The sequence below is a fragment of the Somniosus microcephalus genome, chromosome 17 (assembly GCF_052327205.1).
Source record: "Somniosus microcephalus isolate GS21.2 chromosome 17, FLI_Smic_1.0, whole genome shotgun sequence".
NCBI lineage: Eukaryota > Metazoa > Chordata > Chondrichthyes > Squaliformes > Somniosidae > Somniosus > Somniosus microcephalus.
Genome location: NC_141003.1, coordinates 75765258 through 76053615, shown reverse-complemented (window position 1 = coordinate 76053615; position 288358 = coordinate 75765258). Strand labels below are relative to the sequence as shown.

At 47.7% G+C, this 288358-nt stretch overlaps 2 protein-coding genes across 3 annotated transcripts in view; both read right to left on the bottom strand.

Annotated features, from left to right (window-relative positions):
• Positions 1-37639, bottom strand: part of LOC147105865 (uncharacterized) — a 155531-nt gene extending 117892 nt beyond the window's left edge. Inside the window, exons 1-3 of one of the 2 annotated variants that reach the window (XM_086010689.1) lie at positions 37404-37639; positions 36784-36925; positions 31780-31933 (exon numbers count right to left, since the gene is read on the bottom strand). In XM_086010689.1, coding sequence (XP_085866815.1) covers positions 31780-31843 — 64 coding nt within the window. In that variant the 5' untranslated portion in view covers positions 31844-31933; positions 36784-36925; positions 37404-37639. The remainder of the gene's footprint in view (positions 1-31779; positions 31934-36783; positions 36926-37403) is intronic. The other variant, XM_086010690.1, reaches the window with a different exon arrangement.
• Positions 37640-128084: 90445 nt separating this feature from the next.
• On the bottom strand, positions 128085-287302 carry LOC147105864 (uncharacterized). The gene is made up of 9 exons (XM_086010687.1): positions 286209-287302; positions 284101-284186; positions 219152-219246; positions 210960-211040; positions 182884-183087; positions 153819-153938; positions 150598-150611; positions 138427-138533; positions 128085-128222 (listed from the first exon to the last, which is right to left on the bottom strand). The coding sequence occupies exons 1-9, from the start codon at positions 286262-286264 to the stop codon at positions 128128-128130; spliced, it is 858 nt and encodes a 285-aa protein (XP_085866813.1). The 5' UTR covers positions 286265-287302; the 3' UTR covers positions 128085-128127.
• Positions 287303-288358: the final 1056 nt, after the last annotated feature.

Genomic DNA, 288358 nt, shown 5'->3' with positions numbered 1-288358 from the left:
ACTATAGGAAGGATGTGATTGCATTGGAGAGGGTGCAGAGGAGATTCACCAGGATGTTACCTGGACTGGAGCGCTTCAGCTATGAAGAGAGACTGGACAGTCTGGGGTTGTTTTCCTTAGAGCAGAGAAGGCTGAGGGGGGACCTGATTGAGGTGTACAAAATTATGAGGGGCATAGATAGGGTAGATAGAAAGGAGGGGTCAATAACCAGGGGGCATAGTTTCAAGGTAAGGGGCAGGAGGTTTAGAGGGGATTTGAGGAAAAACTTTTTCACCCAGAGGGTGGTTGAAATCTGGAACTCACTGCCTAAAAGGGTGGCAGAGGCAGGAACCCTCACAACATTCAAGAAGCATTTAGATGAGCACTTGAAATGCCATAGCTGACAAGGCTACGGAGCAAGTGCTGAAAAATGGGATTAGAATAGACAGGGCTTGATGGCTGGCGTGGACACGATGGGCCGAAGGGCCTCTTTCTGTGCTGTATAACTCTATGGCTCTATGACTCTATCTGCCCTCTCATAGAGATGTAAAAGATTCCATGGCACAATTATAACAAGAGCAGGGGGAATTATCCCCCGTGTCCTGGCCAATATTTATCCTTCAATCAACATCACTAAATCAGATTATCTAATCATTACCACATTGCTGTTTGTGGGATCTTGCTGTGTTCAAGTTGGCTGCCGTGTTTCCCACATTACAACAGTGACTACACTCTAAAAGTAATTTATTGGCTGTAAAGCACTTTGGGACGTCCTGAGAATGTGAAAGATGCTGTATAAATGGAAGGTCTTTCTTGAAAGTAATATTCCAAGTTTACTTTTCCCATTCCTCTAACAAGCTTATGTACATCATAAGAACATAAGAACATATAAATAGGAGCAGGAGTAGGCCAATCGGCCCCTCGAGCCTGCTCCGCCATTCAATAAGATCATGGCTGATCTGATCCTAACCGTCAATCTACGATCACAGAACCATCTCCTGAATCTAACAGAATTAGACACACGAAATAGGAGCAGGATCAGGCTACACGGCCCCTGGGCCCGCTCCGCTACCCACAGGGCCATGTCCGATCCGAACCTAGACTCATGTCCAAATTCCTGCCCGCTCCCCGTAACCCTTAATTCCCTTTACTTCTAGGAAACTGTCTATTTCTGTTTTAAATTTATGTAATGATGTAGCTTCTACAGCTTTTTGGGGCAGCATATTCCATGGACCTACCACCCTCTGAGTGAAGTAGTTCCTCCTCATCTCAGTTTTGAAAGAGCAGCCCCTTATTCTAAGACTATGCCCCCTAGTTCTAGTTTCACCCATCATCGGGAACATCCTCCCCGCATCCACCCGATCCAACCCCTTCACAATCTTATATGTTTCAATAAGATCGCCTCTCATTCTTTTGAACTCCAATGAGTAGAGTCCCAATCTACTCAACCTCTCCTCATATGTCCATCCCCTCATCCCCGGGATTAACCGAGTGAACCTTCTTTGTACTGACTCGACAGCAAGTATGTCTTTTCTTAAGTATGGACACCAAAACTGTATGCAGTATTCCAGGTGCGGTCTCACCAATACCTTGTACAACTGAAGCAATACCTCCCTATTTTTATATTCTATCCCCCTAGCAATGAAAGCCAACATTCCATTGGCCTTCTTAATCACTTGCTACACCTGCATACTAACCTTTTGAGTTTCGTGCACCAGGACCCCCAGATCCCTTTGTACTTCAGTACTTTCCAGTTTCTTGCCATTAAGATAATAACTTGCTCTACGATTTTTCCTGCCAAAGTGCATAACCTCACACTTTCCAGTATTGTATTCCATCTGCCAAATCTCTGCCCACTTACTTAGCCTGTCTATTGATGTGCCTCAATAATCCCGAGACTCGATGTTAGCGAAACAAAACAAGGCTTTTATTAACTTAGAAGATAACATGCAGTGGAGAGAGCTATCTTCCCTGGAGGTCTGCAGTACTGGCTGTGAGGCCAGACTGAGCTGGCTTACATAGAGGCCAGGTATGGGCGGAGCCCTACACACAACACATTCCATACATTCCAATACACAATACAATGGTGAGGAGAAACCTGAAACCAACCACAGTCACAGGCAATACAATGGTAAGGGGGAACCTGAAACCAACCACAGTCACAGGCAGTGATGAATGGAATATTTCATCACATTCACCCCTTCTATAGATTTAGTCTGTTCGGGGGTTTGGTAGTCCTCTGCGACCGACGTGGCTGTTGTGGTGTCGCGGGTGTCGGCTGGGTGTCCCCGGTGGCCTCCTGGGTCTCTGCCGGGGGTGCCGCCAGGGTTGTTGAAGGGGTAGTTGGTGGGGTTGCCGTTGGTCGATGTTCTTCCGGGGGTGATGAAAGAGTAGTGGGTGGGTAAGAGTTGCTGTGGTCGTTGTTGCTGCTATTGCCGTGGTTGTTGTCGTTACCGGCTGGGGCGACGTCTTTTATTGACACGGTGTCCTCCCTTCCGTCGGTGTGCCGGACATACGCGTATTGGGGGTTGGCGTGGAGTAGGTGCACTGGCTCCACGAGAGGGTCCGTCTTATGGCCCCTCACATGCCTTCGCACGAATACCGGACCCGGGGTGGAGAGCCATGACGGCATGGATACGCCTGAGGTGGATTTCCGGGGAAAGCTAAACATTCGTTCATGAGGCGTGGCATTAGTGGCAGTACACAATAGCGACCGTATCGAATGGAGCACATCTGAGAGGACTTCCTGCCAGCGGGGGATAGGGAGGCCCTTGGTCCTTAGAGCTAGAGTGACTGCTTTCCATACTGTCCCATTCTCTCGCTCCACTTGACCGTTACCCCGGGGGTTGTAGCTGGTGGTACGGCTCGTGGCGATACCCCTGGACAGCATGTACTGGCGTAGCTCTTCGCTCATGAAGGACGCCCCCCTATCCGTGTGGATGTAGCTCGGCATACCGAACAGGCAGAACAGGCTGTTGAGGCATTTAATGACCGTGGCGCTGGTCATGTCTGGGCAGGGGAAGGCGAATGGGAACCGGGAGTATTCGTCCACAATGTTCAGGAAGTAAACATTGCGGTCGACGGACGGGAGGGGGCCCTTGAAATCTAAGCTGGGCCGCTCAAAGGGCCGTGTAGCTTTGATTAAGTGGGCTCTATCAGGGTGGTAGAACCGAGGCTTGCACTCAGCGCAAGTGCGGCAGTTCCTGGTCAGAGACCGAACTTCCTCAATCGAGTAGGGTAAGTTGCGGGACTTTATGAAGTGGAACAGCCGCGTGACCCCTGGGTGGCAGAGGTCGTTGTGGAGGGTCTGTAGCCGATCCCCGGTGGCGCTGGCACACATCCCTCGTGAGAGGGCATCTGGGGATTCGTTAAGGGCCCCTGGCCGGTAAATGATGTCATACTCGAAGGTGGAGAGCTCGATCCGCCACCTAAGAATCTTATCATTTTTGATCTTCCCCCTCTGTTTATTATTGAACATAAACGCTACCGACCGCTGGTCGGTAAGTAGGGTGAAGCGTTTGCCGGCTAGGTAGTGGCGCCAGTGGTGCACTGCCTCCACGATGGCTTGGGCCTCCTTTTCCACGGAGGAGTGTCTGATCTCGGGCCCTTGGAGGGTCCTCGAGAAGAAAGCTACGGGCCGCCCCGCCTGGTTGAGGGTGGCCGCCAAGGCAAAGTCAGACGCATCACTTTCCACTTGAAATGGAGTGTTCTCGTCCACTGCCTGTAGCGTGGCCCGCTCAATATCCTGCTTAATGCTTTTGAAGGCGGCGTGGGCCTCAGCAGAGAGCGGAAAAGAGGATGCTTTCAAGAGGGGGCGGGCTTTGTCAGAGTAGTTGGGGACCCATTGGGAATAATAAGAAAATAACCCCAGGCACCTTTTCAGGGCTTTGGGAGTGTTGGGCAGGGGCAGCTCCCGTAGGGGGCGCAATCGGTCGGGGTCTGGTCCGATTTCCCCATTCTCCACCACGCTGCCTAGTATGCAGAGGCGCGTGGTGTTGAAAACGCACTTGTCCTCGTTGTAGGTGAGGTTGAGTTTTTGTGCGGTTTTCAGGAACCTCTCGAGGTTCGAGTCGTGATCCTGCTGGTTGTGACCGCAGATGGTGACGTTGTCGAGGTAGGGGAAGGTTGCCTGCAAGTGGTGGTCATCGACCATGCGATCCATCTCCCTCTGGAAGACCGAGACCCCATTCGTCACCCCAAAGGGGACTCTGAGGAATTGGTAGAGGCGTCCGTTCGCCTCGAAGGCGGTGTACGGGCGGTCCTCTGGTCTGATAGGGAGCTGGTGGTACGCTGACTTGAGGTCGATGGTGGAGAACACCCGGTATTGGGCGATTTGGTTCACCATTTCTGATATGCGGGGTAGCGGGTAGGCGTCTAGTTGGGTGTACCTGTTGATCGTTTGGCTATAGTCGATCACCATCCGTTTCTTCTCGCTACCCCTTACCACCACCACTTGGGCGCGCCACGGGCTATTGCTACATTCAATAATGCGCTCTTTCGGGAGCCTGTCTACCTCGGTTGCGATAAACCGCCTGTCCTCCCAGCTGTACCTCCTGCTTTTGGTCGCTATTGGCCGGCAGTTAGGGGTAAGGTTCGCGAATAGCGAAGGCGGCTTTACCTTCAGGGTAGCCAGGCCGCACACTGTGAGGGGCGGCTGGGACCCACCGTACTTGAGCGTGATGCTTTGGTGGTTGCACTGGAAATCCAGGCCCAAGATCACGCTCGCGCATAGATTCTTCATGATTAATACTTTAAAATTATCGTATACAGTCCCGTTAACGGACAATTGTACCGTGCAGTAACCCAGAATGGTCGATGTCTGGGTTTTATCAGCCATAGAGATGGTACCCTGAGTAGGGACCACCTTTAGGGAGAGTTGTCGTGCCAGTTCCGGGTGGATAAAACTCTCTGTGCTTCCACTGTCAATTAAACATTTAACCCCGCACCCGTTTACCTCGATGTCCACCATTGATTTGGATAGCGGGTGGGGCCTGGTCTGGCCCACTGTGACCGATGCCACTGTAGGGCCCTGATCGAGACAAGATGGTGTCCGCGCTGTCTGCTCACAAGATGGCGGACCCCACGAGGTCGGGCAAGATGGCGTCCAAGATGGCCGCTCCCACGGTGCACACGCGGCGGTGGCGGGTTTTGGTTTTCCAGCGGGGTTCCCTCTGCACACCTTCCCAAAGTGCCCCTTCTTACCGCACTTAATGCAGGTGGTGCCTTTCGCCGGGCACAGGTTTCTGGTGTGCTTTGGCTGCCCGCAGAAGTAGCAGTTGGGTCCCCGACGCGTCGCGGCTGTCGTAGGGCTTCTGGGGGGAGAGCGGGGCCCCGACGGTGTCGGGCTGCCGGGCGGGGAAGATGCCTTCCAAGATGGCGGCGCCCTTGGTGCACACGTGGCGGCGTGGACGGCGCGGGCTGAAGAGTAGGCGTCCGAGTTTCTCTGGGCCACATCCAGGGATCGCGCGGTGTCTGCAGCCTGTTTCAGGTCCAATCCCGTTTTTTCCAGCAGTCTTTGCCGGATGTAAGTGGAGCTGAGGCCTGTGATAAAGGCATCGCGAACAAGCTCGTCGGTGTACACTGCGGCTTTTACATCTCGGCACTTGCAGTCTTTGCCAAGCATTTTCAGGGTGCCTAGGAACTCCTCCACCGATTCCCCAGGTCGCTGTGCGCGAGTGGCGAGCAGATGCCTAGCATACACCTCATTCGTAGGCTGCTGGTAATGCGCCTTTAAGATGTCGCAGGCGGCCAGGTACGTGTCAGCGTCTTGGATGAGGGGGTAAACCCGGTGGCTTACCCAATTCCGCAGAATTCCGAGTTTCATACTCGCAGCGTCCGTAGCGTCTTTGACGGCTGCGGAATTGTCCAGGAAGAATTCCATACACATAAACCAGTGTCCGAAGCGTGCTGATGCATCCGGAGCATGCTGATCCAAATCCAAACGTTCGGGTTTCAGGAGTTGATCCGTAGTGTTGAAAAATAAGTTAATAAAATTGATGTGCCTCAATAATCCCGAGACTCGATGTTAGCGAAACAAAACAAGGCTTTTATTAACTTAGAAGATAACATGCAGTGGAGAGAGCTATCTTCCCTGGAGGTCTGCAGTACTGGCTGTGAGGCCAGACTGAGCTGGCTTACGTAGAGGCCAGGTATGGGCGGAGCCCTACACACAACACATTCCATACATTCCAATACACAATACAATGGTGAGGAGAAACCTGAAACCAACCACAGTCACAGGCAATACAATGGTAAGGGGGAACCTGAAACCAACCACAGTCACAGGCAGTGATGAATGGAATATTTCATCACATCTATGTCCCCTTGCAGGTTTTTTATGTCCTCCTCACTCACTACTTTCCCTCCCATCTTAGTATCATCTGCAAACTTTGATATGTTACACTCGGTCCCCTCCTCCAAACCGTTAATATAGATTGTAAAGAGTTGGGAACCCAGCACTGACCCCTGCGGAACACCACTAGTTACTGATTGCCAGTCTGAGAGTGAACCTTTTATCCCAACTCTCTGCCTTCTGTTAGATAGCCAACCCTCTATCCATGCCAGAATATTACCCCCAATCCTGTGATTTTTTATCTTAAGCAATAATCTTTTGTGTGGCACCTTGTCAAATGCCTTTTGGAAGTCTAAATACACTACGTCCACTGGTTCCCCTTTATCCACCCTATATGTTACTTCCTCAAAGAACTCCAGCAAATTTGTCAAACATGACTTCCCCTTCATAAAACCATGCTGACTTTGTCCTATTAAATTATGATTATCCAAATGTCCTGTTACTGTCGATACGAAAAGCCCAAGCTTCTCCAGTCTTTCCTCAGATCCCAGACTCCCGATACTTGGGATCAACCTCGTGACTCTTCTCTGCACTGCCTCCAGCACTTGAATTCTTCCCTTGTTTCCTGGTGACCCGAATTGGATGCGGTACTCAATTTGCAGTCTAACCAGAGCACCATAAAATTTGATTACTACCTTCTTTGACGTACATCCTATTGCTTTGGCTGCCTGCCTGAAAGCCACCACCAGAAAGGATCAGAATCAGGAGTCGGAAGATTCTGAAGATCCCCTGAAGGTGAGGATTTATTCCGCAGCCCGAGCATGGAGGGATATAAAAGGACATTTTTTCACATTTATTCTCAGTATGTGGGTGTCGCTGGCAAGCCCAGCCTTTATTGCCCATCCCTAGTTGCCCTTGAGAAAGTGGTGGTGGGCTGCCTTCTTGAATCGCTGCAGTCCGTGTGGTGAAGGTGCTCCCACAGTGTTGTTAGGTAGGGAATTCCAGGATTTTGCCCAGCGACGATGAAGGATCGGCGATATACTTCCAAGTCAGGAGTGTGTGTGACTTGGAGGGGAACTTGGAGGTGGTGGTGTTCCCATGCGCCTGCTGCCCTTGTCCTTCTAGGTGGAAGAGGTCGCGGGTTTGGGAGGTGCTGCCATAGAAGCCTTGGTGAGTTGCTGCAGTGCATCTTGTAGATGGTACACACTGCAGCCACGGTACATCGGTGATGGAGGAAGTGAATGTTTAAGGTGGTGGATGGGGTGCCAATCAAGCGGGCTGCTTTGTCCTGGATGGTGTCGAGCTTCTTGAGTGTTGTTGGAGCTGCACTCATCCAGGTAAGTGGAGAGTATTCCATCACACTCCTTACTTGTGCCTTGTAGATGGTGGAAAGGCTTTGGGGAGTCAGGAGGTGAGACACTCGCCGCAGAATAGCTAGTCTCTGACCTGAGAAAGTGGTGGTGGGCTGCCTTCTTCAATCGCTGCAGTCCGTGTGGTGAAGGTGGAGTTTACACATTCTCCCCGTGTTTGCGTGGGTTTCCTCCGGGTGCTCCGGTTTCCTCCCACAGTCTAAAGATGTGCGGGTTAGGTTGATTGGCTATGATAAATTGACCCTTAGTGTTAGGGGGATTAAATACGTGGGGTTACGGGGGTAGGGTGGGATATGTGTTGTGTAGGGGTTACGGGGATCGGGTGGGATATGTGTCGGTGCAGGCTCGATGGGCCGAAATGGCCTCTATCTGCACTGTGGGGTTTCTGTGATTCTGTGACCTGCTCTTGTTGCCACAGTATTTATGTGGCTGGTCCAGTTAAGTTTCTGGTCAATGATGACCCCCAGGATGTTGATGGTGGGGGATTCGGTGATGGTAATCGTTGCCCTTGAAAAGGTGGGGGTGGGCCCTCTTCTTGAACACTGTGCAGTGAATGTGAGTAAAGAGCAGGGAAATGGAATGTGACAGAACAGGTGCTCGACCGAGAGACACTGATTCTATGATAAACTAACTCCATTGTGACCAGTGGGAAATTGGCACGACAAAAAAACGACATGACGCAGAATAAGAAAAAAAGGAACTCAATAGTGTGGGCAGGCATGAAAATAATGTAACCCTCAATGACCAGGGATGGATGGATGGTTTTTTTCCTACATTTTGGAATAAATGGCCCAGAAATTCGTCTCGGGTGGTGGGGTAAAACGGGTAGTATCGGATCGGCCGCTTGTTATACGCAGCGCCGGATATTCAGTTCCATTGACTGCAAAGCAACTGAATCTCAGGCACTGCGTATAATGGGCGGGCGATCTGATGCCGGCCGTTTTGCGCCACCATCTGTGATGAATTTCTAGGCCAATGTGTTTTAGAAACATAGGGGGAGAAATTGAGTATAGCCCCGTTTGGGGCGCCAGCCTCGCCAGGGCGCTAAAAGTAGCGCCCCGGAAACATTCGCGCCCGCGCACCGGAAATTGAGTTGTTGCGCCCCAAAGGGAAGCGCGCCGCTACTGGAGGCGCCCCGCATCCCTCTTCGGGCACTGTGAGTGAATATCGTGGCGCTACGTGCCACAGCGCCACACACTGCGGCATGTCGCGCTGCGGTATTGCAGGCCTTCCTCCCCTTCTTAAAGGGGAGGGGCCTTGTGCAGCGCGATCTGGGGCCCAGCTGGGCCCCCGAGGATAGGGAGTGCAGGCAAAAGAGCCCGGCACCGAGGAGAAGTGCCGGGCTCTTGGAGCGCAGCCGGCACTCCGTGGGGGGGGAGGGGGGGGGGCGTTCAGGAGGCCGGGGACGGGAGCACAGGCAGGTGCTGGCAGGCGGCCAACAACAAAAATGGCCGCCCCACACCTCGCCTTTAATTTGCGCCTCCCGGCCGCAGGTAGGCCCCCCTGAACCGGTCGGACATAGCGTCCGGCGGTAAATCAGGGGGCGCTGCCAAATATCGCGGCCAGGGCATCAGCGGGGCGCTGCGCACACCGATGACGTCATCGGCAGCGGCGCAGTGCTAACGGTTAGCGCCACCACTAACGTCCCACGGAATTTAGCGGGAGGCGTGGGCAGTGCCGCGCCTGGGCGCCAGTTGGCTTGCGACCCACTTAGCGCCCTCTTAAGGCGCTAACGGGTGGCACAACCTACTGAATTTCTCCCCCATAGAAACATAGAAGATAGGAGCAGGAGTAGGCCATTCAGCCCCTCGAGCCTGCTCCGCCATTTAATGAGATCATGGCTGATCATCCAAACTCAGTACCCTGTTCCTGCCTTCTCCCCATATCCCTTGATCCCTTTAGCCTTAAGAAATATATCTAACTCCTTCTTGAATATATTTATATTTATAAATATATTTATAGTTTTATTATGAATCTTTTTTAATAAAGCCATCTGAAGATTTTTTGGTGGTGCTTTGAGAAGCAGTGACTCTGGGATTGATTGGGTTATCTGGGGCAGGTGCAGCCCATTGTTGAGTATGGTTTCTCTCGGGCAGAACATAAGAACATAAGAAATAGGAGCAGGAGTAGGCCACACGGCGCCTCGAGTCTGCTCCAGCATTCAATAAGATCATGGCTGATCTTCTACCTCAGCTCCACTTTCCTGCTCTATCCCCATATCCCTTGATTCCCTTAGTGTCCAAAAACATTTTTTTTGGTGATAAACTGAGTGCATAGTGAACAGTGAGAGGCTGGCACTACAAAGAATGACATGATGCAGATATAAGAAAAAAAGAATTCAATAGTGTGGGCAGACACGCAAATATGCAGTATCTACACAGAGTTTGCCCAAAATGATCTTTGACAAAATCTGTTACATAGAAACATAGAAGATAGGAGCAGGAGTAGGCCATTCGGCCCCTCGAGCCTGCTCCGCCATTCAATGCGATCGTGGCTGATCATCCAAGTTCAGTACCCTGTCCCTGCTTTCTCCCCATACCCCTTGATCCCTTTAGCCTTAAGAAATATATCCAACTCCTTCTTGAATATATTTAATGAATTGGCCTCTACTGCCTTCTGTGGTAGAGAATTCCACAGGTTCACCACTCTCTGGGTGAAGAAATTCCTTCTCATTTCTGTCCTGAAAGGCCTACCCCTTATCTTTAGACTGTGACCCCTGCTTCTGGATTCCCCAACCATCGGGAACATCGTCCCTGCATCTAGCCTGTCCAGTCCTGCCAGAATTTTATAAGTTTCAATGAGATCCCCTCTCATTCTTCTAAACTCCAGCGAGTACAAGCCCAATCGACCCAATCTCTCCTCATACGTCATTCCTGCCATCCCAGGTATCAGCCTGGTGAATCTTCGCTGAATTCCTTCCATGGCAAGAATATCCTTCCTCAGATAAGGCGACTGTTGTACTTAATACCTACTTAATTAGTTAAACAAGATTTGGTTCTGACTATCAGGATGGCGGACAAAACAAATCAGAGGGGGAAGTTGGGTCGCCAACTTTGGTTGGACATATTCCTGGACATGTCATCACCTGAGCTCCTGACTCCAACCGCCCCGCCCCCACGCTCCCGCCATTGTTCGCCCGGCACGCCCATACTCGCAGTGCACCCTCTTCCCACACCGTTTGGAAAGCGAATAGACTCTTCGTTATCTGATTGGCTGATTCTTGACTGTCAGTCAAACAGCCTTTTTTCCCCCATGTCCGATAGTTTTGTAACTACTGTATAATTTTCTGACTGGAGAGAAGTGTGCAGTGGGTTCTTTCGGGGTCGGTATTAGGACCATTGCTTTTCTTGTTACATATAAATCACCTGGACTTGGGTATAGGGAGCAAACTTTCAAAGTTTGCTGATGATCCAAAATTTGGCAACGTAGTAAATAGTGAGCAGGATAGTAGCAGACTTCAGGAAGACACAGACAGACTGGTGAAATGGGCAGACGCAATTTAATGTGTGAAGTGATGCACTTTGGGAGGAACAACGTGGAGTGGCAGTATAATCTAAATGGTCCCAGACCTGAAACGTTAACTCTGTTTCTCTCTCCACAGATGCTGCCTGGCCTGCTGAGTATTTCCAGCATTTTCTGTTATTTCAGATTTCCAGCATCCGCAGTATTTTGCTGTTGTAATCTAAATGGTGCTATTTTAAGGGGGGTCCAAGAGGAGAGGGACCTGGGGCTGTATATTCCAAATCCTTGAAGGTGGCAGAGCAAGTTGATAAGGCAGTTAAGAAAGCGTATGGGATACATGGCTTTGTAAATAGGGGCATTGAATACAAACACAAGGAAGTCATGCTAAACCTCTACAAATCACTGGTTAGGCCTCAGCTGGAATATTGTGGGCAATTCTGTGCTGTAAGAGTCTATGAACAAAAGGTGTTCAAATAAAAACATTTTTTTTTTTAACTGTCCCTATAATTTTTCTCCCGAGTTTGCTGGCAGCAGTGTCCTAGCAATTAATCATTAATTCCTGGAAACCCCAGGGCAATCCTGCAGGGTTGGTAATCCTCAGGGGCAGTCTCCACAGGCCACTCTCTACAGTAGCTCCGAGAGGCTGGTTAGGCCCAGCGGTAGGCTGCCTGCCTGCCTGCCCTCTAGATTGGGGGATCATTTTGTGGAAATGGGGAGACTCAAAAGAATGGCAGGAAAATCTTAAAAACCAAAAAGACTCAGGTGCAATTCGGAAGGAACGTCTCTGATCATTTCCGAGGCGTGACTCGTTGCTAACCAACAAACCCCGATCAGAGATCAGCAACAGCACTTTTTTTACTTTTGACTTTGCATCTAAACAGATTTTAAATGCCCAAATTAATAACGAGTGACCCATTTTTATTATTTGTTTCTAGTTCATTTAAAAGCAGAGTTTAAACACAGCCCTGCGGGTACAGAAATGCTATTGGCTGTAATATATTTAGCCAGGTGCTGCAGTAAAAGGTGGCAGTCGATATATTTTGCTCCATGTGTAATGCTAAAGGAAAGTTCTCTTTAAACTGCGATTGCCCTGGAACCTGTCCCTCGGATGGGATGTTAAGACATCTGACTGCTCCTGTGTTCCCACAGCTTGGTTTTGTCCTGATAAAAAGGATGATTGGTGACCAATCCAAGAGACCAGCCTTATGTCTTCAAAAGTGACTGCAAATGACTGTTGTATTAAATCATGTGATGCACTTTTTAAAATTCCTTTATTCCCAGTTTGAACTGACGGCGTAACATCAAAGTGTTACAGACCAATTACTTGACATTTGAACTGTACTTGACAAGAGAGATATATATTGGAAAAAGTCCATTTTTATGTCGAAAAGAAACGACTACAAAGGACAACATGTCCTAACTAACAGAAAGCAGAGAGTCGGGATAAATGGGTCATTTTCTGGTTGGCAAACGGTAACTAGTGGGGTGCCACAAGGATTGGTGCTGGGGCCCCAACTATTTACAATCTACATTAATGACTTGGATGAAGGGATCGAGTGTAATGTAGCCAAGTTTGCGGATGATACAAAGATGGGTGGGAAAGCAAGTTGTGCAGAGGTCTCAAAGAATCTGCAAAGGGATATAGACAGGCTAGGTGAGTGGGCAAACATCTGGCAGATGGAGTATAATGTGGGAAAATGCGAGGTTATACACTTTGGCAGGAAAAATAAAAAAGCGAACTATTATTTAAATGGAGAGAGATTACAAAATGCTACAGTTCAGAGGGACCTGGGGATCCTTGTGCATGAAACACAAAAAGTTAGCATGCAGGTACAGCAAGTAAGGTACAGCAAGTAATCAAAAAGGCAAATGGAACGTTGGCCTTTATTTCAAGGGAGTTGGAGTATAAAAGCAGGGAAGTCCTGCTACAATTGTACAAGGTATTGGTGAGACCACACCTTGAGTACTGCGTACAGTTTTGGTCTCCTTATTTAAGGAAGGATATACTTGCATTGGAAGCAGTTCAGAGACGATTCACTAGGTTAATTCCAGAGATGAGGGGTTTGACTTATGAGGAAAGGTTGAGCAGGCTGGGCCTATACTCATTGGAATTTAGAAGAATGAGAGGTGATCTTATCGAAACATATAAGATACTGAGGGGGCTTGACAGGGTCGATGCAGAGAGGATGTTTCCCCTCATGGGGGAACCTAGAACGCGGAGGCACAGTCTCAGAATAAAGGGTCGCCCTTTTAGAACTGAGATGAGGAGGAATTTCTCTCAGAGGGTCGTAAATTTGTGGAATTCTCTGCCCCAGAGAGCTGTGGTAGCTGGTTCATTAAATGCATTTAAAGTGGAGATAGACAAATTTTTGCAAGATAAGGGAGTGAAGGGTTATGGGGAGCTGGCTGGGAAGTGGATTTGAGCCCAAGATCAGTCACGATCTTATTGAATGGCGGAGCAGGCTGGAAGGGCCGAGCGGCCTATTCCTGCTCCTATTTCTTCTGATCTTCTGTTTTTATGTGAACAATTCCCTTATAAAGGTAAAAGACTTTAAATTCGAGTATCCCAGATGTCACTGTACAGATACATTCTCTACTTTCAGTTTTGTGTTTCACGTTGCTAACGGCCAAGGATTGAACCAGAAAAACATTGGGGTATAAATTTGTTTTGGGCAGTCGCTTAAAATGGGCGATAGCAAATCCGCAACACAGTGCCTCATCTTCTTCTCCATTGACTGCAATGGAAAAGATAATTGGGCAGAGTATGAAATGGGTTGCCGAATCGTTATCGCCCGTTTTACGCTATGCCACGTCACGCTATGCTACACCTTGCTCAGTCCAGGGATTATCTAACGGGAAAGTAATTTTGCAGCTGAAGGGAATTCCATTTTGACATCTGACATGAATCAGTCATTCATGAAAGAAAGACTTATGAAATAATACTGAGCGGCCTGCGGGTGGCGCTGTCCAGGGAGAGTATAAATACTCGGGCACGGGCCCAGCTTGCGCAGGACATTCTTAACAGGAACTAGTGAAGGACACAACTGGACCTCCATGTTGTAAAACAGTTGATTAAAGCTTTGTTTAACGCTTAGATCAAGTGTCTAGTAGTTTTCTTACGTCAACATCCATTGCTTAGAAATACTTACCATGTACGTCGAAATGTACAATGCAAGTAGTAGACACATCAACACATCAACTATTATGGAATCAGCCGTGGCTCAGTGGGCAGCACTCTTGCTTCCGAGTCAGAAGGTTGTGAATTCAAGTCCTACTCCAGAAACTCAAGCACAAAAATCTAGACTGACACTCCAGTGCAGTGCTGAGGGAGTTGCTGCACTGTCAGAGGTGCCGCCTTTCAGATGAGACATTAAACTGAAGCCCCGTCTGCCCTCTGAGGTGGATGTAAAAGGTCCCATGGCACTATTTCAAAGTTGAGTAGGGGAGTTCTCCCCATGGTCCTGGGCCAATATTTATCCCTCAATCAATGTAACAAAAACAGATTATCTGATCATTATCACATTGCTGTTTGTGGGAGCTTACTGCATGCAATTGGCTGCTGTGTTTCCTACATTACAACAGTGACTACACTTCAAAAGTAATTAATTGGCTGTAACGCGCTTTGGGACGTCCTGAGGTTGTGAAAGGCACTATATAAATGCAAGTTTTTCTTTCTTACTGCTCATTACACTTGCCCCAGTAAAGGTGCACTATCAGATGTTGTCCTTTATAGATATTTACTTTTCTACATAAAAATTGACTTTTTCCAATATATCTCTATCAGGTACAGTTCAAATGTCAAATAATTGGCCTGTAACATTTTGTAAAGCTCTGTCACATGGTGACTAAACCAGTGCAGCCACTCCCTGTTGCAATGGTCATATATCATAAAATTGTATTTTTACAGATAACTGTGATGTGTCAATATACTTTGAACTATATTGCGTTTGTGATACAATAAAATAGTGCCAACATTGATGTTAAGTGCGTAGTTTTAGAAATAAACAATTTCCGAGAATGATTCCAGGAATGAGGGACTTCAATTACGTGGATTGACTGGAGAAGCTGGGGTTGTTCTCCTTGGAGCAGAGAAGATTGAGAGGAGATTTGATAGAGGTGTTCAAAATCACAGAAATCACAGAAACCCCACAGTGCAGATAGAGGCCATTTCGGCCCATCGAGCCTGCACCGACACATATCCCACCCGATCCCCGTAACCCCTACACCAACACATATCCCACCCTATCCCCGTAACCCCACGTATTTAATCCCCCTAACACTAAGGGTCAATTTTATCATAGCCAATCATCCTAACCCGCACATCTTTGGACTGTGGGAGGAAACCGGAGCACCCGGAGGAAACCCACGCAAACACGGGGAGAATGTGCAAACTCCACACAGTCACCCGAGGCCGGATTCGAACCCGGGTCCCTGGCTCTGTGAGGCAACGGTGCTAACCACTATGCCACCGTGCATGAGGGGTCTGGACAGAGTAGATAGAGAGAAACTGTTCCCATTGGCAGAAGGGTCAAGAACCAGACGACACAGATTTAAGGAGATTGGCAAAGAACCAAAGGCGACATGAGGAGAAACATTTTTACTCAGCGAGTGGTTAGGATCTGGAATGCACTGCCTGAAAGGGTGGTGGAGGCAAACTCAAATCATGGCTTTCAAAAGGGAGTTGGATAAGTATCTGAAGGAAAAAAATTTGCAGGGCTACGGGGAAAGGGCGGGGGGGGGGGGTGGGACGAGCTGAAGTGCTCTTGCAGAGAGCCAGCACGGGCTTGATGGGCCAAATGGCCTCCTACAGTGCTGTAACCATTCTATGATTTTATGAAAACAAATCATAGGCATTGGGACCAGTAATACTGCACTGTTGTTCAATAACTTTGCTGCAACCAGAGCAATGGTAGAGCTCAAGGGCTAGATATTCATTATAGCCCAGGAATGGGCGGTATCTTTAGAAAAGTTTGAGAATTAGCGGCACGCACTAATGCTTTAGACTGCATGCAAAATTCATTCTTACTGCTCAAAGAAATGATTGGGGCGCTTAATCAAGTCTTAAAGACCTAGGCCTAGAAATTGGAGTGAGGCGCCAAACTGGCGCCAAGTTCGCCTGGGCGCAGATTTTTGCGCAGCGTTCGGAGCAGTAGCGATCGTCAGATATTCAGCCTCAGTGCCCCTAGAGGGAGACGGGGCGCGGCTCGAGGCGCTCCGCGTCCCTCTTAGGGCGCTGAAAGTGAATTTCGCAGCACAACGTGCCGCAGCGCCACACGCTGCGGCACAGCACGCTGCGGTACTGCAGGCCTTCCTCCCATTGTTAAGGGGGAGGGGCCTGCAGCAGCGCGAACCCCGATCGCAAGTGCCGGCAAAAGAGTCCGGCACCGTGGAGAAGTGCCGGGCTCTCGGGATACAGCCGGCAATGCCGCGGGGGGGGGGGGATCTGGAGGCCGGGGACGGAGGTGCTGGCAGGCGGCCGCCGAAAAAAACGGCCGCCCTGCACCTCCACCTTAACTTGCGCCTCTGCCAGCGCAGTAAGGCCCCGTGAACCGGGCGCGGGTAGTGAACGGCGCAACGGCGGAGTTCGCTACCAAATATCGCGATCGGGGCGCGAATGGGGCGCTGCGCACACCGATGACGTCATCGGTGGCGGCGCAGCGCAACAGGCTAACGCCACCATTAGCGCCCCTGCTGAATGTCGCGGGAGGCGCTGCCAGTGGCGCTACAGCCACTGGCTGCCTCTTTAGGCGCTAACAGGTGGCGCTACTCACCCAATTTCTCCCCCCAGCTCAGTAGCATTACACTCAAATGGTGGACCAATATCGGGTGCAGTCTAATCTCAACTCATCATTGCCACAGGCTTTTCCCAGTACTTAAAGGGGAGGTTCATTGATACTGCAGCATCTCATTCTCAGCATTGCACAACAAGGAGAAGGAGCCGGAGGACTGAAGCAAGTGTGCTCATGGAAGATCCATCTTGGTCGGGTGGTCAGGGTGATTGAATGCTTCAACAAATGCTATATACCACCATCTGTACCACAAGCTTCACACACTGCCCAAAGCACCAGACCCCCAGCACTCACCCACCAACAATCTCTACCTACCAACACTCACACCCACATCTCATGCCTGGCACACAATGACAGCTATTCAACTATGACAGGCACAAGGGTCATTAGTTATTAGAATGATTGTGACATGTGTGATATGTTTATGCATGAATTTATTAATGGAGTTTTTAATATTTTATGGTCTCTCTCATTTCACCTTTGCACCCAGGAGGACGCTGTGATATGGCATGACACAGGGATGGTATGATGGGCATGTGGTGAGCAAAAGGGATCTGGGGTTTAAGTCATCTTGGTGTGGGGCTGGAGGTCTGTTTGGAGGAGATGGCAGAATTCTGTGACGACCACCTTGGTGATGCGGAACCGTCTAATACACTGCATCTCACTTAATTGAAGGTAGGAGAATTGCTGTCAGAATACCCTCAGAGGGTAAAGCCTCCTGGTGAGAGCCCTGATGTCCCTCCTCATCCTTCTGTGCACATATTCCCGTAATTTTGCCTGCCTATGCTCCCTCCGCCATAGATCCTGGAGGGCGAGGTGGCATGCCAGTACAGTCCCCATCAATGTTGCCAAGTGTAGCAGTTTGAATCTTTGAACAATAAATGTAGCCACTTTCCACTTGGCAGAAGACTGCTGATAAAAAAGCTTGAAATTACTCATACAAATTGCTCCACTGGCTGAAACTGACAAGAAGCCACTGACACTAACCTGCCCTGACAGCTGCGAGTGATTAATGCTGATGCCTTTAAATAACGTCCCTGGAACCGGCTTCCTGCAGCTGCACGCCTGCTCTCCCTGTCGCTGTCTGGTCGAAGCGCTAATGTAGGTAGTGAAAATCAATTTCGTAGATCAGGCAGCCAGTGAGCATTGCACACTCACTGACATCATGATCTGCCTGGCGTTGAAGTTCCCGGCGGTACCTCGTACCAGCGGCACAACGGGGGGACTGGATTTGCCGAGCGGCGCTGGATTCACCTCGCCCCGGTGCTACTGCATCAGCACCCCGTTAGCGCTAGCTGCTGGTGCTAACGGGAGGTGCTAACCAATGGAATTTTTCCCCCCAAGACTCCTAATGCCCATTACTTTCACAATGAAATTATGAAAATACTAACTGTAGGAATTTCAGCTTGGTCCTAAGCTCTAGAATTCCCTCCCTAAACCTCTCCACCTCTCTCTCCTCCTTTAAGAACCTCCTTAAAACCTACCTCTTCAAGCAAGCTTTTAGTCACCCCTCCTAATCATCAGATCACAGTAATCTGTAAAAGTACAACTTTATGATATATGACCATAGCAACGGTTAGATGTCAATTTTTGCCTGATTCTGCTCCCGTGAAGCACCTTAGGATGTTTTTCTGCATTTAAGGCACTAAATAAATGCATGTTGTTGTTGAATGAAAATGTGCACAACACTACCGCCTTAACATAGTCTGAAAGAACTAAGTAGATTGACTTGATGACTGTTTACTTCACATTTATCAGCTTCATTAAGCGGATGGTTGAACTATTATACGACACGTGCATGAAAAGCTCTTTTGACTGTATTTATTTTGGTCAAACCTGACGGGTAGTTAATTCCTGTTTGTGTTCAAGGAGGGATCTTTACAAGAGTGCACTGGAATGACGCCTGCGCGATTTGGCAAACCGCCCCTCACTGCATCAATCGCCCCAGAATTTACACGTAAGAGTTATTTATAGATTAATCTTCAATTTAAAAAAAAATGTGGCAATTAAGATTTTACTCGATTAGTTGTGTTATTTAAAGTACATTATTTAAGAAAGGAGGGAGAAACCAGGAAACTCGAGACCTGTCAGTTTAATGTCAAATTGTGGGGAAGTTACTGGAATCTACAGAGTGACGGAGTACTTGAACAAGTATCAGCTGAGTGAGTCGGCATGGATTTGTGAAGGGTAGGTCACCTCAGATTAATCTAGCTGAATGTTTTGAGAAGGTCACTAGCATGGTGGACAAGAGAGTGTCTATAGATATTGCCTACATGGACCTCCAGAAGGCATTTGATAAGGTTTCGCACAAGAGATTATTAGCAAAAATAAAAGCACACAGAATTGCAGGTAACCTTGTGATGATGGGTTGGTAATCGATTGGGAGATAGCACACAGTCACGTGGAAATGACTTATGAAATAATACTGGGCGGCCTGCTGGTGACGCTGTCCAGGGAGAGTATAAATACTCGGGCATGGGCCCAGCTTGCTCAGGACATTCTTTTATAGGAACTAGTGGAGGACACAACTAGATCTCCATGTTGAAAAACAGTTGATTAAAGCCTTGTTTAATACTCAGACCAAGTGCCTAGTAGTTTTCTTACGTCAGTGGTTCTCCCCAGAGATCCGTACTGGAGTCTCAGCTTTCCACCATATATACTGGCGACCTCATTCTCCTGTTAACTGCCTGCTCGCACTCTCAGCCTCGAAACGCTCTCACTCTCTCATGCCATCGTCTACAGATCCTGTGCAATGGATACGCTGCATAACATCACCATGATTGGCGGAGGGGGTTACTGTTACCCCATCTTTTCATTGGTCAGCTGCATCAGAACATAACTCAACATAAAGTAAATATCCACAACCTTCCACCAATAAGTTGGGCACCCGAAACCTCGTGGGCGCTGGTGTGACTGCACCACTTGCACCGTTGTAAGTTACACCACTGGTCTGACCCCCGGAGAGAACGATGGATACGGCTGAGCCCAGCCTGCTACAGTTCTTCAGTGGTTCTCTGCTCGCCATGCAGTTGAATGAGCTGGGACCTGGTGGAAAATGCTCGGTGAACATACAAGTTCCTGTTAAGACTTCACATCACCGACTGAACTTAAGTAACCCCACTGCTTCCAAAGTCTACTGGAATTCAGAAACGCCTATTTATTTTGCAACAGTTTTGTTGAGATCATCAAGTGAAAGCTGCTGCATTGATCTTTTGTGATTGTTCAATTTTTACTTATAATTAAACCTGATTTGTAGGTTATAGCCCAAGACACATGGCTCGATAGTGTGATATTGCTTCAATTCAAAGAATAAGGAAGATAAAAGAGGGTTCGTGTTATCTTCAGTGAGCAACTAACAGTGACAAGGATGTTCTATTTGACTCATAAGCAATAATCACATATGATCCTTGATACCAAACATGAGAATATTATCCTGTGCCACTTGAAATTGTAACAGCTACTAGAAGGATTAGGGTCCTTGGAGCAGAGTTTCATGCAATTGAATGCATATTGCGAAGTCAAACAAGATCAGCATGCCCCTATCAAGATTTGCAGCAGGTTGGTACGCAGTGATGGGGAGATGCACGGAGAGATGCACTGAGTTGGATTACATAGCTGATGTGATAATAATAATAACTTCCGGGAAGTTATGTCATCACTTCCTGTGAACTGTGAACTATGAACTATGAACTGTGTACATACCTCACTTCCTGTCATATGTCACTTCCTGTTGGACTGGTATAAATACTGGACTGTTCAGTATTGTAAGAGGCTTCTACCAGAGGCATGGTAAAGACCTCTCTTGTATATAGTGTGTTTGTAAGTTGCTTAAAGCTTACCTTAAAGTTACTTGATGTGTAAGACTCCTTTTCTTACATCAATTTAAGCAACTTAATATTTACACTCACAAATACTAGACCTTCGGACAAACTCGGAGTTAAGGATCCAGGGAACCACCCATCATGGAGAGAATCCTTAGACCTATTCATCTGGACTTGGACCCGAATACACCAGCAGCTGGCAGGGTATGGAAGCATTGGTACCGTACTTTTGAGAATTTTCTGGATGAATGTGAAGCGGATGCTCCTACTAGATTGAGGATACTTATCAACTATGTGACCCCAAAAGTGTTCGAATATGTTGATGAATAGGATAATTACGATGAGGTGATTCGGGCACTGAAGAAACTGTATGCCAAGACTCCAAATGAGGTCTATGCTAGACATCTACTGGCCACAGCCCAACAAGGGCCAGGGGAATCGATTAACGAATTCCTTCAAGAACTTCGCAGGCTCAGCATAGATTGTAACTTTCAGGCAGCCTCAGCTGAGCTGTACCGCGAAGAAATGATTCGTGATGCTTTCATCTGCGGGATTGCCTCTCCATTTATACGCCAGCGTCTACTAGAAAGTAAAACACTTGAGCTACAAAAAGCTTTTGACCTAGCTTGTTCTCTGGATTTTGCAAAGAGAAATGCAGACCTCTATCAGCTGCCCAGATCTCGATCTGCTGCTGTAACTGCAACCAGACAATTCAAGCGGTCTCAGGTGAACCCTATCATGGGGGAATCTAATTCTGATAATTCTGATGAAGAAGAGGAGGATGACCCCACTTTAGCAGCCTCTTGGCAATCTAGGAGGGAATGCTTCTTTTGTGGAGATGCTTTTCACCCTAGGAAAACCTGCCCTGCTCGCAATGCAATCTGCAGTTATTGCAAAAAAAAAGGACGCTTTGCTAAAGTTTGCCTATCAAGGGCCTCTACGAGGGCCAATCCAGCTAAGGCCTACAGAACTGCCCCAATTAGGGCCTATCAGGATGCTCCAGCTAGGACCTATCAAGCTTCCTCTCGAGCTCTCTCCCGAAGAAGCACACCGAGAGTTTTAGCCACTCTCTGTGCAACGACACCAATTACAGCTGCTTGCCCACAGAACCTGTCTCATGCAGCTACAAAAGTTTCAATTAAAGGGCATACCTTAGGTGCCTTAATTGACTCAGGAAGTACTGATAGTTTCATTAAGGAACACATTGTTGCGAAATTGAAACTACATGTCTTCCCATCGGACCAGGCAATTGCGATGGCTCAGTCATCACTGAATACCAGAATCTCCGGCTTTTGTATTGTTGATATGACACTTAATGGTCGCATGTATCCCTCCACCCGACTTTCGGTACTCAAGGACTTATGTAGTGATCTCCTCTTAGGGCTGGATTTCCAGAAACAGCATAAGAAACTCACTATTGAGTTCGGCGGATCCAAACCTGGTCTTACTATTTCTAATATACCGTCTAAATTACCGTTTTGTGCATTATCAGCAGCTTCACTGGATGAACCCTCATTATTTGCCAGTATTCCGCCTCGATGCAAACCAATAATAACGAAATCGCGGCGCTTTAATCAGGAAGACCAATCTTTTATTGAGGCTGAAATCTCTCGACTTCTAGCAGAGGATATCATTGAACCATGTTCATCGCCCTGGCGGACTCAAGTCGTCATTGTCAAGAACCCTCTAAAACCTCACAAACAGCGACTATGCATTGATTATTCGCAAACCATCAATCAATATACCGACTTGGACGCCTACCCATTGCCACGCATTGATGATATGGTTAATAAACTGGCCGAATACAAAGTGTTCTCAACTTACGACTTAAAAAGTGCCTATCATCAGGTACCCTTGAAGGTCTCAGATAAGCAGTACACGGCCTTTGAGGCTAATGGACGGCTGTACCAATTTCATCACCTCCCATTTGGGGTTACTAATGGAGTGGCTGTCTTCCAACGGGCAATGGATGGCCTGGTTAAACAGGAAAACCTAAGGGATACTTTTCCCTATCTTGATAACATTACCATTGCAGGTCACGATCAACAGGAACACGACGCCAACCTCCAAAAATTTCGGGATGCCCTCCATCGCCGTAATTTAACCCTGAATGAATCCAAATCTGTTGAGTCGCAACCGACCATCAACATCCTTGGCTACTGCGTAGGCAATGGTATCATTAAGCCAGACCCAGAAAGACTTCGCCCGCTCCAAGAGCTCCCGTCACCTAAGAATCTGGCTTCTTTACGTCGGGCTCTCGGTCTGTTTGCATACTACGCTAAATGGATTCCTCATTTTTCGGACAAAATCCAACCCTTGCTGCATGCTAGATCATTTCCACTGGGAACAGCAGCTGTTGCAGCCTTTAACCTTCTCAAAAAACAGTTGGAGAAAGCGGCTCTTCACTCCATCGATGAGAATCTCCCTTTCGTGGTTGAATGTGATGCCTCGGAGGTGGCGATCTCGGCTACTCTGAATCAGGAAGGTCGTCCTGTAGCATTTATGTCCAGGACCTTACAAGGTGCCGAGCTACATTATCCTCCGGTTGAGAAGGAAGCCACAGCCATCATAGAGGCAGTACGGAAGTGGAACCATTTTCTAGCTCGCCAGCACTTTACATTAATCACGGACCAATGATCAGTCGCCTTCATGCTCGATAATCGAAAACGAACCAAAATTAAGAATAAAATACAACTTTGGAGGATGGAACTGGCCTCTTTTGGTTATACCATTCTCTATCGGCCAGGCAAGGAGAATGTGGCCCCGGACACCCTCACACGGGCATTCTGCTCCACTATGTCGTCCTCGACTCTCATGGATGTCCACAATGGATTGTGTCATCCTGGCGTTACGCGCATGCTACATTTCGTACGATCACGGAATCTCCCTTTTTCCACTGGAGATGTAAAGAAAATATGCTCAGAATGCCGGCTTTGTGCGGAATTAAAACCTCAGTTCTTCCGCCCCTCAGATGGTATACTCATACATGCAATCCAACCGATGCAACGACTTAGCATCGATTTTAAGGGCCCAGTGCCCTCTTCAACTCGGAACACATATTTGCTCACCATGATCGACGAATATTCACGTTTTCCGTTTGCCTTCCCCTGCTCCAATATGCTGGCGTCCACAGTAATCTGCTGCCTTGAGCAGGTATTTTCTCTCTGTGGCATGCCGGCTTATATTCACTCAGATCGGGGTCCATCCTTTATGTCAAGGGAACTCAAGGACTACCTCTCAGAACGGGGAATTGCTACAAGCAAAACAACACCATACCATCCCATCGGAAATGGGCAGGTAGAGAGGTATAACGGTATCATCTGGAATTCCGTACGTCTCGCTTTAAGATCTCGGGGCCTACCAGGCCAGCAATGGGAAACAGTGCTTCCAGATGCATTGCACTCTATACGGTCCCTGCTTCCTACAGCCACAAATACTACACCTCATGAGCGGTTCTTTGGATTCCAGCGTCGCTCATCTCATGGGACATCACTCCCGTCATGGCTAACTACTCCTGGACCTGTATTACTCCGAAGATACGTTCGGACGTCTAAAAATGACCCTCTCGTAGACGAGGTCGAACTAACCGATGCCAACCCCACCTATGCAAACATACGATATTCCGACGGCCGAGAATCTACCGTATCATTACGGGATCTGGCTCCCTGCCCACCAGGACCTAGTGGGACATCGGGTGATGGCATTTCACCAGGAAACTCTTGGGACCTATCGGGTACTCCTCTCCAGGATCCTGATCGAACACCAACTAGCTTGTTGCCGGTAGAACCCCGTACTCAAAGTTGCGACCCTCCCAGTACCGCGCATGAAAGTACTGATCCACCACAGACCAGCTCTGCACCTCCCTCTGAACAGAGGCAGTCCGACTTTGAACCTATTGGGGCTCGTACACGGAGCCATGATCTCCCCGACCCTTCACAGGGTAATCCAGGCCACACAGACTCTGACCAATGGCCAACCGCATGTAAGCGGACCAGCGACCCTCTACGACGGGAACCCAAACGGGTGCGACTCTTCCTCGTTCGGCGGCTGCGGAACAAAAGGTAGACCACAGCCTCCTAATCCTGCAGGAGGGAAGAATGTGATAATAATAATAACTTCCGGGAAGTTATGCCATCACTTCCTGTGAACTGTGAACTATGAACTATGAACTGTGTACATACCTCACTTCCTGTCATATGTCACTTCCTGTTGGACTGGTATAAATACTGGACTGTTCAGTATTGTAAGAGGCTTCTACCAGAGGCATGGTAAAGACCTCTCTTGTATATAGTGTGTTTGTAAGTTGCTTAAAGCTTACCTTAAAGTTACTTGATGTGTAAGACTCCTTTTCTTACATCAGCTGAGATACCCAAAAGTGCATGGCTTTATTAAAACATGACAAACTGGGTTTGGAAATGTAGAAACCTAACTATGAAAAAGCTGTGAAAGCATTCTGGCTATAGAGATAAGATAGTTGTTGACACTGAATCAATAACCTTATTGAAACAGAAGGTTAAAGGCTCCGGTAGGCTGACCTTTTGGAATTCAACAATGGTTCACCCTGGTTAAGGTGTTCTAATTTACACTTTGTAAAGAAGCACATAAAAGAAACATCTGCCTTCGTAAAAATGACATCAAGTAAAACACACCTGCCGTTACATTGTTTTTTATGGTAAACTTAGAACAACTGGAGAAGAGACATCATTCTATAATGCTACCAGCTAAGGTGACTGTAAGAATTGCAGGGGTCAGCAGAAAAATGACTAGAGATAATTAGCTTACATCAGCAGAAAACCTTAAAGGAAATACCACTGGAAAAGGGTATAAATATTGAACTCTCAAATGGGATAGTAGACTCGCTGTAATCGGGCAAAGCGACTCTCGGCTTCAGAGATGGCTCTGTAAGTCTCCAACTCTTTGTACCTCGGGGATCAAAGGTATTTGATTTTGGTGGATATCCTGTAGAAAACTAAGAACTGTAAAACTGTAGCGAAGTTAAGATTTGAGAGTAAGGTTCTGATAATAGAATTGTAAGCTTTTTCTTTTTGGAACTGTTAATGTTGCGATTGACTCACCAACTGTAAATTACATGTTGGTTCTTTAATAAATCTATATATTTTTAGAATTGTCTCACATAAGACTTCTGTATCAAACTCGCGAACTCAATTTCTGTGCACTCTTTGGTGAGGAGTTGCAGAATTCTGGGGGAGTTTTCCGGACCCTCATAATATCCAGAACATTACAGTCTAGCTAAACTTATTAAAAGTGCTATCTAGAGGACGGTAACATTTTCAGGTTGTTCCTTTCCTTTAGGGAGAGATAGTCCAGACTTTTAGACCCAATTAAGTGTCTTTAGGATTCGGCTACCTCAAACTTTAGTTGAAAGTGAACATCTGAGAAATACACCTGATCTGGGGTAGCCCTAAAGGGGCTCGGACTAATAATTATCACTTCAGTTTGACTGGGGAAGGGCGAGGAGAACAATGCTCTAGATCGCTTGGCTGAAAGTAAAATGGTGGGTGAAATCACTCAAGCAGCTCACCAATTCCCCTCACAGAAGCAGTGGACTAGAAGAAGTTTTTCTAGGGTCTCAGTCACGTTCTCCGGCAAGCCGGGTTATGCGCAGCAGTTTGTGCATGAGGTAGATGCAGACATTGCTAGTCTGTTGTGAAAACACCCCTCCCCCTTGCCACGTAGGATTGTGGGAGATGTCAGACTTGAAAGAAGAGAAAAAACTTGCATTTCTATAGCACCTTTCACAACCTCAGAACGTCCCAAAGCACTTTACAGCCAATGAAGTACATTTTGAAGTGTGGTCACTGTTGTAATGTGGGAATTGTGGCAGCCAATTTGCGCACAGCAACCTCCCACAAACAGCAATGCGACAGTAACCAGATAATCTGTTTCAGTGATGTTGGTTGAGGGATAGATATTGGCCAGGACTCCACTGGTCATTGACGCATGAGGAACAGCTTGGTAACACAGTCACACCTGCTGGCTCTGCCACAAAACGAAAAGAACAGTAAGTGTCTCTCCTTTGGTTGTTTGATAAGCAAATATTTTACCCCAGTCAACACCACCTGTACCTGCTTCAGCTCGGGAATGACAAGTGAAACAGAATTTACAAATCAGTTCCTTCCTAAACATCCTTTGCTTCTAGAATTGCTTTCGCATTGTTTCTTGTTAATTGTGGCCAATGGTTTTAAAACCTTTCTGTGTGGGGTTGGAACGTGTCATTAAAGGCGCTATATAAATTCAAGTCGTTCTTTCTTTCTTTGAGAATTGTCACCCATTCTATAGCCAGTGGAGGCTATTGTATGTCCAAGTGAAGAATCTAGAATTTCTGACACTCTGTCAGCCCTCAAGTGATGAGGCAATCTCCTTTACCTACAGTGATCACAACATTTTAAAATGGGAAGAAAAAGGCTGCTGGAACATGCCTCTGGCAGCTGGCTTATGACCCCAGCACACACCTCACAAGTGTTAGACACCACGAGCAAACCCAACCGACAAGGGAGTCACGAGACACTTTAGAATTACATTTCTCAAATTACAAACTATAGAAATGATCCCTAAACAGAGTCACGAGATGCCTGGAGGGCAGTATAGTATTTTGCTGCCACAGTTAATTAAATGGGTACAATGTTACTCCGTTATTAGTGGAACACAGCACAGTACAGAGCGGTACAACAAGGTCACAAGATAAGGAAGGCCATTTGGTCCATCTTAGCTCAAACATCCAGAGAGATACTAATGGCCCCTCATTGTAGCATCCAATTGTTTCTTAAATGTTTCCAGGGTTTTTGCCTCCACTATTTTATCTGTAAATGTATTCCACATGTAGATCACTCTTTGTGTGAAGAAGAATTTCCTAGCATCTGTCTGAGGCTGAACCAGACTGTTTGCAACCTTAGTGTCATATTTGACCCGGAAATGAGCTTCCGACCACATATCCGCACTATCACTAAGACCGCCTATTTTCACCTCCGTAACATTGCCCGTCTCCGCTCTTGCCTTAGCTCATCTGCTGCTGAAACTCTCATCCATGCCTTTGTTACCTCTAGACTTGACTATTCCAACTCACTCCTGGCTGGCCTCCCACTTTCTACCCTACATAAACTTGAGGTTATCCAAAACTCGGCTGCCTGTGTCCTAACTCGCAACAAGTCCCGTTCACCCATCACCCCTGTGCTCGCTGACCTACATTGGCTCCCAGTTAAGCAATGCCTCGATTTCAAAATTCTCATCCAGGTTTTCAAATCCACCAACGGCCTCGCCCCTCCCTAGCCCTGTAATCTCCTCCAGCCCAACAATTCCCCCCGAGATATCTGCGCTCCTCCAATTCTGCCCTCTAGAGCATCTCTGATTTTAGTCGCTCCACCATTGGTGGCCGTTCCTTCAGCTGCCTAGACCCTAAGCACTGGAATTCCCTCCCTAAACCTCTCCGCCTCTCTACCTCTCTTTCCTCCTTTAAGACGCTCCTTAAAACCTACCTCTTTGACCAAGCTTTTGGTCATTTGCCCTAATTTCTCCTTATGTGGCTCGGTGTCAAATTTTTGTTTTATAATGCTTCTGTGCAGCGCCTTGGGACGTTTTACTACATTAAAGGTGCTAAATAAATACAAGTTGTTGTTTTTGTTGTTGATATCAGTCCTAAAATTACCTTTTGTTAGTTTGAATCGCCATCCCCTAGTTCTACTCCCACAGTTTAATTTAAAGTAATATTGCAAATGAACTTTCTCTGTATCCTTAACAATCTTACATGCCTCCATAAGATCAGCACAGATGCGTCCTTCCTTGGATGAATAGCCTAGTTTCGCCAGTCTTTCCCCATAACTCAGACCTTTGACAATAGGCATCAGCCTGGTGGCTCTTCTCTGCACTGCCTCCAGCATTTGAATGTTGCTATTGTTTCTTGGCAGCCAGAACTGGATGCAGTATTCAAGGTGCAGTCTGAACAGAGCACTGCCCAGTTTGATCGTTACCTTGTCTGACATATATTCTACTGGAATGACTATTACAGTTCAACATCCTATTGGCTCTGTTTATTGTAGCTCTGCATTGGTTGGACATGTTTAGCATGGCGTTTACTAAGGCTCCTATGTCTCTTCCAGCTTCAACCGTAGTTATTTCAGCCCCATTCACGAGGTGCGCGTGTTGTCTATTTTTCCTTCCTATGTGCAACACTTTACACTTGTCTGCATTAAATTTCATCTGCCATTGCTCGGCCAATTTACAACTGATTCTGTAGTTTCTCAGCTGCCTTCTCTGATTCCACTGCCCCTCCTTACTGTAGTGTCATCTGCATATTTGACCACTTTGCATTGAGTTTCTGAATCCAGGGCATTTATACAATTTAGAAATTAGCAGCAAGCCCCGAGGCACGCCACCCATGTAACTCCTCTAAAGAGAATTTGTTGTTTCCTACCCTGCGGTCACTTTCTTATCCATTCCTAGGGTTTAGCCTGAATCGCCCCAAGTTTGAATTAAATGAATAGCTTTTGGAGTGGAACTTTAGGGTTAGAGTTAGTGAAAGAGCTTTGGATGTGGAGGTACACCATGTCGTAGGGCTTCCCCCAGTCCGCTTAAGTTGTCACTTCCTTAAAGATGTTGAGACGCTTAGACAGACAGGATCTTACCCTTCGGAATCCATGCTGACTGCTGATAATCAGGCTTAAATGTTTCCAGGTTTTTTGCATTCAGGCTTGGGCTGACAAGTGGCAAGTAACATTCGTGCCACACAAGTGCCAGGCAATGACTATTTCCAACAAGAGTCTAACCACCGCCCTTGACATTCAACGGCATGAACATCGCCAAATCACCCACCATCAACATCCAAGGGGTCACCATTGACAAGAAACTTAACTGGACCAGCCACATAAATACTGTGGCGACAAGAGCAGGTCAGAGGCTAGGTATTCTGCGGTGAGTGTCTCGCCTCCTAACTCCCCAAAGCCTTTCCACCATCTACAAGGCACAAGTAAGGAGTGTGATGGAATACTCTCCACTTGCCTGGATGAGTGCAGCTCCAACAACACTCAAGAAGCTCGACACCATCCAGGACAAAGCAGCCCGCTTGATTGGCACCCCATCCACCACCTTAAACATTCACTCCCTCCACCACCGGCACACTGTAGGTGCAGTGTGTACCAGTTACAAGATGCATTGCAGTACCGCGCCAAGGCTTGTTCGGCAGCACCTCCCAAACCCACGACCTCTACCATCTAAAAGGGCGAGGGCAGCAGGCTCACGGGAACACTACCACTTCCAAGTTCCCCTCCAAGTCACACGCTATCCTGACTTGGAACTATATCGTCAACCCTTCATCATCGCTGGGTCAAAAACCTGGAACTCCCTCCCTAACAGCACTGTGGGAGTACCTTCACCACACGGACTGCAGCGGTTCAAGAAGGTGGCTCTGCACCACCTTCTCAAGGGCAATGAGGGATGGGCAATAAATACTGGCCATGCCAGTGACGACCGCATCCCATGAACGAATAAAAAAAAACTAGATGGTTGTTGTACGGATGATCTTCATGTTTACTCCTGGTAATCGATTCCCTTATTTTACATGAAATGGAAGTAAGACTATTGGGTCTGTAGTTGCCTGTGTCTGTATTGTCACCATTTTTTAATATGGGCACCAAAATAGCCTGCTTCCAATCTACTGGTACCTCACCAGTGTCCATTGATTCCCTCGTAATGATTGTCAGTGCCTCACATATCCCCTCGCTACTCTCTGTGGGCACTCTGGGATAAATACTATCTATATCTTGGAATTTATTGTCTTCAGCCTATTTAGCCTGTCTAGGACTTCAACTGCATTTATGATAAAGGCATGGCTTTTACCTGAGATATCTTTGTCCCGAGAGGACAGTTTGCTCAGGTCTTTGGAGGAGGAGGTAATCAGTGAGAATATTTACTATTTTATGTTCATTCTCAGTGTCATGTCCATTTGCACCATTTATGGTTTTCACCATTCTTGTCCCCCCTCTCGTTTGTTGTGGCACTGACGGATTTTTTCCTGTTATGCTTAGTCCCACTCAATAAAAAAAAAGTTTTCCTTCAATTTCTCTGAACACTTTTGTTTATTAGCTCTAAAAATATTGGAGGTGGAGGGAGTCTGTGCAAGGCAGTTGGAGGCGGGGCATCATATGGTGAAACCTTATGGGGGAAAAATTCAGTTGGTTTGCGCCTCCCGTTAGCGCCTTAAGAGGGCGCTAATGGGGCGCAAAGCAACTAACGCCCAGGTGTGGCGATGTTTGAAATTAACTAGCCATTTTGCAGTGCCGCTAAACACTACCGCCACGATCTCCTGCGCCGGCAGATCGTTACGTCAGTCGAGTGCGCAACGCCCCGCACCAGATATTGAGTGGCGCCCCCTGCCTTACCGCCTGCCGCTAGCAACGACAGGTTGAGGGGAGCGTTTTGCAGTCAGAAAGGGACTGGGGGAGCGCTCTTTAAAGGCGACCGCTTCCTGCCTTTTTTTGTTGGTGACATTTTTGCACCACGCATTCTGAGAGAGAGAGAGAGAGAGAGAAAGAGAGAGAGAGAGAGACTTCTGGAGAGATTCAACGCTGTGTGAAGGAGTTTTGGGTACTGAGCAGCACTTTGCAGGTTCATTTTGATTTGCCCTTCCTTGCTTCGCCAGTGCTCTGAGGTAGCGCCTCGCTCCTCGGCCTTTGCGCCTTAAGACAGGTGTGAAGCGCCTGATTTAGCGCTCCAATCACCTCCAGGGGCGATAAAAGCCAAATTTGCCGTCGGAGGCGATAATTAGCGGCAGGCGCTAAACTTTGCGCACGGCCGATAATGGCGCCCCAAACGGGGCGATACTGAATTTTTCCCATGTCCATCCCGAATTGGCAACCCGATTCAGCGGTGGCAACTTCACCTGAGTAAGTTGAAATTTCAAGCACAGTACAGAAACAGGAATTGCAAAGTACTGAGACAGAGGCCAAGGCAAGTTCCTTTAGAGATGTCATTGCAATATATATCCATAATAATATATTTAACAGTAATGTCCACTGTGTGCAGATAGTAGTTGGCCAAATTAGTGCTGAGCCTACCTTTAAAGGCAAGGGTTGCCTGAATTATTGACGACAGGAGAAGGAGCTGCTTAATCCTAGCCATGTGGAGGCGGTCGGTTCAACTAGCTCAGTGCCTCCTTCCAGTCCCAAACCGGAGCACTTCCATCCTCGGTCCCGCGTTGGTTCTTTCACCCTTTAAGCAGATCTTTTTATAGAAGAGTTTGAAAGTATCATTGCTCGTAACAGCCCACACCAGTCCCTCGTCGCGACGGCATCTGACACACATGGTCTGACTTTCACTTTCGCTTTTTTTCACTCCTTACACCGCCCCCCCCCCACACACACACACACACACACACGCCACCCCTCCCCTTTAACTGTGAAATTCCTAGAAATGTTCTAAGTGGATTTCTGAGAGCAACAACAACAAAAAGTTGGGTGGGAATCGTTGGAAACGCTCTGGGGGTGAAAGTCCCACTCTCTGGGTGGTGCTGTCAGGTCTCAGGGCAGAGGCAGCCTAATCTCCAGCGGCAGCGCTAGATGTTGTTATTTTGGTTCCAGTGAAATCGGCGAAAGGAATCGTGCTTTTTCCCGGGGGAGATGAGCTTGGGGCCAATTTACACGCTGCACTGCACCCGGTCCTGCAACAAAAACAAAACCAGAAAAACCTCCCCAAATAACTGGCTGGGCTGGATTCTCCATATTCAGTTTCATTGCAAATACCTCCTCTTCAATCCTGCCCACACTTGACATATTTCATCCCACGCCACGTCCTTCCCGGAATAGACAATCACTAACTGTTTATGGTAATCCGTGCATTTGCTTTCACCCAACCCGCCCCATTTTTCTGCTGAAATGTGCCAGCTTGCCTGACTGGCAAAGCTGGGGTTGTTCTCCTTGGAGCAGAGAAGCGTTGAGAGGGGATTTGATCGAGGTGTTCAAAACCTTGAGGGGGGTTCCGGACAGAGTAGAGAGAAACTGTTCCCTTTGGCGGAAGGGTCGAGAACCAGAGGGCACAGGTTAAAGGTGATTGGCAGAAAAACCAAAGGCGGCAGGAGGATAAACTTTTTTACGCAGCGAGTGGTTAGGATCTGGAATGCACTGCCTGAAAGGGTGATGGAGGCAGACTCAATCGTGGCTTTCAAAAGGGAATTGGATAAGTACCTGAAGGAAAAAAGTTTGCAGGGCTACAAGGAAAGGGTGGGGGAGTGGGACTAGCTGAAGTGCTCTTGCAGAGAGAGCCGGCACAGGCTCGGCGGGCCGAAGGGCCTCCTTCTGTGCTGTAACCATTCTATCATTCTATGCACCTTGCTGGCATGACCCTTGCCGGTGTACTGTTTCACTGGCTCAGTCTGTCCACACCCTCCGTCATGCACTTTTCACATGAAGTGGGTGTTGTTGACAAAGTTATTTGGCTGGTGTGAGGGGTGTAGGGTGGGGGTGTTAGGGTGGGGGTGGGGGTGAGGGTGAGGGTTGGGGTGTAGGGTGAGGGTGGGGGTGAGGTGGGTGGGGTGTAGGGTGGGGTGAGGGTGAGGGTGGGGTGTAGGGTGAGGGTGGGGGTGAGGTGGGTGGGGTGTAGGGTGGGGTGAGGGTGGGAGTGGGGGTGGGGTGTAGGGTGGGGGTGAGGGTGAGGTGGGTGGGGTGTAGGGTGGGGGTGAGGGTGGGAGTGGGGGTGGGGGTGAGGGTGGGGTGTAGGGTGGGGGTGAGAGTGAGGTGGGTGGGGTGTAGGGTGGGGGTGAGGGTGGGAGTGGGGGTGGGGGTGAGGGTGGGGTGTAGGGTGGGGGTGAGGTGGGTGGGGTGTAGGGTGGGGGTGAGGGTGGGAGGGGGGGTGAGGGTGGGAGTGGGGGTGGGGGTGAGGGTGGGAGTGAGGGTGGGGGTGGGGTGTAGGATGGGGGTGAGGGTGAGGGTGGGAGTGGGGGTGAGGGTGGGGGTGGGAGTGGGGGTGGGAGTGGGGGTGAGGGTGAGGGTGGGGGTGGGGGTGAGGGTGGGGGTGTTAAGGTGAGGCATCAAAGGCGAGCCTGATGCTGAAATGCAGTCTCGGGCAGGAGTCGCTGGATAGAAATCAGGAACGCCAACTCCGGCAAATTTTTCCTCTTCCGGGTTGAGGGGCAGTGAAGCCAATCGTTGCCCCTCACCTGAGGTCAGCTCACGCAGCCCAGACTAGAAAGTCAAAGCTGGGGCGGTATGTTTCAGTGCCCCCGCTGGACAGTGAGGATTTGAGTTTTCATTTCATTTCTCAGACCACTTGTTGACACCTGAGAATGTTTCCATTCTTAAATCTTGGAGCCATTGCTAGGGATATACTCAGGGGCAGCATGGTGGCATAGTGGTTAGCACTGTGGCCTCACAGCGCCAGGGACCCGGGTTCGAATCCGGCCTCGGGCGACTGTCTGTGTGGAGTTTGCACATTCTCCCCGTGTTTGCGTGGGTTTTCTCCGGGTGCTCCGGTTTCCTCCCACAGTCCAAAGATGTGCAGGTTAGGTTGATTGGCTATGATAAATTGACCCTTAGTGTTAGGGGGATTAAATACGTGGGGTTACAAGGATAGGGTGGGATATGTGTTGGTGTAGGGGTTACGGGGATCGGGTGGAATATGTGTCGGTGCAGGCTCGATGGGCCGAAATGGCCTCTATCTGCACTGTGGGGTTTCTGTGATTTCTTGACAACCCGCAGTTGCGCCCCTCCCCCCACCCCGCGCCCCACTACTCATATAACTAAAACCAGATCCCTTATTCTGACTGCTGCGACCCTCATCCATGCCTTTGTTACCTCTAGATTTGGTTATTTCAACGCACTCCTGGCCAGCCTCACAGTCTACCCTCAGTAAACTTGAGGTCATCCAAAACTCTGCTGCCTGTGTCCTAACTCGCACCAATTCCCGTTCACCCATCACCCCTATGCTCGCTGACCTACATTGGATCCCGGTTAAGCAACGCCTCGATTTCAAAATTCTCATCCTTGCTTTCAAATCCCTACATGGCCTCGCTTCTCCCTATCTCTGTAACCTCCTCCAGCCCCACAACCCTCCGAAATCTCTGCGCTCCTCCAGTTCTGGCCTCTTGAGCATCCCTGATTTTAATCGCTCCACCATCGGCGGCCGTGCCTTTAGCTGCCTGGGCCCTAAGCTCCGGAATTCCCTCCCTAAACCTCTCCGCCTCTCTACCTCTCTCTCCTCCTTTAAGACGCTTCTTAAAACCTACCTCTTTGACCAAGCTTTTGGTCGCCTGCCGCAATAACACCTTATGTGGCTCGGTGCTCCTGAAGTACCTTGGGACGTTTTACTATGTTAAAAACGCTATATAAATACAAGTTGTTGTTGTTGTTGACTGCAGAATAGCGCAACCATAAAAATGTGAGTCTACAGCCCTGCAGTCGGGATAAGGGGATGTGATTTTGGCAATGTAAACATTGGGAGCTCGCCCAAGGCCCAGTTACAGAATTGGCAAGTGTAAGCGTGGCCTCAGATCCTTTAGCTGCAATTTGTGATGTTGACTTTGCTGACTTATCCCCCTTTATCCCGCTGCTTGTTGTTTATTTCTCCGCCTCCACAGGACTCATGCACTCACGGGGTTTTTTGTAAATACATTCTGGTGCACAGCACGGTCAATGCATTTTGTGGAACAAGGTTTACAGGACTCCCTCAACCCAAATTGTGAATATGCTTTTACCTCACTTTTCAATGTATACCTCTATGAAAATGAAAAGATCAATGAAAGGTAAACTGAAGATCTTCCACAGAATCATGGGCCGGAATTTTAACTTGGAGGCGGGTAGGGAGACTCTATCAAATCTCTTCTTAATCTTAAATAACAACAGAAAATGCTGGATGGAAGGCAGGAGAGATTAAATGTTGCAACCCTGCCTTCTATCCTAGCACATACTGTCCCTTGAGCTCCTTCCTTCCCCTCCCCCCTCCCCCAGCCTCTGCACCGGCTTAAAACCTGCTACATCCCTAACTTTTTCCAGTTCTGACGAAGGGTCATAGACCTGAAACGTTAACTCTGTTTCTCTCTCCATGGATGCTGCCTGGCCTGCTGAGTGTTTCCAGCATTTTCTGTTGTTATTTCAGATTTCCAACATCCGCAGTATTTTGCTATCCTCTTCTTAATCTTCTCTGCTCTAAGGAGAACAATCCCAGCTTCTCCAGTCTCTCCATGTAACTGAAGTCCCTCATCCCTGGTACCATTCTAGTAAATCTCCTCTGCACCCTCTCCAAGGCCTTAACATCCTTCCTAAAGTGTGGTGCCCAGGATTGAACACAATACTCCAGCTGAGGTCTAACTAGTGTTTTATAAAGGTTTAACATAACTTCCTTGCTTTTTTACTGTATGCCTCTATTAATTAAACCAAGGATCCCATATGCTTTTTTTTAACAGCCATCTTAACCTGTTCTGCCACCATCAAAGACTTGTGTACGTACACCCCAGGTCTCTCTGTTCCTGCCCCCCCTTTAAAATTGTACCATTTAGTTTATATTGCCTCTCCTCATTCTTCCTACCAAAATGTTTCACCTCACACTTCTCTGCGTTAAATTTCATCCGCCACGTGTCTGCCCATTTCACCCGTCTGTCGCTGTCCTCCTGAAGTCTGTTACTGTCTTCCAGGTGGTTTACTGCATTTCCCAGTTTCGTGGCATCTGCAAACTTTGAAATTATGCCCTGAATACACAAGTTCAGGTCATTAATATATAGCAGTGGTCCTAATACCGACCCCTGGGGAACACCAGTGTATACCTCCCTCCAGTCTGAAAAACAACCGTTCACTACTACTCCCTGCTTTCTGTCCCTTAGCCAATTTCGTATCCACAGTGCCACTGTCCCATGAACTTTAAGTTTGCTAACAAGTCTATTGTGTTCTGCATATAATGTTAAAATTATCCTACAGGGATCATTTAATGTCATTTATTAAGAACGATAACATTTTTTTGAGGGTATTTATTCTGCTATGAGGTACTTCTTCTCTCTTTTCCTTAAGCATTTCCCCTCATTTAATCCTTTCCATGTCCCTCTAGTTGCAGCAAAGGCAAGGCAATGACCAGCTTACGTGCTACCACCATTGCCGTTCTTGGCTGGCCTGTAGGAAGTGCGTGATGGCATCCTGGTGAAGAGGCCCTATCCATCCAGTTTCCCTCCACCTTGCTGGGGTGAGCCTGGTCTCTGCTCAGTGCTTCGGCACAGCGGTGCAGCTGAGATCAGACACACAAAGCAGCGAAGGATCAAAAGTGGGTCCCGCCACTCTGTGGCTTTATGCGTTGTTGCTTCACCACTGAGCCATGTGCTAGAGAAATACTTAAACTGTGAGCTAAATACCTTAATGTTAATACTGCATTAGTGAACTCACAGCTACAATATAAGGGCTAAAAACCGTTCCAAGACTTTTCAATTTGATGAGTTTAAGCTTCAAGGGCCATCAGTTAAAGGACAAATAGATCATCAAACTGTTTAAAAGGTAGGCAAGATTGTCCAGGAGCCTCTGGTATAATACCTTATGTAGATTAAAGTCAAATGTTAAATTAAAAAATACAATTACAGATAAGGAGGACGATTCAATTTGGTTTCTCCATTAACTAGTTGTGGATGACACAAAGGAAAGGCACTTGGCTCTTTTAAATTTTTCTCAGTCGGGGAAAAAAAATACATGGAAATGAAGAAATGGCATCTTACCTAAATCATGTCATCGTAGCAAAAGTGAAAGCTTTAGTGAGTCTCCATCTAGGTTCAAACGCTGCAGTAACTCCTCAAAGACAACCTCTGAAGTAATATATTGAAAATGGGACTGAGGTTACAGTCAAAAGACCATTAACAAGTAGCTTCGGCTGAACCAGCAGCTGCTTCCGCTCTCTGCCCACTTACTCAGAAGAAATAAAGACTCGTTGCTGCAACAGACATATCAGCTGCAAAGATAGGTCCGTGTTGTATGCAAGAAAAGAGACTTTTGAATCATTGCCAATTCAAAGGGTGGATCAATCGTTCTGAGCCAGCTTTAGTCCAAGACCAGAACTCTGTAGTGTTGTTCCATGTAATATTTACACGATTATCAGGTTAAAGAGGCCCCTAAGTGTTGCCACTATATAATTTTGGCTATCGAAGTTACATGCTGCATTAAGTTAATCACAGCTAGAGCTGTGTCTGGAAGTATTTGTAATGACCAGTAACATGTCATTCTAGAATGGTACACTAGGTGGAGCTGTATGTTTAGTAGAAGGCTACCCACAAGGCAGTAGTCAAGATGGATGTTGTATACTAGTCCACATGGCTGAATGACTAGCTCAAGCTAGCTGTTCATAATGAAAACGTCTATTTATTTATGAGCATAACATGGTACCAGGATTGGTAATATCTGCTGAATATTGTGAAACGCGACATGGAAAATTTGAAGCCACCGGAGGGTTTGAAACTCACGGGGAATGTCGACTGCAATTGGCGGACTTTCAAACAACAATTCGAACTCTACATTGCTGCCATCGGGTTCGGTACGAAGCCAGACGCAAGGAAAATAGCGTTACTGCTCACAGTTGCAGGCCCGCAGGCGATAGAGGTATTTAATACATTTGTATTTGATCAAGAGGAGGACAGAGAAAAAATGGACGATGTGCTAAAGAAGTTTGATACACATTGTTCTCCCAAAAAGAACGAGACCTATGAGAGGTACGTGTTCTGTTCACGGACACAGCAGCAAAATGAGACTTTTGATAGCTTTGTGACCGATCTGAAACTGAAAGCACAGACATGTAATTTCTCTGAACTGAAATCATCCATGATTCATGACCAGATTGTGTTTGGTATTCATGATAAAAAGGTCAGGGAACGTTTGTTGAGAGAAACAACTAACATTGGAGAAAGCTGTGAAAATATGCTATGCCAGTGAGCTAGCTCAACAGCATGCAAAGACTTTCAGTGAAATTAATAATAATGCGACTGTAGTAAGTGATAGTGCTGCTGTCGGTGCTGTGTCCTACGAGGGGAAGAAATGTGGGCAGAGCAGAAATGCAAAGCAATCGGAGGATGGAATTTTTAATTGTAAACGCTGTGGTTACCAGCACCAGTCAAGATGGATGCTGTATACTAGTCCACATGGCTGAATAAATGACTAGCTCAAGCTAGCTGCTCATAATGAAAACATCTATTTATTTATGAACATAACAGTATTAATTTATAGGGTGCGATGATTACATTGGTAGCTGTCTTGCCAGTGTGTTGTAGACATACTGCAATAAAATAGCAAAAATCTGGTGCGACATTAAGGGACTGACTAATGCAGCCCATGGGGTCCAAAGTGTAATAGCACAGGGCAACATGTGCCAGTAGCTTAGTGCCATTGGCTTCCTGGCTGGCCTCCCATTCTCCACCCTTCACAAACATCAGCTCATCCCACATTTTGCTGCCTATATCTTAACCCACACCGAGTTCTGCTCACCCATCAACCCTCCAGTCCCCCAACGCCTCAAATTTAAAATTCTTATCCTTCTGTTTATATCCTTTCATAGCCGTGCCCCCTCCCTATCTCTATAACCTCCTCCAGCCCTACAACCCACAGGGAACTCTGCGTTCCTCCCACTCTGGGCTCTTGTGCAGCCCCGCACCATTGGAGGTCTTACCTTCAGCTGTCTGTGTGGTAGGAGTGTAGAGACCACCGCCAACAACAACTAGCATTTGTATAGTGCCTTTAATGTAGAAAAACATCCTGAGGAGCTCCGCAGAAGCGCAATGAGACAAAAATCAAATCAGAGAAGGAAATATTAGGAAGGGTAACTAAAAGCTTGGCCAAAGATGTGGGTTTTTCGGAGGAGAGGGAGGTGGAGAGGGCAGAACAGTTTAGGGAGGAAACTCCAGAGCATAGGGCCTAGACTGATAATGCACACTTGCCTGGCTCAGGTATCAGATTATTGTCTAACGCATTGAGTTGATTGAGTTCTGAACTCCCATCACAATGAGTGGCTTCTTGGAGCCACCTCGATCCCAGACACACTTACCTGCCTTCCTCCCAGGCTGACAGGTACATGAGACAACTGACAAACATGGGTTTAACTTCTCGCTGTGTGGACAACAGGTTCTAAGAATAGCTCACAAGTGGCATGGTAAGCAGAATCGCTGGTAAGCAGGATCGCTCACCATAAAATGCACGAGTCCATCCTCCTGACCATAATTTGGACAGGAACTATGCCCCATCGAACAGTAGTTCCTCCAGTTGAAACTTCACCTTCACCTGCACCTGCACCTGCTTACCTCTCTGCAAGCCAATCAAGGTAAAAGAAAGACAGACTTGCATTTATACAGGGCCTTTCACGACCTCAGGATGTCCCAAAGCGCTTTACAGCCAATTAAGTACTTTTGAAGTGTAATCACTGTTGTAATATAGGAAACATGGCAGTGATGTTGGTTGAGGGATAAGTATTGAATAGGACACCAGTGAGAACTCCCCTGCTCTTCTTCAGAATAGTGCCATGGGATCTTTTATGTCCACCTGGAGTTGCCAGGCAGGACCTTGGTTTATCGTCTCATCCGAAAGACGGCACCTCTAACAGTGCAGCACTCCCTCAGTACTGCTTTGGAGTGACAACCTAGATTTTGTGCTCAAGTCTCTGGAGTGGGACTTGAACCCACAAACTTCTGACTCAGAGGTGTGAGTGCTACCACTGAGCTATGGCTGACCAGGTAGCTATCAAGTCACTGAATAGATGAATAAATGTTACGTTGAGTTGCATCGAGTCTCCAGCACAGAAACAGGCCATTCAGCCCAACTGGTCTATGTCAGTGTTTATGCTCCTCATGAGCCTCCTCCCACCCCTCTTCATCTAATCCCATCAACATATCCTTCTATTCCTTGCTCCCTCATGTGTTTATCTAGCTTCCCCTTAAATGCATCTATGCTATTTCCCTCAACTAATCCTTGTGGTAGCGGGTTCCTTTCTGGGTAAAGAATTTTCTCCTGAATTCCCTATTGGATTTATTAGTGACTAGCTTATATTTATGGCCCCTAGTTTTTGAACAACCTATAAGTGGAAACATCTTTTCTATGTCTACTCTATTGAACCCCTTCTTCATTTTAAAGATCTCTATCAGGTCGCCTTTCAGTCTTCTCTTTTCTAGAGAAAAGAGCCCCAGCCTGTTCAGTCTTTCCTGATAGCTATAACCTATCCGTTCTGGTATCATCCTTGTAAATCTTTATTGCACCTTCTCCAATGCCTCTATATCACTTTTATAATATGGGGACCAGAACTGTACACAGTACTCCAAGTGTGGTCTAACCACGGTTCTATACAAGTTTAACATGACTTCTGTGCTTTTCAATTCTATCCCACTAGACATAAACCCCAGTGCTTGGTTTGCTTTTTGTATGGCCTTGATAACCTGTGTTGCTACTTTTAGTGATTTGTGTATCTGTACCCCAGATCGCTTTGTTCCTCTACCCCATTTAGACTCTTAGGGGGAAAAATTCAGTATCGCCCTGTTTGGGGCGCGATTATCGGCCGTGCGCAAAGTTTAGCGCCTGCCGCCAATTATCGCCTCCAACTGCAAACTTGGCTTTTATCGCCCCTGGAGGTGATTGGAGAGCTAAATCAGGCGCTACACACCTGTCTTAAGGTGCAAAGGCCGAGGAGCGAGGTGCTACCTCAGAGTGCTGGCGAAGCTCATGTGATGTCAGTCAGCAATGGAACACAGACACAATGGCGACGGCCAGTTCTTAAAGGGGAGGGTTGATTTTGCTCTCCATCCACATCCTGCTCATTGCAGCCTTGAATCTCGGCCTGGAGAGACCTGTACATCAAATCTACTGGAAAGAACAATGGAGAGGCCCAGGGAAAGAGCTCAGAGTGCAGCCCCCACAGTCTCTTCTAAATCGATACAAGGAAGGGCAAATCAAAATGAACCTGCAAAGTGCTGCTCAGTACCCAAAACTCCTTCACACAGCGTTGAATCTCTCCAGAAGTCTCTCTCTCTCTCTCTCTCTCTCTCTCAGAATCGGTGGTGCAAAAATGTCACCAACAAAAAAAGGCAGGAAGCGGTCACCTTTAAATAGCGCTCCCCCAGTCCCTTCCTGACTACAAAATGCTCCCCTCAACCTGTCGTTGCTAGCGGCAGGCGGTAAGGCAGGGGGCGCCACTCAATATCCGGTCCGGGGCACTACCGGGGCGTTGCACACTCAACTGACGTCATGATCTGCTGGCGCAGGAGATCGTGGCGGTAGTGTTTAGCGCAGCCGCAAAATGTCTAGTTAATTTCACGAGCGGCACAAACATCGCCGTGCACAGGCGCTAGTTGCTTTGTGCCCCATTAGCACCCTCTTAAGGCGCTAATGGGAGGTGCAAACCAACTGAATTTTTCCCCCTTACTATCTAAGCAATGTTCTCATACGTGTTCTCATACCTGGCCTCGCAGGTAACGCATCCCAGCAGCTTTCATCCCAAGTTTCAGTTTTCGCATCATAGCTATATAATGTTCATCTGCCTTCAGCATAGTGGAAAGACCTGCAGCTTGCAACATGCTAGCCACCTTGGTGTGCAAGATGAATGGCATATTTCAGGCTTAACTTGTCATTAACCACTTAATCCAGGTCCTCAGGTGAGGAGCTTTGGCAAGGAGATGTACCCACCATGAGGCTAACTGTCCCTCCACTGACAGGTTGCTGTAGGTCAGAGCTCTCACTCCGCAACTATTCATTAACATCCAAGAAGCGAAAAGGTGGATTAACATTTTAGATGGACCATTCATGATTCCAGACACTTCATCATTAGGTCAACATTATAGATGGGACCTGCCATTGTCAGGTTGACATTTTGGGTTCAAATCTTCCTCATGATGGTGTCGACCGTTCATTACGAGGTCAATGTACTTAGCAGAACCCTTCACTATTAGGTTAACTGTTCATCATTTCTGTTATTTTAGACATGTTGCAGTAGAATACTTGAAAAGACTCCTTTCTAGGTATCAGGTAGGAAAGTTCTGGTGAATGGTTCCGGCCGAAATGATAATCTGTCTTTCTCATTTGGATGTTGAATGACCCTCTAGTGCATTTCAGCATTTCCTGTTTTATTGCATCATTTTTAAAAGTGCTCCTTCCTAGTTAGAGCTTCCCTCTGGTCACTGGAGGCACTTTATTCCTTTTCTTTGAAATGTAATTCGCAAATCCCCTGCAGACGTGCTGTTGGTTAGTTGGAACACACCATTTCCTTTGGCTGGGCTGCCTGGGTTGGGAGGGCTGACCGTAGGCATTACAGTGTTACATATTAAAAGTAATAGCAGTAGACATTATTGTACACTTTCCTGCTAGGCTTTACTGTCACAACAGTGTTACTAAATTGTGAAATAAGCACAGCAAACAGGAATCCTCAAGATTCATACATATTGATTTTCATTTCTCAAGTTTTTTTTAATGAACTTTCGTTTGTCATTAGATTAGTTCAGTTGGTTGAAGAAGGACCCTAGGCTCATTTGATCTCAGTCTTCCAGAAAGCCAACTCTATCGTCTTCAACTTATAGCTTTAGCCTCTACTGAAACATGCAGATGGGACCTCAGTTTAATGTCTCTTGCAGAGGTTGGTACACTTGACAACACTCCTGGAGGGTGATTTTATGAATTTGCGCTCTTGGTGTGGAGCTTTGCCCTCCGGGATCACATATCTGGAATTTCATATCATCCGTCCTCTCATCCATCACTTTAATAAAAACATTTTTTCTTCCTTTCATGTAGCAAGGACCGGAAGCTCAAACAATTCTTGGTTGCCACCTGATCGCTCAGTCCTTCTTAAACATAAAAACATAGAAAAATAGGAGCAGGAGTAGGCCATTCGGCCCTTCGAACCTGCTCCGCCATTCAATATGATCATGGCTGATCCTCCATCTCAATACCATATTCCCCCTCTCTCCCCATACCCCGTTCGTGTCTAGAAATCTATCTATCTCCTTCTTAAATATATTCAGTGACTTGGCCGCCACAGCCTTCTGTGGTAGAGAATTCCACAGATTCACCACCCTCTGAGTGAAGAAATTTCTCATCTCAGTTCTAAATGTCCTACCGTATCCTGAGACTGTGACCCCTCGTTCTAGACCCCCTCAGCCAGGGGAAACATCCTCCCTGCCTCCAGTCTGTCTAGCCCGGTCAGAATTTTATACGTTTCTACTTCCCACTTAATTTTCTTCTGACCCCCATCTCTCCTTTTAACCTCGTTCCTTGTGGGCTTTCACCCTCCTCTTTATGACCCTGAACGTTCCTCAGCAAGGGCTTGGCTCCAGTCTCTGCCTCCTGCTATCTCTTTCTTATAGCTTTTCTGTGTCTGTTGCATTTGCTCCACTGGTTTCTCTATTTTGCACCAGAGCTTCTGAATTGTCCGCCTTTATCCCCAGCTGAAGTTTCTTTCCAACCGTGGTCGAGAAGACTATAGATTGTGCTCACCTCATTTCCTGTGCTCCCCATCCTCCCACAACAACAAGATTCCCCTTGTCCTTATCTTCTACCCCAGTACCCTCCACATTTGCCAGATTATTCTGTCATTTCCACCACCTACAATATTAGCCTACCAGTCTGTTCACCTTTCCCTATTCTCCCTTTTCGCATTCTGGAGGGACCGATCACCCAATGATACGCTTGTTCACTCTTCCACCTTCCCAACTTTGAGTTGCCTCAATGGCTCAGTTGGTAGACACGCCATATGGTGTGATGCTGAGCTATACAGGCCTGGAAGGTCATAGATTCAAACCTTGGCATTTATCTCAGGCAAAGGGGAATAGGGTTATAACCATTTTGCACAAGTGTATTTGTTATGGTGGCATTTCTTTGCCTGAATGGTAGTGCTGATTCCACGCACAAGCCCTGTGTTATGGCAAGATACTTTGATGCAATGACTAAGACAGTGTTACTCATAATATGGCCTGAGGCACCAGAAGCCTGGTGCCTATGGTGATATACTTGAAATCGGAAACTGAGCATTTGGGAAATCACAGGTACAGACCTGTATTCCCTCTCTCTAAATATCTTAATCTGCCAATGTTATTGCAACTATCTCACCCAGCAGCTGCTTTCTCTCTATTTTTTGTAACTTTTATATATTTCTCTCGCTCATTCATTCCAATGTTCTTTCACCACTTTTGTTTTATCTCTTTTCGTAAACACATCTTTCCTATCCTGCAGTATTTGCTGATATTTTGGATTATTGATGCTGTGTGGGGCTTGCAATCAAATTCTAGAATCCCAAAAATTAAATGTATAATTAATACAAGATGGGACTTGCCGCTTTACCGCAATAAAAGTCACTGCTTTTGTTTGGCAGCACTATGAGTGAGTGAGCCAAGCAACTTCGACTCAACAGAAATCCTCAGGCTATTTGGTATCCTTCCTTCTTAGGCAGTCCCTCGGAACCGAGGATGACTGGCTTCCACATTAAAAATGAGTTCTCAGGTGACTGATTAGTCCAATGCGGGACCTACAGTCTCTGTCACAGGTGGGGCAGACGGTGGTTGAAGGGGCGGGTGGGTGGGGTGCTTGGGTTGACGTGCGCTCCTTGCGCTTGGCTTCCGCTTGCTCCCGGTGAAGAGACTCGAGGTGTTCGGCGCCTTCTCAGATGCTTCTCCTCCACCTTGTGCGGTCTTGGGCCAGGGATTCCCAGGTGTCGGTGGGGATGTTACACTTTTTCAAGGAGGCTTTGAGGGTGTCCTTGAAGCATTTCCTCTGCCCACCTGGGGCTCTCTTGCCGTGCTGGAGCTCCGAGTAGAGCGCTTGTTTTGGGAGTCTCGTATCGGAGCTGATCAAGCGTGGTCAAAGCTTCGATGCTGGGGACGTTGGCCTGAGCGAGAACACGGACGTTGGTGCGCCTATCCTGCCAGTGGATTTGCAGGATCTTGCGGAGGCAGCGTTGGTGGTACCTCTCCAGTGCTTTGAGGTGCCTGCTGTACATGGTCCATGTCTCTGAGGCATACAGCATATTTGGTATCACGCAAAAGACCATTGCGTCTTGTGCCACCAAGTAAAAATACCACCTGAAGCTAGTTACCTGCTGTGTAGTCATCCTCTCACACAAGGTGGGATGTAGGCAGTGGTGCAGCTCTAGGTTGTTCCAAATGATAAAAGCACATATTTTGTTTGTTTTTTAAGGTGAATGCTGTGCACGACCACAAACACGCTGCAGAAGCTTTACTACGACATCAGTGAGCCTGCAAACCACCATGGAATAAGTGGCAACTCCACAGGCATGGCGGAGACTCCAAATACGGAGGTCCAAAGCGCATGCCTCTCAAGCGCTCACAAACACTGTGGCTACAATGACCTGGAGATCCAATTCATAGGAGGCTCTTAATTCTGGCTGGGAAAAGTTAGGGCTTAGCTTGAGAAAACTCTGATGGCTGCCTGCCCACCCCTAAAGGGTTTGCTCTCTGGTCACCTGCGTGGAACCCCCAGCAGCTGGGGCATGGCGGGAGAAAGCCATGAGCAGGTAACTACATCTCAGGGTGATGCCACATCTGCTCAACCCAGCCAGGGTTGACTTGAAGAAGTGGCAGCTGGGGAATGGGAGACGCCTGTGAGTGTGAGGGTTGAAGTGCTGGAAATAGTTGCAGTGCCAATTCACGAGATGCTGCTTCTCTCTAGAAGTCTTCATTCAGAAGCTGCTACCACACTTTCTCCTCCTCTTGAGGTTAGGTAGAAGACGTCACATAGACCATAAACTCTCATGCAAGACAAGCACAGAAAGCAAACAGTAAGGGCACATACGCTAAACATTAGTAGGGGAATAAACAGGTTGCACATTCTCAGCAATTTGCATAGGCTTTTGGAGCATTAAAGTTTCAAAATGGCCCTTGCACCACCAATACGAAAGCTGGATAAGAACATAAGAAATAGGAGCAGGAATAGGCCACTTGGCCTCTCGAGCCTGCTCCGCCATTCAATAAGATCATGGCTGATCTTGGGCTCAAAGCCACTTCCCTGCTCGCTCCCCATAACCCTTCACTCCCTTATCTTGCAAAAATCTGTCTATCTCCACCTTAAATGTATTTAATGACCCAGCCTCCACGGCTCTCTGAGGCAGAGAATTTCACAGATTTACGACCCTCTGAGAGAAGGAATTCCTCCTCATCTCAGTTCTAAAAGGGCAAACCTTTATTGTGAAACTGTGCCCCCCAAGTTCTAGATTTCCCCACGAGGGGAAACATCCTCTCTGCATCTACCTTGTCGAGCCCCCTCAGTATTTTATATGTTTCAATAAGATCACCTCTCATTCTTCTAAATTCCAATGAGTATAGGCCCAACCTGTGCAACCTTTCTTCATAAGTCAACCCTCTCATCACTGGAATTAACCGAGTGAATCGTTTCTGAACTGCCTCCAACGCAAGTATATCCTTCCTTAAATAAGGAGACCAAAACTGTACGCAGTACTCAAGGTGTGGTCTCACCAATACCTTGTACAGTTGTAGCAGGACTTCCCTGCTTTTATACTCCAACCCCCTTGCAATAAAGGCCAACATTCCATTTGCCTTTTTGATTACTTGCTGTACCTGCATGCTAACTTTTTGTGTTTCATGCACAAGGACCCCCAGGTCCCTCTGAACTGTAGCATTTTGTAATCTCTCTCCATTTAAATAATAATTAGCCTTTTTATTATTATTTATGCCAGGGGCCAGCAATAACAACAATAACTTGCATTTATACAGCGCCTTTAATGTAGTAAAATGTCCCAAGGCGATTCACAGGAGCGATTACCAAAAACCGAGTCACGTAAGGGGATATTAGGACAGGTGACCAAAAGCTTAGTCAAAGAGGTAGGTTTTAAGCAGCATCTTAAATCACCCTGTGCCTGATGAAAAATACATTGGCTGCCACATTTCTGTCATTTGATCATCATTTCACTACACCCACCCACATATGGCCGCAGCACATGACCTCCCTCACTAATTTTCCACCCCACCCCCACCGCTTGCACACAGAAATCAATGGAGGAAAGGCAGAACATCTCAGCCCGGAGAAAAAAAAAGTGGGGAAAAATTAAGTCGCGCCCCCATTGAGGCGCTAACTTCGCTACTTTTAGCGCCCCGAAAAAGTTAGCACCCCCGCAGCCGAAATTCATCAGTAGAGCCCCAAGAGGGAAGCGGGGTGCTACTGGAAGTGCCTCACCTCCCTCATGGGGCACCGCGAGGGAATATCGCGGCGCTATGTGCCGTGGTACTGCAGGCCTTCCTCCCCTTCTTAAAGGGGAGGGGCCTTGTGCAGCGCAACCCGGAGCCCAGCTGGGCCACCAGGGATTGGAGTGTCGGCAAAAGAGCCCGGCACTCGGAGTGCAGCCGGCACTCCGCGGGCGGGCTGGTCAGGCATCCGGGGACGGCAGAGGGGGCAGGTGCTGGCAGGCGGTCAGCAACAAAAATGGCCACCCGGCACCTCACCTTTAATTAGCGCCGATCCAGCCACATCGGACATAGCGTTCGGCGGTAAGTCAGGGGGCGCTACCAAAGATCGCGGCCGGAGCTAGAGCGGGGAGTTGCGCACAATGATGATGTCATCGCTGGTGGTGCAGTGCCACGGGGCGCTAGCAGTTACTGCCGCCGCTAACCTCCCGCTGAATTCCGTGGGAGGCGTTGGCGGCGCCGCAACCTGGGCGCTAGTTGCTTTGCGCCCCCCGTTAGCGCCCTCTTAGGGCACTAACGGGAGGCGCAAAGCACCGAATTGTTCCCCCAAAGGGTTTTCTTTAAGTCTGTATGAGATATATTCAACATTCCTGCTCAAATGGAACGAGGAAGTGCGGAATGAGTGAATATATCTTGCACATTGATGATAGAGACATTTTCCATTATTTTTTCCAGATGCATCTCGGGGAGTGAGGATCTGTGCTACGGTATTGCAGCCCTAACTCCGACCTGCACTCCCTTCTTAGTGTCGGAGCATGGAATTGCTGGATTGACCCTTATACCATTTGTCACAATGAATATTAGTGTCGATGTGACTGAGTGTGTACAATTTTCCTGTTGCATCAAATTCGACTACTAGTTTCAATGCTATCTTCAATGTAGTTTTAATACTGGAATAAGTAGTTACTCTAGACCACTTACATGAAGTAGATGTCATGCCAATTAGTTTTGTGTATCTTGAGATGTTTAAAAAATAAAAGTTCTGGACTTTCCCAACAGCTGGCATGCATATGAATCCAGAAAATCAGATGACGTATTTTTGCTCTCTTGAGTAAAATATTTGCTTACTTCCATTCAGATCTTTCCATACAAAGTCTTACCATAAGCACTACGCATTCCTGAGACCTCAAGCAACCCCTGGATTTCATGCAAACGTTTAAATCGTTTTACATTAATTTTTTGTCATCTCCTCTCCTGAAGGCGCTGACTTGTGTTCAGGTCCAGTAACAATGATGCAAGCCCCAGTTTCCAATTTTTCATGTATGAGCCTAGTTTGTGAATGAAACATAGAAGATAGGAGCAGGAGTAGGCCATTCGGCCCCTCAAGCCTGTTCCGCCATTTAATAAGATCATGGCTGATCATCCAAATTCAGTACCCTGTCCCTGCTTTCTCCCCATATCCCTTGATCCCTTTAGCCTTAAGAAATATATCTAACTCCTTCTTGAATATATTTAATGAACTGGCCTCCACCGCCCTCTGTGGTAGAGAATTCCACAGGTTCACCACTCTCTGGGTGAAGAAATTCCTCCTTATCTCAGTCCTAAATGTCTTACCCCTTATCTTTAGACTGTGACCCCTGGTTCTGCACTCCCCTGCCATCGGGAACATCCTTCCTGCATCTAGTCTGTCTGGTCCTGTTAGAATTTTATAAGTTTCAATGAGATCCCCTCTCATTCTTCTAAACTCTAGTGAATATAAGCCTAATTGACCCAATCTCTCCTCATACGTCATTCCTGCCATCCCAGGTATCAGTCTGGTGAATCTTTGCTGCACTCCCTCCATGGCAAGAACATCCTTCCTCAGATAAGGCGACCAAAACTGCACACAATACTCAAGGTGTGGTCTCACCAAGGCCCTGTACAACTGCAGCAAGACATCCTTGCTCCTGAACCCGAATCCTCTCATTATGAAGGCCAACATACCATTTGCCTTCTTAAACGCCTGCTGCACCTGCATGCTTACCTTCAGTGACTGGTGCACAAGGACACCCAGGTCTCGTTGCACTTCCCCTTTTCCCAATCTATTGCCATTCAGATAATAATCTGTCTTCCTGTTTTTGCCACCAATGTGGATAACCTCGCATTTTTCCACATTATACTGCATCTGCCATGCATCTGCCCAATCACCCAACCTGTCCAAATCATGCTGGCTCTTGCACTATGGATGGCATCACAGTCAAACCCATTCCTCTCTTTGTCCAATGCATGTGCACTTTCCATAGTTCTTCACTCAGAGGGTTGTGAATCTTTGGAATTCTCTACCCCAAAGAGTTGTGGATGCTGAATCGTTGAGTATATTCAAGGCTGAGATAGATTTTTGGACTCGAGGGGAATCAAGGGCTATGGAGATCGGGCAGGAAAGTGAAGTTGAGGTCGAAGATCAGCCATGGTCTTATTGAATGGCGGAGCAAGCGCGATGGGCCGTGTGTCCTACTCCTGCTCCTATTTCTTATGTTTACTGGATACTAGGGGCGCTGAAGCCAATCGCATCACATCGTTCTCCATCCTGGCTGAGATCTGGTAACTCAGCACAGAGCAGGGATCAAACCTTCCTTGTCTATATGACTCAGTTCAACTTAAGATAACTCGGCAGACCATGCCAGCCTACAGCAGAACTTGGGCTTGGGCTGACATGGCAAGAAACATGTGCCAGGCAATGAACACCTCGAACAAAAGAAATCTCAGCCATCTTCCCCCCAACCTTTAGTGGCACCACCATCACCAAGACACCTAGGCCTAGAAATTGGGTATAGCCCCGCTTGAGGCGTTAGAACTGGCGATGCGCAAAGTTTATAGCCAGACGAAACTTATCGCCACCTGGCGCGATATTGGGTTGCATCGCCCCCAAAGGGGATAGAGGCGCTAAATCAGCCATTGCACGGTGCTCTTAAGGCGCAAAAGGTCAGGCGCTACTCAATATCGCCACGGACGGGCGCAGCGCAGGTGAACTCAATTACGGGAAAGCACGAGACCTCCAGGCGCCGGCCGGCTCTTAAAGGGGTGGGTCAGTCAGCCTGAGCTTCAACACCCAAATTTGCCTCAGATTCGGCGCTCGCCCTTGTCTGGCGGTACAAACTTGTTCATCATGGAGAAGGTTAGGCAGAGAGCAGAGCGCTTCAGCACTGAGGCTCTGGACCACTTGGTGGCTGCAGTTGAACACCGTCGAGAGGTCCTGTATCCGGATAATGGCAAGAGGCCGAATCAGAAGGCTTATCGACGATCTTGGAGGGAGGTTGCTGTGAGGGTCAACTCCAGCAGCATGGCGACCAGGACCCCTGTTCAGTGCAGGAAGAAATTCAACGACCTCACACGGATCGTTAGGGTAAGTGATGCTTTACCAAACTTGTGCTTCCCTCCATCTGCAGCTGACTTCGGGCACCCTGCTGCAATGATGTGCCAATGGCCATCTGTCAGTATGCACCCATGGCCCTTTCTGGGCACACACATGGACTGATGTCTCAAGGCCTGATGTAAGGGCTCTTGCACCATGGGGGGCATGCGATGATGTCTCAAGGCCTGATGTAAGGGCTCTTGCACCATGGGGGGCATGCGATGAGGTCTCAAGGCCTGATGTAAGGGCTCTTGCACCATGGGGGGCATGCGATGATGTCTCAAGGCCTGATGTAAGGGCTCTTGCACCATGGGGGGCATGCGATGAGGTCTCAAGGCCTGATGCAAGGGCTCTTGCACCATGGGGGGCATGCGATGAGGTCTCAAGGCATCATCTAACAGAACCTCCCCTTCTTTCCCCTGCAGGCCAAGCTGGCGATGATTCGAAAGGAGCAGCGTCGAACCGGTGGCGGACCTGCACAAGTGGTCACTCTCATGGATCTGGAGGAGAGAGTGCACCAGATACTTGGAGGACATCTGTCTGGTCCTGTGACCACTGCATCTGCCGACCCCATTACCGACAGTGAGGGTAAGACTCTCAGCTTTTTCGCCTGTTGCCTTCCACTTGGTCCCCCCGCCAGCATGCATCCTTAGTGTGCAGCCATGTCAGAGCCTTGCCGCAATCTGGCGTGCCTTTCAGCAAAGCTGTCCTTTTGCTAAAGCCACTCTTCCGCCTCCCACTTTCAGATGAAGCAGCACCAACTCGGGCTCAACACGCTGAAGCTGCCAGTGCCAGTGCCACCGGAGGCGAGGACCAGGAGGAATCCGGACCAGCCGCTGCAGAATCCGGGGAGCTGAGACATCTGCAGACTGGGGATAGTAGTCCTCTGGAGGAGAGGGGGGGTGGCTCTGAGGATGAACCAGTTGCCGGACCAAGCGGCATGCAGCAGCGCATGGGGGATAGGCAAGGTCGGCCACCATCTCCCCGCAGGGCAAGGCAGGTCATCATGACTGCTGCACAGAGTGCAGATAAGGTCTGTCGCCTGGCTGAGATGAGCAAACAGGCCCGGGTCAGACACACGGAGCTGATGGCTGCAGTGGAGAAGATGCCTGAGTCAATAGATTCATTGGCTAGGAGTATGTTGGACTTCGGGGCAACAATGGAGAGGACTCTGCAGGGCTTTGGGGCCACAATGGAGAGGACTCTCCAGGTGTTCGGGGAAACTATGGACAGGTCTATCCAGGGCTTCGGGGCCTGTGGTAAACCACTGTTTGTATTCCTGTTTGTCCTGTTTGTATTCCACTGTGTACATGCCTGGACATGCCTCGGCTGACTCCTCCCACAGGTCCTAGTATAAAGGTGACTGCTCCCCAGCCCTTAGTATCATGGACCGGTCGACCACGCGAGGCAGACCTCCATTCTGTTGTTAATAAAAGCCTTTAGTTACTCTTCTAACTCTCAGTCTTTTATGAGTAATTGATAGCGCATCAATTTTATTAACAACATTTTTATAATGGAGAAGATCCTCACACCAGCATGCCTGGACTTAGATCATCGGGAGGCGGACTCATCCACCAAGTTTACTCACTGGCTTAAGTGTTTCGAAAAATTCCTGACCGCCTCCGAAGCAATCAAATCGGACGAGGACAAACTGGATGTCCTGACCTCCAAAGTGAACCACCGAGTGTACTCGGTCATCCAAGACGCGACCTCGTACGCGGACGCTATCAAGCTCCTCAAGGACCAGTACACGCGCCCAGTGAACGAAGTGTACGCCAGGCACCTCCTGGGGAGTCGTAAACAACAACCTGGGGAATCGACCGTGGAATACCTTCAGGCACTGTCTGTGCTTGGCCGGGCCTGTGGTTGTAAGGGTGTAAAGGCCGCCGTGTACACAGAGGAACTTATCCGGGACGCTTTTGTAGCGGGCCACAGATCCAATTACACCCGACAGCGACTGTTGGAGCAGAGTAACCTCGACCTCAACAAGGCCTCTGAACTCGCACTATCGTTGGATGCAGCCTACCAGGGCATGGATGCCTACTCCTCTGCACCGTGGACGCCGCGGGGAATGACAGCCTGGGACACGGTAGGACCGCCTCATAGCGCCGTGCCACCCCAGCCACACCCCAACAACGGCCCAACTACCGCAGCAGTGTCCCAAGGCCAGACAGCAGTGCCCCAAGGCCAGAAATGCTACTTCTGTGGCCAGGCAAAACACCCCAGAGCGCGCTGCCCGGCGAAAAACGCGATCTGCTCGGGCTGCGGGAAGAAGGGACACTACGCTAGCATCTGCAGGGCCAAAGCCACCCCGAACCCCAGCAGCGCCGCGTGTGGGCCATGCGGGCCGCCATCTTGGACCTCCCCGGCCATGTGCGAATCACCGGTACAGCAGCCATTTTGGACGCCTCCAGCCACATGGGGATCATGGACGCCGCCATCTTGGACGACAGCCGGGACGCAGCAGGCCCCCGACACCGCCTCATCTGATACCCGCAGCGACACACCGACCCCTACGCTGGCATCCGTTACACTGGACCAAGCGAGACCGCACCAACTGGCCAGTTCCACAATGGACATTAAGGTAAATGGTCACGATACAATCTGCCTTTTTGACTCTGGGAGCACGGAGAGCTTCATCCACCCCGACACGGTGCGGCGTTGCTCTCTCCCAGTCCTGCCTGCGCAACAGCGGATTTCTATGGCCTCCGAGTCCCAGTCGGCGGACATCGGCGGCTACTGCGTGGTGACACTCGTAGTAGACGGGACCGTGTACGATCATTTTAAACTTCTGGTCCTGCCTGACCTCTGCGCTGCCGTCCTGCTGGGGTTAGATTTTCAGTGCCACCTTAAAAGTGTTACGATGGCGTACGGTGGACCCCTACCCCCACTCACAGTCCGCAGCCAGCAGCTTCCATACTGCCCGCCGCGCACCAGGTGCAACCTCTCCACACTCAGAGTCACCCCCCCCCAACTGTTTGCTAACCTCACCCCCGACTGTAAGCCCATCACCACAAAGAGCAGGCGATACAGTGCCGGGGACAGGGTTTTCATTAAAACCGAAGTGGAGCGGCTCCTGAAAGAAGGGATTATTGAGGGCAGCACCAGCCCCTGGCGAGCCCAGGTTGTGGTCGTTAAGACCGGCGAGAAGCAGCGCCTGGTCATCGACTACAGCCAGACAATAAATCGCTACACCCTGCTGGACGCCTACCCACTCCCCCGTATAGCTGATATGGTCAACCAGATCGCGCAGTACCGCGTCTTCTCGACCATTGACCTGAAATCAGCGTACCACCAGCTCCCCATCCGCCCTGAGGACCGCCAGTACACTGCCTTTGAGGCAAACGGCCGCCTCTATCACTTCCTTAGGGTTCCCTTTGGCGTCACCAACGGGGTCTCCGTCTTCCAAAGGGAGATGGACCGGATGGTAGATCAAAATGCGTTGCAGGCCACTTTCCCATATCTGGACAATGTGACCATCTGCGGCCGTGACTTGCAGGACCATGACGCAAACCTCGAAAAATTACTCCGCACCGCCCAACTCCTAAACCTGACATATAACAAGGAGAAGTGCATATTCCGCACAAACCGCCTCGCCATCCTTGGCTGTGTTGTGGAACACGGAGTCATCGGCCCCGACCCCGACCGGATGCGTCCCCTTATGGAACTTCCACTGCCCCACTGCCTCAAGGCCCTGAAGAGGTGCCTAGGGTTTTTCTCCTATTACGCCCAGTGGGTCCCCTACTATGCGGACAAGGCCCGTCCGCTGATCAAGTCCACCTCTTTTCCCTTGATGGCAGAGGCCCGCTTAGCCTTCCACCGTATCAAGGAGGACATTGCCAAAGCCACCATGCACGCAGTGGACGAATCCATCCCCTTCCAGGTGGAAAGCGACGCGTCTGACTTTGCCCTGGCCGCTACCCTCAATCAGGCGGGGAGACCCGTGGCCTTCTTTTCACGAACCCTCCAAGGCCCGGAGACCAGACACTCCGCTGTTGAGAAGGAGGCCCAGGCGATTGTGGAGGCTGTGCGTCATTGGAGGCACTACCTGGCCGGAAAACGATTTACCCTGCTCACTGACCAGCGTTCAGTTGCTTTTATGTTTAACAACAAGCAGAGGGGCAAAATCAAAAATGACAAGATCTTGAGGTGGAGAATCGAACTTTCCACCTACAACTACGAGATCTTGTACTGGCCCGGGAAGCTAAATGAACCCCCGGATGCGCTATCGCGTGGCACCTGCGCCAGCGCGCAGATCGATAGACTGCGGGCCCTCCACAATGACCTCTGCCACCCGGGGGTCACCAGGTTCTTCCACTTCATCAAGGCCCGCAACCTGCCTTACTCTATTGAGGAGGTCAGGACCATGACCAGGAACTGCCAAGTCTGCGCTGAGTGCAAACCGCACTTTTATAGACCAGACAGGGCCCACCTGATAAAAGCCACTCGCCCCTTCGAGCGCCTGAGCGTCGATTTTAAAGGGCCTCTCCCCTCCTCCGACCGCAATGTGTACTTCCTCAATATTATTGATGAGTACTCCCGTTTCCCGTTCGCCTTCCCCTGCCCGGACATGACCAGTGCCACGGTCATTAAATGTCTGAACAACCTCTTCACCCTGTTCGGCTTCCCCAGCTATATCCATAGCGACCGGGGCTCATCGTTTATGAGCGACGAACTCCGTCAGTACCTGCTAACTAGGGGTATTGCCACAAGCAGGACCACCAGTTACAACCCCCGGGGGAACGGACAGGTGGAAAGAGAAAATGCGACAGTTTGGAAGGCCGTCCTGCTAGCCTTAAAGTCTAGGGGCCTTCCAACCTCCCGCTGGCAGGATGTGCTCCCCGATGCGCTGCACTCTATTCGGTCACTGCTCTGCACTGTCACTAACGCCACCCCTCATGAGAAAATGTTTGTCTTCCCAAGGAAGTCCACATCGGGGACATCGCTACCGCCATGGCTGACGTCCCCAGGGCCGGTCCAACTGAGAAGACACGTGAGGACCCATAAAACGGACCCCCTGGTCGAGAGGGTCGACCTCCTCCACGCCAACCCCCAGTATGCTTACATCGCATACCCGGACGGGCGGGAGGACACAGTCTCCATAAGAGACCTTGCACCCTCGGGGGCCGCAGTAACCCACTACCCACTACCACCCCCCCCCACGATCCGATATCCAGCCCCAGCAGACGGCAGGCCTGGGCCCCGCGACCCGCTCGACATCTACGAGGACGACACGCCTGTGCCACAGCCTACGCTGGACTCGACGCCGGAAACTTCACTACCCCTGCCGTCGCCACGCAGATCACAGCGGCAGACAAGACCTCCGGAGAGACTCCAATACACTAACTTTTAATACACTTCACCCCGCCGGACTCAATTTTAAACAAGGGGTGAATGTGGTAAACCACTGTTTGTATTCCTGTTTGTCCTGTTTGTATTCCACTGTGTACATGCCTGGACATGCCTCGGCTGACTCCTCCCACAGGTCCTAGTATAAAGGTGACTGCTCCCCAGCCCTTAGTATCATGGACCGGTCGACCACGCGAGGCAGACCTCCATTCTGTTGTTAATAAAAGCCTTTAGTTACTCTTCTAACTCTCAGTCTTTTATGAGTAATTGATAGCGCATCAGGGCCACAATGGACAGGACTATCCAGGGCTTCAGCCCAACAATGGAGAGGACTGTCCACGGCTTTGAGTCGGCAATGGAAAGGTCTGTTCAGGGCTTCGGACAATCCCTGGAAAGGTCTGTGCAGGGCTTGTCCGAGGCAGTGGAGCGGTCGGCACCTGCCTTGCCCGAAGCCATGGGAAGAACTGTCCAGGCCTTCTCCGAAGCACTGGCACCTGGCACACAGGTCCTCACTGTTGCCATGCAGTCACTTGCTGGGCTCCTCCACAGCCAGATTGACGCAACGCGATCTCTCACTGCAGCCACCCTCTCTGCATCAGATAGGATCACCCCGGGCCCTTCCACTCCCGTACAAGGCCAAGAATCAGTGGAGCATGCGATTGTGGCGGATGAGCCGAGCCGCTCCCCTCTGATAGCCAGTGTGTCATCCGACCATGGTGCAGGTGTCCTCTCTCGGCAGGAGAGCATTGCACATGCCAGCGCTGGGACGCCTGCATTGCAGCTGCCACCACCTGCAGGCCACACTGCTCCCAGCCATGGTCACAGCAAGCATCCTGCGTCCGCACCCTCCAAGCCCAGAGGTCGGCCAGGCCGTCCCTCAGGGGCTTCCGTGCTTCCAGACAGTCAGGAGGTGTCCCCCAGCCTTGAGCCTGCCACTGGGGTCCAATTACGTAGGAGCAGCAGGGAGGGAAGGGGCCGGGCGCAGAAGAGAAGTCATTCTCCCTGAAGGGGTCAGTTGTACAGGGAGGTGGTGAGACGTTTGTTTGTCCAAATTCAAGGACACCCCTTGATGTAAGAAAAAGGAGGCTTACCATCAAGTAACTTTAAAGTAAGCTTTAAGTAACTTATAAACACACTATATACAAGAGAGGTCTTTACCATGCCTCTGGTAGAAGCCTCTTACAATACTGAACAGACCAGTATTTATACCAGTCCAACAGGAAGTGACACATGACAGGAAGTGAGGTATGTACACAGTTCATAGTTCATAGTTCACAGTTCACAGTTCACAGGAAGTGATGACATAACTTCCCGGAAGTTATTATTTTTATCACATTCTTCCCTCCTGCAGGTTTAGGAGGCTGTGGTCTACCTTTTGGTCCGCAGCCGCCGAACAAGGAAGAGTCGCACCCATTTGGATTCCCGTCGTAGAGGGTCGCTGGTCCGCTTACATGTGGTTGGCCATTGGCCAGAGTCCGTGTGGCCTGGATTGCCCTGTGAAGGGTCGGGGAGATCATGGCTTCGAGTACGAGCCCCAATAGGTTCAAAGTCAGACTGCCTCTGTTCAGAGGGAGGTGCAGAGCTGGTCTGTGGCAGACCAGTACTTTCATGCGTGGTACTGGGAGGGTCGCAACCTTGAGCACGGGGTTCTACCGGCACCAAGCTAGTTGGTGTCCAATCAGGATCCTGGAGAGGGGTACCCGATAGGTCCCAAGAGTTTCCTGGTGAAATGCCATCACCCGATGTCCCACTAGGTCCTGGTGGGCAGGGAGCCAGATCCCGTAATGATACGGTAGATTCTCGGCCGTCGGAATATCGTATGTTTGCATAGGTGGGGTTGGCATCGGTTAGTTCGACCTCGTCTACAAGAGGGTCATTTTTAGACGTCCGAACGTATCTTCGGAGTAATACAGGTCCAGGAGTAGTTAGCCATGACGGGAGTGATGTCCCATGAGATGAGCGACGCTGGAATCCAAAGAACCGCTCATGAGGTGTAGTATTTGTGGCTGTAGAAAGCAGGGACCGTATAGAGTGCAATGCATCCGGAAGCACTGTTTCCCATTGCTGGTCTGGTAGGCCCCGAGATCTTAAAGCGAGACGTACGGAATTCCAGATGATACCGTTATACCTCTCTACCTGCCCATTTCCGATGGGATGGTATGGTGTTGTTTTGCTTGTAGCAATTCCCCGTTCTGAGAGGTAGTCCTTGAGTTCCCTCGACATAAAGGATGGACCCCGATCTGAGTGAATATAAGCCGGCATGCCACAGAGAGAAAATACCTGCTCAAGGCAGCAGATTACTGTGGACGCCAGCATATTGGAGCAGGGGAAGGCAAATGGAAAACGTGAATATTCGTCGATCATGGCGAGCAAATATGTGTTCCGAGTTGAAGAGGGCACTGGGCCCTTAAAATCGATGCTAAGTCGTTGCATCGGTTGGGTTGCATGTATAAGTATACCATCTGAGGGGCGGAAGAACTGAGGTTTTAATTCCGCACAAAGCCGGCATTCTGAGCATATTTTCTTTACATCTCCTGTGGAAAAAGGGAGATTCCGTGATCGTACGAAATGTAGCATGCGCGTAACGCCAGGATGGCACAAACCATTGTGGACATCCATGAGGGTGGAGGATGACATAGTGGAGCAGAATGCCCGTGTGAGGGTGTCCGGGGCCACATTCTCCTTGCCAGGCCGATAGAAAATGGTATAACCAAAAGAGGCCAGTTCCATCCTCCAAAGTTGTATTTTATTATTCTTAATTTTGGTTCGTTTTCGATTATCGAGCATGAAGGCGACTGATCGTTGGTCCGTGATCAATGTAAAGTGCTGGCGAGCTAGAAAATGGTTCCACTTCCGTACTGCCTCTATGATGGCTGTGGCTTCTTTCTCAACCGGAGGATAATGTAGCTCGGCACCTTGTAAGGTCCTGGACATAAATGCTACAGGACGACCTTCCTGATTCAGAGTAGCCGAGATCGCCACCTCCGAGGCATCACATTCAACCACGAAAGGGAGATTCTCATCAATGGAGTGAAGAGCCGCTTTCTCCAACTGTTTTTTGAGAAGGTTAAAGGCTGCAACAGCCGCTGTTCCCAGTGGAAATGATCTAGCATGCAGCAAGGGTTGGATTTTGTCCGAAAAATGAGGAATCCATTTAGCGTAGTATGCAAACAGACCGAGAGCCCGACGTAAAGAAGCCGGATTCTTAGGTGACGGGAGCTCTTGGAGCGGGCGAAGTCTTTCTGGGTCTGGCTTAATGATACCATTGCCTACGCAGTAGCCAAGGATGTTGATGGTCGGTTGCGACTCAACAGATTTGGATTCATTCAGGGTCAAATTACGGCGATGGAGGGCATCCCGAAATTTTTGGAGGTTGGAGTCGTGTTCCTGTTGATCGTGACCTGCAATGGTAATGTTATCAAGATAGGGAAAAGTGTCCCTTAGGTTTTCCTGCTTAACCAGGCCATCCATTGCCCGTTGAAAGACAGCCACTCCATTAGTAACCCCGAATGGGAGGCGACGAAATTGGTACAGCCGTCCATTAGCCTCAAAGGCTGTGTACTGCTTATCTGAGACCTTCAAGGGTAACTGATGATAGGCACTTTTTAAATCGTAAGTTGAGAACACTTTGTATTCGGCCAGTTTATTAACCATATCATCAATGCGTGGCAATGGGTAGGCGTCCAAGTCGGTATATTGATTGATGGTTTGCGAATAATCGATGCATAGTCGCTGTTTGTGAGGTTTTAGAGGGTTCTTGACAATGACGACTTGAGCCCGCCAGGGCGACGAACATGGTTCAATGATATCCCCTGCTAGAAGTCGAGAGATTTCAGCCGCAATAAAAGATTGGTCTTCCTGATTAAAGCGCCGCGATTTCGTTATTATCGGTTGGCATTGAGGCGGAATACTGGCAAATAATGAGGGTTCATCAAGTGAAGCTGCTGATAATGCACAAAATGGTAATTTAGACGGTATATTAGAAATAGTAAGTCCGGGTTTGGATCCACCAAACTCAATGGTGAGTTTCTTATGCTGTTTTTGGAAGTCCAGTCCTAAGAGGAGATCACTACATAAGTCCTTGAGCACCGAAAGTCGGGTGGAGGGTTACATACGACCATGAAGTGTCATATCAACAACACAAAAGCCGGAGATTCTGGTATTAAGTGATGACTGGGCCATCGCAATTGCCTGGTCCGATGGGAAGACATGTAGTTTCAATTTCGCAACAATCTGTTCCTTAATGAAACTATCAGTACTTCCTGAGTCAATTAAGGCATCTAAGGCATGCCCTTTAATTGAAATTTTTGTGGCAGCATGAGACAGGTTCTGTGGGCAAGCAGCTGTAATTGGTGTCGTTGCACAGAGAGTGGCTAAAACTCTCGGTGTGCTTCTTCGGGAGAGAGCTCGAGAGGAAGCTTGATAGGTCCTAGCTGGAGCATCTTGATAGGCCCTAATTGGGGCAGTTCGGTAGGCCTTAGCTGGATTGGCCCTCGTAGAGGCCCTTGATAGGCAAACTTTAGCAAAGTGTCCTTTTTTCCCGCAATAACTGCAGATTGCATTGCGAGCAGGGCAGGTTTTCCTAGGGTGAAAAGCATCTCCACAAAAGAAGCATTCCTTCCTAGATTGCCAAGAGGCTGCTAAAGTGGGGTCGTCCTCCTCTTCTTCATCAGAATTATCAGAATTAGATTCCCCCATGATAGGGTTCACCTGAGACCGCTTGAATTGTCTGGTTGCAGCTACAGCAGCAGATCGAGATCTGGGCAGCTGATAGAGGTCTGCATTTCTCTTTGCCAAATCCAGTGAACAAGCTAGGTCAAAAGCTTTTTGTAGCTCAAGTGTTTTACTTTCTAGTAGACGCTGGCGTATAAATGGAGAGGCAATCCCGCAGATGAAAGCATCACGAATCATTTCTTGGCGGTACAGCTCAGCTGAGGCTGCCTGAAAGTTACAATCTACGCTGAGCCTGCGAAGTTCTTGCAGGAATTCGTCAATTGATTCCCCTGGCCCTTGTCGGGCTGTGGCCAGTAGATGTCTAGCATAGACCTCATTTGGGGTCTTCGCATACAGTTTCTTAAGTGCCCGAATCACCTCATCGTAATTATCCCATTCATCAACATATTCGAACACTTTTGGGGTCACATAATTGATAAGTATCTTCAATCTAGCAGGAGCATCCGCTTCACATTCATCCAGAAAATTCTCAAAAGTACGGTACCAATGCTTCCATACCCTGCCAGCTGCTGGTGCATTCGGGTCCAAGTCCAGACGAATAGGTCTAAGGATTTTCTCCATGATGGGTGGTTCCCTGGATCCTTAATTCCGAGTTTGTCCGAAGGTCTAGTATTCGTGAGTGTAAATACTAAGTTACTTAAATTGATGTAAGAAAAAGGAGGCTTACCATCAAGCAACTTTAAAGTAAGCTTTAAGTAACTTATAAACACACTATATACAAGAGAGGTCTTTACCATGCCTCTGGTAGAAGCCTCTTACAATACTGAACAGACCAGTATTTATACCAGTCCAACAGGAAGTGACACATGACAGGAAGTGAGGTATGTACACAGTTCATAGTTCATAGTTCACAGTTCACAGTTCACAGGAAGTGATGACATAACTTCCCGGAAGTTATTATTTTTATCACACCCCTCACCTGCTGTTATATTTGCTGAGGGTTGTTGAGTTTTGCGGCTTGGCCGAACAGTTAACAGTTATTTTGAAAGTTATGGTTTGTGCTCACATTACGTTGTTTAGCTGTAATGAAAGACTTTTGTGTCAATAAACAGAAGTTTCAATGTGGCATGGTGCATGTGACTACTTTCAGTGATGCTGGCATTCAGAGGCCCTGAAACATCCAAAGTGCGCATGAGTTAAGACTCTCATCATTCCGCCACAGGGGTGTCGACACGAGTCCAGAGGAGCCTCTGACGAATGGACCTTCCACTTTCAGCAGCCCTTCCATCTTCCTCCTCCTCCTCCTCCTCCTCCGCCTGCTCTTCCTCCTCCTCCTCCTCCTCCTCCTCATACTCCTCCTCCTCCGCCTGCTTGTGCAGGGTCCGAGGGAAGGTAATGAATTGATGCGTTCGCCTATAAAGGGCATCTGTCACTTGCCGGATGCAACAGCGGACTGCAGCCTGAGCAACAGTCGCATTGTCCCCAATGGCTGACTGAAAGGATCCGTTGCCATAAAAATGGAGGGCATCAGTCAGTGTAGCCATAACGGACAGAGAGGTTCTGCAGCGTTCACGCGGCTGCAGATGCTGACCAAGCAGGTGGCACAGATCAGTAACAATGTCCCTCCAGTTTCGGAGCCTTCGCAAACACTGCTCCTCCGACATGTCAAGGCTTGTCACCTGCTGCCTAAAGACCCTCGCAGCATCCCGTCGGATTGGGTGACCTCCATTGCCCCTCCTCATTCTGGCCAATCCCGGCCCTCTCTCCTGCCGTCTCTCTGCCCCTTCACAATGTTGGGCGATGAGGCCGTCGCCCTCCTAACAAGCTCCCATTCCGATGCCAGTTGGTCAAAAGGCTTTTAGGTGTAGTGGTGCAAGTGGTTCGGACAGGGTTGAAGGTCCCAAGTACTGTAAAGCTAAATTCCCAGAACTCCGCTCCACATTAGCTCGCCAACTCTCTCTAGCAGCGATCGCAATGAGCAGCCCAAGTGGCAGAAGATTCTGCACTAGAGCTGTCCCCTTTAAATAGCGCCGCCCTACTCCGAGAAGGGCCTGTTAGCCCTCCCTCGAACTGTCACTAATAGCGCTGGGCGCTAAGGCTCCAGGTGCCACCCAATATGCGCTCAGGCCAAAGATGTGCGGGTTAGGTTGATTGGCTATGATAAATTGACCCTTAGTGTTAGGGGGATTAAATACGTGGGGTTACGGGGATAGGGTGGGATATGTGTTGGTGTAGGGGTTACGGGGATCGGGTGGGATATGTGTCGGTGCAGGCTCGATGGGCCAAAATGGCCTCTATCTGCATTGTGGGGTTTCTGTGATTCTGTGATGTGCCGGAGACGGAGAAACTGGGAGAATGGAATAGAGTCCTTACAGGAAGCGGGGTGGGAGGAAATGTAATCAAGGTAGCTGTGGGAGTCAATGGGCTTATAGTAGATATTGATCAACACCCAATCCCCAGAAATGGAGACAGAGAAGTTGAGGAAGGGAAGGGAAGGGAAGAGTCGGAGATGAACCATGTGAAGGCGAGGGAGGGATGGAAATTGAAAGCAGAGTTGATGAAATTTTCCAGTGCGGGGCGAGAGCAGGAAGTGGCACCAATATAGTCATCAATGTACCGGAAAAAGAGGGGAGGGAGGGGACCTGAGTAGGACTGGAACAAAGAATGTTCCATATATCGCACGAAAAGGCAGGAATAGCTAGGGCCCATGCAGGTTCCCATAGCAACCTTTTTGAAGGAAGTGAGTGGAGACAAAGGGGAAGGAAAACTAATATCCTTTCCAACTATAGCAGCAAGTTTCCTAGAAATGAGGAACTTAGTCTGTCTCCTTCAGGTTATTTCTGAATCATGTGCTGATTTCTCACTCACAGGCAAGAAATGTAACTTTTTTTTCTGGGAAATGTACAACTGGAAATTTCTCTGTTAACTTCTTAATTATCCCACTACATTAAATGAAGAAAATATACGTTCTCTCTTTCACCTCTTTCTTTGCTTCTCTCTGATACCAATCTCCCTCCCCCCCCCTCCGTCCGATCACCCACCCTTTCCAGTCGCCCCCTCCTGATCCCCCTCCCTTTCCAGTCGCCCCCTCCTGAACTCCCTCACTTTCCCAGTAACCCCCTCCTGAACTCCCTCACTTTCCCGGTAGCCCCACCTCCAGCCCCGATCTAAAATTGGACACAATGGCCCTGAATTTGGGGTCGGTATGATGGAGTTCTCTGAGTACGCTAAATCCTGAACTTGTGATCTGTCAAGTTCCAAACAGAAAGATGCGACTTTCAAATCCTCATTGCTGGCGAAAAGTTGGGCTAATTGCCCATCAACTGTGTATCAATTACGCTGGAAAATTTTACGGCTGGTGCAAACAGTGGCAGGAGTCTGTTTACACAGCGTAAGGGGAGGGGGGATGAGAAAAATGCAATATTAGGACCATAATAATGAAAAACAAACATGTAAAAGAACCTACCAGGCAGTTGTAAAGGCTCGGTTTGAGGGATGAGATCATTTTAATCTTTTTATTAATCTTGCCAGAGCCTTCCAGTGAATAGCTGTACGAACTCCCTGTGCTTTTTAAAGCCAAGTACTGTACTTGTCAAATAAATATAATTAGTATCACGCCGGTTAATTTACGGGTTCTTTGATGTCGAGTTGAAATGTTTCCTAATTGGCTAGTGAAAGGAGCGCCGCCCCACGTGATCCCAGGTATGCTTATGCACATCGGTGTGCCCCTGGGATCCGTGGGCCACTACGATTCGCACAACTCCGCAGTGTTTGAAAGCAAGTTTTCGCCTGGGGCTTCGCACGAGGTAAGAGCGGATTTCGTTCGGAGGTCGGCGGCGTACTCCTTAGCTATGCCACCGACCGCAATTTCAGGGCCTATATTATAATTGCTATATTTGTACAGGTTTAGCATTAGCCCTGTGCTTTTGACTTAGTGCCCACATTTATAAAACCTGGGACCCTATATATTCTACAGCTTTATCAAGTTGTCCTCACATTGTTTTGAAGAAATGTAAGCACAAGAGTTAATCAATAATTTTCTGAATGAAGATTGCTGGAACACGTTAAGACTATGGAAGCTGTACTCACATGTTTCTCAATACAGATTCTCCAAGGGTCATACCTCAGTGCATTGGTAGAATCATAGGCCTAGAAATTGGATAAAGCCTGAAAATGGACGTGGGCATCGCGATGCGTCATCAACCCGTGCCCGTTCAGAGGACTGCAGGCAGCACGTCAACTTTGACTGCCTGCTAATTTATATGATTGTAGCATTCGCGCTGCTGAGTGGCTGAGCGCTCAGAAGTGGGCCCAGGATTGTGTAAGACTAGCTCCAATTAAAGCTAGCCTCCACTTCATAAAGGCAGTCTGCACCTCTTAAAGGAGAAGTGCATTCTGCCTGTAGCAGCTGCTGGAACTGGGTGTGGAGGCAAATGTGAGAAAGAAGAAGACTGAATAATGGCTCAACAGGCCAACAGAAAGGGCGCCAAGGTTCTCGGATGCAGCACTGGAGGCCTTGGTCCAGGGGGTAAACTGCAGGAGAGAGGTCCTCTTTCCACAGGGGGCCAGGAGGCCCTCCAGGCAACAGACCAAACTGCAGTGGGTGCAGATAGCCACTGTGGTAAATGGCAGCAGTGCAGCCCCAAGGCCCTAGGCTCAGTGCAGGAAGAAGTTTAATGACCTCACACAAGTGGTCAAGGTCAGTGAATTCATCTTCAAATGCCATATCCCACCATCTGCACCACTAGCCTCACACAATGCTCAATGCACCACTCCCCCGTCACTCACCGACCAACAATCTCTACCAAACACAACTCACACCGCACATTCATAGTTTCACCTCACCCACACACGCTTACCACTGCTGCAAACCTCACATCTCACAGCTTGAACACACTGTCAGCTATTCAACCATGACAGGCACATCACCCAGATATCCCGGCCAGAAAGGGGCTGTCTGGATTGCCGCCTTCCTTCCGCTTCCTCCTCTACTACTTCCTCCTCTTCCGCTTCCTCCTCTTCCTCCTCCTCCTCTTCTTCCTCCTTCTCTTCCTCCTTTTCCTTCTCCTCCTGCTCCTGAGCTAGTGGTCGTATCCCTAGTGGCAAGGGCTGTGCTCTCGTGATGGCCAGGTTGTGGAGGATACAGCAGACCACCACGAATTGGGACACACACTCCAGTGAGTACTGTAAGACTCCTCCAGAGAGGTCTAGGTAGCTGACTGTTTCTTCAGAACCCAATGGCCTGCTCTATAATGTTTCGTGTGGCAGCATGGCTCTCGTATGCATGCTGGCCGCGTGTGGTTGGGTTGCGGAGCGGAATCATGAGCCAGTTGGTCAGCGGATAGCCCTTGTCGCCCAGTAGCCACCCTCTGGTTTGTCTTGGTGGCTGAAAGACTGAGGGAACAGCAGACTGGCACAGAATAAAAGCTTCATGACTGCTGCCAGGACACCGGGCATTCACCATCATGATATGCTGCGCATGGTCGCACACCAACTGCACATTCAGCGAGTGGTAACCTTTGTGGCTGCGGTACGTCTCAGCAATTATATACGGTGCACGCAAAGCCACGTGCATGCAGTTGATGGCGCCCTGCACCATGGGGAAGTCCGCTATCCTGGCAAAGCCATGCGCACGCTTCGCCTGCTTCTCTCTGGTCAGAGAGAAGCCAATGAAGTCCCCTCTCCTGGTATAAAGCGCATCTGTCACCTCTCTTATGCAGCAGTGGACGGCAAACTATGAGATATTACAGAGGTTCCTGTAGTGTATGTACCTTTAAGAGAGAACTGCTTTTACAGCTCCTGTATACTGTAGTACCGGCAGTGACCACACCTGTATATAAGCCTTGAGCATGCCTCTGTACCCCAGTCTTGAGACTACCCTACTCCAGTAAACACCTGTTGATTGTTAAGTTACAGCATCCGTGTGGTTATTGAAAAACATCATACTCTCAGAATCACGGATCTAACAGTGGCGACAAGTGTCGATTCGAATCTACCTGCAACTCTGCATTTCCCTTCGAGGATTCGCTCCGGGAGGGCGGTGGAAGAAAGTCGAGGCCAGAAACACGGGCGTCGACCACGAGCAACCGCCCAGTCGTCCGGCAGAGAGTGAACATCGCAGGGGAGGCTGTGGAGAGCCGGGCTTGGTTCCCCAGCCACGACGATCAGCAATAAACTGATGACAGGTACAGCGCAGACCCTTCCCGGACAGCGGCGGCTGGAGCCGACCGACGGTGGAGAGAAAGCCGAACAGCGTCGACGGGGTAAGACAGAGGGTGAAGCGCACAGGGCGCAGCCGGGGGTTGAAAACCGAGCGGCGTCGAGGAAAAACAAAACGGAGAGAGGGTAAAGCAACAGCGGGGTTCAGGACCGAGCGGCGGAAACGGGAAAGGCACACAAAAAAAAAGAACACGCAGAGCACAGCCAGGGCTCAAGGGCTGAACAGTGTCCGCGGGGAGAAGAAGGGAGAGCGCGGGAGACGCCATTGAGCCGCGGAGAAGAAGGAAGAGCGTGGGAGACGCCATTTTTAGAAGCCGCAGCGGAGAAGAAGGGCGAGCGCAGGAAGGAAGGAAAGCGCGGGAGACGCCATTTTGTGCCAGCGGAGAAGAAGGGGAAGCGCGGGAGACGCCATTTTTGACAGTTAAATCACACCCAGGGATGCCAAAGAGTGGCAGTATCTCTACGTTCGACAATGAAGTCGAAGATTGGGTGACATATGTGGAAGGTATTGAGGTGTACTGCAGGGCGAATGAAGTGCCAGATGCTAGGAAAGCACTGGTTTTGTTAAATTCCATGGGTGCAAAAACTTATGGGTTACTGCGAAACCTAATAACCCCAGAGAAGCCGGTGAACAAGAATTTCGAAAGCATAGTAGAAATCCTACAGGACCACTTAAACCCCACACCGCTGCTGATAGCAGAACGATTTAAGTTCCATAAAAGGAACCAACACAAAGACGAAAGCAATGCTGAGTACCTAACGGAACTGTGCAAGCTATCGAAACACTGCCAGTTTGGAGCGGGACTAGCAGATACGTTAAGGGACAAGTTTGTGTGTGGGCTGCAAAGTGAAGGAACCCAGAAACGGCTTCTATCAGAAAAGGATCTTACGCTGAACAAGGCTTTCAGTATGGCAGTATCACACGAAGCAGCTGCAAGGGGCGCTGCAGAGATACAACGGAGACCGCAAGAATATGGCACCAATGAAATGTCCTATGGAACAGGGAACTGCTATCGCTGCGGCAGAACAACACATGACCAGAAGGATTGTTGGTTCAAGGACCAAGTGTGCAGACAGTGTGGAAAAGCAGGACACATAGCAAGAGTCTGCAGGTCTGGGAAGAAAACCAACAGTAAGAAATCTCCACAGGAGAAGTACAAAAAGGTACACCAGGTGATGGACAGTAGTTCAGACGAACAGAAAAGTGACACAGACTCCGGAAGCAAGGAGCTGGGTTGTCTGAAACTACATAAGGTAACCAAAATGGAGGATCACCAGACTATCTGGGTTACACTCAAGATAGACGGAGTCCAAGTGAAAATGGAATCGGACACAGGATCAGCCCTAACAGTCATAAACCAAAGGGACTACAAACGGCTATTTTCACATATACCCTTGAAAGCTACAGAGATTGTCTTGAAGACGTACACGGGGCAAAAAGTCTACCCCAAAGGAAAAATAAGGGTGAAAGTGATATATAAAGGCCAGGAAATACCTAAAATGGATATATATGTATTGCCAGATGGAGGACCATCACTGCTAGGACGTGAATGGATCTGGAAGATACAATTAGATTGGCATTCCATACAGGCACTGAAGGTTGAGGCCAAAAAGGATGACAACGTCACACCTGGACGATTGTCAAAAATGCTAACTGACGCAAAAGAAGTGTTCCAGGAGGGACTTGGAACAGTAAAAGGCATAACTGCAACGATTAAAATAGAGGAAAATGCAAGCCCAAAGTTTCTTAAGGCCAGACCAGTGCCTTATGTGATCAGACCAGCTGTCGAAGCAGAGCTGGAAGGGTTGGAACGTTCAGGAGTACTGTCCAAAGTAGACTGGAGCGAGTGGGCTACACCCATCGTTCCTGTAATGAAGAGGTCGTCGAGTAATACGCCTGGGGAACCAAAGAAGGTCCGCTTCTGTGGGGATTTTAAGGTGACAGTGAACCCAGTCCTTCACACGGTACAATATCCGCTTCCACGAATTGAGGATATTTTCGCCTCGCTATCTGGAGGTAAACGCTTCACCAAAATTGATCTAGCCCAGGCATACTTGCAAATGGAGGTAGAAGAAGGCTCGAAACAATACCTTACGATTAACACCCATAAAGGTCTTTATCAATACAACCGGCTGGTGTTCGGGGTAGCATCGGCTCCGGCTATTTGGCAAAGGGCGATGGATCAAGTCCTGCAAAGGATTCCAGGGACCCAGTGTTATTTGGACGACATCCTGGTCACGGGCAAAAATGACAGTGATCACCTCGCCAACTTGGAGAAGGTGCTCACCAGATTAAAGGAATATGGGCTACGAGCTAATCGCCACAAGTGCGAGTTTTTCCAGAAGCAGATCTCGTATTGTGGCCATGTCATCGATGAAGAGGGGTTACATAAGTCCCCTGAAAAGATTGAGGCAGTAGTCAAGGCTCCAGCACCGGAAAATATGTCACAACTGAGGTCGTTCCTCGGGCTGGTAAACTACTACCACAAGTTCTTACCAAATTTGTCCATGGTATTACACCCACTGAACACCCTATTGCAAACAGGGGTACCATGGAAGTGGAATGACGAACGTAGACGAGCTTTCCAGAAGTGTAAAGAATTGATCACATCAAAAGAGGTGTTGGCCCATTTCAACCCAGCACTACCAATTCGTTTGGCATGTGATGCATCACCCTATGGTATTGGAGCGGTGCTGTCGCACAAATTCCCAGACGGGTTGGAGAGGCCAGTAGCCTTTGCGTCTCGGTCACTAACCTCAGCCGAGCGCAACTACGCCCAGATTGACAGGGAGGCCCTCAGCCTAGTATGGGGAGTAAAAAAATTCAACCACTATCTGCATGGGCAGAAGTTCACCTTGCTGACTGACCACCAACCACTTGTCTCCATCTTTAGTCCTAAGAAGGGCATTCCAGTGATGACGGCACAACAGTTACAAAGATGGTCCCTGTTTCTAGGGGTGAATCAATATGAAATAGAATATAAAGGCACGAAACAGCATGGAAACGCTGATGGGCTATCGCGCCTGCCACTGCCTACTGTGGAGGAAGCACCAGCAGTGGACCCTATCGAGATATTTTATTCGTCAATAATTGAACGATTGCCAGTAACGAACGCGGATATAGAGAAGGAGACCCGCAATGATCCGACGCTGTCTCGGGTATATGAATTGACGGTGAGGGGATGGCCAACACATGGCGACTCATTGTTGCCAGCATTCTCATCCAGAAGAGAACAGCTGTCAGTATGCCAGGGGACAGTGATGTGTGGATCCAGAGTGGTGATTCCACCCAAGTTAAGGGAGAGAGTGCTAAATGAGCTACATGAAGGTCATCTGGGGGGAGTGAAAATGAAAAGCCTTGCTAGGGCTTATGTGTGGTGGCCGGGAATCGATCAACAAATCGAAGACCTAACCAAGAGCTGCTCAGGATGCCAGAAGGTCCAAAATGCACCACCACATGCCCCTCTACACCCATGGGAGTGGCCCTCCTCTCCCTGGCAACGGGTGCATATTGATTTTGCTGGTCCATTCATGGACTCAATGTTCTTAATAGCAGTGGATGCTCATTCGAAGTGGCCTGAGGTGATAAAAATGTCCTCAACCACTACAGAGAAAACGATTGCAGTCCTACGGACCATATTTGCCAGAAACGGCTTGCCAGAGCAGATTTGCTCTGATAATGGACCACAGTTTGTGTCCGAAGAGTTTTGAAAATTTATGAGAAGGAATGGGGTAAGACATTACACATCCGCCCCGTATCATCCAGCCACAAATGGATTGGCTGAGAGGTTCGTACAAACCTTTAAGAAGGCGATAAAGGCCATGTGCAATGATGAAATTCCACTACAGCATAAGGTGGACAATTTCTTATTAGCCTACCGAAACGCGACACATGCAGTTACCAACCAGACCCCGGCCATGATGTTCTTTAACCGAAGGTTGCGATCTCGTCTGGACTTGCTTAGACCAGATGTGCGAAGAAATGTTGAGGATAAACAATTCCAGCACATCAATGAGAAGCCGACAAGGAGCTTCAATGTAGGACAACCAGTCTTGGCCCGTGACTACCGAACAGAGAAATGGCAACCTGGAATGATATTGTTGAGTCTGTGTTTACAAGTGCAGTTATTGTGAATAACACGACACAGACAACAGAGAGTAACTAAACAGGTCTTTAGTGATTGAGGGTCAGAGCGGGAACTGAGGTACATATTACTCCACAGGGTTTATATACCGGTGTGGTCACTACCGGTACTACAATGTACAGGAGCTGTTAAAAGTAGTCCTTCACCTTAAGGTATCCTCTTAAGGTAGTACAGGTTACATACACTACAGATATGCACACGGCAGGGGCCATTAATGTACACAATGGATGTCGGGGAGAACATTGTGAGACGCCACGTTGATCAGATCTTAGCGTCACAGGAACGAGTCAACCCCATGTCTTGCGTACCTGGGGATGAACCCGACATACCGGTAGCATCTACCTCCGAACCAGTAGCAGTGGAACCCGATGAACTAACCGATGAAAAGGGGCCAGAATCGCCTCCGCACCAAGAACAAGAACCTCAGGAAAGGCGCTATCCCGAAAGGATCAGGAAGCCGCCCCAAAGACTGAATCTATAAATGGACTATTGTTGTTTAATGTACATGTTAAAGTGTTAATTGTTATTTGAATATTATGGGTACTACTAATCTAAAAGGGGAGGAATTGTAGTGTATGTACCTTTAAGAGAGAACTACTTTTACAGCTCCTGTATACTGTAGTACCGGCAGTGACCACACCTGTATATAAGCCTTGAGCATGCCTCTGTACCCCAGTCTTGAGACTACCCTACTCCAGTAAACACCTGTTGATTGTTAAGTTACAGCATCTGTGTGGTTATTGAAAAACATCATACTCTCAGAATCACGGATCTAACAGTTCCTTGCTCCAGCCTGGAAGGATCCTGACGTGAAGACATTCAGGGCCACGGTCACCTTCACAGCCACTGTCAGCGCTGTCATTGCCCTGGTGTGAGGTTGCAGGTCAGGTTGTAAGAGGCGGTAGAGTTCTGTGAGCACCTCCTTTGTAAAACGCAGATGCCTCACACTCTGCTCCTGGCTCAGCTTGAGGTAAAAGAATTGCTCTCGGAAGACCCTATGTGGGTAAGGCCTCCTGCTGAGAGCCCTTCTCCCCCTCCTCCTCCCCCCTCTGCGAGCAGCTTGTCCTCTTCTTTGCTGCCTCTGCTCCATCTCCCTGTCATGTTGCAGGCCAAATGGGATGACAACTACAGCACCCCTGACTGTGAGCAAGTGGTCTGACCACAACCCTTGAAGTCAGAAGCAAAGCCTTCTCCACTTGAAACACCACTCCGTCACCTCACCAACTTAAAAAAAAACTCTACAAAGCTCCAAACAGTTCCACAGCCTTACACAGAACCAGTAAAGTCTAAAAGCAAGTTACCTGAAAGTTGTTAATGATCCCTTTAAACAGCACTGGTGGGGGGGTCCTTCCTGCTGCTGAACGCATGTTCAGCTGTGCAAGCTTAACACAGGGCGTTAGTTCCTGCATCGATGACGAAAATGGCAGCGCTGGCGTCAAATCAGCATTGCTCGCTGATTGACGTCACGATCTGCCTACTTACCATACTTCCAACGCACACTCCTAACGGCCGCACTCACCAAGATAGCGTCCGGCGCGGCCCGCACCAAAAGTGTACACGAGCTGCTCGGACACCATTTTGGACCCAATTCAGCACCCATAGCGCCCAAGCAACGTGCACTACGCAACTGAATTTCTAGGCCATAGAATCGTACAGCACAGAAAGAGGCCATTCGGCCCATCGTGCCTGTGTCGGCTCTTTGAAAGAGATATCCAATTAGCCCCAGCCCGCCATCCCTGCAAATTTTTCCTTTTCAAGGATATAATAGATTCATACAAAAAGTGATCAACTTAAGGAGCCTTCCAGCTAGAATAAAGGTGGCAAAATCTTTGCAATTATTTAAGGAAACTTGGCGTGGTGTGGCAGAAGAGGTCTATCTGGGTAGATGAGCTGCATGGGTTAACTTGTAAAATAAAACATGTAATACGGTATTTATCTTTTAAAACATTATAATATTTCCTATGAGCAGTTCTCAATATATTTTCCTTAGTTAAAATGTCAAATTAGACCAAGCAAATATGCTGACTGCTTCCCTCAGATAATTAAGAATTCATACCACAGCGATACATTAGAAAACTAATAAGTTTAACATTTTGATTTCCCAGACCAGCCATCCGTATGGTCTTTGAGTAAGTTTTACAATCTGGTCCTCAACTATGGAGATTTTTGTGAACATGCGCCCACTCTGAATTAGTTTGTAATAAGATAAGACATAAGATGTAGGAGCAGGAGTAGGTCATTTGGCCCCTCGAGCCTACTCCGCCATTCAATAAGATCATGGCTGATCTGATCTTGGCCTCAACTCCACTTCCCTGCCCGCTCCCCATAACCCTTGACTCCTTACCTTTCAAAAATCTGTCTATCTCCACCTTGAATATATTCAATGACCCAGCCTCCACAGCTCTCTGGGGAAGAGAATTCCAAAGATTCACAACCCTCTGAGAGAAGAAATTCCTCCTCATTTCCGATTTAAAAGGGTGCCCCCTTATTCTGAAATTATGCCCCCTAGTTCTAGATTCCCCCACGAGGGGAAACATCCTCTCAGCATCTACCCTGTCAAGCCCAGATGTGTCGATACCCAGACTCATTTCACTTAACTATTTGGGGCCTTGGGAGGTTTAATGAGCTAAATCACTTGGCTTGTTGTAGGATTTGTGTGGTGTATGTGCCTTTAAGAGCCCCAGGTGTGCTGTAATGCCTGTAATTGCCACTCGGGTTATATAAGCCTGAGTATTGTGTATATCCGTTAGAACCCCCCCCCCCAGACTTTGCTTTGTAAATACCTATGAACCAACTCCTGTCTTCAGTGTCTTTATCAACACACGGACACTATAGTGGCGACGAAGTGGAAACGGACTTACCTGCAATTCGGCAGCACTTCAAGGACATCGATTCCTCGGGCGTCCAGAAGACTCAAGGAAGTGAGAGAAGCTGTGGTTTCACCAACTGGCCAAGCTGGTGGCAGGTACTGCGTTAATCCTTCCTGGGCGTCAGGCTGGGGCTCCAGCGGCTGGCTCTACAGCTGAGACAGGCAGCGAAATCGGAGGCAAGCAATAACGGACTGGGAGGGAGCACTCGGGAGACGGCCGGCGCGGCAAGCAGGTCAGCGTTCAGACCTCCAGCGGGAACAAGTCTCCAACAGTAAATTAAAAAAAAAAAGAAAACGGAAACCGCAGTAAACAGCGTTGTTATCGGCAGCAGCGGCGGGAAAGCGCGGGAAGCGCCATATCTTTGCTACAGAAAAGAAAAAAAGCACGGGAAGCATCATATCTTTTCTGAAATGCCTAAATCTGGTAATATTGATGCTTTTGATAGCAAAATAGAGGATTGGACCACATATGTGGAAAGAGTAGAGGTATATTGCACTGCAAATGGAATAGAAGATGAAAAAAAAGCTTCAGTACTTCTGAACTTAATGGGCGCAAAGACATACGGGCTGTTACGAAATTTAATCACTCCAGCCAAACCAAAGGACAAGAATTTTAAAGAAATTGTTGATACCCTGCAGGAGCACTTAAACCCAACACCGCTGCTGATAGCGGAACGATTCAAGTTCTTCAAGAGAAATCAACACAAGAATGAAAGTAACGCTGATTACCTAACCGAATTAAGAAAGTTATCAAAGTACTGCCAATTCGGGGCAGGACTATCAGATTACCTTCGAGACAAATTTGTTTGCGGTCTCTTAAGTGAAGGAACACAAAAAAGACTGCTTTCTGAAAAAGATTTAACATTGGACAAAGCTTTCAGTATGGCTGTATCATACGAAGCAGCAGCAAAAGGAGCTGCAGAAATACAACAAGAGACACAGGACTTTAAGGTGACTGTAAACCCGGTCCTTCACACGGTACAATATCCTCTTCCGAGGATAGAAGATATTTTCGCCTCACTATCCGGAGGGAAACGTTTCACAAAAATTGACTTGGCACAGGCATATCTACAGATGGAGGTTGAGGAGACCTCTAAAAAGTATCTCACAATAAACACACACAAAGGCCTGTACCAGTACAATCGACTGGTTTTTGGAATAGCATCAGCTCCAGCTATCTGGCAAAGAGCTATGGAGCAAGTCCTGCAAGGGATTCCGGGGACTCAATGCTACCTAGCCGACATCCTTATAACAGGAGAAAACGACAACGAGCACCTTGCCAATTTGGAGCAGGTGCTCACTAGGCTGAAAGAACGGGGCCTACGAGCAAATCGTCCCAAGTGCGAATTTTTCCAAAATCAGATATCATATTGTGGCCACATAATTAATAATGAAGGGTTGCATAAGTCACCTGAAAAAAATTGAAGCGGTTATAAAAGCCCCAGCACCTGAAAATGTTTCACAATTAAGGTCGTTCCTGGGATTAATAAATTACTATCATAAATTTTTACCAAACTTATCAACTCTTCTACACCCTCTTAATGAACTTCTACAAACAGGAGTCATTTGGAAATGGAACGAAGACTGTAAACGTGCCTTCCATAAATGCAAAGACTTAATCACATCCGAAGAAGTTTTGGCTCATTACAACCCGTCACTGCTAATCAGACTGGCGTGCGATGCATCCCCTTATGGCATAGGAGCAGTATTATCCCATAAATTCCCTGATGGCTCAGAACGGCCGATAGCTTTTGCGTCACGCTCATTAAACTCAGCTGAGCGTAACTACGCCCAAATCGACAGGGAAGCACTCAGCCTGGTATGGGGAGTGAAGAAATTCAACCATTACCTACACGGACAAAAATTTACCTTGTTGACTGAACATCAACCCCTCATCTCCATATTCAACCCTAAAAAAGGTGTTCCCATTATGACAGCGCAAAGGCTACAGAGGTGGTCCCTTTTTCTAGGGGCACACCAATACAACATAGAATACAAAGGGTCAAAACAGCATGGGAATGCTGACGGTTTATCGCGCCTACCGTTGCCAACGGTAGAAGAGGCACCTACAGTAGACCCAGTAGAGATGTTCCACTCTACCATAGTGGAATGTCTACCAGTGACAAATTCTGCCATTGAAAGGGAGACGAGAAATGACCCGGCTCTCTCACGTGTCTACGATTTAACAGTGAAAGGATGGCCAGCACATGGCGAACCACTGTTGCCAGCATTCTCGCAAAGAAGAGAACAGCTTTCAGTGTGCCGAGGAACCTTGATGTGTGGATCCAGAGTGGTGATTCCACCCAAACTCCAGGATAAAGTGCTAAAGGAGCTTCACGAGGGGCATCTGGGTGGAGTGAAAATGAAGAACCTAGCTAGGGCGTTTGTATGGTGGCCAGGTATCGATGGAGACATCGAAGAAATGACCAAGAGCTGCCTAGGATGCCAGAAGGTCCAAAACGCTCCACCACAAGCCCCTCTACATCCATGGGAGTGGCCCTCATCTCCCTGGCAAAGGGTGCACATCGACTTTGCTGGTCCATTTATGGACTCAATGTTCTTAATCGCGGTTGATGCACACTCCAAGTGGCCGGAGGTAATAAAGATGTCCTCCACCACCACGGAAAAAACCATCACAGTATTAAGGACCATATTTGCCAGGAATGGGCTGCCGGAACAGATATGTTCTGATAATGGACTGCAATTTGTGTCCGAAGAATTCAGCAAGTTCTTAAAAAACAATGGGGTTAAGCACTACACGTCCGCCCCATACCATCCCGCCACCAATGGATTGGCTGAAAGGTTTGTCCAGACCTTCAAGAAGGCCATAAAGGCCATGGGTAATGAAGACATAAAAACTTCAGCACAAGGTGGATAACTTCTTATTCGCATACAGGAATGCAACACATATGGTTACCAACCAGACTCCCGCCACGATGTTCTTCAATAGAAACCTAAGATGCCGGCTGGATTTGGTCAAGCCCAACATCAGAAGGGACGTGGAGAACCGGCAGTTTCAAGGCATGAATGAAAGGCCAACTAGGGCCTTCCAGATAGGTCAACAGGTTTTGGCCCGGGACTACCGTACCGAGAAATGGCAGCCTGGAACTATCTGCACACGACTAGGACCACTGATGTATACCGTGGACATCGGAGAAAGCATAATAAGGCGCCATGCTGACCAAATCATAAAGTCATCCGAAAAGGGACAACCTACACCACAACTCTATACATCTAACGATGAAGTAGAGATACCCATATCTACCTCCGATCCGGTGATACTGGAACCCGATGAACCCGACACTGGCATTCAAGCCGAATCAGCCTTGCCAGAAGAACCTACTACACCACCAGAAACTACTACACCCCCGAGGCGTTATCCGGACCGAGTCAGGAAGCCTCCTGAGAGACTAACTTATAATTAATTAACTACAGCAATGTATATTATTTTGCTTATAACATTACTTAAAATATGATGTACTGGTTAGCTAAAAGGGGAGGAATTGTGGTGTATGTGCCTTTAAGAGCCCCAGGTGTGCTGTAATGCCTGTAATTGCCACTCGAGCTATATAAGCCTGAGTATTGTGTATATCCGTTAGAACCCCCCCTCCCAGACTTTGCTTAGTAAATACCTATGAACCAACTCCTGTTTTCAGTGTCTTTATCAACACACGGACACTACAATTTGATTATTGTGAAGGTCCTCATGGAGGCTGAGCAAGAGAATAGCTTTGAGCTGTGTTCCTGCAATTGCGACTACTTTTGTCTACAATTTTGACTTTTGTGGCGTTTGTCTGTTTTGTAAGGTGGAAGGCTAGTGACTCACTTGGTTTTATATCTTACTTGTTCTAATCGTTTTAATGTTGATCCTGTTCAAAGACAGGAGTAGGTCTGATTGATTATGGAGTAGATTACTGCAGTAATTACAAAGGGTGGGATTAGGTTATAATGAGGAGAATTTTAACTTAAAAAAACAGGTGGGTTGGGGGTCGTGTGTGACGTTAAAGTGCTAAAAATCTGAATCCCGACCAGAACCCGCCTCCAACCCGCCCACTTCTGGTTTTAATGGGGGCGGGCAGCCAATCCGCCCCCAGGAGGCGGGTCCCTCCATTTAAATATTATAATGAGGCTGGAAGCCTCTGCTTTAACCTCCATTTTGAATTTAACTTTAGCTGGTTGGATTTTGCACAGCTCATGAAACCCGCCACTTAAAGCAAGGCGAGGACTGTTGGATCCAGGAGGTAAGTGCCTTTACACTTATAGCCATTCCTGCCACAGAGTCTTACAAAATCAAGGGTTGATATAATGTTAACAGCTGGTTGGTTTGCAAATGAGATTTATCCCATTGCCGCCATCAATTGTTATAGTTCAAGCTTTTTACAACAGGTGTTTTTGTGCAAACAGCCTGGGAACTGGCCCATGAGCAGATCATGTCCCTTATGATCAGAAATCTTAGGGTCTTCTTCTTATCGTGTCCATGGACAGTCTATAAATAGCCCAGCCAGAACTGGACACATTTTTGCGCCTTGTTGTTGAATTCGGCAAGATCTGCAACAGTGCAGGGTTCCTCTAACGATGGGCATTGCAGGAGATGTTGCATAGTCTGTGCCTCAGTTCCACATTCACAAGTTGTCGGGCTGGTTGAATATCCCCATTTGCTTAGTGACACCTTTGAGCAACCTACACCGGTCCTAAGTCTGTTAAGGCACTTCCAGGTTGCCCAGTTGCAATTAGCTCCTGGGGGAAGGCTTTCATCAAGTAAAATTTCCATTGCTGGGGGTTGTTCAAGACTGGCGAGCCGGTCTTTCCACAAGGCGATGTGGGCTTCAGATGAGGTTGATTGTAATGGAACAACACTGTTCATGAAGCTCTTTCTTGACTTTAGGCGGCTGGGTGTAGGTGTATGACAATGCAGAGGGTGTCTCTCATCTGATGTTTGACGGAGTCACTATTTCTTGCTGGCTACCATTCTTCTTATATCAGGGGGAGCGATACACGCCAGGATATATATGTTATGTTCATTAATAAATAGACATTCTTATTATGAACACAGCTAGCTTTTGCTAGTTACTTTTATTGGGCACATGTGGACTTGTACAGCATCTTGTAGAGGCTTCCATCTTGACTGCTGCCTTGTGGGTAGCCTAGCCTCATGGGTAATGTAGTCTTAATATAATATATAGCTGGGTAGTGTAGTCTTATACATACAGCTATATACAGCTCTACTGCTCCACCTAGTGTCCACCACAGAATGACATGTTATTGATCACCACATCCTCCTTTCTTTGAGGTTTAACAAAATCAATATCAATCAACTTTCAAGAAAACAATAAAGATAATATCAGTAACACTTTTGTTAGTGCTCTATAAACATAAACATTTTCAAAACAGTCAACACATTTTCAAAGCTTTACATTGTACTCAAAGATTAAGTCTATCAGGATATTTTACTTCACGTGTGGATCTTCTCAACATGGGTAAGTCTGATGTGTCTTCATGAGATTGTTCTGGCGGTGAATGACAAGATACAGTTGCGGCATTGTCATCAATCTGCTCTTGTATAGATCGAGGTCTCCTTGCGATCTTTGCTTGGAGAGGGTTTCAGTGTTTCCTTCACTCTTCATGCCATAACTCTCAATGTAGTCAATGCACTCTCGAAAAACTGCTGGCAGCTGGATCCCATCATACAGCATAGTCCTCTCAGCAGCCTCGGCTAATGGAACACCAAAGATTGGCCTGAGGGAAGAAGGAGTATCCACCGGAACTGCTTCCTGCTCTGGTGCAGGCTTCTTCTTTTTCTTTTTCTCTTTCCACTGCTTAACAACATCTGCTGCGGTTATATCTTTGGACTTTTTCTCCTTGTGTTTTTCCTCTTTGTGCTTTTCTTCCTTTGGCTTCTCTTTGACCTTAAAGTCTTTTTCTTTCTTCTTGGAGAAACTAGGCTTTTTGAAGACATGGATACCCTTTGGCCTTTTCATCCTTGATGGGCTCTCTGCTTCATCACCTGAGTCATCTGGTCTGCTTATGGCACAGTTTATACGGTAGACTCTCGACCAGTTCTAAGTCTTCACAAGCTTTGTCACCTAGTATCGAATCAAGTCTTTCAGCCACAACAGAAAACATGAGATGATGCACTTTGTCTTTGACTGTCACTTTAAGTCTGCATAAACCTAAGCTATCTATTTTCTGTCCATTATAGTCCTTCAGTAGTACTGACTTTTTCTGTATTTTGGGCTTTTCTTTCATATTGTTAATGTCACTCATACTGATTAAGTTTGCTTTTGCCCCAGTGTCCAGTTTCAATGTAACTAATGCTCCATTTATCTGCAGTGGGATCATCCATTTGTCCTCTTTTACTGCATTAACTTTATGTTCAGCATTGTCTATTTCTGAGGGCTGCACATTTTCTGTATCTTTTTTGATATCGTCACATGACACCATTCCTACAAAAAATGTCTCACTTAAATCAGTGTCCTCAATCACATTAACTCGTTGCCCTTTCGTCGTTTTTACTTTTGAAAAGCATTGTTTGGCAAAGTGATTCTTTCCATTACACTTTGTGCACATTTTTCCAAACGCTGGGCATTGTCTTAACTGGTGTTTGTAACCACAGCGTTTACAATTAAAAATGTCATCCTCCGATTGCTTTTCATTTCTGTTCTGCCCACGTTTCTTCCCCTTGTAGGACACAGCACCGACAGCAGCATTATCACTCATTACATTCGCATCATTATTGATTTCACTGAAAGTCTTCGCGTGATTTCGAGCTAGCTCGCTGGCTTGGCATATTTTCACCGCATTTTCCAAATTTAGTTTGGTTTCTCTCAACAGACGTTCCCTGACTTTTTTATCATGAATACCAAACACAATCTGGTCACGAATCATGGATGCTTTGAGCTCAGAGAAATTACATGTCTGTGCTTTCAGTTTCAGATCAGTTATAAAGCTATCAAAAGTCTCATTTTGTTGCTGTGTCCGAGAACGGAAGATGTATCTTTCATATGTCTCATTCTTTTTGGGAGAGCAATGTGCATCAAATTTTTTTAGCACATCTTCTAATTTTTCTCTGTTCTCCACTGGATTAAATACAAATGTATTAAATACCTCTATCACCTGTGGGCCTGCAACCGTACGCAGCAACGCTATCTTCCTTGCGTCTGGCTTCGTACCGAATCCGATGGCTGCAATGTAGAGTTCGAATTGCCGTTTAAAAGTCTGCCAGTTGTAGTCGATTTTTTCTGTGAGATTCAAATGCTCTGGTGGCTTCAAATTCTCCATGTCGCTTTTCACAATTTTCAGCAGATCTTCACCACCCTGGTACCATGTTATGTTCATTAATAAATAGACATTCTTATTATGAACACAGCTAGCTTTTGCTAGTTACTTTTATTGAGCACATGTGGACTTGTACAGCATCTTGTAGAGGCTTCCATCTTGACTGCTGCCTTGTGGGTAGCCTAGCCTCATGGGTAATGTAGTCTTAATATAATATATAGCTGGGTAGTGTAGTCTTATACATACAGCTATATACAGCTCTACTGCTCCACCTAGTGTCCACCACAGAATGACATGTTATTGATCACTACAATATAGGCTGTTGGTGTTTGTTGGTTTTAAGCAACCTGTGATAAATCAGCAGCTTGCATTCAGAACGGCATCCATCTTCTTGGCATGAGTAGACCTTTCCCATGCAGGGCAGGCGTATTCGGCAGTGGAATAGCAAAGAGCAAGTGCACTGGTTTGCAATGTTTTCAGGCTTGTTCCCCATCTTGTGTTAGTGAGCTTATTCAGGATGTTGTTTCGTATGCTCACTTTTGCCTTTGTCTTCTCGATGTGGTTCTTGAAGGTGAGGCATCGGTCAAGGGTGACTCCTAAGTAGATAGGGTGCTCGCAATGCGTCAGTGTTGCTCCACACCATGTTACTTTCAGCTGGCGTTTGGCTTCACGGTTTCTGAGGTGGAATGCACAAACTTGCGTCTTTGATGGGTTTGCGCGAAGGTGGTTTTCTTCATAGTAGGATTTTAGTCCCTCCAAGGCCTCAGAAAGCGTTTTCTCCACAGTGTTAAAATCAGTGCTTAGGGTAATATTAACCTAACTCTCTGGGTGGGAAACCCGCGGGATCGGGTGGAACGCCGGTTTTATTCCCCGCCCAATATTGCTTTCCACTGACTTCAATGTAGAGTAAAATTAGGTCGGATAAAACCAGTGTTACACCCAATCTCGCCATTTCCCGATGGGCCGGTTAAATTGCCCCAAGTTGTACCCAACTACCAGGGCACAGGTCTAACAAGTAACCCAGATCACATTAGATTGCTTCTCCAAATTCACATAGAAATCTTTTTCTGTCTCCAGTCAATCCAGGAAGTAGAAAATTTCAAATACCATACCCACTTTCTTCAGGCTAAAATTACTGATTGGATTTATTTTGCAATTAAATCATAGAATCATAGACATCTACGGCACAGAAGGAGGCCATTTGGCCCATCGTGTCCGCGCCGGTCAAAAAGGAGCTACCCAGCCTAATCCCACTTTCCAGCTCTTGGTCCGTAGCCCTGTAGGTTACGGCACTTCAAGTGCACATCCAAGTACTTTTTAAATGTGATGAGGGTTCTGCCTCTACCACCCTTTGAGGTAGTGAGTTCCAGACCCACACCACCCTCTGGGTGAAACATTTCTCCTCAACTCCTCTTAATCCTTCTACCAATTACTTTAAAACTATGCCCCCTGGTTATTGACTTCTCTGCTAAGGGAAATAGATACAGGTAGACTATCCTTTATCTGAACTTCCGAAAACCGAAAACCTCTAAAAACCTAAAGTTTTTTCGTTCAGCGTAAGTCGTGCGCACGACATGACCAGAGTGGCGCATGACTTACGCTGAGCAGGGCAGAGGATCACAGAGTTCCCTCCTGGGTAGGAGATTGCAGGCCGTGCCGGGCAGTGTGAAGGAGGTACCGGGAGAGTGAACCCAACAATACAGCGGCCCGTCCGATAGCTGCAACGGCCTGTCCGATATTCTTTTCTCCCCCCCGCCCCCCCCGACCCGACCCGACCCGAACCGCAGCCCATCCGATATTCTTTTCTCCCCCCCCGACCCGTCCGAAATTCTTTTCTCCCCGACCCGAACCGCAGCCCGTCCGATATTCTTTTCTCCCCCGACCCCCGACGACCCCGACGACCCCTGACCCGACGACCCCCAACCCCCGATGACCCCGCCCCGACCCTCGACGACCCCCGACGACCCCCAATGACCCCCCGCCCCGGCCTGAACCACGGCCCGTCCGATATTCTTTTCTCCCCCCCCACCCGACCTGATTTGCGGGCCAGCTTAGTAGGAGTCAGCCGATATCCGGCTTTCCAGAGAAGCAGGAAGGGGAATGAGACACGGAACAGTTGCAAGAGGTAGCCTGAACTTTTAAAATTTATATTAAATACAAATTTCCCAGTCTTATAATAATACCTTCTGAAATCCGAAAAATTCCGAAAACTGAAACTCAGTTGGTCCCAAGGCTTTCGGATAAGGGATAGTGTACCTGTACTTTTGATCCACTCTATCTAGGCCCCTCATAATTTTATACACCTCAATTAAGTCTCCCCTCAGCCTCTTCTGTTCCAAGGAAAACAACCCCAGCCTCTCCAATCTTTCTTCATAACTAAAATTTTCCAGTCCAGGCAACATTCTCGTAAATCTCCTCTGTACCCTCTCTAGTGCAATCACATCTTTCCTGTAATGTGGTGACCAGAACTGTACTCTAGCTGTGGCCTAACTAGTGTTTTATACAGTTCTAGCATAACCTCTCTGCTCTTATATTCTGTGCCTTGGCTAATAAAGGAAAGTATTTTGTATGCCTTCTTAACCAGCTTACCTACCTGTCCTGCTACCTTCAGAGATCTGGGTACATGCACTCTTAGGCCCCTCTATTCCTCTACATTTCTCAGTGTCCTACCATTTATTGGCCCAGAAATTCAGGTCCCAATGCGCGAGTATGCACGGCGTACTCACGCGTAGGCCCAACGAAAGTTCCGGTTTCATGCATGCACTGCACATGCGCGGGAAACCGGAACTTCCGTTCCCCTGAAAGAAGGGGTTCAGAGGTGGAACGCGTGCGCCATATGAGGCAACGCGTGCGCATTGAACTTAGGTGTTTTTTTCAGTTGGTGCAGTGCGGGTAAGTCCCTAGCATTTGCACATGTAAAAAGCAGGAGTAAAGCCTTGGCAGAAGCTGCGGAACGAGAACTCTTTCAACTCTTTCAGCAGAGGGGCTACTAAACAGAACATTTTTCGTTGTCAAAGGGAGCGAAGTTCTTTTCAGAAAGTCGGAGGTAAGTTTCCAACTTTAAAAATTTGTTAAAAATGGGTTTTGAGTACTGTAGTTATAAGGAGCAACTCTTGCTGTGTGCAAGGCCTAATTGAATTAGATTTTTTTATTAAATGTGAAAATGACTGTTTAAAAATGAATTATTTAACATTTACAAATGTTGTAAAAAAGCAAATGATCATCAATTATATTCCTTTAAGTATGTATGTATGTATGACTTTCTGAAAATGTTAGTTAATTAGAAAATCATCTCGGGCGGTGATATTCATCAGGCGGGTATGACGTGTTCCCAAGCTGATACCGCACGTTTCCTGCCATAGCCCAAGGTGATTTTCTAGCCACTCACTATTAAAATTACTTTAACAACTCTTTCCATTTTTTCCTTACAAGTACTTCTGTTTAAAGAGGAAGCCTGCGAGGGAGAAACATGCCCTTTGAGAATGCTGCCCTGATCCTCGGGGCGATTTTGCTTCAGAGAATTGGAAACGCCAGGGAAAAACAAAGAAGACTGAGGAATCATCACCGTCTCCTGATCAGGAGGAACTACTACCCACCCCAGAGAGTGTACAGGGAGAGGCTGTCATTTGAGATGCTGTCAGAGGAGTTGTGTGTGAGGAGGCTGCGCTTCAGTAAAGAGGCAATCGGCCGACTATGTGACATGTTGAAGGAGGACCTTCAAATACGCTCAAAGACCCGCACTGCCTTGTCAGTGAACATGAAGGTAACCACAGCACTGAACTTCTTTGCAAGTGGGTCATTTTAAGCAAGAACCGGTGACATAAGCAACATCTCCAAGAATGCTGCGAGGGCCTGCATTCACCAGGTCACAGATGCCATTTTCCGTAGGCTTTCAGAGTTCATTTACTTTGACTTGTCCACTCGCCATCAAAAGGAGATGGCCCTTGCATTTTATCGCATTGCTGGATTCCCCAAAGTGATTGGGGCCGTCGATGGAACCCATATTGCATTGAAGGCACCAGTGGATGCACCTGTGACGTACATCAACAGGAAGGGGTACCATTCATTGAATGTAATGATAGTCTGTGATGCGCGCCTCAGGATCCTAAACGTGAATGCAGCGCACCGGGGAAGTAATCATGACTCCTTCGTCCTCCGTAACTTGAACTTATATGATGCCCTCAGCAAATTGCCTCCAGGATCCGCATGGATATTGGGTGACAAGGGCTACCCACTAAGACCATGGCTGATGGCTCCCTACCACAAGATTAATAATGAGGCTCAGGAGAGATACAACCAGGCACACGTGTCCACATGGCAAGTGGTGGAGAGGACAATCGGAGTTCTGAAATCACGCTTCCAGTGCCTGGACAGGTCAGGGGGGACCTTGCAGTAGTCTCACCAGAAAGTGGCAAGGATTGTGATGGCCTGTTGTGCTTTGCATAACTTTGCCCTGCGGGAAGGACTGACCCTTAACTCTACAGAGGAGCTCCCTGCTGAAATGGAGGACATGGACGATGCCAATGTGCCTGTGGCCAGGCCTGATGGGGAGGAGCCAAGTGCTGCCGAAAGTAAGGCTGCTCGGGAGCAGCTAGTAGCCAACGCCTTCACGAGGTGATGATTGTCGCCTTGTACCTCCCCTGTAGTGTATGTACCCGTCTACCTTTAAGGGAACTATTGAATGTAACCGTTCACCTTTAAGGGAACTACTTTAGGTGTGGCACTATTTGTTTGGCTTCTGTATACTGTAATACCGATAGTGACCACACCAGTATATAAGTGTTGTAGCAGGATTTCTGGGGCAGATTCGCCCGGACCTTCGAATAGTAAAGACCTGTTTTGTTTGTTACTTCTGAAGTCTGTGTATTTATTAACTGCACAACCCACAGACTTTACAGTGGCGACGAGTCCGATCGTACCCTGCGGCAAGATTACCAAAGCAAGAAGAGCGTCGAAGAGAGGCAACCGCCCTCGTCGTGCTGCTGGAAGAAAACACGAGGCTGCAGCAGGAGAAAGGTGGAAGACTTTAGCAACAAAAGCTTCCAGCAACAACAGGCACTGACTACCCTTCTACCACGGTGCGGAGTGAGCCGATCAGCAGGGAACAAGGCGGCCGAAGAGACTGTGAGTAGGGGAAGGTGTAGAAGTATCCGGAGGATAAGGGCAGAGCACTCGACCTCGGTCGAGGGGGAGCTGTGCCGGCCAAAAGTCGGGTCCAACGGCATCGGGTGACAGCCGGACCGCGATCGGCGGGAAAAATCCGGGCAGCGACCGCAGCCACGAAGCGCTGAGCCTGCGAGTAGGCGCGGGAGGAGAAACCCAGCCGCAGCCGGGGAGGGAAACACCGGTCTGCGAGAGGGCTGGGGAGGCGAACGGGAACCGTGCGGGTGAGAGCCGGGTGCGGAGAGAGAGACTGCGAGGAGCCAGTCCAGCGGCTGAGCTGTTCTCCACCAACGGGGTACTCAGAGCCGGCAAAACCGAACGTGCGGGAGTGGGTGAGAGACACAGCCGAAAACGGGGTGAGAGACTGCGTGAGAGCCAGTCCAGCGGCTGAACTGTTCTCCACCAACGGGGTACCCAGGGCCGGTAGCACCGAACGTGCGGGTGAGAGAGCGACAGAGCCGGGTACGGAGAGAGAGACTGCGCGAGAGCCAGTCCAGCGGCTGAACTGTCCTCCGTTAACGGGGTGTACCCAGCGCCGGTAGAGCCGTGCGGGCGGGAGGAAAAGACATAGCCGAGTAAGGGGAGCTGTGCGGAAGCCAGCCAGCAGCTGAACCTGTCCGCTGTGGGGGAAGCGTACCCCTTCCACCGGGAAGAAACGCGGGAAGCCGCCATTAGGCGGAGAAGACGCCAGAAGCGGGAAACCGCCATTGAAGTGGGCGGGGCGAGAAAGGAAGAGCGGGAAACCGCCATTTTCGCGGGAAAACCGCCATCTTAGAAACAAACAAATAAATAAGAATACTTAAAGAAATACTGGTGCTGCTCCCAAGGGAAGAAAAATGCCTAAGCGAGGGAATATTAACGACTTTAATTCTGAAATAGAAGACTGGGCCACGTACGTGGAACGCATCGAGATCTATTGTGAAGCCAACAAAAGAGAGGAAGACGACAAGGCGATAACATTGTTAAACTCGATGGGCGCAAAGACATACGGGCTCTTGAAGGATTTACTAGCACCAGCTAAACCGGTGGATCAGTCTTTCGAAGAGATTGTGGTTGTTCTGAAGGACCACTTGAACCCCACACCGTTGATGTTGGCTGAACGATTCAAATTCTATGCAAGAACGCAACGGAAAGACGAAAACAACGCAGAATACTTGGTCGAACTGCGTAGGCTAGCGAAATACTGCCAGTTCGGAGGGAATCTGACAGAGGCACTGCGAGACAAGTTCGTAGGCGGATTGTCCAAGGAAGGGACGCAAAAGCGCCTACTAGAAGAGAACGACCTTACACTTGACAGGGCTGTCCTTATAGCCGCATCACACGAAGCCGCAGCGAAAGGAACGGCGGAAATGCAACTAAAGGCGGCGGCGCTCGGGGTGGACCAAATTACCTCGAGTATAACAAAATGCTATCGTTGTGGGAAGACAACACACGACCAGAATCAATGCTGGTTTAAGAACCAAGAATGTAGGAAATGTGGCAAACTGGGTCACATCGCTAAGGTATGCCGGTCAGGGAAGAAGACCAACAACCAAAGGAAGCCATCACAAGAAAAGTACAACAAGGTATACAAGGGGGCTGAGAAGAGTTCAGACGAACAGAATCCAGACTCAGATCCAAACGGCCAGGAGCTGGGTAGTCTGAGTATCCACCATGTGAGTAAGGAAGCTGACCTACAAACTATCTGGGTCATGCTAAAAATAGCTGGAGTCCAAGTGAAAATGGAGTTGGACACTGGATCAGCTGTATCAGTCATAAATCGAGGGGATTACCACCGGCTATTCTCACACATACCCTTAAGAGATACCAAGTTCGTATTGCAGACATACACGGGGCATAAAGTATACCCCATGGGAAAAATAAGAGTCAAGGTGAGAGATAGGGGTAAAGAACACCCAAGAATGAACTTGTATGTACTACATGAGGGAGGACCACCACTTCTAGGACGGGAGTGGATCAAGAAAATAGACATGGAATGGCACTACCAACAAGCAATGACGAGTGAGGACTCGGTGCAGACAAGCAGCTCAGACTCTGAGCCGGAAGACGATAAGTCCAGCCCACGTATGAAAAACAAGGTTAACATGAACTCACTGACTAAGGTTGGAAAAACGATGGCGTGCATAAAGACAGAGAATTCTGAGTCTGTTCAAGTCACAGACATATGCATTACGGAGGAACACCGAGCTCGAACTCAACGTTATTTCAAAGTACGACAACAATTCGAACAATTAAGTTACTGTCTCGTACAGGAGATGAAAACAATGAAAAAGTTCTATGACACTGAATGGGAGAGTCTGGAAAGACAACAGAACCTGCTGGCTCAAGCAGAGAGCGACCATAGAGCCATCGTGACCAATTACCGATCACACCTCCCTTATGATGTTCAGGAGTTAGAATATTTGCATGATCTAGAGATACAGCATAAAGGCAAACCACGCTAAACCGAGGATTTTGTTCTGCAATTGGAGACGGAGCTAGTGCAGGCAAGGTTAAGAGAAGCTGAATCGCAGTGTGCACTTAAAGAGATGCAGAAAAAAATCTTGGACATGGAAAAGAGAAACGCTTCTTTACCTGATGTGAATAATGTGGCCATGTTGCAAGAGGAGCTTATCACTCAGTTAAATGAAAATAAAGGGAAAATGACTGAGATAGACTGCAAGAATAAAGAAGATTTGATGGCAGTGAGACTTCAAGAGGCAGATAGCATAGCAGCCTTGGCTGAACTCCAACAGGAAATTGCGAAAGAAGCAAATGAAGAGGAATCTTCAGGAAGCCGGGATTTTATTCCAGTTCTTCTCTACGACTCCTTACAAGCAGAGTGTGAGAAGTGGAAAGAACAGTATGAACAGGCCCAGGCTACAATTCTGGAGGGGATTAACTCGGCAACCTCCGAAAAGCTAGTTTCAGTAGAAGCATATGAACAACTAAAGGTTGAACATGAGCAAGAAGTCCAAAGGCTGCAGGAAATTCTTGATGAGCTCAAGGCCAAGACAGACTCATCGGTAGAAGTTCCATCCATAGATGAGAATTTAGCGGTGAAAGACATGGCAGAACATGAAAGACAAGATGTCCAAGAACTCATAAAAATATTGGAGGAAACCCAAGACAAATATGAGGCGGCAATGACCGAGGTTCAACGACTTGAAGAGCAGAGTCAACTGGGAATCCTTTCAGTGGAAGGGAAGGAAACTGTAAGAAACACAGAGACTGTAAGAATGGGCTCTGAACATGAGCTTGGGAGCATCAAGGCGCAACTTCTTCGAGCGCTTGAAACCAAAGTACAAGAGGAAAGGAAGGTGAAAGCATTGGAGGGAAAGGTGGATGAAATGGTGAAGACTCTGATCCACAGAGTCCCCGCGGAAGAGTTAACGGTCAGCCAACTCCTTCACATGCTGAGAGACAAGACTCCACAATGGGAACACGAGCTTCAATCTGCAAAGGGAAGGAATTCGGAGCTCCCAAAAGTTACAGAAATAACTGAGGTGGCAACACAGATTTTGTGTTACAGTTTACTCTATGAAGAGTTCGTTGAATCACGTCAATGTGAACAGAAGAATGTTGAAACAGCTGCTTCAGTAGAAGGATTAAATAGCCTGATACCGCAATCCCCAGTGGAAGGGAAGGTATTGAACTCACAAATGAGGTCAGTAGTGAAGGAATGGCAGACAACCCAGGAAGAGCGGGATGAATATGAATGCATGAAGAAGTCTTTTCAAGAAAGATGTCTAGGGAAGGAACCACCGTCAGCTAACGTCCAGACGGGTGAGGAGGAAGAAGAAGGCTCTCTCACTGGCCTAACTCAGGACGAACCCGAATATTACCATGACCTGTTGAGTGACACTGAATATTACGAGGATGTGGTCTGCCCAGCTTGTGATGAAAACTCCCAAAGTGCTGAAATCCAGAGGAAGCACTTAAGGTCTAAGGAACATAGAGAGTTGGTGGCACTACAGCTGGCAGCCGAGAAAGGAGCTCCGAGAGTTTCAAAAAGGCAGAAAAGAAAAAGAAGAAGCAGAAGATAATAACTGTCTAAAATATTAGCACTTCTACCATCTCAGGCGGAACACTATGAAAGGAGCTAAATTAGTTGAAAAACTGGAAAATGTCAAGACAGCCAGTTGGTTGTAAAAGTCCGCACTGCTGGTTCAACAGGACGAAAGTTCAAGCTGCTACGTCAAGAAAAAGGCTATGGAGGAGTCACGCTAGCCAGGTGAACCGGCTACCCCAAAGAAATGTTGTTCGGAACGAGTCAAGATCAGAGACTGAATCTATGAACTGTTTCCGCAGAGACGGAACCTGTGAACTGTTTCCACCGAGATTATATTTGTAAATTGTTTTATATGACATGGACTCCACCGAGATTATAGCTGTAATTTGTTTTATAGGAAGTTGAAGATATGTATGTTTAACGGGGACTCTGTAAGTAATAAGCTAAAAAGGGAGGATTGTAGTGTATGTACCCGTCTACCTTTAAGGGAACTATTGAATGTAACCGTTCACCTTTAAGGGAACTACTTTAGGTGTGGCACTATTTGTTTGGCTTCTGTATTGTTAAGTCTGTGAATTATTTAGTTAATTAAGACACAGACTAATGAGTAACAATAAAAACAGGTCTTTACTGGTTGGAGGTAGGGACTATACTGAATACAAGATTACTGCACAGTGCTTATATACCGGTGTGTTCACCCCCGGTATTACGTCTACAGCAGCCTGAGAAAGTAGTACATCTCTTAAGGTGGAACAGGCTTAAGCTCTCTTAAGGTGGAACAGGTTACATACACAACACTCCTCCCTTCTTAGCTTTATAGTCATCCCCCCCATTTAACATAACGTAATAACATATATACATATATAACTTCATGTTTAACGTAACATATCACAGATTCAGTCTCTGCGGAAAACAGTTCACAGATTCAATCTCTGTGGTGTAGTCGGTTCACGTTACTCATTCAATAGTCCTTTCATGGATTTAACAGCTTGAACTTCCGAACTGATTTGGCTCCGTTCGGAGGGACCACGTGTGTGATCTGGTAGAGGTGATAATGGTTCAGATGGGTCATCTTCTGTTTTTACTTTTCCTTTTCTGCTTCTTGGAGACTCTCTGGGCTCCATTGTCAGCTGCCACAGCTGCCAGCTGCATGCGCAGTTCCTCCTTCTCTTCCTCCTTTTTTTGTAGTAGAGCCACCTTCTCCCGATGTTCCGTAGACTTTCGGTGCTCCTCCATGATTTCTGTATGGTGGGAGTCGAAGTTACAAGTTGGGCAGGACAGGACATAGTAATATTCGGAGTCGTCCGACAGGTCAGCGAGAGGGTCGTCTATTTCCTCCATACCCAGCTGGACGTTAGCCAGCTCTTGTTCCAAATCCAGACATCTTTCCTGAAGAGACTTCTTCATGTGTACCTCTGCATCCAGCTTTTTCTGGGCTTTCAGCAAGTCGTTTACTAGTGACCTCATTTGTGATTTTAATACTTCAACTTCCTTTGGAGATTGATTGATCGGACTATGCAATCCCTCTACCGGAGCAGCTGTTTCAGCAGTCTGTTGTTCTACATTGACGTGAGTCAGCGTACTTTTGGCATCCAATGGCTGCTCTGTTGCAGTCGTTTCAGTCTGTGTCGTCACATCAGCCATCTCAATGACTTTTGAGAGCTCCGAACCCTTTTCCTTTGAAGATCGCAGCTCGTGTTCAAGTTTTTCCCATTTCAGAGTCTTGTCCCTCAGCATATGAAGGAGTTGGCTGACCGTTAACTCTTCTGACACCAGATTATGGCACGCACCTTCAGAACCTGAATCAGCTTTGATTCGTTCGGCCTCCTCGCGCAGATGGTTGGTGTGCTCCTGCTCCATTTTCTCCATCAGTTGCTTCTGTTGCCTTTCCAGATTCTCCCACTCTGTAACAAAGAACTTTTTTATTTCATTCATCTCTTGCTCAAAACGGCGAATCATTTGTTCTAATTGCTGTTGTAGTTTGAAATGGAGTTGAGTTCGAGCCCAGTGTCCCTCAAAAATGTGCATATCAGTAGACTTGACAGACTCAGAATTCTCTGTTAAACTATGTTGTTGTTGCTCAGTGGAATTCTGTGCTGAAACTTTGTCTTTTGCACATGGGTTGGTCTTACCATCATCAGTTCTAGAGTCTGGGCTGATTATCTGCACCGAGTTCTCACTCTTTATGGCTTTTAGCGAATGCCAGTCCATATTTATGTTTCTAAACCACTCCCGGCCTAGTAGTGGTGGACCTCCCTCCGGTAGCACATATAAGTCCATTATTTGACTTCCTTCGCCCTTGTTGGCCACTGCAACCTTTATTGTCCCGATGGGGTACACTCTCTGCCCCGTGTAGGTTGCCAATATAATCTCCGTATCCTGTAGGGGAATATGTTGGAACAACCTTCTGTAATCTTTCTTATTCATGACCGACAATGCCGATCCAGTGTCCAATTCCATTTTTACTTGGACTCCTTCTATCTGAAGAGTAACCCAAATTGTCTGGAGGTCTGCACCCTTACCAACGTTGAGTACCCTTAAGCTAGCCAGTTCAATACTGCTTAAGCCAGCCAGTTCATTACTGCTAGTGTCTGAATCGGACTCCTGTTCGGCCACCTTGTGTACTTTTGCGTATTTTCCTTGCGGTGACTTCTTGTTGCTGGTCTTCTTCCCTGACCTGCATACTCTAGCTATATGTCCAAGCCTACCACAAGTTCTACATTCTTGGTTTTTAAACCAACACTGGTTCTGATCATGCGTTGTCTTTCCACAACGATAACATTTGCCAGAACTCACACCCAATTTGTGTGCACTGAGCTCCGGTGACCGTCGCTGCATTACTGCCGTGCCTCTCGCTGCGGCTTCGTGTGCTGCTGCCATAGTGACCGCCTTCTCAAGCGTCAGCTCATTCTCCTCGAGCAGTCGCTTTTGTGTATCCTGTTTAAATAAACCACACACAAATTTGTCTCGTAGTGCATCTGTCAGTCCCGTTCGAAACTGGCAATATTTCGCTAATTTACGCAATTCCAGCAAATATTCAGCATTGCTTTCATGCTGTAGCTGCCTTCTGTCGTAAAATTTAAATCGTTCCGCTAGCATCAGCGGCGTGGGGTTTAGATGATCTTTCAGGACAGTAACAATCTCATCGAACGTCTTATCCGCCGGTTCATCTGGTGATAACAGGTGTTTCAATTGCCCGTATGTCTTCGCACCCATTAAATTTAATAATGTTAGTGCTTTATCAGCCTCACGAATTTTATTGGCCTTACAATAATTTTTAACTCGTTCAACATATATGGCCCAATCTTCGATGTCACTATCAAAGTTGCTAATATTCCCGTGTTTAGGCATTGTAGTACTTTATCAGATTTGCAATTTCTCAGATTTTTTTTTTTACTGCTATCCAAGATGGCGGCTTCCCGCTCTTGCCGTCGTCCTCCGCCCACAAAATGGCGGTTTTCCCGCGCTTGGCGGTCTTCACCCGTCCCCCGACGCCGTCTCCCTTCAGCCCCAAGTGCGGCCCTTATCTCCGCCGCGATCGATGGCCCGCGCTTTTCACCGCGGCTCTCGCGCCTTCAGTGTCTGCCGACGCTGCGCCTTTCAGCCCGAGTGCGGCCCTTATCAGGGATTGCGATCGATGGCCCTTATCTCCCGATCGCGATCGCCCTTGTACCTCCGACTTCCCCCAGCCCTGTCTTTGCAGCCAACGCTGCTCGGCTTACCCACCACCGAGGTTGAAAAAGAAGCTGCAGGATGTCTTCTGTCCTCCAGTTTTCAGTCGCTGATGGAGGCTTCAGGGTCCTAATGCCTGTCGCTTCCAGTGGGGTGGTGCGGTTTGAAACCTCTCTTCAACGTCCTGTCTGTGGACGAAGCCGCCGTGGAATAACTGCCGCAGGGTAAGAACCTGACTTGTCGCCAGTGTTAAGTCTGTGAATTATTTAGTTAATTAAGACACAGACTAATGAGTAACAATAAAAACAGGTCTTTACTGGTTGGAGGTAGGGACTATACTGAATACAAGATTACTGCACAGTGCTTATATACCGGTGTGTTCACCCCCGGTATTACGTCTACAGCAGCCTGAGAAAGTAGTACATCTCTTAACGTGGAACAGGCTTAAGCTCTCTTAAGGTGGAACAGGTTACATACACAACATGTATACTGTAATACCGATAGTGACCACACCAGTATATAAGTGTTGTAGCAGGATTTCTGGGGCAGATTCGCTCGGACCTTCGAATAGTAAAGACCTGTTTTGTTTGTTACTTCTGAAGTCTGTGTATTTATTAACTGCACAACCCACAGACTTTACATCCCCCTCCCCCAGCAGGGCAAAGAAAGGAACAGATACAATTTAAAGTGAAACAGTGAACTTCTTTTGCAGCATCAAAGAGTTTTGAGGTTCAGTTTTGATGTAGATAGTTTATAACTTTTAAATGTTAACTAGCTATTTGCTACTTTTCAAACATTCGCAAACATAAATAGTTTAGAAAAAAATTTGTAAACAGTTTAAAGTGACTTTTTTTGGTTTCTTAGTGCAATAAAGACATTGAAGATGGAAACTAGCTATTTTCTAAATTTCAAACAGTTGTAAAAATATTTTTGCAAAAATAAAAGTTGAATTTTTTTTCAAAGTGACTAGAGGCTGTACTTTTTAAACAAAAAGGTTACATATACTTTCAGTCACAAATATACATTTCAATAAAAAAAGCAAAGACAACATTTTTAACATATAAATAAAATGAAAAATTAAACAATTGAACGATTTGCCCCCCCGCATCTGTGCCTGAGGGCCAAAGGAGGTGCATTGTGCAAAAGGTGACACCCTAATGTCTCCTGCGCCTTCCCCCTCCCCGTGACCGGAGCCCTCTGCTGCCACTTGAAAGGCCCCTGTGTGCCGTCTCTTGCCCTTCAGCAATTGCCTCCTGACAGGGTTGCTGCTGCTGCTGCAAGGCAACGTTTGCTTGCATCGGGACTGGCGGGGCAGCTGGCTCTTGGGCCCGCACTGCTTCTGCGCTGGGAGCAGGTAAGGGCGCTTCTGCGAGAGTCAAAGTAATGGCAGCAGAAAGTGGTTCAAGCAACTGCAAGAGTCGAACGAGAGTCTCATTTATTAGATTAAGCGACACCAACTGCAATGCTATCTGATTAAGTGAATTGCCAAGATTATCGATTCCCTGCCTGATGGAGGCAATGGAGTCAGCGTTCTTCTCAGTAAGAGAACACATCAATTGGCTCAACCCTTCAATCTGTTGCACCTGAGCTTGTAAGTGCTGTTCTGTTGCATGTCTTTCTGCTCCTCCCACCTGCTCTGCAGTATCAAGTTCTGTTGAATGTCTTGACAAAGGGTTTGACCCGAAACGTTGACTCTATTTTCTCTCCACGGATGTTGCCTGGCCTGCTGAGTTTTTCCAACATTTTCTGTTGTTATTTCTGTTGAATGTCTTTCTGCTCCTCCCACCTGCTCTGCAGTATCAAGCTGGTGTCTGTCTGTAGAACAACAGTCATCTGTGCCTCGCACAGACCCAGAGGGGCCAGGAGATGGTGAGGTACTGTGCAGCAACGCAGGGTCCATACACTCCTCTTCCACTAGCTGACATAGCACAAGTTGCTCCTGCTCCTCCACCACCTCACTCACTGCTCCCACTGCATCAGCAACCCCTTCCCCAAAGCCCTCTGCACCCGTAGGCTCAACGCACTGCTCATCCCGTGTGTGAGAGGTATGCTGCCCAACTGTGGCAAGGAAACAGTAAACATTTGCAAAGGTAAAGCATGATCTGCCACATCACAGATATTCAACACACACCTAACATTTTTAAACATATAGCTGGCCAGCGCAACTCACGTTCAGGTGTACCAATCTCTGATTGTAAATCAGCCAAGGGGCGACCGCTAGTAAATCCAAACAGCCGCTCGACCCTTTCCTCATGTTCGGTTAAATCCCTTAGCGTGACAACACCACCGCTTGTCAGTGCATGTTCTCTGGCGTTGTGAGCACTTTTACTGTAAAATGAAAACAGAAAATATGAAACACCCACCTGCATTTGAGACAGGGACACAACATGCTTTGGAGACAGGTTTTTTTTTCACTCACTAATTGAAACTTTACAGCTCAAACCAGTGGAATCAAGATAAGAGCACAATAGATAACCCTGAGCTGGCCCCAAAGCCATAAAATTTTATTGCAACCTCAGGTGACTGGACCCAGAAGTCACTTGACTATACTACATGCATTGAATAGCTTTTTAAAACTAGTTCAGTTAAATTTAAAGAAATGTTACAGTTGACTTTTCTAATAACTGTACAAACCTTGACAGATCGCAATAAATCACTAAATTTCTTGCGGCATTTTTCCGCTGTCCGTGGAATGGTGGAGTTCGCGCTGACAGCCTGGGCATCTTCTGACCAAGCTATCATCTGTCCTTTTCGCGGCGCCCTGGACTTCTCATTCCCAATGATCCGCAGGCGCTTCGTCTCCACCTCGTTGAGGAGATTGCTGAGGTCATCATCAGTGAAATTCTGAGTTCTTTTAATGATGTCAATTGTGCTCATTCCAGCCATTTCACTTTGCTAATTAAATAAAATGAATGAAAAAAATGCTTTCAGGGCTTTTAAAACTCTTTCAATTGCTTCAAATCTCCTTAAAACTATTTAAGATTCTTCCAATTCATGTAAAAGTCTTTAAAAGTTTCTAAAAGTTAGCAAAAGATTCATAAAAATACAAAGAACCTACTTACCATGGTGTTCTGCATGTACCAAGGGTTTGGAGCTTCTGAAAAAAATCGGGGGCTTGTCCTATGCTAATGCGACTTCAGAGGGCGGGTCTGCCCTACACTCCGTGCCGGAGGCTCCGCGCAGGCTGCGCTCCTGGGTGGTGTGACGTCAGACGCTGCCTGGGAGTCCTCTTCAATAAAATGGAATTCCACAGCACAACGGCCGGCGCGGTAGGTAAGTGCAGGTCGGAGGCTTGCACCCGCGGGAAGCCTCAGACCCGAATTTCTGGGCCACTGTGTACACCCTTGCCTTGTTAGCCCTCCCCAAATGCATTACCTCACACTTCTCTGGATTGAATTCCATTTGCCATTTTTCTGCCCACCTGACCAGTCCATTGATATCTTCCTGCAGTCTATAGCTACCTTCCTCACTATCAACCACACGGCCAATTTTTGTATCATCTGCAAACTTCTTAATCATGCCCCATTGAAGTCTAAATCATTGATATATACCACAAAAAACAAGAGACCTAGTACTGAGCCCTGTGGAACCCCAATGGAAACAGCCTTCCACTCACAAAAACACCTGTTATCCGTTACTCTTTGCTTCTTGCCACTGAGCCAATTTTGGATCCAACTTGCCACTTTCCCTTGGATCCCATGGGCTTTTACTTTTTTGACCAACCTGCAATTGTAATGTATGTACCTTTAAGGGGGAGAACTACTTTTTACAGCTCCTGTATCCTGTAGTACCGGCAGTGACCACACCTGTATATAAACCCTGAGTAGTGATCTGTACAGTCAGTTGCAGTTTGAACCACATTGAGTAAACACCTGTTGTACCGTTCTCTGCAGTCCTTTTCTTATTATTACATGGACGTAACAGTGGCGATGAGCAGATTCGAACCTACCTGCAACTCTGCATCACCTCCCAGGGATTCGCTCCTGGAGAACAGTGGAAGAAGGTCGAGTCCAGAAGCACAGGCGTTGACCATGGGCAACCGCCCACTCATCCAGCGGAGATTTGAGCATCGCAGGGGAGGCTGTCGAGAGCCAGGCTTGGCTTTCCAGTCACGGTGGTCCAGCGAAACGGGCTGGCAACAGGTACTGCGCAGACCCTTCCCGGACAATGACGGGCTAGAGCCCGACCGAGCGGCACAGAAAAAGGCCGAGCAGCGTCGACGGGGGAGAGAGAGAGGGCAGAGCGCACAGGGCGCAGCCGGTGTTCAGGACCGAGCGGCGTCAATGGGGGAGAGAGACGAGAGAGAGCAGAGCGCAGCCGGTGGTCAAGGGCCGAGCAGCGTCAACGGGGGAGAGAGGTGCGCAGGAAAACGCGAGGCGCTGCCATTGCCACGAGGACCGCAGAGAGCGGCATTGGCAGCAGCGCAGGAGCAGCGCACGAAACCCACAGGGCGTCGCCATTTGCCACGAGGACCGCCGAGAGCGGCGTTGGCAGCAGCGCGGGAGACGCCATTTTAAGCCGCAGTGGGGAAGAAAGGAAAGCGCGGGAGATGCCATTTTAAGCCAGTCTAACCACACCCAAAAATGCCGAAGAGTGGCAGTATCACAGCGTTCGACAATGAAGTCGAAGATTGGACGACATATGTCGAACGCATAGAAGTATACTGCAAGGCGAATGAAGTGCCAGATGACAAGAAAGTGCTGGTATTGTTGAATTCAATGGGTGCAAAAACGTATGGCTTACTACGAAACCTAGTAACCCCAGAGAAGCCAGTAGAAAAGGATTTTGAAAACATTGTGTCAATCCTACAGGACCACTTAAACCCCACACCGCTGCTGATAGCAGAAAGATTTAAGTTTCACAAAAGGAACCAGCATAAAGATGAAAGTAATGCTGAGTATTTAACGGAACTGCGCAAGCTATCGAAACACTGCCAGTTTGGAATGGGACTAGCAGATACTTTAAGGGACAAGTTTGTGTGTGGGCTTCAAAGTGAAGGAACCCAGAAACGGCTTCTATCAGAAAAGGATCTTACGCTGGACAAGGCTTTCAGCATTGCAGTATCACACGAAGCAGCAGCACGGGGCGCTGCAGAGATACAACGGAGACCGCAAGAATATGGCACAAATGAAATGTCATACGGAACAGTGAAGTGCTATCGCTGCGGCAGAACAACACACGACCATAATGATTGCTGGTTCAAGGACAAAGTGTGCAGACAGTGTGGAAAAGTAGGACACATAGCAAGAGTCTGCAGGTCGGGAAAGAAAACCAGCAGCAAGAAATCTCCACAGGAGAAGTATAAGAAGGTACATAAGGTGACGGAGAGTAGTTCAGACGAACAGAAGAGTGATACAGACTCCGGAAGCAAGGAGCTGGGTTGTCTGAAACTACATAATGTGATCAAAATGGAGCCATGGTGTGGAGATGCCGGAGTTGGACTGGGGTGGACAAATGTAAGAAGTCACACAACACCAGGTTATAGTCCAACAGCTTTATTTGAAATCACAAGCTTTCGGAGCGCTGCTCCTTCTTCAGGTGAAGTGGAGAAATGCATAAAGACACAGCTTATATAGTCAGAGAATCATGTCAGATGTTTACAGGTAACCTTTCCAACTGCCATTTATCGCACCTCGGCAGAGAGAGGTGCGATAAATGGCAGTTGGAAAGGTTACCTGTAAACATCTGACATGATTCTCTGACTATATAAGCTGTGTCTTTATGCATTTCTCCACTTCACCTGAAGAAGGAGCAGCGCTCCGAAAGCTTGTGATTTCAAATAAAGCTGTTGGACTATAACCTGGTGTTGTGTGACTTCTTACATCAAAATGGAGGATCACCAAACTATCTGGGTCACGCTCAAGATAGCAGGAGTCCAAGTGAAAATGGAATTGGACACAGGATCAGCCCTAACAGTCATAAACCGAAGGGACCACAAGCAGCTATTCTCACATATACCGTTGAGAGATACAAAGATTGTCTTGAAGATGTACACGGGGCAAAAAGTCTACCCCAAAGGAAAAATAAGGGTGAACGTTCTATATAACGGCAAGGAAACACCAAAAATTGACCTATATGTATTGCCAGATGGAGGACCACCACTACTAGGACGTGAATGGATCCGGAAGATACAGCTAGATTGGCATTCCATACAGGCACTGACTGTAGATGCCAAAAAGGATGACGACGTCACACCTGGACGACTGTCAAAAATGCTAATTGACGCACAAGAAGTGTTCCAGCAGGGACTCGGAACACTAAAAGGCATAACAGCGACGATCAAAATAGAGGAAAATGCAAGCCCAAAGTTTTTTAAGGCCAGGCCGGTACGTTATGCGATCCGCCCAGCCGTCGAAGCAGAGCTGGAAGGTTTGGAACGTTCAGGAGTACTGTCCAAAGTGGACTGGAGCGAGTGGGCTACACCCATCGTTCCTGTAATGAAGAGGTCGTTGAGTAATACGCCTGGGGAACCAAAGAAGGTTCGCATCTGTGGGAATTTAAGGTGACAGTGAACCCAGTCCTTCACACTGTACAATATCCACTTCCGCGGATTGAAGATATTTTCGCCTCGCTATCTGGAGGGAAATGCTTCACTAAGATTGATCTGGCCCAGGCGTACCTGCAAATGGAGGTAGAAGAAGCCTCGAAAGAGTACCTCACGATCAACACTCATAAAGGTCTCTACCAATACAACCGGCTGGTGTTCGGGGTAGCATCAGCTCCGGCTATTTGGCAAAGGGCAATGGAACAAGTCCTGCAAGGGATTCCAGGGACCCAGTGTTATTTGGACGACATCCTGGTCACGGGCGAAAGTGACAGTGATCACCTCGCCAACCTGGAGCAGGTGCTCACTAGATTGAAGGAATATGGGCTCCGAGCTAATCGCCACAAATGCGAGTTTTTCCAGAAGCAGATCTCGTATTGTGGCCACGTTATTGATAAAGAGGGGTTACATAAGTCCCCTGAAAAGATTGAGGCAGTAGTCAAGGCTCTAGCACCGGAAAATGTGTCACAACTGAGGTCGTTCCTCGGGCTGGTGAACTACTACCATAAGTTCTTGCCGAACTTGTCTACCGTACTACACCCACTGAACACCCTACTGCAAACGGGGGTACCATGGAAGTGGAGTGACGAATGTAAACGAGCTTTCCAGAAGAGCAAAGCATTGATCACATCAAAAGAGGTGTTGGCTCATTTCAACCCAGCACTACCCATTCGGTTGGCGTGTGATTCATCACCTTATGGCATTGGAGCGGTGCTGTCGCACAAATTCCCGGACAGCTCGGAGAGGCCAGTAGCCTTTGCGTCTCGGTCACTAACCTCAGCCGAGCGTAACTACGCCCAGATTGACAGGGAGGCCCTCAGTCTAGTGTGGGGAGTGAAAAAGTTCAATCACTATCTGCACGGGCAGAAGTTCACCTTGCTGACTGACCACCAACCACTTGTCTCCATCTTTAATCCAAAGAAGGGCGTTCTGGCGATGACTGCGCAACGGCTACAAAGATGGTCCCTTTTTCTAGGGGCGCACCAATATGAAATCGAGTATAAGGGCACGAAACAGCATGGAAACGCTGATGGGCTATCACGTCTGCCACTGCCTACTGCGGAGGATGCACCAGCAGTGGATCCTGTCGAAATATTTCATTCGACTATAACTGAGTACTTGCCAGTAACTAACGCTGGTATAGAGAAGGAGACCCGAAATGACCCGATACTGTTTCGGGTATATGATTTGACGGTGAAGGGATGGCCAGCACATGGCGACTCACTGTTGCCAGCATTCTCATCCAGAAGAGAACAGCTGTCAGTATGCCAGGGGACCTTGATGTGTGGATCCCGAGTGGTAATTCCACCCAAGTTAAGGGAGAGAGTGCTCAATGAGCTTCACGAAGGTCATCTGGGAGGGGTGAAAATGAAAAGCCTTGCTAGGGCTTATGTGTGGTGGCCGGGGATCGATCAGCAAATCAAGGACCTGACAAAGAGCTGCTCAGGATGCCAGAAGGTCCAAAATGCACCACCACATTCCCCTCTACACCCATGGGAGTGGCCCTCATCTCCATGGCAACGGGTGCATATTGATTTTGCTGGTCCATTCATGGACTCAATGTTTTTAATAGCCATGGATGCGCACTCAAAATGGCCTGAGGTGATCAAAATGTCCTCCACCACCACGGAGAATACTATTGCAGTCCTACGGACCATTTTTGCCAGGAACGGCTTGCCAGAGCAGATTTGCTCTGATAACGGACCACAGTTTGTGTCCGAAGAGTTTCGAAGATTTATGAAAAGGAATGGGGTAAGGCATTACACATCCGCCCCGTATCATCCAGCCACAAATGGATTGGCTGAGAGGTTCGTACAAACCTTTAAAAAAGCAGTAAAGGCCATGTGCGATGATGACATTCCACTGCAGCATAAGGTGGACAATTTCCTGTTAGCCTACAGAAATGCGACACATGCAGTCACCAACCAGGCCCCGGCCATGATGTTCTTTAACCGAAGGTTGAGATCTCGTCTGGATTTGCTCAGACCAAATGTACGAAGAGATGTTGAGAGTAAGCAATTCCAGCACATCAATGAGAAGCCGACAAGGAGCTTCAATGCAGGGCAACCAGTCTTGGCCCGCGACTACCGAACAGAGAAATGGCAACCAGGAACAATATGCACACGGCAGGGGCCACTAATGTACACAGTGGATGTTGGGGAGAACATTGTGAGACGCCATGTTGACCAGATCCTAGAGTCACAGGAACGAGTCAACCCCATGTCTCGGCCATACGTACCTGGTGAGGAACCCGATGTACAGGTCGCATCTACCTCAGAAACAATAGCATTGGAAGCTGATGAATCAACTGACGACAGGGTGTTAGAATCGCCTCCGCACCAAGAGCGAGACATTCGGGAAAGGCGTTATCCAGAAAGAATCAGGAAGCCTCCCCAAAGACTGAATTTATAAATAGACTATTTTCAGTTAATGTTGCATGTTAAAAGTGTTAATTGTAATTAGTTTGATATTTAATTGTTAAATGAGTGTTATGGTACTGTTAATCTAAAAGGGGAGGAATTGTAATGTATGTACCTTTAAGGGGGAGAACTACTTTTTACAGCTCCTGTATCCTGTAGTACCGGCAGTGACCACACCTGTATATAAACCCTGAGTAGTGATCTGTACAGTCAGTTGCAGTTTGAACCACGTTGAGTAAACATCTGTTGTACCGTTCTCTGCAGTCCTTTTCTTATTATTACACGGACGTAACAGCCATGTGGGGCCTTGTCAAAGGCCTTGCTAAAATCCACGTAGACTGCATCAAATGCACTACCCTCATCGACCCTCCTCACTACCTTCTAACGACTAATGAGTGAGGTCATTAAATTTCTTCCTGGACTGTGTGCGTGTCCTGGGGACCGTAGTGCTGCCTGAGACATGCTGCACTACCTCCCTCCACATGGTGCAGAAGACTTGTGGCGAGGGCCTCCTGCACCGCCCTCCATCTCTCCACAGTGAAAACCAATGCCTCCAATGCTTCATCGGAGAATCGGCAGGCTCTCTCGTTGGGGCAGGGACCTGCAATGAGCACACCTGGTTCAGTCCTCCAGTTCCTTCTCCTTGTGCTGCTTCTGCTTACTGAGGCAGCTACACAGCCAGCAATGCTGAGAATGAGGTGCTACAGCATCAATGAACCTCCCCTTTAAGAAGTGAAAAAAGCCTGTGGCAATGATGAGTTGCGATTAGACTGCACCCAATATTGGTCAACCCTTTGAGTGTAGCGCCAATGAGCTTGGGTTTAAAGCATTGATTTTGGACTCCAATCATGTTATTGAGCAGTGAGCACGAATTTTTTGTGCAGTCTAAAGCAATTGCGCCTGGGGCGCAAACGACTTTTTGCTCGGGGACGGCGCCACTAACGACTCCCGCTAAATTCAGCGTGAGTTTAGCGGCGGCGGTTACTGTTAGCGCCCTGCTCTGCTGCGCAGGCGATGACAACGTCATCACCGTGCGCAGCGCCCCGTTTTCACCCCGCCCGCAAAATTGGCCCGCCGCCCCCCTGAATCTGCGTCGGGTGATGACAGCGACCGATTCAGGGGGCGGGAGCGGAGCAGCAGGAGGCTCGTGGGGCGCTAAGTAAAGGGGGGGTGGCGGGCAGAGGAAAAAAACAAGGCCGACTTACTTGTCGCGGCCCGTTGCGTCTTTGAACGCGGGGTCCGTGCCGTGATCTGGCAGCCCCGCGCTCCTCTTGTGTACTGGGCTGCTGGCACGGCGCCCCGCTCCCCGGTGGTCCAGGTAGGGCCCCGCAGAGCTGTGGGCTTGGGCCCTCCCCTTTAATGAGGGAAGAGCCCTTCCATGCGGCAGCGCTACGTGGCCCAGTGCGTAGTGCTGCAGAACGCACAGTTAACTCTGTTTCTCTCTCCACAGATGCTGCCTGACCGGCTGAGTATTTCGAGCATTTTCTGTTTTTATTTCAGATTTCCAGCTTTTGTATTAGTGTGTAACGTTTTTGTTCTGTTGGTGCATGTTGTAAGACGCTGTGTACACATAATGATTTTTTTTTGTCTTGTTCTATTATTTGTATGAATGTGAACCATTACTAAAGATTACAGCTACAAGTAAATAACTAAGCTGTCAATAACGAAGGAACCAACATGCATATGTCACTTTTTCTGCAACTTATTGTTGCCTGTTGAGATATATTAGATTACAGCTTTAGAGCAGACGAGGAATCTGAGGACATAAGAACATAAGAAATAGGAGCAGGAGTAGCCCATTCAGCCCTTCGAGCCTGCTCCGCCATTCAATGAGATCATGGCTGATCTTCTGCCTCAACTCCATTCACCGGCCCTATCGCCATATCCCTTGATGCCCTTACTAGTCAGAAATCTATCGACTTCTGTTTTGAATATACCCAATGACTGAGCCTCCACAGCCCTCTGGGGTAGAGAATTCCAAAGATTCACCACCCTCTGTGTGAAGAAATTTCTTCTCATCTCAGTCCTGAATGGCCTACCCTTTATCCTGAGGCTGTGGCCCCTGGTTCTAGACTCCCCAGCCAAGGGAAACATTCTCCCAGCATCCACCCTATCAAGCCCTGTAATAATTTTGTATGCTTCAATGAGATCCCCTCTCATTCTTCTGAATTCAAGAGAATACAGGCATAGTTTATACGACAGTCCTGCCATCCCAGGAATCAATCTCGTGAACCTTCGTTGCACTCCCTCTATGGCAAGTATATCCTTCCTTAGGTAATGAGACCAAAATTGTGCACACTACTCCAGGTGTGGTCTCACCAAGGCCCTATATAACTGGAGTAAGACTTCTTTACTCCTGTACTCAAATCCTCTTGTAATGAAGGCCAGCATACCATTTGCCTTCCTAATCTGCACCTGCACATTCACTTTCAGTGACTCATGTACAAGGACACCCAGGAAGACCAATTAATTGGTTCGTTGGAAGTTTTATTTAGGAAGGAGAGATTTTTTTTTTAAAGTTACTCTCATCTGGTGACCCAACATGGAGATGAGTCCTCTAGGCAGGAATGTCCCATGCTTGATCTCCAGTCTGTGCTGGGTTTCTGATCTTAACTGAGACAGCAGTGGGTCAGAGTGCTGCAATTGGAATTAGCGGGGCAGTTTTTGATCTGGGCTCGTTTTCGTGACCAGCATGCGCCCGAACCAAGAAGCCCGACGGTTGATGGAAATTGATCCTTAGGTGCTGGCGGCGCTGGTTACTCTTCCACAGGCAGCTCGTTGTGCAAAGACACCAGCGTCGGGACGTTAAACCGAGCTCCAACAAGTAACTGATGCTAGAGGCTGAAGCTCGACAATGTATCTCTCCAGCTTGATTTAACATCTCATCCGAAAGACAGCACCTACAACAGTGCTGCACTCCTTCAGTACTGGACTGACGTGTTAGCCTAGATTGTGCACTCAAGATTCTGGAGTGGGTGGGACTGTGAACCCACAACCTTCTGACTCCAAGGTGAGAGTGCTACGGCTGAACCAAGGCTTACAACCAAACTCCACTGGGTGAAAATAATACACAATTCTTTGTTTTGAATACTCCCAAGATAACAAAAATGGATTAGTCATTTGGGGGCTGGGTTTTCTACAATGTGACAGTTAGGGGTGAAACAATAAAAGGACATTACATAGGAGGTGGATTGTGGTGGAGAGGTCGTGGAGGATGAGGCACAGCAATCTGAGTTCGCAATCACAAAGGATGTCATTTACTTTGACGAGCAGAGTGCTGATGCTGTGGAGTGGATAGAAGTGTGAATGAAGAGCTTTGAACAGGGAGTTGTGGAAGCATAACCACAAGAGAACAATATCTTTCAGGACCAGAAAGAAGGGAATTATGGAGCTGGGGTGAGAATGTGTGGGTTTAGGAATAGTTTTTGAGGAGAGGTCTATGAGAGCAGTTTTATACATAACATATACCAGAGGACAGGTACAGGTTGATGATGTTGGCAAGGGACTCAGAAAGGGAAGTTGAATGGTCAGAAACTGGGACAGTCGGGGCTCAAGGAAGTAGATGGTGGGCTTTTTGGGCAAGATGGCCCAGAAATTCGGGTCGGGGGCTTCCTGTGGGTGCAAGCCCCCGATCTGCACTTACCTTGCGCGCCGGCCGTTGAGCTCTGGGCCCCTGTGGAATTCCAATCCGGGGCCTGCTCCAGCTGCCGGCGCACAGTGCTTGCGTATCCCAGGGGCGCAGTTAGTTCGATGCGTCCCCTGGGATCACGTGGGCCATGGGCAGCCAATCGGAGCAGGGAAAAGCCCATTCATTAGTCTGACAGGAAGAGCTGTCAAGACTTATAAATACTACAGCCCCAAAATAGCACTAAACATTCAAATAAATTTTTTAAAAATCACATTTTTTAAATAAACTATAAATTACATGAAATAACTATTTTAAACAATAATTTAAATTTTTGAAAAAAATAATTTTCTATTCTAACGGGGCTAAAAATAAACTTACCTTGCTTTAAAGTATTTAAAAATAATAAAACGTTGGAAATTTTTTTTTTTTTTTAATGAATTCACCACTTACCTTGTAAAAAGCAGGCCTTACGCCTGCTTTTTACATTTCTAAATCCTGCAGGCTTACGATCCCGGAGAAACCTGTAAAAAAAACGTAAGTTTGATGCGCACGCGCAGCCTCCCCCACGCACGCGTTCGACCTCTGAACCTCTTCATTCAGAGGAACGGAAGTGCCGGTTTCCCGCGCATGCGCAGTGCATGCAGGAAACCGGCACTTCCATCGGGCCTACGGGTGAGTACCCCGTGTGTACTCACCCGTGGAGACCCGAATTTCTGGGCCATATGTTTAATGATAGTAGTGAGAGGAGATGGAGGAGAAACTATAGAAGAAGTAGGGCTGGGGGTTAAAATAGGAGAGTGGGAACAGTCAGATGAAGTGGAGACAGCGGGGCAGATGTCCTCAATTTTAAACAAGAAGTTCATAAGTTCCTTACAGTTGTCTGAGGTGAGGCTAAGGCATGCAGTGGGAGGTGGTCCAAGGAGACAGTTAGTTGTGGAGAAGGAGAGCTTGGAATTGTTGCTGCTCTCCAGGCTGATCTTAGAGTGGTAAGAGGGCTTGGTCATGGAACGGAAGTGATTTTAGAGCTTAAGGTGGTCAAGCCATATTTGATGCTGGCTAGCGAGACTGGCTATTTGTCAAATATGTTAAAGCTTATCGTCTGCAGATCCGAGGCCACTGAGGCAGCTATTGCACCAGGGAGTGGTGGTATTGTAGATTGCCCAGGATCTCATGGGAATGAAGGCTTCAAAAGAGGAAGACAGGCAGCTGTGAAAGAGATCGCCAGAGGTGTCAATGTCATTCTGAGTAGTGGGCCTGAGTTGGTGGATGTTGGACTGTAACAGGGTATGTGTGAGAAAACTGAAGGGTAGTTTTCTCCAGAGGCAGAAGGGAATAGTTGAGGATTTTGGAGCAGGAATGGAGATACATAGAAAGGAGATTTAAAAAAGTAACCAGTCTTGTTGTTGATGGACTCCCAGAAGTCTAGAGGTTACATTTGATGACAAGGTCTTGACCATGTATGAGGGTTGGGGAGTCATTGTAAAGGGTGAAGTTGAGGAAGCCAAGAAAGGTAGGGAAGTCAGCTCTGCTAGAGGCAAGTTGAAATCACCAATGGTAAGGACACTCAATGCAGAGACAGGAGGGAGGAGAATTCAGTGAGGAAGGCAATTAGGGACCTGCTCTGGTTTTACATGGGGAGGACCTCGAAGGAGTGGTGAAAGAAGGTGAGATGTTCAAATGTGAGGAACAGCAGAAGAGACCATATGGGATTTGGAGTTGAGTGTTAAGCCTACACCATGGTGGTTGTGGATGGGGAAGTGGTGGATCATGAACCTTGGCTGGGGGCTCAATGAGGGGGAAAGAGTTGCCATCTCTTTCAGATCTGAAATAGATTTCAGTTAAGCCAATTCAATTCATCAATAGACTCCCCAAGAGTGTGTGGAGTATACTATGGAAAGGGAGGAGTTATCAAAGAAATATTTAGATCTCATAAGGATGCAAGTGGGTTGAAATTATGGATGAACTAAAAATAGTTAACATACGAAATAATTACTTTTAAAAAGGAAACATTTATTACCCTGTCCAGGATCCATCAATTGGTGGGTGCCTGGGTTTTCAAAAACATAGCAAAGAGCAACAATGAAACAAAAAGTGCTAAAGTCATTTATTTATCTTAAACACTAGGGGCTAGATTTTCAGTTGCTAGCGCCAGCAGTTAGCGCCTTAAGAGAAGTGATTTTCGGGCGCTATGCGTGTAGCGCCCGTGCGCAGCGCAGTTTGCGCCCCGCCCCAAATTAAGTTGCCCGTTAGCGCCGGCGCAAAGTTTAGCGCCCGCCCGGATGCGCGCGCAGAAAATGACGTCACATCCTCGTGCAACGCCCTTTGTGCGCCCCGATTCCAAACTTCAGTCGGACCGCCCCATTGTGCGGCTGGCAGCCGGAGCGTTTGGAAAAAGGAACACAACACAACCAGCGCGGGCCCCAGGGGGCGCAAATTAAAGGGGACGTGCTCTCCAGTATAAAGGCCAGCCTTTTTTCAGAAAACACTCTTGTGCAACGCATTTCTGGAGACACAACAAGGAGGATAGCTAACTGGTTTCAAGCAGCAAGAGCTCAGGTATTTTTGGACTCAGGCCAGAGCGCTGCAAGTGGCCTTTTGGAAATTTGAGTGTTTGCCAGGATTTGATGGGGGTTGCATGGGGTGCCAACGCGGAGCTGCAGCTCCATGTCCGTAGGGCTCGCAGACGCATTGTGAGAGGGGCAGCCCTGGCTAGAGGCAGAGGGGGCTACAGGCGTCGGCCACGTAGGCCTTACCCAGTCAGGCTATACCGCCAGCAGCGCTCCTACCTAAACATGAGTGCCGCGCGATGTGTTAAAAGGCTCCGATTCCGAAAGGAGGTGATTGCAGAGATCTGCCACCTGCTTCGCCGAGATCTGCGGCCAAAGCTCAGGTGCAGGACGTCTCTGTCGGTGGAAGTGAAGGTGACGGTGGCATTGAACTTCTATGCCACCGGCTCCTTCCAATACGCTGCTGGGGACATAGCAAACATCTCCCAGTACGGCGCGCATCGCTGCATCCACCAGGTGACTGAAGCACTGTTCAGAAGGAGAAGCCAATTCATCTCCTTCCCCATGGCCCTGGAGAACCAGCATCAGCGCGCATTGGGATTTTCCAGACTCGGGGAATTCCCCTTGGTGCAGGGCGCCATTGACTGTACGCATGTGGCTTTGCGGGCCCCTCTGGAGCATGGCGAGCAGTATCGCAACAGGAAGGGCTACCATTCTCTGAATGTGCAGCTGGTGTGTGACCACAAGCAGCGCATCATGGCAGTCAATGCCAGCTTCCCAGGCAGCAGCCACGATGCCTTTATCCTGCGGCAGAGTACTGTGCATGACATGTTCCAGGCACAGCCTCCCCCAAGAGGATGGCTACTCGGGGACAAAGGCTATCCTTTGTGCACCTGGCTCATGACCCCGCTCCGCGCGCCCAGGACCGCTGCTGAAGAGGCCTACAACGAGAGCCATCAAACCACCCGCAACATCATCGAGCAAACTATTGGGGTCCTCAAGCAGCGGTTCCGCTGCCTTGATCGCTCCGGAGGAGCTCTCCAGTATTCGCCGGACCGGGTCTCCCAATTTGTGGTGGTTTGCTGCATGCTACACAGCCTGGCTATCCGCAGGACTCAGGCACTGCCACCTGACGTTGGACCAGCACCTCAGGAGGAGGTGCAGGAGGAGCATGAGGAGGAGGAGGAGGAGGAGCAGGAGTACGTTCCCAGGAGGGAGCGACCAGGGCCAAGGGCCGCACGACGCCACCTTATTACACGGTACTTCTAAGCCCCCTGTCAGGGAATGGCCAGGGGCCATGAGGGAAGATGAATGCAGCTGCTCCGCAAGCCCTCAGCCGGCGAAGCCAACAAACACTAAGAAGAACAACCATGGAGACTGCATGAATAAAGATAATTATTTATTACACAAAAATGAAAAGCCCTTCCCACATGAATCCCCAAAAACAATAAACGGGCCCCACAAAAAGCCCAACAAATGACTCACTCCCACAAACTGGGGAGGAGTCACTCCACATTTCTTCAAACCGGGCCTCAACGTCGGCCTAACGCAAAAAATAAGCCCTCCAACAACACAACCATGGGCAAAATAAAGATGGCCACCGCCATATAAAAGGAAAGCTGGCCACACCCTCTACTGAGTGGCCCGCGAGGGCGAGACCTTGCCCAGCCTTTTGCCTCCCCTGCCCGGCCTGCTGCTCCTTCGCAAGCTCTGCCCAGTGGCTGCTGCGAGGCTGGGGGAAGGCGCCTGAGGCTCAGATGCCCTTCCGCCAGATGCCGCTGGGGGGCGGCCTACATGGCGTTTGGGCCTCGAGGGGCCGTCTGCTGAGTGGCGCACCTGAGCCTGGCCACCATCAGCTGCAGCCGCTTGCCCTTGATGCCCCAGTGGGGGAATGGCAGCGACGGATGGCGCAATGTGGGCCAGCTGGCGTCTGGGATGCGCTGGCTGGTGCTGTGGCGCGGTGGCACTCGGCCGGGCCCGCACTGCAGGACCCGCAACAATCAGCCGAGGGGCGGCTTGCTGGGATGGTCCAGCGCGGCGGCTGCCCTGGCGATGCCTGCCTGAGACAGCGCGTGTGGCAGCAGTGAGTGCCCCTGTTGTCCTGGTGTGCGCCCGCATCACATCCGCCAGGGTCTTGACGGCATCAGTCAGCATGTCGCCACTCGCGGCAGTTGCTGCCCCGAACTCGCGCACACTGGTCGCCAGCGACTCGATGGCCTCAGGCATGCGCCCCACCACGCTCATGAGCTCCGTGTGGCGCCGGTCTGAATCCTCGGCCATCTTATCCAGCTTCCGCACCTCCTCCGAGGTGAAGGTGTCCGGACTGGAGTCGCGACTCTCCCGCTGGGGAGGAGGGGGCCGAACTAGGGGACCCTTGCCACGTTGGTGGCGGCGAGTGTGCCGATCAGCAGCACTCCCCTCTGATCCTTGCCCCCTTTGGGGGGAAGGTCGCGGGCCACGCGCACGGCTCCTGGGTGGCTGGACGCCACTGGTCCCAGAAGCTGCATTGCCCTGCGACAGTTCCTCCAGGCACTCGTCCAGTGAGGAGGTGTCAAGCATTTCCTCCTCTCCTGCGGGACGTGACTGTTCCCCCGATGGTCCGGCTTGCTCCTCCTCCTCCTCCTGCTCGGAGGTGCTGTCACTGGCAGCTTCAGGGTCCTGGTCGTCACCAGCTGAAAGCAGGAATGCACAAGAGTAGCTTCAGAGTGAGGAGACGGCGTCAGCGAGGGAGTTAGGACTGGTGGCATTCAGCGCATTGGTGGGACAGTGGCAAAGGAGGTAGCTCGGATGGGCCAGTGCGACGCGAGAGGGCCAAAAGGCGAGGTCCTTACCATTGCCGGGCAGTGGAGGGTCGGCTACTCCGCACGCTGTGGGGACGAGCACACGGGCTCCCATGAGCACACACACGCGCTCCTCCAGCCGAGTGAGCTTCTGCAGCTTGGCGCGGCCACCCCTGGCACGGGCCTGGTGATTAAAGGCTACTTTAGCCTGCAAGAGAAAGGACGGGCTGTAAGTGCGCAGTGTAGCCCTGATGTAGTGTGCACTGCCTCCCATGGTGGAATAGCTTGGCCAGAGTGAAGCCCTGATGTAGTGTGCACTGCCTCCCATGGTGGAATAGCTTGGCCAGAGTGAAGCCCTGATGTAGTGTGCACTGCCTCCCATGGTGGAATAGCTTGGCCAGAGTGTAGAGTGCCGAATGGCCAATTGATGCTCATGACTGTCCCAATGCTGCTGGCTGAGGGCTGGCCAATAGGACTTTCAGCTCCCTTTGCCCATCATGTCAGGTGTACATGCAAGAATGAGGAGGAGACTGGAAAGGGTACTCACCCTGACAATCCTGGTCAGGTCGTTGTATTTTTTACGACATTGTTTGTGGGTCCTGGGGGCATCGCCGGTGAACATCACCCTCTGGGCGATCTGCTTCCAGGCTTTGGTGTAGTCGTGGTGGGTTGGATTCCTCCCACTCTCTGGGAACAAGATCTTGCGCCTCACCTCCAGAGCTGTGACCATTATGTCCAGATCACCCTCTGAGAAGCGCAGGGCACGCTGACGGGCCTTCTCTGGCGTTGCCATGACTCCCTGGGGCTGAGCAGCAGTGTTGAGGCCTCTTTGCAAGGCTGCAGTGTGCAGGGCGTGGCAGCAGACCAATTCGTCCCTTCCCCCTTTAAGAGCTGGTCGGCGCCACGGGGTCTGCTGTCAGTCCAAAAATGACCGCACCCGCGCTGCGCCCCGCCTGGGCGCTATCCCTCTGGACCGCCGGCTTAGCGCCTAAAGATAGTAGTGGAACGCCTCTTTTAGCGCTCCACCAACCTCTTAGGGCGAAGCCACTGAATTTCCGGCAACGGGGCGCTACTTTGGGGCGGGCGCTAACTTCGGGCGGGCGCTAAGGTTAGCGCCCCAAAACTGCCTATACTGAAAATCTAGCCCTTCAGATCTGAAGTGACCATCAACATGTTTCCTGATTGTTGAAATGATCCTCTTAACTTTATGGGAAGGGAATTTCCGTTCCATTTTCAACGGACTAGTGCTGTGTTCTGCCAGACGTCTGTTTTTGCAAAATTTATTCTTCATTTTTTAGCGATGAGGACATTTCTTTTGCATTGCACCAAAACAAAACAGAAGGAACATTGGCCCCGAAATTACACTGGGAGGTGCCAGCAGAGGCACTGAGCGGTTTATTTTAAATGTGCTAAGACTTCTGCTAAAATAGCAGAGAGAGGAGTTTCAGATCCAAGTGCTCATTGCTTACGTCCTCAGAATACGCAAATTATCCTGCGGCATAATTTCCGGATTGTGTTTCGATGTCTTTCTTGAAATAGAAAGTCGCTGTGGTTGATGGCACAGGAGTGGGAGGGCTAGTCGGGGAGAAAGTCAGGACGCAGATCTATATCGCCAGAGCAACGTCACTTTTGTGTTCCGTCTGTTTAGAATAGGACCTCTGCATTCCGTTCACTGATTTGGGCAGGGCTTTTAAGGGAAGTTCTATGTGTGATAGAGCTCTTAAAGGGGAACAGGTTTTTTAGCCACTAATTTTTATTTATCCTTTTTACTGTACTGAATTTTAATTGGATTTATTTTTGTCATAACGGTATGTAATGTTTACGTGGAACCCAAATAGCTGTGTTACTATCTCGCTAGTAAACTGTTTGCTAATTTACTAGAAAGAATTTATAAGATTGCAGCTGTACAGGAAGAGCTGAAAAAAGGGACATGGAAAAGTAATTCTCACAATGCAAACTTTTACAGGGGCTCAGTGAGTAACCAGGCTATAGAGTCCCACAGCAGTCCGCAGGTCACATTAAAGTGAATGATGGGGTTTGGTTGAAATGCACCCAAATATAGTATCTCACAGTTGAAGCGTTACAAGATGAAAGAAGGCATGCCAAGGGAACCAGTGGGCACCAGAGCTGGACTGACGCCACTGCCTAGATGCCACCAACCATATCTGTAACCTCTTGTTCACCTTCCTGGCAATGACTGAGTGGAACTGGCTCCATAGGCTCCAGGCCAGCAATGGGCCAGCTACAGAGCTGCACTATCTGCTGCAAGGAAACCTGTGGCCAAAATGCACCACAGGGATGGCTTTGCCAGTGGCAGCCAAAGTCACCTCCTCCCTCAACGTTTCTGTTTTCGCCTCCTTCTAGGCTAACATGGGGATCATCTGCAGTACCTCTAGACTTGACTATTCCAACGCACTCCTGGCTGGCCTCCCACATTCCACCCTACGTAAACTCGGCTGCCCGTGTCCTAACCCGCACCAAGTCCCGTTCGCCCATCACCCCTGTCTGCGCTGACCTACATTGGCTCCTTGATTTCAAAATTCTCATCCTTGTTTTCAAATCCCTCCATGGCCTTGCCCCTCCCTATCTCTGTAATCCCCTTCAGCCCCACAACCCCTGCCACCCCCCACCCTGAGATATCTGCGCTCCTCTAATTCTGCCCTCTTGAGCATCCCTGATTATAATCGCTCAACCTTTGGTGGTCGTGCCTTCTGTTGCCGAGGCCCTAAGCTCTGGAATTCCCTGCCTAAACCTCTCCGCCTCTCTACCTCTCTTTCCTCCTTTTAGACGCTCCTTAAAACCGACCTTAAAACCTCTTTGACCAAGTTTTTGGTCACCTGCCCTAATTTATCCTTATGTGGATCGGTGTCAAATTTGTTGTCTTAAAATACTCCTGTGCAGCGTCTTGGGATGTTTTACTATGTTAAAGGCGCTATATAAATACAAGTGGTTGTTGTTGTTGTTGTATCAACCAATGTTATCAACAGGAATCAAACAGGTAACTGGGTGTCGTGGCCAGCACTTTCACCTTCTTTCACACTGAGCAACCACAGCAGTAAGACACGGCGGCCCATTGTCACCGCTCTGCCGCATTCTCCAAAGTAGCGGGATCATTGATGGTAGCCATGTGGTTAGCCAGGCGGCAGGTGGCTGATCCTCTTCGGCCACCACCGCTTCACCCTCTTGATTATGGGACAATGATCAATAATTACAAGTGAGTCGATATATGTTTAAATTGGTTTGCCATTAAGTGGAGCTGAAGTAATTGGCACAGAACAAAGAGATACACTTGCGATCACACGATATGGGCAGATCTATTCAGAAGTGGTCGTATAGTGTTGTTAATTGGAGGTGATTAAATGTTGAAGGAATATTAGCCTCTTGGTTAACCTTTTGATTTGTTTTTTTATGAACACCACCATCCCCAATATCAAAAAAAAATTGTAGTAAACTACACTTTCTCCAAGAGGGCACTGCCCCTCTTTAAGCCAAATCCTACAAGTCATTGCTAACGGAGAAACAATTTAGGAAATATTTCAATGTGAAAAGCTGGCGGAATAAATGTACTTTCCCCTGACCAACAGCATGCTCACCTACTCCATCATTTTAACCATGAATATATGCTACTAGTTGTCATGTTCACCCTTAAAATGATAGATTTCTGCCATAACTATATGAACGGTAGCTAAATGTAATGAAGCACCAAATGGTGCGTGGGAGCGCGTCTCTGACTTGGATCACTTGCTGGTCATCAATCTAAATCAGTTTGAGGTGAGCTCGGTACTTGATATTTTCAATTACCATCTTTCAGTTGGACTGTGAATGATGTAGTTCATTTGGGAACAGGTTTGAAACCGTGTAAACCCATCCAGTGTTACAGTGGTTGAACGTTCGGTTTGCAATGTACTGCTTGCGTGGGTAATGGAAGCAGATTCAATAGTAACTTTCAAAAGGGAATTGGTTATATACTTGAAAAGGAAACATTTGCAGGGCCAAGGGGAAAGAGCAGGGGATAGGGACCAATTGGATCGCTCTTTCAAAAGAGCCGGCACAGGCATGATGGGCTGAATGGCCTCCTTCTGTGCTGTATGATTCTACGATGGGACTGAAAAGTAAACTACTGAGTGCTATTGGGTGCATAAATCATATTCTTGAAGCATTATTTCTTTACCGCTGTCACATCTTTAGTCATTATTCGATCATCACATTCATTTCATTTTCTTTAGCTTTGCTTGTATAATCATTTCTTCATTTTTTTCCCCCTATTATCAATCTTTTAAAAAAAAATTCCTTTCATGTCTAGGACTTTTTGAAATTTTTGCATAATCCATTCATATTCTGCGCTCAGGAACCCATTCTTGTTTCTGATTAGATGTGGGGAGAACACGCAGGGAAGACGTCGGGACTGTTTCAGATCACATGCCGACTTTCATTCTCTAAAGCGACTGCAATAATCACAAGATCGATACAGATGAGAGGGGTCATGCGGCCCATCCAGACTCGCCCATCCTACAGCCTCCTCCCTGTCACAAAATCCACATGCTTCCTAAATGATTGGTGGGGGGGGGGGGGCGGGGGTTGCCTCTATTAACCTACCCTAGAGTCCATTCTACATGATCATCAGTCTTTGTATAAAATTGTTCTAGATATCAGTCCTAAATTTGCTTGTCTCCAGCTTGATTTATTTTTGTCCCTTTGTCTTACTGTCATGGTTTATATGAAGCAATGTTCTGTATTTACATTTTCTGTGCCATTTGCTGTACGATATCAAGATTGCAGAGCCCACTGTTACCCAAGCCTTTCCCCATAACTCAGTTTTCTAACGCTAGGGTTTGAATGGATAGAATGGATGACTCAGGAGGTTTATCCAGTGTACAGCGGCAGAGATCAGAAAGTGTCCCCCGGTCTGTGCTGAGTAGAACGATCATATGGTTCAACAATTGACCTCAGCAATCCTGGATTATAACAGCATATCAGGAGGCTGCTGCTAATGTGATGAAGGAACCAGAGTCGGTCATTGTGCCCGCTCTGTCACTTTGTTAGCAGCTCGTTATCTTTTTAATTTCAAATCTCCGCCCATTCTCCAAATCCTGTAACACTCTTATTATCCAAGTAAGTATCTGCCTCCCTTTTAAACACCACAACTGACTCTCCATCTAACAGCAATGCACTCCACTTTCTCCCAACCCTCTCCCCTTGAGAAAATCTTTTTTTCTGGTTTCACTTTTCATCACCTTAGTTCAAATTCTAAGATTATGCCCCACTTGCTCTGGATTCTCCTATTAAGAGGGAAGAATTGTTCCCCATATAACCTGTGAATCCCTTTCATTATTTTAAGCACCTCAATCAGATTGGCCCCGTTAACTACCCCATCTCCATAGGAATATAACCCAGGTTTACCCTGTCCCTTTTCGGTCTTCAATGTTGGGGTTTAGAGGACACAAAGGTACAAAATGCATTTCAGAGACACTGTGGGGACGATTTCAACCCTACTCGCTCAGCAGAATCCTGGCGGGTGGGCAGTTAAAATCGCCCTGGGCTCTTACCTGTCCGGAAGCCGCCATGATCGCAACATCTGGAATTTTAACCTACTCTCCTGAGCAGGCAGCAAGGACAGGCGCCCGGAGCCAACGGGGGTCCTTCTTTACAAATGCATGTTGCGGCCCGATGACATCATTGAGACCCGACTGCAATTTTAACTCAGGCCAGAGCGGGGAATCCACCTGGAGCTAAAATCGGGACCACAGACAATGTTTATGAGTTTTTTTTTCATAAGAGTTCTGGATATACAGGAAACTTTGTGCTATCCGGCACCGACGGGACCGAGCTGCTGCCGTTCCCTCAAAACTGCCGGACACTCCAGCGCTAATGTTAAAACATACGGAGATTTTCAGCTCCGTGTGAATCAACAAACCCTGTTGCTTAGCAACAGCTTCTAAACAGTCGGCAAGCGTCTCTGTAGCATCTCTAGCCGAAGCTGTTGCTTAGCTACAGACCTTGCAGAGCTTGACTGTTGAGAAAAAAGCAACGAAAAGAAAAAAAACAGCTCCTGATTTTTGCCGGTGGCTCGAGCTTGCCGGACATTGATAACACAAAGTTTCCTGTATATGAATTTCAAAATCTGAAAAGAGAAATGTAGATCAAAGATTCTGACAGAGGACCCACACCCAAAACATTAACCTAATGTGTGTTTCTGTTTCGAGATTCTAGGTCTTCAGCCCAACAAGAATTCATTGCCCTAAATGTGAATGTGAAAATAAAATCTGTTACTGGGTCATTCTGAAACCTAATTTGCTCTAAAGCTGAGCAGCCAGGATAGAAGATAACTTCCCCAGAGGAAAAGAAACGTAGAATGAAAACTACCTTCCTCCCTTCTTCCCGGAACATTGTACCAGCAACTGTGGGTTTCCCAGCAAAATGTCTCAACATTTTCTATGTAAACAATTAAGATCGTGTAAATCACGTGTTGGAAATGAAACACCCGCTGCATCACTCAGAGTAAAAAATCCCTCTGGTCACTAAGTATAGTGACATTGGAATTTATTTGTGAAGATTCCCCTACCAGGATTTCTAGAGAAATCATAAGCACTTTCGAAAAAAGAAAAAGTTTTTACCTCATCATTTCTAAGGCTGGTTAATCTGTCATAAAACTAAACATTTCTCTAATCGGCCTCATTTCAGTTGTATTCACTTACAGATTAGTGCCAGCTTGATTGAATTGGCAGTGGCGCTTGCTTCTAGGCCAGAAGGTTAAGGGCCCGTGCTCCATTATAGACTTGAGCACATAATCTGGGATGGCAGTACCGGGGAGTGCTGCACTGCCAGAGGTGCTATCTTCCGGAGGTGACATTACATCAAGTCTCCTTCTGCCTGTTCATTACAACAGCGACTACCCTTCAAAAGTACTTCATTGGCTGTAAAGCACTTTGAGACATCCGTTGGTCGTGAAAGGCGCTATAGAAATGCAAGTCTTTGGCCTAGAAATTTGGTGGCGCCCCAAATACCGCCCCTCGGAAGGAGTCATGAGCGCCTGCCGGAAATTCAGTTTGAGCACCCCAAACGGAAGCGCAGCGCTACTCGAGGCGCCCCGCATCCGTCTTGGGGCACTGCAACTGAAGTTCGCAGCGCAACGTGCCGCGGTACTGCAGGCCTTCCTCCCCTTCTTAAAGGGGAGGGGCCTGCTGCAGTGCGATCTGAGATCGCGAGTGCCAGCAAAAGAGCCCGGCACCGAGGAGAAGTGCCGGGCTCTTGGGAGACAGCCGGCACAATGCGGGGGTGGGGGGCTCAGGAGGCCGGGGTCGGCTGCGCGAAGAGGTGCTGGCAGGCGGCCAGCAAAAAAAATGGCCGCCCCGCACCTCAGCGCCTCTACCACCGCAGGTAGGCCCCCTTGAACCGGTCACAAATTGCGACCGGCGTTACAGCGGGGGGCGCTACCAAATTTCGCGATCGGGGCGGTAGTGGGGCGCTGCGCACACCGATGACGTTATCGGTGGCGGCGCAGCGCTACCGGCTAACGCTGCCATTAGCGCCCCGCTAAATTTCGCGGGAGGCGTGGCCAGTGGCGCTAAACCCACTAAGTGCTCTCTTTGGGCACTAACTGGTGGCGCAGCCCACCGAATTTCTAGGCCTTTCTTATTCGGTAATACATCCCATGGCACTGTTTAAACTGGAGCAGGGAGTTCTCTCTGGAATCCTGGCTAACATTCCTCCTGCAAAAACAAGATATCTGTTTGAACATCCATTTGGTGTTTCTGGGATCTTGCTGTGTGCAATTCTGCCTGTCGTATTTGCCTAACTGACAACAGTGACTGCAATTCAAAAGTAATTAGCTGGTTTGTAAATCATTCTGGAAGTTCAAAGTATAGGAAAAGGTGCTATATTAATGCAAGTTCTCTCCTCCTTTATACAAGAGTTATTTTATATACTTTTATGGACAGAATAAACTAGCCGAAAGGGGGGGGGGGGATGATTTCCTCGCTACTGCTTGAGCACTGAATTCTTAAATGTTTGTGTTTATGATGTGTGTACAATATAAGTGCCATTATTTTGCTGTCCTTGCGCACAGAGGACATTTCCTCTTCATCCATAGTTTAAAAAATAAAACAAACTGGGAGGCATTTGTAGGTGTCTCAAATGAAGCTTAACAAATAGGAGTGGAACTCGTGCTAATTTAATGATTCTCTATCCTACAAATGCTCTGGGTTCATGTAATGAATCACATCACCGGCTGCAGTGCAGGTGCTGTACAACTTTTACAAATGTTTACAATCTTACCCTAACAGTTTAGCTTGCTCTCGTTAACCTAGTGGGTGATTGCCTGAGGAGGTATTGAGCCATACAACGCATAACGGTTCTGACTCAAATTCATGCCCATATTGAGGTATGGTATGCATCTTTTAATGTTTAATGCCTTTGTTACTACAGGGTTATAGCCTATGAAACCCAGGCAGAGAGGACCTGCGGGAAGGAGGGAGGAGGACAGTAGGAGTATGTTTGTGTGTGTGTGCTAGGCCGATGTAGCAGAGCCTGGTCTCCAGTCGTCTTGGATCCCCTTGCCATTGGACCAAGACCTTGCTCTGTCAAGCCCGTGTGGTAGCTGGTGTGCAACGGCCACCCCACGTTAAAAGAATTCACGCACAGGCATCTTCCACCCTTTAAAATGAAGTTCGGGACCTGGAACGTCAGGACCCTCATGGACAACCCCAACAGCGACAGAGACTGTAGGTCCCGCATTGGACTCATCAGTCACCCGAGAACTCATTTTTAGTGTGGAAGCAAGTCATCCTCGGTTCCGAGGGACTGCCTAAGAAGAAGAAGAGCTGATCACAGCCAGGGCAGCAGTTAAAGAAAACCTGCATTTATATAGCACCTTTCACTACCTCAGGACGTCCCCAACGCACTTTGCAGCCAATGAAGTACTGTTGAACTGTAGATACGGCAGCAGCCAAGCAAGGTCCCCCACACAATAATGTGATAATCTCTTTTTGTTATGTTGGTTGAGGGATAAATATTGGCCAGGACACTGGGGAGAAACCCCCTGCTCTTCTTCGAAATAGTGCCACGACCACTTGAGAAGGCAGATGGGGCCTCGGTTTAATGTATCATCCTAAGAAAGCGCCTGCTGACAGTGCAGCACTCCCACAGCACTGCACTGGAGTGTCAGCTTAGATTTGTGCTCGAGTCTCTGGAGTGGGACTTGAACCCACAACCTTCTGACTCAGAGACACTACCCACACCTAGATAGTTAATGGCTACAATTGGCCACAATGCCCTTGGGGCAGGGAGGAGAAAAGATCAGCTACCCCCCTCTCCCGCAACCCCTCCGTTGGAGAGTGGCCATGTGTAGATGCTGTGCCGGTACAGGAGTAAGCCAGTCTCCATAGTTCAACAGCCTACCGACACTCACTACCTGGGCTCAGACATGAAGAATGGGCACTCGGCTGAGCTACTGGAGGTCTGCTGGTATTTGGGGACACGACTCCCAGTAGCAGTAAATACTTTCGGGACAAAAGAAGAGAGAAGTGGCAATAAATGTAACGGGCAGGAGTTGCACTGGTTCTTTCGACGCAATTCGCCCAAAGTCGGCCAAACCAGCGCAAAAGATGGAGAAATTTCAAGCGCAAATTACGTCCGGTGCAAATCGAGCTTCCGCCATTTTTTGTGCTAGATTTTAAAAATTGCACTAGATGCCAGCACCGCCCACAAAACTGCCCACGCCCCCAGATCGAATGAATCACCATGGTGAGTTTCCACTAATTGGGCTCGTTTTCCGGCCTTCGAAGAGGCTCTTAAAATGAAGCTGTTTTTTAGGCGCAGGGGCACTGATTGGCACGTTCTAAAAGCTTTTAAAGATATAGGCCTAGAAATTCAGTTGCGTTCGCCAGCCGTTAACGCCATAAGAGGGGTAGATTTCCAGCGCTAGGCACTTAGCGCCCGGGCGCAGGCCGATCTGCGCCTACGCCCAACTTCAGTTGACATTTAGCGCCGGCGCAAAGTGTTTGCGCCCGCTTAGCTGCGCGCGCTGCTTATGACGTCATTTCGTCGTGCAACGCTGTTTGTGCGCCCCAAACCGGAAATTCAGTGGCGCCCGCCCAATGTGGGCGTGGCGCTGTTAAGAACTGTGAAGTGGAACGCAGCAGAGGCCCTGCGGGCCTCGGGGAGCGCTAATTAAAGGGCACTTACACTGAACTATAAAGGCCAGCCATTTTGCTGCAATGACTTCAGTGCTTTGGATTTCTGTACAGAGACCAAGGAACAGACCTTACTGATTTGGGACAACATAGGAGAGGTATTTTTGGCTTCTGGCCAGAGCTTGGAAATTTGACTCTTGTGATTTCACTGTTTGCAAGTTTATTATGGGGGCTGCATGGGGTTCCAACCCTCAGTTCCAGCATTACGTGCGAAGGGCTCGCAGACGCTGTGTGAGAGGGGCAGCCATGCCTAGACGCAGAGGGGCCATCAGGCGTCGGCAACGTAGGCCTTACCCACTCAGGCAATACCGGCAGCAGGTGTCCTATCTCACCATGACTGCCGCGCATTGTGTTAAGAGGCTGCGCTTCAGAAGGGAGGTGGTTGCAGAGATCTGCCAGCTGCTTCACAGAGATCTGCGTCCACAGCTGATGTGCAGGACCTCTCTGTCGGTGGAAGTGAAGGTCACGGTGGCTCTGAACTTTTATGCAAGCGGCTCCTTCCAAGCCGCTGCTGGGGACATAGCGAACATCTCCCAGTTCGCCGTGCATCGCTGCATCCGGCAGGTCACCGATGCCCGTTTTGCAAGGAGACACCAATTCATCTCCTTCCCCATGACCCTAGAGAGGCAGGAGCAGTGTGCAGTCGGATTTGCCAGGATCGCCGACTTCCCCATGGTGCAGGGCGCCATTGACTGCACGCATGTGGCTATGCGGGCACCTATCGACAATGCCGAGGATTACCGCAACCGGAAGGGCTACCATTCCCTCAATGTACAGCTGGTGTGTGACCACAGGCAGCGCATCCTAGCTGTCAATGCCCGCTTTCCAGGAAGCAGCCACGATGCATTTATCCTGCACCAGACTACTGTGGCTGACATGTTCGAGGCACAGCCTCCACCAAGGGGATGGCTTATTGGGGACAAGGGCTACCCTTTGTGTACATGGCTCATGACCCCGCTCCGCGCGCCCAGGACCCCTGCGGAGGAGGCATACAACGAAAGCCATCAAGCCACAAGGAACATCATAGAGCAAACGATTGGCGTCCTCAAGCAACGGTTCCGCTGCCTGGATCGTTCCGGCGGATCTCTACAGTATTCGCCGGATAGAGTCTCCCAGTTCGTCGTCGTTTGCTGCATGCTGCACAACCTGGCTATCTGCAGGACTCAGGCACTGCCACCTCACGTTGGACCACCACCTCAGGAGGACGAGCAGGAGGACCATGAGGAGGAGGAGGAGGAGGAGGAGTACCAGCCCAGGAGGGAGCCACAAGGTCCAAGGGCCGTCCGCCGGCGGCTTATTGAACGGCACTTCTAGGCCCCCTGTCAGGGAATGGCTTGTGGCAATGAACGCACCTGAATGCAGCCGCTCCGCAAGCCCTCAGCCGGTTAACGCAACAACCACTTGAAACATGACACCTGGACAAGCTGAATAAATAAAAAGCTTTATTTTACAAACTCAGGGCCCTTCCCACATGAAACAGAGAAACAGACAAGACCCCCAAAAAACAGTCAAAAACATATCTCACTCCCACAACCTGGGGAGGAATAACAAAACTTGTCAATAACATTTGCCTTCATCCTCGGCCTTCCCAAAATAAGCCCCCCCCCCTCCAGAACACAACCACCCCCATATAAAAAAACATTTGCCTTCATCTTCGGCCTTCCCAAAATAAGCCCCCCCCCCCCAGAACACAAACACCCCCATATAAAAAAAACAGTTGGCAACACACTCTACTTGGTGTGCCGAGAGGGCGAGTCTTTGTGCAGGCTTCTCCGGCCCCTGCCCGACCTGTTGCTCCGCCTCAACCTGGGCCCTGTGGGTGTGGCAAGGCTGGGGGAAGGCTCCTGAGGGGCACACTGCGTGACGGCAGATGCCCTTGGGGGTCGGCCTAGACGAGGTCCGGCCCTGGAGGGGCCGGTGCTGACTGCTGCAGCTGTGGCTGGGCAGCATCAGTCTCTGCATCAGCTCGTCGCACCTTGGCTGGGGGAGTGGCAGTGGCGGCTGCAGCAATGGGGGCAAGCTGGCTGATGCCAGGCGCTCGCTGGTCGCCAGAGTCACTGGCACTCGGCCGGGCTGGCACTGCAGCAAGCACAGCAATCTGGTGGAGGCCAGACCGCTGTGCTGCAGCAGGGCGGCGGGTGCCCTGGCGATGCTTCCGTGACACCGCGAGTGTGGCAGAAGTGAGTGCCCGAACTGCCCTGGTCTGTGCCCGCATCAGATCAGCCAGTGTCTGCACGGCACCACTCATGAACTCGCGACTCGCGTCCTGTGCTGCCGCGAGTTGGTCGACACCCCTGGCCTGTGCTGCCGCGAGTTGGTCGACACCCCTGGCCTGTGAGTCCCCGAAAGCGGCCACACTATGAGCCAGGGACTCAATGGCCTGAGGCATCTGTCCCACAACCCCCATGAACTCGTTGTGGCGCCGCTCCGAGGCCGCGGACATTTCATCAAGGAGGCGCACCTCCTGGGCGAGGACCGTCTCCGGACTGGAGGCGGACTCTCCCTCTGGGGAGAAGGCCGCCGAGCTGCCCGACCCTTCCCGCGTGCCTGGACGCCACTGGGCCCAGCAACTGCCCTCCCCTGCAACACTTCCCCCCTCTGGGGAGAAGGCAGCCGTGCTGCCCGACCCTTCCCGCGTGCCTGGACGCCACTGGGCCCAGCAACCGCCCTCCCCTGCAACACTTCCCCCCTCTGGGGAGAAGGCAGCCGTGCTGCCCGACCCTTCCCGCGTGCCTGGACGCCACTGGGCCCAGGAGCTACACCCCCCTGCAACACTTCCCCCTGGCTCTCCTCCAGGCAAGACGTCTCCCCTCCATTGCCATCCCCTGGCGCGGATGAGGGTTCCCCCGATGTGCCGCCTTCCTCTTGGTCCTCGTCGTCCTCCTCTTCCGAGGGACTGGCACTCTCAGCTTCATGGACCTCCTCCTCACCAGCTGAAAGCAGGAAGGCACAAGAGTAGCTTTAGAGTGAGGACAGGGCGTCAGCGAGGGAGGCATGAGTGGTGGCATTATGCGCATTGGTCGGACAGTGGCAAAGGATGTAGATCTGAAGCGCAAGGGGAACGAGAGAGGTCCAAAAGGTCATGTCCTTACCATTGGGGCCCAGCACAGGGTCCGTATCACCAATAGCAACGGGGCCAACCACCCGGCCACGCATGAGTCGAGCCACGCGCTCCTCCAGCTCACTGAGCTCCTGGAACTGGGCACGGCCTCCCCCGGTGACATTCCGGCTCTTCATATTCTGGGCCAGCTTGGCCTGCAAGAGAAAGGACGGCCTCTAAGTACAGCGTGGTGCCCTGTTGTTGTGTGCACTGCCTCCCATGGTGGAATAGCTTGGCCAGTGTGGTGCCCTGTTGTTGTGTGCACTGCCTCCCATGGTCGAATAGCTTGGCCAGTGTGTAAAGTGCAGAAAGTGCTATTGATGATCATGCCAGTGCCATAGCTGCGGGAGGAGGGATGGCCGTTAGGCCTTTGAGGTCCCTTTGCCCATAATGTGAGGTGCACATGCAAGGATGAGGAGGACACTGGAAAGGCTACTCACCTTGACCAACCGAGTGAGGTCGTTGTACTTCTTGCGGCATTGGTCACCAGTCCTGGGGACATCGCTGGTGGCTGACACCCTGTGGGCGATTTCCCTCCAGGCTCTCCTGAACTGCCTCCTGGGAGCCTTCTTGCCACTGTCCGGGCACAAGATCTCTCTTCTCTTTTCCAAACCCTTAAGCAGCACCCACAAAGCAGGCTCTGAGAAGCGCTGCACTCGTTCACGGGCCTTCTGCATGGCTTCAGGCGCTATTTGGGTCCACCAGCAGTGTTGCGGCCTAGCTGCAGGGCTCCACTATCCAGGGCGTGGCAGCAGACAAAGTCGACCCTTCCCCCTTTAAGAGCTGGCCGGCGTCAGGGTGTCTGCTGTCAATCAAAACATGACCGTACCTGCGCTGCACCCGGCCTCGGCGTTATCAGTCCGCACCGCCGGCTTAGCGCCTAAAGATAGGAGTGCAACGCCAGTTTCAGCTCTCGCCCAAACTCCTTGGCCAAATCCACTGAATTTCAGCGAAGTGGCCTACACTTTCCGGCGGGCGCTAACTTTAGCGACCGCCCGACTTTAGCGCCCCAAAAGTGGCGCGACTGAATTTCTAGGCCATATTTTTTAATTTACTAAGAAACTGACTGCTGTACACCAATGTAACTAGCAAATGGTTCTGTGTAGTTTTATTTTATTCATTTTCAGTTATTTAAAATCGGGCTACTCACAAGTGGTGAACTAGGTTAAAAATTCTTATTTTTTGTGATAAACCCATTTTCAGCGGTGTCAGTAAAACTGCTCCAGGTTATCACTCTTGAATATATAAAGGAATATCATTAAAACGCTGCCCCATTGCGCTGCCTCAGAGTCAGAAGGTCGTGTGTTCGAGACCCACTCCAGAGACTTGAGCACAAAAATCTAGGCTGACACTCCCAGTGCAGCACCAAGGGAGTGCTGCACTGTCGGAGGTGCTGTCTTTTGGATGAGAAGTTAAACCGAGGACCTGTCTGCCCTCTCGGGTGGACGTAACAGATCCCGTGGCACTATTTTGAAGAAGAGCAGGGGAGATCGGGGATGCCCATGCCAATATTTATCCCTCAATCAACATCACTAAAACCAGATTATCTGGTCATTCTCACATTGCTGTTTGTGGGAGCTTGCTGTGGGCAAATTGGCTGCCGTGTTTCCTACATTACAACAGTGGCTACACTTCAAAAAGTACTTCATTGGCTGTAAAGCGCTTTGAGACGTCATCAAAAGCGCAAATCTTTCTTTTCTTTTATGGCAGGTTTTACGCTCGCCGATATGAAAATGAGTTTGAGTTGAAGCTTGAGTAGAAAAAAGAACACTTCTCAAAACCAGCACATTTTTGAGTGCAATTTTTGCCCGCATTGCCGATTGCAGCCAAAGCGGGAACACTCGGCCATTAACAAGTTTTAAATCTATTTTATTTACCCACATTCTCAGGATGGCTTCAACTTCTTCAATGTACAAGTTTTTCCATGTGGACTATGTATGGGCTGATCTTCTGGCACATGGATGTGACCCACTTCCACTGGTACATCTCTCATTTGTAGACTACTTTGGGAGCGTTCCTTCAGATCATAATGCACCCAATATTGCGCCAGACGTTGATGTTCTTGGATCGGATGCTTGCACACTTGGGGCCGGCAGTGGTTACGATGAAGATCATCCCTTTGACTTTACCTGGGCTTCCCCCCCCCCTTCATGGTCTTCTCCACCTGCTTTTTTCAAAGTTGAGCACTTTGCGATGCTATTGGGATCCTTCAACCTCTTGGGTTTCCACTCGTCCTGCAGTAACCGATTGCTTCAGCAGTCCTCAAACTAGTCAATGCAGGTGAGCTAAGCATAAAAGAAAATACATTTTCAAGCAGCCCCAGCTGCCTTTTCTACGTTTGACAACTTTCCGATGAACCAGACAGAAACAAGCGAAAATGCTGCAAATGGTCCCTTTATTTCCTCCTTGACAAAGTGTACATTACAACTTAAGCACTGATGATCCACGGCATGCGTCTAAACCGTCGCTAATGGAAATCACCACGGTATCTGCCAGATTGCATTCCTTGGATTTCCCTGTAATCAAATCATTAAAGAGGCACAATTAAGAATTTTGCACAGATAGTAACAGTTCATCCGATTAACTGAAAATAATTCGTTTTCACTTGATTCTTCAATTGATTCAAATAACAATTGCGTGTAGATGGGAGTAACTGGACCATTGGTCTTTCACCCTGGTGATTCTTGGGAGTACAGGAAGATGTGGAGAGACTGGACTGGGTCCAAAAGTGCAAGTTAGAGACTTCCCAGAACCGAATGTATGTTACAGCAGCTCCAAATTGTCTACAGGACTTCAAATAAAGCTCAAAGCACTTTGAGACATCTTGCTGTGAAAGGCACTCTATAAGTACGGGTATTATATTTCATTTTTAGTTGATCAAGTTATGATTATGTGGTATTTTTAATTTGTGCAGAGAAAGGACAGAATTGCAGATAACGGCACTTTATGAAGAGAATTCGGCAACACTTACTGAATTTACTGTCCCCACCCCGACACCGCCATCCTACAGAAGTGGCAGATATGGTTGGGGGAATCATTCTAAACATCTCTAAACGTCATTTTAAAAAATAGATTTTGCACAGACAGGGGAGTGACACTCTGCACTGAAAATCTTTATTGGTGAATTCATTCCTACGATTAGTGTGTGTTACTTTCTAAACCTCCAGCATTTTGCTAATGGTCTCTCCTACCTTACCATGGATACTTATGGTACACCTGGCACCGCGACCAAGAGGAGCAAGAGTTTTTGAAAATGCCGCCCTTCATTTGGCCTCTAGGAGGGGCACAAGAGCAGAATGGTCTCGCTTATAAATCTCGAAGCAAAGAAAAGCACAGCAGAGCATTTTTCGCCATCCATTTTTATTCCGTATTTTATTTCTCTGATCCATACTCTTTGGCTTTGAAAGGATACAGTGTACGAACATATGATGCATTCAAGTGGCATTCCTTCAACAGCTATTTTAACATACGCGCTTTAAACAGGGCCATTTCAGGATCTTTATACTTTTCTTATTTTCTTTACTTCTCTTCTTTTTCTGTTAATACTGCTCTTTATTTGACTTTCTGCAGCAATGTTTCTGATCTTTCTTTTTATTTCCTTTTTGCCCCGCTCTCCTGAAGGTGCGGGACTCACCCAGGGGTACTGTACTACCCAAGCTGACAGCCATCCCTGTCCATTGAGGAAGGAAGGCAGATTGGTTCCATTTAGAAATGAACTCCATTTTAATTTGTACTACTGTCAGAAACAGATAGTAAGACTGTCAGAGGTCTACATAATAAGGAGTAAGGAGGTTGTTCAGGGAACCTTGGGCTTCTCATGTATTGACTAAAGTCATTGTGAAAATGGTACAGAAGTTCTTCTGTAGCAGACGCATGGTGCTTCCCCTCCTCCCACCCCCTTCAGAATGACTTCAGAAAGCTCAAGTCCGCACAGTTCAGAACAGAGAACTGTAGAGAAGTAAAGAAAAAACTGAATACTAGAAATCTGAAATAAAAAATGGAAAATTCTGGAAATACACTGTAGAACCTCCAAAACCTGCAAACGGAGGCGACACATTTTGGGCCAGAACTGATACAGGAAAGTTGATCAAAATGGATGTATATCCATGTATTAAGGGTGAAACATGGACATGGATTAGTAGCTGGCTCTGTCAAAACTCAGCTGCCCGTATCCTAACTCGCACCAAGTCCAGCATGGACCTGTTGGGCCGAGTGGCTTGTTTCTCTGCTGTAAACACTTTGTAAAGTCCCGTTCACCCATCACCCCTGTGCTCGCTGACCTACACTGGCTCCCGGTCCGGCACAGCCTCCAGTTTAAAAATTCTCATCCTTGTTTTCAATTCCCTCCAGGGGCCTCGCCCCTCCCTATCTCTGTAACCTCCTCCAGCCCTATTACCCTCTGAGACCTCCAATTCTGGCCTCTTGTGCATCCCCGATTTTCATCGCTCCACCATTGGCGGCCGTGCCTTCAGCTGTCTGGGCCCCTGAGCTCTGGAATTCCCTGCCTAAACCCCTCTCCGCCTCTCCACCTGTCTCTCCTCCTTTAAGACGCTCCTTAAAACCTACCTCTGTGACCACCTGTCCTAATATCGCCTTATGTGTCTCGGTGTCAAACTTTTGTTTGATAATCGCTCCTGTGAAGCGCGTTGGAATAAGTTGTTGTTGTCGTAAAGGAAAGGAAGCAAATGATAATCAAGGGGAGAAGAATCAGAGTGGGAGGGAATTATTGAGTGGCTGCCCTAGAGATCTGTTTTGGACCCTTTCAGCAGTTTCAATCTAAAATCAGTTAATGTAATGGATGACACCCAGCAAGTGGGACTATAGATTCCAAAGAAGCAGTCAAGATCTTGTGGAAGGTTGGCTGGGGTTTTCACCTGGGTTGTTTGGTGGTAAATGAAGATACAGGCAAATGCAAGGTACTGCATATTGGAAGTAAAAATGTGAAGCAAGTGTACTCCATGGGTGAGACAGGACATGTCAATGGGGAAACTGAAAGAAACCAAAGGGGGTGAGTTGACTTGCCGCATACCATGTGAGGTTAGAAATAAACAAAGTAACCTGACGATGGGTTACACTGCCAGACCAATGAAGCCCAATCTGCAGATGTCATGGTGAAACTGTACAGTGGCCCCGTCAGCCCCCGGAGCGCCATGTACAGCTCTGGTTGCCGAAACGTGGCGCAGCCCATCCAGACCTCGAGTCTGTTCAGCGGAAAGCGACAAGGCTGATCCCTGGTGTCCGAGGGAGAGGTTATGATAAACGACTTAAGCTGTAGCTCTTCAGCCTTGAAAGGAATTGCCTCAGAGAGAGGGGGCATTTTTATAAAGGAACATAAAGTGCTTAACAGGATAAAAGAAAGCAAACTAACAACAGGGCTTCCAGATAAGCCAGGGAAACAGGACAAGATGGTACAGGTTCATGGTTGTGAATGCTAAATTTAGGCACACTGCCAGGAAGAGTCGTTACACGGAGGGAGACCAACAGCTGGAGCTGGGTGTCAGGAGGAGTGGCTGTGGCCAGGACACAGGCCATTTAAGAAGTAATTAAGTACTATGAAAGCAAGACAGTAGAGTTTGTGTTTTAGATGAGATCAAATGGACTGAAGGGCCACCTTCATTCAACTGTGTGGAAGTATAAGAATGCTAACTGCTTCTACAAAGAGTCAGCCAATGCTTTTACTCACTTTGCAAACAGATGTTCTAACAGTTAATGGGCTGTTGAACCCATCAGATGCTTCTTTGTGACAGGGTCGGTCACTGTCCACTTGCCCTTTACCTGTTGTTCTCCGCTCCTTTCTTTGTTTCGGTCAGTCCTGTATAGGGCCTCCCCTGCCAACCTTTCTCAGCTTTTATTAATGGTCGCCAGACAAGACGCCAACCTTTTTTTTTACAAACTCTACAATGTATTTCCAGGAATTGTCTACTTTTATTTCAGGACTCCCAAAGTTTACCGCTCAAGATAACATATTCACAGTCACTGGGAACAATGAGCTAAACAGCATTATAAGCTAGCCACTGGATAAAGTTACTCATTTATAGACAGTAAATGTGAATATTTGGCCTCAAAACATAACTAGTTCAGTTTAATAGGCAACAGAATTTGACAGTCAGACAATACAGATATTTCAGTAATTAACACATTTTTTACTTATTCCATAGAAAAATACAAATGTTACAAACACTCCAATGTACATGCGAAATATGATACATATACATAAAATGATACATATACATAAAATGGTTGTGTTAGCATGTGTTACATGAGAAGAACACATCAATCATTAGGCGTGGTTATGACTGAACCATGAACAATTAATCATAATCATGCAAATCACATGTTTTCTACCTCGAAACACAGTCCTATCTATCCCTGTGTATTTCTTTACAATGTACACAGGTTAAGCCAATGTAATAATGGATTTGCGTTGTGCAAAAATTTGTGCTCGTCAAGGTGAGGGACACTAGTGTTGGAGAATTGAACAGTTTGCTATTTCAAGCACCCACCGCCAGCATCCAACACTCCCAGGTCAGGTGTAGTAGCACTGTTGGTTGGGCAGCAAAACTCCCTTTGATCTGCCTCAACCGTGTGCCTTTTCGTTCCAGCCAGTGCGCCAATGGGATGTTTCCATTTTCTCACAACGGTCATCCTTGATGCCTTTTTTGAGTGGAACCGCTGGATTTAGTGGCAATTAGTATTAATTAGGGGTGGTTTGGTGCCGTGGACCAACCAGGACTGCCAAAACTTCTTTCACATTGGACCCTTACACCCAGCAGAGGTGAAGGGGTCATTCTGTCAATCGAGACTGGAGTCAGATGGTTGAGGTGACAGGCAGTGTGCTAACTGCACAAAACCACCCAGGCCTCAATTTCTTACCATTTCAAAATGAGATATGCCTGCAGCTGGTTAGTCCATCAATGTCCAGATCAAAAATAACGTTTCAAAATGGACAGAATAGACTTGTGATTGAATCACATTGACAGCGTGTTATGGGGAAGTAGCACGCCTTGTATATTCATCAACATTTCCATCCCTCCTCTGATTTACTAGCTAAATATCAGACTGATCCCCAGCTGACACTTCACTGAGAAGTCTGACCATGTTTAAAATTCCTCTTGCCTGAAGCTGTGTATTGGCATTTTCTGAAATCACACACTAGCAGGGGCTCCCACAACATGGCCTGGAAATCTGTGTCTCTCTCTGATAATTCAGAAGACCAGGGTTTTAAAACTGGAATAGAATGAAATAAGAATCAGGACGGGAGATCTATATTACGACCGTGCACACACACACAACTATCACTGATCTATCCTCCATAATACAACAAAATGTTAATTATTCAAACTAATAAAACATTGACCCTTCCAGTGCTGCCGACTCCAGGAAGTCCAGTGCTCTGAATCGGCCATTTAAAAAAAAAAGATTTCAGCCCACAAATACCATGATGCGGAAGAAGCACCAAATATTAAAGAAAATAGAAGGTTGTGGGTTCAAGTTCCACTCCAGGGACTTGCGCACAAAAATCTAGGCTGACACTCCAGTGCAGTGTTGAGGGCATGCCCCACTGTCGGAGGTGCCGTCTTTCGGATGAGACGTTAAACCGAGGCCCCGTCTGCTCTCTCAGGTGGACGTAAAAGATCCCACGGCACTATTTCGAAGAGGAGCAGGGGAGTTATCCCCGGTGTCCTGGCCAATATTTATCCCTCAATCAACATCATTAAAAACAGATTATCTGGTCATTATCACATTGCTGTTTGTGGGAGCTTGCTGTGTGCAAATTGGCTGCCGCGTTTCCTACATTACAACAGTGACTACACTTCAAAAGTACTCCATTGGCTGTAAAGCGCTTTGAGACATCCGGTGGTTGTGAAAGGCGGCTATAGAAATGCAAGTCTTTCTTTTTACTGCAATCTCGGAAGGAACTTCAGTACCCCAATATTAATAAAAGCACTCCTAAAAACAAACCAAAACTAAGTTTTTTTAAATCTTCTGCTCTGTCTGTCTTCTGTCTTTTGTTTCCTATTCCTACACCTTACATTTTCTCAGGCTTACTTTGTGTTTAAAGATTCAACTTACCTATTCTCCTGTCTTCCTGCGTCTCATCAGTCGCTTGGGAGCTGGGACCCAAGTCAGTAAAACTCTGGTCCAAAAGGGAAAGTTTTTCAGCCAAGTCAGTACAGAACTGGGAACACTGGGCTGCAACCTGGCTGGTTGTTATAGCGACTAGATCAAACTTCTCACATTATATTTGGAGTGACACCTTGGAGCTCTAAACGCCTGCTTCAACAACTTGCCAACTGCCCGGGCAGCTAGGCTTCCTGAAATGAGTCATCTTGTCAGAGGTCATTCAAGGGTCAACGATAAGTACCTGAACTTGAAAGTCTAAATTGTTGAAAAGAGGTTATTTTCCAGGTCACAGGCATGTTTGGCTTTGAGAAAAATTCTGCCTGCAATTCTCTGCTGAGTTGTTGTTGGAAGCACTGAAGACTGGTGAAGGAGATGGGCCATCCAATCAGAATTCAGCCGTAGCCATTGACAGTTACTGCCTTAACTATTGCTGCAAGACATTGACCTCTGCACAGCCAGTAAACAGGTGAAAATGGCATTCACCCTGGAATCAATTTTCTCCACTCTGCTGGGAAAACCATTTGCATAATTACAAAGTCTATTGTGGAATGACTGCTATTGAGACTCATCAATATAGTTGGGTCAGTACTGTCATAGAAGTCCAAAATGTTTCCAAAGTAGATTGAACACCGGATATACCTGGCAAAACGTTGCTCAACAATAAGAAAAATGTCACAATGCAAATCACTAATATAGTGAAAGGCGAAATCCTCATCGGCACCAATATTCCACCTCATGGAACATGAACTCCAGCATTTCCTCTGATCAGTGAATTCCAGTGAATGCTGATTTGTTTCATCCAACATGTATTCTGTAATCTCATCTGATATATTACACAGTGTGCAATACACATTCTGATAACAAATGTATGCAAAATATTCAAAACGTTTGTAAATGTGATTAGTCCATCAATAATAGCTTTTGCATAACTTCAACAGTCATCTACCTGAAGCTCAAAGTTCTTCCAAAGTCTTATTTGAGGCGAAGTCCTCCATCTTGTGCATTGTCCAGTCTCGACCAAGTAAACTTCTTTTCACATCCATATTCTTAAGAGTACACAGAACATGATGTGGCCGAGGAAGACCTGAAGATTAAAGCGATGCAACAAAGCCCACCTTATACAGGGAAGATCCTGGCGTATACAAAAGGTGGAGTATATGAAAGGTTAATATGCTCTCAAGTTGTGGGATCCTAGGGATCAATCATAGAGGAACATCTCACAGATTGCACGTGTTCAGTTGCTTCATTGCCCTCCCACCATCCCCACCACCCCCCCCCCCCCGCCCTCCCAACTGTAGTTCCAGAGCACACAGGAGGGAAACCTTAACCCCAAGTGTGGGAAGATAAAGAGTTGGGGGGATTGTGCAAAGTGGATCCAACAATTTCCGTAGCGAGATACAGACATGGTAAAATGTTTTGAAGTATAGTGGGACCCATAAGTTGCAGAATTTTGTCTCACAGTCGATGTAATGGGCACGCCCTTGAGACTTCATCACAATTCATTCTTAACAAGGCAGCATGCTCCCATTCAAACTTCCAGAGAGTCAGCGAACACCATTTTGTTGGCAGTGCCAGGGTATCATTCAGGAGCATTAAGGTGGATGGGTCACTCCAGCCCGAGTGTGACTCTTTGGCAGGGACCTCCCATGTAAATTCCTTTCAAAGTTCCTCACACATGTGATGTGTGAAATCTGTGAACAAAAAATGTTATTGCAGTCCAATTTACGCAATTTATTAACCTCACAATTAATAATTAATATTTGCAACGTTGCTGTTGCACGGATTCACATGCTAGCAGTAATATGAGTAAATGTGACTGTACTCGAGTATTTCTTCAGGCCATGCATATATGTTTTAAGGTTAAAAACGATTTCCCTGATGGCTCAAGGAAGTTTATCCTGTTGGTAACTGAGCCATACATACCAGGAAGGTGCCAGGCTCAATTCCCAGCCTGTTAGCCGATTGAGCCCAGGGAAGGAGTTAGGAATAGTGTAACATTCACTATATATAAGAACATAAGAAATAGGAGCAGAAGTAGGCTATTGGGCCCTTCGAGCCTGCTCCGCCATTCAATAAGATCATGGCTGATCTTCTGCCTCAACTCCACCTTCCTGCTCTATCCCCATATCCCGTGATTCCCTTAATATCCAAAAACCTATCGATCTTTGTCTTGAATATACTCAATGACTGAGCCTCCACAGCCCTTTGGGGTAGAGAATTCCAAAGATTCACCACCCTCTGAGTGAAGAAATTTCTCCTCATCTCAGTCCTCAATGGCCGACCCCTTATTCTGAGACTGTGGCCCCTGGTTCTAGACTCCCCAGCCAGGGGAAACATCCTCCCAGCATCTACCCTGTCAAGCCCTTTAAGAATTTTGTATATTTCAATGAGATCACCTCTCATTCTTCTAAACTCTAGAGAATATAGGTCTAGTCGCCTCAATCTCTCCTCACAGGACAATTCCCCCCATCCCAGGTATCAGTCTGGTGAACTATAGTTATATAGTTGTCCTCAATAACACAGGTTGGGAGGGGAAAATCAAACAGGTTCCTGGTAACCATTCAGCAACCCTTGTTGCAAACGCAGGTATGTGGACATCAGATAGAATCATAGAATCATTATAGCACAGTAGGAGGCCATTCGGCCCATCGAGTCCGTGCCGGCTCTCTGGAAGAGCACTTCAGCTAGTCTCACTCCCCTGCCCTTTCTCCGTAGCCCTGCAATTTATTTTCTTTTAGGTACTTATCTAATTCCCTTTGAAAGCCACGATTAAGTCTGCCTCCACCACTCTTTCAGGCAGTGCATTCCAGATCCTAACCACTCGCTGTGTAAAAAAGTTTTTCCTCATGTTGCCTTTGGACCTTTGGATAAGAACACGATCGGGCTTAGCTCTGATCCTCCTCCTTCCATGGAGGAACAGCTTGCCACCATTCACTGTTATGGCTCACACAGTCTCAGAATATGGGGTAGGACATTTAGGACTGAGATGAGGAGAAATTTCTTCACTCAGAGGGTGGCGAACCTGTGGAATTCTCTACCACAGAAGGGTGTGGAGGCCAAGTCACTGAATATATTTAAGAAGGAGATAGATAGATTTCTAGACACAAAAGGCGTCAAAGGGTATGGGGAGAGAGCGGGAATATGGTATTGAGATAGAAGATCAGCCATGATCATATTGATGGCGGAGCAGGCTCCAAGGGCCGAATGGCCTACTCCTGCTCCTATTTCTCTATGTTTCTATGAAGTATAGCTACTTCAGTGAGATATCGGTGGGCACCTGATGCTTGTGGAAACGTACCTTAGCCAGTGGGGCATGGAGACATTTTATGAGAGAATTTTTAAAAAGGTATATATTGAATACATTAACTTGTGCAATCACTTTTTTTTTAACTTACCATAAACATTACTGTTGTTTCAAGTAGGAGTTTTGTATCAATCTATAAATGTCCTGTGTCTTTCCTTCTTTCTTGGCCAGGACAGTTTTTCTTCACTTTTCTAAGCCGTTTGGTTAAAGTAAGTGTAACCGAGAAGAAAAACAGGCAGCGATCCTGCCCGTTTAGCGCACCATCCGATTTTCCGGGTGGGTTTTGTACTGGCCCTGGAAGTGCCCGCTAGTTTACAAGTAATTACATTAATAGCACATTTGAACATCCGCACAATTTCGTGGCATTTACATCAGTATAGCGTTTCGTTATCTACCTGCCCACGTAAAATAGATATCCATGGCCGACAAGGTATTCGGTTTCTGTAAGTACATTGAAAGACCCTGATAATAAGATTCGTAGCAGCATTTCGAGGCTAGTTCTGAACTTATTTTCTTGGTTTTTTTTAAAGTTCTTTCTTGATTCTACTTTGTTGGTCATGCAGTTTTCTGCCACGTATTCTGGCCATTTGTTTTTTTGTATGCTCACAAAATTAGGACAATGAGTTTCTCCAGTAAGAATTCCCTTTTACTTATGTTTTTTTGGAAGAGGAGGCGGGGCGGAAATAACAGGCAGCTCACCTGCTGGTGTCTCCCCACCCACATTTATGGACAGAGGTTTACTTACCTAGCACCAACTGCGCAAGATCGGCAGATTGCCCGATGCAGTGCTGTACCATCTGTTGTAGGATTACCTGCAGCTAACACACACCTGTAGGGCTGGCACTGCCACACCTCAAATCCTCGAATTCTATCTTCTTCCAGGCCCGCTGCATGCTGTGGAGTGTGTCCTAGAGTAGCAAGCAGGGCCGCACTCTTTACTGCCACGTCATTCTGTACTACCTCCGCTCTGCAGCCATCAAACAGGGGTGGCTGGCTCATCACCTGTCCACAGGCTCAGCATCCCACCTACATATTTATTGTACCAGCCTGTTTTGGCGGACAGCTTGTACTGAAACAGCTTCTGCAAATGCCAAAATAGGCGTTTAAAATACCAGCAGCTTTTGGAAAGCCCAACAACATTTTTATCCCCCATATGCAGCTGTATTCCTTTAAATTTACTCATTCAACCAGTAATGGGGCTGCTTATACACAATTCCCATTCAACGTTATAAAATAGCAATACTTTCTACACTAATACTTTAAAGACATTTTTTGGGCTGTTCTGCCATTACTTGGTTTAGTTGGTGCTTTGGGGTTCTGTGGATAAGTTGGCTTTGGAATCTTCTTAAACTCCTTCTTTTCAGACAAGTTGGAAGTTGATTCTTTCCTCGTCGAAACTCTGGAATTTAATAAGAATTTGTATGATCCGTCTGTCTTGTCAATACAGCAGCTTTCTAAGTGAAGGAATACTGCTGTTGTGAGCAAGTTCAGAGTAACAGGTACCTTGAAAGATTTCTAACTGCAATTACCGCATTTCTAAAGTACCGGCACATATCAAAAATAATTTAAAAGCAGCTTTATTTCCACAAGCAAAATACTTTTGTTTGCAGTAAATGTATCAAGAAATCAAAATACAATGTGACCTCAACTATCTGCTCCCCATTATAGATTTACCCCATTATCTACTGTCCCGTTATAGATTTACCCCATTATCTACTCTCCTATTATAGATTTACCCCATTATCTACTCTCCCCATTATAGATTTACCCCATTATCTACTCTTCCCATTATAGATTTACCCCATTATCTAATCTCCCATTATAGATTTACCCCATTATCTAATCTCCCATTATAGATTTACCCCATTATCTAATCTCCTATTATAGATTTACCCCATTATCTAATCTCCCATTATAGATTTACCCCATTATCTAATCTCCTATTATAGATTTACCCCATTATCTACTCTCCCCATTATAGATTTACCCCATTATCTACTCTTCCCATTATAGATTTACCCCATTATCTAATCTCCCATTATAGATTTACCCCATTATCTAATCTCCCATTATAGATTTACCCCATTATCTAATCTCCCAGTATAGATTTACCCCATTATCTACTGTCCCGTTATAGATTTACCCCATTATCTAATCTCCTATTATAGATTTACCCCATTATCTACTCTCCCCATTATAGATTTACCCCATTATCTAATCTCCCATTATAGATTTACCCCATTATCTAATCTCCCATTATAGATTTACCCCATTATCTAATCTCCTATTATAGATTTACCCCATTATCTACTCTCCCGTTATAGATTTACCCCATTATCTACTCTCCCCATTATAGATTTACCCCATTATCTACTCTCCCCATTATAGATTTACCCATTATCTAATCTCCCATTATAGATTTATCCCATTACCTAATCTCCCATTATAGATTTACCCCATTATCTACTCTCCTCATTATCGATTTACCCCATTATCTACTCTCCCATATAGAATTCTCCCATTATCTACTCTCCCCATTATAGATTTACCCCATTATCGACTCTCCCATATAGATTTATCCCATTATCTACTCTCCCCATTATAGATTTACCCCATTATCTACTCTCCCATATAGATTTACCCCATTATCTACTCTCCCATTATAGATTTACCCCATTATCTACTCTCCGCATTATAGATTTACCCCATTGTCTACACTCCCATTATAGATTTACCCCATTATCTACTCTCCTATTATAGATTTACCCCATTATCTACTCTCCCATTATAGATTTACCCCATTATCTACTCTCCTATTATAGATTTACCCCATTATCTACTCTTCCATTATAGATTTACCCCATTGTCTACACTCCCATTATAGATTTACCCCATTATCTACTCTCCTATTATAGATTTACCCCATTCTCTACTCTCCCATATAGATTTACCCCATTATCTACTCTCCCCATTATAGATTTACCCCATTATCTACTCTCCCATTATAGATTTACCCCATTATCTACTCTCCCATATAGATTTACCCCATTATCTACTCTCCCATTATAGATTTACCCAATTATCTACTCTCCCATTATAGATTTACCCCATTATCTACTCTCCCATTATAGAATTACCCCATTATCTACTCTCCTGTTATAGATTTACCCCATTATCTACTCTCCTATTATAGATTTACCCCATTATCTACTCTTCCATTATAGATTTACCCCATTGTCTACACTCCCATTATAGATTTACCCCATTATCTACTCTCCTATTATAGATTTACCCCATTCTCTACTCTCCCATATAGATTTACCCCATTATCTACTCTCCCCATTATAGATTTACCCCATTATCTACTCTCCCATTATAGATTTACCCCATTATCTACTCTCCCATATAGATTTACCCCATTATCTACTCTCCCATTATAGATTTACCCAATTATCTACTCTCCCATTATAGATTTACCCCATTATCTACTCTCCCATTATAGAATTACCCCATTATCTACTCTCCTATTATAGATTTACCCCATTATCTACTCTCCCCATTATAGATTTACCCCATTATCTACTCTCCTATTATAGATTTACCCCATTATCTACACTCCCCATTATAGATTTACCCCATTCAAAAACCGGCGGCAGTTGGGGAGCGGCGGCTGATTCAGTGAATGAGGCCCGACCAATTCAACAGCAGGGGAGAGAGGTAAAAAGTAATCCAAGTGTGACATCACCAGGAAGCAGGTAAGTGATTGGTTGGTGAGTATTTCTCTCTTTTTTTTTAACTTTAACTCTGGTTTATAGTTTCTAAGGTCTCTCTAGTGTAGCAGGGAATGTTGGTAAACCAGTTAACTGTAGTGTAATTAGTGGGATTGATTGATTTAATTTAAATTCAATTAATTAAAGGGTAAGTCATGGCAGGACAGCTGGGCCCCTGATCTGCTCCTCCTGCGATATGTGGGAACTCAGGGACACTTCCTGTGTCCCTGACAACTACATGCGCAGGAAGTGCACCCAGCTGCAGCTACTGACAGACCGCATTGCGGCGCTGGAACTGCGATTGGATGCATACTGGAGCGTTCACGATGCTCAGGACATCGTGAATAGTACATTTACGGAGTTGGACACACCGCAGGTAGAGGTTGGACAGGAAGAAAGGGAACGGGTGACCAACAGGCAGAGTACTAGGCGCAGGCAGGTAGTGCAGGGGTCCCCTGTGGCCATCCCCCTCTCCAACAGATACACCACTTTGACTACTGTTGTGGGGGATGGCTTATCAGAGGAAGGCAGCAGCAGCCAACTTCCTGACACCAGGGGTGGCTCTGCTGCACAGAATGGGAGGAAAAAGAGGGGTAGAGCTATAGTAATAGGGGATTCAATTGTAAGGGGAATAGATAGGTGTTTCTGCGGCCGCAAACGAGACTCCAGGATGGTGTGTTGCCTCCCTGGTGCAAGGGTCAAGGATGTCTCCGAGCGGCTACAGAACATCTTGGAAGGGGAGGGTGAACAGCCAGTTGTCGTGGTGCATATAGGCACCAACGATATAGGTAAAAAGCGGGATGAGGTCCTAAAAGCGGAATATAGGGAGTTAGGAGATAAATTAAAAAACAGGACCTCAAAGGTAGTAATCTCAGGATTGCTGCCAGTGCCATGTGCTAGTCAGAGTAGAAATAGAAGGATACTTCAGATGAATATGTGGCTAGAGGAATGGTGCCAGGGGGAGGGATTCAAGTTCCTGGGACATTGGAACCAGTTCTGGGGGAGGTGGGACCAGTTCAAACCGGACGGTTTGCACCTGGGCAGGGCTGGAACCGATGTCCTAGGGGGAGTGTTTGCTAGTGCTGTGGGGGAGGGTTTAAACTAAAATGGCAGGGGGTTGGGAAACTGAGCAGGGAGACAGAGGAAAGGGAAACAAGGATAAAAGCAAAAGATAGGAAGGAGAAAAACAAAAGTGGCAGTAAGAGAAATCAATGGTTTAAATCAAACATGGACACAGTAAATAATAATTCTAATAGGTCTAAGAGCGTTAAAAAAACAAGCCTGAAGGCTTTGTGTCTTAATGCGAGGAGCATTTGTAATAAGGTGGATGTATTGGCTGCGCAAATAGAAGTAAACAAATACGATTTGGTTGGGATTACGGAAACGTGGCTCAAGGAAGGCCAGGACTGGGAACTCAACATCCAGGGGTATTCGATATTCAGGAAAGATAGGCAAAAAGGAAAGGGAGGTGGGGTAGCATTACTGGTTAAAGAAGGGATTAACACAATTGTAATGAAGGGTATTAGCTCTGATGAGGTGGAATCTGTATGGGTAGAATTGAGAAATACTAAGGGGAAAAAAACGTTACTGGGAGTGGTATATAGACCTCCAAACAGTAAGGCGAAGGTTGGGGATGGCATTAAAAGAGAAATTAAAGAAGCGTGCAATAAGGGCACAGCAGTTATTGCACGCTTCATGGGTGACTTTAATCTACATATAGATTGGGCTAACCAAATTAGTAACAATACTGTGGAGGAGGAATTCCTGGAGTGTTTACGGGATGGTTTCCTGGACCAATATGTCGAGGAACCAACCAGAGATCAGGCCATCTTAGACTGGGTATTATGTAATGAGAAAGGATTAATTAGCAATCTTGTTGTACGAGGCCCCTTGGGTCGGAGTGATCATAATATGATCAAATTCTTCATTAAGATGGAGAATGAAGTAGTTGACTCGGAGACTAGGGTCCTCAATTTAAATAAAGGAAACTACGATGGTCTGAGGAGCGAGTTGGGTAGGATTGATTGGGGAATGGCACTCAAAGGGTTGATGGTGGATAGGCAATGGCAAACATTCAAAGACCGAATGGATGAACTACAAAATTTGTTCATCCCAGTTTGGCATAAAAATAAACAAAAAAGGTGACCCAACCGTGGCTAACAAGGGAAATTAGGGATAGCATAAGGTCCAAGGAGAGGGCATATAAATTGGCCAGAAAAAGCAATAATCCTGAGGATTGGGAGCAGCTTAGGATTCAACAAAGGAGGACAAAGGGATTAATTAAGAAAGGGAAAATAGAATATGAGAGGAAGCTTTCAGGGAACATAAAACTGACTGTAAAAGCTTTTATAGATATGTGAAAAGAAAAAGATTGGTGAAGTCAAGCGTAGGTCCCTTGCAGTCAGAATCGGGGGAATTTATAATGGGGAACAAAGAAATGGCAGACCAACTAAATACATATTTTGGTTCTGTCTTCACAAAGGAGGACACAAATAACCTCCCAGAGATGTCGGGGAACATAGGGTCTGATGAAAGGGTGGAACTGAAAGAAATCAGTATTTGTAGGGAAATGGTGTTAGGAAAATTGATAGACTCTCGTTATAGGTTTACCCCATTATCTACTCTCCTATTATAGATTTACCCCATTATCTACCCTCCCATTATAGATTGACCCCATTATCTACTCTCCTATTGTAGATTTACCCCATTATCTACTCTCTCATTATAGATTTACCCCATTATCTACTCTACCCATTATAGATTTACCCCATTATCTACTCTCTCATTATAGATTTACCCCATTATCTACTCTCCCCATTATAGATTTACCCCATTATCCACTCTCCTGTTTTGATTTGCCCCATTATCTACTCTCCCATTATAGATTTACCCCATTATCTACTCTCCCATTATAGGTTTACCCCATTATCTACTCTCCTATTGTAGATTTACCCCATTATCTACTCTCCTATTGTAGATTTACCCCATTATCTACTCTCTCATAATAGATTTACCCCATTATCTACTCTCCCCATTATAGATTTACCCCATTATCTACTCTCTCATTATAGATTTACCCCATTATCTACTCTCCCCATTATAGATTTACCCCATTATCTACTCTCCTATTATAGATTTACCCCATTATCTACTCTCCCCATTATAGATTCACCCCATTATCTACTCTCCCCATTATAGATTCACCCCATTATCTACTCTCTCATTATAGATTTACCCCATTATCTACTCTCCCCATTATAGATTTACCCCATTATCTACTCTCCCATTATAGATTTACCCCATTATCTACTCTCCTATTGTAGATTTACCCAATTATCTACTCTCCCCATTATAGATTTACCCCATTATCTACTCTCTCATCATAGATTTACCCCATTATCTACTCTCCTGTTATAGATTTACCCCATTATCTACTCTACCCATTATAGATTTACCCCATTATCTACTCTCCCCATTATAGATTTACCCCATTATCTACTCTCCCGTTATAGATTTACCCCATTATCTACTCTCCCCATTATAGATTTACCCCATTATCTAATCTCCCATTATAGATTTACCCCATTATCTACTATCTCATTATAGATTTACCCCATTATCTACTCTCCCATTATAGATTTACCCCATTATCTAATCTCCCATTATAGATTTACCCCATTATCTACTCTCCCGTTATAGATTTACCCCATTATCTAATCTCCCATTATAGATTTACCCCATTATCTACTATCTCATTATAGGTTTACCCCATTATCTACTCTACCCATTATAGATTTACCCCATTATCTACTCTCTCCATTATAGATTTACCCCATTATCTAATCTCCCATTATAGATTTACCCCATTATCTACTATCTCATTATAGGTTTACCCCATTATCTACTCTACCCATTATAGATTTACCCCATTATCTACTCTCCCGTTATAGATTTACCCCATTATCTAATCTCCCATTATAGATTTACCCCATTATCTACTATCTCATTATAGGTTTACCCCATTATCTACTCTACCCATTATAGATTTACCCCATTATCTACTCTCCCGTTATAGATTTACCCCATTATCTACTCTCCCATTATAGATTTACCCCATTATCTAATCTCCCATTATAGATTTACCCCATTATCTACTATCTCATTATAGATTTACCCCATTATCTACTCTCCCATTATAGATTTACCCCATTATCTAATCTCCCATTATAGATTTACCCCATTATCTACTCTCCCGTTATAGATTTACCCCATTATCTACTCTCCCCATTATAGATTTACTCCATAATCTAATCTCCCATTATAGATTTACCCCATTATCTACTATCTCATTATAGATTTACCCCATTATCTACTCTCCCCATTATAGATTTACCCCATTATCTACTCTCCCCATTATAGATTTACCCCATTATCTACTCTCCCGTTATAGATTTACCCCATTATCTACTCTCCCGTTATAGATTTACCCCATGATCTACTCTCCCATTATAGATTTACCCCATTATCTACTCTCCCATTATAGATTTACCCCATTATCTACTCTCCCGTTATAGATTTACCCCACTACCTACTCTCCTATTATAGATTTACCCCATTATCTACTCTCCTATTATAGATTTACCCCATTATCTAATCTCCTATTATAGATTTACTCCATTATCTACTCTCCCCATTATAGATTTACCCCATTATCTACTCTCCTATTATAGATTTACTCCATTATCTACTCTCCTATTATAAGTTTACCCCACTATCTGCTCTGTATACATAAGATATACAGTACAGAACCAGGCCATTCAGCCCAACCAGTCCATGCTAGTGTTTATGCTCCACTCGAGCCTCCTCCCGTCTTTCCTCCTCTAACTCTAGCAGCATAACCCTATATTCCCTTCTCCCTCATATACTTGTCTAGCTTCCCCTTAAATGCACCTATAGTATTCGCTTTAACCATTCCCCGAGGGAACATTGCTCATGACTTCACTCAGGACCCCACAGCAGCTGAACTGCCCACATTCTCACCACTCTCTGGGTAAATAAGTTTCTTCTGAATTCCCTATTAGATTTCTTGTTGACTATCTTATATTGATGGCCTCTAGTTATGCGCTTCCCCACAAGTGGAACCACTCTCTGTATCCACTCTTATCAAAACCTTATATAATTTTATAGACCTCTATTAGGTCGCACCTCAGCCTTCTTTTTTCAAGAGAAAAGAGACCCAGCCTGTTCATCCTTTCCTGATATAATGGGAACGCATTTATTGGGAAGTTTTGGAAACTGCCAGGTGACTTAATTTCCTCTCCCCCCAGCCTCACCGCACTTTTATCTTTAAACCGCTGTTTTTAGTTAATCTAACTGGCGAGTCATGAAATGATACCATTCGTGTTACCGAGAGCGGGCTATACATTGCTGTGTAACCCTGCCGCCTTTATGTTACGGTCCCCATAGTGGGAAAGGCAACTGTGACATGAGTTTAAAGTTAGCTGTTGGTGTTGTTGTGTATGTACCTTTAAGAGAATAACTGGTCTCAGACTGCAGTACCGGCAGTGACCACCCCTGTATAAAAGGCGCTAGAGAGCCTCTGTTGTTTAGTTTCGTTATTGCCTTTCACCAGTAAAGATCTGTTTGTTTTCTCTCCTGCTAGTCCGTGTCTCAATCATTCACGGACTTAACACTGGCGACGAGTAAGAAACGTACTTACCTGCAACTCGGCAGCAGCTCCGACGACGTTGTTGAAGGTCGGAGCCAGAAGAAAGAAAAAAAAAAATAGAGTCCATTGAAACTCGAGAAACGGGCGTCGACCGTCAATCATTGGGTTCAAAACTTGCAGGAGAGATTGTCCAGAGCCAGGCTGGGTTCCTCGGTCCGTGGTTTCCCAGCTAATCGGGCTGGTGGCAGGTAGTGCTCTGATCCTTCCTGGGCTGCAGCGGGCTGAAGCTCGATTGGGTGGCCTTTCAACGGGGCTGGGCAGCGAGTCGGGAAGCAAAGAGAGAGAGAGAGGGTGGAGCACACAGGGCGCGGCCGGTGTTTCGAAGCCGGGCAGCGTTCGGACCTAAGAAGAGGGAGGGAAGTGTCCCAGAGGGTCCGCTCCACGACGGGAAAATAATAAAAGAAAAAGAATCAATATTTAACGCGCAGGAAACCGTGGAAAGCAGCGCTAACAACAGTGGGGAAGAAGACAAAGCGCGGGAGGCGCCATTTTGTTAAATCGGGGAAGAAGGCAAAGCGCGGGAGGCGCCATTTTAGATTTGCAAGATGCCGAAGACTGGCTGTATCACTGCTTTTGATAATACATTAGAGGACTGGACCACGTATGTGGAAAGAGTCGAGGTATATTTCGAGGCAAACGAAATAGCGGAGGGGAAAAAGGCATTGATATTGCTAAACTTAATGGGCGCTAGAACATACGGCCTATTGCGGGATCTGATTACTCCAGCCAAACCGAAGGTGAAGAGTTTTAACGAAATTGTTGCTGTTCTACAGGAACACTTAAACCCTGCACCGCTGTTGATAGCAGAAGGATTTAAATTCCACAGGAGAACTCAGCACAAAGATGAGAGCAATGCTGAGTATCTTACGGAACTACGCAAGCTATCAAAGCACTGCCAGTTCGGAGCAGGACTGGCAGATACCCTACGGGATAAATTTGTCTGTGGACTCCTGAGTGAAGGAACACAGAAGAAGTTACTCGCAGAAAAAGAGCTGACGCTAGATAAGGCTTTCAGCGTGGCAGTATCGTATGAAGCAGCAGCCAGGGGAGCTGCAGAAATTCAACAAAAACCACAGGAATACGGCACCCACGAAATGACACGGGGATTTGCAAAATGTTATCGCTGCGGCAGAACTAACCATGACCAGAAGGACTGCTGGTCCAAAGACAAAATATGCAGACAATGCGGGAAGATTGGACACATTGCACGAGTTTGTAGGTCTGGGAAGAAGACCAGCGACAACACAAAGGCTACTAAGGAACCGTACAAGAAAGTACAAAAGATGACGGACAATAGTTCCGAAGACCAGATGAGCAATAGTGAATCCGAGAACAGGAGATTAAGCTGTCTCAAACTTCACAATGTAATCGCAAAAGAGGATCACCGAACCATTTGGGTCACCCTCACGATAGCAGGGTCCCAAGTTAAAATGGAATTGGATACAGGATCAGCGCTAACCGTCATGAATCGACGAGACTACGAGCGGCTATTTTCACACATACCCTTGAGAGAGACATCCATCGTCTTGACGACGTATACGGGGCAAAAAGTATACCCCAGAGGAAAAATAAGGGTGCCTGTCGAATACAATGGCAAGAAAATACGGAAATTGTATCTCTACATACTGCCAAATGGTGGACCATCGTTATTGGGACAGGAATGGATCAGGAAGATAAACTTAGATTGGCATTCCATTCATGCAATGACGGTGGACGGTAAAAAAGATGAAGACGTCACTCCTGGACGATTGTCAACAATCTTAGCTAACGCCAAAGAGGTATTTCAACTAGAACTGGGCACGCTTAAAGGCATAACCGCCTCGATAAAAATAGAAGAGAATGCAGTTCCCAAGTTTTTCAAAGCGAGACCGGTACCATATGCAATTCGCCCAGCTGTCGAGGCAGAGCTGGAGAATCTGGAGAAGGCGGGCGTGTTGTCTAAGGTCAACTGCAGTGAGTGGGCGACACCCATCGTTCCTGTCATGAAGAAAACGTTAAGCAATAAGTCCGGAGAGCCAAGGAAGATTTGCATCTGTGGGGATTTCAAGGTGACGGTGAACCCTGTCCTTCGCACAGTACAATATCCTCTTCCAAGGATAGAAGACATCTTCGCCTCGCTGTCTGGAGGAAAGCGTTTTACAAAAATTGACCTGGCAGAAGCATATTTGCAGATGGAGGTTGTAGAGTCCTCTAGGAAGTATCTCACGATAAACACTCACAAAGGTCTTTACCAGTATCATCGATTGGTATTCGGAGTAGCATCGGCTCCGGCGATATGGCAAAGAGCGATGGAACAAGTCATGCAAGGGATTCCGGGGACTCAGTGTTACTTGGACGACATCCTTGTAACAGGTGAAGATGACAGTGAACACCTTAACAACCTAGAACAGGTGCTCACTAGACTACGGGAACATGGGCTGCGAGCCAACCGCCCCAAGTGCGAATTTTTTAAGAAACAGATATCGTATTGTGGCCACGTGATTGATGAAGAGGGGTTACATAAGTCCCCTGACAAAATTGAAGCGGTTGTTAAGACCCCAGCGCCTGAAAATGTGTCGCAACTGAGGTCATTCCTCGGGTTGGTGAATTACTATCATAAGTTTTTGCCGAATTTGTCGACAATTCTGCACCCACTGAACGCCCTGCTACGAACGGGGGTAGCATGGAAATGGAGCGATGATTGTAAGCATGCTTTTCGGAAGAGTAAGGACTTAATCACTTCAAAGGAAGTATTGGCTCACTACAACCCAGCACTGCCAATCAGGCTGGCGTGTGATGCGTCACCCTACGGCATTGGGGCGGTACTGTCACATAAATTCCTTGATGGTTTGGAGAGGCCGATAGCTTTTGCGTCACGCTCGTTAACTTCTGCCGAGCGTAACTACGCCCAGATTGACAGAGAGGCCCTCAGCCTAGTGTGGGGGGTGAAGAAGTTCAATCACTATCTGCACGGTCAAAAATTTACTCTACTAACCGATCATCAACCTCTTGTCTCCATTTTCAACCCTCAGAAGGGCGTACCGATAATGACAGCACAACGGCTGCAGAGATGGTCCCTTTTCCTAGGGGCACACCAATATGACATCGAGTACAAAGGAACTAAACAGCATGGAAATGCTGATGGATTGTCACGTCTACCATTGCCGACGGTGGAAGAAGAAGACCTTGCAGTGGATCCAATGGAGTTATTCCACTCGACCATAGTCGAATGTCTTCCTGTGACGAATGCAAACATAGAAAAGGAAACACGGAATGACCCGACACTATCACGGGTCTATGATTTAACGGTGAAGGGATGGCCAGCACATGGCGAACCACTGCTGCCAGCATTCTCGCCGAGAAGAGAACAGCTGTCAGTGTGCAGAGGAACCTTGATGTGTGGATCCAGAGTAGTAATTCCACCTAAGTTGACGGATAGAGTGCTCAATGAGCTTCATGAGGGTCATCTGGGTGGGGTAAAAATGAAGAGCTTAGCCAGAGCGTTTGTGTGGTGGCCGGGAATCGATAGAGAAATCGAAGAGATGACCAAGAGCTGTGCAGGATGCCAGAAGGTCCAAAACGCCCCACCACAAGCTCCTCTGCATCCATGGGAGTGGCCCTCATCTCCATGGCAAAGGGTGCACATTGATTTTGCTGGTCCCTTCATGGACTCGATGTTTTTAATTGCGGTGGATGCACATTCAAAGTGGCCAGAGGTAATAAAAATGTCCTCAACCACCACGGAAAAAACTATCACAGTTTTACGAACCATATTCGCCAGGAATGGGCTGCCTGAACAGATTTGCTCTGACAATGGACCACAGTTTGTGTCTGAAGAGTTCCGGAGGTTCTTAAAGAACAATGGTGTTAAGCATTACACATCTGCCCCATATCATCCAGCCACTAATGGATTGGCCGAGAGGTTTGTCCAAACATTCAAGAAGGCTATCAAGGCAATGTGTAATGAAGAGATACCCCTACAACACAAGGTGGACAACTTCTTGTTTGCCTACCGGAATGCGACACATGCGGCTACCAACCAAACTCCAGCCATGATGTTCTTCAATCGAAGACTACTATGCCACTTGGATTTGGTTAAGCCAAACGTCCGAAGAGATGTGGAGAACAGGCAGTTTCAGAATATGAATGAAAGGCCGACCAGGAGTTTTAAGATAGGGCAACCAGTTTTGGCCCGGGACTACCGCACTGAGAAATGGCAGCCAGGAACGATTTGTACACGACAAGGACCTCTCATGTATACCGTGGACGTTGGGGAGAGCATTGTAAGACGCCATGCTGACCAGATTCTAGAGTCACTGGAAAACGTCAACTCCACACCACGATCTGATACACCTGGTAATGAAATCGACGTTCCAATTGCAGCTACCGCAGAACCGGTAATATTGGAAGCAGATGAACCAAACAATGACACTGATTCCGACTCAACATTGCCAGAAGAACCTGTTACCCCAAAGGGGCGTCATCCAGGCAGAATCAGGAAGCCTCCTCAAAGACTGAACTTATAATTGCTTAAACTTAACCAATGTATCTAGCAACAGTAATTGTGATTGTAATTCGTTATCATTTAGTTGTTAAATGAATGTTATCTACTGTTTATCTAAAAGGGGAGGAATTGTTGTGTATGTACCTTTAAGAGAATAACTGGTCTCAGACTGCAGTACCGGCAGTGACCTCCCCTGTATAAAAGGCGCTAGAGAGCCTCTGTTGTTTAGTTTCATTATTGCCTTTCACCAGTAAAGATCTGTTTGTTTTCTCTCCTGCTAGTCCGTGTCTCAATCATTCACGGACTTAACAGGTGTAACCTTTGTAGTGTGATTTCTAAGATTTTTTTTCAAAATCAGTGGCTAGCTAGTTCTACATTCCTAAACCTTACAGCATTATCCACTGATTTAATTAAACTAGCAAGCAAAATGAATGCAGACTAGCAGGTTACTGCTTCCTCAAATGACTACAAAGCTTCCGAGAGGGAGTGACAGGGTAGATGCCGAGGGATTGCTTTCCCTGGCTAGAGAGTCTAGATCTAGAGGGCACAGTCTCAGGATAAGGGGTCGGCCATTTAAGCCGAAAGTGAGGAGGAATCTCTTCACTCAGAGAGTTGTGACTCTTTGGAATTCTCTACCCTAAAGGGCTGTGGATGCTCAATCATTGAATATATTCAAGGCTGAGATAGATAGATTTTTGGATTCTGGGGGAATCAAGGGATAGGGAGATCGGGCAGGAAAATGGAGTTGAGGTCGAAGATCAGCCATAATCTTATTGAATGGTGGAGCAGGCTTGAGGGGCCATATGGCCGACTCCTGCTCCTAATCCTTATGATCTTATACCTCAGGAACATTGGATATTTCCTTCAATCCAGGTAACCTGGACAGTGGGAATTCTCAAAATAGAAGCACGCAAATCGTTTGTCTAAAACTTCCCTGATTTTAACAGTTTGGCTTCTACATTATGAGCTCCAACCCCCTCAACTTGCCTCAAGTTAACTACAGGGAAAAGCCATTAGGGTCAACAACCCTCTCCCCTTTCTAAACAAATCAGTTCAACTTCCTGTCTTCATACCAAGCCCTTCAAAGCTTCCTCTACAGAAGCACATTTAATTGGCTGATTCTCTGCCCATCTGTGACAACATTCCCCCCAACGTCATTACACTTTGGGTGAAAAAGGTTTGTCCAACTTTCTATCTTACTCCTTACTTCTTCATTTTTAACAAAAGCAAAATACTGCGGAGGCTGGAAATCTGAAATAAAAACAGAAAATGCTGGCATACATTCATTAGATCAGGCAGCATCTGTGGAGAGAGAAACCAAGTTAACGTTTCAGGTCTATGACCCATCACCAGGACTGGAAGTTGCTAGAGGTGAATAGTTTTTAAGCAAGTACAGAGTCAGGGAAAGGGGGGGGGGGGGGGGAGTTGGGCAGGAAAAGCACAGAAGAGAGAGGTCTGTGATAGAGTGGAGGGCAGGAGTGATTAAATGACAAAACCTGACCAGGTGCACTGGGTGCCTCACGAAAGTTTCCTCTTTCCTTCGTTACAACAGTGACTACACTTCAAAAGTACTTCATTGGCTGTAAAGCGCTTTGGGATGTCCTGAGGTCGTGAAAGGTGCTATATAAATGCAAGTCTTTCTTTTTTCCTTCTGAACACTGATGCCTCTCAGCTTGACTAACGCTAATTTTAAAAAAAAGTCATACTTAGGTAAAGAGTCAAAAAAAGAGATACAATAATAGATACTTCCTGATGCTTTGGTTTCAATGCAGCTTCATTCAAGGACAGTGTGTAATGGATTGTGGTACATGGGTTTAGAAAGCTTAACATAAATTATTAGGAGAAACCGTTTCAATCATCAATCATATGATCTACAAAGTATGAAATAGGAATTGCTTCATCCCATATGGTATAAAGTCCTCCTGGCCGATCAGATATTATGCAGTGATTTAGAACAGGAAATTCATACTATGATGCGTGAGACCTTACAGCAGTCAGAAAAATATATCAGCCTTCTGCATCATTTGGTTGTTCTGTCAAGAAAATACCTTCCCAGAGGACAACATCTGTTATCTGCCCTGACAGCCTCTGGATCATCTCTTTAAATGCTCATTCTTGTAATAATTTCTTGAGGTTATTGTATGCAAAGGCCTTTTTTTTTGGACTTGGGGCAATATATATCGAATTACTGGCAATTTCAAAGGATCTCAAATGGGTCTCCCACTGAACCTATCTAATCCCACTTCCCTGCTCTTTCCCCACACCTGTGGATATTTTTCTTCTAGAAGTGTTTATCAAATTCAGCTTGAATGCCTTGTTTGATTGGATTGCAATAGGCACTTTCATTGCTCTTCACTGAGAATCAATAACCCTCAGCGTATCTTGGCCAAGTGTACAAGATGAAAAGAGGCCACTGATTCTCAGTGGAGACAGTTTGTTCCCATCTGTTTTACCACAAGATGAGGATAGATACGCATTAGGAAGGCTATACAGCCCATCTTCAGGAGAGATTAGATGGGGAGGATTAAAAAAAAGTGATGTCATGTTTTATTTTAAAGTAGGTTTGTAAAGAAAAACTGGATTTTTCTTCCTTTTTCTCAGGATCTGAGAATTTATCTGGTTGTTAATCTATAGGGGAACAGTCACTCTTGGAAACGTTCCTGTTTTAAATACCACTACATGACTGCACAAGAATGCATGTACCAACTTTTCACGAGAGGTTCCCTGCTCTTCCTGCTTCAGGGTGCTTGAAGATTCAGTTGATTTCTGTCTGGGATATTTGAGGGGAGGTAAGACTCCTTGCTTCCTCAGAGGATATTTTAGCTGTGGAGAAAAAGGAGGTTCGGTTTCAATAACTGGTGCTGACGTACACAACACTTTTACACTGCGTTAAACACTTTGAGGCCCTTGCCTCAGCTCATCTGCTGCTGAAACCCTCACCCATGCCTTTGTTACCTCTAGACTTGACTATTCCAATGCACTCCTGACCGGCCTCCCACATTCCACCCTACATAAACTTGAGGTCATCCAAAGCTCGGCTGCCCGTGTCCTAATCCGCACCAAGTCCCATTCGCCCATCACCCCTGTGCTTGCTGACCTACATTGGCTCCCAGTTAAGCATCGCCTCGATTTCAAAATTCTCATCCTTGTTTTCAAATCCCTCCTTGGCCTCATCCCTCCCTATCTCTGTGATCTCCTCCAGCCCCACAAACCCCCCGAGATATCTGCGCTCCTCTAATTCTGCCCTCTTGAGCATCCCTGATTATAATCACTCAACCTTTGGTGGCCGTGCCTTCTGTTGCCTCGGCCCTAAGCTCTGGAATTCCCTGCCTAAACCTGTCCACCTCGCTACCTCTCTCTCCTCCTTTAAGACGCTCTTTAAAACCTACCTTTTTGACCAAGCTTTTGGTCACCTGCCCTAATTTCTCCTTATGTGGATCGGTGTCAAATGTTTTGTCTTAAAATACTCCTGTGCAGCGCCTTGGGACGTTTTACTACGTTAAAGGCGCTATATAAATACAAGTTGTTGTTGTTGTTGTATCACACCCAGAACCAAAGTGGGATCGTTCACCTGAGAGGGCGGACGGGGCCTCAGTCTCATCCAAAAGATGGCACCTCCGACAGTGCAGCACTCAATCAGTACTGCACTGAGTGTGTCAGCCTGGATTATTGTGCTCATCTTCAGCCAGAAGTGCCGAGAGGATGATCCATTTTGGCCTCCTCCTGAGGTTCCCATCATCACAGAAGCCAGTCTTCAGCCAATTCGATTCACTCCACATGATATCAAGAAATGGCTGAGCGCACTGGATACGGCAAATGCTGTGCACCCTGACAACATCCCGGCTGTCATGCTGAAGACTTGTGCTCCAGAACTAGCCTCTAGCCAAGATGCTCCAGTACACCTACAACACTGGCATCTACCTGACAAAATGGAAAATTGCCCAGGTATGTCCTGTCTACAAAAAGCAGGACAAATGCAATCCTGCTAATTACTCCACCAGTCTACTCTCAATCATCACCAAAGTGATGGAAGGTGTCATCGACAGTGCTATCAAGCAACACTTACGCACTAATAACCTGCTCATCGATGCTCAGTTTGGGTTCCGCCAGGGCCACTCGGCTCCAGACCTCATTACAGCCTTGGCCCAAACATGGACAAAAGATATATATATATTATATATATACACTTAATGGCACAGTTTTAAAGAGTGTGCTGGGACAGAGGGACCTGGGAGTTAATGTGCATAGGTCCCTGAAGGTGGCAGGACATATTGAGAGAGTGGTTAGCAAAGCATATGGGATCTTGGGTTTCATAAATAGAGGTATTGAGTACAAAAATAGAGAATTTATGCTGAACCTTTATAAAGCGCTGGTTAGGCCACAACTGGAGTATTGCTTCCAGTTCTGGTCACCACACTTTAGGAAGGATGTGAAGGCCCTTGAGAGGGTGCAGAGGAGATTTACCAGAATGGTTCTGGGGATGGGGGATCTTAGCTACAAGGACAGGTTGGAGAAGATGGATTTGTTTTCAATAGAGCAAAGGAGGTTGAGGGGTGATTTGATAGAGGTTATAAAATTATGACGGGTTTGGATAGGCTAGACGGGGAAAGGCTGTTCCCACTAGTTGATGGTACAAGGACTAGGGGACACAGATTTAAGGTTTTGGGCAAGAGATACAGGGGGGATGTGAGGAAAAACTTTTTTCCGCAGCGAGTGGTGATGACCTGGAACTCGCTGCCGACGGAAGTGGTGGAAGCGGAAACACTCAATGTTTTCCAGGGGAGACTTGATAGGCACTTGAGGGAAAAAGACTTGAAGGGCTACGGGGATAGAGCGGGGGAATGGGACTGATTGGATTGCCGGCACTGACGCGATGGGCCGAATGGCCTCCTTCTGTGCCATTATAACTCTATGACGCAATGACTAACAGGGCTAAATACCAGAGGTGAGGTGAGAGTGACTCCCCTTGACATCAAGGCAGCATTTGACTGAGTGTGGCATCAAGGAGCCCGAGTAAAATTGAAGTCACTGGGTAGCAGGGGAAAACTCTCCACTGGCTGGAGTCATACCTAGCACAAAGCAAGATGGTTGTGGTTGTTGGAGGCCAATCATCTCAGCCCCAGGACATCACTGAGGGAGTTCCTCAGGACAGTGTCCTAGGCCCAACCATCTTCAGCTGCTTTATCAATGACCTTCCCTCCATTTTTATTGATGATTGCAGAGTGTTCAGCTCCATTTGCAACTCCTCAGATAATGAAGCAGTCTGTGCCCACATGCAGCAAGACCTGGACAACATTCAGGCTTAGGCTGATAAGCAGCAAGTAACATTCGTGCCACACAAGTGCCAGGCAATGACAATCTCCAGCAAGCGAGAGTCTAATCACCGCCCCTTGACATTCAACGGCATTACCATCGCCGAATTCCCCATCATCAACATTCTGGGGGGTCACCATTGACCAGAAACTTAACTGGACCAGCCACATAAATACTGTGGCAACAAGAGCAGGTCAGAGGCTAGGTATTCTGCGGCGAGTGACTCACCTCCTGACTGCCCAAAGCCTTTCCACCATCTACAAGGCACAAGTAAGGAGTGTGATGGAATACTCTCCACTTGCCTGGTAGAGTGCAGCTCCAACAACACTCAAGAAGCTCGACACCATCCAGGACAAAGCAGCCCGTTTGATTGGTGCCCCCTCTACCACCTTAAACATCCACTCCCTCCACCACCGACATACCGTGGCTGTAGTGTGTACCATCTACAAGGTGCACTGCAGCAACTCACCAAGGCTTCTTCGACAGCACCTCCCAAACCCGCGACCTCTTCCACCTAGAAGGACAAGGGCAGAAGGTGCATGAGAACACCGCTGCCTGCAAGTTCTGCTCCAAGTCACACACCATCCTGACTTGGAAATATAGCGCCATTCCTTCATCGTCGTTGGGTCAAAATCCTGGAACTCCCTCCCTAACAGCACTGTGGGAGTACCTTCACCACATGGACTGCAGTGCTTCAAGAAGGCAGCTCATCCCCACCTTCTCAAGGACAGTTAGGATTGGGCAATAAATGCTGGGCTTGCCAGTAACACCCATATCCGATGAATGAATAAAAAGAAAAATCTCTGGAGTGGGACTTGAACCCACAACCTTCTGACTCAGAGGCGAGTGTGCTACCAACTGAGCCACTGCTGACAGCTAACAAGAGTGGATCTCCCATGGCATTGCTCATGGTAAATTTGATCATAGACCTTTCTAAAAACAGAAGCATTGTACACAACGTGCTATTCTGTGGCCGGAATTTTCGGGAGTAGTAGTGGGCGCAGTTGGTGGCGGGTTGGGTGGGAAAGTTGATGGCCTAGAAATTGGGTTTTGGCGCAGCGACGGCTTTAGCGCCGGAAGTTAGTGCCGGAGCTAAGTCGCGCTGGGCGGGCCAAAAATTCACTAGTTCTGCGCCCAAACGGCTGCCGGCACTGCTGAAAGCTGTTTGCGCCTGAAAACTGGCGCTACGCGCTGAATTGCGGCGCTATTCCGGCGCCCGCTGCGGTGCGGCAGGTTCGGGAAGTGCAGGCCTCCTCCTTCCCTTAAGGAGGAGCTGCCTGCACCCGGCCGCGGCCCGCGAAAATCATTGTAAAAATGAGCCCGGCACCTCGGACAAGTGCCGGGCTTGCATCTGTCCCGGGGGGGGGGGGAGAAGTCCGGGGAGGGAGCTGCGGCCAGGCGGCCGGCGGGAAAGCGGCCGGCCGCCGCGGGGCCTTTAATGCGCCGGCGCAAAGTCCAGTAAGGCACCTCTGCCAGAACGTTGCTTGCGGCTGCCACGGGCGAGGCGGCCGCAAGTCAATTTCGGAGTTCGGGCGGGTTACCATGGCAACCGGGACGCTGCGCACACCGATGACGTCATCGGTGCCGGCGCAGCGCTAACGGCCTAACACCGATTTAGGGACCCACTCAATTTCCAAACTGGCCATAACTCCGGCGCTAGGCCCTCTAGCGCCTCAAAAGCGGCGCTAAGCCTACCGAATTTCTAGGCCGATATTTTTGACAGCGGGTCAGGAACTTGCTGTCATCTCGCTCCCGTGTGCCTTTTCCCCAGGCGCGCCGTCATCGCGGAGCCGACCCAACCAGCAGCGGTGGGCGACCCAATTGAGATGATTATTGGGTAGTTTACAGGCACTTAAGAGCCTTTTTTCACTTACTTTTTAAATTTCCCTGCATGGCCACGGGATTCACGCAGCTCAGGAACCACGTCTGTCAACCTGAGGCGGAAGTTCCATGGCCATTGCTCCAGCTGATTACTTGACAGCATCAGATGTTCAGTGAAAGCTCCCACCTGACAGATGATCACTTTCCTCAGGCAGAAGCTGTTGCTCAGTCCATTTCCAGCACGGATTCTGCAGGCTGCAAGTCTTTCCAGCAAAGTCTCCATCCAGTGTCACCTCATTGGAAGAACTCTCTCACCATTGACAGAATGCTTCTGTCGTTTGTACCTCACCTGCCGTCTATTCCATCGGCATGGGTGCCATTTATACTGTCTCACCTTGGTCCTCAGAATCGGACCACGATCAGCCCCAACACTAGCAGCACCAGGCACACCAGCAGCACCAACAACACCAACCTTCTCCGCAATCACCTGATGCTGCACAGGACAGAGGGCATCAGCACCCGACCACATTGCTGCCCGGGAGGCCAGGGATGGCCTCACCATGGCCAGATTTAGTTAACTTTACATTGTACACCTATATGGCTGCCACATGATGCGCCATTTCGGCACCACCCCACACCAACACCATAAAGCATCCCTACAATGCCCAAGCCATTCCTTTCACACTCATCACCATTGCAGGGGGTACCGTTATGTCTCACCATTCACTGGCACTCACTAAGCCACTTCCATAGGTGCACACAAATCTGTCCAAGACCAGGAAGTGTTGAAAATAAAGATTTTTATGTTTGACAGCACATTAACAGCAACTTTACATAAACATTGGATAAAACACCCAAGTGCCTATCCTTGTATGTTGTTAGTTGGTATGATTGCACGAGGATGAGGGTGAGTGTGAGGGGTGGCTAGTGAGATGAGGATGTGATAATGTAGATAGAGAGAGAGGGATGGGTGGAGATTCAAGGTAAGTTGGTGTGAGTAAGGATGTGCAGGAGTAGGGTAGGGAAGGCAGGGTGATGGGAATGTGATGAGAGGCACAGCAGGATGAGGTTGAGTGTGGCTTTGTACTCACATTGCCTGATCTAATGAGATCATTGAAATGTTTGTGGCACTGCACCCACGTCCTCCTGCCCACATCCCTGCTTGTGACCTCCTCTGCAATCTGCAACCAGGCTATCGTGGTCTCCTGGGGAGGTCTCTTCCGCCCATCGGAAGGGAAGAGGACCTCCTTGCGTGCTCTGACTCCCTCCATAAGCATATGGAGGGAGTCATCGGAGAACCTGGGTGCAGCCCTCTGCCTCTGTGCAGTCATTGTCAGTGTTTGCAGCACTCCAATGCTGTAGTTCACTGACAGCACTATGTTAGATGAAACTTCAAATCTAATGTGGCCATGATCTCGGCTGAAAACGCATCATGAATGACGTCACCAGACCCGCTCCATCTCATTGGGGCGGGTATTGCGCTGGGCGGGGCTTAATAGGCCCCATTAAGGTAAGTTCATTTTCAACAGCGGGATGGAGCCAGCAGCGGGGTCACGACCCGACACGGCCACCGCCCACGCCGGACCCACCCAGGTAAGGAAAATTCCAGCTCGTGGCTATGTGCTTAACCTGTCCTGCGCCTTTAAAGAACCTGATTGTCAGCCAAGGATTATGTCATACAGAATTTGTATAATTACATGGCTGCTACCAGTTTCAGAGTGATAGCTGGTGTTTGGGTCTCAGCCAGGCAGAAGCCTGTTTACTTTGGCTCCTCGCTGGAACTTTAACAAAGTGATGGTTGTGGGTCAAAATGCATCGACTCCTGCCTTTTCAAAAAGGCTGAGGCCTCCTGCAAAGTAAAATCAATTTAAGCACACAAAAGGGCAACTTTAATCATATTGTTGGGAGAAAGAAATGGCAGACAGAAAGAACACAGAACATTTTAGTTGATTGATTGGTTCACTCGACTATCCTGCTGGCCAACAATACATCACTCGACTATCCTGCTGGCCAACAATACATTACAATACAATGATTGTAAGTAATACATTTACAAACCAACCGAACAGATGGAAGAAATTGAGTGAGCTGCGAGTCAGTCGTATGGAAAGAATGAGCTAGAGAAACTTTGCGAAAAATAATAACTGAAAGTGTGACTGAAAGGTGTGACAAAATATATACACCTTTAAAAGAAAGAATTTGCATTTATATAGCACCTTTCATGTCCCAAGCACCTTAAAATGTAGGAAACACGGCAGCCAAATTGCGCACAGCAAGCTCCCACAAACAACAATGTGATAATGATCAGATAATCTGGGCTCGATTTTGTCAGTGTAGGCGGGCTGGGGCATGTCAGGTGGGATTCATGTCAGGACCCCGACTCTGAAGTGAAGTGTTGAAAAATTGCGATTTTCCCCAAATTGGGCAATTGATTTCCAGCGTGTGGGAACCCCTGGCCCATTGAGTCTTTTCATACAGAAAGTTGCCTCCGATGACGTCATCAATGCTGCTCGATTTAAGGCCTGCAAGCAGCCTTGCTTCTACTGGAGACTGGAAACGCTTTGGAAATTGTATGATGGACTTCATTTACCGATCATTTCCACCAGCAAGCAAAAGTGCGCACCTCGCTTTGATGAGCTCTCCCTCCAAGCTCTGGTGCAGAGAACAAGATCTAATAAGGAGGTGTTCTTCCCTTCCTCAGGGAGAAAAAAGCCACTCCAGCAGACCAAAGCTGTGTGGCTGCAAGTGGCCGAGGAGGTCAACTCCATATCAGTGAGCCGCAGAACCCGGCTGCAATGCGGGAAGAGGTTTCATGACCTTCTCCGCACAGGAAATGTGAGTATGACTTTCCCATCACCCTCAATCTGATCCCCATCGCCTCTCATCACCAGCACTTTGCTTTGCCAACCTCTTCCTCCACATCCCACTTGATACTTACACCCCTGCACCCTTACCCATTCCCTCTCTATGGTCACATTCAATTAACTATTCGACCATGCAGCCCTCACACTCTCTATCACTGTGACGCAATGACAACAACTTACAACAAACAGGGAGGGTCCTTTGTCTTCTTCTAAGCATCTATGCTATGGATTCTCTACACTCACTCTTTCATTCTCACTCAAACTCCACTTGTCTCCCTCATTGCAGGAAAAGAGAGCCCACAATAAGAGGGAAAGAGCCAGGACATGAGGAGGGCCACCCTCAGTAGCCCAGCTCACCGCCTGGGAGGAGGCGGCCCTGGAAATCACCAGGATCGAGAAGGATTCCCAAGTGGGGGATGGACAGACGGGAGCATCACAGCAAGCTGGTGACAGAATAGTTTGGCATCTCTCTCATTGACATTGCATGAGTCACTGATAGTGAACCTGATGCTCTAACAGATTGACTTATGATCACCTGCACTATTCAATGTGCATGCAACCTTTATCTCACATCTCTAACTCTTTCCTTTACTCCCCCACGGGACCATCAAAAGCCCCCGTCCCCACTGTCCAGGAGGAAGAGCCTGAGCTTCCAGACTCCTCAGAGGAAGCTGCAACCTCTGAGGGCGCAGCGTCAGCAGAATTCAACGCACCCAGCACCAGCGCAGACACTCACACCTCAGTGGGACCTTTGCGAGATAGAGTAGTGTTGGCACCTGGTGTATCACAGCTCACAAGTGAGCATCAGCAGATGATGGAGACAGGGTCAGCAGTGGAGAGTCCTCGTCGGAGGGCGCAGGACTCTGCCAGCTCGGCTCAGCTGCATGTCGACCCTGTGCCTCCGGGTCCATCCAGAAGGAGAGTGGTGCTGGAACTCCAGGAACAGGTGCAGGAGTCTCTGGCAGGTTTTGTCTCCAGGGCCGCTGTGAGTGTGGAGCGAATGGAGGAGTCCATCACAAACATGAGCAGAGCCTTTGAAGAGGCATTGGCACATGAACGCATCACTGCGGAAAGGATGGCAACCTAAGTGGAAAGGATGGCTAACTCTGCGGTAAGGCTGGCTACCGTAGAGAAGAGAATGGCTACGGTAGAGGAGAGGATGGCTACAGCCATGGAAGAGCTTAGTTGCCAGGGTGTGGAAAACATGGTAATTGTTCAGAATAGATTGACATCTCTTGAGGAGCGATGGTCAGCTATTGAGCATACAAACCAGACCTTCATAGAAGTCCTCTGGAGTAGGACTTTCAGTGCAGAAACGGGTCCCAATGGCCCCCCTGAAGTGCAGCAAGGTGCTGTCAAGCCACTTGCTAGCTCTGAAGTGGGGCTGACCCATGAGAGGGATTTTGGTGGCAGAGAACAAGGAAGTGGGGGCTCCTCTCCAACTGCAGAGCCCTCGGTCAGAGCCCCACCAGAGTCCTCACCCAACTGAGATTTGCGTCTCAGCCCCTGCACAGCCGCAGGAGCAGCAGACTGTTGCCGAGCCCTCACAGGTTCGCCACCCCAGAGGACGGCCGCCAAAGGCGTCGAGACAGAAGCAGCAAGAAAATGAGCAAGAGGCCTCCACATCTGCTGAAGCCACAGGGGAAGCACCACATAAGGAGCACGCGTAAGAGAAAGATAAAGCACAAGTAGTCAAAAGGGTAGTCACTTGGGTGCTGTGATGTTTTGTATTTGGACCAGCCACTTGATACTTACACCCCTGCACCCTTACCCATTCCCTCTCTCTCTATGGTCACATTCAATTACCTATTCGACCATGCAGCCCTCACACTCTCTATCACTGTGACGCAATGACAACAACTTACAACAAACAGGGAGGGTCCTTTGTCTTCTTCTAAGCATCTATGCTATGGATTCTCTACACTCACTACTTCATTCTCACTCAAACTCCACTTGTCTCCCTCATTGCAGGAAAAGAGAGCCCACAATAAGAGGGAAAGAGCAAGGACAGGAGGAGGGGCACCCTCAGTAGCCCAGCTCACCGCCTGGGAGGAGGCGGCCCTGGAAATCACCAGGATCGAGAAGGATTCCCAAGTGGGGGATGGACAGACGGGAGCATCACAGCAAGCTGGTGACAGAATAGTTTGGCATCTCTCTCATTGACATTGCATGAGTCACTGATAGTGAATCTGATGCTCTAACAGATTGACTTATGATCATCTGCACTATTCAATGTGCATACAACCTTTATCTCACATCTCTAACTCTTTCCTTTACTCCCCCACAGGAGCATCAAAAGCCCCCGTCCCCACTGTCCAGGAAGAGTATTACAAACAGATTTGATGGCAAACTGTTGAAGTTGTGGCCTGTGTCATTTCGCAAATGGGATTTTCACACTGAGGACTTAGGGCGCTTTGCAATTGTCAGTATGGTGGTCAGAGTGATAGGAATCTGCAGGTTCTTGTCCATTGTCGATGCTCTGGTAAGAAGGTGCAAGACAAAAGTGTTTGATTGTGCAGGCTCACCAAATCTGGCCAAGATGAGTGCATCCCTTGCATCCCGGGCAGCAATGTTGTCGCGCACTGGCGCCTTCTGGCCAGTGCAACTTCAGGTGGGTGACTAGCAGCTTGGTGCTCCTGTTGATGTTCCTGCTGTTGGTGCTGTTGTTGCTCATGGTTCTGCTGCTACCACGGCTGGTCTTCGTCCGAATCTGATGTCCAGGAGGAAAGGAATGAAATGGTCCCAATGCTTCTGGTATATGCCTCAGTTGAGGAAGCGCTCAGTCAAGGTGGGGAGAGGGGTTTCCTAGGAGGTCACACTGGAGATGGGTGTCAGGCTCCAAACTTCCACAACAATGAGTATGCCTGCTAAAAGTTCCCCCAGACCTGAGACAACAAAGTTCTGCCACCTGCAAGTGATCATTGGTGAAAACTCATTTTTAATGGTGGAGCTGCAGCTTTTAGTAAGCAATCCACTTGTGAGGCTGCCAGGATTACCTGGCGTGTTCCAGAGGAGGCGTGTAGGACGGAGAATTGTCTAAAAATCGGAAAGGCCTCTCAAAATGGGATAATAGAGGCAATTAAGTGGTTGTTGTGGTGTATGTAACCGTTCCACCTTTAAGAGAACTATTTTAAGAGATGCACTACTTTATCTTGGCTGCTGTATACTGTAATACCGGTGGTGACCACACCGGTTTGATTTATTGGGCAGTTAAGCCCTGACCTTCGACTAGTAAAGACCTGTTGAATTTATTCTTGTGGTCTGTGTGCAGTGATTCTTATTAACAATAACTAGAACACACAGACTTAACAGTGGCGACGATGACGATCTTACCCTGCGGCAGAGATATATCCAAGGCAGTTTAACGGGCGTCGAGAAGAGGCATCCGCCCTCATCATCCTGCTGAGAAAAGACTCGGGTCTCAAGAGCAAGGAAGAATCCTGACACGAAGCCTTCCATCAGCAACAGGCAGTGCTCATCCCTTCTACCACGGTGGTGGGTAAGCCGATCAGCGACGAGCAGCAAGTCGGCCACGTTGGCTGTGAAGTAGGGGAGGGAAAAACGGAGGATATAAGGGCGGAGAACTCGACCACGGCCGGGGAAAAGAGCCGGACAGAAGTCGGGGCCAGAGGCGCTGAGACTGGGGCAGCGTAAGGCACGGGAGCCGCGGTAAATGCAAACGCAGCCGGTGTAAAAGACCGGGCTGCAAGCGGGCTGGGAGACGCAACAGCGTCGAGAGAGAACTCGACTGCGACCGGGGAAAAAGGCCGGGCAGCTACCAAGGCCGCGAGGCGCGGGAGAAAATAAAAATAATTTAAAAAAACGCGGAGAACTCAGCCGCAGCCGGTGGAAAGGACCGGACTGCAAGAGGGGCTGGGAGGCACGATTTGAGAACCGCTGGGGAGGGCGAACGCAGCAATACGGCAATCGCCATTACAGCCAGCGGGGGGAGAAAGGCAAACGCGGGAAGCCGCCATTTTCGTAGGCGGGGGAAGAAGACAAGCGCGGGAAACCGCCATTTTGAAAAAAAAAAAGAAAAATTTCTTTTTGTTTCTCAAGAAGATTGCAAGGATGCCTAAGCGTGGTAACATCAATGATTTCGATGCCGATGTTGAAGATTGGGCCACGTATGTAGAACGCATAGAGATTTATTGTAAGGCAAATAAAATATCAGATGAAGATAAAGCACTAACCTTACTAAACTCAATGGGTGCGAAGACATACGGGCTATTGAAGCATCTTCTATCACCAGCCGTTGGTATCCATTTTTAACCCTAAGAAGGGTGTTTCGGTGATGACAGCACAGAGGCTCCAAAGATGGTCCCTTTTCCTAGGGGCACATCAATATCAGATAGAATTCAAAGGTACAAAGCAGCATGGTAATGCTGATGGGCTGTCGCGCCTGCCACTACCTACTGAGGAGGAGGCACCGACGGTTGACCCGGTGGAGCTATTTCACTCGACCATCATCGAATGTTTACCTGTCACCAATGCAAATATTGAAAGGGAGACTAGGAATGACCCGACACTGTCCTGGGTCTACGAATTGACAGTAAAGGGATGGCCAGCCCATGGTGATCCACTGTTACCGGCATTCTCAGCAAGACGAGAACAGCTGTCCATCTGTCAGGGAACATTGATGTATGGAACAAGGGTGATTATCCCTCCTAAGTTAAGAGAGAGAGTTCTAAAAGAACTACATGAAGGTCACCTGGGGGGAGTCAAGATGAAAAGCCTTGCTAGGGCTTATGTGTGGTGGCCGGGTATCGACCAACAGATAGAGGATCTGACGAAAAGCTGCTCAGGGTGCCAAAAAGTCCAAAATGCACCTCCAATTGCACCGCTGCATCCATGGGAATGGCCTTCAACCCCATGGCAACGTGTACATATTGACTTTGCTGGTCCATTCATGGACTCCATGTTTTTAATTGCGGTGGACGCACATTCTAAATGGCCAGAAGTGATTAAAATGACTACCACTACCTCGGAGAAGACGATCGCGGTGCTAAGAACGATATTTGCAAGAAATGGATTGCCAGAGCAAATATGTTCAGACAACGGACCACAGTTCGTGTCAGAGGAATTCCAGAAATTCCTGAAGAAGAATGGGGTGAAACATTATACCTCTGCCCCATATCATCCAGCTACGAATGGGCTGGCCGAGAGGTTTGTACAGACGTTCAAAAAGGCAATAAAGGCCATGAGCGAAGATCAGATTCCACTGCAACACAAGGTGGACAATTTCCTACTGGCATATCGAAACGCCACCCATGCAACAACAAACCAAAGTCCTGCCATGATGTTCTATAACAGGAGCTTGCGGTCCAGGTTGGACTTGTTAAAACCAAATGTGCGGAGGGAAGTCGAAAACAAACAGTTCCAGCATATCAATAACAAGCCCACTCGAAGTTTTGAAATAGGACAACCGGTGTTAGCCAGGGACTATAAAAATGAGAAATGGCAATCTGGAACAATTCGGGCCAGACAAGGACCCCTGATGTACACGGTAGATGTTGGTGAAAACGTAATGCGACGTCATGCTGACCAACTGGTGGGATCGAGAACAAGGGTCGAGCCCATGGTTACGACAGAGACAACCGTGGAGGAAGTTAGTGAACCTGAAGCATCTACCTCAGAAGTGAATATACCTGATGATGATGTCCTATCCATAGGGGATCAACTAGATGAGTCACCCCAGCAACGAGAACCAGAGACCCCTGAAAGGCGTTATCCGTCTCGGATCAGGAGGCCTCCTCAGAGACTGAATCTGTGAACTGTTTTTACATGAAGTTGTGTATATATGTTATTATGTTATGTTAAATGGGGAATATATACTGTTAAGCTAAAAAGGGAGGATTGTGGTGTATGTAACCGTTCCACCTTTAAGAGAACTATTTTAAGAGATGCACTACTTTATCTTGGCTGCTGTATACTGTAATACCGGTGGTGACCACAGTGCTGTGTAATGATTTATTGGGCAGTTCAGCCCTGACCTTCGACTAGTAAAGACCTGTTGAATTTATTCTTGTGGTCTGTGTGCAGTGATTCTTATTAACAATAACTAGAACACACAGACTTAGCAGTTGTTAAGGGTCTTAAGGGCCTATCCCGCCTCTTGGAGGCGGAATGGAAAGGGGGTCAGAAAACACGTATGTGGGATAATTGCTCAGAGGCAGGATGGAGGCGGGATTGGGCCCGCCCGCCATTTTTGCGATTTTACCACCTCACACGCCTCCAATCCCACCTCCTCGGGCCTGGCAAAATCGAGCCCTCTGTTTTAGTGATGTTGATTGAGGCATCGGCAGCGGGTGGAGGCGGAGCAGCGCGGCAGAGCGACTACAAGAGGCCCAGAGGCTCAGGTAGGCCTCAGTGCGGCATCGGCAGCGGGTGGAGGCGGAGCAGCGTGGCAGAGCGACTACAAGAGGCCCCAGAGGCCCAGGTAGGCCTCCGTGCGGCATCGGCAGCGGGTGGAGGCGGAGCAGCGTGGCAGAGCGACTACAAGAGGCCCCAGAGGCTCAGGTAGGCCTCAGTGCGGCATCGGCAGCGGGTGGAGGCGGAGCAGCGCGGCAGAGCGACTGCAAGAGGCCCCAGAGGCTCAGGTAGGCCTCAGTGCGGCATCGGCAGTGGGTGGAGGCGGAGCAGAGCGGCAGAGCGACTGCAAGAGGCCCCAGAGGCTCAGGTAGGCCTCAATGCGACATCAGCAGCGGGTGGAGGCGGAGCAGAGCGGCAGAGCGACTACAAAAGGCCCCAAAGGCTCAGGTAGGCCTCAGTGCAGCATCGGCAGCGGGTGGAGGCGGAGCAGAGCGGCAGAGCGACTACAAAAGGCCCCAAAGGCTCAGGTAGGCCTCAGTGCGGCATCGGCAGCGGGTGGAGGCGGAGCAGCGCGGCAGAGCGACTGCAAGAGGCCTCAGAGGCTCAGGTAGGCCTCACCAATCTCCAATCTCAGGCAAGGAGAGAGGTAAAAAGTATTCAAGGTGTGACGTCACTGTAAAGTCTGTGTGTTCTAGTTGTAATTAATAACACACAGACTACAAGATAAAAGTTCAACAGGTCTTTACTGGTTGGAGGTCAGGACTATACTAAATACAATCTTACTACACAGTGCTTATATACCGGTGGTCACCACCGGTATTACGTATACAGCAGCCAGAGAAAGTAGTACATCTCTTAAGGTGGAACAGGCTTAAGTTCTCTTAAGGTGGAACAGGTTACATACACCACAATCCTCCCTTTTTAGCTTAATAGTCATATCCCCATTTAACATAACATCATAACATATATACATATATAACTTCAGGTATAAACAGTTCAAAGGTTCAGTCTCTCAGGAGGCCTTCTGATTCGGTCTGGATAACGCCTTTCAGTGGTCTCTGATTCCTGTTGCTGAGGTGACTCTTCTTGTTGGTTTCCTATGTATTGGACGTCATCATCAGGTACAGTCCCTGCCGAGGTAGAAGCTTCAGGTTCATTAACGTCTTCCACAGTTGTCTCTGTCGCAACCATGGGTTCGACCCTTGCTCTTGATTCTACCAGTTGATCCGCATGACGCCTTATCACATTGTTACCAATATCTACTGTGTAAATTCCCCTGATTCTGACTGCAAGGGATCTACGCTTGACTTCACCAATCTTTTTCTCTTCACATATCTATAGATAGAGAACAAATAGGGGTCAATTTTCTGGCGTCGTCGGGCGGCTTTTCATGCGGCCGGGGGCCGAAAATCGGCGAAAAAGCGGGTCGGGACCACCCCCCCCCGCCTGATTCCCCACCCCGTCCGACTTTCGGACCGTCGTTTCTCCGCGACCCGCTTCAGTCCCGGCCGCCGCTGGCGGGACTGGTTGTCGGAGCACTAATAAGCAATTATCAGCTTGTTGAAGTAGTTTTCCCAGGGCCGTTGCAACTTTGGGGCTTTCCCCACATCAAACCCGCCTGTGGGGAACCCCACTGCTGAGACCTGGCGTGAAGCTTGCCGGCTTGCTTGCTGTCAGCTGCAGGTCAATCGGAGAAGCTGCGATTTAAAGGGACAGCACTTGTATGTTGAAGGACCTTGTTGTTGCAGGTTTGGGGCTACTTCTTCAAGGCTTAGGCACAGCTATGGAAGGTTGCAGCCTCACACACTTCTCCAATGCGATCTCCTGGGAAGCCCCTCTCGCCACCCTCACTCAGCGCTTCCTCAGCGGAGGCATCTACGAGAAGCATGGGACGCCTTTTTTTCCTTCCCTTCTTGCCATTAGAGGATCTCCAGCAGCAGAGGCGGCAGCAGCAGAACCAGGAACAGCAGGATCAGCAACAGGAGCACCAGGCTGCTGCTCACTCACCTGAAGCTGCACAGGCCAGAAGGGGCCAGCGCTTGGAAGTGGCTTGAGAGCACCCTGCTGCGCTTTAGGGGGCCATGGGGACCCGTATCTGCACTGGCAGTCCTACTCAGAAGGACTTCCATGAAGATCTGGTTTCTCTGTTCAACAGATGGCCAATGCTCCTCAAGAGATGTCATTCTCTTATGAGCACTCACCATGTTTTCCGTACCCTGGCGAGTTATCTCCACCATGGAGGTTGCCAAACTTTTCATGGTGATGCGTTCATGCGCCAATGACTCCACAAAGGCTCTGCTCATGGTCACTATGGACTCCTCCATTCGCTCCACACTCGCAGCGACCCTGGAGACAAAACCTGCCAGGGACTCCTGCATCTGTGCATGGAGATCCATCACCTCTTCTCTTGCGGATGGACCCAGAGGCAGAGGGTCGACATGCAGTGCAGCTGAGCTGAGCTGGCAGAGTCCTGCACCCTCCGATGAGGACTCTCAACTGCTGTCCCTGTCTCCAGAATCTGCTGAGTCTCACTTGTGAGCTGTGAAACACCAGGTGACAACACTACTCTATGTCCCGAAGGTCCCCCCGAGGTCTGAGTGTCTGCGCTGGTGCTGGGTGCGCTTACTGACACTGTGCCCTCAGAGGTTGGAGCTTCTTCTGAGGAGTCTGGCTGCACAGCCTCTTCCTCCTCCACAGTGGAGACGGGGGCTTTGGATGGTACTGTGGGGGAGTAAAGGAAGGAGTTAGAGATGTAATGCCAAGGTTCTTCTGGTGACTCCCAGCGAGTTGGCATCTGCTGACACCTGCATGCATGCAGCATTGGGCTCAGTGGGAGGCCTCTTCCTCCCTGACCTAGGGAAGGGGACCTCCCTGTGGGCCCTAACCCCATCCAATAATGCCTGCAGTGAAGCCTCGTCGAATTTGAAGGCAGTTCGGGGTCTGGCACTGGCCACAGCTGCTGCAGGCTCCTCTGGTTTGTTTGGAAGCCTTCAGAGGATGCAATGCTTGCTATGGACCTTGAAAGCACCACGAATGATGACATCATACTGTGGGGATTTCTGACTCGAATTGGACAATTGGCAAGGCTTCCCACATGCTGGGAATTAATTGGCCAATTGGGGGAAAATTGCGTGGAGCTGGCTGACACTTTTTTATGGGAAACCCGACCATTTCCCACACAAGCCGAAAATCGGGGCCTATAGTCTTAATCACAATTTCCTGCCCTGTTCCCATATCCCTTTATCTCCTTTTATCTTCAGCCCCCTGTCCAATCTAATCTTGGATCTTGAGATTCTGTACTTTCTTGCTCAATCACAGCCTCGCAACATTCTGTGCCAAGAAGTTTCTCTGGTTCTCTGTCTAGATCTTACATTTGAGCTTTTATCTATTGATCAGCAGACTCCCGGCTGGTTGACGTGTTATGGCAACCAAAGGAAATAGATTTCTTACAGCAACATCGAAAAAACGGACTGTGTGCAAGCCAATGCATGCGGTCATGTTTACTTTTTATTCAACCCATCCCCAATGGCTGGGGAGAGCTATGTTCAGTCGTTCTATCGTAAAGAGATAAGGAATGAGTTTTGGGTTTCCTTCCCTATTTTTTGTTTTGTAAATTCTCATCTACAAGCTGGCTGGAAGATCTTGTTACTGGTTGGCATCCATTTGTTCAAATTTCTGTAGCCATCGACAGTCAAGTAAGTGGGAGCATGTTAATGACTGAAATCGCAGCACTCAGCAGTGCGATACGGGCTTTGCCAATATAAGCAAAGAAAATAAGTCTCAAAGAACTTGATGTGCCCAGGACCTTCGATTTTGTGAGAATGCCAAAATGGGGAGGCGTTCACCGGCGGTACATGCACGCCCATGCCTGCAGTAGGAAGGGCTGGCCGAGTCGAAGGAGGTGAGGCTTTTACTATGCTCTCTGTGGGTGGAAAATGCACGTAGGGAGGCATTCCTGGGAAGTGGGATGGTCTGGCAGCTCTTAGAAGGCGGCTGTTCGCCATTAGCACCGTGCATGGGCGTTTGTGAGGGGGGCTGCTAATATGATACATACAAAATATAAAGTTACCTTGCCTTCAGGGGTCCAAGACGCCTCCCTGGCCTGTGTTGTGTCTCCTTGTGTTCTTTTACTATATATATTACAGACACTTATAGTTCATTTTTGTTGGTGCTTTTACTAGCTGTATTTGCTTTTGTTACAGTGCTGCCGCATGGTGCGGAGTGATACAAGATGTCCGACGCTGCACTGTGCACTGCCCATGCACAGTGTGCTACATAGCAATATAACTACACCATACCAAAGTAGTTCCATACCAGAGTAGTTCCATTTAACGATGTGATACTATAACAATGTAACATCCCTCTTTCTCAAAAAACTAAAACATGAAATTTAACAATTTAAATTAACAAATATTGGCCTAGAAATTGAGTGCCCTTAGCACCGATTTTGCGGCGCTAGAGGGCCTAGCGCTGCAATTGGCGCCGGTTCCTAAATTGCCTGGGGCCCTTCCGCGGCGGTAGACCGGTAGCGCTGCGCCGGCACCGATGACGTCATCGGTGTGCGCAGCGTCCCGGTTGCCGTGGTAACCCGGCCCCAAGCCGAAATTCAGTTGCGGCCGCCTCGCCAGTGGCAGCCGCAACTAAGACTCCGGCAAACGAGTGCTGCTGGAGTCTGCGCCGGCGCTTTAAGGAGGCGCGGCGGCCGGCCGCTTTCCCGCCGGCCGCCTGCCCGCAGCTGCCTCCCCGGACTTCTCCCCCCCCCACCCCCCGGAACAGATGCAAGCCCGGCACTTGTCCGAGGTGCCGGGCTCATTTTTGCAGAGATTTGCGCGGGCCGCGGCCGGGTGCAGGCAGCTCCTCCTTAACGGAAGGAGGAGGCCTGCACTTCCCGAGCCTGCCGCACCGCAGTGGGCGCCGCAGCGCCGGAATAGCGCCGCAATGCGGCGCGTTGCGCCAGTTTTCAGGCGCTAAAACCCTTCAGTAGCGCCGGCAGCCGTTTGGGCGCGGCGCTACTGAATTTTTGGCGCGCGCAAAGGGACTTAGCGCCGGCGCTAACTTCCGGCGCTAAAGCCCTGGCGCAGCGCAAACTCAATTTCTAGGCCATTGTATCTAAACTATTATTATCAACTACAACGAATCATGAGTTTTTTTTTATTCGCGATATCGCTCAGGTGGTTGGATGTTGTCCCTCCATCTTGTGGATTTGGTGGTGGCCATTCCTCTCTGCGGTGTCTTGGTGTGTTCCGCTCTCATTGTTGTTGTTGCTGTCGCCTTTGGAGTTGGAGTGTGCATGCTTGTGGTTGTTTGATTTGTAGCGCTTGATTCTGGTGTTGTACTGCTTGTGGTAGCTGGTGTCAATGTTGCTGATGTTGTCTGCTGCTTATCCAGTTCAGGTGAAGGTCTGATGTGGAGTCTGTTCCGTCTGTATTGGTTACTAGGTTCAGTCTCTACGAAGTAGGATCTTGGAGTATTAGCTTTTCCAATGACCTTGGCTGGATTCCAGGTTTTCAACACCAGGTCTTGCACATGCACTGATTGTCCATTCAGCAATTCTGGTAGCGTCTTTGCATGTTTATCGTAATGTTTGCTTCCTACGATTTGTGCTTCTGCCAGCTTTTGTCTGAAGTCTTCCTGGTCCTGGGGAGGATGTATTTTTGCTGGTAGTGTAGTCTTAAACTTCCTCCCATTCAGCAATTCCGCAGGTGATTTCATGTCTGCTTTCAGTGGTGTTGATCTGAGTGATAGGAGGGCAAGGTCTTGGTCTTCCCCCATCTCACTACTTTTGATGAGAGTTCTCTTGACAATCTGGATCTGTTTTTCGATGAACCCGTGTCCCCTTGGGAAACGTGGGGATGAGGTTACTATTTTGAACCCATACTTTCTGCCAGAGCTCTGAATTCACTCGATGTGAATTGGGTTCCATTGTCACAGATTACCTTTTCCGGGATTCCTTGTTCAGCAAACAAGCTCTTTGCAATCCTGGTGGTAGTTGTGGCTCTCAAGTCTTTCATCCTTCTCACAAAAGGAAACTTGGAATAGTAATCTGCCACTGTGAGATACCATTTTTGATTGCACATGAAGAGATCTGCCCCAACAGTGTGCCATGGTCTTGACGGTATTTCACTAGGTATCATCTCCTCTTTCTGTTGTGCATTTCTGTATTTCTGGCATATACCACATGCAGAGACCATCTGTTCGATATTTTTGTACATGCCTATCCAGTATACAGCAGATCTGGCTCTCAGCTTGCATTTCTCCATTCCCATGTGGCCTTCATGTATGAGATGGAGAGGTGTCTGCATCGTCTTTGGCACGATGATCCTCGATCCAGCAAGGAGAATACCGTCTTCTACTGCAATATCGTCTTTAATTGTCCAGCATTGACGAATTGTCACCTGTACCTGCTGGATTCTCTCCGGCCACCCCTGTATTACTTGTTGTGTGAGTAGTTGCAACTCCTCATCTTTGCTAGTCTCATCTCTGATTTGACTGAGCTTTGTAGGGGTAACATTCACTAGGTGGTGGATTTTTACTGTTAGGCCCTCCACCTCGTGTTTCTCATATGGTGACAATCGCATCTGCTAGCACCATTTCCTTTCCTGGCTTATATTTAAGCGTGAAGTCATAGCTTTGGATCCTTAGAAGTAGTCTTTGCAGTCTTGCAGGCGCTTTGCACAGATTCTTCTTATAGATCTGTTCTAGTGGACGATGGTCACTCTTTATTGTAAATCGCCTGCCATATAGGTATGTATGGAATTTCTCGCATCCGTACACTACTGCTAATAGTTCTCTTTCTATGTTGGCGTATCTCGTCTCGGCTGTCGTCAAGTCCTTTGATGCGAAAGCTATCGGCTTTCCTTCCTGCACCAGAGCTGCCCCTAGTCCTCTGGTAGAAGCGTCTACTTGCAGAGTGACTGGTTTTCTTCTGTCATAATATGACAGACTTGTTTCTTTGCACAACAGTTCTTTAAGTTGTTTGAAATTCCTTTCGTGTGATTCAGACCACTGGTATTCGGCGTCTTCTTTCAATAGCTCTCTGAGATTTGTTGTATGTTCCGACATGTGTGGGATGAAAGAACTCATGTATTGGACCAAGCCGAGGTAACTCCTCAGCTCTTTCTTGTCTTTGGGTGGTTTCATTTCAGCAATCGCCGCAATCTTCTCTGGATTTGGCTTGACTCCCTCTGGTGTATAAATCATACCGAAGAATTGGCATTCCTTGACTTTAACTATGCACTTATCTGCATTTAACTTGATGCCAGCCTTCCTGGTACTCTCCATGGCCTCATGTAGGTGCATGTCATGGTCTCTTTCATCTGCTCCATAGATCTGAATATCATCAGCTATTCCTATAGCTCCTTCACAGCCTCTGTATGTCTCATCTATTTTCTGTTGAAAGATATCTTGACTGACCTTTAGCCCGAATGGTAGCCGCAGGAATTTGTAACGCCCAAATGGTGTGTTGAATGTTGTCAGTGTTGTTGATTCCTCATCCAACTTCACGTTCCAATATCCATTTCTGGCATCTAGTTTTGAGAAAACCTTGGCTCCTGCCAGTGATGGCGTAATCTCTGTAAAGTCTGTGGGTTGTATAGCGAAGTAATACACAGACTACAAGAGTAACTTAAACAGGACTTTACTATTCGAAGGTCAGGGCGAATCTGCCCAATAAATTCTGCCACAGCACTTATATACCGGCGTGGTCACCGTCGGTATTACAGTATACAGCAGCCAGGATAAAGTAGTGCCACACCTAAAATAGTTCTCTTAAAGGTGGACGGTTACATACAATAGTTCTCTTAAAGGTAGAACAGTTACATACACTACAATCCTCCCTTTTTAGCTTACAACATACTTATTCCCCATTAACATAACATCATAACATATCCAACTTCATGTTACAACAGTTCACAGAGGTAGTCTCTGCGGAAACAGTTCACAGATTCAGTCTCTGCGGGAAACAGTTCACAGATTCAGTCTCTGATCTTCTTGACTCGGTCCGGACCACGCCTCCGTGGTGTAGTCGGGTCACCTTGCTAGAGGGACTCATCCCATAGTCCTTCCCTAGACTTAACAGCTTTACTTCCATCACTTCTGAACCAGCATTGCTGACTTTTTAAAACAAACAAAAAACAGTTGGATTGCCTTGGGAAATTTTCCTACTTCCCAACTGATTTGGCTCCGTTCGGGGGACCACGTGTGTGATCGGGTAGAGGTAATAATGGTTCAGATGGTTATCATCTTCTGCTTCGTCTTTTCCTTTTTTGCTTCTTGGAGACTCTCGGGGCTCCATTGTCAGCTGCCAGCTGTAACGCCACCATCTCCCTATGTTCCTTAGACTTTAAGTGATTCATCCTGATTTCGGCACCTTGGGAGTTCTCGGCACAAGCTGGGCAGACCAGGTCCTCGTAATATTCAATGTCACTCAACAGATCATGGTAATATTCGGTGTCGTCCTGAGCTAGGCCAGCGAGAGGGTCTTCTATTTCCTCCTTACCCAGCTGGACGTTAGCCGACTTTTGTTCCAAATCCCGACATCTGTCCTGAAGAGACTTCATCATGCGTTCAGATTCATCCCGCTTTTTCTGGGCTTCCTGCAAGTCTTTTACTAATGACCTCATTTGTGATTTCAATACTTCAACTTCATTCGGAGATTGATTGATCGGACTATTCAATCCCTCTACCGAAGTAGCTGTTTCAGTATTCTGTTGTTCTACATTGCCGTGCATCAGCGTACTTTTGGCATCCAAGGGCTGTTCTGCTGCAGACTTCTCAGTCTGGGTTGCCACCTCAGCTCTTCCAATGACTTTTGAGAGCTCCCTTCCCTTTGAAGATTGAGGCTCGTATTTAAGTTTTTCCCATTTTAGAGTTTTATCCCTCAGCATATGAATGAGTTGGCTGACTGTTAACTCTTCTGCCATCATCCCTTTTCCATTAACTACAGGGCTGTTTATAACCTTGCCCTGGAGGAGTTGGCTGACTGTTAACTCTTCTGTCCTCATCCCTTTTCCATTAGCTGCAGGGCTGTTTAGAACCTTGTCCTGGGGCTCCTTTGCTGCTTCTACTTCGCCATCATCCGCAGCCCCCATCATTCGAATTTCCACAAATGAATTGTCCGGTGATGCTGCACCCAACTTCAGTAGGAGCTCGGAAGTCATGTCGACCAACTCAGCTTTTTCTGCCTGCAACCTGCTAAACAGCGCCTTCAGTTGCGGCACATCTTGTTCCACCGGATTGGAGCACGCCCCTTCAGAAGCCGAATCAGCTTTGATTCGTTTGGCCTCCTCGTGCAGACGGTTTGTGTGCTCCTGCTCCCTTTTCTTCCCCAGCTGCTTCTGTTGTCTTTCCAGATTCTCCCATTCGGTATCATAGAACTTTTTCATTGCTTTCATCTCTTGCTCGAGACGGCAATTCAATTGTTCTAATTGCTGTCGTAATCTGAAATAAGTTTGCGTTCGAGCTCGATGTTCCTCAGTAATATATATGTCTGTAACTTGAACAGACTCAGAATTCTCTGTCAAGCTATGTTGTTGTTGTTCAGAGGAATTCTGTTCTGAAACTTTGTTCTCCTCTGGAGCATAAGCCTTGAGGCCCACATTCGTTCTACCAACCTTAGTCAGCAAGTTCATTTTAGACTTGTCTTTCATGCTTGGGCTGGTCTTATCGTCATCCGTTTCAGAGTCTGAGCTGATTGTCTGCCCCGAGTCCTCACTCGTTATTGCTTTGAGGTAGTGCCATTCCATGTCTATTTTCTTGATCCACTCCCGTCCTAGAAGTGGTGGTCCTCCCTCAGGTAGTACGTATAAGTCCATTCCGGGGTGTTCTTTGCCCCTGTCTCTCACCTTGACTCTTATCTTTCCCATGGGGTATACTTTATGCCCCGTGTATGTCTGCAATACGAACTTGGTATCTCTCAAGGGTATATGTGAAAATAGCCGGTTGTAATCCCTTCGATTTATGACTGATAGGGCTGATCCAGTGTCCAATTCCATTCTCACTTGGACTCCGGCTATTTTTAGCATGACCCAGATAGTTTGTAGGTCAGCTTCCTTACTCACATTATAAATTCTCAGACTACCCAGTTCCTGGCCGCTTGGGTCTGAATCCGAATTCTGTTCATCTGAACTCTTCTCAACCACCTTGTGTACTTTGTTGTACTTTTCCTGTGATGGCTTTTTTTTTTGGTTGTTGGTCTTCTTCCCTGACCGGCATACTTTGGCTATGTGACCCAGTTTGCCACATTTCCTACAGTCCTGGTTTTTAAACCAGCATTGGTTCTGGTCGTGTGTTGTCTTCCCACAATGATAACATTTCGTTGCACCCGAAGTAATTTGATCCACACTGAGGACCGCTGCCTTCAGCTGCATTTCCGCAGTTCCTTTCGCTGCGGCTTCGTGTGATGCTGCAATAAGGACAGCCCTATCCAGTGTAAGGTCGTTCTCTTCGAGCAGTCGCTTTTGCGTTCCTTCCTTCGACAACCCGCACACGAACTTGTCTCGCAATGCCTCTGTCAGATTTCCTCCAAACTGGCAGTATTTCGCTAGCCTACGCAGTTCGACCAAGTATTCCGCGTTGCTTTCCTCTTTCCGTTGCGTTCTCGCATAAAATTTGAATCGTTCCGCCAACATCAGCGGTGTGGGGTTCAAGTGATCCTTCAGAACAGCAACAATATTATCGAAGGTTTGATCCGCCGGTTTAACTGGTGCTAGAAGATGCTTCAATAGCCCGTATGTCTTCGCCCCCATCGAGTTTAGCAAGGTTATAGCTTTATCATCATCCTCTATTTTATTGGCCTCACAATATATCTCAATGCGTTCTACATACGTGGCCCAATCTTCTACCTCGGAATCGAAATCGTTGATGTTACCACGCTTAGGCATCTTCACCTCCCTGATAAACAACAACGAAATATTTCTTTAACTCTTTTTTTTTCCAAGATGGCGGTTTCCCCGCGCTTATCTTCTTTCCCCGCCCCTTTCAAAATGGCGGTTCCCGCTTCTGTCTTTTTCTCCGCCTACTGGCGGCTTCCCGCGGTTTCCCGCGCTTATCTTCTTTCCCCGCCCACTTTCAAGATGGCGGTTCCCGCTTTTCTTCCCCTGGCGGGAGGGGTAAGCTTTTCCCTCGGGCGACGGCCGCTGGCTTTCGGGGTTCGCAGCCTGCTCTTCGGCTTCAGCGCGTTCCCTTCTCTCGGCCGGGCAACCGGCTCTGGGTACAACCCGTTGACGGCGAACGGTCTCAGCCGCTGGCTGGATCTCGCTCAGTCTCCCTCGCTCGGGCTCTGTCTCTCCGGTGCTGGGTACAACCCGTTGATGGCGAACAGTTTCAGCCGCTGGGCTGGATCTCGCTCAGTCTTCCTCGGGCGCTGTCTCTCTCGCTCGCTCTCTCTCGGGCTCTGTCTCTCCCGTTTGCGCGGCTCTCGCTCGGGCTCTGTCTCTCCCGCTCGCGCGGCTCTCAATCGCGCCTCTCAGCCCTCTCGCAGTCCGGTGCTTCCCTCCCCGGCTGCGGCTGAGTTCTCCGCGATTTATTTATTTTATCTCTTCCCGCGCCTTACAATCCCGGTCGCAGCGCTTCGTGGCCTCGGTCACTGTCCGACCTTTTTCACCCAATCGCTCCTCCCAGCCTCTCGCAGTCCGGTGCTTCCTCCCCGGCTGCGGCTGCGTTCTCCGCGGTTTATTTATTTTTATCTCTTCCCGCGCCTTACGATCCGGTCGCAGCGCTTCGTGGCCTCAGTCACTGTCTGGCCTTTTTCACCCCAATCGCGCCTCCCAGCTTCTCGCAGTCCGGTGCTTCCCTCCCCGGCTGCGGCTGAGTTCTCCGCGATTTATTTATTTTATCTCTTCCCGTGCCTTACGATCCCGGTCGCAGCGCTTCGTGGCCTCGGTCACTGTCCGACCTTTTTCACCCAATCGCTCCTCCCAGCCTCTCGCAGTCCGGTGCTTCCTCCCCGGCTGCGGCTGCGTTCTCCGCGGTTTATTTATTTTTATCTCTTCCCGCGCCTTACGATCCGGTCGCAGCGCTTCGTGACCTCAGTCACTGTCTGGCCTTTTTCACCCCAATCGCGCCTCCCAGCTTCTCGCAGTCCGGTGCTTTCCTCCCCGGCTGTGGCTGAGTTCTCCGTGGCTTATTTATGTTTATATCTTCCCGCGCCTTACGATCCCGGTCGCAGCACCTCGTGGTCGCGGTATTTGTCCGGCCTTTTTCGCCGTTGCGGTCTAGTCGTCTCACGACGCTCCCCAGCCCGCTTGTACCGCGGCTTCTGCTCCACGCTGCCCCAGTCTCAGCGCCTCTGGGCCCGACTTCTGTCCGGCTCCTTTCCCCCCCGACCGTGGTCGAGTGCACCGCCCTTATCCTCCGTTTATTTGTTTCTATTTTCCCTTTACTCACAGTCACCGTGGCCGACTTGCTTCTCGTGTTGATCGGCTCACTCACCACCGTGGCAGAAGGGACAATCCGTGCCTGTTGCTGATGGAAGACTTCGTGTTTGAAATCTTCCTCCTTTCTTGGTCTGCAGACTCGAGTTTTCTCTCAGCAAAACGACGAGGGCGGGTGCCTCTTCTCGACGCTCGTTTACTTCTTCAGAAGTATTGTTGCCGCAGGGTAAGATCGAACTCGTCGCCACTGTAAAGTCTGTGGGTTGTATAGCGAAGTAATACACAGACTACAAGAGTAACTTAAACAGGACTTTACTATTCGAAGGTCAGGGCGAATCTGCCCAATAAATTCTGCCACAGCACTTATATACTGGTGTGGTCACCGTCGGTATTACAGTATACAGCAGCCAGGATAAAGTAGTGCCACACCTAAAATAGTTCTCTTAAAGGTGGACGGTTACATACAATAGTTCTCGTAAAGGTAGAACAGTTACATACACTACAATCTCCTCTAGCGTTGGGGTGGGATAGTGGTCTCTCTTTATCGCCTGGTTTAGATCTTTGGGGTCCAAACATATTCTGAGACGCCGGTTTGGCTTTTCTCGTACCACAATTGAGTTTACCCAGCCTGTGGGTTCAGTGACCTTTACGATCACTCCATTTTCTTCCATCTCCTTTAGCTCTCTTTCAAGCTTTGTCTTCAGCTCGATGGGTACTTTTCGTGGAGCATGGATAATGGGCTTTACCTCTGGATCGATGGTGATGTGGTATTGGAAATCTCCGAAACATCCCACTGTATCATCGAAACATTCCAGATACATGTCTATCAAGTCTTTTTTACTCATGATTTGTGGGCGGTTCTCCAGTGGGGTGTTGCTGTCTATCTTCAGTGACGTTTCCGTCAGCTCGTGATGCACTGAGAGCAATCTCAACTTCTCGCAGCTGTTTAATCCCAGGATCGCTGGCCCCTCAGTGTCGGTGACATAGAACATGCAGTTGATGTTCTTTCTTTTATGTGTCCCTTTGATAAAGGTTATTCCGAGTTGTTTAATCTCACTCCCCCCGTATGCTGTCAGCGTGACATTACTTGCCTTTAAACAACTGCTTTTCGGGTAGCCATTTTCTCTCAGGTTTTTGGGAAAGATCTGCTGGTACAGTCTCAATGGGAGAATGTTGCTCTGAGCCCCTGTGTCCTGCTTCAACTTTAAGTTGATGGTTGTGGGCCGACCTTTGACCTTTTTTTTGATTTGGATGATGGTGTGCAATTCACTCCTCGGAGTATTTTCCGCTCAGGACATCTCGTGAAGCTGTATCTTTATGGTTTCGATGTTTAGTGCATTGTCGTGATCATCATCATCATCCTGCTCATCCATGGCATGTATATTGTGTTTCTTTCTCTGGTTCTGCTGTCCGCCTTTGTCTTTGATGTATGTTCCTCCTTTCTTCGTTCTACACCTCTTTTCCCAGTGGTTTAGTTTGCCACATGCATTGCAGCTTGTTCCATATGCTGAACATTTCCTCTTGTCTGTGTAATCGTGCGGTCTTCCACAATTTCTGCACGTTTCCCCCGTTGTCATGTGCATGTCTTTGTGTGTTGTACTTTTCTCTCACTGCGTCCACTCTGTTGTCCGTCTCAGAAGCCGTCCGCATGTCAGCCGTTTGAGAAATCAGTGTTTTCATTTGCTGCTTCATGGACGGACTGCAGCGGTTCAAGAAGGCGGCTCACCACCACCTTCTCAAGGGCAATTAGGGATGGGCAATAAACGCTGGCCTTGCCAGTGACGCCCACATCCCATAAAAACAAATTTTAAAAAAGGCCACTGGAAACGCCAGCGTTAGTCTGGAACTCGTCTTTTCCAGGTCTTGGAGAAGTTTGCAGCTCTTACGCCAGCCTCTCGCTGGAGTTGCAGCAGGAGTCTACCAGGCGGCCACGCAATTTCTGGGCCCAGATGAGATCCATGCACCATGCTTGAAATTTTCCAAACTGCACGTGCTGCTTGGGCCTAATATTTGGTATGAGGCAGGCCCGTGCCTGCACAGAAATAACTGTCTGCATTTCTCCTCCACTGAGGCCATTTGCACATCCCAGGGGGGAACACCAGAAACAGGTCGGCCGCATCCTCCCCACTCCACTCCCTCCCTTGGCTGGGTCTTGCACCAGAAGATCCTGGAGGAAGTCCTGGATTGCAGCTGGAGAGCTGAGAGGCCTGCTGTTGTGCTCCTGGTCACTGACATTGGAGCCTTTAGATTGACTGTGTGCAGTGGTGATGGTGGTGGGTGAGGGGGGTATGGCGGAAGCCGGGCGGGGGGGCGGCGGTGGTCATCTTAGTGAAGAACTAAACTTGCTTCCTCTGTCTTTAGCCTTCCCGCAGGCCTCCCATGGAGCCTCTGGTACACAGGGCCCAGGGACTGGTACCTCCACCTAATGGCTCCTGGAAATTGCCCGCTACCTCGCTCATTGCAATACAAACTACAGTAGGCGCAGTGGCAATTGATAAAAACACATTTTAAAGGTATCCATAGATGCAACATGGAATCTCCTCCCTCCCCTCTCAAAAAAGAGGAAAGGGCAGAAAATATTTCGACAAATGAGGATAAGACAAATCTGCAAGTCAGATATAATTTGCAATTAACCTTAAAACTAGCATAAAATAAACAGAAACAAGTTCATCAGTAACATTTTCAGTAATTTTCTGATGAAATATAGTACGGGAAACTCTTTGGTATCCGGCACCGACGGGACCGGGATGGTGCCAGTTGATTAAAAATTCCGGATGATGGAGAGGGTTATCTACCGAGGCTATTTTTAACAAACAAATATAAAAAAATCAAGAAATGTGCAGTATACAGTAATTGGGTACTCTCCTACAGAATGCTGTATTAAATGGATAGTGGAAGATGCTACCCCCACTGACTAACTCGGCCACTGTGGGAGACTCTGACTCGACAACATTTCCGGTTATTGAGGTGTTGTTTTAGGAGTATGAATTTTGCCGGTTAATAGAGCATTCCGGATATTTAGGTGCCGTTTAAACGAAAGTTTCCTGTAGCTACTTTGCATAAAGTTGCTCAAATTTCAGAGCGTACCTTGGATGGAGTCTTGCTTAGGAAGCGCATCGGGCTGTCCTTCCCGTTCATGTCATTAAGGTCAGGAATAGGGTTGTTGGCAATGATAACGGCGGCTCTGTCCTTGTTGATCTCGGCGGCCCGGTTCATTAGGCCCAAGCTGTTTCGCAAGTGACTGACGCATTTCTGAAACTGGGCCTGGTGTAGTTTCTGAAAATCTTGCTCCTGTTGAGAATGAAGAGAAGGAAAGTGGTTGTTATTCATTCAGCATCAATCTGCTGGGTTCTGTGCTTGTTGTGTATGTACCTTTAAGGGAATAACTGGTCTCAGACTGCAGTACCGGCAGTGACCACCCCTGTATAAAAGGCGCTAGCAAGCCTCTGTAGTTTCAGTTTCCCGATTGACTCCATTCAGTAAAGACTTGTTTAAATCAACTCCTGCTGTCCGTGTCTCAATTATACACGGACATAATATTGGCGACGAGCAGATACGAACTTACCTACAGTCTGCACCACCTCCTGGGATCCATTCCTGAAGCGAAGTGAGCAGAGGTCGAGGCCAGAAGGAAGAAAGAAGCAGTAGAAACGGGTGTCAACCGTGGGCATCCGCCCCTGAGTCAGCGGAGTTGAAGATTGCTGGAGAAGCTGTCGAGAGCGGGGCCTGGTTCCTGTCGACGGTGCTTCAGCTAATCGGGCTGGTGGCAGGTAGTACACTGATCCTTCCTGGGCTGCGGCGCTCGCGAACCCGAGCGGGTGGCTTGCAACGGGGCTGAGCAGCGCTTTCAGGAAGAGGAGAGAGAGAGAGGGTGGAGCACACAGGGCGCGGCCGGTGCTACGAAGCCGGGCAGCGTACGGACCCGAGAAGAGGGAGGCAAGAGTCCCACAGGGTTGTTCCACGACAGGAAAATAATAAAAAAAGAAATATTAAATGCACAGGAAACCGCGAGGAGCTGCAGGTTGCAACGGAAACCGCGGAAAGCAGCGCGAGCAACAGCGGGGAAGAAGACAAAGCGCGGGAGGCGCCATCTTAATCAGCGGGGAAGAAGGCAAAGTGCGGGAGGCGCCATTTTGTTAAATCAGGGAAGAAGGCAAAGCGCGGGAGGCGCCATTTTAGATTTTCAAGATGCCGAAGACTGGCTGTATCACTGCCTTTGATAATACAATAGAGGACTGGACCACGTATGTGGAAAGAGTCGAGGTATATTGCGAGGCAAACGAAATAGCCGATGAGAAAAAGGCATCGGTATTGCTAAACTTAATGGGCGCTAGAACGTACGGCCTATTGCGGGACCTGATTACTCCAGCCAAACCGAAGGCGAAGAGTTTTAATGAAATTGTTGCTGTCCTACAGGAACACCTAAACCCTGCACCGCTGCTGATAGCAGAAAGATTTAAATTCCACAGGAGAACTCAGCATAAAGATGAGAGCAATGCTGAGTACCTTACGGAACTACGCAAGCTATCAAAGCACTGCCAGTTCGGAGCAGGACTGGCAGATACCCTACGGGACAAATTTGTCTGTGGACTCCTGAGTGAAGGAACACAGAAGAAGTTACTCTCAGAGAAAGAGCTGACGCTAGATAAGTCTTTCAGCGTGGCAGTATCGTACGAAGCAGCAGCCAGGGGAGCTGCGGAAATACAACAAAAGCCACAGGAATACGGCACCCATGAAATGGCACAGGGATTTGCAAAATGTTATCGCTGCGGCAGAACTAACCATGACCAGAAGGACTGCTGGTCCAAGGACAAAATATGCAGGCAATGCGGAAAGATGGGACACATTGCACGAGTTTGCAGGTCTGGGAAGAAGACCAGCAACAACAAAAAGGCTACTAAGGAACCGTACAAGAAAGTACAAAAGATGACGGACAGTAGTTCCGAAGACCAGATGAGCGATAGTGAATCCGGGAACAAGAGACTAAGCTGTCTCAAACTTCACAATGTAATCGCAAAAGAGGATCACCGAACCATTTGGGTCACCCTCACGATAGCAGGGTCCCAAGTTAAAATGGAATTGGATACAGGATCAGCGCTAACCGTCATGAATCGACGAGACTACGAGCGGCTATTCTCACACATACCCTTGAGAGAGACATCCATCGTCTTGACGACGTATACGGGGCAAAAAGTATACCCCAGAGGAAAAATAAGGGTGCCTGTCGAATACAACGGCAAGAAAATATGGAAATTGTATCTCTACATACTGCAAAATGGTGGACCACCGTTATTGGGACGTGAATGGATCAGGAAGATAAGCTTAGATTGGCACTCCATTCATGCAATGACGGTGGATGGTAAAAAAGATGAAGACGTCACTCCTGGACGATTGTCAACAATCTTAGCTAACGCCAAAGAGGTATTTCAACAAGAACTGGGCACTCTTAAAGGCGTAACCGCCTCGATAAAAATAGAAGAGAATGCAATTCCCAAGTTTTTCAAAGCGAGACCGGTACCATATGCAATTCGCCCAGCCGTCGAGGCAGAGCTGGAGAATCTGGAGAAGGCAGGCGTGTTGTCTAAGGTCGACTGGAGCGAGTGGGCGACACCCATCGTTCCTGTCATGAAGAAAACGTTAAGCAATAAGTCTGAGGAGCCAAGGAAGGTTCGCATCTGTGGGGATTTCAAGGTGACGGTGAACCCAGTCCTTCACACAGTACAGTATCCTCTTCCAAGGATAGAAGACATCTTCGCCTCACTATCTGGAGGGAAGCGTTTTACAAAAATTGACCTGGCAGAAGCATATTTGCAGATGGAGGTTGAAGAATCCTCTAGGAAGTATCTCACGATAAACACTCACAAAGGTCTTTACCAGTATCATCGATTGGTATTCGGAGTAGCATCGGCTCCGGCGATATGGCAAAGAGCGATGGAACAAGTCCTGCAAGGGATTCCGGGGACTCAGTGTTACTTGGACGACATCCTAGTGACCGGTGAAGATGACAGTGAACACCTTAACAACCTAGAACAGGTGCTCACTAGACTACGGGAACATGGGCTGCGAGCCAACCGCCCCAAGTGCGAGTTTTTTAAGAAACAGATATCGTATTGTGGCCACGTGATTGATGAAGAGGGGTTACATAAGTCCCCTGACAAAATTGAAGCGGTTGTTAAGGCCCCAGCGCCTGAAAATGTGTCGCAACTGAGGTCATTCCTCGGATTGGTGAATTACTACCATAAGTTTTTACCGAATTTGTCCACAATTCTGCACCCACTGAACGCCCTGCTACGAACGGGAGTAGCATGGAAATGGAGCAATGACTGTAAGCGGGCCTTTCAGAAGAGTAAGGACTTAATCACTTCAAGAGAAGTATTGGCTCACTACAACCCAGCACTGCCGATCAGACTGGCGTGTGATGCGTCTCCCTACGGCATTGGGGCAGTACTGTCACATAAATTCCTTGATGGGTTAGAGAGGCCGATAGCTTTTGCGTCACGCTCGTTAACTTCTGCCGAGCGTAACTACGCCCAGATTGACAGAGAGGCCCTCAGCCTAGTGTGGGGGGTGAAGAAGTTCAATCACTACCTGCACGGTCAAAAATTTACTCTACTAACTGATCATCAACCTCTTGTCTCCATTTTCAACCCTCAGAAGGGCGTACCGATAATGACAGCGCAACGGCTGCAGAGGTGGTCCCTTTTCCTAGGGGCACACCAATATGACATCGAGTACAAAGGAACTAAACAGCATGGGAATGTTGATGGATTGTCGCGCCTACCGTTGCCGACGGTGGAAGAAGACCTTGCAGTGGATCCAATGGAGATATTCCACTCGACCATAGTCGAATGTCTCCCTGTGATGAATGCAAACATAGAAAAGGAAACACGAAATGACCCGACACTATCCCGGGTCTATGATTTAACGGTGAAGGGATGGCCAGCACATGGCGAACCACTGCTGCCAGCATTCTCGCCGAGAAGAGAACAGCTGTCAGTGTGCAGAGGAACCTTGATGTGTGGATCCAGAGTAGTAATTCCACCCAAATTGCAGGATAGAGTGCTCAATGAGCTTCATGAGGGTCATCTGGGAGGGGTAAAAATGAAGAACTTAGCCAGAGCGTTTGTGTGGTGGCCGGGAATCGATAGAGAAATCGAAGAGATGACCAAGAGCTGTACAGGATGCCAGAATGTCCAAAACGCCCCACCACAAGCTCCTCTACATCCATGGGAGTGGCCCTCATCTCCATGGCAAAGGGTGCACATTGATTTTGCTGGTCCCTTCATGGACTCGATGTTTTTAATTGCGGTGGATGCACATTCAAAGTGGCCAGAGGTAATAAAAATGTCCTCAACCACCACAGAAAAAACTATCACAGTTTTACGAACCATATTCGCCAGGAATGGGCTGCCTGAACAGATTTGCTCTGACAATGGACCACAGTTTGTGTCTGAAGAGTTCCGGAGGTTCTTAAAGAACAGTGGTGTTAAGCATTACACATCTGCCCCATATCATCCAGCCACTAATGGATTGGCCGAGAGGTTTGTTCAAACATTCAAGAAGGCTATCAAGGCAATGTGTAATGAAGATATACCCCTACAACACAAGGTGGACAACTTCTTGTTTGCCTACCGGAATGCGACACATGCGGTTACCAACCAAACTCCAGCCATGATGTTCTTCAATCGAAGACTACGATGCCGCTTGGATTTGGTTAAGCCAAACGTCCGAAGAGATGTGGAGAACAGGCAGTTTCAGAATATGAATGAAAGGCCGACCAGGAGTTTTAAGATAGGTCAACCAGTTTTGGCCCGGGACTACCGCACTGAGAAATGGCAGCCAGGAACGATTTGTACACGGCAAGGACCTCTCATGTATACCGTGGACGTTGGAGAGAGCATTGTAAGACGCCATGCTGACCAGATTCTAGAGTCACTGGAAAACGTCAACTCCACACCACGATCTGATACACCTGGCAATGAAATCGACGTACCAATTGCAGCTACCGCAGAATCGATGATATTGGAAGCAGATGAACCAAACAACGACATGGATCCAGACTCAACCTTGCCAGAAGAACCTGATACTCCAAAGAGGCGTTATCCAGACAGAATCAGGAAGCCTCCTCAAAGACTGAACTTATAATTGCTTAACCTCAACCAATGTATCTAGCAACCATAATTGTGATTGTAATTAGTTATCATTTAGTTGTTAAATGAATGTTATGTACTGTTTATCTAAAAGGGGAGGAATTGTTGTGTATGTACCTTTAAGGGAATAACTGGTCTCAGACTGCAGTACCGGCAGTGACCACCCCTGTATAAAAGGCGCTAGCAAGCCTCTGTAGTTTCAGTTTCCCGATTGACTCCATTCAGTAAAGACTTGTTTAAATCAACTCCTGCTGTCCGTGTCTCAATTATACACGGACATAATAGTGCTCCCAGGAGTTGGCATCATGAGTAACTCAGTAGGAACCTGCGATCAGGAGTAGGCCATTCAGCCCCTCGAGCCTGTTCCGCCATTCAGTTAGATCAGCTGATCTGCGTCTCAACTCCATTTACCCGCACTGGTTGCACATCCTTACCAAACAAAAACTTATCAATCAATTGACCCCAGCTCACTTTTCCGTGCCCCGTACATTCCATTTGTGTAATGTCTCGCAAAATAGTGTTTCTGGCTCTTGGCTGTACTTTCCCAATAAAATATAGCAACGCATCTCTTCTGCACGTGTGACATTTCGGTGTCTGCGGAAGAGGCAAACTGCAATGCGAGGGTGATCAGCCAAGAGCTAGTAATGCTATTTTATGAGTTGCTATGTCAACAGGGGTTCGGCACATCGGAACAGGAGTAGACCATTCAGCCCCTCGGGCCTGATCCGCCATTCAATTAGACCATGGCTGCTCTGTACCTCGACTTAATTTACCCGCCTTTGCTCCACATCTCTCAATCACCTTACCTAACAAAAATTGATGTGGAACACCTCCGTTCAGTCCATAAACGTGACCCCAAGCTTCCGGTCGCCTGTCACTTTAATTCTCCGCTCGACTACACTCGGTCCTCGGCCTCTTACACTGTTCCAACGAAGCTCAACGTAAGCTTGAGGAACAGCATTTCATCTTTCAATTAGACACTTTACAGCCTCCTGGACTCAACATCGAGTTCAACAATTTCAGACCATAACCTCTGCCCCTATTTTTTCCACATGGCAACTGTTGATGATTTTGTCATTCCCATTTTCGCCTCTTCTGGACTCATCTCTTGTTTCTTTACTTGTCCCAGTACCATCTCCTTTTGTTTTGTACTATCATACCTTTTGTCATTTAATCTCTCCTGCCTTCCCCACCCTATCACAGCCCTTCCCTTTTGTTTTTTCCTCCCCGCCCCCCCCTTTCCCTGCCCCTGCACCTGTTTAAAACCTGCTACATCTCTAACTCTTTCCAGTTCTGACGAAAGGTCATCGACCTGAAACGTTAACTCTGTTTCTCTCTCCACAGATGCTGCCTGACCTGCTGAGTATTTCCTGCACTTTCTGTTTTTATTTCAGATTTCCAGTATCTGCAATATTTTGCTTTTGGAAAAATTGATGCCAGATAGTTGCTGTATAAATCCAAGATGTGGTTGTTGTTGGTTGTTGGTATGTAGATATATAGCCTTCACCTTAATGTGGCTACCACACTGAAGAACGTGCACAGGTTCTGGCCACCAATGCAGTGTAATTTTACCGTACTGGTACTGCTTACACGATTTCAAAAATAAATTCAAAACACGTGTCATAACTTCACTATCTGCCACAGGCTCAATCCAGGAACACAACTATTTCTGCGTAGTTTCCGGTACAAAGTTCAATTTTTTTGTTTATTCGTTTATGGGATGTGGGCGTCGCTGGCAAAGCCAGCATTTATTGCCCATCCCTAATTGCCCTTGAGATGGTGGTGGTGAGCCGCCGCCTTGAACTGCTGCAGTCCGTGTGGTGAAGGTACTCTCACAATGCTGTTAGGGAGGGAGTTCCAGGATTTTGACCCAGCAACAATGAAGGATCAGCGATATACTTCTAAGTCAGGATGGTGTGTGACTTGGAGGAGAACTTGGAGGTGGTGGTGTTCCCATGCGCCTGCTGCCCTTGTCCTTCGAAGTGGAAGAGGTCGCAGGTTTGGGAGGTGCTGCCAAAGAAGCCTTGGCGAGTTGCTGCAGTGCATCTTGTAGATGGTACACACTGCAGCCATGGTGTGCCGGTAGTGGAGGGAGTGAATGTTTAAGGTGGTGGGTGTAATGATATCAGCTGTAATGATATCAGCAAATAGTGATGATATTTGTCTGTGTTTGATTACTTATGCCTTACAGCATATTTGTCTGTGTTTTTGATTGCTTGTGCCTGAGCAGCAGAGGTCATGTGACACAGACAAGCAGGCTGACAGTTTTTACTTTCTGTTTGATTCTAGATGCATCACAGCATGGTGTGTTCTGTATTTGCTGTTAAAAAGAGTTGAATAGACTTTAGATTAAAACTCATTCTCTTTCACAAATGAGTCGTTATTGAACACACAAACAAATCAATACAGTGGGTGGGGTGCCAATCAAGTGGGCTGCTTTGTCCTGGATGGTGTCGAGCTTCTTGAGTGTTCTTGGAGCTGCACTCATCCAGGCAAGTGGAGAGTATTCCATCACACTCCTGACTTGTGGCTTGTAGATGGTGGAAAGGCTTTGGGGAGTTAGGAGGTGAGACACTCGCCGCAGAATACCTAGCCTCTGACCTGCTCTTGTTGCCACAGTATTTATGTGGCTGGTCCAGTTAAGTTTCTGGTCAATGGTGAACCCCAGAATGTTGATGGTGGGGGATTCGGCGATGGTAATGTCGCTGAATGTGCGGTGTAACGTTAGACTCTTGCTTGTTGGCAAAAGTCATTGCCTGGTTTCTGACACATCCCAACTGCACAACAAGCTCCAGCAGTCAGAATAAAATCTAGGGTAACAACACTATGATAATGTCTGCTACATCTATGAGGCTTTACAATGTGCAGATTCCTCTTTTATCAAGATTTATTGGTCATTAACTTAACATTGAACACTACAGCTCCAAGTAGTATTGTGACAATCTTTGTGGTTTAGATGCTGACATTTAGAAAATAACTTGCATTTCTATAGTGCCTTTCATGAACCCAGGATTCGCTTTACAGCCAATGAATAACTTCTGAAGTGTAATCACTGTTGTAATGTAAGAAACGCGGCAGCCAAATGGCTCACAGCAAGCTCCCACAAGCAGCAATGTGATAATGCCCAGATAATCTTGTTTTTGTTATGTTGGTTGAGGGATAAATATTGGCCAGGACACTGGGGGATAACTCCCCTGCTCTTCTTTGAAATAGTGCCATGGGATCTTTTACATCCACCTGAGAGAGTAGACAAGACCTCGGTTTAATGTCTCATCCAAAAGACGGCACCTCCGACAGTGCGGTGCTCCCTCAGCATTGCACTGGAGTATCAGCCTAGCTGTATGTGCTCAAGTCCCTGGAGGCTGCCAGCAGGGCAAGTAAGTTCCTATTTTGGTCCTTAAATTTCAGCTATAGCCAATCACACTGTTTATTACCGACAATCCAGGGCAAGGCAGCCCGCTTGATTGGCTCCCCATCCACCACCTTAAACATTCACTCCCTCCACCACCGGCGTACCGTGGCTGCAGTGTGTACCATCTACAAGATGCACTGCAGCAACTCACCAAGGCTTCTTCGGCAGCACCTCCCAAACCCGCGACCTCGACCACCTAGAAGGACAAAGGCAGCAGGCGCACGGGAACACCACCAACTCCAAGTCCCCTGCCAAATCACACGCCATCCTGACTTGGAAGTATATCGCCATTCCTTTGTCGTCGCTGGGTCAAAATCCTGGAACTCCCTACCTAACAGCACTGTGGGAGTACCTTCACCACACGGACTGCAGCAGTTCAAGAAGGCGGCTCACCACCACCTTCTTAAGGGCAATTATGGATGGGCAATAAATGCTGGCCTTGCCAGCGACGCCCACATCCCAGGAATGAATAAACAAAAAAGCCTTGGTAACGGCTCTCTGTTGCAATCAGTGAATCATAACTGTACTGAAGTTCATTTGTAGTACGGAGTTCTCAGGGCAACGGCTCCTTGGCAAGACCAGGCAATGAACAGTAACGATAATAAGAAACGGCATCAGCTGCTCAGTATGGGGGAACCTCAGGTTGAAGTGTCACACACAGACAGGCACTTGGGCCTCTGGAGTGGATGGGTTGAGCTGGGCTGGTGACAACAGACATAGGGGGCAGAACCTCCTAGGAGCACAAAAGTAGCCATTAAGGAAAACCAAACAAAATTAAAAATAAGCTAGGAGCTCAATTCGGGGGGAAAATTTGGTTGCTTTGCGCCTCCTAAGAGGGCACTAATGGGGCGCAAAGCAACTAGCGCCTGGGCACGGTGCCGCCAACGCCTCCCGCAGAATTCAGCAGAAGGCTAGCGGCGGCAGTAACCGTTAGCGCCTCGTGGCGCTGCACCACCAGCAATGACGTCATCACCGCAATCTTCGGTAGCGCACCAATTTACCACCAGACGCTATGTCCGACAGGGTCAGGGGGGGCCTACCTGCGGCCAGAGCGGTGCTAATTAAAGGTGAGATGCCGGGCGGCCATTTTTGTTGCTGGCTGCCTGCCAGCATCTGCCCCCATTGCCGTCCCCGGCCTCCTGACCAGCCCCCACCACCCCCCCGCCCGCCCAATGCGGAGTGCCGGCTGCGCTTCATGAGCCCGGCACGTCTCGAGTGCCGGGCTCTTTTGCCGGCTCTCCGATCCCTAGCGGCCCAGCTGGGCCCCGGGTCGCGTTGCTTAAGAAGGGAAGGAGGGCCTGCAGTACCGCAGCGTGACTTGCCACAGTGTGTGGCGTTGCGGCACGTAGCGCCGCGATATTCCCTCGCCGCGCCCTAAGAGGGAGGCGGGGTGCTTCCAGTAGTGCCCCGCCTCCCTCTTGGGGTGCTACCGATGAATTTCGGCCGCAGGGGCGCTCATTTTTTCGGGGCTCTAAAAGTAGCGCCCCGGTGAAGTCAGTTCCCCAAAGGGGGTGCGAATCAATTTTTCCCCTGAAATGTTTAAATGGGCTTTAAACATACCCACATTTCGACTAGTGAAAGAGAAGTTCTGAGTTGCTGCAAAGTTCCCTGTAAGGTGTGCGGGCGTGCACCGATCACGAGGTCCCTGCGCAGGCTGCTCACCAGCTGCTGCCACCGGAAAAGACGCCGTCTGGCAAATTTAAAGGGACCACGCACCAAAAACAATTAGAGGCAACATTGGTTGCTGCCACGTTTACTAATCTCTGTTTTCTTCTAAATGCTGGGAGATAGCACCAAAAAAATAGGGCCAAACATCAACATTTCCTGGGTGGGACATGCCCCCAGACCTCTTAGAAAATAAAGTTTGCAACACTGAGCTCATTTTCCCCTTCAGAAATTTCTAAATTCACCACTGGTACAATTACAAGCTTGCATACTATAGACCACCCGCGATCTCCCCTACCTGGGTGGGTCCGTGGCGGGCGATGTCGGTGGCGGGTCACGGCCTTGCTGCTGGCTCCATCCCGCCCTCTGACATGACTTTCCTGATTGTTAAGCCCGCCCAACGAGTTTCCCGGCCAATTGAAGGAAGCGGGTCTGATGATGTCATTTGATGACGCATCATCAGCCGGTTTCCTTAAAGAGACCATGCGCAAATTTACTTTGACAGTTGTGCTGTCAGTGTTCTACAGCATTGAGGCGCTGCAACCACTGACAAGCACAGCACAGAGGTGCACGGCTGCAGCCAGGCTCTCCCATGACTCCCTCCATATGCTTATGGAGGGAGTCACAGCACGCAGGGAGGTTCTCTTCCCTTCCCATGGGTGGAAGATGCCTCCCCAGGAGACCAACGCAGCCTGGTTGTACATTGCACAGGAGGGCACAAGCAGGGATGTCGTCAGGAGGACCAGGCTGCAGTGGTGCAAACCTTTCAATGATCTCAGTAGATCACGAAACATTACTGCAAAGCCACACTCAACCTCATCCTGCTGTGCCACTAGTGGGGAAAATGCTAGAATCTATTATAAAAGATGTAATAGCAGAGCACTTGGAAAGCAGTGACAGGATAGGACAAAGTCAACATGGATTTACAAAAGGTAAATCATGCTTGACTAATCTACTGGAATTTTTTGAGGATGTAACTGGTAAAATAGATAAGGGAGAACCAGTGGATGTGGTGTATTTGGACTTTCAGAAGGCTTTCAATAAGGTCCCACATAAGAGATTAGCGTGCAAAATTAAGGCACGTGGGATTGGGGGCAAGGTATTGACTTGGATAGAGAACTGGTTGGCGGACAGAAAGCAAAGAGTTGGAATAAACGAGTCGTTTTCCGAGTGGCAGGCAGTGACTAGTGGGGTACCGCAAGGATCGGTCCTAGGACCCCAGCTGTTCACAATATATATTAATGATTTGGACGAGGGAATTGGATGTAATAGCTCCAAATTTGCAGACGACACAAAGCTGGGTGGGAGGGTAAGCTGTGAGGAGGATGTCGAGAAACTCCAGTACGATTTGGACAGATTGGGTGATTGGGCAGAAACATGGCAAATGCACTATAATGTGGATAAATGTGAGGTTATCCACTTTGGTGGCAAAAACAGGAAGGCAGATTATTATTTGAATGGCAATAGATTGGGAGAAGGGGAAATGCAAAGAGACCTGGGTGTTCTTGTGCACCAGTCGCTGAAGGTAAGCATGCAGGTGCAGCAGGCGGTTAAGAAGGCAAATGGCATGTTAGCCTTCGTAGCAAGAGGGTTCAAGTACAAGAACAAGGATGTCTTGCTACAGTTGTACAGGGCCTTGGTGAGACCGCACCTTGAGTATTGTGTGCAGTTTTGGTCGCCTTACCTGAGGAAGGACGTTCTTGCCATGGAAGGAGTGCAGCGAAGATTCACCAGGCTGATACCTGGGATGGCAGGCATGACGTATGAGGAGGGATTGTGTCGATTGGGCTTATACTCACTGGAGTTTAGAAGATTGAGAGGGGATCTCATCGAAACCTATAAAATTCTGTCAGGCCTGGACAGACTAGATGCAGGAAGGATGTTTATGATGGCCGGGGAGTCCAGAACCAGGGGTCATAGTCTAAGGATAAGGGGTAAGCCATTTAGGACTGAAATTAGGAGGAATTTCTTCACCCAGAGAGTGGTGAACCTGTGGAATTCTCTGCCACAGAGGGCGGTGGAGGCCAGTTCATTAAATATATTCAAAAAAGAGTTGGATATATTTCTTAAGGCTAAAGGGGTCAAGGGATATGGGGAGAAGGCAGGGACAGGGTACTGAATTTGGATGATCAGCCATGATCTCATTGAATGGCGGAGCAGGCTCGAAGGGCCGAATGGCCTACTCCTGCTCCTATCTTCTATGTTTCTATGTTTCTATGTTTCATCGCATCCCCATCACTCTGCCTTCCCTACCCTACCCCTGTACTTCCTTACTCACACCAACTTACCTAGGAGTGGGCCTTTGGCGTAGCAGTAGCATCCCCGCCGCTGGGCCAGAAGGCGTAGGGTTTCGAACCCCGCTCCAGACAGTCCCGGCAAGTGGAGTCGGAGCTCCGGCTCTAAATTCTGGGTTGACATCCAGCGGGATACTTGTGTCCGTGGGTTTGGGTGGCCCCCCCCTCGTATGGGTTGTGGGAGCCCATAAAACCCTCCCGCCATAGGACTAACCACCCTAATGGCTGGTACGAAGATGGTTACGGTCACGGAAGGAGCGTTAATCACGGCCAGAAATCCTTCCACCACTTCATACAGTTCCCCAAAGGGAACAGTGTGAAGACACATACGACGACGACCAACTTACCTTGCACCTCCAATCATCCTTCTCTATCTACATTATCACTTCCCCATCTCACTAGCCACCCCTCACACTCACCCTCATCCTAGTCCAATCATGCCAACTAACAACACACAAGGGTGGGCACATGTGTGTTTGAGCCAATGTTCATGTGAAGTTTCTGTTAATGTGCTGTCAAACATTGAAATCTTTATTTTCAACACTTTGTGTTCTTGGACAGATTTGTGTGCACCTTTGGAAGTGGCTTAGTAAGTTGCCGTGAATGGTGAGACATAACGGTACCCCCGCAATGGTGATGAGTGTGAAAGGAATGGCTTGGGTCATTGTAGGGATGCTTTATGGTGTTTGTGTGGGGTGGTGCCAACCTGGCGCATCATGTGGCAGCCAGGGTGTACAGCTTCAAGTGAAGTAAATATGGCCATGGTGAGGCCAGCCCTGGCATCCCGGGCAGCAATGTGATAAGTTGCTGATGCCCTGTGTCCTGTGTAGCATCAGTTGATTGTGGAGAGGTTGGTGTTGTTGGTGCTGCTGGTGTGCCTGGTGATGCTGGTGTTGGGGCTGATTGTGGTCAGATTCTGAGGACCAAGGTGAGAGAGTAAAAAGTGCACTGATGCTGATGGAATAGCTGGCAGGTGAAGTAGAGATGACAGAAGCGATCTGTCAATGGTGGGAGAGGTAATGAGGTCAGACTGGATGGAGACTTGTGTAAAGACTTGCAGCATTCTCAATCTGTAGTGGAAATGCAGTTTAGAAAAGTTAGTGGTTAAGGGAACATTTCTCAATCAGCTGGGAGCTTTGACTTGACATTTGAAGCTGTCAACTCATCAGCTGATTCAATGGCCAGTGACCTCCCACCTCAGCTTCACAGACGAGGTCTAGGCACAGCAGGAAACTGGAGGGCGACCTGTCAAATTCAAAAAGCTGGGGGGAAAAAAGCATTGTTAAGTGGCTGTAAACAAGCCACTAATAATTTGAACTGGGTCCTCCGCCGCTGCCTGTCGGGTCTGCTCAGCACTGGCAGACCCAACATCGGGAAATGCAGTTGTGCGCATTTTGACAGTGGGTTCCCGATCCACTGTCAATCATTTTAAATTTCACAGCTGTCCCGCCACCAATCGGGTCCACTGAGCGCTGGCAAAATTGCGGCCCAAGTGTCAGCAGGCTATCCAACCACAGGGGCTGGGGTAGCATCACAGCTAACCTGACCCCATTCCACCCCCCCTCCCCCGCCTCCCCCAACTCCCAAATATCTTCCTCCTCATTGGGTTCTTTCTGACGGGTATCACCGAGATGAAGAATTAAAAATAGAACAGAGAGAATGGAGAAGTTAGCCAAACAGTATTTAATCTCCAAAGTACCTCAGAAGATTCTAAGACCCTGGCAGGATTTACAATTTGTCCCATTGGATTCGCAGAATTTTCACCCAAGAGCTAATTCCAGAATTACTTGAACCATTTAAAAGTAAGGACATTTTGTGTAGGAGTATTGTGCTGTCAAATGGAGCACAATAGCCCACTTAGCACGCAATCTAATTGCAGGGATATGGTCCCACATGTATCAGTGGGCCTCTCTCTATAATATCACAAAGCTCAGCCAGTCTATGCAGACTGGCATACAATGACAAATCTAAACTGGGAAAGGTGCATGGAGGCCATTCTTTCAAGAGCAGAAAAAGAAAATGAAATACTCTTTGCAAGATACTGACTGATCTTAGGAAAGTTAAGCACCTTCTCTTGTCAAGCTTACTGACAGGTGTATAATTAATTATTTTTGCTTGTAGAACTTGTAAAGACAAAATCTTCTACTTGTCAGGACAGATTTCTAATTCTCAGGAATTGGAAGATTCAATGGGCTGTAATTTGGTTTATACCATGTGTGGCCCAAGGGGTAGTGGGCTATATTTGGTTTATACAGGTAGACTATCCTTTATCCGAAAACCTCGGGACCAGCCGTGTTTCGGTTTTCAGAAAACTTCGGATTTCGGAAGGTATTTTATAAGACTGGGAAATTTGTCGGGGGTGGGTCGGCGGGGGGGTCGGCGGGGGGTTGGGGGTGGGGGTCGGTGGTGGGGGTCGGCGGGGGTCGGGGTCGGCGGGGGGTCGGGGTCGGCGGGGGTCGGCGGGGGTCGGCGGGGGGGTCGGCGGGGGGGGGTTGGCGGGGGTCCGCGGGGGGGTCGGCGCGGGGGGGTCGGCGGGAGTCGGGGTCGGCGGGGGTCTGCGGGGGGGTCGGCGGGGGGGTTGGCGGGAGTCGGGGTCGGCGGGGGTCCGTGGGGGGGTCGGGGGGGGTCCGCGGGGGGGTCCGCAGGGGGTCGTCCGCGGGGGTCGGGGTCGTGCGCCACTCTGGTCATGTCGTGCGCACGACTTACGCTGAACGAAAAAACCTTCGGTTTTTAGAGGGTTTCAGTTTTCGGAAGTTCGGATAAAAGGTAGTCTACCTGTACCAAGTGTGGCCCAAGGGGTAGAGGACTATATTTGGTTTATACCACATGTGGCCCAAGGGGCAGTGGGCTATATTTGGTTTGTATCACATGTGGCCCAAGGGGCAGTGGTCTATATTTGGTTTATACCACGTGTGACCCAAGGGGCAGTGGGCTATATTTGGTTTGTATCACATGTGGCCCAAGGGGCAGTGGTCTATACTTGGTTTATACCACGTGTGGCCCAAGGGGCAGCGGGCTATATTTGGTTTATACCACATGTGGCCCAAGGGGCAGTGGGCTATATTTGGTTTATACTTGGTTTATACCATGTGTGGCCCAAGGGGCAGTGGGCTATTGCCATCCATGCTGCAACCTGCAAGTAATGTTGGTGATGTCACATGACCTCAAGTCACACTAGATCATAAGCCATTGCCAGCAATGCCATTGCCAAGGTATGAGTCTTCACCTAGCTATTTCAATTTGTAAAATTATAGCACTTTTACCCTAATGGCTCTTGCTGACCGAATTATAGTTTTGTGCTTGTGTTAATGAAAGCTAGTCGGTGCGAGCCACAATCTGTTTCACAATGCTCAACTCCGAACAAAACAACATGAAGTTTCCATGAAGAGTCACTTTGTTTTTTGTTCCTTCCTTAGTACGAGTTTCGGGGTTGCAGATTTGTTCTAATCAGAGGAGCTGAAGAAATATCAGTGTCCAATTTTCCAAAGTGGTCAACAGTGCTTCTGTCTCTATGAGGATTCCCATATGCAACAAGAATCCCAACCTTTGTATGGGTACAGGAAGCAATCTGCATGGCTGTTGTTTCCATGAGCTTTACAAGAAATCACCAAACATCTAAAATGGCCACCAAGGTTCTCAGAAAAATACAATTAAACACCCATGACACAATTCCTCAACCCAAGTTCAGTGAGAACATCTACTGCCCAAGAATTATTTCCCCCCACACTCCCATTTCCCACTATAACCCTCGTTGCACAAACTAATTTAATCTCTCCGAGAAGTTTTGTCAGGGATTCATGCCCACCAGGAACTGGGTTAAGATTGGACAACTGTATTTTTTTTTTATTCGTATATGGGATGTGGGCGTCGCTGGCAAGGCCAGCATTTATTGCCCATCCCTAATTGCCCTTGAGAAGGTGGTGGTGAGCAGCCTTCTTGAACCGCTGCAGTCCGTGTGGTGAAGGTACTCCCACAGTGCTGTTAGGGAGGGAGTTCCAGGATTTTGACCCAGCGACGATGAAGGATCGACAATATATGGTGTATGACTTGGAAGGGAACTTGGAGGTGGTGGTGTTCCCATGCGCCTGCTGCCCTTGTCCTTCTAGGTGGAAGAGGTTGTGGGTTTGGGAGGTGCTACCAAAGAAGCCTTGGTGAGTGGCTGCAGTGCATCTTGTAGATGGTACACACTACAGCCACAGTACGCTGGTGGTGAATGGGATGCCAATCAAGCAGGCTGCTTTGTCCTGGATGGAGTCGAGCTTCTTAAGTGTTGTTGGAGCTGCACTCATCGAGGCAAGTGGAGAGTATTCCCTCACACTCCTTACTTGTGCCTTGTAGATGGTGGAAAGACTTTGGGGAGTCAGGAGGTGAGACACTCGCCGTAGAATACCTAGGCTCCGACCTGCTCTTCTTGCCACAGTATTTATGTGGCTGGTCCAGTTAAGTTTCTGGTCACTGGTGACCCCCCAGGATGTTGATGGTGGGGGATTCGGCGATGGTAATGCCGTTGAATGTCAAGGGACGGTGGTTAGACTCTCGCTTGTTGGAGATAGTCATTGCCTGGCACTTCTGTGACGCGAATGTTACCTGCCACTTATCAGCCCAAGCCTGGACGTCGTCCAGGTCTTGTTGCATGCGGGCATGGACTGCTTCATTATCTGAGGAGTTGTGAATGGCGCTGAACACTGTGCAGTCATCAGCAAACACAAATGTAATGTATATACCTTTAAGGGGGGAACTATCTTTTACAACTCATGTATACTGCAGTACCGGCAGTGACCACACCTGTATATAGCACTGAGTAGCAATCTGTACAGATCAGTTCCAGTGTGAGCCACGTTTAGTAAACACCTGTTGTGCCGTTCTCCTGCAGTCTGTGTCTTATACACGGACACAACATTGGCGACAAGGCAAGTTCGAACCTACCTGCAACTCTGCATCACCTCCCGGGGATTCGTTCCTGGAGATCAGTGGATTGGAGGTCAAGGCCAGAGACTCGGGCGTCGACCACGGGCAACCGCCCAGTCATCCAGCAGAGACTCGAGAATTGCGGGGGAGGCTGTCGAGAGCCAGGCTTGGCTTTCCAGTCGAGGTGGTCCAGCGAAACGGGCTGGCAGCAGGTAGTGCGCAGACCCTTCCCGGACAGCGGCGGGCTAGTGCCCGACCGAGCGGCACAGCAAAGGGCCGAGCAGCGTCGACGGGGGAGAGAGAGAGAGGGCGGAGCACACAGGGCGCAGTCGGTGTTCAGGGGCCGAGCAGCGTCGAAGAGAGGGAGAGAGAGACGCACAGAGACCCGCGAGGCGCCGCCATTGCCACGAGGACCGGCGAGAGCGGTGTTGGCAGCAGCGCAGGAGAAGCGCGCGAAACCTACAGGGCGCCGCCATTGCCACGAGAACCGCCGGGAGCGGCGTTGGCAGCAGCGGGGGAGGAAGGAAAGCGCGGGAGACGCCATTTTAATCCATTGGGAGACGCCATTTTAAACCACACCCAAAATGCCGAAGAGTGGCAGTATCACCGCATTTGACAATGAAGTCGAAGATTGGACTACATATGTCGAACGAATAGAGGTATACTGCAAGGCAAATGAGGTGTCAGATGACAAGAAAGCGTCGGTATTGTTAAATTTAATGGGTGCAAAGACGTATGGTTTATTACGAAATCTAGTAACCCCAACGAAGCCAATGGAAAAGAGTTTTGAAGACATAGTAACAATACTACAGGAACATTTAAACCCCACACCGCTGCTGATAGCGGAAAGATTCAAGTTTCACAAACGGAACCAGCATAAGGATGAAAGCAATGCTGATTATTTAACAGAACTACGCAAACTATCGAAACACTGCCAGTTTGGAGCGGGACTGGCAGATACCTTAAGGGACAAGTTTGTGTGTGGGCTTCAAAGTGAAGGAACCCAGAAACGGCTTTTATCTGAAAAGGACCTTACGCTGGAAAAGTCTTTCAGCATTGCGGTATCATATGAAGCAGCAGCATGGGGCGCTGCAGAGATACGACAGAGACCGCAAGAATATGGCACAAACGAAATGTCATATGGAACAGAGAAGTGCTATCGCTGCGGCAGAACAACACACGACCAGAATGATTGCTGGTTCAAAGACAAAGTGTGCAGACAGTGTGGAAAAGTAGGACACATAGCACGACTCTGCAGGTCGGGAAAGAAAACCAGCAATAAGAAACCTACCAAAGGAAAGTACAAGAAGGTACATAAGATGACGGAGAATAGTTCAGACGAACAAAAGAGTGATAACGACTCCGAAAGCAGGGAACTGAGTTGTCTGAAACTACATAATGTGATCACAACGGAGGATCACCGAACCATTTAGGTCACTCTCAAGATAGCAGGAGTCCAGGTAAAGATGGAATTGGACACAGGATCAGCCCTAACAGTCATAAACTGACGGGACTACGAGCGGCTATTCTCACACATACCCTTGAGAGACACAAAAATTATTTTGAAGACGTACACGGGGCAAAAAGTCTACCCCAAAGGAAAAATAAGGGTGACCGTTATATATAACGATAAGGAAACACCAAAACTTGACCTGTATGTATTGCAAGATGGAGGACCACCATTACTGGGATGTGAATGGATCCGGAAAATACAACTGGATTGGCATTCCATACAGGCACTGACTGTGGCTGACAAAAAGGATGATGACGTCACACCTGGGTGACTGTCAAAGATCCTAACTGACGCGAAAGAAGTGTTCCAGCAAGGACTCAGAACACTAAAAGACATGACAGCGACGATTAAAATTGAAGAAAACGCAAGCCCAACATTTTTTAAGGCCAGACCGGTACCTTATGCGATCCGCCCAGTCGTCGAAGCAGAGCTGGAGAGTCTGGAGCGTTCAGATGTACTGTCCAAGGTAGACTGGAGCGAGTGGGTTACACCCATCGTCCCTGTGATGAAAAAGTCGTTGAGCAGCACGCCTGGGGAACCAAGGAAGGTTCGCATCTGTGGGGACTTTAAGGTAACAGTGAACCCGGTCCTTCACACCGTACAATATCCACTTCCGCGGATTGAAGATATTTTCGCCTCGCTATCTGGAGGGAAATGCTTCACTAAGATTGATCTGGCCCAGGCGTATCTGCAAATGGAGGTAGAAGAAGCATCAAAAAAATACCTCACAATCAACACTCATAAAGGTCTCTACCAATACAACCAGCTGGTATTCGGGGTAGCATCAGCTCCGGCTATTTGGCAGAGGGCAATGGAACAAGTCCTGCAAGGGATCCCAGGGACCCAGTGTTATTTGGACGACATCCTGGTCACGGGCGAAAATGACAGTGATCACCTTGCCAACCTAGAGCAGGTGCTCACTAGATTGAAGGAATATGGGCTCCGAGCTAACCGCCCCAAATGCAAGTTTTTTAGAAAACAGATCTCGTATTGTGGCCACGTTATCGATAAAGAGGGGTTACATAAGTTCCCAGAGAATATTGAGGCAGTAGTCAAGGCTCCAGCACCGGAAAATGTGTCACAACTGAGGTCGTTCCTCGGGCTGGTAAACTACTACCATAAGTTCTTGCCAAATTTGTCTACAATACTACACCCACTGAACACCCTACTGCAAACTGGGGTGCCATGGAAGTGGAGTGACGAATGTAGACGAGCTTTCCAGAAGAGCAAAACACTAATCACATCGAAAGAGATATTGGCCCATTACAACCCAGCACTACCAATTCGGTTGGCATGTGATGCGTCGCCTTATGGCATTGGAGCGGTGCTGTCGCACAAATTCTCGGATGGCTCAGAGAGGCCAATAGCCTTTGCGTCACGACCACTAACCTCAGCCGAGCGTAACTATGCCCAGATTGACAGGGAGGCCCTCAGCCTAGTGTGGGGAGTGAAAAAGTTCAATCACTATCTGCACGGGCAGAAATTCACCTTGCTGACTGATCACCAGCCTCTTGTCTCCATTTTTAATCCGAAGAAGGGCGTTCCGGTGATGACTGCGCAACGACTACAAAGATGGTCACTTTTTCTAGGGGCGCACCACTATGAGATTGAATATAAGGGCACGAAACAGCATGGAAATGCTGATGGGCTATCACGCCTGCCACTGCCTACTGCAGAGGAAGCACCAGCAGTGGATCCTGTCGAAATATTCCATTCGGCTATAGTTGAATACCTACCGGTAACTAACGCTTGTATCGAAAAGGAAACCCGAAATGACCCGACACTGTCTCGGGTATATGATTTGACGGTGAAGGGATGGCCAGCACATGCCGACTCACTGTTGCCAGCATTCTCGACAAGGAGAGAACAGCTGTCAGTGTGCCGGGGGACCTTGATGTTTGGATCCCGAGTGGTAATTCCACCCAAGTTAAGGGATAGAGTGCTCAATGAGCTTCATGAGGGTCATCTGGGAGGGGTAAAAATGAAAAGCCTAGCCAGGGCTTATGTGTGGTGGCCGGGAATCAATACAAAATCGAGGACCTGACCAAGAGCTGCTCAGGATGCCAGAAAGTCCAAAATGCACCACCACAGGCCCCTCTACACCCATGGGAGTGGCCCTCATCTCCATGACAACGGGTGCATATTGATTTTGCTGGTCCAATAGCCGTGGATGCGCACTCGAAATGGCCTGAGGTCATCAAAATGTCCTCCACCACACGAAGAAAACTATTGTAGTCCTACGGACCATTTTTGCCAGGAATGGCTTGCCAGAACAGATTTGCTCCGAAAACGGACCACAGTTTGTGTCCGAAGAGTTCCGGAGTGTAGTGTATGTAACCGTCTACCTTTAAGAGACTATTGTATGTAACCGTTCACCTTTAAGAGAACTATTTTAGGTGTGGCACTACTTGTTTGGCTTCTGTATACGGTAATACCAACGGTGACCGCACCGGTATATAAGTGCTGTGGCATGATTTATAGGGCAGATTCGCCCTGACCTTCGAATAGTAAAGTCCTGTTGTATGTTACTCCTGAAGTCTGTGTCGTAATTAACTGCACAACCCACAGACTTTACAGTGGCGACGAGTCCGATCGTACCCTGCGGCAACAATAATTTCAAAGCAACGAAAGAGCGTCGAAAAGAGGCAACCGCCCTCGTCATTCGGCTGGGAGAAAACTCAAGGCTGCAGCAATAGAAAGGAGGAAGACTTTAGCGACAAAAACTTCCATCAGCAACAGGCACTGACTGTCCCTTCTGCCACGGTGACTGTGAGTAAGGGAAAGTGAAAAGAATAGCCGGAGGATAAGGGCTGGGCACTCGACCACGGTCGAGGGGGAAAAGGAGCCGGACAAAAAGTCGGGTCCAACGGCGTCGTGAGAGACCGCGACCGGCCGGAAAAGCCGGGCGGTGACCGAAGCCACGAAGCGCTGCGACCGGGAGCGTAGGCGCGGGAAGAGAGAAACTCAGCCGCAGCCGGGGAGAGAAGCACCGGACTGCGAGAGGGCTGGGAGGCGCGATTGGGGTCCGAGCGAGCGGGAGAGGCAGAGCCGACCAAGAGAGACTGCGCGAGAGCCAGTCCAGCGGCTGAACTGTCCTCCGTCAACGGGGTACCCAGAGCCGGTCGCCCTGCCATAAAATAAAAAAAAAAAAGGGAAAGCCTTGAAGCCGACGTGCAGGCTGTGAACCTGAAAGCCAGCGGCCGTCGCCCGTGGGGAAAGTGTACCCCTCCCGCCAGGGAAGAAACGCGGGAAGCTGCCATTAGGCGGGGAAGAAGACAGAAGCGGGAAACCGCCATTGAAGTGGGCGGGGAGAGAAGATAAGAGCGGGAAACCGCCATTTTCGCGGGAAAACCGCCATCTTAGAAAAAAAAAGAAATAATAATTTAAAGAAATACTTGTGTTGTTCCCAAAGAGAGGAAGATGCCTAAGCGTGGTAACATCAACGATTTTAATTCCGAGGTAGAAGACTGGGCCACGTACGTGGAACGCATTGAGATCTATTGTGAGGCCAATAAAATAGAAGAAGATGACAAAGCTATAACCTTGCTGAACTCGATGGGCGCAAAGACATACGGGCTCTTGAAGCATCTACTAGCACCAGCTAAACCGGCGGATCAGACTTTCGATGATATTGTGGCTGTCCTGAAGGACCACTTGAGCCCTACACCGTTGATGTTGGCGGAACGATTCAAATTCTATGCGAGAACGCAACGGAAAGACGAAAGCAACGCAGAATACTTGGTCGAACTGCGTAGACTAGCGAAATACTGCCAGTTTGGAGGGAATCTGACAGAGGCATTGCGAGACAAGTTCGTGTGCGGGTTGGCAAAGGAAGGAACGCAAAAGCGACTACTCAAAGAGAACGACCTTACACTTGACAGGGCTGTCCTTATTGCAGCATCGCACGAAGCCGCAGCGAAGGGAACTGTGGAAATGCAGCTAAAGACAGCAGCACTAAGTGTGGATCAAATTACCTCGACAACAACAAAATGCTATCGTTGTGGGAAGACAACACACGACCAGAACCAATGCTGGTTTAAGAACCAGGAATGTAGGAAATGTGGCAAACTGGGTCACATAGCTAAGGTATGCCGGTCAGGGAAGAAGACCAACAACCAAAGGACCAACAACCAAAGGAAGCCATCACAGGAAAAGTACAACAAGGTACACAAGGTGGCTGAGAAGAGTTCAGACGAACAGAATTCAGACTCAGACCCAAACGGCCAGGAGCTGGGTAGTCTGAGAATTCACAATGTGAGTAAGGAAGCTGACCTACAAACTATCTGGGTCATGCTAAAAATAGCTGGAATCCAAGTGAAAATGGAGTTGGACACTGGATCAGCTCTATCAGTCATAAATCGAAGGGATTACCACCGGCTATTCTCACATATACCCTTAAGAGATACCAAGTTCGTATTGCAGACATACACGGGGCATAAAGTATACCCCATGGGAAAGATAAGAGTCAAAGTGAGAGATGGGGTAAAGAACACCCAAGAATGAACTTATACGTACTACATGAGGGAGGACCACCACTTCTAGGACGGGAGTGGATCAAGAAAATAGACATGGAATGGCACTATCTAAAAGCCATAACAAGTGAGGACTCGGTGCGGACAATCAGCTCAGATTCTGAAACGGATGACGATAAGACCAACCCAAATATGAAAGACAAGGCTGAAATGGACTTGCCGACGAAGGTTGGAAAAATGAAGGCATGCATAAAGGCTTATGCTCCAGAGAAGAACAAAGTTTCAGAACAGAACTCCACCGAACAACGACAACCTAGTTCGACAGAAAATTCTGAGCCTGTTCAAGTTACGGACATATCCATGACGGAAGAACACCGAGCTCGGACTCAAACTTATTTCAAATTAAGACAACAATTAGAACAATTGAGTTACCGTCTCGTACAAGAGATGAAAACAATGAAAAAGTTTTATGACACCGAATGGGAGAATCTGGAAAGACAACAGAAGCAGCTAGCTCAAGCAGAGAGCGACCATAGAGCCATCGTGACCAATTACCGATCACATCTCCCTTATGCTGTTCAGGAGTTAGAATATTTGCAGGAAGAAGAGGAAGAGGAATCTTCAGGAAGCCAGGATTTTATTCCAGTTCTTCTCTACGACTCCTTACAAGCAGAATGTGAGAAGTTGAAAGAACAGTATGAGCAGGCCCAGGCTACAATTCTGGAAGGGGTTAACTCGGCAACCTCCGAAAAGCTAGTTTCAGTGGAAGCATATGAGCAACTGAAGGTTGAACATGAGCAAGAAGTCCAAAGGCTGCAGGAAATTCTTGATGAGCTCAAGGCCAAGACAGACTCATCGGTAGAAGTTCCATCCATAGATGAGAAATTAGAGGTGAAAGACATGGCAGAACCTGAAAGACAAGATGTACAAGAACTCATAAAAATATTAAAGGAAACCCAAGACAAATATGGGGCGGCAATGACCGAGATTCAACAACTTGAAGAACAGATTCAACTGGGAATCCGTTCAGTGGAGGAAAAGGGAACTGTAAGAAACACAGAGACTGTAAGAATGGCCTCTGAACATGAGCTAGAGAGCATCAAGGCGCAACTTCTCCGAGCGCTGGAAGCCAAAGTACAAGAGGAAAAGAAGGTGAAAGCATTGGAGGAAAAGGTGGATGAAATGGAGAAGACTCTGACCAACAGTGTTCCCGTGGAAGAGTTAACGGTCAGCCAACTCCTTCATATGCTGAAGGACAAGACTACAATGGGAACAATCTGAACACGAGCTTCAATCTTCAAAGGGAAGGAGTTCGGAGCTCTCAAAAGTTATGGAAATAGCTGAGGTTGCAACACAGATTTTACAGGGATGCCAAAAGTACGCTGAATCACGTCAATGTGAACAGCAGAATGTTGAAACAGCTGCTCCAGTAGAAGGATTGAATAGCCTGATCAATCAATCCCCGAGGGAAGGGGAAGTATTGAAATCACAAACGAGGTCATTAGTGAAGGATTGGCAGGAAACCCAGGAAGAGCGGGATGAATATGAACGCATGAAGAAGTCTCTTCAGGAAAGATGTCTAGGGAGGGAACAACAGTCGGCTAACGTCCAGTTGGGTACGGAAGAAGTAGCAGGCCCTCTCGCTAGACTAGCTCAGGACGACACCGAATATTACCATGACCTGTTGAGTGACACTGAATATTACGAGGATCTGGTCTGCCCAGCTTGTGATGAAAACTCCCAAAGTGCAGAAATCAGGATGAAGCACTTAAAGTCTAAGGAACATAGAGAGATGGTGGCGCTACAGCTGGCAGCTGATAAGGGAGCCCCGAGAGTCTCCAAGAAGCAGAAAAGAAAAAGAAGAAGCAGAAGATGATAACCATCAAAATCATTATCACTCCTACCAGATCATGCACGTGGGCCCTACAAAGGGAGATAAATCAGTTGGAAAGTAAGGAAAATTACCAAGGCAATACAGCTGTTTGTAAAAGTCAGCATTGCTGGTTCAGCAGGACGGGAGTTCAAGCTGTTACGTCAAGGGGAAGACTAGTGGAGGAGTCACGCTAGCAATGTGAACCGGCTACACCACAGCAATGTTGTTCGGACCGAGTCAAGACTAGAGACTGAATCTATACACTGTTCCCACAGAGACTGAACCTGTGAACTGTTTCCCACAGAGACTATATCTGTAAATTGTTTACCTGAAGTTGAATATATGTATGTTAATGAGAAATAGTATGTTGTAAGCTAAAAAGGGAGGATTGTAGTGTATGTAACCGTCTACCTTTAAGAGACTGTTGTATGTAACAGTTCACCTTTAAGAGAACTATTTTAGGTGTGGCACTACTTATTTGGCTTCTGTATACGGTAATACCGACGGTGACCACACCGGTATATAAGTGCTGTGGCATGATTTATAGGGCAGATTCGCCCTGACCTTCGAATAGTAAAGTCCTGTTGTATGTTACTCCTGAAGTCTGTGTCGTAATTAACTGCACAACCCACAGACTTTACACGGAGGTTCTTGAAAAAGAATGGGGTAAGGCATTACACATCCGCCCCGTATCATCCAGCCACAAATGGATTGGCTGAGAGGTTCGTACAAACCTTTAAGAAGGCAATAAAGGCTATGTACAATGACAACATTCCGCTGCAGCACAAGGTGGACAATTTCCTGTTCGCCTACCGGAATGCGACACATGCAGTCACCAACCAGGCCCCAGCCATGATGTTCTTTAACCGAAGGTTAAGTTCTCACCTGGATTTGCTCAGACCAAACGTACGAAGGGATGTTGAGAGTAAGCAATTCCAGCACATCCATGAGAAGTCAACGAGGAGCTTCAATGTAGGGCAACCAGTCTTGGCCCGCAACTACCGAACAGAAAAATGGCAGCCAGGAACGATATGCACACGGCAGGGCCCACTAATGTACACAGTGGACATTGGGGAGAGCATCGTGAGACGCCATGCTGACCAGATCCTAGAGTCACAGGAACAAGTCAACCCCATGCCTCGCCCATACGTACCTGGTGATGAACCCGACGTACAGGTCGCATCTACCCCAGAAACAGTAGCATCGGAAGCTGATGAACCAACCGACGACAGGGGGCCAGAATCGCCTCCGCACCAAGAGCAAGACACTCGGGAAAGGCGCTATCCAGAAAGGATCAGGAAGCCTCCCCAAAGACTGAATTTATAAATAGACTATTTTCAGCTAATGTTGCATGTTAAAAGTGTTAATTGTAATTAGTTTGATATTTAATGGTTAAATGAGTGTTATGGTACTGTTAATCTTTAAAGGGGAGGAATTGTAATGTATGTACCTTTAAGGGGGGAACTATCTTTTACAGCTCATGTATACTGCAGTACCGGCAGTGACCACACCTGTATATAACACTGAGTAGTAATCTGTACAGATCAGTTCCAGTGTGAGCCACGTTTAGTAAACACCTGTTGTACCGTTCTCCTGCAGTCTGTGTCTTATTATACACGGACGCAACAACAAAGGATTCCTAGAGTTGGCAGAATGGAGACTCTATCCCTTTTGTCCTGGATCTGATTCCAGCTGCTAAAGGAGAAAGGAAAGTCCCCTAAGCCATGTTGTCACTCAAGCCGATCATTTCTGAAACTGTAGAATTTTATATACTAGCTATTAATGTACCAATTAATCTGTATTTCTAGATCATGGATTTTTATCTTTATTTCGGGAATTAATTTGATTTTCTCCTCTTTTCTCTTCATGAAATCTTCCTGTACTAAGGACTTTCCCTGATTCAATGGATAGGCTAGACACGTGCTCGTAGGCTATTGCCAGTGTTACCCTAGACCACCAGTAGACAGTGCCCGAGAACAGCACTCTCATGAGTAACTGGCCCCTCTGATTTCCTTTGCCGTCTTGTGAGGAAATACCTGGCCTCTATAGGCGCCATCACCTCTTCCTCTCCATACCAGTGCTCCAAGCAAAGGGTAGATGCAAACCCCATGATCCAGCACTCTGTGGTGCAACACATCACACCTCCAACTGTGCCACCCTCTTAATCTGCTGGGTCACCCAAGACTTGGTGGAGTAACAGCATCACAACTGTATACAACACTGAGGTTTATGTAATAAGAAGGCTATAACCTCTTAGCGAGTCCAATACAAGGAGACTGTATGTCATTTGTTCTATACGTTCATAAGTTTTTTTTCCTCATCTTTTTCTCTCCATTGACACATGTTGGGGTAGGGTTCCATAGGTGCTGGCACCCCTATACGTGAGTCTTTAGAGTGACTGCGAGAAGACCATTCAATGTCGGCGGAGCAAATTAGCTGAGCCTGAGGGTGTTTTCACCTAAGTTCCACGGATGTGCACTTTCTGACATGGGCTACTGGGTTGTGGTCAGAAGTAGAAAGACTGTCTGGGGCCAATTGTAGCACTCATACTGACACCCCATTGAGAAGAGCTGACTCAATACAGAAGAGCAATTAAACCTAGGACCTTCCTGGCTTGTACGGTTTTGGATGTGTACTTAGCCACTAAGACATGAAGGGAGCCCACGCCTATATGTTTTTATTAAAGAAACTGAATGTGGAGGAAAAGCAATGTGAAGGCCTATCTGAATTTCCACAACCTTACCATTAGGAAATTGTGAAAATGCTGCCACTAAGGAAAATATCCTGAAGCTTCCCAATGGCAACCAGGTCATCTGCATAGAGCAATGATTCATGAGGGAAACAATGCAAATTAACGAAGGATTTTAATTACTAACCCAATCATCACTTAAGCAGTTGAGATGTGGATGTTGGTTCTGTTTCACCCGAAGGTCTCTTGTGTAGATACTGAAAACAGACTAGTAAATAAAACAAATGTGTTAATAACTTCTAAAACAAATATATTGCTGAGAAACTTCTATAAACTATTGGTTGCCTAAGTTACCATATCACTGTTACGCTTTATTATACAATCAATTGGTTTATATTTTCCTTTACTTTTAAAAAAAACTCTGTTTTTCCTCAACAAGAGGGTTCCTTGTGATACTAACTCTCACTGTGTTGATTTACATTTTTAAAATTCGTTAATGGGATGCGGGCGTCGCTGGCAAGGCCAGCATTTATTGCCCATCCCTAATTGCCCTTGAGAAGGTGGTGGTGAGCCGCCTTCTTGAACCGCTGCAGTCCGTGTGGTGAAGGTACTCCCACAGTGCTGTTAGGGAAGGAGTTCCAGGACTTTGACCCAGCGACGATGAAGGAACGGCGATATACTTCCAAGTCAGGATGGTGTGTGACTTGGAGGGGAACTTGGAGGTGGTGGTGTTCCCTCCACCTGCTTCACGATGACATGCAAGCCGTGATCCTGACCAATGGATCCACCACAGACCCAATTCACGTACGGACCGAGGTCAAGCAAGGCTGTGTCATCGCACCAACGTTCTTCTCGATCTTCCTGGCTGCAATGCTCCATCTCACCCTCAGTAAGCTCCCCGCTGGAGTGGAGCTAATCTACAGAACAAACGGGATACTGTTCAAACTCCATCGCCTCCAGTCCAGATCCAAGGTTGTCCCATCCTCTGTTATCGAATTACAGTATGCAGACGACGCTTACATCTGTGCACACTCTGAGATCGAACTCCAAACCATCGTCAACACCTTCACTGAAGCGTACAAGAGCATGTGACTTACACTAAACATCCGTAAGACAAAGGTCCTCTACCAACTTGCCCCTGCCACACAGTACTGCCCCCCCGATTATCAAAATCCACGACAAGGCCTTGGACAACGTGGATCACTTTCCATACCTCGGGAGCCTACTGTCAACAAGGGCAGACGTCGACGACGAAGTCCAACACCGACTTCAGTGTGCCAGTGCAGCCTTCGGTCACCTGAGGAAGTGAGTGTTTGAAGACCAGGACCTCAAACCCAGCACCAAGCTCATGGTCTACAGAGCAGTAGTGATACCCGCCTTCCTGTACAGCATGTACAGCAGGCACCTCAAAGCACTGGAGAGGTACCACCAACGCCGCCTCCGCAAGATCCTGCAAATCCATTGGCAGGATAGGTGCACCAACGTCAGTGTTCTCGCTCAGGCCAACATCCCCAGCATCGAAGCTTTGACCACGCTCGATCAGCTCCGATGGACGGGTCGCATTGTCCGCATGCCCGATACGAGACTCCCAAAACAAGCACTCTACTCGGAGCTCCGACACGGCAAGAGAGACCCAGGTGGGCGGAAGAAATGCTTCAAGGGCACCCTCAAAGCCTCCTTGAAAAAGTGCAACATCCCCACCGACACCTGGGAATCCCTGGCCCAAGACCGCACAAAGTGGAGGAGAAGCATCCGGGAAGGCGCCGAACACCTCGAGTCTCTTCGCCGGGAGCAAGCAGAAGCCAAACGCAAACAACGGAAGGAGCGCACCTCAACCCAAGCACCCCACCCATCTGCCCCTTCAATCACCGTCTGCCCCACCTGTGACAGAGACTGTAGGTCCCGCATTGGACTCATCAGTCACCTGAGAACTCATTTTTAGTGTGGAAGCAAGTCATCCTCGGTTCCGAGGGACTGCCTAAGACGAAGAGATGGTAGAGGTCGCAGGTTTGGGAGGTGCTGTCGAAGAAACCTTGGCGAGTTGCTGCAGTGCATCTTGTAGATGGTACACACTGCAGCCACGGTACGCCGGTGGTGGAGGGAGTGAATGTTTAAGGTGGTGGATGGGGTGCCAATCAAACGGGCTGCTTTGTCCTGGATGGTGACGAGCTTCTTGAGTGTTGTTGGAGCTGCACTCATCTAGGCAAGTGGAGAATATTCCATCACACTCCTGACTTGTGCCTTGTAGATGGTGGAAAGGCTTTAGGGAGTCAGGAACTGAAACACTCGCTGCAGAACACTCAGCCTCTGACCTGCTCTTTTAGCCACAGTATTTATGTGGCTGGTCCAGTTAACTTTCTGGTCAATGGTGACCCCCAGGATGTTGCTGGTGGGAGATTCGGCGATAGTAATGCCGTTGAATGTCAAGGGGCGGTGGTTAGACTCTCTCTTGTTGGGGATGGTCATTGCCTGGCACTGGTTTGGCGCGAATGTTACTTGCCACTTATCAGCCCAAGCCTGAATGTCGTCCAGGTCTTGCTGCAGGCGGGCACGGACTGCTTCATTATCTGAGGAGTTGTGTGGAAGAATAGAGCTTAGACAAGGCATTAGGAGGCTACTGCCCTCCATGGAACTGAGCACCATCATCACAAGGACTGGAGTGGTTCAAGAAGCCCCACCACTACCATCTCAGAGCAATTATGGATGGGCAATAAATGTGACCTTGCCAGCAATGCACCACTTCATATGAACAAATTTCATAAAGTATGATTCATTGCCTTCAGCATAACATAAGAACATAAGAAATAGGAGCAGGAGTCGGCCATTCGGCCCCTCGAGCCTGCTCTGCCATTCAGTAAGATCATGGCTGATCTTCTACCTCAACTCCACCTTCTTGCACAATCCCCATATCCCTTGATACCCTTTAATATTCAAAAATCTATCGATCTCTGTCTTGAATATACTCAACGACGGAGCTTCCACAGCCCTCTGGGTTAGAGAATTCCAAAGATTCACCACCCTCTGAGTGAAGAAATTTCTCATCTCAGTCCGAAATGGCCGACCCCTTATTCTGAGACTGTGACCCCTGGTTCTAGACTCCCCAGCCAGAGGAAACATCCTCCTTGCATCTACCCTGTCAAGCCCTGTAAGAATTTTGTATGTTTCAATGAGATCACCTCTCATTCTTCTAAACTCCAGGGAATATAGGCCTAGTCTACTCCATCTCTCCTCATAGGACAATCTCCCCATCCCAGGAATCAGTCTGGTGAACCCTTGTTGCACTAACTCTATGGCAAGTATATCCTTCCTTAGGTAAGGAGACCAAAACTGTACACAATACTCCAGGAGTGGTCTCACCAGGGCCCTGTATAATTGCAGTGTGGTCTCACCAGGGCCCTGTATAATTGCAGTGTGGTCTCACCAGGGACCTGTATAATTGCAGTGTGGTCTCACCAGGGCCCTGTATAATTGCAGTGTGGTCTCACCAGGGACCTGTATAATTGCAGTGTGGTCTCACCAGGGACCTGTATAATTGCAGTGTGGTCTCACCAGGGCCCTGTATAATTGCAGTGTGGTCTCACCAGGGCCCTGTATAATTGCAATTTCAAGGAAGGAAAAGAGAAACCAAGCAAAAAACAAAATAAGCTTGATGCATTCACGAAGTATAAATGTGTCAACTATTCCATCTCTGTTTATTTTAATGGAACACTTCAATCTTCCAAAGTGTACGTGCCCATACTTTCAGGACTGCAGCTTTATGCTACAGTAGGTTACTGTACTTTCTTAAGCCTCTATTTGTTCTAATCTCTTTCGTAAAAAATGGGAACTAAATTCTTGGAAGAAGCAGTGTGCCGAAGGCACTCTGATAATAGTTTTACCTAAGCCACATACAAAGCAATTAAAAGAACTGCTGGGACAAGTTGGCTCCTACCAGTTACGCATGAGCTACTTTCTGCCAAGTGGAGCTATTATGTACTTCAGTGCTTATGTTTGCTTGACTGGAATCTGGTAACAGCAACATATGAACTGTTTCACAATATCTTACTCTAATTATATTAGCACACAGTTCCCATGAATCCTTGTGCCTAAGGCCACATCATTTCATCCAATGTTGCACATTTCCTACTGATAATGGCCCAGAACTTCGGGTCTCCACGGGTGAGTATGCACGGGGGTACTCACCCGTAGGCCCAATGGAAGTGCCGGTTTTCTGCATGCACTGCGCATGTGCGGGAAACCGGCACTTCCGTTCTCCTGAAAGAAGGGGTTCAGAGTTCGAACGCGTGCGCAGGAGAGGCTGCGCGTGCGCATCGAACTTAGTTTTTTTTTACAGATTTTCCCGCGAGGGTAAGTCTGCAGAATTTACACACATAAAAAGCAGGCATAAGGCCTGCTTTTTACAAGGTAAGTGGTGAATTAATTAAAATTAAAACATTTTTTCCACAGATTTATTCTTTTTAAATACTTTAAAGCAGGGTAAGTTTATTTTTAGCCCCGTTAGAAAATAAAATTATTTTTTTCAAAAATTTAAATTATTGTTTAAAACAGTTATTTCATGTAATTTATAGTTTATTTTAAAAATGTGATGTTTTTAAAAAATGTATTTGAAGATTTAGTGATGTTTTGGGGCCCGTAGTATTTATAAGTTTTGACAGCTCTTCCTGTCAATCTTATGAATGGCGCATTCCCTGCTCTGATTGGCTCCCCATGGCCCACGTGATCCCAGGGGCCGCATCGAACTAACTGCGCCCCTGGGATACGCAAGCACTGCGCGCCGGATCGGAATTCCACGCGGGCCCACAGCTCAACGGCTGGCGCGCTAGGTAAGTGCAGGTCGGGGGCTTGCACCCGCGGGAAGCCCCCGACCCGAATTTCTGGGCCAATAGTGCAAAGAATATTAGCATTCGATTCTCCCAGATTAGTCATCGATGCTTCCAACTCTGGGAATCATAGGTGAAAGCCAAATAAGGAGAAACTGATTCCAGTGGCAGATGGGGCGGTAACCAGAGGACACAGACTTAAGGTGATTAGCAGAAGACGATATGCGCTGCCTGAAAGGGCGGTGGAAGCAGATTCAGTAATAACTTTCAAAAGGGAATTGGATAAATACTTGAAAAGGAAAAACTTGCTGGGCTATGGGGAAAGAGCAGGGGGAGTGGGACTAATTGGAGAGCTCTTTCAAAGAGCCGGCACAGACACGATGGGCAGAATGATCCCCTTCTGCGCTGTATCATTCTATGATTCTATGGTATAGAAGATCTAATCTTTGCATGGGTACATCAGTGATCATTTTACCAACCTTCCGAGAACCATTAAATGGCCCCTGAGATTCTTGAAGAAAATATGATTAAACTACAGGAAACTCTTTGGTATCCGGCACCGACGGGACCGGAATGGTGCCGGTTGATTAATAATTCCGGATGACGGAGAGAGTTATCTACCGAGGCTATTGTTGACAAACAAATATAAAAAATCAAGAAATGTGCAGTATACAGTAATTGGATACTCACCTACAGAATGTTGTGTTAAATGGATGGTGCAAGATGCTACCCCCACTGACTAACTCGGCCACCACGGGAGACTCTGACTCGACAACATTTCCGGTTATTGAGGTGTTGTTTTCGGAGTATGAATTTTGCCGGTTAATAGAGCATTCCGGATATTTAGGTGCCGTTTAAACGAGAGTTTCATGTATGTACTGATTTTCTTGTGTTTGCACAGAGAAAAGATATGGAAGCACAAGAAAAACGTTGTGATGAACAGGAAAAATTTATATAAGCCATGGAAGCATTGGATCAGAGATGGAGTTCAAGCAGTCTTGTGATTATTTCTTCTCAGATTCTTCACCCCCATTTAACGTGATTACAGCTTTACGTTGGCATTAAGGGTGAACTTGTCACTGGTTGTAGAACATAGATGGCTTTGCCAGGTGGCAACTCACGATTTCCCCTCAAAGGGAGCTCCAAATCTCAGCTGGGTCATCTCTGGGAGACACGCAAGGTATATCCCACAGGAAGAGATGGAAAATTAGAGGTAAGCTCAACCTGCTTGCACAGCTCGTTGTGCTCAATTACAGAGTAGCATTGACAAAAAAAATAGTTTGGTTTGGTTGTGTGATTCAAGGGACTTAAGGAGGGGTGGAAAAAAGTTCAAATATTTGGCTATTTACGTGCCATTGATCCAGATGTGTGTATTATTGGAGGGCAGTCAGTGGGTCAACTGTGTTCTCTTACATGTTGTAAATAAAGTATTTACGCTTGAAATACAACTTGAATTCCTCGCTGATTTAATAAACCGCAGACGTAATCCGGAGAGCACGCAGTAGAGCCCTACAATTTGTTGTACCTAAACTTCCAAAAAGCATTTGACAAAGTCCTACATGAAAGGCTAAAGTCCAAGCAACGGAGATTCATGCTAAATCTTGGGAATGGATGAGAAATTGTCTTGAAGGGTAGAAACCAGTGGCTACTAGTTAGAGGAGTTATGTTGTGGGGGGGGGGGGGGTACCTCATGTGGGTACCTCATGGGTCAGCATTGGGAATTGTCACTGTTTGTAATTCACATCAACAACTTGGGAGTCAGAAGCTCAGTGAAAATTGGTCAAAAATTGCAGATGATGCAAAGCTAGGAGGGGCAATTGGATCTCAGGTGGCAGCTTGGGAACTACAAAATGAGTTGGACAGAGCATGCAAGTGGGCAGAAACTTTTATACGGACAAGTGCAAAGCACTGCACATAAGGCAAAAAAAAATTCTCCCATAAGTACTGCGTGGATGGTCTAATCATAAAGGATGATGTTGAAATTCCACTGCCTTTTTATGTGAAGAAGTGCTTCCCAACATCACCCCTGAATGGCCTAGCTTTAATTTTAAGGTTAGGAGGTATGTTGATGCTCCATAATCTCGTGCTTTCTTTGATCTGACCCATTAAAGCACTGTACTGTGAACCCTTTGATTTTTGGCACAGTGACCAGATGTAGGCAGCTTCCGAAGCCTCGGTGCTGGGTCAGGGATGATGCACATGCTCTTTTAGAGTGCAAGGGGGAAAAATTCGGTTGGTTAGCGCCTCCCGTTAGCGCCAGGGACTTGGAGCCCAAGTTGACCAGTCACTTTGCGGTGGCGCTAAACACTACCGCCACGATCTCCTGCACCCACAGATCATAGAAACATAGAAGATAGGAACAGGAGTAGGCCATTCGGCCCCTCGAGCCTGCTCCGCCATTCAATGAGACCATGGCTGATCATCCAAATTCAGTACCCTGTCCCTGCTTTCTCCCCATATCCCTTGATCCCTTTAGCCTTAAGAAATATATCTAACTCCTTCTTGAATATATTTAATGAATTGGCCTCAACTGCCTTCTGTGGTAGAGAATTCCACAGGCTCACCGCTCTCTGGGTGAAGAAATTCCTCCTCATCTCTGTCCTAAATAGCTTACCCCTTATCCTTAGACTGTGACCCCTGGTTCTGGACTCCCCGACCATCGGGAACATCCTCCCTGCATCTAGTCTGTCTAGTCCTGTTAGAATTTTATAAGTTCAATGAGATCCCCTCTCATTCTTCTAAACTCCAGCAAATATAAGCCCAATCGACCCAATCTCTTTTCATACGTGATGTCAGTCAAGCGTGCAACGCCCCGGTAGTGCCCCGGACTGGATATTGAGTCGCGCCCGCTGCCTTAGCGCCGGCCGCTAGGTACGACAGGTAGAGGGGAACATTTTCAAGTCGTGAAGGGGCTGGGCGATCGCTATTTAAAGGTGGGCACTTCCTGCCTTTTCTTGTCGGCAACATTTTTGGTTTTAACGCTGTCCTAAGGAGTTTTGGCCCTCAGCACCACTTTTGAAGTTCCTAAACGCCGAGCTCTTTCCCTGGGCCTATCCATTAGTGCTTCCAACACAATTGCTTTTGAGGTCTCTCCAGGCCGAGATTCAAGGCTGCAATGAACAGGGAGTGGCTGGCCGGCAAGATGGCCCCTCCCCTTTAAGAACTGGATGGCGCCAGTCTGTCTGGCTTCCATGGTAACTGACATTGCCTGAGCTTCGGTAGCGTTCTGAGGTAGCGCCTCGCTCCCTGACGTTTGCGCCTTAAGAGAGGTGTGTAGCGCCTGATTTAGCGCTCAAATCACCCCCAGGGGAGATAGAGGTGAATTTTGCAGTCGGAGGTGATAATTAGCACCGGGCACTAAACTTTGCGCCCAGCCGATATTAGCACCCCAAAATGGGCAATACCGAATTTTTCCCCCATAATTCCGAAGTCCCACTAGTGATGCATTTGAGACCCTGCAAATGTCAAATCAATAGCATTCAACAATGCACAGATACTCTACATTAGGAGCAAATTCCCTCAGGAAATGGACTGAAATGACTACCGTGAACATACATACTTTGAATGTCTTGGACATTTGTGCGTCCAGCAGTGCGAGCTTGGCTTCAGAATTTTCCCTGAGAAGACTCCACAATTCTGCTGACCCAGGGTGACCTGTGGGCAACAACCCAATGGGTTAAACGGTGAACAAAGAGAGAGGCAGATATCTGGGATCAGGTACAGTTATGGCAATAAATCCATTAATGATTTGTGAATGTAGCAGAAGCCTACTTGGGCATTGGTTTATCAGCACCATCTTGCGCTACAGGTACTACCCATTCTGTAAATGTGACCCTAGTGTGATGAGGCTTTCATGTTGCATCCTTGGCCTTGATTTGAGCAAAAGCATCAACCTAGAAAATCAGCAGAAGCAGACTAGCACAGCTTCAAAGGCGCGGACAGCTCAGAATTGGCCCTGATTATAATGCTGTGACAGGTAGTTACGGTGGAGTACAAACCTGTGTTGCGGAAGGGTGTGGCAAAATTGGGGATCTTCTCTCATTTCTCATACATAGGAACATTAAGAACAGGAGGAGGCCATTCAAGCTCCTCGAGCCTGCTCCGCCATTCAATTAGATCATGGCTGATCTGCACCTCAACTCCATCTTCCCACCTTTGCTCCATATCTCTTGGTAACCCTTACCTAACAAAAAAAATCTATCTCTGGCTTGAAAGCTCCAATTGTTCCAGCACCTACAGGCTTTCGGGAAGAGAATTCCAAATTTCTACTACCTTTTGTGTGAAAAAAGTTCTTCCTAATTTCACTATTAAATGGCCTGGCTGTAATTTTAAGATCATGTCCCCTTGTTCTTGACTCGCCCACCAGCGGAAATAGTCTCTCCGTATAGACGCTATCAAATCCTTTTACCATTTTACACACCTCGGTCAGATCACCGGTCAATCTCCTATACTCAAGCCAAGTTTATGCAACCTACCCTCATAATTTAACCCTCTAAGCTCCGATATAATTCTGGTGAATCTGCACTGCACACCCTCCAAGGCCAATATATCCTTCCTGTGGTGCAGGGCCCCAAACTCCAGATGGGGTCTGACCAAGGCTCTGTACAACCGAAGCCTAACATCCTCCCCTCTGTATTCCAGTCCCCTTGAGATAAAGGCTAACACTCCATTAGCCTTTCTGATTGCTTTTCGTACCTGCCCACTGACTTTTAATGATTTGTGTACATGGACTCTCAAATCTCTTTGCGGAACGCCTCCGTTCAGTCCGTAAGGGGGACCCCAAGCTTCTTTTCGCTTGTCACTTTAATTCTTCGCACCACTCCCACTCAGACCTCACCGTCCTCGGCCTCTTGCATTGTTCCACGGAAGCTCAGCGTAAGCTCGAGGAACAGCACCTCATCTTTCGATTAGGCACTTTACAGCCCTTTGGACTCAACATAGAGTGCAACAATTTCAGATCATAACCTCGGCCCCTATCCTATATATATTTTTTATCCACACTTTTTGTTTGTGCCTTTTGTTTTTCTCTCTCACATGGCAGCTGTCTTTCATTCTGCCAGCGCAATTCACACTTCATCTAGAGCCATCCTTTGTTTCTTAACCTGTCCCATTACCATCTCCTCTTGCCTTGAATATCTTTTAATGTCTCTTTAATTCTCCTGCCTTCTATCCTATCACAGACCTTCCCTTTTGTTCTTTCATCCCCTCCCCCATTTCCCAGCCCCTAAACTTGCTTTAAAATCTGTTCCATTTCCTGCTTTTTTCCAGTTCTGACGAAAGGTCATCGACCCGCAACGTTAACTCTGTTTCTCTCTTCACAGATGCTGCCTGACCTGCTGAGTATCTCCAGCATTTTCTGTTTTTATTTCAGATTTCCAGCATCTGCAGTATTTTCTTTTTGTCTCAAATCTCTTTGTTCCTCTGCAGTCCCTAATTTCTCACCATTTAGAAAATAATCCAATTTATCTTTCTTGGGTCCAAAGTAGATGACCTCACACTTACCCACATTGAGCTCCATTTGCCATAGTTTTGCCCAGTCATTTGATCTATCTATGTCCCTTTGCACCTCTGCTCCCATCTGTACTACGTCCCATCCCACCGTCTGCAAACTTGGATGTACAACTCCCTGTTCTTTCATCCAAGTTATCAATAAATATGGTGACAAGTTGAGGCCCCAAAACAGATCCCTGGGGAAGGCCACTTGTCACAACCCACCAATCATAGGCCCCTACCCTTTATCCCCACTCTCACGTCAAAAGGCTACCTCCAATTCCTTGCAGAATTGTGAAGGAATTGTGAATGTGCATTGCTAGTCACTGTTGCTGAAGCTGGTTGGTAATGGTTTAAAAATTGTTTGTCCAGTTGTCATGGAGACTGGGAGGCACTCGTTTCCCCGGTTCATGCTGGCATTCTTCACGCCTCACCCACAGTTTGCATTTGAGATCTTCCTGCCAGTTCACACTGGCACTCTTCTCCCTCTTTCCTTTCAATTCCAGCCGGCAGTTAAGCCCCCCTCACGCTGCCACATTGTTCCCCCTTCCCCAGTTCATGCTTCGGCCATTCTTCCTTCAATCTATGCTGGCTAATTCCCTCCCTCTCCCCCTAATTCACTCCTGCACTTTCTTCACCTTCTCCTCTCAGTTCACACCGGCACTCTCCTCTCCCCTCCTCTTCCTCACTAGCCTCCTTCTCCCATCCCCTCTCAGAGATACACTAGAATGGTGAGATTGACTCGTTTGCTTATTTTTATCCAACCTCATTAATATACCCTTCTCTTTGGGCAAATGTACTGCTAAGAATGCAACTTCTATGAAATAACTGTTGCTCCCAGCTTATGTGGGATACTGTTACTCCTCTGGGGGATGGAATTCTGCTGTGGACAAAACTATTGCAAGAATTCTTGTCAACGGCAGCTTTCCATTTCCCAGAATAGTAACAGCATCAGGTGGAAGCTAGGAGAAGTGCTGAGGAACGGATCCGGGAGTGGCGCTGAGAGACGGATCCAGGAGTGGCACTGAGAGACGGATCCGGGAGTGGCGCTGAGGAACGGATCTGGGAGTGGCGCTGAGAGACGGATCCAGGAGTGGCACTGAGAGACGGATCCGGGAGTGGCACTGAGAGACGGATCCGGGAGTGGCGCTGAGAGACGGATCCGGGAGTGGCGCTGAGAGATGGATCCGGGAGTGGCGCTGAGAGACGGATCCGGGAGTGGCGCTGAGAGACGGATCCGGGAGTGGCGCTGAGAGATGGATCCGGGAATGGCGCTGAGGGGCGGATCCGGGAGTGGCGCTGAGGGTTGGATCCGGGAGTGGCGCTGAGGGGCGGATCCGGGAGTGGCGCTGAGAGATGGATCCGGGAGTGGCGCTGAGAGATGGATCCGGGAGTGGCGCTGAGAGGCGGATCCGGGAGTGGTGCTGAGAGACGGATCCGGGAGTGGCGCTGAGAGATGGATCCGGGAATGGCGCTGAGGGTTGGATCCGGGAGTGGCGCTGAGGGGCGGATCCGGGAGTGGCGCTGAGAGACGGATCCGGGAGTGGTGCTGAGAGACGGATCCGGGAGTGGCGCTGACCACTACTAACACAGTCACAATGATATTGAACTTAAAAATAAGACTGTATACATGAAACCTGGATGAGTAGCATGTATGGACCAGGCAGAAGGAGCTGGTAAAGAGTTTTAGATCTCCCAATATGCTTGTTGTGCCAGTTTGACATTCCCACTACCCTCCATATACTAACTTGTGCTGCATTGTGTGCTTGGGCTTGTACTCACTGGGAAGTATATTTACATTTGGACACTTAGAACAGGCATAGTTTGGATTCCAGTATAATTGCATTACATCAGTCAGCTTCTTCAAATCTTCTGTTACTGGCCCAGAATTTGCTGAAAAAATAGCGCCATGTGAACGACGCATGCCATTATTAATGCACAAATCGGCCAGCAACTTGTAGCGAGGAAGAGATACCCCGTGAATTGTGAATCGCCACAAGTTGCTGGCCGATTTGCGCTTCTCCACCGTCAGCTTTGCAAAAACAGCATCTCGCGCTTAATCTCCCCATGATTTTCATGAAGTTCCTGCATTTGCACATTAATTGCCCATTAAACTCGCCACAGAAAGTTAAGTCTACTAATTAAATGCGTAAGTACCCCTTTTAACGACGTGATAATTGTTAATGACTGCCAATCAACCTCTTTAGCCCAGAAAGTGAACAATTAAAAGTGTGGAGTCTCATTCCTTCAAGTAGTGAATTGTTGTTGGAGATTTTAAAAACATCCCTATGCCAGCTTTCTTCTAACATTCCAGTATTATTACACCCGGTACAATCATAACATCTTCACTCTTACCCCAAATGAATACATGCCATTGGGGTTTTCCAGTCAGTTTACAGTACTGGTATCACATTCTTCTCACTACTATTTTAATATAGGTTTATAATACCTGCCTTAAAATTGTACAGACAGGAACTTGGTATGAACAGGAAGTCTACAGGCCTACGATCCTACAGTTCTCTTGCACTTGTTCTTTGATTACAACACATAATCCCACACATTCATACCACGCAGAGTACAACGTGCAGTGTACGTGACGCAGATAACAAGTGTGCCTTACAGAAAGGCTTGTGGGTGGATTTGGAACCTGATTCTGGGCTCTGGTAGTAGTGTTGATGTGCACTGCCGCGCTTGCCTGCTGGGTCAATGTCTAGAACACTCTCTGCATTAGCATTAGCACAATAGGAGTGGGAAATAGTTAATTAATCCCACCACAACATTGCTTAGCTCTACCCACATTCTTACTGTTGTAGTTTATGGATCAGTAATATCCCTTCATCAATGTTCCATTGTCAGTTTCTCTGGTTTCCATAGAAGTCCAGTTTCTGATGACTCAGGCTATTTGGGCACAGTGATTCCAGATGTCCCTTGGCTGTTGCTCTGGGCTTTTACAAACCAACACTTCAGGGTCCTCCTATGATTGATCTAAACCTCCTGTGACTGATGACCTCACCCGTTGACACTCCGAGCTCCCTGTGACCATTGCTCCAGACCTCCCCGGTGGACAAGATTTTAAAACAGAATCTGTACGCTGCAAGCAGCCACCAGTTTCCCTGCCAACTGTTTTTTGTTGTCAATTAGCTTAAGTTCTGTAAATGTCAGCAGTGTTATATTCAAATTACCTCATTATGTATGCGACATTATGATTTAAGTGTGGCTGTCATCTGATGCATCATTACTGTATAAACTCGGGATCCTTACATATTGATACAAGTTACAAGCGTGCTAGTTGCATGATACATCTCTGCTGTGTGTGGGGTATGGATCCTGTCGTGCAATACACATGAAACAAAGGCCATCATTCTGTTTTGACGAACACTGCATTACCTTTCAGAACAAGACGAGTTTCTGTCATGGGCAAGGAGATAGTCTATGAAGCTAATCTGCGTGTTACAGCCATGAGCACAGTCGACATACAGGAGCCAGTCCACAAGCTGGCTGATCTTTGCATTTTTGGTTTTCCTTGACTAAATTTTAATTTTGAGTGCCTTCCTATGTTTTTACTGTACTGCTGACTTCTGTTTTGAATGGTGTCTTCCCAGCAGCCAGAGCAAATATCCCACACCTTTAGAGCTGGTTTCAGACTGCCTGGGTATCTCTTACCGCTGGCACTAGAGCACCTTATTTGGTAGCCACTCATCAACCATCCTAATATATCCTGCCCATCTGCGCAGCACTTTCCTGACTATGGAAGACTTGAAAGATAATGGCTTAAAAATTCGGTTGCTTTGCGCCACCCATATAAGGGGTGGAAGGGGAGGAAGGCCTGCAGTACCGCGGCGCGAGGTGCCGCAGAGCGTGGCGCTGCAGCACGTAGCACCGCGATATTCCCTCGTAGCGCCCCAAAAGGGAGGTGGGGCGCTTCCAGTAGCACCCCACCTCCCTCTTGGGGCGCTACCGGTGAATTTTGGCTGCGGGGGCGCTAATTTTTTGGGGGCGCTATGCGAAGTTAGCGCCCCAAAGGGGGCGCAACTCAATTTTGCCCCCAACGACTTGCCTATATATAGCACCTTTCACAACCTCAGGATGCCCTCAAAGCGCTTCACAGCCATATGCCAACAGAGAAGAGACAACAGGATTGGGTGAGGACATAGACTGTGAGCTTGAAATATTGGACCAGTATAGAACGGGGTTAAGCAGCAGACATCAGAAACTGAAAATTGGTTTAAGCGCAAAAGGATAAATTAGCACTAAAGTTCTTTTGTTTTCAGCGTACTGCCTCTTTAATAAGCTTGTGTGAATGTTTCCGTTCCACCCTCTTTTTCCCTTTTGTGTAATGTTACAAAGATTTTGTTTAGCTGTGAAGGCTATTTCTTCAGTATATTTTACAGTGATTTGGAAAGGCGCCTGAAAAAAGAACAGAATGATGACCTAGGCACGTGCTATTTTGACAAATTTATCTGTTCTGTATTCTGTTTAGTTTAAGGTGTGGATCTGAATTAAATTAGTTATTGTGGTTAACTAACCTATTAAATTGTGAAAACCAGACTTTTATTGGTGCCACGGTGAAATTCTGGCTGTTATAATCTATGTGAGAGTCTCCAATTCCGGACATGTGATTATCACATATAAAAAATTGGCATTTTTGAATTTCTTAAATACTTAATGATTTGAAGTGAATAAGGAGTTAATGGAGAGCGTGAATTGATGTTATTATGTCCGTGTGTAATTGAGACACGGACTGCAGGGGTTGGTTATAACAGGTCTTTACTGAGTGGAGACAAACTGGAACTACTATGCAAAAGTTACTACACAGGCTTATATACAGGGGTGGTCACTACTGGTACTGCAGTATACAGGGGCTGCAGAATATAGTTCCTTCTGCAAAGTACATACACTACAATTCCTCCCCTTTTAGCTAAACAGTACATAACATTCGATTAATAATTAAATAACATATTTACAATTACAGTTGCTAGATACATTAGTTGAAGTTAAGCAATTATAAGTTCAGTCTTTGAGGAGGCTTCCTGATTCTGTCTGGATAACGCCTCTTTGGGGTATCAGGTTCTTCTGGCAAAGTTGATTCGGGATCAACGTCGTTGTTTGGTTCGTCTGCTTCCAATATCACCGATTCTGAGGTAGATGCAATTGGTACTTCGGTTTCATCACCAGGTGTATCGGATCGTGGTGTGGAATTGACGTTTTCCAGTGACTCTAGAATCTGGTCAGCATGGCGTCTTACAACGCTCTCTCCAACGTCCACGGTATACATTAGAGGTCCTTGCCGTGTACAGATCGTTCCTGGCTGCCATTTCTCTGTGCGGTAGTCCCGGGCCAAAACTGGTTGACCTATCTTAAAACTCCTGGTCGGCCTTTCATTCATATTCTGAAACTGCCTGTTCTCCACATCTCTTCTGATGTTTGGCTTAACCAAATCCAAGCGGCATCGTAGTCTTCGATTGAAGAACATCATGGCTGGAGTTTGGTTGGTAACCGCATGTGTCGCATAGGCAAACAAGAAGTTATCCACCTTGTGTTGTAGGGGTATGTCTTCATTACACATTGCCTTGATAGCCTTCTTGAATGTTTGAACGAACCTCTCAGCCAATCCATTGGTGGCTGGGTGATATGGGGCGGATGTGTAATGCTTAACACCATTGTTCTTTAAGAACCTCCAGAACTCTTCAGACACAAACTGTGGTCCATTGTCGGAGCAAATCTGTTCAGGCAGCCCATTTCTGGCGAATATGGTTCGTAAGACTGTGATAGTTTTTTCTGTGGTGGTTGAGGACATTTTTATTACCGCTGGCCACATTGAATGTGCATCCACCGCAATTAAAAACATCGAGTCCCTAAATGGACCAGCAAAATCAATGTGCACCCTTTGCCATGCAGATGAGGGCCACTCCCATGGATGTAGAGGGGCTTGTGGAGGGGCGTTTTGGACCTTCTGGCATCCTGTACAGCTCTTGGTCATCTCTTCGATTTCTCTATCGATTCCCAGCCACCACACAAACGCTCTGGCTAAGTTCTTCATTTTTACCCCTCCCAGATGACCCTCATGAAGCTCATTGAGCACTCTATCCTTCAATTTGGGTGGAATTACTACTCTGGATCCACACATCAAGGTTCCTCTGCACACTGACAGCTGTTCTCTTCTCGGTGAGAATGCTGGCAACAGTGGTTCGCCATGTGCTGGCCATCCCTTCACCATTAAATCATAGACCCAGGAGAGTGTCGGGTCATTTCGTGTTTCCTTTTCTATGTTTGCATTCGTCACAGGGAGACATTCGACTATGGTCGAGTGGAATATCTCCACTGGATCCACTGCAGGTGCTTCTTCCACCGTCGGCAACAGTAGGCACGACAATCCATCAGCATTCCCATGCTGTTTAGTTCCTTTGTACTCGATGTCATATTGGTGTGCCCCTAGGAAAAGGAACCACCTCTGTAGCCGTTGTGCTGTCATTATCGGGACGCCCTTCTGAGGGTTGAAAATGGAGACAAGAGGTTGATGATCAGTTAGTAGAGTAAATTTCTGACCGTGCAGGTAGTGATTGAACTTCTTCACCCCCCACACCAGGCTGAGGGCCTCTCTGTCAATCTGGGCGTAGTTACGCTCAGCTGAAGTTAACGAGCGTGACGCAAAAGCTATCGGCCTCTCTGAACCATCAAGGAATTTATGTGACAGTACCGCTCCAATGCCGTAGGGAGACGCATCACATGCCAGTCTTATCGGTAGTGATGGGTTGTAGTGAGCCAAGACTTCTCTTCAAGTGATTAGGTCTTTACTCTTCTGAAAGACCCGCTTACATTCATCGCTCCATTTCCATGCTACTCCAGTTTGTAGTAGGGCGTTCTGTGGGTGCAGAATTGTGGACAAATTCGGCAAAAACTTATGGTAGTAATTCACCAATCCGAGGAATGACCTCAGTTGCGACACATTTTCAGGCGCTGGAGCCTTAACTACCACTTCAATTTTGTCAGGGGACTTATGCAACCCCTCTTCATCAATCACGTGGCCACAATACAATATCTGTTTCTTAAAAAACTCGCACTTGGGGCGATTGGCTCGTAGCCCATGTTCACGTAGTCTAGTGAGCACCTGCTCTAGGTTGGCAAGGTGTTCACTGTCATCTTCACCTGTCACTAGGATGTTGTCCAAGTAACACTGAGTCCCCGGAATCCCTTGCAGGACTTGTTCCATCGCTCTTTGCCATATCGCCGGAGCTGATGCTACTCCGAATACCAGTCGATTATACTGGTAAAGACCTTTGTGAGTGTTTATCGTGAGATACTTCCTAGAGGATTCTTCAACCTCCATCTGCAAATATGCTTGTGCTAGGTCAATTTTTGTAAAACGCTTCCCTCCAGATAGTGAGGCGAAAATATCTTCTATCCTCAGGAGAGGATATTGTACTGTGTGAAGGACTGGGTTCACCGTCACCTTGAAGTCCCCACAGATGCGAACCTTCCTTGGCTCCTCAGACTTATTGTTAAACGTTTTCTTCATGACAGGAACGATGGGTGTCACCCACTCGCTCCAGTCTACCTTAGATAACACGCCTGCATTCTCCAGATTCTCCAGCTCTGCCTCGACGGCTGGGCGAATTGCATATGGTACCGGTCTTGCTTTGAAAAACTTGGGAATTGCATTCTCTTCTATTTTTATCAAGGCGGTTACACCTTTAAGAGTTCCCAGTTCTTGTTGAAATACCTCTTTGGCGTTAGCTAAGATTTTTGACAATCGGCCAGGCGTGACGTCGTAATCCTTTTTACCAGTCACCGTCAGTGCCTGAATGGAGTGCCAGTCTAAACTTATCTTTCTGATCCATTCACGTCCCAATAACGGTGGTCCACCATCTTGCAGTATGTACAGATACAATTTCTGTATTTCCTTGCCGTTGTATTCGACAGGCACCCTTATTTTCCCTCTGGGGTATACTTTTTGCCCCGTATACGTCTTCAAGACAATGGATGTCTCTTTCAAGGGTATGTGTGAGAATAGCTGCTCGTAGTCTCGTCGATTCATGACGGTCAGGGCTGATCCTGTATCCAATTCCATTTTGACTTGGGACCCTGCTATCATGAGGGTGGCCCAAATGGTTCAGTGATCCTCTTTTGCGATTACGTTGTGAAGTTTGAGACAGCTTAGTCTCTTGTTCCCGGATTCACTATCGCTCATCTGGTCTTCAGAACTACTGTCCGTCATCTTTTGTACTTTCCTGTACTGTTCCTTAGTAGCCTTTTTGTTGTCGTTAGTCTTCTTCCCAGACCTGCAAACTCGTGCAATGTGTCCCATCTTTCCGCATTGCCTGCATATTTTGTCCTTGAACCAGCAGTCCTTCTGGTCATGGGTTGTTCTGCCGCAGCGATAACATTTTTCAAATCCCCGTGTCATTTCGTGGGTGCCATATTCCTGTGGCTTTTGCTGTATTTCCGCAGCTCCCCTTGCTGCTGCTTCATACGATACTGCCACGCTGAAAGCCTTATCTAGCATCAGCTCTTTCTCTGAGAGTAACCTCTTCTGGGTTCCTTCACTCAGGAGTCCACAGACAAATTTGTCCCGTAGGGTATCTGCCAGTCCTGCTCCAAACTGGCAGTGCTTTGATAGCTTGCGTAGTTCCGTAAGGTAATCAGCATTGCTCTCATCTTTATGCTGATTTCTCCTGTGGAATTTAAATCTTTCTGCTATCAGCAGCGGTGTAGGATTTAGGTGTTCCTGTAGGATATCAACAATTTCGTTAAAACTCTTCGCCATCGGTTTGGCTGGAGTAATCAGGCTCCGCAATAGGCCGTACGTTCTTGCGCCCATTAAGTTTAGTAGTACCGATGCCTTTTTCTCATCGGCTACTTCGTTTGCCTCGCAATATACTTCGACTCTTTCCACATACGTGGTCCAGTCTTCTATTGCATTATCGAAGGCAGTGATATTGCCAGTCTTCGGCATCTTGGAAATCTAAGATGGCGCCTCCCGCGCTTTGCTTTCTTCCCTGATTTAACAAAATGGCGCCTCCCGCGCTTTCCATCTTCCCCGCTGCTGCTAGCGCTGTTGCTGGTGTTTTATGCCTTGATGGCGACACCCTATGGTCTTCGCGCACCTCCCCCCGCGCTGCTGCTAACGCCGCTCCTCGTGGCTTTCTGCGCTTCTAATTTCTTTTATTTCCCCGTCGTCGGCGCAACCCTGCGGGACACTTTCCTCCCTCTTCTCGGGTCTGTACGCTGCCCGGCTTTGTAGCACCACCCGATCGAGCTCTAGCCCGCCGCAGCCCAGGAAGGATCAGTGTACTACCTGCCACCAGCCCGATTAGCTGGAACACCATCGACAGGATAACCAAGCCCCGCTCTCGACAGCCTCTCCTGCAAATCTTCAACTCCAATGAATCAGAGGCGGTTGCCCATGGTCGACGCCCGTTTCTTCTGGGTTTTTTTTCTTTCTTCCTTCTGGCCTCGACCTCTGACAACTTCGCTTCAGGGATGGATCCCCATGAGGTGGTGCAGACTGTAGGTAAGTTCGGATCTGCTCATCGCCAGTATTATGTCCGTGTGTAATTTAGACACGGACTGCAGGGGTTGGTTATAACAGGTCTTTACTGAGTGGAGACAAACTGGAACTACTATGCAAAAGTTACTACACAGGCTTATATACAGGGGTGGTCACTACTGGTACTGCAGTATACAGGGGCTGCAGAATATAGTTCCTTCTGCAAAGTACATACACTACAGATGTGTTTGGAGTTGTGTTGAGTATCGAAGGGTGTGAATACTGTTATTAAAAATGTGGGCCATTTGAGGTGATTCTGTTTGTTAGTGGAATGTGATAGCTGTTAGCAAACTGACACCACCCTTTGATCTTGTGATTGACTGTGGTCGGGAAAAAAATGACTAAACCATCCCCTGCTATCTCTAGGACAACAATCTGAAAAAATCTTGTGGTTGAACTACAAACTACCAAAGAGTTAATAAACTTTGGACAGCTCTTAATTTAATGAGAAATTATTAAACCCAAAAATGGGGTTTAATCAGGAGGCCAAGAACCTACTCTTTTAAAATGAAATTTGTGTTTAAAATTAATCCAGAATGTAATTGTATTATGATCTTTGAGCAAGTTTTAACAGCACAAAGACTTTTTTTTAAATGAAGTTTGGTTCTTTTTCATTCGGCAAATTTCTTTTAAATTTATGTGAAGGCTGCGTGACACAAAGCTGTGTGCGTCTGATGATATCTCCTTTACTTAAAAGAAGTTAACCCCTTCAACAGACAACCGTTTCTAATTCACCAGGTAAAACTTTTGCATTGCTAAATGTAAACATATGCAGGAAACTCTTGTTTAAACGGCACCTAAATATCCAAAATTCTCTATTAACCGGCAAAATTCTCACTCCGAAAACAACACCTCAATAACCGTCAATGTTGCCGAGTCCGAGTCCGAGTCTCCCGTGGTGGCCGAGTTAGTCAGTGGGGGGTAGTTCTCCAAACTGCCGCTACTCGACTTCTTGGCACTATTGGAAGTCGGAACTCCTCAATACCCTTGTAACAGGAGTCTGACTCTCCCGGGCTGCCGGTAGTCTCTTCTGATCTGCCATTTTACAGGGGTACTGTGTGTCTCCCACGCTGCTGGTAGTCATTGCATTGCATTACCCTCAACTGGCAGTACTGTACTTAATCAAGCATCTTCCAGCATCCATTTAACACAACATTCTGTAGGTGAAGTACCCAATTACTGTATACTGCACATTTCTTGATTTTTTAAATTTTTCTTTGTTAAAAATAGCCTCGGTAGATAACCCTCTCCGTCATCCGCAATTTTTGATCAACCGGCAACACGCCGGTCCCGTCGGTGCCGGATACCAAAGAGCTTCCTGTATTAGGCATTATCATCAGGAATTGACAAATGCATGTTATGCAATTAACCCATTGGACTCTCAAGAAGAGCCACAATGGATTTTCTGCTTTTCATTTCGTTTAAACAGAGGACCGTGGTTCTCACGACCACATGGGTAATGATGGTACAGGATTACCGAGAGTAGTTCTTTGATAATAAAGTGGCTTCGCAGAGTTACGGACCAACCCTTTGTTGGAAAAGTGTTGGTACAGGTCCAGTAGTGTTAAAATTTTACGACCTTATCTGCAGACATCGGCAGATATCAAATGTCACAGTGTGGTGACGATTTGGACTAAGACTTTGCCTCATTCAGGGTAATTTGTTGTCTTCTGATACCTCGACTGGGGTGGGGGGAGGGGGGCGGATATGGGAGTTACCTCTCACAGTAATGGCAAGCACTTCTGTCTCTACTGTAAAACCACCAAGCCCTGGGCATACTTTGTTTATGAAATTGGAATTGATTAGATAAATTGATATGAGTTGCTGTTCAAGTCTAGAGAAGGGAAAATTTACCTGCGGTTTAAGGGCTAATCAAATTTATTGTTAAAAAAGAGCCCAGTCTAGCTGGTTCTTGCCCAATGCTGTGCATCAAGGAAGAAAGTTTTTTGGGGAAAGTAACATTGAACATTCAGTCCAACAGTACTGCTCCCTGGAATTGGGATACATTTGAAATGATAAAATAAACAAAAATGTGTTGGACCAAGTTGGGAACGTTTAGCCTATGTTTTAGGGGTTAATGATAATATTGTATTGCACAGTAAACTTCCTCCAGGGCTCATGAATGAGATGAAATGGCAATTACAGGAAACTTTCTGGTATCCGGCACGGACGGGACCGACGTGGTACCAGTTCATCAACAATTCCGGATAACCGAACGCTATAGTAAAAGATACGGAGCTCAGAGCTCCGTATAAAGCAACAAACCCTGTTGCTACAGCTTCAAAACAATCGGCACAAGTTGCAAGCATCTCTGTAGCTTAGCAACAGCTTCAGCTACACCCTTGCACAGCAACAAATGGTGTAAAAAAAGTAATAAAAGTAAAAAATGTTACCTGAACCGACTCCTGAATTTTGCCGGTGGATAGAGCGTTCCGGTTATTTAGGGGCCGGTTAATCGAAAGTTTCCTGTAATGGGATGTGTAAAATTGTATGTGAGGGAGAGATGTGAGGGAAAAACTACAGGACGATATAAACGGGTTGGTCAGATGGGCGGAAAAGTGGCAAATGGAATTTAACCCTGAAAAGTGCGAGGTGATGCATTTTGGACGGACAAATAAGGCAAGGGAATACACAATGAGTGGTAGGACCCTAGGAAGTACAGAGGGTCAGAGGGACCTTGGTGTACATGTACATAGATCCCTGAAGGCAGCGGAGCAGGTAGATAAGGTGGTTAAAAAGGCATATGGGATACTTGCCTTCATTAGCCGAGGCATAGAATATAAGAGCAGGGAGGTTATGATGGAGCTGTACAAAACGCTGGTGAGGCCACAGCTGGAGTACTGTGTGCAGATCTGGTCGCCTCACTATAGGAAGGATGTGATTGCTTTGGAGAGGGTGCAGAGAAGATTCACCAGGATGTTACCTGGGATGGAGCGCCTCAGCTATGAAGAGAGGCTGGACAGGCTGGGGTTGTTTTCCTTGGAGCAGAGAAGGCTGAGGGGGGACCTGATTGAGGTGTACAAAATGATGAGGGGCATAGATAGGGTAGATAAAGAGGAACTTTTCCCCTTAGTGGGGGGGTCAATAACAAGGGGGCATAGATTCAGGGTAAGGGGCAGGAGATTTAGAGGGGATTTGAGGAGGAACTTTTTCACCCAGAGGGTGGTTGGAATGTGGAACTCAATGCCTGAAAGGGTGGTAGAGGCAGGAACCCTCACAACATTCAAGAAGCATTTGGATGAGCACTTGAAATGCCATTGCATACAAGGCTATGGACCAAATGCTGGAAAATGGGATTAGACTGGACAGGGATGGATGGGCGGCGCAGACACGATGGGCCGAAGGGCTTCTTTCTGTGCTGTAAAAACTCTATGACTCTATGACTCTCTATGAGATTGAAGGTGTGAAATGAAAGCAGGGAAAGTGCACCACCAAATGGTCTAGGGCCATTTCCCTAGGTGATTGAAAGATGTGTACATTCTAATGAAAGTCGGGAAAGTGTAGGTGAGAGTAGTTAATTGATAACTTTCTACTGAACATAAGAAAATGCATTTGATAGCCTGGCCACTACCCGAGACATTGGAACCATGCAGGGGGAGATAAGCAATGATTTCCAGACAGCCCCCCCCCCCAAATCTGTTGATAAGATAACCTGTAAACCCAGGCATGGATTGTATTTGATGACACGATCTTGGCATGTGTGAGCAGATAGCCTGCAGAAATGCATGATGAAGATGCACTGAAGAACGGTCTCAGATATGTTCAGTTACTTGACAACAGCAGAGCATGAAGTAGTTAATGTGGCTCCGGAGAGTGAGTAAACCTTTTAATCAAGGCACTGACACCTGCTCCATAAAGAAACCGACTAATTAAAAAGAGGGTTCAGGATTGGTTTCCTTTGAGCTAACAATAAAATTGGGATAACTGAGGGCAAGGGAGAAATAATACCGAGCAAGAATTACCCACAAGATGGACAAGGGTGAAAGGAGAGCTGGAGAATCTTTTAAGTCTATAATATGGTACACTGTAGCTTTCTGTACAATGTATTATGATTTTCTTTGTCTGTATCATGATGTGTAATATTGGCCAGATGAAACTTAGACTAAATGAGCAAATGGCTCAAAAAAGGTATGTGTGCTAACAAGGTGAGGAAGATGATAAAGAAAGCCATGTGGGGTAACCAGGGACTGCTGGAGATTAAGACTGAGAGGTAGTAAAGGAAACAATTTTCTTGGATTACATAAGATCATAAGAAATAGGAACAGGAGTAGGCCATTTGACCCTTCGAGCCTGCTCCGCCATTCAATAAGATCATGGCTGATCTTCTACCTCATCTCCACTTTCCTGCACTATCCCCACATCCCTTGATTCCCTTAATATTAAAACATCTATCGATCTCTGTCTTGAATATATTCAACGACTGAGCCTCCACAGCCCTCTGGGGTAGAGAATTCCAAAGATTCACTGTTATGTTCATTAATAACTAGACATTCTTATTATGAACAGCTAGCTTCTAGCTAGACATTTATTCAGTACACATTCTCTAGGTACAGCATCTGTAGAGATCCAGCATGTGTGCTTCTGTGTGCAGGCCGCCATCTTGACTGCTGCTTTGTGGGTAGCCTAGTGCATCCTGGGTAGCCCACTCTTATATACATACAGCACCACCTAGTGTACCATTCCAGAATGACAGGTTACTGATCATTACATCCCCCTTTCTTTGAGGTTAAACAAATCAGTATCAATCAATATCAATCAATAACAACATAAACATCTTCAACAGTCAATACATTTTCAATGTAGTTTTCTTTGTACTCAAAGATTAAGTCTATCAGGCTTTTTTACTTCACGTGTGGATCTTCTCAGCACAGGTAAGTCTGATGTGTTTTCATGAGAGCCTGTATGTGTATTTGTGTTAGATTGTTCTGGTGGTGAGTGACAAGATTCAGTTGCGGCATTGTCATCGATTTGCTCTTCGATAGTCTCTTGTGTTTTTAGGAGGGAACAGCGGTTCCTCCTGAGAATCTGTCCTTCCTCAGTTCTAACAGTGTATGACCTTGGTCCTACTTCCTCAAGAACTGTAGCTTTCCTGTTCCGTGCATCTGGATCCTCAATCCTGACAACATCATCCCTTGTCAATGGTTTGAGTTTTGGATGACTTGTCATAGTATGATTTCTGTTTCAGCTTTAACAGTTGAAGTCTCTGTCTCAGTTCCTTACTCTGCTTTTCTTTTGCACAGCAGGGTAGCATGGTACACAACTTGCGACCCATTAGTAGTTCAGCAGGTGAAGAACCAGAGTCTAAAGGTGAGGCTCGGTAGCTCAGCAGGGCGAGATAAGGATCAGACTTGCTTTCTGTCGCTTTCTTCAGTAGCTGCTTGAGAACTTGAACACCTTTCTCTGCCTTACCATTCGACTGAGCATACAAAGGACTGGATGTGATGTGTTGAAAGTCATAATGTGCTGCAAACTGTTGCCACTCCTTACAGTTGAAGCACGGACCATTGTCGCTAACGGCAATCCTGGGAATTCCATGCCTGGTGAAGATGGATTTCACATGCATTATGACACTGCTTGCTGTGGTGCTTGAGAGCAGCGCCATCTCAGGATAGTTAGAATAGTAGTCAATCACTATTAGATAGTTTTTACCATTTAAATGAAAAAGGTCCATACCAACCTTTTGCCATGGTGCTGTTGGTATGTCAGCTACTATCATTGGTTCCTTTGCTTGTTTGTTTTGGTGTTTCTGACATGTCTCACATTTGCCTATCATGTTCTCAATGTCCTTATTTATGCCAGGCCAATAAATAGTGTCTCTTGCTCTCCTTTTGCATTTTTCAATTCCGAGGTGTCCCTCATGAATCCTTTTGAGCATGTCTTGACGTAGAGCCTGTGGAATTACTATTCTGTTCTGTTTTAGTAATAGTCCACTTGCAACACTCTATTCGGACCTTATGTGAAAATATTTTGGACAGGAACCTTTTGGCCAACCATGATGAATGTTCTCTATTACTGTTTGTAATACTGTATCTTTTACTGTTTCTTCTGCTATTTGCTTTGATTTTTGTGTCTGACACGGGCAGCGCAGCAGTGACCATACTCACATGAACATCCACGTCTTCTTCAGTAGAGCTCACATGACTCGTTGTGGGTGCTCAGGATAGTGCATCTGCTAACACTATGTATTTGCCTGGTGTGTAGATCAGTTCAAAGTCATATCTTTGCAGCTTCATCATGAGTCGTTGAATCCTTGGAGACATCTCATTCAGGTTCTTTTTTATGATGGCAACCAGTGGGCTGTGGTCTGTCTCAACTGTGAAGGTGGGAAGTCCATATATGTAGCCATGAAACTTTTCTAGTCCAACTACCAAGCCTAGACATTCCTTTTCAATCTGGGCGTATCGACACTCAGTATCAGTCATAGACCTGGAGGCATAGGCAACAGGCTTCCAATCTTCACCCTCTGCTTGTAGCAAGAACGCACCTAGGCCATCTTTTGATGCATCTGTTGACACTTTGATTCTTTTGGTTGGGTCAAAGAAGGTGAGTACAGGTGTGGTTGTCAGCACTGTTTTGAGGTTTATCCACTCTTGTTCATGTCTTTCTGTCCATGTGAACTCATTTGTTTTATGTAGCAGGTCTCGCAGACAGGCTGTCTTGGCTGACAAGTTAGGAATGAACTTTCCAATGAAGTTTATCATCCCCATGATGCGTAGCACTCCTTTTTTGTCAGTGGGTCAGGGCATTTTGAGTATGGCGTTCACTTTTTCCATATCTGGCTCTATTCCTTTACCAGATAGATTATCTCCTAGGAAAGTGACTTCCTGGATGCCAAACTGACACTTGGCTTTGTTGAGCTTCAGTCCATTCCGGCGTATGCTCTGTAGCACTTTAGTCAGCCTCTCATTGTGTTCTTTCAGTGTGGAGCCCCAGATGATGATGTCATCAACATAGACCCGAACTCCTTCCAGACCTTCAATTATGTGTTCCATCGCTCTATGAAAGATTTCAGATGCAGATATTATCCCGAAAGGCATTCTGAGGAAACAATACCTGCCAAATGGTGTGTTGAAGATACGGTATTTGGTGCTCTCTTCATCCAGTTTTAGTTGCCAAAATCCTTGTGAGGCATCGAGCTTTGTAAAGTATCTGGCACCTGACATTTCACTGGTGATTTCTTCTCGCTTGGGAATCTGGTAGTGTTCACATTTTATGTTTGCATTTAAGTCCTTTGGATCCATGCATATTCTTAGATTATTGTTCTTTTTCTTTACACATGCCATGGAGTTAACCCAGTCTGTTGGCTCTCCAACTTTCCTGATGACTCCTAGTGTGGTCATTCTGTCCAGTTCATTCTTGAGCCGGTCACGCAGGGGTGCTGGAACTCTTTGTGGAGCATGTACCACTGGCTGAGCATCCTCCTTTAGCTGGATCTTGTAAGTGAATGGTAGAACTCCAAATCCTTTGAACACATCCTGGAAATTATTCGCTACAGAATCCACCGAGCCATCTGGTCTGCTTATGGCACAGTTTATACGGTAGACTCTCTTGACCAGTTCTAAGTCCTCACAAGCTTTGTCACCCAGTAGTGAATCAAGTCCTTCAGCCACAACAGAAAACATGAGATGATGCACTTTGTCTTTGACTGTCACTTTAAGTCTGCATACACCTAAGCTATCTATTTTCTGTCCATTATAGTCCTTCAGTAGTACTGACTTTTTCTGTATTTTGGGCTTTTCTTTCATGTTTTTAATGTCACTCATACTGATTAAGTTTGCTTTTGCGCCAGTGTCTAGTTTCAATGTAACTAATGCTCCATTTACCTGCAGTGGGATCATCCATTTGTCCTCTTTTACTGCATTGACGTTATGTTCAGCATTGTCCATATCTGAGGGCTGCACATTTTCTGTATCCTTTTTGACATTGTCACATGACACCATTCGTACAAAAAATGTCTCACTTATATCAGTGTCCTCAATCACATTGACTTGGACTTGTTGCCCTTTCTTTCTTTTTACTTTTGAAAAGCATTGTTCGGCAAAGTGATTCTTTCCATGACATTTTGTGCACATTTTTCCAAACGCTGGGCATTGTTTTAACTGGTGTTTGTAACCACAGCGTTTACAATTAAAAATTCCTTCCTCCGATTGCTTTTCATTTCTGTTCTGCCCATGTTGCTTCCCCTTGTAGAACACAGCACCGACAGCAGCACTTACTACAATCGCATCATTATTGATTTCACTGAAAGTCTGCGCATGCTGTCGAGCTAGCTCACTGGCTTGGCATATATTCACAGCATTTTCCAATGTTAGTTCGGTTTCTCTCAACAGACGTTCCCTGACTTTTTTATCATGAATACCAAACACAATCTGGTCACGAATCATGGATGCTTTCAGCTCAGAGAAATTACATGTCTGTGCTTTCAGTTTCAGATCGGTCACAAAGCTATCAAAAGTCTCATTTTGCCACAGTGTCCTCGAACGGAACACATACCTTTCATAGGTTTCATTCTTTTTGGGAGAACAATGTGTATCAAATTTCTTTAGCACATCGTCTAAATTTTCTCTGTTCTCCTCTGGATTAAATACAAATGTATTAAATACCTCTATCACCTGTGGGCCTGCAACCGTGAGCAGCAACGCTATTTTTCTTGCGTCTGGCTTCGTACCGAATCCGATGGCAGCAATGTAGAGTTCGAATTGTTGTTTGAAAGTCCGCCAATTGTAGTCGACATTTCCCATGAGATTCAAAAACTCCGGTGGCCTCAAATTCTCCATGTCGCTTTTCACAATTTTCAGCAGATCTTCACCAATCCTGGTACCATGTTATGTTCATTAATAACTAGATATTCTTATTATGAACAGCTAGCTTCTAGCTAGACATTTATTCAGTACACGTTCTCTAGGTACAGCATCTGTAGAGATCCAGCATGTGTGCTTCTGTGTGCAGGCTGCCATCTTGACTGCTGCCTTGTTGGTAGCCTAGTGCATCCTGGGTAGCCCACTCTTATATACATAAAGCACCACCTAGTGTACCATTCCAGAATGACAGGTTACTGATCATTACATTCACCACCCTCTGAGTGAAGAAATTTCTCATCTCAGTCCTAAATGGCCGACCCTTTATTCAGAGACTGTGACCCCTGGTTCTAGACTCCCCAGCCAGGTGAAACATCCTCCCTGCATCTAGCCTGTCAAGCCCTGTAAGAATTTTGTATGTTTCAATGAGATCACCTCTCATTCTTCTAACTCTAGAGAATATAGGCCTAGTCTTCTCAATCTCTCCTCATAGGACAACCCCCCATCCCAGGAACCAGTCGGGTAAACCTTCGTTGCACTCCCTCAATGGCAAGTATATCCTTCCTTAGGTAAGGAGACCAAAACTGTACACAATACTCCAGGTGTGGGCTCACCAGGGCCCTATATAATTGCAGTAAGACGTCTTTACTCTTATACTCAAATCCTCTTGTAATAAAGGCCAACGTACCATTTGCTTTCTTAATTGCTTGCTGTACCTGCATGTTAACTTGTAGTGATTCATGTACAAGGACATCCAGGTCCCTCTGAACATCAACATTTCCCAATATCTCACCATTTAAAAAAATATTCTGCTTTTCTATTTTTGCCACTAAAGTGGATAATTTCACATTTCTCCACATTATATTCCATTTGCCATGTTCTTGCCCACTCACTTAGCCTGTTTATATCCCCTTGAAACCTCCTTCCATCCTCCTCACAACTTACATTCCCACCTAGCTTTGTATCATCAGCAAACTTGGATATATTACATTTGGTCCCCTCATCCAAATCATTGGTGTAGATTGTGAATAGCCGAGGCCCAAGCACTGATCCTTGCAGTACCCCACTAGTTACAGCCTGCCAACCCGAAAATGACCCATTTATTCCTACTCTCTGTTTTCTGTCCGTTAACCAATCCCATCCTATTTTTTTTTAATAACCTCTTGGGTGGTACCTTATCGAATGCCTTCTGAAAATCCAAATACACCACTAAGTGCCCTGTTACCACGTCCTTAATAATAGATTCTAGCACTTTCCCCACTACTGATGTCAAACTAACTGGTCTGTAGTTTCACGTTTTCTCTCTCCCTCCTTTCTTAAATAGTGGGGTTACATTTGCTACCTTCCAATCCGTGGGAACCATTCCAGAATCTATGGAATTTTGGAAAATGACAACCAATGCATCCACTATCTCTACAATGTAGGCCATCAGGTCCAGGGGATTTATTGGCTTTCAGTCCCATTAATTTCTCCAGTACTAATTTCTTTCAATTCCTCATTCTCACTAGAGCCTTGGTTTTCCACTATTTCCGGGAAGAATTTTGCGTCTTCTTCCGTGAAGACAGACACAAAGGGGGAAAAATTGGGTCGGGTCCCCTTTGGGGCACTAACTTCGCCGGGACGCTACTTTTAGTGCCCCGAAAAAGCTAGTGCCCCAAGCTAAAGGTGGGGCACTACTAGAAGCGCTCCCCCTCCCTCTTGGGCCACTACCAATCAATATTGTGGCACTAGTGCAACAGCGCCACGCACATCGGCACGCAGCATCGCGGTACTGCGGGCCTCCCTCCCCTGATTAAAGGGGAGGGGCCTAGCGCAGCGTTCACTAGGGCCCTGCTGGACCACCAGGGAGCGGGGTGCCAGCAAAAGAGCTCGGCACTCAAGATGAGTGCTGGGCAGACGGATTGCGGCTGGCACCCAGCAGGAGGAGGCGAAAGAGAGCAGGTGCTGGCAGGCGGCCCAAAAAAAATGGCAGCCCGGCACCTGCCCTTTAATTAGTGCTGCCGCAGCCGCAAACATGGCACCCTGACACTGTCGGATATAGCGTCCGGCAGTAGGTCAGGGGGGCGAGCGAAGTTTGCCTCCGGGGCACGAGCAGGGCACTGCGCATGGTGATGGCATCATCGCCGGAGGCAAAGTGGGGCGCTACCGGCTACTGCCGGCGCTAACCTCCTGCTGAATTTCACGGGAGGCGTTATCGGCACCGCAACTGGAGTCTAGGAGCTTTGTGCCCCGTCAGCGCCCCCTTGGGGCACTAATGGGAGGCGCCAAGCAACCCAATTTTCCCCCCGAAGTATTTGTTTAATTTCTCTGCTATTTCCTTATTCCCCATTATAATTTCTCCTGTCTCAGCCTGTAAGGGACCCACATTTACTTTTGCTAATCTTTTCCTTTTTACATACCTATAGAAGCTTTTACAGTCTGCTTTTATGACTCTCGCTAGTTTACTCTCACATTCTATTTTCCCTTTCTTTATCAATTTCTTGGTCCTGCTTTGCTGAATTCTAAAATTCTCCCAATCCTCAGGCTTACTATTCCTTTTGGCAGCATTATAAGCCTCTTCCTTTGATCTAATACTATCTTTAACTTCTCTTGTTAGCCACGGTTGGACCACTTTTCCTGTGGGGTTTTTGTGCCTCAAAGGAATGTATATTTGTTGTAAATTATGTATTAATTCTTTAAATGCTAGCCATTGCTTGTCTACCATCATACCTTTTAATGTAGTTTCCCAATCTACCGTGCAGTTTGTCACGGAGTTCAGCTCGGAACAGAGTGTAAAGCTGCGAGTTTGGTGAGTGAGTGAGGGAGTTCGGGGAGGGAGGTGTTCCTTTCTTTTTCTATCTTTGTCAGCTTCCAGGAGATCAGGAGTTAAAAAGCTGCACAAGAGGGGACAGAGAACCAGCAGGAGTTCGGTTCTGTGACACCCCCCAACCACATTTGGAGAAAAATAAAAGGTGACATCACAAGGAAAAGGGTAAGTGATTGGTTGGTGAGTATTTTGCTCACTTCCCTTATCTTTTAAAGCCCAGGAAGTTTATTAGTAATTGCAAGGTTTCATTAGTACTAGCAATAATAAATCTTATTAGGTGTAGTAGGGTTTACTAATTATTAATAAAATAATTAAGACTCAATAAAGATGGCAGGGCAGGTGATGTGTTGCGAATGCCGTATGTGGGAGCTCCTGGACGCCAGTGTGATCCAGGATGAACACGTCTGCGGTAAGTGTCTGCGGCTTGAGGAGCTTCGGCTCAGAGTTGATGAGCTGGAGGCCGAGCTGCGGACTCTGCGATGCATCAGGGAGGGGGGCCGTTACCTGGACACTTTATTCCAGGAGGCAGTCACACCCCTTAGGATAGGGTCTTCTGATTTGGTCAATGGTCAGGGACAGGAGGATGTGACTGCAAGTGAGGCAGGTATGGGGACCCAGGAGGTGGAGGAGCCTCAGCCTTTGCAATTGTCCAACAGGTTTGAGGTTCTTGTGGCCTGTATGGATGAAAGTGGTGGATGAGCAAACTGACCATGGCACCGAGGTACAGGAAGCCATTCAAGTGGGGGGAGTTAATAGGAATGTAGTGGTCATTGGGGACAGTATAGTCAGGTGGATAGATACAGTTCTCTGCGGCCAAGAGCAAGAGTCCAGACGGCTGTGTTGCCTGCCCAGTGCCAGGGTTCGGGACATCTGCTCTGGGCTGGAGAGGAACTTGCAGTGGGAGGAGGAGGAGCCAGTGGTCGTGGTCCATGTAGGTACCAACAACATAGGTAGAACTAGGAAAGTGGTCCTGCTGAGAGAGTATGAGCAGCTAGGGGCTAAATTAAAAAGCAGAACCTCAAAGGTAATAATGTCTGCATTATTACCCAAGCCACGAGCAAAATGGCATAGGGTAAATAAAATTAGAGAGATGAATGCGTGGCTCAAAGACTGGTGTGGGAGAAATGGGTTTCAATTCCTGGGGCACTGGCACCAGTACTGGGGAAAGTGGGATATGTATCGTTGGGACGGTCTTCACCTGAACCGTGCTGGAACCAGTGTTCTGGTGAGTCATATAACTAGGGTGGTAGAGAGGGCTTTAAACCAAATATTGGGGGCATAGGATCAAATTTGGGAAGATGTGGTAATTCAAAGATTACAGACAAGGCAATAGAGAAAGGTATTAATATGGGAAATGATCAACAGACTGTGACAGGAATGGATAGAGAGTACAAATCTAAGAGTAATTCAACAGATAAGGCTAGAGGTTACAAAAATAATAGAAGGACAAAACTGAAGGCTCTGCATTTGAATGCACGTTACATTCGAAACAAAACAGATGATCTGATAGCACAAATAGAAATAAATAAATATGATCTGATAGCCATTACAGAAACACGGCTGCAGGATGACAGATTGGGACCTGAATATTGAAGGGTACATGACATTTAGGAAGAACAGGAAGGTGGGAAAAGGTGGAGGGGTGGCTCTGTTAATTAATGATGGTATTAGCACAATAGAGAGGGATGACCTAAGTTCAGGAAACCAGGATGTAGAAGTGGTTTGTGTAGAGATGAGAAATAATAAAGGCAAGGAGTGGTGTACAGGCCCCCTAACAGTAACCACATGGTAAGATGGAGCATAAAAGAAGAAATAATGGGAGCTTGTCAGAAGGGTACGGCAATAATCATGGGGGATTTTAATCTGCATATAGGCTGGAAAAATCAGATGGTCAAAGGTAGCATAGATGAGGGGTTCATGGAATGTTTTCGGGATAGTTTCTTACAACAGCACGTTCTGGAGCCAACCAGAGAGCAGGCTATACTAGGCCTGGTATTGTGCAACGAGATAGGATTAATTAATGACCTCATAGTAAAGGTGCCCCTAGATAGCAGAGATCATAATATGATTGACTTTTACATTCAGTTTGAGAGAGAGAAGAGTGGGTCCAAGACTAGTATTTTAAATTTAAATAAGGGCAATTATGAGGGCATGAAAACAGAGCTAGCTAAAGTGAACTGGCAAATTAGGTTAAGGGATAGGTCAATAGAATTGCAGTGGCAGACATTTAAGGGGATATTTCAAAATACACTGTACACAGAATATATACATTCCAACAAGAAAGAAAAAATTCCAAGGGGAGGACCCACCATCCGTGGTTAACTAAAAAAGTTAAAGATAGTATTAAACTTAAAGAAAAAGCATATAATTGCGCAAAGATAGGTGGCAGGTCAGAAGATTGGACAGAATATAAATACAGCAAAGAATGACAAAGATTAATAAGGAGAGAAAAATTAGAGTACAAGAGAAAGCCAGCTAGAAATATAAAAACAGATAGTAGGAGTTTCTATAGATATTTAAAAAAGAAAAGATTAACAAAGTGAGCGTTGGTCCTATAAAAAGTGAGTCTGGGGAGTTAATAATGGAAAATAAGGAGATGGCAGTTGAATTAAACAGGTATTTTGCATCGGTCTTCACTATAGAGGATACAAGCAACATCCCAGAAATAGCTGTAAATAAGGAAATGGAAAGGAGGGAGGAACTCAAGAAAATTATAATCACCAGGGAAGTGGTACTGAGCGAATTGTTGGAGCTGCGGGCTGACAAGTCCCCGGGTCCTGATGGACTTCATCCTAGGGTCTTAAAAGAAGTGGCTAGTGAGATAGTTGATGCGTTGGTTTTAATTTTCCAAAATTCCCTAGATTCGGGGAAGGTTCCATTAGATTGGAAAATAGCGAATGTAACTCCTTTCTTCAGAAAGGGAGGGAGACAGAAAGCAGGAAACTACAGGCCAGCTAGCTTAACATCTGTCATAGGGAAGATGTTAGAAGCTATTATTAAAAACATTATAGCAGGGCACTTGGAAAAGTTCAAAGTAATCAGGCAGAGTCAACATGGTTTTGTGCAAGGGAAATCATGTTTAACCAATTTATTGGAGTTCTTTTGAGGAAGTAACATGTGCTGTGGATAAAGGGGAACCGGTGGATGTACTGTACTTAGATTTTCAGAAGGCATTTGATAAGGCGCCACATCAAAGGTTATTGCGGAAAATAAAAGCTCATGGTGTAATGGGTAACATATTGGCATGGCTAGAAGATTGGCTAGCTAACAGGAAACAGAGTAGGCATAAATGGGTCATTTTCTGATTAGCAAGATGTAACGAGTGGTGTGCCACAGGGATCAGTGCTGGGGCCTCAACTTTTTACAATTTATATAAATGACTTGGATGAAGGGACCGAAGGTATGGTTGCTAAATTCGTTGATGACACAAAGATAGGTAGGAAAGTAAATTGTGAAGAGGACATAAGGAGGCTACAAAGGGATATAGATAGGTTAAGTGAGTGGGCAAAGATCTGGCAAATGGAGTATAATGTGGGAGAATGTGAAGTTGTCCATTTTGGCAGGAAGAATAAAAAAGAAGCATATTATCTAAATGGTGAGAGATTGCAGAGCTCTGAGATGCAGAGGGATCTGGGTGTCCTAGTGCATGAATTGCAAAAGGTTACTATGCAGGTACAGCAAGTAATTAGGAAAGCTAATAGAATGTTACTGTTTATTGCGAGGGGAATTGAATACAAAAGTAGGGAGGTTATGCTTCAGTTATACAGGGCATTGGTGAGACCACATCTGGAGTACTGTGTACAGTATTGGTCTCCTTATTTAAGGAAGGATGTAAATGCATTGGAAGCAGTTCAGAGAAGGTTTACTAGACTAATACCTGGAATGGGCGGGTTGTCTTATGAGGAAAGGTTGGACAGGCTAGGGTTGTATCTGCTGGAGTTTAGAAGAGTAAGAGGTGACTTGATTGAAACATATAAGATCCTGAGGGCTCTTGACAGGGTGGATGGGGAGAGGATGTTTCCTCTTGTGGGAGAATCTAGAACTAGGGGTCACTGTTTAAAAATAAGAGGTCGCCCATTTAAGACAGAGATGAGGAGAATTTTTTTCTGAGGGTCGTGAGTCTTTGGAACTCTCTTCCTCGGAGGGCGGTGGAAGCAGAGTCTTTGAATATTTTTAAGGCAGAGGTAGATAGATTCTTGGTAAACAAGGGGGTGAAAAGTTATTGGGGGCAGGCGGGAACATGAGTAATCGGATCAGCCATGATCTTATTGAATGATGGAGCAGGCTCGAAGGGCCGAATGGCCTACTCCTGATCCTAATTCGTATGTCGCCAACTTGTCCCTCATACCTACGTAGTTTGCTTTGTTTAGATTTAAGACCGTAGTTTCAGATTTAACTAAATCACTTTCAAACTCAATAAAATTCTATCATATTATGGTCACTCTTCCCTAAAGGCCCCTTTACTACAAGGTTATTAATTAACCCTTTCTCATTGCACAATACTAGATCTAAAATAGCCTGTTCCCTAGTTGGTTCCTCAACATACTGATCTAGAAAACTATCTTGCATACATTCCATGAATTCGTCCTCCACACTATTACTGCTAATTTGGTTTGCCCAGTTTATATGTAGATTAAAGTTCCCCATGATCACTGTATTACCCTTGTTACATGCGCCTCTAATTTCCTGATTTATATTCTGCCCTGCATTACAACTACTGTTTGGGGGCCTATAAACAACTCCCACCAATGTTTTCTGCCCCTTGCTGTTTCTTAGCTTCACCCAAACTGATTCTACTTTTTGATTTTCGGAGCCAAGATCCTTTCTCCCTACTGTCTTTATCCCATCTTTTATTATCAGGGCTACCCCTCCTCCTTTTCCATTTTGCCTATCTCTTCTAAAAGTTAAGTATCCTGGAATATTTAGTTCCCAACCTTGGCCACTTTGCAACCATGTCTCCGTAATGGCTATTAGATCAAACCTGTTAATTTCTATCTGCGCTATTAATTCATCTATTTTGTTGTGAATGCTTGCGCATTCAGATATAGTGCCTTTAGCTTTGACTTATTTCTATTTTTTTCCCTGATGTCACCTTAGTCACTGATGCCTTATTACCTTTGTTACTCTCTCTGTCCCTTCCTGACCCACTCTGCTTATTTTTACCCAAACCTCTACTCTGCTCGAGAGCCTTGACATTTCTCTCACTGCTTTTAAATTTACACTTTCCTGAATCCTCCCCCTACCCCCGTCATTAGTTTAAAGCCCTGTCTACAGCCAGAGTTATTCGGTTCGCCAGGACACTGGTCCCAACCCAGTTAAGTGGAGCCCGTCCCAACGGAACAGCTCCCTCTTTCCCCAGTACTAGTGCCAGTGCCCCATGAACTGAAGCCCCTTCATCCCACACCACTCTTTGAGCCACACATTTAAACCTCTAATCTGTTTGTCCCTATGACAATTTGCGCGTGGCTCAGTTAACAATCCAGAGATTATTACCTTTGAGGTTCTGCTTTTTAATTTGGATCCTAGCTCCTCCACCTCCCTCAGCAGAACCACATTCCTAGTTCTACCTATGTCATTGGTTCCTATGTGGACCATGGCAACTGGATCCTCCCCCTCCCACTCCAAGTTCTTCTCCAGCCGCGAGGAGATGTCTTTAACCCTGGCACCAGGCAGGCAACACAACCTTTGGAACTCTTGGTCGCGGCTGCAGAGAACAGTATCTATCCCCCTGACTCTACTGTCCCCTACCACAACTACATTCCCTTTCACTCCCCCCACTTGAATGGCCTCCTGTGCCATGGTCAGCTTGCTCATCCATCCTGCAGGCTTTTCCCTCATCCACACAGGCAGCAAGAACCTCATACCTGTTGGAAAAGGGCAAAGGCTGAGGCTCCTCCAGTACTGCACCTGGGGTCCCCTTACCTGCCTGAGTTGCAGTCACACCCTCCTGTCCCTGACCACTAACCAGACCTGTACCACTACCTAACCTAAAGGGTGTGACTGCCTCCTGGATCAAAGTGTCCAGGTAACTCTCCCCATCCCTGATGCCCCGCAATGTTTGTACCTCAGACTCCAGCTCAACAACTCTGAGCTGAAGTTCCTCAAGATGCAGGCACTTACTGCAAATGTGGTTGTCCGGGATCACAATGCTCTCCACAAACTCCCACACGCTGCAGTTGCGGCACACCACCTGCACTGTCATCCCTGTATGACCTTGTTTTAGTTAATTAAATGTAATTACATTTGTATTTAGGTAACTTAGTTTACAGTGTAGTTTCTTGGCTAGATTTAGATTAAGTTATGGGTACTGAAGTGAAATTACTTCTGTAGTTTAAAATACCTAATATTGAAAGACTGACATGCATGTGAAACAATGTAATGCTGTCATTAAAAAGGGGACAGCTAGCCTTGGGAATCATGCATAGTGGGCGATGGGTTACAACATAGCACCCATGGGCTAGAATAATATCAGGGAGTTTTGTCATATTCCAGATAATTGTCCTCATAATTCTAATTGATACAATGTGTCGGTTCAAACAATTAATTAAAAGACTGTCACCGAAAACCCAGAACTTGGAATTGGCTGCTTTGATTAAAGGATGAGGGGGGTCAGGAACTCGTTCCTTTGGCATATAAAACTTGCGTTTAGATTAGATGTTTTTAAACATATAAACCACTTACGTTTAGGTTCGGCCTCTTAATGCATAAACAGCACACACTTATAAGCATAGGATAGCTCAGAATTGTCGGATTGTAGCTTAGGATCATGCAATAGCCAAGTTCAAAGCACCCAGAATGCAGAACAGACTGAGCAGGGTGATGCTGAAAGCTGCTTATATTGCAGGTATTGAATATGTAGACTTTGGGCATATAGGGGGAGAAATTCAGTATCGTCCATGATTGGGGTGTAAGTATCGGGCGGGCGCGAAATTTTGCGCCCAGCGCAAATTATCGCCACCTACTGGTAAATTGGCCTGCTTCGCCTCAGGAGGTGCTTGGAGCGCTAAAACAGGCGCTGCACAACTGTCTTAAGGCGCTAAGCCGGAGAAGCGAGGCACTACCACCGAGGGCGGGCGCAGCGCAGGTGCGGCCAGTTAGTGATTGCACGCAGACACGCTGCTCTTAAAGGGGAGGTTCGATCTTGGATTGCAGCCACACCCTGCGCATCGGAGCCCTGATTCTCGGCCTGGACAGACCTGCTGCCACATTCTTAAGCCTAGGACCATGGAGAGGGCCAGGGAGCGAGCGCAGCGGTTCAGCGAGAGGGCCTTGCAGGTTCTGGTTGGCGCGGTGGAGCGCAGGCGATCTATCCTGTTTCCGGACAGTGGCAGGAGGCCGCTGCCCAACGACTATCGCAAAGCTTGGAGGGAGGTGGCTCACAGAGTGATCTCCAGCAGCATGGTGCCTAGGACCCCTGTGCAATGCAGGAAGAAGTTCAACAACCTCACTCGGGTCATCAGGGTGAGCGCCCTTTTCAGAATCCTCTTCATCCCTGCATGTCGACCTCACTTTATGGCCAAAGGGTCCTGAAAGCCCCAATGCCCAGCCCTCGTCCAACACCTATGGCCCTTTCAGGAAACTCACATGCACATTCAGCACTTTACACACTGTAAGGGCTATTCGACCATGGGAGGCAGTGCAGCCAAGATCAGGGCTTCACACTGTAAGGGCTATTCCACCATGGGAGGCAGTGCAGCCAAGATCAGGGCTTCACACTGTAAGGGCTATTCGACCATGGGAGGTAGTGCAGCCAAGATCAGGGCTTCACACTGTAAAGGCTATTCGACCATGGGAGGCAGTGCAGCCAAGATCAGGGCTTCACACTGTACTCAGAGCCTGTCCTTTCTCTTGCAGGGCAAGCTGGTGCATAACAGGAGGCAGCAGCAACGGATCGGGGGAGGCCGGCCTCACCTTCAAGCCCTCACTGATCTGGAGCAGCGAGTCCAGCGGATTATGGCAGGCCGGATGATTGGCCCCGTCGCCACTGGAGATGCCGACCCCGTTATGGACAGCAATGACCTCTCTCCTTTCACTTGTGCCTCACACCAGCATCCTTTGCCACTATCGAACCAATACAGTACATTGCAGCACTCATGCCTCCCTCGCTGCCACTCTGTCCTCACACTAAAGCCACTCTTGTACCTCCCTGCTTTCAGATGCTGATTCGCCAGGTGAGGAGGCAGGCCCTCAAGCTGCCACTGTGAGTGACTCTGAAGGCAACGACAAGGAGGAAGCCGGACCATCATTGCCACCCTCAGCCGAGGCAGCCCATGGCCATAATGGGGACACATCTTCCCTGGAGGGCAGCAGGGGGGAATGGTTTGAGGAGGGTGAAGCTCCGGGGCCCAGCGGGCTGCAGCAATGCGGGGGGGGTAGGGAAGCTCGCTGGCACTTCTCCCCGGAGGGAGAGTCTGGCCTCGAGTCCTGCTACAGTGAGCGCAGAAGAGGTGTGGCTCCTCGCTGAAATGAGTGCCCAGGCGGCGCACAGGCACACTGAGCTCATGGTTGCAGTGGCAAGGATGCCCGAATCCATTGAGTCACTGGCAAGGAGTGTCCAGAACTTCGGCGCAGCACAGGCAAGGAGTCTCCAGGACTTCGGCGCAGCACAGGCAAGGATTGTCCAGGACATCGGCGCAGCACAGGCAAGGATTGTCCAGGACGCCGACGCAGCACAGGCGGCTGCCACGCAAGTGCTTAGTGCTGCAATGCAGTCAGTGGCTGGTCTCATGCAGACGCAGATTGAGGCCACACGAGCACTGACTGTTGCCACCCTCGCTGGATAGGGCACGAATCGCCGGGGCCCTCGCCGCGCCGCAGACCAGCAGTCTGTGCTTCAGCAGATTGCTCCGCATGCTGCAGTGCTGCCCCGTGGGAGTGCCAGAGTGTCGTCTGAACAGGGAGTTGCTGTCCTCTCTCAGGATGACAGCATTCCTGCTGCCAACACTGCCGCCCATGCAGAGTTGGAGCAGTCAGCAGCCGAGCCCTCCAGGCCCAGAGCTGGTCCAGGCCGTCTCTCAAGGGCACCTGCAGTCTCAGTTTCTGACACTCAGCAGCCTTCCCCCCAGCCTTGCTGCAGCCACTGGGGTCCCATTGCGGAGGAGCTGCAGGGTGGGAAGGGGCGAATCTCGCAGGTGAAGCAGATCACCCTCGAAGGGCAAAAAGTAGGAGGTGTGGCAAAATGCTGTTAAATGTTTTATTGAAGGCTGAGGATCGTGGTCATTTTTTGGTTGCTGTTTTGTTCATTGTCTCCAGGTTGTGAGAGCCAGTTATGTGACTGACTGCTTTTTTGGGGGTTTCTCTCTATTACTTTGTCATGCGGGAAGGGCACACAGTTTGTTAAATAAAGAAGTGTCTTTATTCAGAATGTGCATGTTTGCTCTTTGAACTATTTGTTGCCTTGACCGGCTCAGGGGTTGCGGCACGGTTCCATTCATGTTCTTTGAATGGCAGAAGCCATTCCCTCAGAGGGGGCCTAGAACCGACTTGCAATAAGCCGCTGACGGACGGCCCTTGCACTTTGTGCCTCCCTCCCGTCCTGGTGCTCCTCCTCCTCCTCTGCTGGTGCTCCAATGTCTGATGGCAGTGGCTGAGTCCTGAGGATTGCCAGGTTATGCAGCATGCAGCACACAACAACAAAATGGGAGACTTGCTCAGGTGAGCACTAAAGGGCTCCTCCGGAATGGTCCAGACAGCGGAACCATTGCTTGAGCACGCCAATTGTGTGCTCAATGATGTTCCTGGTCGCTTGATGGCTCTCATTGTATCGTTCTTCAGCAGGGGTGCTGGGCGAACAGAGCGGGGTCATCAGCCAGGTGCACAGAGGATAGCCCTTGTCCCCGAGAAGCCAGCCTCCTGGGTGAAGCGGGGCCTCGAAAAGGTCTGCCACAGAAGTCTGGCGCAGGATGAAGGCGTTGTGGCTACTGCCTGGAAAGCGGGCATTGACAGCGACTATCAGCTGTCTGTGGTCACAGACCAACTGGACGTTCAACGAATGGAACCCCTTCCGGTTGCGGTAATCCTCGGCATTCTCTTGCGGTGCCCGCAAAGCCACGTGCGTGCAGTCAATGGCGCCCTGGACCATGGGGAAGCCCGCTATTCTTGCAAATCCCATTGCGCGCTCTTGCTGCTTGTCCGGGGTCATGGGGAAGGAGATGTACTGACGTCTCCTTTTAAAAAGGGCATTAGTGACTTGACGGATGCAGCAATGCACCACGAACTGGGAGATATTGGCAGTGTCCCCAGTAGTGGATTGAAAGGAGCCGGTGGCATAGAAGTTGAGAGCCACTGTGACCTTCACTGCCACCGACAGAGACGTCCTGCTCCTCAGTTGAGGCTGCAGATCTGGCTGAAGCAGGTGGCAGAGCTTAGTGACCACCTCCTTGCTGAATCGCAGCCACCGAAAACACTGCTCCTCAGACATATTGAAGTATGAGAACTATTGGCGGAAAACCCTGGGAGCGCAAGGTCTCGTGTGTCGACGCCTGTTGGCCCTCCTCCATCTGGCTATGATTGGCACTCTCTCTCTGCGTCTCTGTGTCCTCTCAATGTAATGGAGAAGCCCAACATTCCCACCCATTGCAGCCCCCATAGTATGTGGCCACTCAAGGTTATGCCGGTGAAAAAGCAAACCAACTACAAAGTTCTGGTCAGAAGCCAGAAGTACCTCTGCGAGCGCTGACTCAATGCAGAAAGCTCTCTCCCTTTGTCTCTCTGCAAATCTCTCTCTCTCTCTCAGAATGAGTGGTCCAAAAATGGCTACCACAAAGAAGCCAGGAAGAGCCCCCTTTAAATAGCGACCCCCCCAGCCCCACAGCGACTGGGAACCATTCCAGTCGCTCGGAGCGACAGGCGGAAAGGAGGGGGGCACCACTGAATTTCCGGTTCGGGGCGCCCCAAGGGTGTTGCACCATGAAATGACGTCAGGATCTGTGTGCACAGCTGAGCGGGTGTTGCGGTTTAGCGCCGCTGCTAAATATCCGCTCAATTTCGCGAGAGGCGCAGGTCTCGCCGCGCCCGGGCGCTAGCTGGCTCGCGTCCCACTTATCACCCTCTTAAGGCACTAACGGGTGGCGCAACCAACTGAATTTCTCCCCCAGAGAGTCATACGGCACAGAAGGAGGCCATTCGGCCCAGAGTCCGTGCCAGCTCTCTGTAGAGCAATCCGGTCAGTCCCATTCCCCTGCTCTATCCCCGTAGCCCTGCAAGTTTATTTCCCTCGAGTGCCTATCCAGTCTCCCCTTGAAAACATTGAGCTTCTCCGCTTCCACCACTTCCGTCATCACCACTTGCTGTGTAAAAAAGCTTTTCCTCGCATCCCCCCTGTATCTCTTGCCCAAAACCTTGAATCTGTGTCCCCTAGTCCTTGTACTATCAACTAGTGGGAACAGCCTATCCCCGTCTAGCCTATCCAAACCCATCATAATTTTATAACCTCTATCAAATCACCCCTCAACCTCCTTTGCTCTAATGAAAACAAATCCAGCTTCTCCAACCTGTCCTTGTAGCTAAGATCCCCCATCCCCGGAACCATTCTGGTTGATCTCCTCTGCACCCTCTCAAGGGCCTTTACATCCTTCATAAAGTGTGGTGACCAGAACTGGACACAATACTCCAGTTGTGGCCTAACCAGCGTTTTATAAAGGTTCAGCATAACTTCTCTACTTTTGTACTCAATACCTCTATTTATGAAGCCCAAGATCCCATATACTTTGCTAACCACTCTCTCAATGGCCCAGAAATTTGGGTCGGGGGCTTCCCGTGGGTGCAAGCCCCAGACCTGCACTTACCTATTGCGCCGGCCGTTGAGCTGTGGGCCCGCGTGGAATTGCGATCCTGTGCCTCCTCCAACTGCTGGTGCGCAGAGGAAGACCTGTCAAACCTATAAATACTATAAGCCCCAAAATATCACAATCTTCAAATAAATTTAAAAAAACATCACATTTTTAAAATAAACTATAAATTACATGAAATAACTATTTTAAACAATAATTTAAATTTTTGAAAAAAATAATTTTATTTTCTAACTGGGCTAAAAATAAACTTACCTTTCTTTAAAGTATTTAAAAATAATAAACCTGTGGAAAAAAGTTTTAATTTTAATTAATTCACCACTTACCTTGTAAAAAGCAGGCCTTGCGACTGCTTTTTAAAAGTGTAAATTCTGGAGACTTACCTTCCCGGGAAAACCTGCAAAAAAAACATAAGTTCGATGCACACGCGCTGCCTCTCCTGCGCACGCGTTCCACCTCTTAACCCCTTCTTTCAGGGGAACGGAAGTGCCGGTTTCCCGCACATGCGCAGTGCATGCACGAAACCGGCACTTCCATAGGGCTTACGGGTGAGTACCCCGTGCATACTCACCCGTGGAGACCCGAATTTCTAGGCTATTATGTCCTGCCATCTTCAGGGACCTTTGCACATTAACTCCCAGGTCCCTCTGTCCCTGCACACTCTTTAAAACTGTGTCATTAAGTGTATATTGCCTCTCCCTGTTCCTTCTGCCAAAATGCCTCTCCCTGTTCCTTCTGCCAAAATGCATCACCTCACACTTCCCTGTATTAAATTACATCTGCCACTTGTCTGCCCATTCTGCTAGCCTTTCTATGTCCTGTTGCAGTCAATTGGTATCATCTTCACTGTTTGCCACACCAAGTTTGGTGTCATCGGCAAATTTAGAAATTCTACTCTGTATTCCAATATCCAGGTCATTTATATATATATATCAAAAAAAGCAGTGGCTCCAGCACTGACCCTTGGGGAACACCACTGTCTACCATCTCCAGTCTGAAAAACAGATATCTGAAAATCTGATAAGGGGTCAAGTAATGTGAATAAGAAGCTTTAAGAAGCTGCCAGCTCCGAGAGGGAGAAACCTTGGGTGATAAGGTTAAAGGGATCATAGATTATTTAGTGATATTGTAGCAGTGCTTTTATGTAAGTGATTATATATTTTACTCTTGCAATCTACCTTGAATAATCAATTACGTCAGATACCAACCAAAAGTTTATATTACCTCTTTCAGGTGTAATACTGTGGTTGAACCATGATCTTATTGCTAGCTGATTAGACAGAGAGAAAAAAAATGGGAAGTCACTGAATGGTTGGGTATAGGGGCTACAGCAGGGATGGCTGTTTGGAACAGGATAGGTACAGAAAGCACGTGGGAACAGGATCGGGCAAGCGAGACATGGACACATGAGAAGGGGTTGTTACTGTGTAACGGCATCGGATTTGGCTTGCTGTCATGGGAAGCAAGAGTGCCCTGTATTAACTCCATCATTTGGCTTTACTCCTGAGTTACCCACGAAAATTGCAAGTTGGGTCCTGATCCCAGTGAACATTCATAATGCTGCGGCAATTCAGGTGGAAATCGGTTTGAGAGAGAGAGAAGCCGAGAAGGCAGTTATACAGTTTGGACATCCGATTCCACCAGTGTCACTGAGTCTTAAAGCTATACTTGACTGGACGGTCACATCAGAGCACCACCTAACTGAACTACAACAACGAAAAGCAGCCGTAGAAAGGGGTCTAGGACAGCTCGGGGAGCGTAGATGGTGGGAAACAGTGTAGAACTTAGGACAACATCTCTCAGAATTCTCTTTCAGGTTTTAATCCAGTTTATCCTTATTGTAATTGCTATTACAATGCTTTGTGTAGCATCCTCAATGTATAAAAAGCTGAATATGCAAATGGATGTATTACTTCTTATATTGTGACTTTGTAAATAAAAACATATATACTTTGGAACAAAGCTCTCCCTCTCGTCGCCGAGTACCAAAGGCCAAATCTAATATAAATTGCTTACAGGGCCTCGGTTGAATATATCATCCAAATCATGACAGTGCAGCACTCCCTCAGCACTGCACTGGAGTGGCAACCTTGGTTTTGTGCTTAAGTCTCTGGAGTGGAACTTGAACCCACAACTTTCTGACTCCGAGCCGAGAGTGCTGCCCACTGAGCCAAGGTTGACAGCTGGTGATGCACATTTTAAGTCTGATTGTTGCATTATGCAGCTCTGCTGTGTAAGGTAAGGGTCCATCTCAGGTGGCATACATTATGATGCAACTGTGACTACCATGTGAGGTGCCTGTGTTTTGTAAGGTACAGGTCCTCTTGCAGATAAAGGCTCGGTCCCTATCTCGCAGCAGCAAACCTCCAGAAGCTGTGGTAGGAGTTAATCAAGACAATTTAGTTCTGATAGGAGTCCACCCTCAAATGATTAATCTGAACAGAGGCTGGCCATCCTTCAAGGCTAGCACGTACTGCAGACAGTACCTTCCCCTCATAGCAACAACAGAAAGCAGTTCAAGTTGGTCATTAAGATGTGATGCTTCATTACAGAATGGTGTGTTTTTTCATCGAACACACAAACTCCCTCCTTCCATGCAGCAGTGAACGGAAGCCAAAATTTGCCTCATTTTCATATAAAAAGATATAAATGTTTTAAATCTGGAAACCGGATCAATCTCAGTTCTGTTGCAAGGCTCTTGTGTAAGCAGTACCAAGATTGTAATCTGCTTCTGTGAACAGAAAGTATCATTCTGGTGAATCTGCTGCTGCTCTCCCTCGAAGGCCAATATATCCTTCCCGAGGAGCGGTGCCCAGACCTGAACACAGTTACTCCAGATGCGATTGAACCAGAGCTTTATACAACTGTGACATAACCTCCACTCCTTGTATTCCAGCCCCCTAAAGGCTAACATTCCATTAGCCTTTTTACAGGAAACTTTGGTTTATCCGGAGGTTTTATGTCCGGAAACCTCGATCTACCGGCAGAAATCAGGAGCCGTTTTGTTAGTTTTTTTTCTTCTCGTGGCTTTGTTTTCAACAGTCGGGCTCTGGAAAGTCTCTCTGAAGCTGTTGCTAAGCTACAGAGACGCTTCCAAGGTACGGGCCCGACTGTTTACAAGCTGTTGCTAAGCAACAGTGTTTGTTGTCAGATACGGAGATGAAAACCTCCGTATGCTTCAACATTAACTTTGTATGTCCGGCAGTTTTGATGGATCGGCAACAGCTCGGTCCCGTCGGTGCCGGATATAACAAAGTTTCCTGTATTTATTTTTTGTACCTGCCCACTAGTTTTTAGTGATTTCTGTACATGGCTCCCTCAGTCTCTCAGTTCATCCACAGTTCCTAGTTCCTCCCATTGGAAGAAATACTGTGATTTAACTTTCTTCGGTCCCAAGTGGATGACCTCACACTTCCCCAGTTTTTTTTCCCACTCCCTTAAATCTATCAATGTCCTGTTGCAACTTTCTGTTCCCATCTACACTACTTACTGTGCCACCAACTTAGTGTCGTAACAGTATATAAAGGGTCGTGGGGTGTGGGCTCGTCATAACTTAAGCTGCAGATATACCAAACATTCCAACATTTGAATAGCGCAAGATGGTGGCAAAAACTGTGGGGATTTTCCCTCATTTCTTGCGGTGCTCTGTTGATAATATGATAAATTGCTTTAAAATTGTTTCTGTAGTAACCAATTCACAGAGGTGTTCTTCTTCCCTTGGTTTCCCTCTCACCAAAGAAAGAACTAACATAAGAACATAAGAATTAGGAGCAGGAGTCGGCCATACGGCCCCTCGAGCCTGCTCCGCCATTCAATAAGATCATGGCTGACCTTTGACCGCAACTCCTTTCCCACCCGATCCACACATCCCTTGATTCCCCTAGAGTCCAAAAATCTATCAATCTCAGCCTTTGAATATACTCAACGACAGAGCCTCCACAGCCCTCTGGGGTAGAGATTTCCAAAGATTCACAACCCCCTGAGTGAAGAAATTCCTCCTCATCTCAATCCTAAATGGACAACCCCTGTTATGTTCATAAATAAATAGACGTTTTTATTATGAACAGCTAGCTTGTGCTAGTCATTTATTCAGCCATGTGGACTTGTATACAGTATCCATCTTGACTAGTGCCTCGTGGGTAGCCCACTACTAAACATACAGCTCCATCTAGTGTACCATTCTAGAATGACATGTTACTGATCATTACATCCCCCTTCCTTTCAGGTTAAACAAAATCAATATCAATCAACTTTCAAGAAAAATGATAAAGATGATATCCGTAACACTTAGTACTCTATAAACATAAACATTTTTTTTTCTTTTAACATCTTCAACAGTCAACACATCTTCAAAGCTTTACTTTATGAACTCTAAGCTTTTCATTCTTTTATTATAGTTTTCTTTGTACTCAAAGATTAAGTCTATCAGGCTTTTTTACTTCACGTGTGGATCTTCTCAGCACAGGTAAGTCTGATGTGTTTGCATGAGAGCCTGTATGTGTGTTTGTGTTAGATTGTTCTGGTGGTGAGTGACAAGATTCAGTTGCGGCATTGTCATCGATTTGCTCTTGGATAGTTTCTTGTGTTTTCAGGAGGGAACGGCAGTTCCTCCTGAGACTCTGTCCTTCCTCAGTTCTAACAGTGCATGACCTTGGTCCTACTTCCTCAAGAACTGTAGCTTTCCTGTTCCATGCATTTGGATCCTCAATCCTGACAACATCATCCCTTGTCAATGGTTTCATAGTTTTGGATGACTTGTCATAGTGTGATTTCTGTTTCAGCTTTAACAGCTGAAGTCTCTGGCCTAGAAATTCAGTTGCGTTCGCCAGCCGTTAGCGCCTTAGGAGGGGTAGATCTCAAGCGCTAGGCACTTAGCGCCTGGGCGCAGGACGATCTGCGCCTACGCCCAACTTCAGTAGACATTTAGCGCCAGCGCAAAGTGTTTGCGCGCGCTCAGCTGCGCGTGCAACTTATGACGTCATTTCGTCGTGCAACGCCCTTTGTGCACCCCAAACCGGAACTTCAGTCACGCCCGCCCAATGTGGGCGTGGTGGTGTTAAGAACTGTGAAGTGGAACGCAGCAGAGGCCCTGCGGGCCTCGGGGAGCGCTAATTAAAGGGCACTTACACTGAACTATAAAGGCCAGCCATTTTGCTGCAATGACTTTTCTGCAACGGATTTCTGGACAGAGACCAAGGAAGAGACCTTACTGATTTGGCCCAACATAGGAGAGGTATTTTTGGCTTCTGGCCAGAGCTTGGAAATTTGACTCATTGTGATTTCATTGTTTGCAAGTATATTATGGGGGCTGCATGGGGTTCCAACCCTCAGTTCCAGCATTATGTGCGAAGGGCTCGCAGATGCTGTGTGAGAGGGGCAGCCATGCCTAGACGCAGAGGGGGCATCAGGCGTCGGCAACGTAGGCCTTACCCACTCAGGGAATACCGCCAGCAGGTGTCCTATCTCACCATGACTGCCGCGCAGTGTGTTAAGAGGCTGCGCTTCAGAAGGGAGGTGGTTGCAGAGATCTGCCAGCTGCTTCACAGAGATCTGCATCCACAGCTGATGTGCAGGACGTCTCTGTCGGTGGAAGTGAAGGTCACGGTGGCTCTGAACTTTTATGCAAGCGGCTCCTTCCAAGCCGCTGCTGGGGACATAGCTAACATCTCCCAGTTCGCCGTGCATCGCTGCATCCGGCAGGTCACCGATGCCCTTTTCACAAGGAGACACCAATTCATCTCCTTCCCCATGACCCTAGAGAGGCAGGAGCAGCGTGCAGTCGGATTTGCGAGGATCGCCGACTTCCCCATGGTGCAGGGCGCCATTGACTGCACGCATGTGGCTTTGCGGGCACCTATCGACAATGCCGAGGATTACCGCAACCGGAAGGGCTACCATTCCCTCAATGTACAGCTGGTGTGTGACCACAGGCAGCGCATCCTAGCTGTCAATGCCCGCTTTCCAGGCAGCAGCCACGATGCATTTATCCTGCGCCAGACTACTGTGGCTGACATGTTCCAGGCACAGCCTCCCCCAAGAGGATGGCTTATCGGGGACAAAGGCTATCCTTTGTGTACATGGCTCATGACCCCGCTCCGCGCGCCCAGGACCCCTGCTGAGGAGGCATACAACGAAAGCCATCAAGCCACAAGGAACATCATAGAGCAAACGATTGGCGTCCTCAAGCAACGGTTCCGCTGCCTGGATCGCTCCGGCGGATCTCTGCAGTATTCGCCGGATAGAGTCTCCCAGTTCGTCGTCGTTTGCTGCATGCTGCGCAACCTGGCTATCCGCAGGACTCAGGCACTGCCACCTCACGTTGGACCACCACCTCAGGAGGACGAGCAGGAGGACCATGAGGAGGAGGAGGAGGAGGAGGAGGAGTACCAGCCCAGGAGGGAGCCACAAGGTCCAAGGGCCGTCCGTCAGCGGCTTATTGAACGACACTTCTAGGCCCCCTGTCAGGGAATGGCTTGTGGCAATGAAGGCACATGAATGCAGCCGCTCCGCAAGCCCTCAGCCGGTTAACGCAACAACCACTTGAAACATCACACATGGACAAGCTGAATAAAGAAAAAGCTTTATTGAACAAACTCAGGGCCCTTCCCACATGAAACCCAAAAACAGACAACACCCCCAAAAGACAGTCAAAAACATATCTCACTCCCACAACCTGGGGAGGAATAACAAAACTTGTCCATCCAAATGGCCTTCATCCTCGGCCTTACCAAAAGAACCCCCCCCATAGACAACACAACCACCCCCATATAAAAAAACATTTGCCAACACACTCTACTTTGTGTGCCGAGAGGGCGAGTCCTTGTCCAGGCTTTTCCGGCCCCTGGCCGACCTGCTGCTCCGCCTCAACCTGGGCCCTGTGGGTGCTGTAAGGCTGGGGGAAGGCTCCTGAGGGGCACATTGCGTGACGGCAGATGCCCTTGGGGGTCGGCCTAGACGAGCTCTGGCCCTCGAGGGGCCGGCTGCTGACTGCTGCAGCTGTGGCTGGGCAGCATCAGTCCCTCCAGCAGCTCGTCGCAGCTTCGCTGGGGGAGTGGCAGTGGCGGCTGCAGCAATGGGGGCAAGCTGGCTGATGCCAGGCGCTCGCTGCTCGCCTGAGACACTGGCACTCGGCCGGGCTGGCACTGCAGCAAGCGCAGCAATCTGGTGAAGGCCAGACCGCTGTGCTGCTGCAGCGCGGCGGGTGCCCTGGCGATGCCTGCCTGACACAGCGAGTGTGGCAGCAGTGAGTGCCCGTACTGCCCTGGTCTGTGCCCGCATCAGACCAGCCAGTGACTGCACGGCACCACTGATCAACTGTCCACTCGCTGCCTGTGCTGCCCTGAATTCGTCCCGACTCGCGTCCTGTGCTGCCCTGAATTCGGCCCGACTCGCGTCCTGTGCTGCCCTCAATTCGGCCCAACTCGCGTCCTGTGATGCCCCGAATTCGGCCCGACTCGCGTCCTGTGATGCCCCGAATTGTTCGAGACCCCTGGCCTGTGCTGCCACGAGTTGTTCGAAACCCCTGGCCTGTGAGGCCCCGAAATCGGACACACTATGAGCCAGGGACTCAATGGCCTCAGGCAACCGTGCCACAACCCCCATGAACTCGGTGTGCCGACGATCCGAGTCCGCGGACATTTGATCAAGGAGGCGCACCTCCTGGGCGAGGACCGTCTCCGGACTGGAGGCCGGACTCTCCCTCTGGGGAGAAGGCAGCCGAGCTGCCCGACCCTTCCCGCGTGGCTGCGCGCCACTGGGCCCAGCAACTACACTCCCCTGCAACACTTCCCCCCTCTGGGGAGAAGGCAGCCGAGCTGCCCGACCCTTCCCGCGTGGCTGGACGCCACTGGGCACAGGAGCTACACTCCCCTGCAACACTTCCCCCCTCTGGGGAGAAGGCAGCCGTGCTGCCCGACCCTTCCCGCGTGGCTGGACACCACTGGGCACAGGAGCTACACCCCCCTGCAACACTTCCCCCTGGCTCTCCTCCAGGGAAGACGTGTCCCCTCCATTGCCATCCCCTGGCACAGATGAGGGTTCCCCCGATGGGCCGCCTTCCTCTTGCTCCTCCTCGTCCTCCTCTTCCGAGGGACTGACACTCGCAGCTTCAGGGACCTCCTCCTCACCAGCTGAAAGCAGGAAGGCACAAGAGTAGCTTTAGAGTGAGGACAGGGCATCAGCGAGGGAGGCATGAGTGGTGGCATTCTGCGCATTGGTCGGACAGTGGCAAAGGATGTAGATCTGAAGCGCAAGGGAAACGAGAGAGGTCCAAAAGGTCATGTCCTTACCATTGGGGCCCAGCACAGGGTCGGCATCTCCAATTGCAACGGGGCCAATCACCCGGGCACCCATGAGTCGACCCACGCGCTCCTCCAGGTCACTGAGCTGCTGGAACTGGGGACGGCCTCCCCCGGTGACAGTCCGGCTCTTCAGATTCTGGGCCAGCTTGGCCTGCAAGAGAAAGGACGGCCTCTAAGTACAGTGTGGTGCCCTGTTGTTGTGTGCACTGCCTCCCATGGTCGAATAGCTTGGCCAGTGTGGTGCCCTGTTGTTGTGTGCACTGCCTCCCATGGTCGAATAGCTTGGCCAGTGTGTAAAGTGCAGAAAGTGCAATTGATGTTCATGCCAGTGCCATAGCTGCTGGATGAGGGCTGGCCATTAGGGCTTTGAGGTCCCTTTGCCCATAATGTGAGGTGCACATGCAAGGATGAGGAGGACACCGGAAAGGGTACTCACCCTGACAATCCGAGTGAGGTCGTTAAACTTTTTCCGGCATTGGACAACAGTCCGGGGGACATCGCAGGTGGCTGTGACCCTCTGGGCGATATCCCTCCAGGCTCTCCTGTACACCCTGTTGGGAGGCTTCTTGCCACTGTCCGGGAACAAGATATGGCTTCTCTTCTCCAAAGCCCTAACCAGCACCTTTAAATCATGGCCAGAGAAGCGCTGCGCTCATTCACGGGCCCTCTGCATCCTTCCTGGCGCTATTTCTCTCCAGCAGCAGTGTTTAGGCCTAGCTGGAGGGCTGCAGTATCCAGGGCGTGGCAGCAGACCAAGTCGACCCTTCCCCCTTTAAGAGCTGGCCGGCGCCAGGGTGTCTGCTGTCAATCAAAACATGACCGCACCTGCGCTGCGCCCGGCCTCGGCGGTATCAGTCTGCACCGCCGGCTTAGCGCCTAAGGATAGCCGTGCATCGCCAGTTTTAGCGCTCGAGCAAACTCCTTGGCCAAAGCTACTGAATTTCGGTGAACTGCCCTCCACTTTCCGGCGGGCGCAAACTTTAGCGGCCACCCGACTTTACCGCCCCAAAAGTGGCTATACTGAATTTCTAGACCTCTGTCTTAGTTCCTTACTCTGCTTTTCTTTTGCACAGCAGGGTAGCATGGTGCGCAACTTGTGACCCATTAGGAGTTCAGCAGGTGAAGAACCACAGTCTAAAGGGGAGGCTCGGTAGCTCAGCAGGGCGAGATAAGGATCAGACTTTCTTTCTGTTGCTTTCTTCAGTAGCTGTTTGAGAACTTGAACACCTTTCTCTGCCTTACCATTCGAGTGACATGGAGAATTTGAAGCCACCGGAGGGTTTGAAACTCACGGAATGTCGACTGCAATTGGCGGACTTTCAAACAACAATTCGAACTCTGCATTGCCGCCATCGGGTTCGGTATGAAGCCAGACGCAAGGAAAATAGCGTTGCTGCTCACGGTTGCAGGCCCGCAGGCGATAGAGGTATTTAATACGTTTGTATTTGATCAAGAGCAGGACAGAAAAAAAATGGACGACGTGCTAAAGAAGTTTGATACACATTGTTCTCCAAAAAAGAACGAGACCTATGAGAGGTACGTGTTCCGTTCACGGACACAGCAGCAAAATAAGACTTTTGATAGCTTTGTGACCGATCTGAAACTGAAAGCACAGACATGTAATTTCTCTGTACTGAAATCATCCATGATTCGTGACCAGATTGTGTTTGGTATTCATGATAAAAAGGTCAGGGAACGTCTGTTGAGAGAAACCGAACTAACATTGGAGGATGCTGTGAAAATATGCCATGCCAGTGAGCTAGCTCAACAGCACGCAAAGACTTTCAGTGAAATTAATAATAATACGACTGTAGTGAGTGACAGTGCTGCTGTCGGTGCTGTGTCCTGCAAGGGGAAGAAACGTGGGCAGAACAGAAATGCAAATCAATCGGAGGATGGAACTTTTAATTGTAAACGCTGTGGTTACCAGCACCAATCAAGACAATGCCTAGCGTTTGGGAAATTGTGCACAAAGTGTAATGGAAAGAATCATTTTGCTAGACAATGCTTTTCAAAAGTAAAAACAAAGAAAGAACATAAAGTTAATGCAGAAAAAGAGGACACTGATTTAAGTGAGACATTTTTTGTAGGAATGGTGTCATGTGACAATATAGAAAAGGATACAGAAAATGTGCAGCCCTCAGGAATGGACAATGCTGAACATAAAGTTAATGCAGTAAAAGAGGACAAATGGATGATGCTACTGCAGGTAAATGGAGCATTAGTTACATTTAAACTATACACTGGGGCAAAAGCAAACTTAATCAGTATGAGTGACATTAAAAATATGAAAGAAAAACTGGCCACAATAATGACCCCACTCCTGGTACCATGTTATGTTCATAAATAAATAGACATTTTTATTATGAACAGCTAGCTTGTGCTAGTCATTTATTCAGCCATGTGGACTTGTATACAGTATCCATCTTGACTAGTGCCTCGTGGGTAGCCCACTACTAAACATACAGCTCCACCTAGTGTACCATTCTAGAATGACATGTTACTGATCATTACAATCCCTTATCCTGAGACTATGCCCCCTAGTTCTAGACTCTCCAGCCAGGGGAAACAGCCTCTCAGCATCTACCCTGTCAAGCCCTCTCAGAATCTTATGTTTCAATGAGATCACCTCTCATTTTTCTAAACTCCAGAGAGTATAGGCCCAATCTGCTCAATCTCTCCTCATAGGATAACCCCCTCATCCCACTTGCATTTATATAGCCCCAATCATGTCCTCCGGAACTCCCAAAGCACTTTACAATGAATGAAGTACTTTTGAAGTGTAATCGCTGTTGTAACCCGACTCCTAGCTGCTGCTGTTTTGCTCAGGGATCCAATTCTGTTACACACTGTGGATGGAAAGTTGTGCCATAGCCGCATCTGTGGCTCGTCAGCAATTTCTATTGGACAACACTGAGCTGGGCAGTGAGTTTTGGCAGGCTGTTTGGGAGTGAGACAGCAAAACTGGCCCATCCCTGTCCTGACCCGACGTTCACACAGTTACACTTTCCAGCAATATTCTTTAGATAGCAATCAGGAACGTGACCCTCTGGCTGATTTGTGCTGCTGACTAACCCAGGGGACGCAGCGTTCCACCAACAGCCTGGCTGAGATCGGGAAACCCAGCGCAGGTTGGTGACTGCACCTGGCACCTTTCTGCTCTCTACCACTTAGTGTGCACATTGTTCAAGCACAAAATGAAGAGGGCCAGTGGAAACGGGAAGTTAAATAAATGGCTCTGGATTGCAGTGTATTCAAACCCAAGTTCCCAGCTGTTTAACGAACCTAAAACCAAAAGCAAAATACTGCGGTTGCTGGAAATCTGGAATAGAAACAGAAAATGCTGGGAACAGTCAGCAGCAGGTCAGGCAGCACCTGTGGAGTGAGAAACCGAGTTAACGGGCTGGAATTTCTCAATGGGGAGCTTTTGGAGGCAGGACTCCCACTTGTCGGGTTTCAGTCCCGCCTCCATCAACTTCTGGTCAACCCATGCTATTTTCCCTTGATTGACCTTGTTAACCCCGCCCAGCGGGCTTAGCAGGCCAATTAAGGGGAAGCCGGTTGCAGAGAACATCAACGTATGACGTTTCATCTGTCAAAAATTTTTGACACATGAATTGTCATCGTTTGACAGCTCCGTGAAGCTGTCAACACGGATATTCTCTGTAGTTTGATGAGTTCTTGAATATAAGACTCATCTAACCTCTTTCTTTTTTAGAAATTAAATAGTTGTTGCATTGGAGAATGCAACGGCCATCTGTCATCTCTGCCGCGGAGGTGCGAGACTCTCCGAATACCCACCGATTGAAGCCTGCAGGAAGAAACAAAGGTAAGTACACTTTTTCTAACACTTTTCCCTTACCTCACATACTCACCTCTCCACACTTGCACCCATCACTCACCTCCACAGCACACTTTTGGACCCCTCCGACCCCCGCAGACCCACTGCTCGCCTCGGTGACCCTGGCGGGTTTCGGAGCCTTCGGGAAGCCCGCACTTGTGTGGGCAAAAAGGGGATAATCCTATTTTCTGCCTGTTAACTACCTGTTAACAAGCAGTTAAGTGGCTGTAATCCCTTCCCGCCTCCAACGAGATGGGACCCGGCGCAGGATGGCTACCCGCCTTCTGGCAAGATGGCATGGAGGCGGGTTGGGCATCCGCCCCCGAATTCTGCCATTTTCCTGGCAGTCCCGCCTCCAAACCCGCCTCCCCAGGGCTGGCAAGACCGTGCCCAACGTTTCAGTTCGATGACAGCTGAAGGGTCATCGACCTGAAACGTTAACTCCGTTTCTCTCTCCACAGATGCTGCCTGACCTGTTGACTGCATCTTACATTGTCAGGTTTTTGTTTAACTAACTGGCCGAGTGCTGGGGGCACGTTGCAGAGTTCACCAATCAGGAAAGTTAGGCTACTTTTGGCAGGAGCGACAAACTCACTAAACGACAAATGTAGTTTATTTTGTAAATGTGCTTATTTTTAACAGGTCATAATTTAAACCATAGCCACTGACTAGCAGTTCTAAAGAGTGCCAGCTGGCAGGTCTGATGTTGAGCAACTTGTAGCGGTAAAATCAGATGCTTCCCATAGACTGATGCGTGGTGCAACATGACACAGAGGAATTAGAGGTTTTTATCAAGTATTAATCATTCATAAAGTAACTCATACCATTGCATTAGTTACATTTTTAAGTAATTGGCAAAGGAGCCAGAGGGAGAATGAGGAGAATTTTTATGCAGTGATCTGGAATGCACTGCCTGAAAGGGTGGTGGAAGCAGATTTAATAGTACCTTTCAGAAGGGAATTGGATAAATACTTGAATCATAGAAATTTAGGGCACAGAAGGAGGCCATTCGGCCCATCGTGCTTGTGCCGGCCGAAAAAAAGGCATCCAGACTAATCCCACTTCCCAGCTCTTGGTCCGTAGCCCTGTAGGTTACGGCACTTCAAGTGCATATCCTAGTACTTTTTAAATGTGATGAGGGTTCTGCCTCTACCACCCTTTCAGGCAGTGAGTTCCAGACCCCCACCACCCTCTGGGTGATAAAGGTTCTCCTCAACTCTCCTCTAATCCTTCTACCAATTACTTTAAATCTATGCTCCTGGTTATTGACCTCTCTTCTATGGGAAACATAGAAACATAGAAGATGGGAGCAGGAGTAGGCCATTCGGCCCCTCGAGCCTGCTCCGCCATTCAATGCGATCATGGCTGATCATCCAAATTCAGTACCCTGTCCCTGCTTTCTCCCCATAGCCCTTGATCCCTTTAGCCTTAAGAAATATATCTAACTCCTTCTTGAATATATTTAATGAATTGGCCTCAACTGCCTTGTGTGGTAGAGAATTCCACAGGTTCACCACTCTCTGGGTGAAGAAATTCCTCATCTCTGTCCTAAATGGCTTACCCCTTATCCTTAGACTGTGACCCCTGGTTCTGGACTCCCCAGCCATCGGGAACATCCTTTCTGCATCTAGATAATGACCAGATCATCTGTTTTTGTTATGTTGGTTGAGGGATAAATATTGGCCAGGACACCGAGGAGAACTCCCCTGCTCTTCGAAATAGTGCCGTGGGATCTTTTATGTCCACCTGAGAGAGCAGACAGGGCCTCGGTTTAAGCTAGGTGGGACAGTAAGCTGTGAGGAGAACAAAGAGTCTGCAAAGGGATATAGATAGACTGTGAGTGGGCAGTGTAATGATATCAGCAAACAGTGATGTTATTTGCCTGTTTGATTATGATGCCTTACAAGCATGTTTGCATGTATTGATTACTTATGCCTGACCAGCAGAGGTCATGTGAGAGACAAGCAGTTTGGTTTAGTTTCAGTTTCGTTCTAGATGGATCACGAGCATCGTGTCTCCTGAAAAGCTGTATAAAGAGTTGAACAGACTTTAGATTAAAACTCATTCTCTTTCATGAATGTGTCGTCATTGAACCCACAAAGAAATCAATACATGGTGTCAGAAGTGGCTGAAAGAGATGAAGAGAAAAAATCTGAAGTTAAATCAGCTCTCCACAGATTAGCAAGCCAAAAGAGAACATCGTTACTTACCATTAGAGAATAGCTAACGAAGTGAAAAATGGAAGGTTTACACCCACCGGCGACGCTTCAGTTGACAGGTAATGTGGCTGAAAATTGGAGGAGATTCAAACAACGTGTAGAGTTGTATTTAGCGGCAATCGGAGCTGACGAGAAAAGTGATAATAAGAAATCGTCAGTGTTCTTACATGTCATGGGTGATGAAGCGCTGGAGGTGTATAATAACTTCACATTCACTGCTAATGGAGACAAAATGAAGCTAGATAAAATAATGGAACAGTTTGAGGCCTACTGCATACCTAAACGTAACGTGACGTTTGAGAGGCACAGATTTTTCACATGTGTACAGAAAATGTGTGAGACTATTGATCAGTATGTGACTGAACTGAGAAACAGAAGCAAATCGTGTGAATTTGGGGGACTGACAGACTCGCTGATAAAAGACAGACTGGTGTGTGGTATTCCGGATAATGGTCTAAGGGAAAGACTGCTAAGAGAGCAAGATCTAGACCTGGGAAAAGCCATAGCACTGTGTAGAGCTACAGAGACTGTGAAGTTGCAGGCAAAGGAGCTGTTCAGTGACAGTAGCTGCAACGTGGATGCAGTGAGAATGAACGGACACAAACCGTTTAACAAAAAGAGCGCCAATGTGAAAAAAGAGGCGTGGCCAGCGAACAAAAATGAAAGGGGCAACCGAAAGTCATGTAGTCGATGCGGTACACAGCATCCACCAAAAAAGTGTCCAGCATATGGTAAAACATGCAATAGTTGCAACAAAAACAACCATTATGCCCGTTGCTGTAAGAACCAAGTGCAACAAAGCAAGGTCCATACAGTAGATGAAAGCGAGATAGAGGAGTTCAATGTAGATGTTGTGTCTGAAAACAAAAAAGAAGAAAGAGACTGGATGTTGACACTAAAAGTGAATGACATACATATTCCATTTAAATTGGATACTGGAGCACAAGTTAATGTGACATCAGAGACTGATTTTAAGAAAATTAGACCCAGACCAAAGATACATGGAATAAAAGTGAAAGTGACAGGATACTGAGGTACTGATATACCAGTGAAAGGAAGATGCATTGTCAAAGTAACACACAAGGACAGAGAGCACATGCTAGCATTAATCGTGGTGCCAAAGGATGTGCAAGCCATACTAGGTTTAAAAGCCTGTGAGAGACTGAACCTGGTAAAGAGAGTCCTCGTTGTGGAAAGCGAAGGAGAGACAGTCTATGATGAACTCATAAAAGAGTACAACGACCTATTTAAGGGTCTAGGCTGCATTCCAGGAGAACACACGATCAGAGTAGATAAAAGTATGACACCGGTCATACATCCATGCAGAAAAGTCCCGTTTGCTCTTCAAAAGCAACTGAAGGCAGAGTTGGACAGGATGGAAAGCCTGAACGTGATTCGGAAGATAGATGAGCCAACTGAGTGGGTGAGTTCCCTCGTCGTAGTGGACAAAAAGAATGGAAAGCTCAGAATTTGCCTGGATCCAAGAGATCTAAACAGAGCAATAAAGAGAGAGCACTTCAAGCTTCCTACACGTGAGGAAATCATGGCACAGTTTGCAAATGCAAAGTATTTCAGCAAGTTAGATGCATCATCAGGATTTTGGCAGATGAAATTGGACGAAGCAAGTTCAAGACTGTGCACGTTCAACAGTCCATTTGGCAGATACAGATTCCTAAGGTTACCATTTGGCATTGCCTCAGCTCCTGAAGTGTATCACAAAACTATCCATATGATCTATGAGCACCTGGAGGGAGTTGATACATCAATGGATGACATCATAGTATGGGGAACCATGAGAACTGAGCATGACGAGAGACTGAAAAAAGTGCTGGAAGCAACAAGGAAAACAAACCTGAAGCTGAATAGAGAGAAATGCCAGCTCAGGGTGACAGAACTGACATTCGTGGGAGATATCCTTAGCAGTGAGGGCATCAGACCAGATCCCAGAAAGGTGTCCGCCATTGAGAATATGCCAAAGCCACAATGCAAAAAGGACGTGCAGAGGTTTAATGGAATGATCAACTACATGGGGAAATTCATATCCAACCTCTCAGAAAAGATGGCGCCACTGAGAAGACTAACTGAAAAGGACATAGAATGGGAATGGAATCATGAGCATGAGAAGTCATGGAGCGATCTAAAGAAACTGCTCACAGAGGAACCAGTTCTGAAGTTTTATGACCCAGCGAGACCCATCAAGATATCATCAGATGCATCACAGAGTGGGCTCGGTGCCGTTCTTCTGCAACAATATGACTACTGGCAACCTATTGCATATGCATCGCGCTCAATGACAGACGCGGAGACGCGATATGCTCAAATAGAAAAGGAGCTGCTCAGCATCACATACGCCTGTGAAAGATTTCACCAGTTTGTGGCAGGACAAGCAATCAGTGTAGAGACTGACCATAAGCCCTTGATTGCATTGTTCCAAAAGCCACTAAATAGCTGTCCGCTTAGAATACAAAGAATGATGATCAGGCTGCAACGCTATATACTGAATGTTGCGTACACACCGGGTAAACTGATGTATACAGCAGACACGTTGTCCAGAGCTGTTGACCCAAGTGAGCCCTCAAACACCACAATGGATGAAAAAGTGAACGCCTACATGGACATGATCACAAGTGCACTGCCCATAGCAGATGCAAAAATGGAGCTCATAAAGACTGAGACAAACAAAGATGAAACAATAAGACGACTGAGAAAAAGCATCTTGGATGGATGGCCCAACATGAAGCAAGACTGCTCACCTGACATGGCAGAGTACTGGAACTGCAGGGCGGAACTATCAGTGGTCGAAGACATCATCTACAAAGGAAGTAAAATAGTTATCCCAAAGAGTCTGAGAAAAGAGATGTAAAAAAAGATCCATGGAGGACATCTGGGAATCGAAAAGTGTAAGAAAAGAGCACGAGAGGTGATGTACTGGCCACGAATCAACCAAGATGTGACAAATGAGGTGTCAAACTGCACAATATGCCTGAAATATCGAGCAAGCAATCCGGTAGAACCACTAAAGCCACACCCAGCACCAGACAGACCTTACCAGAAGGTAGGCGCTGACCTATTCGTATGTCAAGGGAAGGACTATCTTGTAGTCACAGACTATTACTCCCTGTATCCAGAGGTTTGTAGACTGTACACCACCACTGCAGATGCTGTGATAACATGTATGAAAGCCATATTCTCCAGACATGGCGTGGCAAGCGAGGTCTTCACAGACAACGGACCCCAGTTTTACAATGCAAGTTTCCGACACTTTGCCAAAGAGTGGGACTTTGTCGGAGCAGCGGGAGCAGAGGAGGAGCAGCTGGGTATAAAAACCCACGACCAGCGAGGCCCGAGAGCACTCGGAGCAGCGGGAGCAGAGGAGGAGCAGCCGGGTATAAAAACCCACGACCAGCGAGGCCCGAGAGCACTCGGAGCAGCGGGAGCAGAGGAGGAGCAGCCGGGTATAAAAACCCACGACCAGCGAGGCCCGAGAGCACTCGGAGCAGCGGGAGCAGAGGAGGAGCAGCTGGGTATAAAAACCCACGACCAGCGAGGCCCGAGAGCACTCGGAGCAGCGGGAGCAGAGGAGGAGCAGCTGGGTATAAAAACCCACGACCAGCGAGGCCCGAGAGCACTCGGAGCAGCGGGAGCAGAGGAGGAGCAGCCGGGTATAAAAACCCACGACCAGCGAGGCCCGAGAGCACTCGGAGTAGCGGGAGCAGAGGAGGAGCAGCTGGGTATAAAAACCCACGACCAGCGAGGCCCGAGAGCACTCGGAGCAGCGGGAGCAGAGGAGGAGCAGCCGGGTATAAAAACCCACGACCAGCGAGGTCCGAGAGCACTCGGAGCAGCGGGAGCAGAGGAGGAGCAGCCGGGTATAAAAACCCACGACCAGCGAGGCCCGAGAGCACTCGGAGCAGCGGGAGCAGAGGAGGAGCAGCCGGGTATAAAAACCCACGACCAGCGAGGCCCGAGAGCACTCGGAGCAGCGGGAGCAGAGGAGGAGCAGCCGGTTATAAAAACCCACGACCAGCGAGGCTTACCAACTCCGCAGCGGGGAGAGAGGTAAAAAATAGTCAGTGTGTGACGTCACCAGGGAGCAGGTAAGTGATTGGTTGGTGAGTATTTCTCTTTTTTAAACTTTAACTCTGTAGTTTATCGTTACTAGGGTCTTTTCTGGTGTAGCAGGTACTGTTGGCAGACTATACAAGAGCCTTAGAGATATCTTTAATTGGTGATAGTAAATTAATTTAAATTAATTAAGGGGAAAGTCATGCCAGGAGAGCCCAGCCCCGTGATGTGCTCCTCCTGCTCCATGTGGGAATTCAGGGACACTGCCCCTGGTGACTACGTGTGCAGGAAATGCATCCATCTGCAGCTATTAGCAGACCGCATTGAGGATCTGGAGCTGCGGGTGGATGGGTTGTGGAGCATTCACGAGGCTGAGAAGTTCGTGGATAGCACGTTTAGTGAGTTGGTCACACCGCAGGGAAGGGCTGCACAGGAAGAAAGGAAATGGGTGACCACCAGGCGGAGCAATAGAAGTAGGCAGGTAGTGCAGAAAACCCCTGTGACCATTCCCCTCTCAAACAAGTATACCGTTTTGGATACTGTTGGGGGGAATGACTCACCAGGGGAAGGCAGCAGCAGCCAGCTTCCTGGCACTGGGGGCGCTCCTGCTGCCCAGGAGGGGAGGAAAAAGAGTGGGAGAGCAATAGTCGTAGGGGATTCTATAGTAAGGGGAACAGATAGGCGTTTCTGTGGCCGTAGACGTGAATCCAGGATGGTTTGTTGCCTCCCTGGTGCCAGGGTCAAGGATGTCACTGAGCGGCTGCAGGGCATTCTGGAGGGAGAGGGTGAACAGCCAGAGGTCGTGGTCCACATTGGTACCAACGACATAGGTAAAAAGAGGGATGAGGTCCTGCAGCAAGAATTTAGGGAGCTAGGGGCAAGATTAAGGAGCAGGACCTCGAAGGTTGTAATCTCTGGATTACTCCCGGTGCCACGTGCTAGTGAGTATAGGAATAGGAGGATAGAACAGATGAATGCGTGGCTAAAGGGATGGTGCAGGAGGGAGGGCTTTAGTTTCCTGGATCACTGGGTCTGCTTCTGGGAAAGGTGGGACTTGTACAAGTCGGACGGTTTACACCTGAACCAGAGGGGAACCAATATCCTTGCGGGGAGGTTTGCTAGCACTGCTGGGGGGGGTTTAAACTAATTCGGCAGGGGGATGGGATACAGAGTGGAGCTATAGTAGGGGGTGATGTACAGCCAAATAAGGAGGAAAAAACAAGTCAGCTGGGAAGGCAGAGCAAAGATGTGAAGGCAAAAGGGAATATGGCAGGGCTGGAAGGCATTTATTTTAATGCAAGGAGTCTTGCAAATAAGGTGGATGAACTGAAGTTGTTGTTGAACACATGGGAGTACGATATTGTTGCTATCACGGAGGCATGGTTGAGGGAGGGTCAGGACTGGCAGCTAAATATTCCGGGGTATAGAATCTTCAGGCGAGACAGAGGGGGGTGTAAAAGGGGAGGGGGTGTTGCAATATTAATTAAGGAGTCTATTACTGCTGTAAGGAGGGATGATATATTAGCGGGTTCCTCTAATGAGGCCATATGGGTAGAACTTAAAAACAAAAAGGGGTCAAGCACCTTGCTGGGAGTGTACTATAGGCCCCCAAACAGTCAGGGGGAGATAGAGGAACAGATATGCAGGCAGATATCAGAAAAGTGTGAAAATAATAGGGTAGTAATAGTGGGGGATTTCAACTTCCCCAATATAAATTGGGATAGTCAGAGTGTGAAAGGCTTGGGGGGAGCAGAATTCTTAAAGTGCATCCAGGAAAGCTTTTTGAGCCAACATGTAGAAAGTCCTACAAGAGAGGGGGTGGCACTGGACCTAATTCTAGGGAATGTAGCCGGGCAGGTGGTGGAAGTGTCTGTAGGAGAGCATTTTGGCGATAGTGACCACAATTCGGTGAGAATTAAGGTGGTCATGGAAAAAGACAAAGACGGCCCGGAAATCAGGGTTCTAAATTGGGGGAAGGCCGATTTTAATAAGATAAGACAGGATCTGGCAAAAGTGGACTGGGAGCAGCTACTTATAGGAAAATCCACATCAAAACAGTGGGAGGCTTTCAGAAGGGAAATAGAGAGAGTACAACACCAACATGTTCCTGTAAAGGTCAAGGGTGGGACCAACAAGCAAAGGGAACCTTGGATGACAAAGGATATACAAAAATGCATTAGGAAAAAAAGGGGGGCTTTTGGCAGTTACAAAAGACAAAAGACGGTGGAAGCCCTAGAGGAGTATAAGAGGTGCAGGGGCATACTTAAAAAGGAAATTAGGAGGGCGAGGAGGGGCCATGAAATAACACTGGCGAGCAAAATAAAGGAAAATCCTAAGATGTTTTATAAGTATATTAAGGGCAAGAGGATAACCAGGGAAAGGGTAGGGCCCATTAGGGACCAAAGTGGCAAGCTGTGTGTAGAGCCAGATGAAGTAGGTGGGGTTTTAAATGAATTTTTTGCCTCAGTGTTCACTATGGAGAAAGACGATGTAGACATAGAAGTCGGGCAAGGGGACTGTGACATACTTGAACATATTAGCATCGAGAGGGAGGAGGTACTAGCGGTTTTAGCAGGCCAAAAAGTGGATAAATCCCCAGGCCCGGACGAGATGTATCCCAGGCTGTTGTGTGAGGCAAAGGAGGAGATTGCAGGGGCTCTGACACAAATTTTCAGAACCTCTCTGGCCACAGGGGATGTACCAGAGGACTGGAGAACAGCTAACGTAGTACCATTATTCAAGAAGGGTAGCAGGGATAAACCAGGGAATTACAGGCCAGTGAGCCTAACATCTGTGGTAGGGAAATTATTGGAAAAAATTCTGAGGGACAAAATTAGTCTCCACTTGGAGAGGCAAGGATTAATCGGGGATAGTCAGCATGGCTTTGTCAAGGGTAAATCATGTCTGACCAATCTGATTGAATTTTTCGAGGGAGTGACTAGGTGTGTGGATGAGGGAAATGCTGTGGATGTGGTTTACATGGACTTCAGTAAAGCTTTTGACAAGGTCCCGCATAGGAGACTGGTCAAGAAGGTAAGAGCCCATGGGATCCAGGGGGCCTTGGCGCGTTGGATCCTAAACTGGCTGAGTGGCAGGAGGCAGAGGGTGATGGTCGAAGGTTGCTTTTGTGACTGGAAGCCTGTGTCCAGTGGGGTACCTCAGGGATCGGTGCTGGGTCCCTTGCTGTTTGTGATCTACATTAATGATTTGGATGAGAATGTAAAGGGTATGATCAGTAAGTTCGCGGATGACACGAAAATTGGTGGGGTGGTAAATTGCGAGGAGGAAAGCCTCAGGCTACAGGACGATATTAACGGGTTGGTCAGATGGGCGGAAAAGTGGCAAATGGAATTTAACCCGGAAAAGTGCGAGGTGATGCATTTTGGACGGACAAATAAGGCAAGGGAATACACAATGAGTGGTAGGACCCTAGGAAGTACAGAGGGTCAGAGGGATCTTGGTGTACATGTACATAGATCCCTGAAGGCAGCGGAACAGGTAGATAAGGTGGTTAAAAAGGCTTATGGGATACTTGCCTTCATTAGCAGAGGCATAGAATATAAGAGCAGGGAGGTTATGATGGAGCTGTACAAAACGCTGGTGAGGCCACAGCTGGAGTACTGTGTGCAGTTCTGGTCGCCTCACTATAGGAAGGATGTGATTGCTTTGGAGAGGGTGCAGAGAAGATTCACCAGGATGTTACCTGGGATGGAGCGCCTCAGCTATGAAGAAAGACTCAACAGGCTGGGGTTGTTTTCCTTGGAGCAAAGGAGGCTGAGGGGGGACCTGATTGAGGTCTACAAAATGATGAGGGGCATAGATAGGGTAGATGAAGAGGAACTTTTCCCCTTAGTAGGGGGGTCAATAACAAGGGGGCACAGATTCAGGGTAAGGGGCAGGAGATTTAGGGGGGATTTGAGGAGGAACTTTTTCACCCAGAGGGTGGTTGGAAGCTGGAACTCACTGCCTGAAAGGGTGGTAGAGGCAGGAACCCTCACAACATTCAAGAAGCATTTGGATGAGCACTTGAAATGCCATTGCATACAAGGCTATGGACCAAATGCTGGAAAATGGGATTAGACTGGACAGGGAGGGATGGGCGGCGCAGACACGATGGGCCGAAGGGCCTCTTTCTGTGCTGTGAAACTCTATGACTCTATGACTCTAAGTCCTCACTTTCCACAGTCCAATGGTCTAGTGGAAAAATCGGTCCAGACAGTGAAAAGACTGATGTACAAGGCAAAAGACAGTGGAACTGACTTCTACCAGAGCATGCTTGTATACCGCACAACGCCGCTCGAGTGTGGTATGTCACCAGCCCAACTCCTGATGGGACGTCGGCTAAGGTCAAACCTATCCATCCCGGAGAACCTCCTGAAAACAAAAGAGGGGGAGAAAGTGAGGAAGTTCAAAGAGCAACAGAAAGAAAAGCAAAAGTACTACTATGACAGAGGAACACAAAACCTACCTGAACTCCACACTGGTGACCAAGTAAGGTTCAAAGATAAAACAAACACATGGACTCAGAAGGGAACTGTCCTGAGTGAAGTTCAACCAAGATCATACACCATTCAGACAGATGAGGGTGCTGTTCTGAGAAGAAATCGTCAAGATCTTCTCATGGGACCAGCCACAGCAGGTCAAGAGACTGATACTGTTGAACAACCTGATCACACAGCTGAGAACCACCTGATCACACAGCTGAGAACCAATCATCTGAGGCAACAACTCAGATTCAAGGACAATCAATCAGAAAATCCTCAAGACACGTGAAGCCTCCTGAGAGACTCATTGAGCAAATTTAAGGACTATTGTTATAGAAGGAAGTAATGTTATCTTATTCTTTCTTCAAGTTCTAGTGTATTTACATATTTCATGTGAACACACAAAGCAAGGTTAAAAAACCTTGATCATGATAATGATAATGTAAGTTCATTAAGTGTTACAGTTAAAATGCAGATTAATACAAAGAAAACATGTTGTTAGTTAAAAGTAAAATACTTTGGCCTAGAAATTGAGTTTGCCTCCGCCAGGGCTGTAGCGCCCGAAATTTAGCGCCAGCGTTAATTGCCGCTGCGCCCGCCAAAAATTCAACTGCGCCGCACCCAGACGGCTGCGGGCGCTAATGGAGGGTGTCAGCGCCTCGCAATGGGCGCTGAATGCAGGATTGCGGCGCTAATCCCCCGCTGCGGCACCCGATGCGGTGCGGCAGGCTGGGGTACTGCAGGCCTCCTCCTTCTGTTAAGGAGGAGCTGCCTGCAGCCGACCGCTGGCCGGTGGAATCGCACGAAAAATGAGCCCGGCACCTCGGAGAAGTGCCGGGCTCGAGGCCCACACACATCTGTGCCGCGGGGGGATGGTGGAGGAGTCCGGGGAGGGAGGTGTGGGCAGGCGGCCGCCGGGAAAGCGGCCGGCCGCCGCGCCACCTTAATGCGCCGGCGCTAAGTCCAGCAAGAAACTTTTGAAAAATCGTTGGTTGCGGCTGCCACGGGCGAGGCGGCCACAACTGAATTTCGGCGTCCGGCCGCGTTACCACGGCAACCGGGACGCTGCGCACACCGATGACGTCATCGGTGCCGGCGCAGCGCTACCAGCTAACGCCGATGGTAGGGCCCAAATCAATTTCCGAAGCGGCTATAATTCCGGCGCAAGGCCCTCTAGCGCCTCTAATTGGGCGCTAACCCCACTCAATTTCTAGGCCTTTGTTTTAAGAAAGGGAGATGTAATGATATCAGCAAACAGTGATGTTATTTGCCTGTTTGATTATGATGCCTTACAAGCATGTTTGCATGTATTGATTACTTATGCCTGACCAGCAGAGGTCATGTGAGAGACAAGCAGTTTGGTTTAGTTTCAGTTTCATTCTAGATGGATCACTAGCATCGTGTCTCCTGAAAAGCTGTATAAAGAGTTGAACAGACTTTAGATTAAAACTCATTCTCTTTCATGAATGTGTCGTCATTGAACCCACAAAGAAATCAATACAGGCAGTAAGGTGGCAGATGGAGTATAATGTAGGGAAATGTGAGGTTATTCACTTTGGTAGGAAGAATATAAAAACAGAATATTTTTTAAATGGTGAGAAACTTTCAAATGTTGGTGTTCAGAGAGATTTGGGTGTCCTCGTGCAAGAAACACAGAAAGCTAGCATGAAGGTACAGCAAGCAATAAGGAAGGCAAATGGCATGTTGGCCTTTATTGCAAGGGGGTTGGAGTATAAGAGTAAGGAAGTCTTGCTACAATTGTACAGGGCCTTGGTGAGACCACACCTGGAGTACTGTGCACAGTTCTGGTCTCCGTATCTAAGGAAGGATATACTTGCCTTGGAGGCGGTGCAACGAAGGTTCACTAGATTGATTACTGGGATGAGAGGGCTGTCCTTTGATGTGAGATTGTGTAGAATGGGCCTGTACTCTCTGGAGTTTAGAAGAATGAGAGGTGATCTCATTGAAACATACAAGATTCTGAAGGGGATTGACAGGGTAGATGCTGTGTCTAGAACAGGGGGGCATAGTCTCAGGATAAGGGGTAGGCCATTTAAGACTGCGATGAGGAGGAATTTCTTCACTCAGGGTTGTGGATCTTTGGAATTATCTGCCCCAGAGGGCTGTGAATGCTGAGTCTTTGAGTAAATTCAAGGCTGAGCTCAATAGATTTTTGGACTCTAGGGGAATCAAGGGATATGGAGATTGGGTGGGAAAGTGGAGTTGAGGTCGATGATCAGCCATGATCTTATTGAATGACGGAGCAGGCTCGAGGGACCGTATGGCCTACTCCTGCTCTTATTTCTTATGTTCTTAATGGCTCATCCAAAAGACTCTCAGTACTGCACTGAAATGTCAGCCTAGATTTTTGTGCTCAAGTCTCTAGAGTGGGACCTGAGCCCACAACCTTCTGACTCAGAGGCAAGAGCGCTACCCACTGAGCCACAGCTGACACACTGACTAACCCAGGGCACACATCATGCTGTAAAGGCTTCCATTCAATCAATGTAGGGTGATGGTCTGTGATGATGTAGACATTAATCTGTTTATTAGAAATGTACTGGTCGGAGTTTCTACCCCTAGTTGCTGATCAGTCAGCATCGATTTCACCAAGATGGTCAGCTTGACCCCCCCCCCCCCCCCAGGATCAGATCCAGCAACGCTTCGATTTTAAAATTCTCCTCCTCGCGTTCAAATCCCTCTATGGCTGCGCTCTTCCCGCAGCCCCACCCCACCTCCTCCCACATTATCTCTGCAACCTCCTACAGCCCTCTGAGATCTCTGCACTCCTCCAATTCTGGCCTTTTGCTCGGCCCCAATTTTAATCGCTCCACCATTGGCGGCCGTGCCTTCAGCTGCTCAGGCCCCAAGCTCTGGAATTCCCTCCATAAACCTCTCTGCCTCTTCACCTCTCTCTCCTCCTTTAAGACACTCCTTAAAACCTACCTCTTTGACCCCCAGTCCTAATACCTCCTTATGTGGTTCAGTGACAAATTTGGTTTGATAACCTATGAAGCACCTTGGGATGTTTTACGACATGAAAAGTGCTATATAATACAAGTTTTTTATATATATTTCAACAGTTGGTGGGTCCCTTTTAAAAACCCATTGCTCAAAATCCTGAGAGATCATCTTAACTCTATTTCTAAAATAATGGTGCTCCTTTTTTGAAATAACATGCATCTATGGGCAATGTTGTGCCCCCCTCATTAAGATGGAGAATGAAGTAGTTGACTCAGAGACTAGGGTCCTGAATTTAAATAAAGGAAACTACGATGGTCTGAGGCGCGAGTTGGGTAGGATTGATTGGGGAATGTCACTCAAAGGGTTGACGGTGGATAGGCAATGGCAAACATTCAAAGACCGCATGGATGAACTGCAGAATTTGTTCATCCCAGTTTGGCATAAAAATAAAACAAAAGGTGACTGAACCGTGGCTAACAAGGGAAATTAGGGATAGCATAAGATCCAAGGAGAGGACATATAAATTGGCCAGAAAAAGCAGTAAACCTGAGGATTGGGAGCAGTTTAGGATTCAACAAAGGAGGACAAAGGGATAATTAAGAAGGGGAAAATAGAATGAGAGTAAGCTTGCAGGGAACATAAAAACTGACTGTAAAAGCTTTTATAGATATGTGAAGAGAAAAAGATTGGTGAAGTCAAGAGTAGGTCCCTTGCAGTCCGAATCAGGGGAATTTATAATGGGGAACAAAGAAATGGCTGACCAACTAAATACATATTTTGGTTCTGTCTTCATACAGGAGGACACAAATAACCTCCCAGAGATGTCAGGGAACATAGGGTCTGATGAAAGGGAGAAACTGAAAGAAATCAGTATTTGTAGGGAAATGGTGTTAGGGAAATTGATGGGATTGAAGGCCGATAAATCCCCAGGGCCTGATAATCTACATCCTAGGGTACTTAAGGAAGTGGCCCTAGAAATAGTAGCTGCATTGCTGATCATCTGCCAACATTCGATGGAATCTGGAACAGTACCCATGGATTGGAGGGTAGCTAATGTTACCCCAGTATTCAAAAAAGGTGGTAGAGAGAAAACAGAGAATTACAGACCGGTAAGCCTGACATCGGTAGTGGGGAAAATGCTAGAGTCCATTATAAAAGATGTAATAGCAGAGCACTTGGAAAACAGTGACAGGATCGGACAAAGTCAACATGGATTTACAAAGGGTAAATCGCGCTTGACTAATCTACTGGAATTTTTTGAGGCTGTAACTGGTAAAATAGATAAGGGAGAACCAGCGGATGTGGTGTATTTGGATTTTCAAAAGGCTTTCGATAAGGTCCCGCATAAGAGATTAGCGTGTAAAGTTAAGGCGCATGGGATTGGGGGCAAGGTACTGACTTGGATAGAGAACTGGTTGGCAGACAGAAAGCAAAGAGTTGGAATAAACGGGTCTTTTTCCGAGTGGCAGGCAGTGACTAGTGGGGTACCGCAGGGATCGGTCCTTGGACCCCAGCTATTCACAATATATATTAATGATCTAGACAAGGGAACTAGATGTAATCTCTCCAAATTTGCAGACGACACAAAGCTGGGTGGGCGTGTGTGGTGTGAGGAGGATGCTGAGAAACTCCAGGATGATTTGGACAGGTTGGGTGATTGGGCAGAAGCATGGCAGATGCAAAATAACGTGGATAAATGTGAGGTTATCCACTTTGGTAGCAAAAACAGGAAGGCAGATTATTATCTGAATGGCAATAGATTGGGAGAAGGGGAAGTGCAACGAGACCTGGGTGTCCTTGTGCACCAGTCGCTGAAGGTAAGCATGCAGGTGCAGCAGGCGGTTAAGAAGGCAAATGGTATGTTGGCCTTCGTAGTGAGAGGGTTTGAGTACAGGAGCAAGGATGTCTTGCTGCAGTTGCACAGGGCCTTGGTGAGACCACATCTTGAGTATTGTGTGCAGTTTTGGTCACCTTATCTGAGGAAGGATGTTCTTGCCATGGAAGGAGTTCAGCGAAGATTCACCAGGCTGATACCTAGGATGGCAGGAATGACATATGAGGAGAGATTGGATCGATTGGGCTTGTACTCGCTGGAGTTTAGAAGAATGCGAGGGGATCTCATTGAAACTTATAAAATTCTGACAGGACTGGACAGACTAGATGCAGGAAGAATGTTCCCGATGGTCGGGGAGTCCAGAACCAGGGGTCACAATCTAAGGATAAGGGGTAGGCCATTTAGGACAGAAATGAGGAGGAATTTCTTCACCCAGAGAGTGGTGAACCTGTGGAATTCTCTACCACAGAAGGCAGTAGAGACCAATTCATTAAATATATTCAAGAAGGAGTTGGATATATTTCTCAAGGCTAAAGGGATCAAGGGGTATGGGGAGAAAGCAGGGACGGGGTACTGAATTTGCATGATCAGCCATGATCGCATTGAATGGTGGAGCAGGCTCGAGGGGCTGAATGGCCTACTCCTGCTCCGATCTTCTATGTTTCTATGTACAGATGATGCAGGAAAGTGGGAGGTGTAATTGGACACCAGTCACCTGGCATTCTGCCTGGAAGATAATTTGATCCAGTCAGTGGCAGTCAGGCTGGGGGCAGACAGTGTGGCCTTAACGCAGAGCTAGTTATCAACATATAGTGGCACAGCAGGCATATCCCCTCAGAGTTCAGACAACGCATAGCACTAACACTCCCTACAGTTCAAACAATGCACAGCGCTAACACTCCCTCCAGTTCAGACAACGCACAGCGCTAACACTCCCTACAGTTCAGACAATGCACAGCGCTAACACACCCTCCAGTTCAGACAATGCACAGCGCTAACACACCCTCCAGTTCAGACAATGCACAGCGCTAACACTCCCTACAGTTCAAACAATGCACAGCGCTAACACACCCTCCAGTTCAGACAATGCACAGCGCTAACACACCCTCCAGTTCAGACAACACACAGCGCTAACACTCCCTACAGTTCAAACAATGCACAGCGCTAACACACCCTCCAGTTCAGACAATGCACAGCGCTAACACACCCTCCAGTTCAGACAACGCACAGCGCTAACACTCCCTACAGTTCAGACAATGCACAGCGCTAACACACCCTCCAGTTCAGACAACGCACAGCGCTAACACTCCCTACAGTTCAGACAACGCACAGCGCTAACACTCCCTACAGTTCAGACAATGCACAGCGCTAACACACCCTACAGTTCAGACAATGCACAGCGCTAACACACCCACAGTTCAGACAATGCACAGCGCTAACACGCCCACAGTTCAGACAATGCACAGCGCTAACACGCCCTACAGTTCAGACAATGCACAGCGCAAACACTCCCTCCAGTTCGGGCAAAGCACAGATTAACACACCGTCATAGCCCGCACTCTTGGGTCACCATTGTGCCAGGGGATTAAGCCAGTTGCAATGCGCAGCGTGGAAGGGCACCTCAGGAGCAGCAGCAGGTGTACCTTTGAATGGGCTACGATCTTGGTGAAGCTATCATACCGGGCTGCCTGCTCGCTAAACAGCAAAAAGCAGCCGGCTCTAAGCAGAGCAAAGTTTTCCCACAAGCAATGGATCAGAGAATATCTTTGTGGCCTCGCCTCCTTCTAGTTGAGAAATGTGGTGGAGAGCCTGGCAACTGACAAGAGTAGGAGGTTCCATGAACCTCCTGTCCCCTGAAACGGGTTGGAGCCCTGCATTGTGGTACCGCAGACTACGATTAAAATGCATGCAAGCCTCTTCAGCTCTAAGTGTTGCATGCACGATCCTGCTTGGTCTCCTCCCATGTTCCCCACCATCACAGGTAGGTGCCTGTGTGCGGCCTATTCGGTTCATTCTACATGACATTGGGAAGTGGCTCAGCGCACTGGGCACAGCAAAGGCCCTGGATTGTGACAATATCCCGACCACGGTGCAGAAGACCCACCCATGCTTGCCGCTCCCCTAGCCAAGCTGCTCCACTGAAGCTACGGCAATGACATCGCTGTGGATGGACTCCCAGGAAAACAGGACAACGAACCCGGCCACACACTGCTCTGCCAGCCTCCTCCCAATCATCAATAGAGTGATGGTAGAAATCCGCATGGTAGCTCCTCGGACCACAGGAATGAGTCGCACACCAGGCCAGCTTTATCGGTTATTCTTTAAACGTTTTGCTTCTTCCTATCACAGCTGCGGCTCAGCGACTCCTTACCTCCACACTTCCTCAGGATAAATCTGGCACATTTGGCACCTGGGTTCTTTATGTCCTCCTTGGAGATTATCCCTGCCCCTGGACCTCTGCAGAAAATCACATTTTTAATTCATTAAATAAATGCCATTTCTTAATGATGCAGGAGGTTTTTTTCCCCTTAAAGTACAACTGCTGCCAAGGAATTTTGCGTTATAACTGCGAGAAGGTAACACTCTTGCCCGCAATACAGGCATTAGAGCCGCTCGCGGCACAGTTAAGTAGGCCCACAAACGCAGCACTTTAAATCAACCATTGTACTGGTCTTAGAGACTGTGAAAGCTAATGGCTTTCGTGGAGATTTAATGCCTCCACAAGGAGTTCAGAGTTCAAGATGAAGAAAGCCCTTTGAGAAATTTGATCTCCTTCTCCCAGAACTTTGACCCGGCCATCCTTTCATTACATCATCTAGTTGCTTCTTAAACAAGTCCAGTGTCCTGTCCCTCCTGGCAACTGGTTCCATCTGCTGGTCACTCACTGTATGAAGAAATACTGGTTCATGTCTTTCCTAACCTTGCCCTTTCCAACTCTCAAGCTGTGCTTTTTTTTGCCTTGCTATCTTGGCACATTTGTTCCAGATTTATTTTCTCTATCACATTAAATATCTTGTATAATCTCTCGTCAGGTTCTCTCGGTGCATCTATGTTTTTGAGGCACAAGTGTCTTAAAGGATCTATAGTCATTGCTCGTACCTCATCCCTCTAATAACTATGGTGTGGAGATGCCGGAGTTGGACTGGGGTGGACAAATGTAAGAAGTCACACAACACCAGATTATAGTCCAACAGCTTTATTTGAAATCACAAGCTTTCGGAGCGCTGCTCCTTCGTCAGATGAAGTGGAGAAATGCATAAAGACACAGCTTATATAGTCAGAGAATAATGTCAGATGTTTACAGGTAATCTTGCCAACTGCCATTTATCACACCTCGGCAGAGAGATAATCACAGCAATCAAAGGTGTGAATGGTGTCCAAACAGGTCAGTCAGGAAAACATTACATCAAAGAACAATGAGGTGGGGTTGCAAGGGGTCAAATATTGCAGATGCTGGGGTCTGTATGAAAAACAAAAAAACAGACAAAAAACATTTTTTTTTTTGCTGGAAATCACAGCAGGTCCGGCCGCATCTGTGTAGAGAGAACAAGCCAATGTCGACTCGAGTCTGGATGACCCTGCGTCAGGTGGGGTTACATGTAACGTGACATGAACCCAAGATCTCGGTTGAGGCCGTCCTCATGGGTGCGGAACTTGGCTATCAGTTTCTGCTCGACGATTTTGCGTTGTTGTGTGTCTCGAAGGCCGCCTTGGAGAATGCTTACCCGAAGATCGGAGGCTGAATGTCCTTGACTGCTGAAGTGTTCCCTGACTGGGAGGGAACACTCCTGCCTGGTGATTGTCAAGACTGAAAAAGCACAGGAAATGAAACAAATTAAAAGGCCAGTTTGGGGGCCAGGAGAGAACAAAAGAGAAGTGAAGAGACATTAAGAGGTATTCAAAACGAAATGAGATGGTGATAGGACTAGTGGAGACAAAAGGTGGCTCTAGATTAGGTGTGAAATGTGCTGGCAGAATGGGGGACCGCTGCCATGTGGGAGAGAAAAAAAGTGGGGGAGGGCCAATGCCCTGGTCAACATTTATTCCCTCAATCAACATCACTAAAAAACAGATGATCTGGTCATTATCACTTTGCTGCCGCGTTTCCCACATTACAACAGTGACTACACTTCAAAAAAGTACTTCATTGGTTGTAAAGCGCTTTGGGACGTCCTGTGGTTGTGAAAGGTGCTATATAAATGCTTTCTTTCTTCCTCCGCTGCTGAGGTTAGTTACAGCCCTGGGCTAAGAGAATAACCCAGCTCACATCAGAAATGAGCGTGGGACCTTGCTGATCTGTATGGCTTTGCTACACCTTGACTTCAACATGTGAACCATCAGAGCGCACCCTACTTTAAAAATGTTTAATGTTACTTTTGAGTACGTCCATCCTATCTTAAAAAAATCTTTAACATACAACTCAGGAACAGTTCTTGCAGTCACCCAACTTCTTAGCACGGCTTAAATTCTCAAACTTACTTTGAACTAATACAGAGGTTCCATAGGTCTCTGAAATACAGGTTCGGCCCCAACATTCTGTCTGGGAATCTTTTTTTTTAAGTTGTCTGTAGGAGTGCACAGTAGCAACTTGAATGGGTATTTCCTCTTGTTGATTTTTTACCTCGAGCTATTTTACTGACATACAAGCACTTAGCCAGGTGTGTTGCAGAGAGCACGCACTGGTCTAATAAGCAGGCTCTGTTGCCATAACAGAGCATTCTGGAACAGTGATACATAATGATGGAACACAGCGTGCATTCTGAAATGTACCAGGGTAGGAGATTTCACCCTTCCTTGCTTTTTCATAGAATCATACAGAACAGGAGGGGGGGGGCACAAGGGGAAGTATTTGGCCCATCGTGCCTGTACCGGCTCTTTGAAAGAGCTATCCATTAGTGCCACTCCCCTGCTCTTTGCTCCTACCTCTTTTTTACATGATTATCTTTTTCAGTCAACTACAACTGGCATTTATATAGCGCCTTTAACGTAGTAAAACGTCCCAAGGCACTTCACAGGAGTATTATAAGACAAAAAATTTGACACTGATCCACACTGGGAGAAATTAGGGCAGGTGACCAAAGGCTTGGTCAAAGAGGTAGGTTTTAAGGAGCATCTTAAAGGAGGAAAGAGAGGTAGAGAGGCGGAGAGGTTTAGGGAGGGAATTCCAGAGCGTAGGGCCTGGGTAATAGAAGGCACGGCCACCAATGGTTGAGCGATTATAATCAGGGATGCTCAAGAGGGCAGAATTAGAGGAGCGCAGATATCTTGGGGGGGGGTTGTGGGGCTGAAGGAGATTACAGAGATAGGGAGGGGCGAGGCGATGGAGGGATTTCTAAACAAGGGTGAGAATTTTCAGTCAGACTGAAACGACCTCTGTATATCATCCAGCATTTTGTACAAGCTTACTGAATCCACAATCTTTCTTTTTGCAACATGTTCTGTGCATCTGCAGACTTGTCCTGTACCGGTTGTTTTCCCCTCCCTCTTTGTTTTATGCCAGTGGCATAAAGGTGTTCTCCTATCTGACCTACCTCAGGACTGATGACGGGCCCTGTCCTAAACATTAGCTTTTAGCCCCGGTTTTAAACCCCCCCCCCTCACCCCACCCCATCCCATCCCGTCCATTTTCTGCCCAGTGGTAAGAGTGAATACTTGCCCTGATTACGTAAACTATAGTAATCTGGGATGTTATGATTAAGGTTATCCACCAGGTAGTGCTGTAGCTAGTGCTGCTACTGGTTAAGGTCAGCGGAGGTGGAATGAGAGGATGCAGGCCTGTATGTTTGTTACGCAGTTGTTTAATAAAGTACACGGACTAATTCTAGTATCTCGCCTCTTCGAGTTCCTTGTTTCCCTACATGGATTTATCACATTTGGCGACGAGGTAAAAGGACACTGAATAAAGAAGAGAAGTCTGCCGGGACTTTTCAAAAAAACAAACTCACAAGCTAAAGTTAGCTACCAGTTGGACGAAAGCATAGCTGCCACAGTAGGAACGGTCTCTGCTTTTGATATTCAAGCACAAACCTGGGAGGAATACTGTGAAGTGTTGGGTTATTTCTTCGAAGCAAATGAAATAAATGATGCCGGAAAAAGGAAAGCCATTCTGCTTAGTTCAGTGGGAAGCCAAACCTACAGTTTGATGAAGAATCTGCTCAGTCCTGAAAAGCCTGGCGACAAATCAATTGTTGAATTAGTGGCCTTGCTAAAAGAACATTTCAACCCTAAGCCTAGTGAGATTGTACAGCGGTTCAAGTTTAATTCAAGGAACAGAAAAGAGGAAGAGAGTGTAATGGACTATGTAGCGGTGTTGCGTAAATTAGCACAAGATTGCAATTATGGGAACAACCTGAAGGAAATGCTGAGAGATAGGCTAGTTTGCGGAATAATGGACGACCGAATGCAACGTAGATTATTATCCGAGATTGGGCTTACTTATGAAAAAGCATTGGAACTTGCTCAAGCCATAGAGACAGCGAACCGAGATGTAAAAGAAATACAGGGCTCAGACAGGGCTAATGCTAAGCAAGTTGCAGGTCAGGTTATTGTGCACAAGTTAAACATGCGTCAGAAACCACAACGTGAGCATGTGAAGGCATGTTATAGATGCAAGGGCGATCACCTGGTGA

What these genes read in the sequence shown, in the direction of transcription:
- LOC147105864 (XM_086010687.1), bottom strand. Translation starts at nt 286,264, where the DNA reads ATGTTGGGGCCGAACCTGTATTTCAGAGACCTATGGAACCTCTGTATT. An exon ending in AAATGTCCAAGACATTCAAA is followed by an intron (nt 211,041 to 219,151) that starts GTATGTATGTTC and finishes TTTATTTACTAG; the next exon opens with TCTGTTTTCAGTATCTACAC. An exon ending in ACTGCTTAAGTGATGATTGG is followed by an intron (nt 183,088 to 210,959) that starts GTTAGTAATTAA and finishes CATTCTCAACAG; the next exon opens with GAGCAAGATTTTCAGAAACT.